The following is a 245,771-nucleotide window of genomic DNA, read 5'->3' as shown; positions in this document are numbered from 1 at the left end:
ATCATAGAAGATAAAGGCCAAGAACTGAGCAGCTGGACTTGCCCATTAAGGCAGTCTGTAGCTTATCTCTGAAAAAAACATGTCAGTTCTGCAGGACATTGACCTCAACACAGCACCTGTCACCTCCTGTGGCAAATTAATATGTGGCCAACATACACAGAAAATTTCAAATCAAATGCTCTCTTGTAGGGAGCAATACTGACAGAAAAATCATAGAACCTGTTTTGTTAAATTTGGTCTAAAACATCAGAAAAAAACCCCACCTTGCAACTTTATGGCTCTTGAGAGGCTTATGGTGAACTGTAGGTAAAAATCAATAAGGAAATATATAAACTCTTTACTCCTATGTTTACATGGGATTTTTTTGACCAGTGGGTTTTTTGGGAAATATTTGGGAAACATCTAATGGCAAGAAAGAAAGAAAGGGTGGCAGTGGTGAAGTATTGGCTGCTGGTGTAAACTTCCTTTGGAGCTTTTTGCTTTAAGTCTAGCTAGTCACACTGAAGGAGGCTCAGGCTGCCCTTAGTTAAGAGTCCTTCCAAATTAAAATGTCCCTCAAAATTGTAACGTCCATGATGTGCCAAACACTTTCCTGAGGCTTCAGATTCTGTTTGGATTCCCAATTGAAGGGCATCAAAGAACATTTTTCAGGAGACATGGCAGAGCAAGTCCTTGGCCAAGTTGCTTTCGTTTCATAATGGATTCAGGGGCTGGCAATCTCAGATATTGTAGAAACATGATGTAAGTCCTTTCACTTCTCTCTGAGTGGGTGGGTCTTCAACTGGAATTAATTTGGCATCAGTAGATTAAGCCTTCCCTGCAGAAGGATGTAGTTTATTGCTGTTTGTATAGCTAGTACAGGGAGCAGGGGAAATTGCTGTACTCCTGCTTTCATCCTTTCCCTTCACACATCTACATGACATAATTGATATATTCTTGGCAGGTCTGAAATTATGCTGCAGTGATGAATATTCCTGTTTCTGGGTCAGAAGCTGTAAAATTTGGAAAATATCTTCCATATTCACAAAGAAATGCATATGCTTCTTGGCACGTTAGCAACCTGCTAGGAAAGCATCCCACACTGGCAGAACAGGGGTTAGCTGAGAGCAGGAAATATGCCAGTAGTCTGGAACAACCCAAAAGGAAAACAAGGAGTTAAATGCCAAATATATCATTCTGTTTAGCAGAGAGAAGGAGGCTGCCAGGGGCATTCAAAGATGCAGGGATGTGGGATTTTGGGAAGAGCAGTCTAATTTGCTATTCAAACCCTGCAGTTTAGAGGCACTGCTGCAATGCTAAGGCAGGCTGGCCACAGAAAGAGAATCCCAACTAAGGCAGGTACATATTCATAACCCAAGCAGAGCCCACACCCTCAGGGTGAGGATGATCAGGATGGATGGGCTAAACCATCAATCAGTAGCCAACCCCTTGCACTGCAGGCACATCTCAAACGCGAGAGAAGAAAATGAAGACGCATAATGATTTAAATTTAGTGACTTGTTTCAAATGTGAATTGAAAACAACTGCTGTAGTTGTTACAGAATTGCCACTATCTCATCTAGAAATCAGAATGACTATGGAGTGAAAGGATATGTGGCTCCAGAAGTAATTACCATATGAACAGGTGATTTCTACTAAAAACACCTGAGAGTCTAGATAAAAATTTATCTTTTTTTGTCCTGAAATGACCCTCTCATTTTCAATTCTAAGTCTATGTACAGTAAAATATGTGAGTTTCATGAGTATCAGACTATATGTCTGATACAGAGCTTTAGGCTTTATCATAGTGAAGGACTGGTCTTGCTAGGATATTCCTCATTGATAGTTGCCAACAAACGTGTAAAATAACGGATGAAAACCTGCTGAGAGTCATTGAAACAATATAATCAAATCCATACAGTTCTAAAACGGCTGAGTTGGCTTTCTTAGAGTATATTTTTGAAAATCTCATATAGATCAGCAAAACAAATGAAATTTGAATTTTTAGATTGGGCCTTTAGTGAAATACTTTAACATACACAAACAGGAAATTGTTCATATTTGCATGACTATTTTTTAACGATTTGTGTTGAAAGAAAGAAGACAAACTACTTGTATATAAGCAATGATATGAGGCATTTCAGGGTAAAAAGATTTTATATAAGAAAATTAAGGAAACTAAGGATTAGGACTGGAATACAAGTTGACAGTCTGAATGCTAAGAGATTGCATGCACATAGTATCTATAAACATTGGTATGTTTTGCAATTAATCAATGACCATTAAATTGTTAATATAGCATAAGACGTGTGAAAGTGAATATAAATGTCCAACCCTAACTCCTTATTTCTGTTATCTTCACCTACATGTGTAATGCTAGGACCATGGCTATGGTTCATTTAATGTTTCACACCACTGTTGAATTATATTTGTTAGATTTCTGATAAAGAGAGTGTTTGGGTAAAAACATTTATGCAAATCCATCAGTGCTGCATGTGCATTAATACCATGTGATTATTTGAGAACCAGTGTCATTGCATTGGTGTGCACACACACACAAACATATATATATGGTGCTGGACATGTATATGTAGGATTCTGCTGGAGTGCATGCAATGACCAGCAGATCCTTGTCCACCAAGACCCAAAGGGCAATAATGACTCTTGGACCTTGGTGGATTCCCACATATGCAGCCTTTGCAGCATAATTTGCTAGCGAAGGGATGAGATGTACCAGGAATATGCTAAAGATGCTGCAGCATATCTCATTTGTTAGCGATACCACTGCTGTCTTCTCAAGGATATCAAAATGCCTGTCAGCACCTGGATGAAAATCAGCTGACTCAGACTCTATCTGGCCAAAATGAAAATTCTGATGGCTGGAACAGGGAAAACATTTAAAACTGCGATAAGATCTTTGCCTGAGATGTCATCTTCAGATATTTATTTAAATACTATAGCACCTCAGAGTTCTATTTTTTGTCATTGTATGAATAATTGAGACAACAGATGGCAAAACTACCCTCTCCTTTTCTCATGCTTAAGTTCTCTTCCTGGTGCAGATCTGGCCATTGCAATCTACATGCCGTTCCTTGGCAGGGTGAATTACTGATAACTTGCTGAACCTCTTTTTAAGTGCATAAAGAATGCACGGATTCCAGCTTTGGCAAAATGAGACAGCCCTCTTCAATAGTAGCTGCCTCACTGCCCCCAATGGTTTGCAGGTTATTTCCTCACAATGTTTGAGTCTTGTTTCTGATCTTCAAAGCAACAGAGACCTGGCTTCCTCAGAGACAGCTTCTTTAATCATAGAAACAGAGGTACTCCACTGAAGAAAGCGGTATCACACAGATCAGGATAATGCAAGGGAAATGGTAAAGAAAATAAGAAGAAAGTCCCTTAAACTGAAAAGTTCATTGATCAAACCTGAATCTACAAAACATCAAGATAATTCAGGTAAGTGTTCCCAAAACTTTGCAGCCATATAATCCAGGCAGCATGTACAACTGTCAAGGTAGATCACACACTGCTGAGATCTGCCCGGTGTTCCCATACAATCTACTCCACTGTACAGGCTCAGGAAACTGGAAGTATCTACTTTAATATGCATTAGTGTATGTGTATAAAATCCTGTATTATAGTAAGGTAATTCAGTATTAGGCTGTGACAGCATGTGCTTCACCAGCAGACAGCCCACGGTGCTGGGAGAGTATATTGATAGCTCCTGTGAAGGGTGGTAGCCAGAACAATTCCTTTAGCCTTGGGGAAAGAATGCTGCTAAAAGAGGCTGGGTATCACATACATTGTCCTGGCAGAACATATGCAGTTTGTGATCCATAAGATTAGCACTTCTGCTCTCCACTCTCTCCACTTTAAAGCACATAAAATAGAGCCTATTTTTTTTTTGATAAGCATTTCCTTCCAGAGCTAAAACACTCCAAGTGTTTCACATGATAAATATATAAGGAGAGCTATCATCAACTTGAAAGTCACAATACCACTTGAAAATGTGTAGCTGTAGCTATTTATGATGGGTGGCAGCAAAAGGGGGGGAGGAAGAAAAAAAACCTCTTTCCTGGCAGCTCGCTTACTTTCTTTTTTTTTTTTTTTCTATAGTCTGGTGAGCGGTGTAAAAACAGTCACTGAACAGGCGGCAAGTGCGAGTTTCCTCCCGTCGGCCGCCGGGGTGCAGGCCCGGGCGGGTGTCCTCGGGGATGCTCAGGGGCGCGGGGCGGGCGCAGCCGCAGGGCCGCGGCCCGCGCGGCCTCCCGGGGTCACCTTGGGCACGGCGGCGGCCTCGCCCCCGCTGCGGCCGCTGCCCCGCGGGCGGGCCGGGCCGCGCCTGCCCTGCGGCGGCGGGGGCGCTCGGGGGCCGCCGCCCGCCAGGCCGGGGTGCGGAGGCTGCCGAGACCCTGCGTGCCAAGGCCGCGGGCGCCCGCCGCCCGCGCCCCCCCGGGCCGCTGCCGGGCGGGGGGCGCCGCCCGGGCTCCCGCAGCCCCTGCCCCGGGCCAGCCCCCGCCCGAGGCGGCGGCAGCGGCCCGGCCATGGTCGGCTGCGCCCCCGCGGGCGGCGCAGCGGGAGGAGGCGCCGCCCCGGCCGTCATTTCCGCCGAGTGCGGGGCGGGGGAGGGGGCAGAGCGCTCGCCTCCTCCTCCGCGGCGGCCGGAGACACAGAGACCCAGAGCGGGGCCAGGGCAGCTCCGCCGCCGCTGCCGCCGCCGCGCCCGCGGGCCGCGCCGCCCCGCCAGCCGAGCCCGGCCCGGCCCCCGCCCGGCATCCCTCCCGCCCCCCGCCCCGGCCCGGCCATGGGGAACGCAGCCACCGCCAAGAAGGGCAACGAGATCGAGAGCGGTGAGTGAGGGGGACGCGCCGCCGCCGCCTCCGCCCGGCTCCGCTCCCGGAGGAGGGCCCGGGGCCGGGCCTGGCGCGCCTGCCCCGCGCCGCCGCCGCCGCAGGCCCCGCGGCCTCGGGCCGAGCCCCCCGCCCCTACAGGCCCGGCCGCGGCCTGCGCGGCGCCGCGGGGAGCTCGCCCGACGCCGGCCCCGCCGCGGGGCTCGGCGGGCTCTCGGGAAACCAGCGGGACAAACCCGCCCGCGGCGCCGGGCCGAGGCCGCCGGCGGGCCGCGCGTGCGGCTGTCCCGCAGCAGGTGTCCGTCCCCGGTGGAGGAGGAGCCGGCGGCGGGGCCGCGGTGTCGGCGGGCAGGTGTCGGCGCCTCCGCCAGCCTCCATCCTCGCCCCGGCCCGCTCGCTTTCCCCACCCCCGAACACACCCTGCCGGCGGGGGAGGCCGCCCGCCCGCCGCGCTCCGTCTGCGGCGGGAGGGTTTTCATCCCGCTGCGGGAAATGTAGGTCAGAAACTCCCGTGCTCGCCCGAATCGTGCAGCCCCCGTGACCCCGCGGCCGTGCCCGCGCCCCGCGGTGCAGCCCCGGCCCCGCGGCGTGTTTACATCGCTCGGGAGTGCGCGGGGAGAGCCCTCGGTACTGCGTTGCTCTCCTGAGCCCTGGGTAAAATGGAAGACAAAAGCATTGATCTGAACTCGTCATGGCAGGGAGCTTTCTGCTGGTGTTTCTGTTCATTTGTTTGCTTTGTTTTTGTTGTTTTGTTGTTTTTTTTTTTCACTCTCTGAGTATTTCAGCATAACTTTCAACAATATAAAGCCGATCCAGTTTTTGGGAAGAAAACCCTAGACTTTTTTTTTTTTTTTTTTTTTTTTTTTCATGTTGACTTACTTCGTTTCTAGTGAAAAACTTTGGGTGTGTTTGTGATGGGTGAGAGTAAAGACAAGACATAGTGAGCAGGCAGTTGTGCAAGCTCAGTGTTGTGACAACAATACCCTTTGTTACTGGAAAATCCTGGGGCATTAAAATGGAAAACAACGTCGAAGTTGAGGGGTTTGTTTTAGTTTGTTGTTTGTTTGTGCTTTTAGTTTGATTATTTTTGTATATTTACTATTGAGGTCTGGGGTAGAACTGGGTAACCCGATTTGCATAGGCCAGGTCCTGCCCACACAGCATTCCTCCGGCTTCCCAGGGATCTGCAGTGGGTGCTTCCAGCTGTGGGAGCACAGGCTCTGCCTGACCTACCCAGTGCTGATTGTTGGCTTCACCTTTCAGTTCTTGTGTCTTAGCTCACTATTATTTTAGACTTCACAATCCATATCTGTTATGGGTATTTGACCATTCTTGTTTAATGGTTTTATTTTTTAGTTGAGTGTATTAATTTTGATTTTAGCCTAATTATAAAGATAAGTATGGAGATGGTGGATTGCTTGAAGTACTTCAAATGACAAAACACTCCATTTTGTACTTTATGGTAACTGTGCTGCTATTAGTTTATGCAATTAAATAACAATACTACACGTAATATTTACTTCCATTTTAATGAATTCTCATATGACAAAATACAGTAATTTTTTAGGTTGTGGAAAGAGTTTCCTTCAGACCTTTCTCTTTCCCTTTGTTAGTTTAAAAATTAATTCTGCTAGAGCCATCAAGCTCAGATGTTTAATTACTCAGTATATTTAGCAGCAAAAAGCTCTGTAATGATACAACTCCTGTAACTAGGAGAAAAAATTGGTAATCATTGACATACTGCTGGGAAAGACCAGGATTCACTCACCATGGAAGACTGATAATATATCAATACTATGCAACTAATTATTTATTAGAAACAATGTTTGGTTTACTGTCAGTAAATGATAATTGTTATATATATATATTCATATGTATTTATTCATATTTATTTGGCAACTAAAGAAACATGAAATGTGATGGAGCTTTTATATTTCTGAATTATTTATTTACGTTGTTGAACCAGTTTTCTAGTTTTGCCTGTTAAGTGTCCTCAGTAGCATGCATTTCAGACTACAGGACAGAGAAAATGAAGCTGAAGGGGTAGCAGAGGAATATCCAGCTTTGAATTCTAAAGGTGATGTTACGCCCCCGATCCATGCATGGAGCTTATGGAACTGTGTGGATCAAGGGCATGCTAAGGTCCCTGGAAGAACAATGAGGGTAACGCAGCTTTCCCTGATAACTGTACTTACTAGTTCGTGAAGTGTAATTTGAGACCTCTTGTACTGTCTATGTTCAGCACAGAAAATGCTGTTCACCCAACTATGGCCCTTATATCCTTCTCATTTATTGTAGCTTTCCATTTATAGTCAAGTATCTTTAGTACTTGTTACTTCACTTGGGCAATGAAGTGAAATACAACCGTGAGTATGTGAACACCAGTAGTAGATGAGGGCAAATGTTTTGTAGTATTTCTGGGCTGAAGTTGCAGGTGAATGAAATCGGAGTGGTGGTGGTTTCTTAAGCTTGGCCGCCACAAGAGTGAATTGGGCTTGTGTAGCAGGGAGGGCAAGATACATTGTGTATACAGAAGATGGAAAGGAAAGCTTCAGTGTAGCTGAAGGGGCCTGTTAGGGGTTTATTTCTATGGCCTGTTCCAGGCTGTCCTAATGTGCATTGGATTTTGACTTGGAGGACCAAAACTAAAAGTTGTTCTTTGGTAATGAGAAGCTTCAGGGTTCTGGCTCAGTTTAAAACTTTATTTGTTTTAAATGCTTTCATGGTTTTTCTCAGGGCACAGCAACCTACAAATTCTGAGGGCCTTTTAGAATAGTAAATGAGTATCTTTCATTTGAAGTCTGGAGAGGCACAATTATCAGTTGCCATAAAAGTTACTCTGATTCCTCATCCTAATATTAATTTCATTATTCTCTTCGTTATTTTGGGGTTTTTTTTTTTCAGCTGCTGAATTTACAGTAGTTGAGAACTTTTGCAACCTAGAAGTTAAAAATATCAACATGTAGTAAATTGTTTTTTAAAAAAGGCCACAGGCAGTCATCCTTCACTTGTTGTGATTAATGTAGAAAAATATTATCTTTATTGTTATACATTATCTTGGAATAATTTTTGAAGGTAGCATGAAACATGACTATAGCACATCTGAGGTTTAAAAAAAGTCACATAACTTTTTAATTCACCAAATAAATCTGTTACTTTCAAAGTAATTATTAATTTTATATGAAACAGGAATGTTTTAACTTTATTAGAACTACTTTCTAAACTAGAATGAATGTCAGCCCTGCAAAACTATATAGTTTGCAGAAAGTTTTGTGTGTTTTACTTCAGATAACCCAATAATACAGTTTTTAAAAGTAATTATGATGTATGTCTCCGAATTATTTGCCCTATTAGATATGCAAAGGAATGTCTAATGGAATGTCATACATGACAGCAGGAGGTTTGGCTATAAATTAATAGTAATCCCACTTGGTGGTTTTTTTGTGGTTTTTGTTGGGTTAATTTGTTTCTTTCATTGTGCATTCCCCTGTTCCCCCACAGATTCAAGAGTACTTAGGTGTGATGTTGTCTTTTAGTGTATAACCACCAAACTGGATGAGAAACCAGCTGATTAGAATACATTCTTTAGGGACTGGAATATTTGAAAACTTTCTCGTCTTCCAGTAGATCCTGATGACGTGGGCTTGGCTTTTGAATTTTATTTGCTGGGATTCAGATGGTCTTTGCTGCTTTTTGTGTGGCAGCAAATTGCTCTTAAAATGTATTTTGAAAGGATACTACGTGATTTTCAAAGCATAATTCTGTATGTGTATCTTCTTACCTGGTAGCCAGATCTCTGGTTCTATTAATCCAGCATGATTTTATTAACTTTAACTTCTGTGGTCTTTAAATAGCCAAGTACAGCATGTGTGATGTGTATTCTGCATGTGAGTTTTATGTTCATTCACTCCCCCTTCTCCTTAAAGTGTTCCCTACTGTATCTTCAGTATGACAGAGTACCCATTACAGTCAATTCTTTGCATTTTAATTCTTCTAATTATTCTTTAAGTAGTGCTCCTTTGAAGTGTGCTTGACAGGAAGATGCAGCCCTCTACTTTTTCCAGCAAATTTTTATCTCCTCTGGGTACATTTCTTGAAAACGGAGGGGTTTTTTCCATATTTTTTGTGTGTATTCACTGCTGGGTCATTCTGTTGTATTTTCTTGCTGAAGACCAAAAGAGACCACAGGTGCAGAAATAAGACTAGATGAGGCAAGGCTCTATCTCTGCTGACCTTGGTAAGATTAAAACTGGTGAAGTAGAGGTGAAAAGCTCTGTATCTATTGTATCCCCAGGTACCTGATTCCCTATCACTTTTCCAGAGACATTTGCTTGAGTGTTTTTGACCAGAGTGTAGTGTTATTAAGCAGAGAGTGTCTTTTTTCTTTTGCTCATTAAGTTTAGCTCTCCAGTTTTGAAATGTGTAGCTATTTGGAGCATTGTCCCTGGATCAGAACATCAACTAAAATATGCATTGTATAAAGAGTAATTAACCATATATATTGGAGTTATGCTGGAATGGTCTGCATGAATAACATCTCTAAACTATGTATGTAAAGCTTCTTTCCCACTATGTTGAGTTTGTACCATCTATTAATGAGGTAGGTTTCAGAAATAAGAAAATAATAAATAGTTATAATTACTTGCTGAAGAAATATCTAGAAATCCCTCTGCTGTAATAGCCAATGTAAGGCTGCCAGTGTGCATCATGTGAAGAGAGGCACCATCTGAAAATTCTGCTTTAATTAAAAACAAAATGCTTATTCACAGCTTGGACTGGCAAAGAGAGAGGTTATCACTCATTAAAGATAACCACACGGTAGCATAACAAAAGGTCAGAAGGGCCTCCAAGTGATAAATAGGTTTGTATTTAGCTGTTGTGGTTAGGCCTTTATTACAGACTCAAACTACTTTAAAGACCAAGTATTTTAAATTACTTGACATTCCCTCCTTGCTGGGTTTGTTTAGTATTTGTTCATCTACCCATCCACATTTGTACAAGTGATGTAATGAAAACTAATATCTTGAATAATGCTGGGATTTCTCATTCTTTCAAGTCACTTTGTTCCTTAGCCTAATTAAGGCTATGCTGTGCTGCAAAAATGAAGCCTGTTACTGGTTCATGCAGCAGAATGTAAGGATGCAGCAGTGCAGGTAACAGTGTGGAGTGGAAGGCTCTGCACCTCTTCATGCCTGACTGGCAGGGAGTCTTCTCTAGATAGTGAAAGTTGTTCTGGAGCTGGCACATCCCTCCTTTGGACAGAGCTCCTTTAGAAAGGCTGTCAGATTTTGTATTTAGCCTGCATCCTTTCATTTAGACTTGTTTGTCCAGATGCTTTTTTTTTTTCTAAACTACAGTGGTTGGTTTAATAAAGAATATTGTTTCTGCTATACAGCAGGTGAGTTCCAGATCAGATCTGAGTAGACTGGTTTGTTTTGTTTTCTTTAATCAGTGCTTCTAGCATTTAAGCTTGCAGAGTTTTCAATGTTAGGAACCTTGAGTCAGTGGGGGTTTTCCTTATAAACTTGTGAAATATAGGGCTAGAACTTGGTAAAAAAAGTCTACCCTGCAGTGCTGCTCTCAAGCTTTGATTCAGGTGCAAAGTGCTATTTCATAAGCATTCCTTACATTTGCAGTTCTGCTTTTCTATCCTGTCACTTGTTTTCCTGCCTCTATACCCTCAAGTGTGCTGGAGTAACTATTTGAGACAACAAGGTGAACTGAATTTCAGATTGATATAGGTTAAAAATAACCCTACAGAAGAGGGAAAGCAGAAAGGACTTTAGTTAACCTGGATTTGGCTTCCTGATCCAGTTCACTGCAGCCACACAAGCAGTTGTACCAGTGCAGGTGGGATGTGGCACAGAGAAAAGAGTGGATAGCAGGCACTAAATAGGAGGAGCTGTCTGACCTACTGCTGGTGCCAAAAGGAGAGCTGTGGTTTCAGGCTGTGCTGCAAGTATTTTCCTACCATAAGCAGTTTCTCTGCTGTGAGGTAGAAATGCTTCCTGGGAAATGGGAAAGAGGACAAAGTAGCACTGGAGCTCTGAGGAGGTAAGTGAAGGGAGGAAAATATTGTCTTGGAGTTGCAAAACTAGAAGATAAAGTAACTTTGTTTCCTTTTTTTTTTTTTTTTTTTTTCTTCCCTGTCAATGACACACATTTTATTTCTTTGTGTTATCCTGATGTTCAGGAGGGCTAGTCATGAGCTAGGACCCTATTTTGTTTGTACAAACACAACATAATTTGTTCTCTGAAACCACAAAAATAAGGTGAATACTGATAGAAAATGAAAGTGAGACTCTTAGTTTGGGTTGCAGGAGAATTGGGATCCAGCAGTTGGGAGGGTGTGCTGTGCAGGGAGCTGGAGGGGGATGCTGCCCTGCCGGTGGTGTTGGGATCAGCAGTGCTAAACAGGAGTCTCTTCAGGGCTTGCTTGAGCCTCTCCTTGGCATCCCCCTCGCTGTTTCTTCCGCACCCCACAGAATCACATCCGCTCAGAGTAAGGTTTCACAAAACAGCTGAGCCCATCTGGTGACTTGCACTGTTGAAAAATCAGGTTTTATTTCTAGACCCTTCACAGGTCATAATTCAAATGTTTTTCCAATCCATTGCTAAGGTCTTTTACATAGGCTGAAAACAAGGCAGGTTTTATCTCTTTGGGTTATCCATAATTATTTTTGCACACCAAATCAATTCACTGAGGTGTCAGATGGCAAAAGACAGATTCAAAGGAAGCACTGAAAGCACCATTGGCAATGAAATGCTCAGGTGGCAAGAAAAAGGAGTCTATACTTTTTAGCATTGAGCTCTTTAAGACCTCACTCTGCTAACTTCTTGAAAAAATTACTATAAACTACTACTTTCTCATCTGCATTTGTTTATATAAGAGATTACTTCAAGACTTCAAGGTTTTGGTGAGAGATGTTAGCACCTAGCAATTGGACATCTAGAACTACATGAAGGTAGAGAAAAATAGAGGAAAACATTGCTTGTTTCTATCTCTACACTTGTCATATGGATCTTTAAGACAATAGTATTTTAGAAGGGGATTGTTTTATTCTGGTTTTTTTTTTTTTTTTTTTTTTTTTTTTTCATTTTGTATTTGTTTGTTTGGTTTGTTGGTTTTTTTTTTTTTTTTCCAATTTGCTATTCAGAGTAAGAAATGTAACAAAGTTTTTATTTCTTCCCTTAAATTACTTTCTGCTTTTCTCTGCCCAGAAGGAAAAGGTGTTTGCTGGCTTCTGATGGAGTGAGTTCTGTTACAAATTCCTTGTTATACATGTAGTAAGGGTTAGGCTAACTTAGCATTATACTATGCAGTAAAGGTGTGGAAACACTTTGGTATTTGTTTTGTGAAGGTTTTTAATGCTACAGCTTTTGTGACTTCATAATAAACAAACAGCTTCTCTACTCTGGGCTGTCATCTTTCTGTAGTTTTGAGCGAAAAAAATGAGGATTTTGGAAATACTTTACAGTAAATCAGGGAGGTATATAAATATGCTCTGCATGTAAGAGCTAAGTGGGTGTCCAGATTCTGTGAAAGCAAAAATCTATTCTATGACACAGCTGATCTTTACCAGAGAAAGCCTGATGGGCACTTTGAGCTAAATCCTCCCCTTAGGGAGGATAGAGAGGTGCTGTTCTACTTGCACTGACCTTTTTCTTTAGAGAGATACAGTATTTCTGTGATAGACTAATACTAAAGTAGCAAGGTATCTTACCTGTGTGCCCATTAAAATGTTGCTAGGTGAGTGAATATCTAAACTGTTTGGTGATTTATAAATGTAGCTGTTAGTTTGTTATTCCTCTGCCTCTGGTTAACTTGTATACTTTTGCTAAAATACTGTAATATTTGAACAGAGGACGTCGGGTACTTTTTGTTTCTTTTACTTTTCTCAGGTTAATCTGCTTCCAGGAAATATGAACTCATTAACATACTGCACTTGCTGCTAGCACTTGTCTGTAAACCCACAGACATCCACAGCTGCCACGTGGCTCAATAAATTAAAACAAAGGAAAGTGCATTTTTGGCAAGAAGATGGAAACCTGAAAGATAGAAAAGACTGTTACTTTGCCTGTGCCTAGAATCAGTTTGCTTTTCCCTTTCACAAAATGACATAATTAAGGGTGTATGTACTCTGCTACTTCAGTAGTTGCATTGTTATAGTAATTAAGGTTAGTTTTGATTACTGTAACATTAGGCAGTTTGAAATTCTTTGTCTTGTAGCAAGCAGCAGTAATAGTTTTATTGTGTATGTAAATTCTGATTGTTAAGCATATGATAATCTAGCCTTACTTTGCACAGGGTGAAATTGTGATTTAACTGCACCAATGTCTATCATTAAGATAAAGTTTTTAATGCAAATTACCTATATTCAAGCATTCTATTAACTGATCCATAGATTAATGTGGAGGATGGAGGTTTCAATCAGGGCTTCTCATTGAAAAACAGGGTAGGTGGATAGAGAGAGAGGAAGAGCATTATACAGGTAAAGTCATGCCAAGCCCATTGAAAGTTCATGGTGTTTTCCTCTAACAGGTATAATGAAAGGAGATGTTTTCACTAACTTGTTGAGGACTGTTTTATATTGGGTGGTTTTGAAAAATTCAGTGCCTCAGTTGTATGTTTGTTCCTTGTGAAAACTTGTGTAGTGAGAAGCACATTCTGCAGCTCCCAGCTCTGGTCCTCTGCTTTGGGAACTATGGATTAAGCATTCTAAAGCAGTAGAGTGCAACAGTGTTCAAGCTGGATTCTCTCCCTTGCTGAAAAATCTACATTGTAGTGGTATGTGTTTACATGAACTGAACTTCAGAGAGAAATTAGGTGCTAAATCTTTTAGCTTAATATAATGGCTTGTATGAATATCAAATTGCAAGACAAGCAAGTTTTGAAATTTGTTTTTGTACAACAACTTCATGGGAGGTGGAATTGCCTGGGAGATAGAGGGTGTGTAGTGCTTTGTAGTGGTTCTCAGGGTGTTTCCTAGTTCTTTTGCAAATCGGCAATTTTTTCTTTAAATTTCTTGAGGGTGAATGATGAAATGCAAAACTGACACTAAAAAACTAGGCTGTTTTTTGCACAGATTGCACTAATACCGAAGAAAGTTCATTTTCTATCTAAATTTGGACTGTTGTTGTGGCATGCTTTTTTCCCCAAAAGATTGCTCTTTTGATACTACCTTCCTCATTAACCAGCTGTTCATTTAATATTCAAATGCAGAACTTATTTCATTTGCGTAATTTAGGATTTTTATATTGAACTCCAAGGTAGGACATTCTTGAACTTAATGTGCTCAGAGTTTGAATTTTTTCCATTTCAGTTAGCAATTGTTTTTAAACAACACTTACTACCATGTGTTGGTCATGAACATCAAACACCTTGCATCTCAGGTGAACACTCCTGAAGAGGTTGGTAAGGATGGAATGATGTTCATGTGAAGAATTACTATGTAATTGCTATGTAAGTGACATCTCTTATCTAGAATAGCTAGAGGGCATGATCTGTAAAACTGTGTGGCATGGGGAGTGAGGAATGTCCTACACTTGCTTTTTTTCTTGCTTTTTTTTAAGGAGCTGCTTTGAGCCATTGCTTCTATTGGCTTTTTCCTTAGGAACAGATACCAGTTTATTCCTAATAAAACATTAGAACTCTCCTTGAGAATGAGAAACTACAGAAAATGAGGATGGAGAAAAAACAGGCAACAACTGGTAAAAGAAGGGATGTGAGTTGAGAAATGTAAAAACAGGTAGCCAAAGGGAGCTCTGAATAGAATATGGTTTGGGTCTATATCCACATACTCCCATCCCTGAAAAGGCAGCTGATGAATGCTGACCACAGATGCTCTGTCTGAGGAGGTCAAAATACCACAAGTGTTGGGACATCCTGAAAAGCTTCTTCTACCTGGTTCCAGCTTGGTCAGAGCAATAGTGTCTCTGATGAAGAGACACTGCATCATGTGGAGCCTTAGAGGGGAAATGTATAATTGTAAAGGTGAGCCAAGAGCGTCTTAGTAAGAAGTTTTGGAGAAGCTGAAGTAGAGGTTGCCATTAATCCCACTTGGGCCATGGCATGCATGTGTTCCACCTTATTCCAGAGGGAGAGAGTTAGCTTTCAGGACCCCAGGCTGAGCATTATGGATGTGCTCATATCTTTAATGCATTTTTCTTGGCTGGGCTCTGGATTTAGCCCAAAGTACAAGCTGATCCACCTGGCATCATGCCTCTTCTGATGGTAGGAGATCCTGTCCCCTGCTGTCTAGGCAGGGCAAATGGTGAGAAAGTGAAGCATGAGGCCATAATGGAATTTTCCAAGAAGAGGTGTGAAGATGAACAGGATGCCATGAAGCCTACTGAAATACTGCATGGGGAAGACTTATATCTCACAGGACAATCTTCTGCTGGGGTTACTCTTGCCTCATTCTTGTAGTTGAGTTCAGCTCCTGCTGCAGAGGCAGAGAGGACACCCCTGATTCCTTCATACCAGATGCCCAAAGGTACATTCTGTGGCTTTGTTGTGTACTTGTCACCTTGAATAGTTTGAGCCAGTTCTTGTGGGGTTTTTGGAAGTTGTTGGTTTTTTCATTTGGGCTGGGTTTGGCTTTGGGGGGGTTTGTTTGTTTGTTTTTTTGGTTTTTTTTTGGTGTTTTTGTTTTTGTGTGTTCCTTTTTTGGGGTTTTTGGTGGGTTTGGGTTTTTTTTGGTTTTTTTTTTTGCTTTCAGGACCAGAAAAGGTATTAGTTGTTCACTTCAGAAGAGTTGAGATTTTTTTGTTAGTGTTGGTTTTTGGGTTTTGTTTTCTGTTTTCTGTTTTTAAGTAGATGCTTGGAACTATGCCATTTATTAAAGAAAAACATTTGCAAAGTAATTGACAGCAGAAATATTGAGCATAATTTGGCCAAACAACTGGTTCTTTTCAACTATAAGACAGTGTTGTATGATGATTTAGTTGAATTTTCAAACCAGTTATAGGCCCCATTACTTGTTACTGTTACTTTGGAATGTTTTCAGGCCCTCTTTCAGAAACAATTTTATGGTGTCTGCTGGGCAAGAGTCTTCAGAGTAGAACCTGATTTTTGCTGGTATGATATTTTTGAAAAAACCCAAAACATGTTTGTACTGTTTCTAGCTTGAGGTTTGAGGCTATAATTATGAACAATTCTTCAACTTGCTGCTTATGGAGTACTTACATGACCAATTTTCTTTGGCAGTAAAGCTGACTTGAAAAATGCCTGCCCTTATCACCCCTGCTGCTCTGCTCATAGCTGCAATTCACTGCTCCTCCTGTGCTGATACAGCTGTTCAAGGACTGTAGACTCTGTGCCTCACCACAATGGTTAAGACCCTTGCTCCCACCTGGTGCTGCTGTTTTAACCCTTTATTTCATGGACCTATCTTTAAACACTGCCCCACCTTGTGTTGGGCTGATGTAAAAAGGAGGGATCCAAAGCAAGGGGGAAATGGTGTTGCAAGTGGCTTTTGCCATTGAGGAGAAAACACACGTTTCACTAAAGAGAAGAAGAAAATGCTACTGTTGCATCATGTCTGTCATCTTTTAGATATGCTAACATGAGATGGTTTTTATTTTGAGGGACTCTTTGGAGCCTTCCCTTGATCCAGAGTTGCTGCTGACTGATTGTAGTGCTATGCATCACCACACCATTTTCAAATACTATCTGCAAGAGTTGTCCCATTTTTTGCTTACAACTGAGACTAAAATAGTGTTTGTATCATTTTAGTTCTGTTAAATGTGATTATCCTCGTGGTTGTCAGCACAATTTATTTTGACAAAGGTATCAAAAAGATCACCAGCCTTCCTCTTCATATTTTAATTGCTCCAGAATGTACTCAAATATTTGTTAGGATAAATAAAACTGGAAGATGACTAAAACATACACACTCCTTTTAGATACAGCATGTGAGTAGGGAGTAGCAGGAAGAAGAAGAGATGTACAGAACTGTGCAAAAGCAAAATGAGAGATGTCAAAGAAGACTCTGATAGCAAAGTTAGGTTAAATGGTGTGGTAAAGCTAGAGGTGTAAGCATTGGAAATTTAGTATGGTCTTTGGCAGGAAAAATGAAGGCATCTCCTGAATTTATCTTTTCTGCAGTTGAACTGAATTCTTGCACTTAGTGGTGAAAATACTGATTTTCTGCAGGATGTATTTTTCATTTAAAGTAAAAATAAAGTTCATAGCCTTACCGTCCCTTCTTTCAAAAATAACTTGTGGTAGTTCTGCCTTTCTTTGTGTGAAAATAATTCCAAACAGAAAATAGTAGTTGGCTGGTTTTCCACAGTTCTATTCACAACACTGTAATTTTCTCCACCAACTAAATTGACTCATTCATTTCCACTAATACATACAAACTTACTTGTTCTACTGCCAGTCTTGTTGTTAAGAGGACTAACCCAAGACACAGTGTCTGAGAATACAGATCAGTAGATGGAAAGCATGAAAGTGCAATCCTTTCACATGCAGTCTCCCTTTGGACTTTGACACAATCTTTTCACCAAGAGAACTGTCAGTCACTAGAATAATCCCCCAAGGGAAGTGGTGGACTCCCTAACAGTAGGACACTTAAGGTTCAGCTGGACAGGGTGCTGGACCATCTTGTCTAGGGCATGCTTTTGTCAAGAAAGGTTGGACCAGATGAGCCTTGAGGTCACTTCCAACGTGAGGTTCTATGATTTTCTGACATATTACAGAGAAGCTGTGTAGCAGAGCAAGTCTGTTGAGTTTGAGATTGTTTGGTACTTGTGCAGCACTAGAGCGGGGGGGGTTTGTAGAAAGTGCCTGCAAGCTGGGAAGGAGACAACAGGTACATTTTTAAGAAATAAAGCTGGAGTGAGAATTTTGATTCTTCTCAAATGGACTGAACAAGGTTGGATAGTCTCAAGAAGGCAAGAGTTATATGAAAAACATTTTTGATTTCTTCTTGAATGCACATTTAATACTGAAAAGGAGACATTTAGTGAAGAAGGAAGATGTGAGAAAATTAAGGAATGGTATTATTGGTTCCTGTTAATTATTTTCTAATGATACAGCATCAGCTAGTGCATTATAGCATAAGAGTGTTTTTCCTCTTCCAAAATACAGAAGTACATTAGTTTTGTGTGTTTTTAAAAAAATAGGAATTGTTGACATGTCTGTTGATGTTACTCCTCTTTGGGACACTTCTTTCCCTGCTGATAAGAGCCCAATGGACCTTTATTGCATTCCAAGGATATGATGAAATGCTAGATCTCCCTATTTGTGATTGCATCAAGAACTATTCAATGAAAGGTAGCATTAAATTTTTTCTGATGTTTCATCACATGGCAGAGGGTATTCTCTCATGAAAGATTAAACTGCAGATGCTGCTGACATCTGTTATTGTTTGGGAGGTCCTCGTTTCTTTGTGTAGTTGGAGGATGGTAATCTGAATCAGAATTACTTTCCTGCTGCAGCAGCATCAACTTTGCAGTATCCTATGAGACCATATGTAACCACAACAATACCAGTATTTCATTTTTATAGATGTACTTACTGGAATGGTTTTGTGGTCCAAACACAGAGTAATTGTCACAACATTGGATCATTTAGAACTGAACTAAGACGACTGCAGTGTGAAGTACCAAAATACTTCACTTAGACATCATTGCTGTTTAAAAAGTACTTCCAGCTAATTGTTCTGTTCAAGTACTTCTTCATTGGTGATAGTATTTAAGAAGGGAAGGCAAAATTAGAACAGTTTTGAAAGATTACCTACAAGCAGATATAAATCTGGTCCTTGAAATTTTTACAATTTAAGGAGGCAAAAATGTAGTCCTAACAGCAACCTAATATTTATAGATGCTTTATACTGAAATCTGCATACTTAATATATAGATGGAATTCATTTAACTGAAGGAAGAAAAGCTCTGAACAAGGACAGGAAGAAATTTTTCCTACCATCACTACTTAATGATTTTTCAGGTTGCAGAAAGTGAGGAGAAGGATAACAGTTTTAATACAACAAATATAATTATGCTTTAGGCAAGATCATTGTTTGTAAACATTTTACTGTATTTTGACAGAGATGATGTTGGTGAGAGATTCATTGGAACTGAAGTTAGGAAAATGGGAATAAATGGTAGTTAATATATTGACAGTTGCATCTTAAAGCATTCATGTGTTAGTAGTTTAAAATAAAATGTATAAATATTCTGTGGACATTGTATGTGACATACTACAGAAAAGCAGGTATCAGGTATCAGTTGATGTTTTTACTGGTAAAGGCACAAAATATTGGAGATGATGGCTAGCTCTTGTTCCATTCCCATCTTAATCACCTATTTTGAGAAGGTGGCCAAAATAAGAGGCCTATTTCAAGAGAAGGTCTTTTAATGTATTGTGGGGAGCTTTTTTAAGCAAAATTTGATTCATTTATATAAAAGGAAATAAAATGTATCTGAAATATTTATCCTCTTAGAATTTTTTTTTATTTTTCCATTTAAATCTCAGAACGTGTGGGTCATACTGCTATTCCAAATAGCATTAATTTTGATCTGAAGATAATGATATGTATGCAAGCTCCTTTTAAATAGGCCATAAATCATTTGCAGTCTATGGGGGTGGTGTGAGAGTAGTATTATGAATTGGATGTCCAGTTAGGGGTAAAAAAATTTGGACATTTATATTCAAAATTGATTTTTTTAAAATTAAACCATTTATAGGTAAGGGATCTGCTTCACTTTTCTTGTTCTACTGGCACATACTAGTATGGTGCAATTAACATTTTTTCTTACATCAATGAATGTTTTAACTTCAACAAGAGCATTTTTAAGAAGACTTTCATTTTAAGGAACTGAAAAGCTTTTTAAAGTGAAATCTTATATTTTGATTCTCTGTTAAACAATGCAAGTATAGCATTTTCATTAATTCAAGCTACATGTTTGCAGTATTACTTTTTGATATATTAACAAAGAGAATCTAGCTTAGGAGCAAATGAATTTATGAGGATCAAGACAGTTTGTCTTAATTCAGTGTTTCTATTTTAGTACATGAAACAACATAAAAGATGTATCTTCTTTGCAGTTGAGTATTTTCTTCAAGTTCTTTCCATTGAGTGATTTTAATGACAAGCACTGTTAGGACTCTCACTAAAAGGAAATACTTTCTTGCCAACGAGTGTTTATACATCATCTGTCTTCTGTTTTGTCTTTTGTCTTCTGAAGTCTGGTATAGAAAGTATTGTGGGCTGGTAAGAGTATCGTTCTTAGTGAACTTTACCCCTCAAATCCTGCACCTGTTCAGGTAATACTTAAAAAAGAGAAAGGTTGTTGAAACAAGGTGCCATGGGGTGTTTTTTAACACCTTGTATTTCAAGTTTTTTTTTATCTCATGTTACAGGATAAGTAATAGGGTTGTTTTAAATAGTAAACAATGATGACTGTTGCAGGTTAAAAACTATGTATTTTAATATTTTTAACTGCTCAATATTAGTTAAATTTTGCTTTGCCTAGAAGTATAGGTTACATTATTTCAGTGTTGTTTTCAGTATCTTACTTCGCTTGGTAAGAGTAGAATTATTCAAACACTTCTTATGCCGTCTGTTCTTATTATCACATTTGTGGTATTATGGGCTGGGTAAATTTCTAGTGAAAATGAAGGCTGGAAATGCAACTTTCCTATTCTTGGCAAATAAACCAAAAAGTCCACCAAAACCAGCCAAATTGATGTTTTCAAAATAAAAAAACTGACAGCTCACCAGTGGAATACTTCAGGAAGGAGAACCTGTGTACCTGTATATCATTGGGAAGATGAATTTGTATTGTTTCTGAGGGAAGTCAAACACACAGCAAGAATGCCCCAGAGAGAGAGTTTGAGCAAATAGTGGAAGACAGCCTGTGAAAAACATAGCAAGGCATTTTTTGACTGAGCCTGGCTTAACAAGCCTTTTTATGGACTTCTCATATTCATTTCTTTAGATAGATAGAATTTTATACATTCTTTATAAATACCCAGGGTTGAATCAAGATAATCTGCAGAGAGCAGCATTTCACTTATTTCTGTTCATGTGATGAGTGGATGATGGAAATAGGTAACCTGCTCAGGTCAAGGAGGGTGTCAGTGTGTATTTGTGTGAGGAGCATGGGTTTGGTTGTTTTTTCTTGACTAGCAGAGCTGTAATGATATGTACTGTCCAAAGGTTCTATGGCTGTATTACCTAGTTCTTTGCCTTCATTTTATGGCTTAATGTTTCTATCAACAGGCCAAGATGTGACTTTTCAGGTGATGCATAATTTTCCTTTGCTGGGCAGTTAAAAATCAGTATATGCTTTCTCTATAGAAACAGCTTCTCAGAGTTTGTGATCACACACCACCTGTGCCACTTTATTTTGCAAAACTGATGCTCTCTTGCTGCTAAGAAAGTTTGTAATTCTTGTGTAAATTTAAAAGCTTTAAAAAATCTAGCAAAACTATTCCAGTTCTGTCAGGCCTCTATTATGCATAATAGAGAGTCATCTTAAAATGATTTTTTATAGTTTTTAGCTCTTATACCAATTGAAGGATTCCTTGCTCAGGCAAATTAAAATCAGTCTCATGATGGAGAGGGCAAGGGTTGTATTAAGGAATTGAATTTATTTCCCTCATTTCTATGTATAGTTCTTAGGAGTCCTATTGAAATTCTTTCAGATGTAATTAACATACACACACAGCCCCTCTCTGTTTTTTCATTACACCTTTTTCCCAAGCTGTCTTTCCATGTGGATCTGTTTCAGACAGATTAGTTTTATGTCTCCATTATGGTTTTGTTCAAATTGGAGATTTTACAATAGTGCATGCACACATTGCTTTAAATTATTTTTTGTTGAAGTTCTATATGAAAGTTATTTGATTTGTTACTATAAGTTAAGCAGTATGGTGGTACAGAATAAAATAAAGTCTCATTTTCTTCCCTGCTTGTTTTCTTCCTGTTCTAATAGTTTTTATTTCTTCTTTGTGAAATAAGCACCCAAATACCATTTCATTATTGTGGGGGTAAAAAAGCAGCAGTACCTACAGCTGAAAATCATCTGCTTTAAGTAACTTGTCACACAGCAAGGATAGTGTCTACTCTTCAAAGATGGTAAAGGCTGCTTCATCCTGCTTCTAGAGTTCTGTAGATTTTTCCAAAAGAGCTCAACCAATACATTTCCTTCACTGCCCCATCCTGAGTGAGTGCCAGGATAGTTCCATACATTCTGCAGGTGGTACCAGTCTGTGGAAAAATGAATACAGGCCTGTATCTGTTGTTACAAACACTGTGTAAACAAGAGCCGTGCAGACGGTGTTAAAAGAATTCTAATTCTGACTTTTTTAATCCCGTTGAATGCCAAAATGTGAAATATAAATAATGTCTTTAAAATACAGTTTTCTGTTTGAATTAAGTTATCTAGATAAGTACTTGTTTATACAGTATGATTTGTAAATGTCTTCCCATGAAAAGACAGTAAATTTTACTAGTCAGTTATTGTCGTTATTCACAAATATTCATAATTAGTATGACAATAGGCTGCTACTTTATCCAGTATCACTTGAATTCCTGATTATTGTTTTTAGAATGTACAATAAAGTGAAGAGGTAATGTGGTAGCTTTTTCAGTGACATAGTTTGTAGCTTGTATATTTTTATGTTCAAGTTAGAGGAATTTATTAAAAATTTTGGGAAGAAATCAGAATGTATAAATATTATATCAAGTTTAAGAAAGACTATTTGGGATCATAAGAAGGGAATAGGTACTGTGATAAGCCTTTGCCCTCTGGAACTCTTAGGGAGTTCTCTTAACTCAGAAATACTTCTAAAAATCTAATTAGAAGCCCACCCATCAGTGTTTTGTATGAATAACAGAAATGTGTCATGCTCTGTTATCACAGTATGAAAATTGTTTGTAGATACTATTCAGCTCTTATCCGAGGTCAAATTGCAGTATTTGTTGACCTTCCTACTTATGCTTGATGCACTGAAAATCTGGGCTGTTAAACTTGGGAGTCATATGATTGTCTAAATCCTTACTTCTCTTTCGCGATGTTCCAGAAAAACAAGGCAATGCAATCAGGCTTAACAGTCCTATTGCTTTTAACCATTTCTGAGTTTCTCTTAGGGAAAGTGTAGCTTTTGGGAAAATAATTTGCTTTTAAAATTAGTTGGCACTGTTAAGCACCTTTCATCTGTAAACTGGCAAATAACTGCAAATATTTATTTTACAGTTAACTCTTTAGAAGTCCTGGGTATACAGCAATACAGTGAAGTGGCATCTTATAATTACCCTAGGCTTGTAGTAACGCTTCTGGTAACTTAAAATAACGTGTATCTTCATTTTTGGTCAGTCATACATTTCAATTGGCAGTCATTTACAGAGAGAAAACTATACCTTATTTTATGGCAATTAGTATATCAATTTACTTCACGTTCTCAAAGTGCTTATTAATTTTAGCTCAAAATAGATCAAATGTACCACATGTGACTGCTGTATCATAATACTACATTTCTATTTTTAAACCTAAATGGACTCTGGGAAAGTACTTTGCAAACTTTTGGCTTCTATTGCAGAGCAGGTTTCCCATGTGTTCCTGGGTGAAGTGCCTCCTAATGGGGTCCTGGAATAACTCTTCATCTTTCTGGCCATGTTTCAAGCTTTTATATTTGTTAATTTAAAAACCCTGAAATAAAGTCAGGTGAATTGTGTAAATTCTTCTTCAAAGTGAGCAAGCTTGGGAGACTTCATCTTCTTCATTTCAGTCCTGAAAATGTTCAGGTACTACAAGGGAAAATGTTTATGCTGGAAGTCATGAGCTCAGAATCATATTAATGGTATTTTGTTTTGAAAATGCTTTCTCTGTGAACTTATATTCAACATCAAAGAAAAAATGTTTGTTTCCTTGTAAGTGACAGGCTTTTCAGGACTTATTAATCTCTTATTAAAAATAAGTCTCGTATTAAAGATATGTCAACTATTGGAAAGCAAACACTTGAACTTTCTTACTCTGCAGGTATGGAGTCGTGGCTCAAAAGTTACGTTTAGGCTAATATTTATTTTGTAATGGCCAATTGGGATCTCTTTATCCCAACTGCACGTGGTCCAAGTTAAATGTTAGGACTTCTCTATCAGTATCTCACCTCACCAAATCATCAAAGTCATGAAAATAGATAGAATCGCCAAGGCAATGAAGAATTTTAGTCATTTCTAGGTTGAAGGCAGCTGTAGAAAGCAACAGATGAGTCTTAGGAGAGCAGGTAAAATGTTACTAAACTGTTGGTTCCATGGCTCTCAGAGCATGAAGTGGTGTTGTACACTGATTGTAGTTGGGCTTTTGAGCAGAAATGTGTGTAATTGCTGCCTGTACTAATTCAGTCTGAGGGTTACGAAGACAAAAATACCAATGACAAGCAGCAAGTTTTTAACAATATATCATAGAGGAATATTAATTATTTTTGCAGTGTGAGCTGCATCATAATTTGGGATCCAAGAGAGTACCCTTAGGTGACAAACACTGACAAATGCAATTCACGATAAACTTTGGATGCTTTGATTGCTTAGCGGGTGAGCCAAGGAGCAGAAGTGCTTTTCTGAAGTCGCTTTTCGTGCTGCAGTCCTGGCTCTGGCTGAAGAGATAGCACCCCAAGGTCTTTTTTAAATTTCATATGAAGACATCAACTTATTAATGATGCTGCAGTCACTAAGTTATACAGCTTAAATGACTTAATCAGTATCTGTAGCAACATCAGGTAAAAATGAAGGATAGCAAAACAAAATCTAGCAAACAATAGTATATGAGGAGTTCATTTTCTTAGCATGCCGAAAGTGTGTCTGTAGTTTGGTACTCAGTTCCTAAGTCAGTTATAGCCAAGTTATAAGCTGCTAAAATACTGAAGAATATTAAAGTGGGTGTTTCATCTTTCCTTTATGCCCAGTTGGCAGTGGGTAACTAAATTAAGCTTTCATTTCAGTTTGAGAACTGAAAAGAGTTGAGATAATAAGATGGTGTTAAATCAGTTTTTGGCCTTTGACTTTCTAAAATGAATGTCTAAAACAGAATTAAGGGTGAAGTTGTATGGAGACATGGAGTATTGTCCTTTAAGTTTAAATGACTGGAAAATTGAGGCAGCAATGGGTTAGGCTGTTTTCTTCATGTACAGTGATAGGCCAGACCTTTTTATCTAGAAAAAATTTGCCTACAATACACTCTTAGAGGCTTGCATTGTAGAACTTTTTTTTTTTTAATAGCATGAGAGAACAGAACTCTTCTAGTTGTTGGATACTGCTGGTGAAGATGCCTTTTCTTGCTCTTTAACTTACCCTGAAGCTCAGGTTTTGCCTTCACTCACCATAGTGGTTTCAGATGCAGAGCCCTCGCTGTCCATCCTTAGCTCCTTGTTTCAGTTTTACCTCTTCCTTGTGCCAGCTCCCTAATGCAGTCTTGCATCAGTTCTCAAATCTTTGCCTGTTAGCCCTTCCTCTGCATTTTTTTTTTTTATTTTTTGCCTTTCCTCCCCCAGTTCTGTTGCGAAATTCTCATTTTTGACCGAGTGTTGGTGACATTTTGGTGTATTCTAATATTATTATGTTCCCCATGCTTGTGTCATAGTTGTTCCTGAAGTGGACACTTACTGGCAGAGAAAATAATATTTTAATTTTAAGCTGTGTTTTAATGGCTCACTAATTGCTTGTAAACAAAGAAGCAAGCCTAATTTCCTTTATCTTTCATATTTCAACCTGATTTAGCAATAATTAAAGTTGCTGGTATAAATATGTCTTGAAAAAACTATTTCACTCAGGATGTTTTCTTAGGAGGCCTTAATTTGGGGTTTATTAGATTTAGGACAAAAAAATCAGACTTTATTAAAAGTGTCTTTTTTATGTGTACTTATAATTCTCTTAATTTTTAATATGCCAGCCAATTTATGCTGTCAAAAGTGTGATGTTAATCCATCATCTTGTCTGATGCAAAAAAAAATTAGCAACAGTGTTTGAACTTGAGGATGCCAATTTAATAATGAAACATCAAAATAAGTCTTATTTTTTCATTTAAACAAAAACCAGTCAATTTTATTTGAAATTGTTTCCATGTGTATGGCTGAGTTTTCTGTTGAATTTCAGGCTACCAATTATTTTTAGACTACGTAAATTAATGAGAACAGATGGAATGTATGATTAGAAATTTTGGCATATTGAGCAGTCAGGCTGAACTGAAAAATACTTGAATGTATAATATGTAGAACAAAATTGTATCAAAGGGCTGTTTGCAAACCAGAGGTGCAAAAGAATTCTGTGAAGAAAGGGAGAGAGCATCTGAGCTCAGCCTCCACAGCACACTGCATAGAACATGAGTAAGGCTGTGTCCAGTTGTGTGTCTGGTAATTGAATCTCTAATGTGTGTTCACTCCTTTAGGGGTGTGAAACAAATCATTTCAACAAAAACTGTCTAAATGAGAGGAAGAAGGAGGGAAAGGTTTTCAAAATACTGTGTTATACATATTTACATATATATATATATATTTTCTTGTAATGATGTTCATATATGATGTTAGGAAATTAAAATATTTACCTAGAGACATTAATTGCATTTTTAAAAGTGTTGAGAAGAATTTGTCTTTGTAGAAAAGGAGAAGAGTTAAAGGTTCATTCTGAGTTTGCCTCCCTTCTGTTTTCATACCTATTCTAGGTGACTGCATGCATTTTGTTATCAGGCTTGTTAGTTGTGGTTTTGTTTGCAGTTCTCTTGAAAGTATGCTTTTCTTATATGTATTCCTTGAGCTGGTTGCTTTAAGTAGAGCAAAATTTGTACCCAGAATATCAGCCTTTCTTTCCTGTTTCTTAGAGTGAGTATATATGTACCCATATTTCCTTAGAGCAAGGAAGGAAGATAAACTTGGTGTTTCAATATGAATGGCAATGAGGCTGCAAATTTTTCAGCAAAGCATAAATGCATTGTTAGCTTGCACAGCTTTACATTAAAATCGTGTATCAGCAGTGTTTTCCAAAATTGCAATAGTACTTTGCCTTATTTGGCTGATAAGCTGATATTTTCTTCTGGAAGTGTCAATTTTGCAGAGACAAAGGAATGCAAATGTCATATGTTACCTAATAATAATATGTAAGCACTCATTTTCACTTCAGATAAGTATTCATTTAGGCATCTTTTTTTTCTTCTTCTTTTTTTTTTTTTTTTTTTTTTTTTTTATTTCTTGTAGTTTAAGTATTGGGCTTTTTTTTTTTTTATTGTATTAGAAAGGTGAGTTGAGGGCTCAGTTACTGCAATTACTTAGTTCATTATTTTGATACTTCACTTAAATGAGATGCCATGTGTTTCCTTCCACCCACCCTCCCTAGAGTGGAGGAAGGTGGATCTTATAGTGGAAATAAGTTTAGAAAAATTGCCCAATGTAGTGCAACTGTTACCTCATTTTGGCAGTTGGCAATTTTCTTGGGCAGATTTTAACTTGAGAGGAATTGGATGAAAACCAGAACCTTCCCACATGCCATGTGACTCCCAGAAATAACAATTCTGTATTGAGCTTGTTAGGAAGAGCTATGAGCATCTGAGACTGGCTCACAGTGAAACATGTTTGTTCTTCCAGGAGGAAGAAATGAAGCCTCTGGCTAGTTACAAACTTTTAAACATTTTTTCTTCTCAAAATGGTTCAAGTAAATTAAGATAAAAACTCAAGAGATATCTTCCAGCTCTGCTAAATTAGAGAGATTTTTTTTTTTTTTTCCCAGAAATAAGAAGGTCCCGTACAATGCTATCATGACATAGACTTCATCCATGCAAAATAGGAATATTCAAAATATTTTCTTTATTTTGGAGTAATCATGATTAGGATGGCCTATCCTATGATGTGACCACTGCCAGATGAAAGATTCCCACTAGAAGGAAGGCCCCAGATGGTGAACCCTGTTTGGCAAATGGTCTGCTCTCCCTGTGTGCAGTCTGCAGTGGAGGTGTGTGCTGAAGCACACCATGGTACAGAAGAGTCACACTATTCTTGTTCAGGGGGGTATGGGGTTGATTGTCACTGCTCTGAGAAGATGCTTTTAGTGGTAATTCACAGCATGAAATACAGTGTTTTTCAAAATGCATATTTAATTACTCTTTGCTCTTATTTCTCTTTAGAGAAAATTAAAGGTAAATACAGTTTACCATTAAAACTAATGGATGTTCTTGTATCTAATTAAAAAGTAGCTTCAAGATGATTTACTGTGGTTTGCCTGTCAGTTTAAAGTTTGTATTACACTTAATTCAAAATTATTTCTTTATTGGACTTAAATAGTGTTACTGTGGAAAAGTTTATTCTTTGTGAAATCTAATGGAGTGAGCTCTATTACAAGTAGCCAGCATAAGGAAAACCTGTCTCTTAGAAAATTCTTGCTTTTTAAACAAAATGCAGTATTGTTAAACTTCTCAGAATAAAAATGTTATGTATTATCAAGCACTCATTTTGCACTAAAAATAAGAAAAAAATGTTATGTTCAGCACAGCTTGTAACTTATCTATAAGCTAGTGAAGGAATCACTAGTTTCTTTTGATCCTTTTTATAAAAAGATCTTTGATCGTGCTGCTTTGAAAGGGAAAATACAATTGAAAGGTTGAGGATGCAATATTAAGGAATTATATCTTGGCTGACATTCATATTGCATGTGGAGCTGGCATGCCACGTGGATTGTTTGACTTTGTTCAGAGAATTACAAATATTAATATATTTTATCCACAAAGAAGAAGAAAAGAAACACTATGTATTTAATCTTATAGTGTTTCTTTCCTGGGAAGTGCTTTCTGCTTTTGTGCTTTTAAACAAACATTAAAACAAAGTAAATGTAGTTGTAGTCAAGTATTTATCTCATTCTTTGTAAATGGAAGAGTGAAAGATATCTTTTCTACCTGTTTAAGCTTTAGTTGTTTTGGCTTTTGTTGTAAAGTAAAAGTTGAGAATGCCACAAGGTAACGTAGACTGAGAAGCAAAGTACTTGTTACTTACTGATAAACACATTTCACAGATAGCCAAAGTCAAATATTTAATTTTAAGATTTTTTTTACTTGGTAAATTATGTCTGTTATATGCAAATGTAAATACTATTTAAGAATATATTCAGACTAATAATAAATAAATTCACCTTATGTGAAATAAACTTGATGTAAATTAAAATTTTTAGATTAAAACCTATCAAAAATAGGGAAAAAAGTACAATCTGTGAACTTTGTTGCTGCCTCACTAGGTAAAATAGCCAGTAATTAGAAGGTTAGTGTGTGAATTATTTCCCCTCTAAAAAATCTGAGATATTTGGTTGTGTTTATACAACACATTACAAATGAATGACTGAGTACTTCTGAAATTTTCTGTTATGTATTTCAGTTTTTGTACCTCATGCTTTGTTTAATCTTAAACCAGCAGATGGCATTTGTTACTCCATTTAAGTGCAGACTAACATATATTTTGTGAACATGGTGTAATTAACTTCAGTATGTAGAGAAATGTTGTTTTCTGAGCTGTGCTTCTGATGCCTTTGCAGTCAGGCAAGTTCCTGTAGTTGAGATTCCGCTTACTTAGCACGAGGCGTGTTGGGCAAGCTGCAGAATGCCCTTGTACACATTCTGTAGCCTCTTGTCCTGTGGCAGCAGCATCCTCTCTACTTTTCAGGGTTTAATGCCCGTGTTCCACTCTTAACTGCTCTGGTGGACAGCGAGTGCTTCACTTGTTCCTCTGTTTTGTGGGTATCTGAAGCTGAGCACACTGGTAGGAGTGGAGGGACAGGACCCTCTAGGGCAGCCTGTGGACTGGTGAGGCACTGGAATACCGGGGCTCTGCAGCACATGGCCAAATGTTTTGTACTTCAGACTGTGCTTTATGAAAGTCATTACTGTATTCTGATTTGCACTCTGTACTCCTTCAGTCTATGAAAAAGCACTATCCTTTCCAATAGAGTTACTTTGGATTTGCTTTCTTTCTTATTTGGATATTTTTCTAATTGAACCTAAATGTCATATAGACGAGAAACGCTTCAGTTTTGGAGGAAAACAAAGGAATGAATTTAAAATACTTAGCTCAAGATGGAGTCATTTGATTTGGGTTATTTTTTCCCCTCAGAAGTGTGCTGGTGATTTAAAATGCAGATTGGCTTCCTGACAATGTTACTAAAATGTGTCTGGTACTCCAGTGTTTAGCATTCTGGTCTTTTACTGTACAGTACAGGTATGATACTGCAGTGTAGCTGCTAATATAGTGAATAATTTTTGCCTACAGGACTTCAGTTTAGGTGAACATTTTTCTGCTGTCCTTTCTCTTGCTTCCTCCCATCATCCTATGTCAAAAATTATCTGTAAATATGACTCCAGACCTCTCAGGGTTAATAATAATTTGTTATGTGCGGTACTCTGATTCAGGATACATAATGCTTAATGTGCCCTAGGAAGGGCTTTTCATACCTAAGTGTGCCTCATATGGGACAGTTCCTTACAAGTTCCTTTAGCTAAGTAGCTAAACCAAGGAAGGATAGACCAAACTTGTAGATTTTAGAAAAAGTAGAGTTCCTCTACCCTTCCTGTAACCAAGTTCCTCTCTGCAGCAGCTTCACGCCTACAGGAGCCTTTATGGTTCCTGTGAGAGCCAGATTTTCAGCATCCTTGTTCTGATGCAGAACGGCCAGAATGGAAGCAGGGAGCTTCTCCTTAAGCCCAGTCAGATACTGAGCAAAATGTCTGTTATCATTATTCTAATTCAAGAATTTCATCTTTCTCATTTTGGATCAATAACCCATTAATGCTCAATATTAATCAACAGTAGTAATTAGTTTGATGTAAATTAAGTGGACCAAGACCTTTATTTGCCATTAGGTTTTTCAGAGAGGCAGAGCAACTGAGTTAATGCTAAATTGCTTCACAATTAAAGATTGGATTTTAATTTTAAAAGTCCATACTCTTATATGTTTTCCCTAGACCTTATTGGTTCAAAAGCAAAAACAGTTTACTCCTGGCAGACTACATAACAAAAACCACTTACATAGTACTTTCTCTTTTGCTGCAAAATAACAGAGTTTGTATGAAACTTCTGATTGGCTGTCACATATCTTAAATTGTGCTAGCAAGTAAATACAGAGGGTTATTTGAGCAGTGTGTGATTTGGAAGGGCATGGACACCAAGCAGATTTCATCAGTACTTTCAGAACTCGTGCTTATGTGGAAGCAGCTGTTTCAAAGATGGTTCCTGCTTAATCTTTGTTTTATTATGGAGCAATTGTGTAATTTTTATTCACATTCTGCCACATTCTTGCAGTCTGAGCTGTCATATTGGCAAGCATTAGTGAGCACAGCACCTTGAAGGAAGCTGTGAGACAAGCAGAGTGATATCTTGAGAGAAATCCAGTTGTCTTTGGCAAATTGGACAGTTTTGTGCCTTTTGTACTGAGAGAGTTCTCTGTCCCCTTCTTGTCAGTGCTAGATTTGGGACTGTAACTACAAGGTATTTGATTTCCAAAAGGCCAGATAATGTGTTGGTAGAAATGAGGAAACTTGATCCGCTGCCATGGTATGTGTCCGCAGAAAATCACAACATCTTAGATGATGAATTTGTCAAATTTTGACAAGAGAACTGATGGGAAAAGTAAGAACTTTCAGCTTACATATGAAAAGTCTGATGCTGAATTTGATATTTTTCTTTCTTTTTTTTCTCCAAGTTCTTACTTATTTTTTTATTCATTTTGTATCATCATGGTTAACAAGTAAACAATGCTTTTTGACCATGTGAGCTTAAATTAATGCTTCCTGATGAGAGCTGAAGGTATTAAATGTGTGCTGCAGTTAAACTGGTGTACAGTAGATGCCAGTAGAGACCTATGGAGCCAAAATAGAAATATGACCAGTGTTTCCATAGCAACAACTTCCTCCTGGCAGTCCTATTTATAGCAGTGCTGCAGTCCCAGCCTCAGTGCAGCTCTCGGAGGGACTCTCTAGGAAGGGTTAACCTTGTTAGAAAAAATGTACGCATAGAGGCACACTAAAACTGTATGGGTTTGCTTGCTTGTGTTTCATTCAACAATGAACTTACTGATTGTGTTTATTTTCTTTATGTTCATTTTGAAAAGTCGTTGTTTCAAAATAGAGAGCCATAAAAGCTGTAAGCTGTGAGCAAATAGTGCTCCTCCTTCCGTGTGTTCAAGAAGAAATGCAGCCCAGTGGAATATAGTGCTGGATGTACAGTGAAAATCAAAAACACATCTGCTTTTCCAAGAGCCTTTTTCTGTCTCTCTTTCTACCCATAATTCCTTCTGAAATATGCATGCCTGGCAAGACTCAAAATGGATTGTGTTCAATTACATAATTTGGGATGAAAATGTAGGGGGGGGATTTAAATTACAGAAGGGTTATCTGTATACTTTGTTTTATGTTCTTTTCTCTCAAGGTTTATATAACAACTAGAAAAATAATACGCATATTGCCTAAGGCTTATAGCACAGACACTCTAGGTTTTTTAGTGTATATATATATATATAGTGTAAAAAATTTGAGAGTCATTAAATGCTTATAAACTTTTTTGCTAATTCAAAATTAGACCCTTAAATTGTTTTCTTTTTATGAAATGTGTTGGCTGCGTCTTTCAACTTACAAATACGTGTGGTTGATAAGAGACCAGCAAAATTTGGCAAGATCCGCAAGCTCTTAAAAATGGAGGATCCCTCACTAACACTTTGTATCAAGTAATTGCTCATTCCTTTTGTAATAAATAATAAATGCTGAAGTTGGATTTTTATTTTTCGTTCTTGAAATAACTGATGCATAAAGAAGAAAATGTGTTTCATCAAGTCATCAATTTTTAAAGCAGATAAATAAACTTTCTTTAACCTCTAAGAAAAAAAAAGTTCTTTATTAGTCATTTATAAGGTTTGTTTAAGTTATTTTTTCCATTGATTGCAAAAAAAATTACACAGAAAATGTTGCAGTATGTCTCTTTAATACAGATACAGGCCTCCTGTGGGAAAAAAGGAAATATTTCAATTTAAAATAATATGTTTAATATTTAAAATATGATAGAAAATATGTTTTTATTTAGAGAAATAGAACGTGAAACCAGAAAAATGATGTTTAAAAATTTTGGATTAAAACCTATATTTTATTTAGCTGTAGGTGATCTGAAATTTATTTTGTATCGTAAACCCATTTTTCTGGGTCCTTTCAAGGAATAGATTTAATTGGCTTTAAAACTCTTGATTGAAAGATTCTCAGGGTTAACCTTTATTAAACACTAGAGAATGGTGTTATTTGTACAGTCTTGCTTTGCCTGAATATAGAAAAACACATTATCCTTTAAAAATATTTAAAACGATTTCCAAGTAAAGTTACAGCACATGGTAACATGCTGTTACTCAACCATCTGGGTCCTTTGAGGAGAGGAGTGTTCTTTCTTTCTTAATCCTTCATTTTTAAGCCTTGACTGGTAGAGTTTCTTCTTAGAAATTGAGAAATATTGTTTTAACAGATTGTTAAAAATAAATTCTCCATGTAGCTACCTGGTAGATTCTTTTTCAGCAGGGAGCTGGAAGGTCTGTGGCTGGGTTATAGTGTGTGTGTTGTAACATGCCACAGGACATCGGCCCCTGGGAAATCTGCCCAAGGTTGTAGGTTGGCCATCAGGAAAAGTATAAATGACTTTGTTGCTTTTATCAGCTTAGAGAACCTCTGTGTTAGCCCTTGTCCTTGCTTATCATCATGATGTTGCTTTTTGTAAAATTGTGAGAGAGATTTTACTGAACTACTATTTATCAAAATACTGGAATTTGCACATGCAATGTTCAAATTCAGAGTTGAATGTCTTACTGCTCTGAGTTTTTGTGTTTTAAAATTTTGCCAAGATTTGATGGTCAGAAGATAGCAAAAATAAAATTTTTGTCTAAAGGAAATTAACATTTCAGTGTTGGCTTTGGCTTTAAGAAATTGGAACTTCTTTATCTCTTACAGAACAAAAATTTCAAATTCTTTCTTGTGTTCTGTTGTTCCTATATAGCATATAATTTACTTGATGTAATAATTAATTGGAAGATGAGTGTGTCAATAGGATGCAAGATTAAGTAAAAGGAAATAGGAAGTTCCACCTTTAAAAATCGTGGACTTAATTTGAAGACATTGAAAACCATGTGAGATGTGGGTTTGCATGGTAGCTTTTTGTATTGTCATTGGACAATGCCAATCAATGCCAAGAATTTCCTAGATTAGGAAAGTGTATTACTGTCTGTTAAAATGTGACCAGCACTTTCTTTTCATGTTTTACGTGTGCAGAATTTCTCTAACTGTCTGCACTGGCTGTAGTTCACAGAATTCTGGCAAATTCAGATTTTCTCTTAGGATTTCTTCTAAGAATTCCTTTTTGGTAACATGTTTTCTCTTGAACCACTTACTTCTGTGATGTCAAAGTATGAGTATTTATGATGCTTATTTTTGGCCCCTGCCTCAAGTGTCCGGGTTAGACATTTGGGTGCACTAAGAGCTCTGAATTTTGGTGGGGTGGAGTTGCTTTGTGGCAGTTTCCACATCTCTCCACGGACTTGGCATAGCTGGCAGACTATAACTTTTGTGATGTGAGTTTTGTAAATTACTGTCTTTCAGATCAGGGAAACAAAATGATTTAGTTGAAGATAAGACCACAGTAATGTGAAGGCTCAGAACCATGGGAGAGCAGAGAGACAGTAAAGCACGCCATCATATCAGGTAGCTTTCTTTACTGGAGAAAACAGCCAAGGTTAGAGAGAATATGAGTCTCTTGGAAAGATTCCTTCAATGCCCCAAGATTTGCAGTGAGTTACAGGGGGAGTCTGTACAATTCCAGAGAGGCTCTTCAGCTCCGTAAAGATTACCATGCAGGGAATGAGCTTGATGTTGTCCTAAATATTTTTTATATTGTTGTGTTGGGAGGTGGATGGCCTTACTCTGTTTTAAAGTGTTTGGTAATACATCCCCTCCACCTATTTGTGACCTCTGGTAAGGCAAACATTCTTATGGTCTTCACTACCTACCTGTTTCTGGCAGCAGAGCCTTGAGCCAGTGGGATGTTGTGGATGTCATAATTGGTCTTGGAACTGAGCAGGTGAAAAGCTGGAAGGCATGAGGTGGCATCAAGGGAAGCTTGCAGCACCAGATCTTGATGGAAGAGCAGTTTGGTCACTACCCAGATAACTGATGCTCACCAAAATTAGCAGATGGCTGTGCAGAATGTAGGCATTTAGTCAGTTGGTTCCAAATTTTAAGCAGGGGCTGGAGAAAGAAGTTACATTTCCAGAGAATCTGGAGCCTGCAAGCACAGGGCACTCCTGGGCTTTGTGTAGAATCTAGAAATGTAACGGATTGTGCTGAGACCAATCACAAGTGTAGCAGTGCCCATGAGGAAGAATGTAGCCAAATTTGTAAAATCTGCCTGCTGGCGTTTTTATTGTTTTATCATTGTCATGGGCAGTTTGTCAGCATGAGGGTTTTTCCCTGTGGCACAGGGCTGTTATGAAATGGTTATATTATGTCCAAGGGTGGGTATCTGCTGACATTTGAAAACTATGCAATGAGAAGTATGGTGGTGAAAAATGAGAGGTATGTCTTTATCACGTGTTGACTGTAAGACAGGAGACAGATTGTGGAAAAGATATTTCAGTCTTTCTTAAGACTCACCTGAAGTTTTAAGAAGCCACATTTTAGATGTGGAGAAATGTATGTGTTTCTGTTTTCACAAAAACTAATATTTAGTATTACCCATTGTAAGCATGAAAAATTACATAATTTGAAAATAATTATAATGTTAAATACAGCTTTCAGTTTATTTTCCTTATATTTTGTGTCATTAAAAGTTACACTTTTTAGACTTACTCCACAGTTGAAAATACGAAGATTTCTTGTGAAAGAATGAAATCTTACCAGCAAAAAGTTAAATTGTTTGGTTCAATTGCAGAGTAAGTAGAACCCAGTTTGAAAAAGTACAGTTGAGTTTAAATGTGCAATAGAATTCAACTTCTTAACTGACTTTATCCATAAGGGAGGAAAATAATGCGGGTTTTTTTTTTTTTCCTCCAGTAATGAAATAAGTTTATTCAGTAGTGTTTGCCAGTAACTTCCTTGCTTAGGGAGTTGTTTAGTTGAAAGCATGAGATTACTAATGATTAGATTCCAGCTGGTTATGTTTGCTGTGATGATATAGTACTCCATCTTAGTAACAGGGGAGGAACTGCAGAATAGTTACTTTTGGTTTTTTCACGTGTGGTTGTGGTAAATTAAAAAAATTCCTATCTACTTTTTGATCTTTATTTCTGAACAGGTTGTTTGTAGTACTGTAACATAAAATGCATACTTAAATATAAAGTCTAATGCATTAAAAAGCTATGAGAATACATAGTAAAGAAATTACTGCTTGTTTTTTTTTAAAAAAACAAAACTTTTCAATTTACATGAAAAGAGACCTTTCAAAAAGCAGTACATCATAGAGCTTTCCTTAACAGGAAGTAGAAGAGAGTCGTGGTTAGCAAACACTGCAGGCAGGAAGCTCGACACATGCGTATCTCCTGGTGGCGCTGGCTTGTCCAGCTCCCAGAGATGCTTTCTGTGTTGCTTTTGTGAGAGTCGCTGGTGTGTGTAGATGGCGGGGCACAAGGAGGTCCCTTGCAGCCAGGGCACGGGGACAGCCACGGCGCTGCAGAGACTGGAAGGGTTCGCTAACCGCCTCTTCCATAGGCACTCCAAGAATGGTGCGCATGAGCAGAAAGCGGCTCTGGAAAATGAGAGCCAACAGTGCTCTGAGTTCACTGTCAAGTGGGACGAAACAAGTAAGTGTGGGGAGGGGTTTGTTTCTCTCATAGGTATTCACTTTCAGTTTGCCTGGTGAATGAAGTGTGAACACTGATGTGTAGTTGGTTACCTAGATGTATTAACGGGAAGAAGAGCATATTGCATCAGATGGGGAGATGGGGGGTCCTTCATGGACTGCTGGCTTGCAGGAGAATTTATCCTGCGTTCCTTTTTCTTTCAAAGCACAGTTGACTTGTTTTGACAAGCCCTCACCCCAGTTCTTACTTCTAAATTACTTATTTAATTTTCAAATTAAATCAGGGAGGTCAGCAGAAATGGAAGACTCCAACTAAAGACTAGAATGTTTAAACTTCAAAATAGGCAGACATTGCTGCGCAGAATAAAATTCTAATTAAAGGGACTTTCATCATTCATAGTTTTAGTTTAAGGGATATGTGCATCAGAGATGTTCTATATAGTGATAAACAATATAAAATTGTTTTTGATTTTAACTATTACGTATTAACTTAGTGTGGGAATGCTGATTAGCTTTTATTTCTTAATTAGTGAAGAGTTTACAGTATTATTTGTGTGGATTAAAAGTTGTCATGGTTGTATTTTGTGTAATAAAAGAGATTTTTAAAAATTCACAATCTAAATAAATTGACATTTGATTTTTTTAATTTTAAAGCTGTGTAGTATTTTGCAAAGCAATTCTTGTCTCTCGTTAAATACCCGTTTTAAAATGTTACAATATGGTAATTTATGATAATTTTGTTCCAAATTTCAGATTCATTGATGGATTTGAGATAGCACAATTATTTCAGTTGAAGATAGGCCATGTTGGAAATGCTTAGCATCACAGTGTTACCATGAAGAAAACCAGTATCTATATTTCTTACTTGAAATTTAAAATATTATATGAGTAGTGAATCTATTCTCAGAGGATAAGCAGTAAACATGGAAACAAAAAGGTGTTAATGCCGTGATCTAAAATAGATAAAATCTAGGTCTCCCAAATGAGACAGAAAAGAATTGACTCGTTTTGTTGGGAAGATAAATGATGAAAGTGCATAAATTCTGAGCTTTCACTTCTCCAGAATATTTTCAGCTTGGTAAAAATAGGCGCATACTTGTGTTTATGTAGAAGCTCTTTTTTATGTAAATAGCTGTTTGAAAAAAATAACACTGAAGCATTTTTTGTTTATATAACATGAAGAAAAAAAAATGTTAATGACCTACTGACACTCACATATTGTGACCTGTTTGTGTACAAGTCTCTGCTTTTTCCCTGTCTTCGTAAGGCAGGCTTCCTAGTGTGACATGTTTGATGAGGAAATGGACTGTCGTGTCTCTTGATAAACATGGTGAAAATGGCTGTTCTGTGAATGCTATTTTAAGTCGTAATTAAGCAGAGCAGTTTTCTGAGCTGAAGTTGCTGAGCTGGTAACTGAATGGTGGCTTTGGTGAATATGTAGCTTTGGTTTTTGGATGAAGTTGTGAGTCTTTATTCTGGAACTCTACTTTCAATCCCTAGATTATTTAAAAACATTAGTAATATAAATTACTGTATGTACCCATGAACTGGGTCCACATTTAAAGGTTCTCATTTTGCTACCACTGTAGCCAGAGTGATAGAGAAGAAAAGGAGTACAGTGGAGGATGTATTTCTGTCTACTCCTGACTCCTAATTAGATCTTCAGAAACATACATCATCTGTGAAAATAGCAAAACATGAAAGAGAAGCAAGGTGTTTGGGTTTTTTTTTTTAATTTATTTTTGGTTTGTTTGTGGGTCATTTTGTTTTGTTGTTGGGGTTTATTATATCCAAAGTGCAATGTCGTAGAATTGCCTAGAGTCACTTAATTTAGCTTGTAGATCAATTTCACAGAAAATTTAATGAATAAGCAGTGTTGTAGAAACATGCTAGTGTTTGTCTTGGAAGGATATTTGAATATTCTTAACTATTCTGCCAGTATCACTGCAACTTAGAAACATTACTGTAAAGTTTTAGGTGAAGCTACTTAGCAGACAGCATGAATTACTCTTGAAGTTCAAGGCAAAAACATTCTAATTTAAAAATTGGAAAGTGGCTTCTCAGAAGTTGTTTGTTTGAGGCTTCAGGTAGAATCCATTTGAAAAGGAAGTTAAGGTATTTATATCTTCTGCTGTAGTGAAATACAATAGCAGGTCTGTTTCTTTTATTTTACAAGTGGTTTCTGATGAAGCTCTGGGTTTGCTGAAGTGGAAGGATTCTGCTGAAACCCTGGGTTTGCTGCTTGTTTGGGTGGACTTTGGGTTGTCAGTCGCTGTTGTCGGTGCTGTGGTTTGAGTAAATTGCTGTGTGGTCTATGGCATTAGGGGATTTTCAGTGCTTGAGTTTGAAGCTTAACATCTTTGCTTTATTATTTGGTGTATAAAGCATATAATTTCTCCAGCTTGACTTGGATACTTGGTTGATGCATCAAATTAATGTGTTTTGTAATATCTTCAGAGTCCAGTAGGACAGAGGTGACTAAGGGCACCACAGGCCTCGAAAGCTGTTTTAAAAAGCTGACTGAGCATACACGTGATGGTACAGCCTGGACTGGTAACCAGGTCAGTTGTGCTGCACTGCCCAAGGGTGAAAGGAACATGATGGGAGCCATCAGAACGATGCATTTCATTCTTTGTTTAGAAGTCTTGACTGTGACCACTTGCAACTATATGGAACCTACATTTTTATTTTTGCTTTGTTTTCTTAGTTGCTTGTTGCTCTTTGAGAAATTGAAATGTAAAAGGAAAGGAAAATGAGGCTGCTTGGTTTTGAATGTAGAGGCAGTAAGATCAGTGTGTCTTACATTCTTGAACCAATAAAAGTGTTTTCCAAATCTGCATAAGAATATCAAAAACTTAGATACCTGAAATGGTCAGGAGAGGCACCATTAGTGCATCTACCATCTTCATAAGTCCCTAAATTGAAAGTGAATGGGTGATGAACAGCCAAAAGAATTTGGTCTCTGATTCAAAATAATATGCTTCCAAATACAGTAGAATGATTTATCTAGGTTTAGCTGAATAGTTACTTGTTTATGTGTGTGTAGAGAGAGAAAAATGCATGTGAAATATGAAATAATGTACAGAGCATACTGTATGAATTGCTTAAAGCTTTAGAATAACTACTAGTTGGGTACAAGTCAACAGATAATTCTGGTCTAAGGTTGCCATGGAAACAACCAGTGCTTGATATAATTGAGAACATCTTAAACCCTCCTGGTGTTTGCATGCTTTTTTCCCCTGCCATTTTGAGTTGCTTTAGACATGAATAGGTAGCATTGGTCAGAGCAGTAGTAGTTAATGAGCAAAACCAAATACCCGTGTCCTGAATATTAATTTTGATATTCTACTGGTATCTTGTGCTTCATAGTTTTTTGCATCACAAGGAGCTCATAAGGAAGAGCTGCTCTCTGGATTCTGTGTGCTCTCTTTCTGGGTAGTGTGTAAGTGTAATTAGAGATTGAAGCTCTGATTTGGTAGAGATTAACATATTTCATCAACTGTTGGATTAATATTTGGAGCAATATGTTTCTGAAAACTATCTCTTCAGCATGAATGGTAAGTCTTTTCTATTCCCTTTTGACACGTTTTTTTGTTCCGTCTTCACGATCAGGGAAAATCTACCAGGTTTCCCTTTCTTGTCTGCAGAGCTGCATCGACTGCTGATTTCTTTGTTTTTGTAATCGACTCTCTGTGGGTTTCTATGTAAAACTGTTAGCCTTATTAAAGATTTGCAATTTTTTGTTAAACAGTTTGCTTTGCATGACTGGTATTTAGTGGTTTAAATTTTATTTTAAAGCTTCCTTTTAGAAATACCGGATTTGGGCAATTTTGTGATTGAATATATACATGTCTGTTCACCTAATTTTCTGTGTTACTCATAATAAATTATTTTCTGTGAATTGATGCAAATGAGAGAAGCCTTCTGAAATTGTGATCATCACCTAAAGATTCTAAACAGGCTTTTGTTGTTTTTCATCTGAACCAGCTTATTCTGCTATGATTTTTAGTCTTCTAAATGCTGGGATGGCAGAATAGTTGAGGTCATTCATGGAAGTAAGGGAGGGGAGTCTCATATGAATTGAGATACTGTGATAAATCTAGTAAACTTATTAGGCAGGTATTTACTTTCCAAAACCACTGTGGCTAATATTCAAAGGTACTTTGAATATAATGGAGTTATGAAGTGCTATATTCTTACTTGTAATAGTATTGAAAGTTGTTTTTTTAGTATGTAGACTCTGTAAATTTATTTTCTTGGAAAAATATATCCTTTGAAAATTGTTTGCAAAAAGCCCAAATATGCTAGTTTCTGAAATGATGCCTTTTTGTTTCAAACAGATCATCTGGAGCTTTAGAAAATGGCTTAAGACAGATTTTTTTGAAAAGAAAGAGCAGTTAATCATGTATGTGGAGTTTGTGTGCATGTGTGTCTATGTGGTTTTGCTTAATACTACAAATTTAAAGGACTGTTTTAACAAAGATTTCACTTGTGTACATGGCATGAGATAAAGACTGGGAGGAGTTATCCCACTTCCTTATCTAATATCAGCTTGTCTATACTTATCTCATACAAATGTGTTGAGGTCATCTTCCCCAGAATGGAAAATGTGGCTGTCATTTCCTTGGTGTACGAAGTACAAATGTCAAAACTGATACAGTTATTAAGGTAGTGTTTCAGTACTTGGTACCTACGTGATGGAGATCTGTGGTGCATCATTCGTGGCTCTTTGAGTAAACCTAAATGCAGGCTGTCCCTGAAAGGGGTGTCCCAGCCCCTGGCGTGTGCTCCCCACATCCCCGCAGGGATGCTGGCAGGTGGGAGCACAGCATGGACCTGGTGGGGACTTGATGTGGCCAGCCAGGCCCAGGCCAGCCTGCACTTGCCCCGCAGGGACACGATGACATCGCGACATCCTGCCACCACCTGCCCCTGCTCAGCCTCTGGGGAAGTGGGGGAAGCGACAGCCTCCCTGCATTTCCTCCGTGTCACGCGGCCGCCTGTCTGCTCCTGGAGAGGTCTCTGCTGGGGTCACAAAGTCTCCACTTCTCACCACTTGTTAGCAGGCTGGGTTTTCCATCACATTTTCCTCTTCTTCTATGACAGTTAGGTCATAGCCTCCACAGGAATTGAGATTTGTTGAAATCAGCTCTGTGAATTCTGAGTTTTGGGTGATTTTTGTTTGGATATTCTCTTATGGTTGAGTCAAAGCCATAAATTTAACACAAGCTAGGGGAGAAAGAGGTTACAGTTGTTTGTAACCTTAACAATTATGTTGGTTTTTTGTTTGGTGGTGTGAGTTTTTTAGGGGTTGGTGTTTCTTTTAGGGTTGGGAATTTTTTCTGTTCCCCTGTGGATTTATTCTGCAATTTGCATCTGTAGAATTTATTCATCTTGACATGCAGGCTCCCAGTTCCATTAAAAAATAGAAATAAATAGCTACAACTTTTAACAGGTGTCGATTCCTAATCAAAAATGCCTATAAATGAGTCTAATTTCAACAAGGGAGGGGTGACTCTCCTGCTCCATCAAGATTAAGTCTTTGCTGTAAACATTTCCCTATTTGAACCACTTATGCTTTTCAATGCATTTTTGTGGCTGGCTTCACTGCAGCAGTGTTACATTACACCCTGTCAGCGGATAAAATCAGATGCTTTCCTTGTGAAAGCTGGCCAAGATGCAAGCGAAACCTTGATGAAAAAAATATGTATTCTCTTCAATTGCAAGTACAAGTGGCTAATTTTTCTTTCCCCTTTATTTTTTGGGGTTTTTTCTCTCCCCAAAAAAGGTCTGAGTATATGATTAGATTTTTTTTTCTTCTAGAAGGACTCAAAGGAAAAGCTGTTTTTCTATTTCATTGGACTTGGACTTTTGTTTTGAACAGCTTGAGCAGATAAAACTGTAAGGTCAAGTAACTAATAGCCCCAGCTCCCAGGAGTGAAACGTATAATCTGCTAAATCTTCTGTTTCTCTAAGAATAGACTTAATATTCTGAAGTGTCATTAATTACATGATTGGGCTACTACTTTCCAATACTGCAAATAGAGGTAATTGCTAGTAGAGACATTTGCACTCAAAAGACAGTTACCAGATGTGGATGGAGACAGATGGAGCAGTACATGGAAAGGGCATGAGCCATGCTCATTGCTGAAATATTGTCCAGTTTTCTGCACACTGGAGCATAGGCATGTGTAAGGAGTGAAGGGAGGCAGTAAAAATACAATGGTTATGTGCACTGAGAACATTTCTAACAGCAAGGGACAGCAACCAGCAGCTGATTATTCCCACTGCTCAAAAGATTGTAAAAAATGGAAGAATGCCATGGAATTTCCGGGTGCCAGAACCGTACATCTTCCTATGTGTGTCTCTTGGGACTAATGCTTCTTTTCAAAAATTCCCCTGTTACCCATTAGCCTGTGACAGCAAACTAGGGCAATTTCTTGAGTTGGGTTCATGTTTTGTTCCAGTTCTTGTACAAAATATTTGAAAAAGGCAACACAAAAGCTGCTGCACTGACATAATTCTTAAAATGCATCCACAAAGTGAACAGTCTCACAGTGCTTGTTTTGGGGCAGAAGCAAAAAATGAGATTAACAGAATCAAGGTTTCTTCCAAAGGAAAGGGTATTTGGTATGTTGTAATCTTGAACTCTGGCTTACTCTAGTCCCCATTACATTACTTACGCGTATTTTTTTTACCAGAAAGATTTGGGGTTTGCCCTTGTTTTTAGTTAACATCTCAAATAGTTTATATATTTGTTGCTGGTTCTCTGGGAGGTTCTGTTAGTCCTGCTGTTGTAGGCCAAAGTTCACAGGAGTTTCCTAGCTTTAATTGTGAAGATTCTTACAGGCAGTTTTGTAACTTGCACAATGTTTTTGGTGTTTTTCGCTGTTCGTTTTTAGTTGCTGACACACACCCCAACCCATTAAGAATTAATGTGGTTTAATTTTTTTAGCTTTTTTTTTTCCAGGTTTTGCCAGTTCTGTGCAAGTTTTATGCATACCTTTATGCCAAATAAGTGCTGAATTTACCCAGTTTCTCTCTAAAATCTCATTCTTTATCAGAATGGATAATAAACATTCTTACCTACTTTCTGCTTGCCTTAATCCTGAGACGAACAAAAACTTGTTATTCGCCCGATGTGTTGAATTGTGAAATGTGTTTATTTACATAAGACTTCCTTATTCAGGAAGCCAGCCTCTGCTATTTAAGGGTATAAATGAACCTCTCCTGCTTGGCTGGTTACTGCAGGCAACCCTTTCCTGTAAATATTGAAAGCATGTTCTGCAGGAGATATGTCAGTGCAGCAATGTGTCAGAAGCTCAGATCTTGTGAGGAGATGCAGAACTATTTTGCTGATTTACCCTGACAGCTGTGAAGATGTCTTGCTGATCCCAAAGTATCTATATGAGAATTTTTGTGGTGTTTTAATAATGCAAGGGCTGGGACAAGGTAGCTTATGGGAAGTGGACTTAGATGTGAGTGCACATCGACCAAGATTGGTGCATCTATTAATTTTATGCCTTGTATAAAATATTTGAAAAAAAAGAAAAAGCAACAAAATAGTTGTTCTTACAAAGTAACTTGTTAAATGCATCCATACAGTGAACAGCCCCTGAAGTTGTTTGGTTTGGAGTATAGGGAAGAAGTTAGTTTAGTAAAACTTCTTAAGGTTACTTCTAAAAGGAAAGGGTATTTGTGCATGAATGTGTGTGGTATTATTCCCTGCTTGCAGGGAATTCATTAGTACACAGATAAGATCAACTACCTGCAGATTTATGCTCACTGTTGCTAATAATCTAGCCATAAAGCCTGGTCTCAGGGATAGCTGCATGGCAGTATGTTATCCTTTGTAGTCACTGAACTCCTACAAAGAGGAAATGTGGGGGTGTGGAGAGGGAAGGGGGTGCTGACCAGTTGGCCAGAATCTTATGGTGCAGAGAGCTTAACTAGAGGGAATCTGCAGCAGATGCTGAAAACATTTTTCTTGGTAAGTGGTTTTGACTGGAAGACGAAAATATGATTAATTTGTGTATTTGAATTAACTACTAGAATTTGCTAAAAATCTTTGCTCAAAAATGTGATACATTTACAAGATACTTTATAGTAGTGCCCTAGAAAATATTGTTCTTGGAATCCATTCTTAAATTGTATTCTTTTTTTTTTTCTCTCTGCACATGGTAACCATGGAAATATATGCACTGCAGAAACAAAAGATATTTGAATTTCCACAATTGTCACACAGTTTTCAGTTTTCTCTTTTGTTTTTTAATACCTGCTGTATTTCACACAGGTCTTTTACACTCCAGGTCCTGTGGTAGTTGTAACATTGTAGATTATTTGCTGGATAAAGTTCAGCCACAACTATAGATGATGGTACTGCACAGATGCAGCTTAATTCCTGATTGCTTACAAAGTACCTCAGTGTATGAGAATTGACTGTATTACATGTTAAGATTCCTCACATAGATTTTTATTTGTGTATGGGTTCATTTTTCAAGTGGCAAGCGTTATATACTGCAATTGAAAGTAATGGTATTAAACAGATAATTCAGTAGCTCTAAATTTTAAGATAATAGAATTATTCAATACAATAATTGAAAACCAATAACTTAAAATTAGAATTATTTCTCAGAAGCCTTTTCAGCCGTCCAGTGTAGTGAGTTTGTGGTCTTGTCACTAGCACAAGCTGGTACCCTTTCAGAAAAGGAGCAGTTCTGCCCCCTGTATTTGCCCATTTCTACCCCATTTCCCCTTCCCTCACCTTGGGAGAAGCATCCATGAGTAGAAGAGAAGAGGGAGCTGCTTCTCTGGTCACTCCCTGCCTTCTGCCCATTATTTTTTAATCAGAGCTGGCTCCCTGACCTGAATTGGCAGTCAGACACAAGAATGCTCTTGCTGTTTCAAGGAAGGTCATTACAGAAATGCAGGAGTGAGTGACTATGGGAGGATGGGACTGGTGTGGGGATTTTTGAGCTCATAGTGAACACTGAACTGTAGCCTAACAAACTAAACTGCTTGGACCTTTAAGCCTCAAATCACATGGATTGTTGCAAGAGTGGAAGCACATTTACGAATGTAAATTCAATTAATACTTCAAGGGCAGGAAGAAGGTATGAGTGAGTCTCTTTTCCTTAAGCCAAAGCCTAGTTTTAACATATTCCAGAACTACTTGGACTGCCAGTTCTAACGGATCCATTTAGAGAATTGAAACAAAATCCCCAACTCTAATCAATCAGCAGAAGGTTGCTAATAGCACTTTAATTTGAAAGGGAAACTTGGTAAGAAAGAGAAGTGGCAGCCTGAAGGACCAGAATACCTAAAAGTGGGATGGAACAGCTCTTGGCCACCAGGAATCTGCAGGAGGCTTTGTCACATCGTAATCATGGATGCTCAGATGAAGATATTCTGCTTGTCAGCATTGAGCAAGTCTTACATATTATTATTAATTTAGGATTTGAATAATAGATCCTAGGTTAGATCATAACTTCTGGTTGGATGATATGGGCTTTTGGCATTTATCTTCTGTTGAGAGAGAAATCACTTATTAAAGTATGTGTTTGAAAATTTTTATGAACATTGGGTCTGGGTTCTCTTCTTTAGGCTAAGAGAGCAGAGTTTTATCTCATATATCTATTCTTTTGTGGAAAATAATTCAACTGGGACGTGTATGCATGTGCTAGTACAAGATTTGATTGTGTTTGTGACTGAAAAACTTTACTGCTTTGCATTATACATTTGACCTTGCTGATTTACATTATACTTTGGGGGGGGGGGAGGAAGGGTTTAAACAGAATTTCGGGTATTCATATCCTAAGTGACTCTGTTATTTGGATTTGGTTCTGTCATCCCAGAGTGGCCCCTGTTGTATTTTTTTTTGGTTGTTTTTTTTTTTTTTTTTTGGCATTTGCAGGGTTTATCACCTTTGAAGTAGTACTTTGGTATTTCAGAAAAGATCAAGGGAGAAGGACTGCACACTGGATTTGGAAATGAAATTAATTATATTATCTGTAACAAAAATAGAAGGAAGTCAGTCTGAATGTGGCGGTTGTGTGCAGTAGAGTATCTACTGCTCAGAATTCAGCAAAGATCAGTGTCATTTCTGATGGCTGAAAGCCTGGCTCCTGTTCTGGTGTCTTAATCTGTCACGTCTCTTGTGCAGGCTGTTGCTGTGTAACCAGCCAAGTAAAGAGGTGAACTGGGTTCTTTACAGAGCTCTTAACTGTTTTAACTTTGCTTTTATAAAATTCACAAAATCCTATTTAGCTCAAAACATTAAAATCATGGGCAGGATTAAAATAAGATGTTGCCTGTGTTCCAAAATTGAGTTGTAATGGATAAAAGCAATTTGTATTTTACAATTGCTGCATGTTTTAAATTAACTCCTGAATGTGCTCTTACAAAGATCAGATTCTAGTGCCTTCTTGTAGTTTTTAGGCATGACAGCCTTAACTGGTCTTAATTTAATGTTTATCCTGTTTGTCTCCTTTTTCTATGCCTCTCTCTTTCCACTTCTTTCCCGTTCTTTCCAGTATTCCACAGAAAGGTTTACAGTGTACAGTTAAATATTTAGCACTTCCATTTTAAGAGCAAGCTTATATTCAGTTAATAATTCTTACGTGATCGTATATCTACTAAGAACTATCTGGTTTTGTATTTTGGCAAATGGGCTCTTTCAGAACTGCTCCATGTCTTTGGCACTTTGTTTCTGCGGAGTGTTAGATTTTGGTTGTTTGGTTTGGTTTTTTTAACTGAAGGAAGGTTCTTACTCATTTCAGCCAGTAAGTTGGTTTGCTCTGCATCACCTGTTTTTATCATAATTAGTGTTTAAAGAGAAATATTAAGTCAAAAGCTTGCTCTCAAAGTCAAAACCTTGATAAATGAGATATTCAGTTGATGCAGTTCATTGATCTAGGCTTGGCAGAAATAAGACAGACTCTTTTCTGGTCAGGTCTTCATGAGAGGGCCCGTGGCTGTGCTCACTGCAGTGTTCAGACAAGATGGACTTGCCCTCAACCAGGCTTATATCACTTGGGCTTTTTCACCCACCATTTCATATTGTGAGAAACAAAATGTTTAGATTGTGTTGGCAGTCTGTTTCAATTATACCATTTTAGTTTGTGCTTTGAAGTGTTTTCCAGCTATTAAATTGTTAAATGGTGCTCACACTGCTTCCTCTTAGCTGTGTTCATTTTGAAACACTGGCCTTATTTTGAGCCTTTTTTTTATTATTCCTGCTAATCTAAAGAGAAATTTTAAAAAATTGAGATGACAGGTTAATGGTGTAAGAATGGGACTTAGAACCGGAATCAGAAGCTTCTCACTTGCATCTGAAATAACAGTACCATAACCACAGGATTCACTGAGGTATCTATATACATCTATATCTATATACATCTTGATAAAGTTTAAGGCTATAAATACACTTTTTATAAAAATGAAATATACATTTACCAGAATCTCTTCATACATATTCATTTTTCCTTTAAATGATTTAATTAAATAGCCCATTTAACTCCAGACTTCAAATTATTATATTACAGTTTTGGAACAAAATTTGAATTGTATTTTGATAAAGGGCATTTTAAATACCAGACAGAGATTGGCATTTAGTGCAGCAGATGGGGGTTTGTAGTGGTGCCCAGTGTTTAGTCTTAATCAGTTTAGTTCTTGCTTTCTTGCCGTGAATCCTAGCCAAATACTTTTTTTTTTTTTTTTCCCTTACCAAAAAAAATTTTAAAAAATCCTGGCTTGCTGGCTCTTGTGGGAGATGTGATTGAGAATAACAAATACTGTGCATGTGGGAGGTGGGAGAAAGGCAGAGTAACTCATGGTAACTCTCAGGACTGCTCCATCTGTGACCCCTTTCCTTCTGCTGTCATTGCAATCTTGCAACTGAGAGGTCCTCACCCTCTTGATTTTTTTTTTTCAGGAACTTTCTTCTGATTCACTTACCCTTGAACTGTGTTTTAGGTCAAAGTACTTGTTACAGTAATAATACTCTTAGTTAACAATTTTTTATAAGCATGTTAACTTTTTATAGGAAAGTTGATCAATAAAGCAATCAAACATATTGTGAACTGTGTGAATATACTAATAGAGAATGATCTCCTCTTGTTTGGGGCTGGCCTCAGGGGTGTTTCAGTGTTGCATGTAGCACAAGATTTTTAATTTGTTTGCGTTTTGTTGGTTTGTTTGCTTGGGTTTTCTTTAATTCTTCCTATGCTGGCATTACCTGGGAACCTTTGGATCTTGGGTTCCTCTTCCCTTAGAACAGTGTTCCAGCAGACTTTCCTGCTTATCCTCATGTTGCCTTGGTTTCAAGTACAGCTCTGCACAAGCCACCTGTGTTATGCAAGGGAGTAGCTGAGATCTTGTGTTGTAGTGGTTGTAGCACTGCTTCTGACCAAGGGAACCGAAGCAGGTGGAAGTTATAAAACTTCAAGTCATTCAGTTGTGGTCCTTGGCCATTATTCCATTTCTTCCCACCTTCTGAATCTCACCAGATTTCCTGCTTTGGGTGTTTGCACTGCATAGAACCTGCCTCTCCTGCCAACACTTGCTCGTGCTGGTCACAAAGGGCTGGCTTTGTGCTGTGTTTGTGCTTGCTTAATCCCTGGCAGCTGGTGGGTGCATCCTCTCCAGTTCCAATTGGTGTCCCTTCCTCCCATGTTCAGTCGTTTCTGCTCTGGTCCTTGTTGTGCTGGTGCTGTCACCTGTGCTTTGTTGTCTTCTTCCAGTATTTCCTTTCTTGGGCAACAGCTTCTCCTGCTTTGGTTTCAGCCTCCTGTGCTCCAGCTTCTACTCTACCAGTAAACCCAGTCTGAGTGGCATCTGTTGCTGGTCTCCTTGCCCCACTCTTATCTTCGCTTAGCCATAAACAAGTGATCCTTGCTCTCCAATGTTTATGGGAACCTGTATATCCACATCCTTGATTCCTTTTTTCTGATAGTCTTACAAAATTAAATCATACTCATATGGTGTCCATACTAGATCCCTCTGTCCATTCCACTTTGCATACAGTAACTTCAGCTGTGCAGCTTAGACTTCTCAAGTTGCTGTTACTGGTTAACAGGATTGAAATCTGATTGAGTTTTTTTTTTTTTTTGAGACTGCTTGCCACTTCTGTGCTATCTACCACATGCCATGCAATTCACACATGCTGTCTTCTGGAACAAAGTGCTAAGTAGTGGGAAGATCACCCGATTACAGGTTTTATTGTGATCCAGCATGCTGTGATGAAGATAGATACACTATTGTTAGCAACAGTTCCGTGGATGTGTATGTCTTGGAATAGATTAATTATTAAAGATGCCAACTTGATCTCCTGAAGTTTTCTAAGCTGTGCTTATTTCTGTGATGCATCATCTTTTTTTCATACTGATTTTAGCTGCCTTTGGTGATTTTTTTTCTTTCTTTGCTCAAACATTCTGTGATTTAGCATGAGTCATTCTGTCTGTGTGGGAAAGGACTGGTTTATTACAGGGTCTGTTCTTGAGTGGGGAGGGGAAAGGGTGGAATGTATTTGTGTTTTCTATGTGTTTGTTGTGGAAATGCATAAAACTTTTTTTTCTTCTTCTCTTTCTTTCCTCTCTTCATCATCTCATCTGTGTGGGTGAATGTTCCTGCAAACCCTTGGGGAACCTATAGAGACGTTTGGTATGCTCATTCCTTCATTAGTGCCCAAAGTCACAGATGCTAGGTATAGATTAGACTAGAAAAGCAAACAAGAGCCACATCATCACAATATAAGGTGGCTAAAAATGTGCACTTGAGGAAAACCTCTAAGTCATCATCTATTACACCTATTTGTTTGCATCAGTAAGACCAATAGCCACTGCCACCCAGTTGGTGTAAATTTTGATTCTGCACTTGAAAGTAAAAATTAAATGTGTTCTCCTGTAGCAAGAGCTGCTGTTTTGTGCTTAAGAGATAATTTTCAAAAGTTCAAATTCCAAGTCATGTTTTGAGAAATTACTGAAGTGCATGCATTTAAATTGCCTAAGTTCTGTTTGAAAGCACCTGCAGAATTGTGTTGAGGTGTAGGAGCCCAGGTGACCTCTGGAAGAGGGAACCAGGCATAGTTTAATCTACTCTCTCATTAGGAGGAAACTGATTTTAATAAAACAGAGCACAAAACATGAAACTGTTTTTAAAAGACAGTGATCTTCAGATAAGTTATTACCATCGGGTAGCTTTATTTTGAAAATGTAAGTTCAATGCTGCTTTCTAAGAAAAGAAGGCCAAAGTAAAGCAGTACAAGGTAGGAGTTTTGTTGCAGGAGAGCTTGTAGCTTAGTGGTATTCTAGAAATGAGAGATTTTTCTCACAAATCCACAATTTGAATATTTCCAGCTGGATCACATTTAGTTCATAAACAACATTCTTTATTCCATAAGTAGAACAGAGACAAAAATGACTGTAAATGTCATTGTATATTTTTATAGATACTGAATAGTCATACTTCAATGTGAAATAAGTGGAAACTAAAAATATTTATTTATATGAACAGAGATGGCATGAGGGATATTTAAGACATATGTACTGTAATAACATGAAAAAACAACACCAATTACTTTGTGTTTTTGCTTGTGCTATGTAGTGTTAATGTTCACTTCTAAGCTACAGCCTCCAAAGTTTGAAGGCACAGCTTTTTGGTAATCTTAATGATTTTCCTGAGTTTTTTCTTGTCATAAAGAGAAAATATTTGTGCCACTTTGACGTAAATTCATGTTTGAAAAACTGTATCAGTATTCCTCACTTGATCATGTTATCTCTCTTCTCCTAGTGGAAGAAAGATCATCAAACATGAATTTGGACATTGCTAGCTTCCATTTTTTGTGTTGAAAATTATTTCATGCCACAGGAAATCCTGTCCCATCTTCAAATTAGGATAATTAAAAGTCATTACATGAATAACCTCTATAACTTACAAACAAAGGAAATATTTTCTACACACAGGATAAATACATTAACATTTTTTGTTGATTAGCCACTAAAATATTTTAACTCTGTTTTAATACCATTTTACCAGTTTATTTGATATAAACTGTGTTTTAATTGCACTTCTTAACCATAAGTTTAGAATACTGAATATGTTCCTCCTCTGTGATATAGCTTGTTTCTCTTAAAATAAAATTGCTGAGTGAATATCATGCTTTAAAACACTTTTCTAGTGTTGAGGTCAGCCAGAACTTTTGACAACTTTTATGAAATTTCCATTTTATTTAGTGCTCCATCAGAGCTAGTGGTAGTGGGAGCCATAAACCTCTTTTCAGTGTTTTGTGATAATCAAGTCCCATAGCACACCAAGAAGGCAGGGGGAAAGGAAAAAAAAAAACAAAATTCACAACCAGCCTTCTCCAGGGCTGCTGTTGTTTTTACTGCTGCTGGTATAAGAAGAGATTTTTTTTTTAAGTTTCCTTTGTCAGCATTAGTATTCACTGAAAACTACAAGAAAGTTCTGATTCATCAAGTGATTTGTTTACAACCTGTTATAAACCTAATTTTTTTGACTGTCAGAATGGAAAATACAGTTGCTAAAACACAGGTTTCTAGATAATGACCTGAATAATCTTGGCATATTGCTGTGTATTTTTAGAAATTGCTTGTGGCAGAACGTCACAGTACAGAAAAACCACTGTTATTAATGTTGTGTTATGTGAAGTGATTCAGAGAACACACAAGCAGTATGATATTTTCTTGATTCTGTGACTCTTTCAGAACCACAGCAATGTCTGAAACACCTCCCATTAATGATTGTGCATAAAGTAATCTGCATTGATCTGGCTGAGCATTGATATTCAAAAAAAGAGAACAGCTGACAGATTATCTGAACAAAATATGTTGGTGCACATTTTGAACAGTCATCCAGAATTTTGCCATTATACATTCCTTCAATTTCAATGGGAAATCAGTATTAAAACTGCATATTCTCTGACTGTGGGCATGCCTAATGTGCAGTGTGGTTGTAGCCCTGTGCTTTGTCTTTGCTTGCAGTAATGCTGTCCATTTGGTCCTTGAGCTTGCAAACAGCCTTAAATAAAGGTGATGAGGGGAAAAAGCAATGAGATTGACATCAAGCAGCTGAAAAAAAATGCAACATTTATTTAAAGAGTTAAGAAGTCAATCTTTGTGGAATGGCTATTTATAAATGTCAGGTGTTTGGTTTTTTCCCAGCTGAATTAAGAATGTCTAACATCACCTTAAAGCCTGCTTGCCTATAGAGTATTTGAGCAATTAGAGCTGGTAAAGTTTAAGTAATTTGTGTAGAATTATGTAGTTACTCCAGAAAGCTTAGATATCACCTGGAGATACAGTAGAAGTTCTAGAGACATCGATGCTTGCTTTCATCCATGGTGAAAATAGCATATTATGAATAGAAGAAAGAAGTTGATAATGAAGTTTATGTATTTTGTTAACAAAGCATCTCCATTGCACCCATGATGAATTATATTAATTGTGCTTTTTTTGTGTGTTTTCAGTGAAAGAGTTCCTAGCCAAAGCCAAAGAAGACTTTTTAAGAAAATGGGAAAGCCCCCCTCAGGTATCACTCATTTAAGCATTCCGTAATTTTCTGTATTGCATTTTTTGGATAATGTTATCAGTCTGTAAAGAGTAGTGCAGGAAACAGAAATAATTTTAATGCCATTTGTAAAGGAGTTTCAGGTTTTTTTAGTGCCTACTTTGTCACTTTTCATTGAAGTTTATCACCAAAGATTCTCAGGTCTTCTTCAGATTTGAGCTGATGAAATGCTCCCACTGTACAACATTTTCTCTTATGAGAATGATGTTCACAATCAACATGACAAGACTCAAAATCTATTGGCACATTTTTAGTTGGCTTTTTTTTTAATAACCAGAAGCATTGGCACTTCTGTAATTTACCATGTTAATAATTTCTCCCATGATAGTAAGTGGAATTAAGTATATTAAAACTACTGTGTAGGGTTTGGGAGCAGGTTAAGGAGCTTGTTAGAGAGAAATCTTGTAAAATTTGGGATTTTGGGGAAAGTTCATTCTTTTTCTGAAGCAATAATTGAGGTGTTATGGCAATGAAAGTCTGAGAAAATGTACTCAGGGATGTGCTCTTCAGACAACTCTCATGTAGAGCTGTCTCTAGAGCTTGGGTTTTTTGCATGTTCTCATATTCTTGATGGTGAAGCATGAAGGGGTTATTTATCTGCATGTTCTATTCATGATCTGTTTGCTGCTAGATGTTCCTTACTAAGCATGTATGGACAGCTATATGGACAAATTACAGAAATGTTGATGTAATTGAATTAAGTCTTCTTCTGTTTTCATGAGTGCAATGTAAAATCTCTTTAAAATTTGACAGGTATCAAATTATAACAGTATAGTTGGCTGTAGTTATCTTTGTTAAATGTAGTATTACTCAACCTTTTTCATAACTGAATTAATACGGTTGAAATTGGTTTTGGTATTAGTTTGTAAATAATGTGATTATATCCTACATGTAGAATACTGCTGGCCTAGATGACTTTGAGCGGCAAAAAACTCTTGGAACAGGATCATTTGGGAGAGTAATGATGGTGAAACATAAATCCACAGAACAGTATTATGCTATGAAGATACTGGACAAACAGAAGGTTGGTATAATTTATAGTAGATTTTGGTTTTTGTTCTTTGCAGAAGAGTTTGATGTAGGTGAAGATCTGGTTGCTGTGGCTGAACTGAGTTGCACATACTGTGCTTTTTCTTATCACACTTGGATACCAGTGATACTTTAAATGCTTTATTTTCTCTTTTAGCCAGTAGGTTCAGTTGCTGGGATTGTGTAGACTTTGTACAGTGGCCAGTAACATTAACAACAAGCAAGAGAGGCTCTAAGTAGCCTTTAAATCCAAGGTATTAATAAAATGTTATTGGGTAAAACCTTTGCTTAGATTTTGTAAGGTAGCCTCTAGGTTCTTTGGCTAAAGCAAAATATGGTGCTATAGTTGAAAAAAACAAACTTTTGCAGGATAGTTCGAAACCACCTAGACCAGAACTTCTCAAAATTGTCATTTGTGCACCATAATTGAAATTAAAATTGTCTGCACAAATGATTTCTTTTCCATTCTTGATCCTATAAGATATTACTTTCTGTATGTTTAGTTATGTAATAATCCTGTGGCATCTGTAGTAACCTTATAGGTAGAACAGGAGTCTCAGAGCAGCTGTCACATAATGGACATTTTCTGTGTTTAAAACTTCAGTGCTATAGTCTGAACCGTATTGCTGCTCCAGCCTGATTATTTAGCAGTTTATTACTCTTAGATTAAATTGCACTGTCATTTGATAAAATTTAAATCTTAAATTTTACAGCACAGAATTCCAGAATGCAAAGAAGTATTTTAACAGAATTTATCAATACAAGTAGTTTTCAGTGGTTTTGACAAGTTTTTCAAAAGTGCATTATTTAAATTAGTATATTCCAAGGTCTTGAATGTAAGGGCTGTTTTTATTTTGTAAGACAGATGTCTGAAATTAGACATTGGGCAGGCTGCCTATAATTTTTCATTTCCATTTTACTTGAAAAACAAGGGAAAGCATCCAGTGTATGTCTTCGTTATCCAATCTCATGCTTGATTCATAGAACATGAAAAAAAATGCAATAGATGTTGATGCAGACAGTAGTTTTCTGTGTAGGGATGTTATTCCTTTGTCTGCCTTGAGTTAGGAAGGCTGTAACATGCCACTGCTTGGCTAGTTAAATTATGTAATTGTTTTTGGAAAGAAAAAATCATGAACAAGAGCTTGGGCACAAACAAGCTGTTGGAGAATCTGCCATTTACCAGACACTGTTTGGTATATGGGACACTGACACTGGCCATGCCCTGAGCCTGGGCTTAAGTATGATCAGAGCTGTGTCTGAAGCCCCAGCTGGGCCTTGGAAATGTTAAACCACATCATTAGCCTGGGGCACTGCTCCATCCCCCTCTGGTGCCTCACTAGGAGGAGATGCAGGAATGGGGCTGAAGGGTCTGGCACTGCAGCTGAACACCTCACAGACAGGAGCCTTGGCTTTCTTGCTTGGGTGGACAAGATCATTCCAGTACTTAAGCTTTGTAGGATTGAAGGAGATACTTCCCACAAATGAGTTGATTTGAGCAAAGCTTTATTTGTACCCTAAAGATCTGGAATTCAAACGAGGTTTAATGTTTTTAAATCATTATTTCCTTTGTATGATGTTTATTTCAAAACAGTAGTGAGTTTTTTATAAGTACTACCTTCTGCATCTAAGTACAGTGTCAGTCAGGGTTGGAATATCTTGACTATCTCTTATTTGTAGCAGTTAGATTTGATTTCAAAACATAAAAACAGACTTGTTTTGATCACTCTTGTACATTTTCTTCTTGTTTCCTATGGAGTGAGAAAAAAACCTCTACCTTTACCTGGAAATCATACCATTCTGAAAATGAGTTATAGATTAATTCTGCAATAGGGATTAAATAAAATGGATAAAATTCATCGTGCAGCGTTGGGGTCTAACACTAGGAAACCAATTATTGATTTATGAGATAGAACAATGATCAGAAACCTGCCACTTGCTGACTGGTAGCATTTTAATGGATTACAATGAGTAGTTTGTTTATAAAAATGGAGATTTTGAATTTATATTCTTAGTTTTGTCACTAATGTGTGAGCTGTATGACATAAGCCTGTTTACTCCTCTTCACAGGTAATAAAATTCATCATTGTATCTTACACAGTTTCCTGCCTTTCTTAGCAAAGGGTCCAAAGATCAAATGTATTTTATTGAAGAAGTGCTGAGGAAGTATGGCCATAATAAACATAAGCAATTAATAGAAAATGCAGAGGGGTTTTCCTTTACTGACTTTTATACTCAGCAAGTAGGAAGAGGCACTATTTGTACAGTCGTCTGCCAACTGTATTACACAAATGTTACTCTTTAAAATTATATTAGACTTTTCAATCCTTTCTTGGTTCTGTTATTGTACTAGGAATCCATAAAGTTTCATTTTCTGCAAAGTTACAAGCTTGCTTTCAACTAATTGTTTAACACTAAAAAGTTTAGTAAGAACTATAAAATATCACACTTAAGCTGAAGATTATTTTTTCTCTCCTAGGTCGTCAAACTGAAGCAGATAGAACACACACTGAATGAAAAGAGGATATTACAAGCGGTGAACTTTCCTTTCCTCGTTAAACTGGAGTATTCTTTTAAGGTATCCATTACTTTCAAAGTAGTTGTTGGGTTATAGGGAAGTGCATGCTTACACTTTAGATATTAAAATACTGTACAATAGTTTAAGTATTTTTGTTTTCAAAGATGCTTCATTTGGCACTGTTGCCAGGGCTTGAGTAGGAGTGGAGTGCACTCGTGTACACTTCATATGCCCCGATTCATCAGGTAATGATTGACAGGATATCTCCAAATAAAAAAATAAAAACTAAATTAAGTTAAACTCCTCAGAGTTTTGTTTCCTCTTGGAGGGCAACTGGATGTACACCAGGGAGCTTTTAAGCATCATTTTATCTTTGAAAGATACCAAAGTGGGTCTTCTGTACCAATATATAGAATGGTAAATTTGTAATTGTTCTGCAGATCTTTTTGCTTGAGATTTATACTTGAGGCAGGTCTTAATGACAGTTTGAACCATGAAGGAATGCTTAGCTTCTAATTTCATGACAGTATGTACTAGTTAGTCTGTAAAGAAACTGAAAAGCTTCCTAGTTTATAGAGTGATATGTGCCTCCTTTTTTTCTTTTTTCTCTTCTCGATATTTTTTTTTTTTGGTTTTTTGTTGCTTTTTTGTTGTTGTTTTTGTTTTTTGTTTTGTTTTTTTTTTTTAATTTTTAATGAGCAGACATGTTCTACCTTAATCTTTAGAGGTTTGAGGTTCAGGGCAGAGGCTGTGGAGACAAGAATACCTCAGGCTGTCAGTTATAAGTACTGCTGAATAGTTCAAGGTCTTGCCTTGAAGTAGGCATCTTACCCTCTCTTCCATCAGATCTCTTACACACCAGTCTGTGTCTGAACCTCACTAATTATCTTTATTCAGATTTGATTTAAAAGAGGTTTCTGGAGATATGTGATGCTTCTTTTGTAGTTTTTCAAGAATTTCTGCCTATGTTGCATTATATTTGTCAATGTCATTGGATGACTACAATTTTTCATTTTCAGTCATTAATAAAAAATGTACTCCACAGGGGAGTTGTAGAGACTATAGCATGCCTAATATGTATATGTTTGTGTTTACCTGTATCCTTAATTTCCTTAGGACAATTCTAATTTATACATGGTAATGGAGTATGTTCCTGGTGGAGAAATGTTTTCACATCTAAGAAGAATCGGAAGGTTCAGGTAAGAGTATTAATGACACAATTCCTTTAAAAAGGCTTAATTGGTTGATTTGGGAAGAGGATTTTATGAAATTTGTTGATTTGGGAAGAGGATTTTATGAAATTTGTTAGCATTGAAGAAAAAATTCGGAAGGCTTAAGTGTGTTTACTTTGCCTCGTGTTCAGTGGACTTAAATCAGGCAGTGAAGAACTCCTAATTATTTTTCATTTAGTTAATTACAGGCATTTGTGATCTGTGTATGATAGAATCTGGGAATTTCTATGCATATTGTCACTGAAATTCATGGTAGTTTCGAAAAGTAAAATTTTATGTCAAAGCTCTGCACTGTGGGATATGTTGATCTTGATTTGTGTGTGTATTTTAGCTGCAAGACTTAAATTTAGGGAATGTATGTATCAATTATGAAAATGTTTACTTTTGCTTTTTCTTGTTACATAGTAAAATAACCAGTTGAAAGATACTAATTTGTCTATCCCTGACAGTTAGGTGGTTGTTTTGGTATCTTAGCATAGCATTGGGGTACTTAATATTCTTTTAATTCTTCACAGTGAACCACATGCACGGTTTTATGCAGCTCAGATAGTGCTAACATTTGAGTACCTCCATTCATTAGACCTCATCTACAGAGATCTAAAGCCTGAAAATCTTTTAATTGATCAGCAAGGATATATCCAGGTATGATGTTCTTCGTATATTTAGGGAGTGAAGTTTTGTCTTGCAGTGTAGATTTAGGTAATTTGAGAAAATGTGTTTAGAATAAACGGTCTGTTAGCATGTTTGTGTGGAGGATTCAAATGCCCTGCTGTCTAGTAAAGGTTAAAATCCTTAGGTTGTACTTCCTCTGACTAAAATTAAGCATGCACATAGAGCTGTTTGCAGTTGAGCCAGTTGTCAGGATTTCCCTTGGGGTCTGTGGTGAGAAGTAGGTGATTACATGGCTCTGTTCATCTGACCTATTTTATATGTCTGCCGTAGAGCAAGATGAAAGGTGCCCTAAAATGTCTGTTTCTCTGCACTATCTGTATAAGTAGTTTAGGATAACCAGCTTAGATATTAGTCCTGCCATGATAGTACTTAATGCCATCAGATGAATCCCACCCTTGGAGAGTCCTAGCCTCCCCAGCACAGCTGGAGTGGGAGCTTAGTTGAGGTCAGCACTGCAGTGCTCAAATGACAGCTTTGGTTTGACAACAGGCTCTCATGGCACCTTCTCATCTTCCTCTTAGCTCTTATGTTTTTAGCTAAATGGCAGATGGGAAGGCAGAGTGCAGCAACAAGCACTCTGCAATGCTGTGCAGTCCTTAAAAGGAAGTTCTTCTTCCCTCATTGTGTCACTTTCTGCCGCAGCAGAATCTAAACAAGAAAATACATAATAAAAATATTTGAGAGAAGCGTAAAGAATTCATATCTTATGTTTTTATAACAGTAAAATAATTTTGCATGAAGCATAAGATAACACTGTAGGGAGAAGTTCCTTTAGCGTAGTTGGGGAGCACCATTATTGTACAGCTGGTTTACTCCATCTACTGTGACTGGTTTACTCAGCACTGGCAGCTCTCTGTGTGCAACAGTATGTTTTTGTAATAGTGGCAGAGGGAGGTTTGTGTTCATATGTTGATGCTGCAGCTCCAACTTAATTTTCTTTTTGCATTTTAAAGCCATTACTGTTTGTCCCGTGTCTGCAGTGTATTCTTCTTACATAGACTGATGTGCATTCCCAAACACAGAAATGATTCTTTGCTGACTGAAGCAGGTCTCTCCAGTCAGCATGTCACCCACTCTATTCAGTTCCATCTGCTGATGCTGTTGTTTCTACCAAAAATGAAGAAAAGCTGCCTTGATAGTTTGGAGTTTGTCTTCTTTAGTTGTGACATTAATGCACAGCAACATCAGCATGAGTTATTCTATAATTAGCAGCAATTCTCATTTGGTACAGTATGTTTCCTCAAGGAATGGGTTGAAATTGAAACCAAGAAGGAGGAAACAAAAGAAACAAGTATAGACTTGGTAGCTTGTATGTATTCCACAATATGGTCCAGGAAAAAACACAGACATTATGATACTGCATAGAGTTCTGAAAACTTACTGTAGAAAACATGACAAGTGAAATGAAGAATTTATAATGTCCAAGTACTTGTCATTTGTGAATACAATTATTGCTACATTTTCCTCCCAGGCCTCAAATAAACAAACTTGACTCTGGTAATGCTTTCAAAAATAGTCAGAATTAGAAGTTACTGGAAGATGTCTTCTATGTTGTCTTATTCCCACACTAATTTTACATATGACCTTTATATACTTATGCAATAAAATTCTAAATTTACAAGACTGGGGGATATATTTTTGTGTATATTGACCCTTTTTGTGATTCATTTATTTGTTAACTAAAGGAAAAGATAAATATCTTGTTTATATTCTTCAAATTTTCAGCACTACAAACAGTCTGATGTTAAAATTATAAGAAAAACTAATAATGTAATTGCAATGCATGTGGAAGATTAGTAAGCAATAGTTTCCACTGATTTTTAAATTATAAATAGAAGCTGGTGTCAGGGTGATAATACATATTTTGTGTTCTTTATTAATTTTATCATGAGACTTATGTATCTGTCTTAGAAGTACCAGAAGGACTGACTAATAAAGGTACATCTAACTATATGATACTATGTGATTTGAGAAATAAATTTTTTCCCTGTAAAAAATGGCTTTCCAAAATATTTATAAAGTACTTAATTTTAAATTTCTTTGTAGCATTGCACTTAAAGTCAATTTATTTCTTCTGATGACAGGTCACGGACTTCGGCTTTGCAAAAAGAGTAAAAGGCAGAACTTGGACGTTATGTGGGACTCCAGAATACCTGGCACCTGAAATAATTCTCAGCAAGGTACTTTGTCTTGTTACTCAGCCATGAGGGATAAACAATTGCTGATACTTCCAAAAATTAAATCTTGACTAGTCAATTCTTTACAAATAACACAAAATGAAATCATTGCATTGTAAATATTTGTTTGGTATGCCAAAACTTACACCAAATAAGAATTTTCACATAACCGTACCAAACTTTCTACACATGCTTGCCACATAACTTGTGAGGGGCAGAGAGATTTAAAGAACCTGTAATTAGGTTATTTAACTAACATCCTTATCAGAACAACAGATCTGAATGATTACATTCTAGAGTGTTAACACACTAGAACAAGAACTCCAGAGGTAACAAGAACTGGGATCAATCAGTGGTCATTATGTAACAAGTTGCAGAGATTCACCTTTAGGACAGTTGACATCAAATCAAACATGAGAATCCACTGGTTTTACACCTAAAGTACATGCAGTCTAAGCTGACTGTCGATCTGTTTGTCTACTACTTGCAATAAGTGTTCCAATATAAAAAAGTATTATTCATCCTACAGCAGTTTAACTGTAGCACTGTATGTTTTGCAAATGGAAAATATGGAACTGCTTATTCTATAAAACAATTGGAGTGCATCATGTTAAATTACACATTTAACATGTGCTTTAATTAAATACCCTTTGCAGATCATCAAAAGTAAACAAAAATACTTCTGTTTGGGGGAAAAATGTTTGTTGTTTGCATGGTTTTTTTCTCCTGTGCAGCTAAAACAGCAGAAGTGATTGTAATGCATCTACTACAATGTCTTCAAAATATGTTTTCCTGAAAGACCAAGTCCAAACCCTGAGCTTTGTAAAAAATCTCAGAGAACCTGTATGAAATGCATGGGTTTGGTGGTTTCTTTGTCTTTCATAAATTGAATAGGACCTACTAATGATTTAAGGTTCAGGCTTTTAAGATCAGATCATAAATGACTCTAAGCTCTTGTATCTGGTTAACTACGTATGAGACTGAAATGTGGATAATCAAGCAAAAGGGTGACAGTGTACAATATTGGAAGCATTGTTATATATGTTGTTATAATAAAATTTCCCTAAGCTTTGAAGAATTATCAGTCTGTAGCAAGATTGTTTTGATTTAAAATAAGTAAGTTCTGCCCATTTCTGTCACTTAGGGAGTCTTGTCACAGGAGTGTAAAGAAATCATTGACACTCATCACAGGAATGTGTGCAAAATGCTTTATTTCCATCACTGGTTCACTGTCATTGCTGTAATAGGTTTTAAGTGTATTGCTGTTGGAATCTGTGAGTGCCAGTTTGGTTGGAGTCACGTTGTAAGTTCTGCATTCAATGAACAATAATGTATTTGCTTTCTTCGTATTCCATAAATAATAGGTCTATACTGAAAATCTTAACCTGTCTTAGAAACTGTACTAACAGTGGCATATTTCATTTTATTCAGGGTTACAACAAGGCAGTGGATTGGTGGGCATTAGGAGTGTTAATCTATGAAATGGCAGCTGGATATCCCCCATTCTTTGCAGATCAGCCCATTCAAATTTATGAGAAGATTGTGTCTGGCAAGGTGAGTTAAGACTCTGGGTGTTTTCACAAATGCAGTTGTTTTTATAGAGCCTGATTTTTGGTGGGGGAGATGCCAAATTCACTGGCCACTAGACAGTAAGCAGTTTGAACAGGACCTAGGAGAAGTTTGTAATGCACATTTCCTAAGTACAGACATTGTTACTTGAAAATCAAAGTTATAAAAATCTGTTCCCTGTCTTCAAATATAGAATGCAAGTTACTAAATTTATAGACATAGTGGTATTATATCCTTTTATGCTTGGAATAAAGTGATCCAATGACTATTAACAACTACTTAGCTGTGTACTTAATTTGTCTAGCTATTTTCTATAAATGTTTTTGCAATTTTTGAGAAGCCCTGAAGAGTTTCCATCATTCCTAGTAGGTATCTTTACTTCCACAGTCTTATAGCTAGATCTGTCTAATGTTCTGTTTGGCTTTCATTGTTATATAAAAATTTTGAAAAGTGTTTCCAATGTTTCTCTTTTATTTTTCATTAATATCTCTTAGTGTGCTGGATAGCACCAAAATATAATCATTCTGTTGTTTTTCCTGCCAGACAGTGTTGATTCTTTGTGCTCACTTGATTTGTTAGTTATTCTCTTCCTTGCCCCTACATAGACACATGCTGTGCTGCATCTCAGGTGCCTCTGTAATTCTAATCAAGGGCAGTATCTCAGTAGGCCTGTGGTGCACTGCACTGAGCTTGATTCTCATTTAATGAAGAAGGTGGTTGGTGGTTGCTCTTTGAAAGGTTTTAATGTTGTGAACCTTCAGCTGTGCCCATGAATATATGGGAATTAATTTACAATGACATATTTTTAAAGAATTCCTTTTCTTCTTTACTAAAAACAAAATGTTGGGCATTTTTGTAGTTTTATCTAAATGGCTTGACATCTGTAAAAGGTCATCTACCTTTTTTCCTGAGTCCATGGATGGACTACAGCAGAAACAGTACTGGATATCAGTTCTGGAAACTATAATCCCATCCTCAGGTAGCAGTTATTTATAACTTGGGATCTTTCAGTTATTCTACTTCATTTGCTTAGATCCCTACTTAAAATTTGAGTTAATATTTCCTTACTTTTCAGTGGTCTAGGTATTATAGTCATTAAACCTGTAAATTTCTCATAATCTACCACAGAATCATATTGGTAGGTAAACTGGAGCAGAGTCCTTAATAATTGGACTTCCTAATTGTTTAAAATTTTTTTATGATCTATATTTGCATCATAACTGATCAGCTCCATATCAAACACTGAGACTGAGGAAGACAGTATAGCTTTCTGCCTGTTCTTTCCCCCTTCCTTCTCTCTGCCATCTCAAATGGTGTTAGTAGATCATTTGTTAGAAAAACCCTTTGTAATTACATCCCACGAATCATCTTCAAATATCCTTTAGCCAGGTTTGAATGAATTGCAAGTCACTAGTGTGCTATCTTCAAATAGTGCTGTTATGTAAGACTTCTGATGTTGGTGCATTTAGTTAGCAGAAACAGATTGCAGTACAGCATAAAATTCCAGATGGACTTTTCATATATGATTGCTGAATGTACAGTTATTTCAGACCATATCTATGTATTTATATGCTGTGTATATGCTATATACTGTGTCTCCTCTGTGTGTGCATATATATAATACAGACTAAAAATTTATACCTAGAAAATAGCTGAGAATGTCTTGAGATGATGTGTTGCTAAAACACCAAGTTAAACTTAGCTTTTAGATTACTGTTATATTAAATTAATATCTTGCCCCCTAGAAACTTCCAGTTCAAGAAATGGTAGATGGGCAATGTAATGCTACTGATAAAGCTTTTTAACAGAAATTCAACAGAAATACAGAAACAGAAATACATGTGTGACAATAATCATCTCTCTCTTCATGCATTCCTGCTTGATTTGGTTTTAGAAGATAGAAAATTGCCCCACTGTTTCCCTTTGTTTGAAATCCCATTCACAGGGGAAAGAATCAAATTTGTATAATGTTTTTTAATGTTTAATGTGGGTGTATAATTTTAGGTGAGGTTCCCATCACACTTCAGTTCAGACCTAAAGGATCTTCTAAGAAATTTACTCCAGGTAGATTTGACCAAACGATATGGAAATCTCAAGAATGGTGTAAATGACATAAAGAATCACAAGTGGTTTGCAACTACAGATTGGATTGCCATTTATCAGAGAAAGGTAAGACCCTTCCTGATCAAAACTATTACAGGTCTTTCAGAGATTGAAGTAAAATTTCTACTTACTGTGTTTATTTTTTATTTCCTAGGTCTGTGACTTTAAATTGAGAAAAGGGTGAAAGTAGTTTCATCTTTTAAGATTCCAAAGGATATGTATTGATTGAATTATGTTTGTTTCTCCTGGGTATTTTATCCTGGACCTCTGTGTACATTCACATTCTCTTTAACACATTTTGTGTGTTAGTCTATTTCTGGATTATCTCAGGATGAGGCATCTCCTGCCTCTCTCACTTTTTATTTAACCCCTGCTATAGTGGCATCTATAAATACTCCTCCACAGCAGAAATTAATTTTTTTTTCCTTTCCAGCCAGCTCTTAGCACTCAGACTGTGCTTCAGTGTGGAGAAGCTCAAGCCAAAGCTAGAGCTTTTCTTTTTTCTCCTAAAGCAACCTGCTCCCTCTGTAAAAAAAAGCTAGTGATAATATTTAAAGAAATTGGTTTGAATTTGAAATGCTAACAGTCTTGACTATAGAGGCATGAACTTGTTGTTGTAACAGTAGTATTTTAAGGGCCAAACCTAAATACTAACAATAGTTTATAAAAAGAAACTGGTTGTTTGGCTACACAAACTGACAGTACAGTTGTTGAATTATTCGCTAATGTATTAATTACTAGAAGACAGGGTACAATTAATGCATCCTATACTCTTTGCATTGAGTATAGATATTTTTAAGAAAATATTCCCCATTGTGGAATTCTAATTATCTGTTCTTCACTTTCTAAATGCCTCTTTGCAAGGCAGATTTATGTGCACCAGGATTCATTTGCCAGTATGCTGTTTGGGAACACCCAGGCCCCATAATATTAACAGTGTTTTAATACTGTGCTAAATATTCTTAGCATTGCTAGTGTACTGCTATAGTGAATTACTTTCACAGAAATAATAAATATTTTTAAATGTTAAGAAGTAGTAGAGTCAGAATAGCTATTACTAGATTTAAAGGGTTGTGAAAACTGATATTGAGTAAGTTTGAAGCTTCTAATTATAAAGAATAAATACTGTAATATACTGAGGCTCTGAAACAGCAGCATGGATTGTAGTATCATTCAAGTAGTCACAGAAATACAGCAATAAACCTTAGGCTTATTCTAGTTTTTCACAGTGGCTGTTACCACAGCATGTATTTTCCTGAATAAACATAGTATTCCTTGACAGCTAATGTCATGTGAATTTTTTTTTTTTTTTTTAATGCTGTAGTCATAAGTAAACTAGTCAATTACTTAATATTTTGGATACAGAATCACATAATATGGTGTGTTGAAGGGATCCATAAGGATCACTCCTGACCCTGAACAGGACACCCCAAGAGTCTCACCATGTGTCTGAGGGCATTGTCCAAACACACCTTGAGCTCTGTCAGGCTGGTCTGTGAGCACTGCCCTGGGGAGCTGTTCAGTGCCCAAACACCCTCTGGGTGAAGACACTTCTGATACCCAACCTGAACCGCCCTGACTCAGCTCCAGGCCATTCCCTGGGCTCCTGTCACTGTCATTGTCACCACCGAGCAGAGATCAGTGCCTGCTGCTCCTCCTCCCCTCACAAGGAAGTTGTAACTGCAGCGAGGGCTCCCCTCAGTCTCCTCCAGGCTGAACAGACCCAGTGCCCTCAGCCCCTCCTCACACAGCTTCCCCTCAAGTCCTTCACCACCTCTGTTGCCCTCCTCTGGACACTCTCTAATAGTTTAATGTCTTTCTTACACTGTGGCACCCAGAAGTGCCCCCAGCACTCGAGGTGAGGCTGCCCCAGTGCAGAGCAGAGCAGGACAGTCCCCTCCCTTGCCTGGCTGGCAGTGCTGTCCCTGATGCCCCCAGGACAGGGTTGCCCCTGCTGGCTGCCCGGGCACTGCTGGCTCAACTTGCCATCAACCAGGACCCCCAAGTTCCTTTTCACAGCTGCTCTCTAGCCTCTTGTCCCCCAGTCTGTCCATACATCCAGGGTAGCCTCATTCCAGGTGCAGAATCTGGCACTTTCTAATGTTGAACTTCATACACTTGCTGATTGCCCAGTCCTTGAATTTGTCAGAATCTCTCTGCAGGGCCTCCCTGCCCTCCAGGGAGTCATCAGCTCCTCCCAGTTTTGTATCGTCTATGAACTTACTTAGTATCCCTTCCACTCCTGTTTCCAATCATTTATGAAAATGTTCAATAGCACAGGGCAGAGGATTGAGCCCTGCAGAACCCCACTAGTGACTAGTCCCCAGTCTTGTATCACCCCATTCACTGTAACCTTTTGTGCCCCACCTGTGTGCCAGTTACACACCCATTGCATGACATACCATCAAGTCTTCCTTTCTTTGTGTCTTTCCATATTTATTAACACACTGCCTGATAAGATGCCTGTACTTAGGGCCAAACAGGTATTTCCACTAAAAACCAGTGTTATCTCCTGCAATCTCTTTTCAGCAATTTCCATATTGAAGCTAATAGGAGAAGGTCTGACGTGTCTCATTTGAAAGTGTACTAAAGTTCAAGCAGTAAATGAGATACTTTAGACACAGAGATAGAATTCACGTAATAATGTGTGGCTTTGTAGGTTAGGTATGTACACAGACTGTGTTCACTCAGGCTAAATTGCTAAAATACATCTTGTTTTAAGAATAAAAGGATATACACGTGACAATTGCATGCACAAATTACTGTTATTTCTTGGCGGTGTATAATGGTATTGCCCACAGTCTGGAGTTTAATTTATGTTAGTCTGTGCTGTACCTCTTTAATTCACTGATGTACACATGCAACACACCCCCACCATCAGGAATCTACCTGGGGGCAGTGTGGTGTGATCTTCTGCCTCAACTGGAGCTGTGCCTGCCCTTTTTGTTGCCTCCTCACCATTCTACCTCTGGCACACTTACTCCTTGAGATGCTTGTGAGAGAGATAATTGTCTGATTACTTTGTGTTTCCAGGTTTAAATTTGCATCACCTGCATAATTTTGTTGTACTTTTTCTTGCCTTACGGTGCAGTCTTTGAATGACTCCTCCAAGTCATTGCTTGTGTCTCATTGTCTGGAAAAGGCTTTCACTTTTCACTTAGGTCCTAGGAGGAACTTTGTAAAAGATGTAAGACAACAAATTCTTTTCCACTTGCATTAGGTTAGGATTTTTTTGGAAATAGAAAATTGTTATGAAGTAGGAGGGAGAGGCATTCCAAACTTTGCTGAAATTTTTGTATAGTGATGGTTATGATCAGTGTACTCCGTGTCCTATGCTAATGAACTGTAAGGAGCAGGATTGCCTCTGTAAAGAGAGGACTAGTCTTTGTTTTGAAGTGGAAGTAATTTTTTAATTATGTCTGTCAGCAAGAGATTAGTCTCTTTCAATTTAGATTCACACATCTAGGCCTTCTTCGGTTGGTTTTGTTTATATGCCACAACTTAAATGTGTAATACATGATTTCTTGGCAGGATCTGAGAAGTAATGGGAGTATTGCTGTACTCAATATTACAATGTTAAATCTGTTGGTATTTGGCCAGTAACATTTCATGTGCCTTTTTGTGTCTCCTACCAATACAGGTAGAAGCTCCATTCATACCAAAGTGCAGAGGTCCTGGAGATACCAGCAACTTTGATGACTATGAAGAAGAAGATATTCGTGCTTCTCTAACAGAAAAATGTGCAAAAGAATTTGCTGATTTTTAGTAGGAGTAAGAGGACAAGATGACATCAGGGCTCACATTGGGATCTTTGCACTCTGTTAACAGATGAGGTGGAGCTGAGACCATCATATGTCAAAACAGTTACCTAGTTACTTCATTCCACAAAGCTGACTGAGGTCTTTATTGCCATCTTCCATGTGTGCAGTTTGCACCAACCCTTCTAACTAGGCACAATTAAGCAAGCACTGTTTGTGCAGTAACACAGAATAATAGACCACTTTCCTACTTAACTTTGGTTTCTGTCGTTCTTTGTTTCTGTGTATTGTTCATTTTCCCCCTTTGAAATGAAGTAGTTTTTTACCCAAGAATGCTCCATTTTATTTTGAATAATGTATTATTTGTGTGAGTGAAATGGAAGGTGTTGCGGCTAGTGTGATTTAGACTGAAGTGAAAGATAAATGTTGCTTCTAGTCTGTGCCAGCCAATAATTCATGTCTGTCTTGTGTCTGATGCTACAATTTATAATAATTTTTTAGTAGCTCAGACTAAACCTAGCCAACATTTTTAGCATTTTTGAAGGTAGTATTTATCGCCATATAAATGTCTGCTAAATTAACTTAAAAACATTTCTTCCTGGAGGCTGACCAAAATTCAGTAGAATCAATTGGATGGCTTAAGTAGGGGACAGTAGCTAGACCCCGTGCCTTGGTTTTATACATCCCTGCAGTTTTCATCACTGCCTCCTTCCTTTGTATTTCCCACCTAGGCAGTAGGCAAGTTGCCATAACCAGACTGTACCATGGAAAGCTTACAGTCTCATGAGAGGGAGTAATTCCATCTGGTCTGGATTTTGGACCATATTAAACCAAGTCAACTTACCAGCATTTCAGTTGGCAGGTGTGAAATGGCTTGTTTAAGATCAAGAACCCTAAACTCTTAAAGGAAGTTTTGGTCAGTACTGTAGAGAATTCATTTTGATTCACTTTTTCTTCTTTTTTGTTCTTAATTTTTTTTAAAGTAGCCAATGTTTCGGCTCCCAAAGTATTCCTCGCTTCAAGCCTTTTTTGATTAAAAAAGGCATCCATTAGAATAAAAACCATCATGCCACAGAAAGCAAATTGCGCTCTGCCATTAGCTATGAAAAACAAATGGTTTAGCAAATGCAAAATAATGTTCTAGATGCATCGCTGGATGAACACGGTTATTTTTTGTTAGCTGTTAAGAATAAGAGGTTATTGCCAAGTTTTTATTCTGGTATACTATATTAGTAAACTGAGGATGGAGTACTGCTACAATCATTTTCTTTTTAATTACAGCACTTCATTCATGAAGAAAAGAGATCAAGTTTAAAAACTGCAACAGCTGAGTTTGTTTTAGTTGCGTTGTGTCTTCATTTCTAACCTACTTTCTTTCAATCAATCAGAATGTATGGTCACACAGATACAAGTATTTGGGTTTAATTATGTTTTGTATACTCTCACCAACTGACTTAAAAGGTATTGCTACCATGTGCTAGCTTTGGGCACTTTTACACATTTATTTCAATGTTAATAATCAGCGGCTCAGCACTTTTTTGGGGGTTGCTTTTAAACTTATTCATAGTAGTTTTATTTGTACACTTGGTTCTGGCTGTCTCAGTGACCTGTCTTAAAACAGCACATCTAAAAGTTTAAACTAGACTCATGTTTTATGATAAATTTACATGCATACAAGGATGAATTGTTTTTTAAGAAAATGAGCTATATTGATACATAGCCATTGGATTTGTTTGAATGCCAGAGCAAATAAACAGCTGGCATTCCTTCCTTTTAATCTGTACGACGCTCCTAAAAGAAAGGCCTTTGTAGACATTTTACAAAAGAGTATGAAACATACCACCCAATGTTCTGTCTGTTTAGGTTGTTGAGCATTTTTGCACAACGTCATTAGGAGGCTGACACTGAATGCAGTCTTTGTCCACCCATATTTACATACATGCAAGAAAAGTATAAGATACTTTGCTGTAGCAAATTTTATGTAACAAAGATATATCGTCACATTAATAAATTTAAAGAAATCCTTTGTATGAAAATGTTAAAATCTTTTGTATTTCATTTAGACCAAGGACATGCTGCTGTATGCTAGCTGTATGCGATAAATTCTACAGTAACTTTGTTGTCGTTTATGAACTTTAAAAGATTTTAATAAATGTTGGAGATCACAATTTGATTCTGTTATGATTTTAATTTTTAATCATTACATTTATAGTTCTAGAAAGGTTCAGAGATTTTTCTGTTCTGTAAAATACTGTAATCATTCATCTTGCGTGTACAATAAGACAAAAGTCTAGGAAGTTGGTTCTGACATGTCTGTCTGATACCCAGATTAAGTTCTACATGGGCATAAGTGGAAAAGTCATCATGATGCCATGATATTATGCTATTTTTTAATTTTATGAAAATCCTGTTAGAAAGTAAAACACTTTTCCAATATGGCATAATAGACTTCAGTATGGAAATGAGATTCTATTTTGGAAAAGGAGGGGAAGTGTGCAATTTCCAAGGCATTAGTGAGTACATTTGACAATGTGAGTATTATACAACCCTCTCATTTAAACACAGTCATGAAATATAACTACAGAATATTATGTTACCTGTATTTAATTTGAAAAATCCTTTTCACAATATGGAAAAATTGTATATCTATGACAGTAGAAGCTTGTTAATTTTACACATTTGAGGAATTAAGTGTTGAACTATATGGTATATTTTAATTGTACTCTAGTTGTATGTAACTTTCATTTCCAACATAAAGGATTGTATCTCATTAAGTAAATTGCTTTTTTTATTATCTTGTCAGTTGCATTAAAACCCTTATTTTTAAATCCTTTAAAGTATTTTACTAATTTTTGCAAATAATTAGATGTTTTTAAGTGCTGCAATAGTGTGCAATAGTAAACATTTATATACAGAAGTGCAAATTAAATTATGTACAACACTTGTGCTGCTTCTTTGTGAATCAGAATGTTGTATGACAACAGTTGTTGCACCTCCCCACACGTGAGCAGGGTTTGAGAGCAAGAGGAAATGGTTGTGAAGCCTACTACATGTATGAGTTGGGGCACATGAAGCTTTACACTAACTAGGGTGTCTGGAGAAGGTGGTGTGGAGAACATTAATGTCACTATGAGAAGTCTTGGACTTCTTAGACAATCAAAAGCAAGCAAGGTGATCATTAGCTTCAGTATTGTTTGTCTTCATATTATTTTCATTCAGACTCAATGCTTTTTTTAAAGATAATTGCCTGTTTTTAAACTGTCTGCAGATCCCGCTGTACAAACTTTGTGCTGTGTCTCGTGCTGTGAAACAACTGATAGAAGTAAAGACTGTTCATGGTCTTGGCATTGTCTGTCTTGGGGCTTTTTCTGCAAGTCGTGTTTGGAGAGGCTCTGGTGCCTGCTCTGTAATACAGCTCCTCCTCTCCCCACTGTCTGAGCCAAGCTGTGGCCTCTGTGCTTCTGCTGCTGTACGCCTGCGACTGTTGTGTTCTTGGTTTCCTGGTACTACTGCTACATTACCTTTTAAAAGTCTCTGTACTTTTTCTAAAGCTGAGCTTAAAAAAACCTGCAAAAAATATTGTCTTCTGCTTTTACTACAGCTCCTAAACAAGCACAGCATGCTGAGCCACAGATTTGAAGGTGTCATTCAAATCTGTTCTGGTTTGCTGCATAAGGGGGACTGAGCCCAGATCAGAATTGAAGAACCATTCCATAAGAAACTGATAAATAAACAATTCCATTCTCTAGCTGAAGTGTATATAGCTGATCTGGTTCTGTTTGATGATATGACAAAAGAAAAAAAAAAAGAGAGAGTTTGACCACCACAGTTTTACAAGTGTGGGTCTTGCATACATTTTAAAAATGTTTTTAATGGAAAGCTTGAAGTAATGACTGATTTAAGTTCTTTAACAGAAGGGTAAAATACAGGCACCTAACATCAAGCTAGGCAGTAAGAGGGTTAGAGCTCCACAAGGATGTTTAAATGCCTTATAGATAGTAAATGTTTGTCATCTTACATAGGAATTATGTGGAGTGTTGGATTTTTTTAGAAGTATAGGATGGGTAAATAGAGGCAAGACAGGATCTCAAGATACCTTCCCTTTCTAACTTCTGAATTTGATGATGAATAAAAGTATTAATTAAATCTGAGATCTAGTCATATTTTTACCTTTTTTTGTTGTTTGGATTTGGGGAGGGCTATCATTTAACAAAAAGGGATGCCTGAAGGAAACTTGCATATATTGAAAATTTATTTTATTCTTATAATTGACTACTACAAAAAGTGCAGTCCCTCAGTAGGATAAAAACAGCTTGAGGTTTCTATGACATCATTTGGATCAGTTTTTAACAGTGTTTCAAAGCCACTAAAAATTCCTTTAGAATCCTTAGTTTCACTATTCTGTTCCCTGCCTTGGAGGGTCAAGTGCAAATGTCTTTGCGAAAACATATCTCTAAGAATTGTGTATGTGTGGCTCTTTGCTTTGTGGCTTAAAAGAAACATACCTGTGTTCATTGACATGAGCTGCTGGTCAGTGCAGCATGAATGGAAGAGCTGGTGACAAACTTGCACATTTCTTACTGCTGCTCAGCTTACAGGTCTAGATTTTGATGAATCACACAGTGGAAATCTAATGTCTAATGGCAAGGCTGCAGCACAAAAACTTAAGGTGAAAGGTTGTTGGAGTTTGAGGAGGGAGGTCAGTGATCTGTTCCATCTGTTTGCAGCCACAATAACAGGTGTTTGCTGGGAGGTTATTAACAGAGACTTCCTCCTTTGCCTTTGCTTCCAAGGAAGATTGGAGAGGACACAGCTGTAGCTATATTGACACAAATGCAGCAACGTGTCCACAGCCTAGCAAGCAGTGTGGTGTGTTCTGAGGGTGTTCAGTAAGTTCCAGGAAAAATTACTGCTGACTAGGGCAGCAAAGAGAAAATTGGAGTGCTGGAAAGGCTTAGTTAACTGAAATTCTTCCCCCACCAAGGTAATTTGATTCAATCAGAAAAAAATTGATCCAAGACCTCACTCTACTAATGGTAGGTAACACCTTGGATAATTCACCTATGTTCTCACAGACATGTTAATGCAGGTTAAGCAGCCAATATGTAATCATTTTATAAATGCTCAGTGTTTATAAAGTATCTGTTTTCAACTGCCCCCTAAAAAAGTCACTGTGTGTCCTCAGTTAATACATTCTCTTTATTTCCCTTTTTCTCTGGCCATATGCACTGGGAAGTGTGCATCTGGCAGGCTTGCTTACCAGTGGGAAAAACTAAGAGAGGAACTGAGCAGGCAGCCTTAGTAAAAACATGCCATTGTAGCAGAAGCAGGACCACAGGGATGTAACACGCCAGTGGTGATCCAGTTTGTTAGTGCAGGCACGTGAATTCATATCCAGAGTGGTTCTACATCCACTGAAGTATCTGCTCTGTGTTTAGGGCCTTGGCTCCAGGAGGACATCCACTCCAGAGAGCCACCTCCAAGGCCACAGCACCCATAGCTCATGGATTCTGGAAAGGAATTTCAGAGCAGGATGGAGTTTGCTGCAAGGGATGTTTCCTGCCAAGAGAAATATTGCAGGGAATGCTGGGAGGAAAATAAGTCCCTAAAGTTTCATAAACTTATTTGGTCTTTTTTAAAGCCCCTCAAGGAAACTTGAAATATCAGCACAAATGCTTTTTCACTTGGGGTTTGTACAACATAAACCTTTGCTTTAGGGCACACCTAGTATTATGTCTGAAGTTACTAAACTGATCTTAATTCTGCTACTCCTTACTGACTAACAGAACTCAACTCTGACTTTTCTTGAACTTTTCCTTAATGTTTCAGGTTACTGCAAAACCCTGTCAACTAAAATCATGAAAGTAGATGATCTTCAAGGTCCGTTCCAACTCAAAGTATTCTATGATTGCACCTTCGGGAGCTCTCCATAACCAACTGCTCAAGTTACATTTATTTGCCAGTAGATGTCACATTTACATGGTGTGGAATGCTGTGTAAGAAATGTCAGCTGCAGAGCACAGTAAGAACAAGACACTTGAACAATATTTAAAAGCAGTAGGGAATGAAAAATTTAGATTGTACCAGTCACATAATATGTCAGGTAATAGTACATGCAATACCAACCATGTGTATTTGTTCTTTGTGTATTAGTAGATTTTGCCTTTAAATCCTTTTAGAGTTAATAGTTGCAGTATTTTTTTAATGGTTTTCATATCAACATGAGCAAAAAAGGAGGTTTTGACACTAATTTGAATGAAAGCATTTTTTTCATAATATGTATTATTGCATGGACTATATGAAAACCTCACTAAAAAAAAATCCCTGATTGATAGTTCCTATTTTCATTTGAAGCTAGAACCAGAGGGGAGTGTCTGTACTAATAGCCCACAATGACATTTCTGTTTTATGTGCAATTAAAAGTTCAGAAATACACCGTTTTAACCAAAAATTGTCATGAGTAAAAATTGAAAAGTGTTCCTAAGCTGATTAGTTAAATAAATGGTATTTATAGTACAGTGGATATAAAATTTTGAGTTGGATGGTAATCAAATTTAGATATATCTCTATTAATTATGTTTACAGGCAAAATAACAACTGTTCATGTTTTTCTGAATTATGTGATCACCAGAGCAGTTGGAGAACAAGTTACAGCAAATGTGCTCTTGAGAGCACCCGTGATCAGAGCATCATCAACCAATTTAGGAGCTGAGTAAGTTTTTAAATAATCAGTTTAACTATTATAAGCTTAATGCAGAGCTGTTGAATGTCATGTCTACTCTTGTTCAGATGCATCTGCCTTTGATTTATATCAAAAGAGAGAGTAGAGGGGAAACAGGGTCATCCAATGTGTGACTGGGACATTTGCCCCCCTGTAACAGTGCTTCCTTTCTTGCAGTCTGCTTTGGCAACCACTGTCCACCAAAACAATGTGTGCATGCTTTGAGCTGCATGTTGATACACAAATCATAGGCATGTCATTTCTTGTGGTCTGCTCACAGTTCAGTGCCGAAGAGCAGACAGAGCACCTGTAAGTTCCCCCAACAGAACCAGTACCTGAGAGCTGCAGAAAATGCCTTTCCCTGGGTCTGCGGTGCTTTCAGAGGGCTGAGGAGCAGCATCCCCCAAGGCTGAGCAAAGAATGAAATGCCAGGCTCTGGTCTTCCACACCTGGCATCACTTCTGGCAGTTACACCAAAATCACAACATGTAGAGAAGATGCCACTATTTACTGAAACATGGTTGCTTTACAAATCCTAAAAATCTGAATATTTCTGACAGTCAGGTACTTCACTCCTGGGAGAAAAGCTTCCTAGCAAGGTGGGGGGAAATCCTAGCACTAATTTTTCAATGTACTGTTTGAAATATAGTTGAGATTTCTGCTTGTGTTTTGTTGACACATTTCTGTCTGCAACTGTTTTTCTGAGTGCGTTGCCATGTTGTGCTTTTTCATTTGCCTCACTTCCTACAACCAAGTGCTACATTTTAGATTTCTCAGAGATGTAGTAGCTATTTCACTGAGATGTCTGAGCCATGTTTATATAAAATGTTTTTATCAGGCTGGATTCTATTTAACAGTGTTGGTATTTCATATGAATACTTTTTATAAGCTTCTTGCTACATTATTACAAGCTGGGCAAATATGTGGCAAATATTACTGGTAGTATGGGCACAATGTTTTATAGAATAGTTTTTTAATATGAAGTATAAGCTTTAAAATAACAAAGGTTTAAGTCTAGACAAAAGCTTTATTAAATATGAGCAACTATCACAATAAGGAGTTGCACAACAAAAGAAGTAGGGCAGGAAATTCTCAGTGAAGTGGATAGAATTCACGTGCAGGAAGATTTATTTAAGCAATTCAGTCTTAGAAAAAAGAGGAAGCAAAAGCAGAAATGTATCACTGACCTTGCATTGTAGTCAGCTGCTGCGCACGCTCATTTTTAGGCTGGTGTGAAGAGGGTGCAACTCTAGTCATCTTATTGGAAATTCATATGATTGTGAAAAAAAGATCGGGTAATACATATTGTATCAAAAGTACCTTAGGATACTACAGCAAAGTTTTCAGGGCCTCCCCACCAGGACAAAAGTGAGATCTTTGCCCCCTGCCTGGTCAGTGAGTCTGAGTCCCTCCTCACTTGCTTAACACCACTGCGATCTTTAGGCTTTTGTCTAGGCTTCATGCAGAATTTCAGAGCAACATGACGAAGCCCAGCCATGCAGAACACCCTGGCAGGTCAGAAGGGGACTTTGAAGAAGACACAGCATGGCTTTTGAAGGACCTTGCTGGCCAAGATGGGAATTGAAGAGAGGCACTTAATTGCTGGACTATATGGGCTGGGAACTGTCTCTCATTCCTCTGTGGAGTGCTGAAGTAGGGAAGGGATAGCAGTATAACAGGTGTCAAGCTATTGATACTGTGGAGAAAGGTAAGTGGCAAAATTCCATTCAAGCAGACTAAAAAGACTATATGGACTGGGGTGGAAAAGACCTTAAGTGAGTAAAGACAGTTTTCTGAGAGCAAAGTGCTGGAAAGGTGCTACTGCACCAGTAACAGGGATTTTCCCTCTTTCTGGGTAGAAAGTAGTTGCCAGGAACTGTGGAAAAGACCCTTAGTTACTTCTCAGTCCAAGGATGTCTCAAATCATTAGTAGCATATAGGTGTGATAAAAGTCTAGTGTGGAGTAAGGGGCCATTCAGAGCAGACTGGAAAGGGAGAAGGTGCTGCTGAGACCCTACTGCAGCCCAGGATGAAACTCCAAATACCCTCTCCTGGAAGGTGAATGTACAGAAAGGAGGAAGGGGAACAAGATCAGAAAATGCAGACCATAAAAGTGCTATGGTCATTCACTAAGCTGAACCTATATAAAAATGTGAATACCAGAGAAACAGAGAAGTCAAATATGACACTGAACAATATTAAACTAAAGATTATTACTACATGAACAAACAGGTATTAACTGTTTATATATTTTTCAAGCTGTAGATTAAAATTTCTTAATCCCCAGCAACGAGGAGCTGGACAGAGCCTTTCTGCCGGGCAGAGTGGGGTGAGATCCCTCATGGGCCCAAGGCAGCGCTGGTGTGAATGGGCTTGGCAGGACATCAAACCCCATGGCCTGTGCGCTCCCTTTTCACCCTTGTAGTGCCAGGAAGGAAATGAAAAGGGATTTTTTGACTGTTGTTAATAATTGACTGGACATAGCTATACAATGATTCACTTTGCTGGGCAACCTGACGTCTTACACTCCTGTCACTTTCACACTCGTGACAAAAGTTACTTAGAAACAGCCTGTGCCCCCATGGGATTTCCGCTCCGCCAGTGCTGTGCATTACAAGAACTGATGATTTTTTTGGCCGCCAGCCACATCTGTATGAAATCTCCCTGGTTTACTCCTTTCCTCACAGTGAGCAGCAGGAACCACAAACGATCGCGGCCAGCCCCGAAATGTGAGGGGCGGCCCCGCCGGACTACAACTCCCAGCAGCCCCCGCGGCGCCGGGCGGCTCGCGGCCTGCATGGCGGCTCCTGCTGAGGGCTCCGGGCTTTCCCAAACGTTCGGTCCTTGTCGGCAAAGAAATGCGTGTTTTACACAGGGCTAGATCCGTTCTACTCTGCATAATGCCACCTTATTGAGAGGGGCTTCCCTCAGTGTGAAACCACACAGGTCCTGGGTTATTTCCTCACTCAGCTTCCCCCATGCTTTAACCATGTTTTTTACCCAGGGCACTGGAGTAAAAGGTTCAAAGGGCTTTATTCAGCTCTGGGGAGCTGAAATTCAGTACCCTCTTCACAGCTAAAAGGGTGCTACGCTCTCCTTTGCCACATGTGCTGTGCATTTTGTCTTCTACTCTTTCATTGCCCGGGACAAAACAAAAGAATAGCTTTGCAGTAGGAAACTGGCATTTTTCAATACCCAGAAAAAAGGGTCCACTGGTGGCTGATACCTGCACTGACCTTTGTGTGTTTCTCCTCATGTGATAGCAGAAGTTCAGACACACAGGACAGACCACTTGACACGGATCCACCAACCCTGGTCTCACTTAGTTCCCTGCATGGCTTGGAAACTTTTAATTTTTGGCCAGAATTGGGATGCAAATAGTCAAACAAAAGGCTAATTCACTTTTCTGTTTTATCTCCCTCCAGACATAATTTCATTATAATTAAATTAACTTATCCCAAAGAATGAAAATACAAGCCATAGATCATGTTCCACACTGAATTTTTCCACAACCCATTTCCTTAAAATTCTTCTCTTTGCTTTTCAAGGTCCTCTAAAAAAAAAAAAATGGATGCACTGTGTGAGCCTTACTTTGAATACTCAAAGCATTAACTGAAGAACATGATGAAAGAGAGAGTGTGAGTAAAATAGCTCGTTTATATTTGTATCCTCAAATGTCAGTTCATTACCAAAGTTAGAAACCAGCTGATGCAGAAAACTCATTATGGCTTCATTTAGAATGTTTATTTCTTTAGAGACAGAGAAGAATTGCCTTGCTTGGCTCACTTGTCCAACACAAATATGCCACGTTTTACAGTACACTTTGGGATGGGAAGTAAGGAGGGTATTGTTTAGGGCATAGTACACTTAACCCTCTATTTATTTTATCTGCATTTATTTAAATCCCAAGTCAGTGAAGACTGTCACTGCTCTCTGTTCTCAATGCTTCTGTCGATATTAGAGTGCCGTTACTTGCAAAGCTCCTTCAAGCTCTGGTTATTTATCTGACAGCACAGAAGTAAGACAAAATGAAGTGGTTTGGGTGGTCGTGTCTACAGTCCTTTGCCCGAAAGTCCACTTTTCTGGTAATTTTAGTGCATGTAACTGTGTCCAGTTAGTTAGGTGACCTGGATCTCCATGCCTGGGACAGCCCCATGTGCCCACTCTGCTGCCCAAGCAGGCTCTGTCTGTCCATGCCAGCTGGGCGCTTGTGCCAGAGCTCTGCAGAAATCACACTGCAGTCACCAGTAGGTTCTGTGCAAATCCCCAGGTAATTTGTAATGTCCCCCTTGCCTTGCAGCAAACAGCACGAGTGTAATTTGAGTGGCTTGACTCGGAAGGAAATTTTTCAAGTAAACTATCCCACAAATTTGAAGTAACTCAGCCTGTTAAGGATAATAAAAGGGTCGCTGAGTAGTGGCTGGGATGCAGCCTGTGAGTGAGGAAAGCAGGGTGCGTTTATAGTCCTTGCTTGATTTCCCTTGCACTGACAGTGCATGTAGGCAATGCTTATATGGCATTAGAAAACATCAGCAATCAAGGAACTACTGAAGAGATTTTTAAAAAATAGTGTAAAAAACAAACAAACAAAAAAGTGATGCCGGAAAACTTGACAACTTTTGTATTAAACTCTCTGGGTGAGATTTTATTGCCAGTGGGACACTTAGTAATTTGTACGCTTTTTGAGTTTATTCTTTCTGTACAGTAAATCCCGTGGGTATGGTCTCCTTGTGAAATGAAGTCTGGAGCTCAGTCTGCGCGATCTGCAGACCCAGTGCCTCCGTCTCCTGTCTCCCCATGCCGGCGGCGGCAGGGTGGGGGTGACTCGGGTGTGCTGTCCTTGGTCACTCCTCTTTCCCATCACCCCGACCCTGCAGTTGCACGAGTTTCACAGAAAGCCAAGTGTCTGCTAGCCGCATACGTGTTGACAAACTCATTCTAGGAATGAATTTTTCCAACTTTATCAACTTTATCAATTTTTTTCCAACAGCTGGCAACTCCTACTTCCTCCCTCGTATAAAATGTCCTCGGCTTGGCACTGCACCCTTCAACAACGAGGGGTTCGTTTCCTTTCCGTTACCTGCTGCACCCGCTTGTTGGGAGGAGTAGAAATGTCCACAAGGAGGCCCCAAGAACCTCAAGTCATGAACCGAGCCCCCAGTGCTGCTCTCCGGCCGTGTTCCGCGGCAGGTCCGCGCCCGGCTCCCCAGCAGGTAAGCGCCGCCGGTGAGCGGCCCGCTCCGGCCCGCCGGGGGCCCCGCGGCGCGGCGCCTTTAACGCGGCGGCCATGACGCGGGCGGTCCGTGTGTGGCGGGCGCGTCACGGGGCCGGGCGGGGCCGCTCCCGGTGTCACTCGGAGCCGCCGCGGAGCGCCCGCTGCCGCCGGGGGGCGGGGGCCGCGGGCTCCGCCGCTCCGCAGCAGCCGGTAGCCATGCGCCGGTTTAGTTGCTCGTAGGTAGGTTTTTCTGCCTTGCTTCCCCCGCCCCCAGTCAGAACTGACAATGAGGTGCAGTGCCAGCGGGCTCGGGTGCCCGTGCGATGCTGCACGCGTGTCACAGCCCCGGCGCGGCCGCGGGAGCGGAGCCCCGGGAGCCCCCGCCCGCCGGGCCCGGGCGCTCCGGGAGGTGCCCGCCCCCAGCCCGGGGCTCCGGCCGCGGCGCGGGCCGTTCCGCAGGTAGGCTGTGCGGGTTCGTCTGCAGTCACCTCAGGTGAACCGAGAAGTGATTTCAGGGAATGCGTGGAGTTGTTTGGTCAGCGGTGCAGGAAGCAGCATATTTTCGATTAGTTTGTTACTGTTTTCTCGGTGCTTTATATGCTTCTACATGTATAATAAAGGGTCGTCGTCTTCTTTTTTATTTTTTTTTCCCACAGCAGTATTAATTGCTATTTTCTATTTTTGGAAAGTTTTAGCTGAAGAGCATGATTTCCCTATTCTGTACTTCCCAGAGCTTTGAGACATTTCACTGGCATCCATTAATGCTACAGCAAGAACATCCTGAGTCCTTGATCTGTTCTCTGGTGCTCTCTGAAATAGAAATGGCTTACTTGAGAACAGAAAGGAAAGGCTTGGGTTATTTCTGCATGTTCCGTGGAGTGATGGAAAAAGCTATGTGGTGCAAGTACTCCAGCATGCTGCAAGGAAGGAAACAAACTGGATTTTCTCCTGTGTCCTTCATGTGCTCCTTTCCTTTTTGGAGTTCAGTGTAGCATACCTATAGAAGAAGCTGCTCTAGTGTAGGAAGAGAGGTCTTATGGATAACATACTGATTTAGGCCTCAGGAGTTTGGGGCTCAATTAGTAATTCTGCTTACCAGCGCTATTTGTGCAGTGGACGTAAGTGATATGCTCATCTGTATCCAAGTCCACATTTGTAATACAAGGCTATGGAAATCCAAACCTTTCTGAAGATTTTCCATCTGTTTGGATCCTCTGTATAACAGCATGACTGAAGGCCTATTAAGCTCTTTTGATACACAGCTATATATTGCAGATCAATCTCCACATATATGAATACATACAGTTTGATCAAAACTTTAACACTTGTGAAAAAGATTACATGTAATATTACCTTCTTTGATTTTCAGGCAAGAATTATTTCTTGTGTTTGAAGCACCGGTTGACATTTTTTTATAGTTCATTAGCTACTTTCAGCGTTGCCAGGCTTCCAAGGAAATCAGTCTTTGACAGCACTGTTGCTTCCAAGTGGAAACATGCATGTGTCCCTGTAGAATGCTTGTTTCTGTTACATTACGCTGCTGTGGTCATACTACCAGGAATTAAATACAGCTTTTTTTTTCCCCTCTCTATCGATCAGTTGCTGAAGTAAAACTTCTATCCTCCCTATGTTAACTGTTGACATGGAAAACAAAGAAAATGGCTCTCTGGATGTCAAAAAGTAAGTGTTCCTTTTACGTAAACAGCCCATGGATTTTGAATGTAGTTTTCCTTTGAACTAATGTGGTTGGCAATAGTGGTCATCTCCATTTTTGTTCATTTCAAACCCTCCCTGTTCTTAATTACTTCTATTGTATTTCAGCTTTGAAGTAGAAGAGTCCAGGGTATTGAGCTGGTTAAAAGTGATATGTGGTAAGACTGTATAGCAATGAAGAGATGTAGAAGCTAGTAACTTAAGTCAGGGGTACGTTTTTTCCTTTCCTCTCAACCAGAGACTAAAGTGTAGCCAATATTGTGCCTCTGCTCACCTGTCTCTTAGTGGCTTTTGCAGAACCACTGCCTAATGAGAGAAGTGTCCTGTGTGGGAGTTACCTCTCTATGCCCATCTCAGTCCACCTGTCTAGGGCTGAGTAGTAGTAGCAGCATATCACTTAGGTGTCAGTTCCCTTCTGAAACAGATACCTTAAGCTGTTTATTGGAGAAGCCTGAAGTTGCTGGGGTTTTATTTCAGACCTAGAGTGGGAATAAGGCAGAGACATGATGTGCACTGCTCTAGAGCTTTCTTTTGTGTGGTGGACTACAGGCTAAGGCATAGGAACTTTCATGTAAGCATTTACTTAAGGTCAGAAATTCTTTAATTAGGACTAGCAATTCTGAATGATGTTATGATCTGAGAAGTTCTGTGTGGAAAAACCTGGCCTTGCTACTTTAGGGTTACATAAGCCATGGTGAGAGAGATGTACACATATGTATATATAATAAAGGAGAAAAAAGGCCATAAGGAAAGGTAGTAGAGTAAGCTGTTAGTCCGTTGTGTGAAGCTGCAACACTTTGTGCAGCTGCACCTCATTATTCTCTTTCAGATCTCTTTTACATAAGCCATCCAAGAAATTGTGACAATATGTAAGCTACCAGACACTAGAGTAAGGTAAATAATAATGGTCACTTCAGGCTACTGATAAAACACCTGAATATGAAAAGCATCAAAAGATCTGATGGCAGCCATTAAAATCAGCATTCTCCCCCTTCACTTGAAACGCTGGCTAGACCACACCAACATAAAGAGCATTTTTCTATTCAGTGACTACAAATAATTATCCTGTGTCCCTTAGAATCACCTTCCCTTTGACAGTCTGGTTTCTGCAACGAGCACTCTGGGGTGGGAGGAGAAAGGAGGCAGTCAAAGCATGGAATGTTTACGTTTGATCATTTCCCAGAGGCTTGGTGATAAAGACTCGACTTCTGATGGCTAAGGTGGATTTTTAGAGTGGATGGACATTGTATTTAAACTGTGGGGCTGTGGCTTCTAGATGAATGTATATGTATGTATGTATGTGGGCATATCTACAAAGGAAATATTTGACACTTTCTTGAGGTGCTTTTAAATAGCTTGGATAAAATCTGTTTGTTCTCAGCTATATCCGTTCAGACCTTGCTGCTTCTGCCACATGATGGCAATAAAGGCACAGGGACAGTGGTGAAAAACAGACAAGCCTAATTCTTACTCATTGTCAGTGCATCTAGTATTTCATTTCAAAGCCTAAAGTGCCAGTCCCGGTACGATTTTGAAGCATCCAGGATGTCAGGCATGAGCCAGTGTATGGCTAAGCCATGGATGTTATATATTCCCTTTTATTGACTGAAGAATAGAGCCCTGTCAGCAGCAGTGTGAGGAGGAGACTAACAAAGTCTACAAGCCAAATGAGCATCTGTGTGGCTAGATGGGTTAAAATCCAGCCAGCCTCCAGTAGTCTGCCGCATGCCTTCCAGTCTTCTGCAGCTTTAGCTGTGGAAATTGGCTCCACTTGAGGTCCAGCATGATGCTATTCCTTGAGGCAGGAATTTGCAATTATTTCCTGTGAGTAATTAATGAGTGAGATAGAACCCCTGAAGTTGTTGTAGTTGAGCCCTGGATGGGGCTGGACCTGGACCAAGTTGTAGTTCCCTAGTGAAAGAAGATGAAAGAAGAGCTACAAGGAAAACTAAAGTACCTGGGCTGAGATAAAAAATTATGGAAAGGAGGGTTTTGAGCCATATATAATTTAAAGTGTTTGGAGAAGTAAGAAAATTAGGTGATATTTTTACAAACTGAACCTTTTATTTGCTATTTAGGAAGGGTTAAATTCAGTTTGTTTTTTTGTTTTTTTTTTTTTAACTGAGTGGTTGGCATTTTGTTTATTTATTTTTTAGTAGAAAATGAGTAATTGAAAGTGACAGTCTGTGTCTTAAGGAAAATGCAAAGATTTAAATATAATTCCTCAAATGCTGCTTTTATAAATAGGTGTGGCAGTTTTCACATTTTACTTCTTAAGCCACAGAATGTGCTCAACACCAAAAAATAGTGGTTGAAAGACATTCTTTGATTTTAAAAAAATACACAGGAAGAACGCAGCTCTGGTAAGGCCAGATAGTCTCATTTTCAGTTTTGCTGAGTGTTGCTTTCTAAGTAATCACAATCAGTGAAGCAATTCATGAAGTAAGTCATTATGTGATGAGCAAAAGTAAGAAACTCCATTTCTCATTGCTCAGAAATCTGTGATAATGAAAGAAACTGCTTTTAGAAGCCCCAGTGTAACACAGGTTGTGGATGATCCCTGTGGCCAGATTTTGTTGCCATATTGCTAGACACATTTCAAGAGTTTTGGGAGATGCAAAAATATTGTTTCCATGAGTCCTTCTTCCCAGTACTCAGACAGTTGTAGAAATAAGAATGTTGTAGAAACAGCAATGGAAGGCACTCAGTGTATAGATTTCATTTGGCTGCTTTGAAAAATGGTTGGCGCTTGTTTTGCCCAGTTATTTTGCTGAAAAACATACAAGTCCAGGCAAGGCAGAGATGGTGACAGTTGGGAAAGAAAAAATTGAAAGAAGAACAAAAATATTGTCAGGAGAATATAATCTGTGGTTTTTTTTTTCCAGCTGGTGCTGTTGAAATCTAAGTCCTGCCCCTAAAACCTTTAGACCAGAAAATGGGCAGGATTCTGACACCTGTCCTGATCTGTACATTTTCAATGTTGCTTCATCAGCATTATGATTAAGCAAGTATAGTGATGGAAAATATTTGTCATGATTTTCAGGACTTCTGGTTGGAGAAATATGTTAAAGAAGCTCTTTGATGTCTTGCCCTTCATCCTCATAAGTTGCTGTAGAAAAGGCAGTCAAGCTCACTATGTGCCTTTTTTTTTTGCCAAAAATTTTCAGATACTCCAAGGTTATCTTTGTGATAGGGTGATTTCAGTTTGAGGAAAAGAAATTCAAGATAAGGATAGTAATATGAATGTTTTGTTGTTTTTGCTGCTGTGGAAATCAGTTGCCTGAGGTTAATCACAGAAGGAATTAATTCTGATTGTGTTTAACAGATGTTTTCTAAGATGCACAGCTATTTAAAAAGTCAATAGATTTGTCCAAAGATGAGTCTAACAATAGTTTCGGAAAATTTTCTGTATTGAGAATTAGTGCAATCATTTGGTGCCTCTTTTTTTTTTGTTTTGACTGGGGAGTTCTCTTTATTTGTAATTTATTTGTTGTTGTTTTGCAAGGTAAAGATGGCTACCGGTAATTTCTACCCATGTTATAAGAACAGTTTCATCTGTGTAAATAATAATCCATATATAATTCTTTAACTGCTTGGTAACTGAAAGCAACCTGCAGGCTTGAAAGGCAGGAATTTGGTACCCCAGTTATTGCAGTTTTCATTCTCCAACAGCAAAGACAGCACACTTGTAGGAAGATCCTAAATGATTAGCTTTGGCTGATGTGAAGATTCATGTGCTTTCTTCTTTTCTGAAAAGAGAGGTGTCTCAGTTTTCCCCACATCAGGTCTTTGGAATGGGAGTGTGTGCTCTGTACTGGAGTGGGGGAAATGTATCAAAGAACAATTTTCCTGGAGAAACAGGGAAGGAGGGGATGTACATGAGGCATGCACGAAGAAGCAGCAGATGTTCTGCACACCTTTAGTGATTACTTGTCTGCAATTGCACTTTGCAGTTCCTTAGAGAATGGGAGACCTCTGGATCCTGCTGACTGGGCTGTTACCGATGTTGTGAATTATTTCAGAACAGCTGGATTTGAAGAACAAGCCAATGCTTTTCAGGAACAGGTAAATCTGTAGCAAACACCTTTTGACTACCACCAGTTTCTCACATTGCACGTTTTTGCTGTGGGCCTGGTTATATTCTGTAAAATGGGAGAGAAAAATCCCACATTAATGGTGGGATTTAAGTCTGTTACTGGGTGACAATGCATGGGACTGTGATCTCTGAGTAATGATGTTATTCTACAAGCTGTGGGTAATGAGTTGGAGATTGTTTAAGATAGGATTCAGAAAGGTGAGAAATCAAAACAAATTTTCTGGCTTGAACTCAGTCTCCCTATACAACCTACTTAGTTTCAGTGTCTTGTTATTTAAAATGTGAATTTGAAATGTGAATTCCCTTCTTTCTTAGTGTATTGTGTAATTACACTCATGAGTATTTATAAAACTTGTGGCTTCTAAGCAACAATGTGAGTTTGAAGGCATAGGGTGAAAAAGTGGCTGCTCTGTTGCATTTAACTTGGCAGTACAAGTGAATATTGAAAGGACAAGTTGACACTAAGTTGGCAGAGGAGCAATGTGTTTGTAAGACTCAGTCTGAGCAACAGGTTGGGTCTTTGTTTCTGGGCCTTGTAAATGCTGTTATTAATGGGAGGCTTCTTCTGGTAGATTAGATCAGCAGAGAGATTAACAGTCAGGTGGCCCATTGTAACTCACCTGCCAGCAGCTCGTAAAGGTGTGTTAGTGGGGCAGAATTAGGAAGTCAGCTTACTTGGCCTACAGCCTACCTGTTCATAGAGAAGTAACTTACATCAGATTGGCAATTCAGCACCTCCCCAGATAAGTCTCTAGGCTTGTGTGTGACTACCAGGAAATTAGTCACCCACATTTGTAATTAGTTATCAAAACAGATGGCTCGACCTTCCAAGGTACTGAACTGGTGCAAATTATTGACAGCTTTGCAGGGAGATTGCACATGAAATAACATGATGGTTGGTCAGGTTAATGTTGCTGACCTTCAGCACCATGTCTGTGAAATCCTGTCTGATTGTAACTGATGCATATAACACAGTATCTAAATTTAGTTCTTTGTTCTTGAGGGTGAAAAGCCTGGTGTTGGGTGATTCTCTGGAAGGTTGCAGAGAGAGGTTCTTTCTGCAGCTGCTACTCATTTTTCAGAATTTTAAAATGAGTGAACAAGCCAAAAAGGAAAAGGTTTGAGTATGTCCATTCCTTACTACCAGCATCCATGTCACAACAGCCCTGAAAATGTGGCTTAAAAAAACTACATAGGCAAAGTAATTGTGGCCTCTGGGAGTCTTTTCCTTATACTGTCAGATACCTCTGACTTCCATCAAATATCTTGACCTCTTTGCCTCACAGCTGGCTTGTCAATAATACTTCAGTAATTACTACTGATTTTGCAGGAGAAAGGTGAGGCTAATTTATGAGTTCTGGCAAATCAGTTTGCAACAGCCTTATGGAAAGCAGCATAGAAGTAGATTATAAAGGTTTTATTGGTATTCTGCAATGAGGATAAGTAATTTCAGTAGGGTAACTGAGGACTCTGGTAGGACAGCCATGTGCAGAAATGTGGCTGTGATTCCACTGCCAACTTCACCTTATGCTAAAACCTTGGAGAGAGAAGCTGACAGCTGCCACCAGGATGGGGCCAGGAGCTGAGGGATGGATAATCACAGCAGAAGTCATTGCCACTTCCTTCCCCCTCCTTTCCATTAGCAGCATGAAGAGCAGCAAGTGCCTGGTTCTACGTGCCAGGTTTGCCAGCCTATTCCCCGTCTGCACCAGGAACAGCCCCATAAAAATCCCGTCCCTAACTTCTTATCAATGGTGCTGTTCAGTATCTTCTACACTATTTGCTACCACTGACTTTAACTGTGTTCTTACAGTATTTTTGGTCAAGATCTCCCAAGTATGGCAGCGCAGACAGGTTCATTTTGAATCCTTAGTCATTCTCTGTCTGAGCACCAGGCATGCAGCTGCAATTCTGGCCATCTCTATTTTCCTCTGTCATTTGCAGTTGCCTGGGCCCCAGAAACCTAGTTTCATTTGATCTACTGCCCTGAATATGTACTGGAAGAGAAATGAGATTGTAAGCAGTAAAGGAAAGTATTCAGTTTCACCTACAACGCTGGGAAATTGTTTTCCAGTGAGCTGCTTCAGTAGAGATAGCACAATGGTTTCTTTACAAAATATCCTTAGCCCAGAATGTAATCATGCCATCTGTTATTACACTGAGCTTTTGCACAGCAGTAACTGAGTCCACACTTTCTTTTGATGAACCTGAACACATCTGGACTCACCTAAAACAAATGGCTCAAAAAATCTTTAAAACCTGAATTTTTCTTACAATACTTTAAGGAAAATTAGAAGACATGTTAAGGGCTGCAGAATGTTTTATTAAAACTGTTGTAAGTGCCAGTAAGAACTGGTGGTTGTATGATAATTATCTGTTATTCCTTCTTGGAGTTCCACTGATGTCAGCAGATCAAAAGAGCTCACTGATGAAAACAGATTCAACTGAAGGATGTTGCCCAATAACAAAAATCCATAACATCAGCAAGCAAATTAGACAAGCCAAGAAGCTGGGGGCACAGAATACCCAAAGAGGGAGGAATAGCAATTGCAAGATTAGAGTGTGAACACCTTCAGAGAAATACAGCCTGCAAATTTGTGGCTGAGCTTTCTGGAGGACCCCTGGAAGCATGGGGGACTGTGGCTCACTCCAAGACTGAAGCTGTTTACAAGGTCTCAAGATGTGCTCATGCACTGACCTTTGTTATGGTCCATGTGGCTTCTTGACCATTATGTTGTGATAGCCAGATATGCCCAGGTAACCTAGTGCTGGTTTTCTGGCCTCACTGCAATGCCTTACCAGAAGGGAAGCTGGGGTTTGACATCAGCTGGTGTCTACTGCTGCTTTCTGGCAGAGCCATGGTATGGAGGAGCACGTGAGTGTGCTGGCTTACTGTGAAACTGCACTTCTCAGTTACTTAGAGCAGAAGGGGTGGTGGGAGGCCTTGAAGTTTAACCAGTCCCCTGGTTATTTGCTGAAGACAATATGATAGTGGTGTTAAGGTCATCCTGGCACAGTGGGGAATTACTGTTAGCTTGAGTTGTGCAGAGAAGTCTCTCTGCAGAAAACATTAAAAAGACTGAGAGCTAGCAATGAAATTGCATCCTGAAAAAAATCCAGAAAATAGAGAAGTATCAGAGAAGAAATTAGAGAAGTCACCAGACCATACAAAATCTTACCTGGTGCAAAAAAAGAGTGTGACAATTCTGCAGAAGCAGTTTAATGTGGAAAACTTAAAGGAAGTGAAAGAGGTAAAGCTTAGAATTCACATAAAGATGTAAAATGCTTGAACTCTGAATATGTAATCACTCTTTCCTACACAGATGTGTTTAAAGAATCAGTTTTCTATTCAAAAGTCTTAGTCTTAGTAGTTACCAGCATTTCTAGAAAATACAGGGAACCCTGTGGAAGAAGAAGGGAAAGGAATAGATGCTTTTTTCCTATTCTTGGAGTTTCTCCTATTCCAGGTACTGGATTTACTCCATTTGGATCCTACCAAGCTGGAGGCTGTTCTTCCTCCATAGCATCGTTGAACAGCAGCAGAAAAGGCAACTTCAGATCGGTCATAGCAATGAGCAAAACACTCACTGGTGTCAAAATTCCCACAGAAAGAATTGTGACGAATGGAAAAGAGAGGATAGAAACTGGTTTTAACCATTAACATTCTCAACAGTAATTGGAAAGAGGCACCTGCTATAATTGGGTAAAAAGTTATTGGAAACTTTTTTTTCTTTTAGAATTACTGTTACTTTGTGCTCCCCTGAGGGATTAGTAGTTGTATACATCTTGGGGATATTTTTTAAAAATGCCACTTTCATCTGATCTTTGACTATGTTGTGGTTTGTCCATGTATTTTGTATTTATAAACTTTATCAAATTTTAAGAGAGGACAGTCTTGACAAATTCCTGCTGAACTCTAATAGAAGTCTTTTTTTCATGTTGCATTGTAATCAAGGATGGGATCTCTGATATTTCCAAGATAATAGAAGGGAGAGAAGGGAGTGGAGAGATATGGATTCTTTCTCTTCCATTTTGACTTTAAAAATTATTTAAAGGGAGTTTTCAAGCATATGTCAAGGTTTTGAGATGGGAAAAAATCTGAAGCCAACAGGATTTGTAGCCTAAACAGGTCAGAAAGTCATGGTCTGAAAGGAAAAAAAAAACACTATATCTGTGATTTACAAGAGGTATTTTAAGCAGGAAATTGTAGGGATTGTTGTGACCTAAGCTGGCAAGTTGCTGCTTTTCTTGTCTTCCCTTGAAAGTAGAGGAAGAGAAGTTCCCTCAGAGTGTCAAGCTCCAGTTAGGCCCTTCCAAAATTTCTGATTGCAAGAATCTTTCTCTTTTTTTCCCCCACAGGATATATGGGAAGGTTGGCCTTTTAAAGAAGGCATCTGAAGTTATTAGCAGATACTCACTAGTTTAAACTTGCATATTGCTGTCAATAGAAATTCTTCTGAAATGCATTTCATAAGCTGCATTCTTAGGAGTATCCTTCCCTTAATGGCTGATAATTAGGCATTCTTCACTTGTACCTATTAATTAGAAAAAGGTTTACAAGAAGGGAATTTTGGAATTAGGCTCCTTTGGATTTTGTGCTTGACTAAATAGTATTTCTGCCTCAGTCAGCACAGGTGAGCACTTGAAAAGCAAACAGCAAGCAGAATTTAGCAGCTGTGAACATGGTGTCAGGAAAATCAAGGCTACTATTTTTCTCACTGATCCTCTATAGTGATATTCCATTTGTTGCATGACTGTTCTCATCTGTTAGATTTGTATATTTGTCTTTATCAACTCTTTAATTCTTCTTATAGGAGATTGATGGCAAATCATTACTGTTGATGACAAGAAATGATGTACTGACTGGACTTTCATTAAAACTGGGGCCTGCGCTGAAAATCTATGAATATCACGTAAAACCTCTACAGACACAACATCTAAAGAACAACTCTTTATAGCTATGTCTAATTGGGGTCATGCTGTGCCTCAAAGGAAAAATAAGTAATTTGGTTTCATGTGATGGAACTTTGTAAAGAGAGAATATATCTATTAAGAGTTTAAACCAAATTAGAATATATATCCTATTGGATAGAGCTGGCAATATACTATATACTGAGTCTGAACAGAGGGAGGTGGTGTGTATTTTTTACATAGTACATAATGATTTTCTCTTTTAGGAAGTGTCAATGAGCATGTTGAGATAGCTACATCACTGTATCCAGAACAAAAGGGAGGTATGTCATTCTCATTTTTGAGCCAGACATGTTCTTGATTTCATTAATTAAGATACCAAAAAGTTAAACTAAAACAACCCCAAAGTTTACATGCATCTTTAGAGAGAGGAACCAATTCAAGTAGGTTTTGGTTTACACTAAAGACTTACTAAAATTATTACTACTTATAATTTCAGGATGGGACTGACACTTGCCAAGTCACCCTTTTTTGCAGAGGGTCCTATTTTGACCTTATTAAGGTTTACTCGTGGTATGCTGCAATGTTTAAAGCTGTACATAGAACTAACATAACTCCTTCTATAGCAGAAGGTGTTGCTGACAGGTGAAACTGGGTTGTGTATTTTTTGCTGTCCTTTAAATTTTCAGCTTTTCACCTGTTTTTAATAGTAGTCCTATGTAAAATATAGTTGGTTTTTAAAGGTTTGTGTTGCTTTGCAAACAAAAAAGCTTCATTTTATTCCTTTTTTAATTTATGATTGTTTTCTAACATTATGCAGAAATTTGTAAAAAGTAAAATTCTGCACATTTTTAATATTGTCTGTCTTTGGTGTTGTAATGATTGATTTTTTTTTTTTTTAATGCTTTACTTAATACTTTGAATACTTGTTTTAAGAACTGAAAGAAGCTGTCTTGTCACCATACATCTCTGTTAAAAGAGAGTCATGTTCAATCTGTTTGTACTGGTTCCCTATTTGATAGGTTGCTTGCTATATCCCAATAAAGCATTGCTTATGTTTGGATTCAGTTTACTTTACAGATCTTCTACTTTCTCTGTTGTGGTATACTGTGGTACACTTTTCTCCATTTTCCTATTAAAAAGGTACCAAAACCTACGTAATATTCTATGTTCTTGTGATTACTTTTAACATCACCTACCATAATATGTAAAGTTTTAATTATTTTTTCTCTTTCTTCTCTGGTGTTACATTCTGCAGAAGGAGAAGCCCTGGCCACAGTTCACCAATAACATCTGTGTTTCCCTTACCCCTGTCTGGAGCTGTCAGTGGTGTGGAGCCACTGTGCTGGCCCTGGTACACAGGGTGGGTCAGTTTACCCCAGAATATTTGGGAGACAGCCCATGGATGGTGCCAAGCCCTGTCTGGGCTCACCATCATCCCTGGCCCTGAGAGCTTTGTCATGACTCCTGAAATGGGGAATGTGAGGTTGCATCAGTGATGCTGAGCAAAGGAACAAAGAAGTAGGAAATGAGAGTGTGGTGGAAGTGGAAATGCTGTGGGAGGAAATAGTGAGGGGGTGCATCTGGGAAGGGAGAAAGGGTGCTGCTTTATGCCAAGTGGGGACAGGATTCAGGGAGAGGAAGGAGAAACTCCTGCAATCTGCTGCCTAGGTAGTGGCCCTGTTTTCACTTTGACTTGGCCAAGTGTGAGGTGGCTGTTCATGCTTGTGGTTACTGATGTTAAAGGGAGAAAGGGGAGAGAATGGACAAAACCATGGTAATAGCTATGCCATAGGTAAAGCTCCTGGTATATGCTGTATTACATCAATATATACAGCAGCATGCTTTCTTGGATTCTTCCTAACCTCTACAAGGTACAGTATATTTATTTAGAATTTGAGACAATAGGACAGAGATGTACTAATCATTTCTTTGTCTGTCCCTTGTACTGAGCTTACACAGTATTTGTCTGTTAGCAGCAGATTTGTAAGTCATGGTCTGAATTCTGTTTATGCTTTTATTTATAGTTTGGTCATGTCCTGAGATACCTGCTGGGAGTAGGGCTCAGCTGGAAGACTAGATTCAAATAGAGACCATCAACCCTGCCTTGGGGAATTTTGAGCTATTTTGGCTGATTTTGGACTGCAATTTAAAAATTATACATGAAACTTCTAAACATTTTAATATAGGTATGCTTATTAAAAGGAACATGAAAGCAGTCTGGACATGCTAACCAGCACTGTATTTGTAGAATTATTTTGGATGAGAATACATAGTGCTGTGTTACTGAAGGATTAATTGAATATTCTTTTTTTTTCTCCATTTGCATGTTTGGTGTGTGATTTACATTTTGTGGTCCTATGGAAGACAGAATTTGAAGTAAAACGTACTTATTCCAAGAGGGAGTAAAAATCTCCACTGTGCAGACATGAGAGTGCATTTGGTGACTACTGAACAGAGTTCTTTCTTTTACTGTGCTTAATGAGCAAATAAATTGCATTCAGAAACATCCAGATTTTATTTCCCCTTTGCTCAGCACTACTGAGTCATACAAGTAAAGGCCTAATAGAAATTTTATTGCAGATGCTAAAGGGAATTTCAAAAATATTGGTCAAAACTGTGGCAATTTTTTTACTGTCTCTGATTTTTATTGTAGTTTCCTACTGTTCTCTGAGCTTTCTAATGCCACTGTTCTCTTTGTGCAGTTGACCGTTCTGATTTTCTCTCTGACATTCTCTTCACTGTTTCTGGGAGAACAAAAAAATCTTTTTAAGAGACTGAAGGGCTTAAAAGAGGAAGTCAAAGCCAGATTATTTTTAGCTGCCATTCCTCTTGCAGAAAACACAGCTGCTGTTGAGATGAGGAAGCAACTGATAGGCATTACTGGATCCTGTGTCAGTACTGCAGCTCTGAGTCGCAGAGCTATGCAGGAATCCAATTTAAATCATGCCCTTATATGTGCCTGCAGCTGGCAGAGTCCCTCTTCCTTAAAAGCCCTGCCTGGATGCCCTGGTGATGGTTAAGCTGCCAGCATCTGACTGCTCAGCTGATACAGGGGGTGAGTGTGATGATGGTCTTGGCTTTCACACTGAGTCACAATTTAGAGTGCACCCTCCTCCTGGAGGCATTTTGAAGGAACAAAGCAGTGCTGAGCACCCTTGCCCTTCTGGTGGTCAGCACAAAAACAGTCATGCTGCAGCCAAGATCTTCCCTGTCCTTCCTCTTTTCTAATATCAGAAATGCAGAATCTATCAGAATCTTTCAAACACTTTTAACATTATTTCGAAGCATTACAATATGTCTGTTCTGGTATGATGGGTGTGAAATATATTGGAATTGTTCATCAGCTCTGGTCACTCTCAAGCTGCAAATACACACCATAGCATGTTCTCTTTGCTTCCAAACAGAGCCACATAAAGCACATGTAAGGCAACTGTCAGCAGAGTATGGAATCTTTGGTAGTACCTGTCCACCAGGATCACTTTCTCAACCCAGAAAAATTCTCACTACTTACTGCTGTTTCCCATCCCTGCATGTTATTGTTCCCAGTTTGTTCTAATGTGCTGCACTTGATCAGTTTGTAGAAGATTCTTTGCCCATATAATTATAAGACAAGATTCCTCAGCTGTTAACAAGGGGAGTAGGCCCCCATACATCACTCCTGGTTAGAAATGGCCCTGGCAAAATATCTCATTAGGCTGTCACTGTCAGGGATTAATTGCTAAATGAACTCTTCCTTCTTTTCCCTCCTTTTTCCACCATGTTCAAATCCTTTCACTCTTCCTCTTTTTAAAAATTAGTATTTTTTTATCTTTTGTCTTCAACAGTCCTCTTTCCACCATTGCACTTAAGTTGCAGTGACAATTATTTTAAAATCAGAAGGTCTTATTTTACATGAGTCTGGGAGAAGCTGCAAATTTATTTCTTATTTTTAATGGCAATATTGTACATAATTTAAAGGCTGAGTCTGAGTAGGACCAGAAAAATATTACCTTACTTTTTCTTTATTCTGGTTTTTTACTTCCAAGTCAGAATAGCAATTCCTTCTCTTACAGGAATGGCAAAAGTCACATGTGAAATGAAATTACTGTAAATGTGCATGTGGTGGGTGTAACCATCAGTGGCTCAGAAGCAGCAGGGTCAGTGGAGCACAGCAGAGGAGGGTCTGCTCTACTCTCCTTCACCTTGGGCAATTTACACAGGCAGTGGATTTGCTTCTTCATCAAACAAGAGGACTTGGTGCTTGAAGATGTTGTCCGAGAGTTCTCACCTGTGTTCCATTCCATCACCTCCGTGTTGCTCAGTTTGGACAGCAGTTTCCCCAGGGGGAGTGCTGAGGACAGTGGCTGTCATTAGCCCACTGGCAGGGGCAGTCTCCATTGGAAAAATGGGCAGACTGATTTAATAAGTAGCATTCATTCCTATTGGGAAAGTTTGTCTTCTTTTAATGATGTAACAAGGTCATTAAATTACTTTTTGCTTAGCCCCTATAATTAGGGAGTTGATTTAGTGATGTTCATGTGGATCTTCAATGTGTGTTCAATTCCCAGACTAACACTGGTTGGTAGTTGCTATAAATTTGGGGCATGCAACTTTAGGCACCTGGAGAGCCCAAGGGGAGCACCTTGAAGACTGTAAGTGGTTCTTGGTCTTGGTCCATGTGAGAGTTTCATTGCTGCTGAAGGTTGCTGGTGAGTACTGGAGACCCCTGTTTTATTTAAATCTGCACTCATGAGCATCCTTGCTGAAGGAGCAGTTACAACTGCTGTATCATCAGCTGATTTGCTGATAAGGCAGCAGCAAATGTCTTGGAATTGGCAGACTTGCATTCATCTCAGGATGTTCTCTTCCCTTTTTTGCATGATTGCTATAATCCAGCTGCCTCTCTGTAGAGTACACTCTTTGGTACTTACTATATTGAGGATGCCTCTGATTTTAGCAGCTAAATTTTATGAGAAAAGGGAGGGAAGGCTCACCATTTGCACTGATCTTTTGGATTCAAGAGTAACATTGCTTTGTCTTGGCCTACTGGATGGTGGAAGGAGGAAGGAAGTCCAAGTAAGGAACTTGTGGCTGAGTTTGTTCACAAGCTGGTGGCCAAACTGTGGAGAGAGAGGTGTGGAAATGGGTGTGTGCCTGGGTGTAGCAGCCCTGTTTCACAAGAACACTCTTCAAATTTCCTCCTCCCTTCTGCATAAATAACACACACGCCAGTTTGCCTGGGCTTTCCTACCTGGAAATATGTATGTCTAGAGGATTTGAAGGTGTTGCAGAAGTATGAGGCCATTAAAACTTGAAATCTTGTCTTTTTTAGTCAGATATAATGTAGAAATTAATTCCTAATGCCACACTGGAGAAGTGGCAGAAGCCCTCCACAGTACTCAGGCACTGTGGTTTCTGTTGTGTTTCCCTCTAAATCAAAGGTTTCTCTACCCCCTCATTACCTAATTTTGAGTCCCTCCAATATTGTTTGGGTTGTTTTTTTGTTTTAGCAACAACTACCTCCAGATCATGATTTTCTGATTTGATTGCCATAGATTAGTCATATATCAGCTGATCTAGTATGTGCCATTTATGCACGTATTTTATACACATATGTGTGTGCATGTATGCACTCAGATACATGTGTCTTTCTCAGTCTGCTATGAATGGTGAAGCTCTCAGAAAATATTTTCTGTTATAGCTGACATGTGACTTGACATTTTTGGTCCAGTAACTAGAAACATTTAATATGTTTCCTTTCTAGATACAGCTGTGCACTTTCTAGGAGGGATATGGTTGGCTGCTGTATGTATAAAAATAGCTAAATTCTAAATTCAGAAGTATTTATTTTGAGATTTTTACCCAGAAGCAGTTTTTTGGTCACTTTAAGTAGCTCAGCTCAACTTAGAGTCAGGCTTATGTACTCTTGATAAAAGCAATGTTAAATTAAGAAAGGAAGAAGACAACTTTAAGGAAGAAAAAAAAAGTAACTGTAATAGTTAATAAAAATTGGCAGGTTTAAATGTATATTGGAAAGCAGGTAGCCGTATATATAGAATGATACAGTCAGGGGAGATAGATGACTTGTGCTGATCCTGCCAGTGACATCTGCTCTCTGTTTCAGGTATTGGCTGATGAGTTTAGCTGGTACATTTTATCTCTGTGACATTGGTTGTGCATGGAGCATGATGAGCAGCTGAGGCAGGCTGTGTTGGACTGTCCTGGCAGTTATCAGAATTGAACAGAAACAGGATGGGAAAGAATCAAAGACTAAAAAGATAATATGTTTGTGCACTGGAAATACCCTATTTCTTGGTAGAAGCCTTCAGCCCCTATGAACTACTGGGATGTAGCCCAGGACCAGGAAGGTTCATGTTATCAGCCAGAAGTTGTATTTTAAACAGCATTTTTACAATCTGCTAGCTGCTGCTCATTTTCATCAAGTGTGATGTCATCAGCAAAGCATCACAGCTGCTTCTGAGCAAAACATGGTAAGCAACTTGAATAACTCCTTAGGACAGGAACTGGAAGAAACATCTGTCTCAATGAAATTAATGCAAGTCCATTGTGGAGGCTGAACCTAATGAAGCCAACGGGAATTTGGTCAGATTTCAGACTCAAGCGAGTCTGGCTAACTTGCATTTTCAAGAATGATTTATGCCACTGTTATCTTAATCTAGTTTCCATATGGGAAATTTGGGCTGCTTCCGATTGCCTAAGTACTTTCTTTAGAAGCAATCTGCCCACATGAATGACTCAGGTTTGCAGTGCTGGATGGAGCTGCACCGAGATGCTCTAAAGTCTGCGTGTCTGTGGAGGTTTATACAAACCACACTGAACACACACTGAGTGTACACACTCACACTCACACTGTGTGCTTGCTGCCACAGGAGAGGCTCAGTAAACAGCTGCTCACTGCTTTGTGTCCTCATTCTGCCATGGAGGTTAGTCCACCACTACCTTGCAAGGCCACAAATGAAACACAAAGAGTAATAAAGCAAACCTTGTGCCTAATGCAATAAATTTCTTATAAGGTAGAAAGGAAGTTGGTTGTTCGGATCTGCCTCGTTTCAGACAGAGATAAATGCTGAAATGTTCAGTAAGATTCTTTTTCATCTCTTGGTAGTGAAGTGCCATTTGTAAGAAAATCGGTCACTTTTTGAGGTGAAATTGGATGAATTAAAGTAGTTATTTTACTTACAATGTTTATGTTTATATATAAGTAGTAAATAGTCAAAAGCTAGTTTTTTCATGTTGCTCTTTATTCGCCTTTAAAAGATACAATAATAAATTAAAAGCACCTAGAAGTGACAGAAGTAGCAAGACATAAGCCCGCAAGTACAATGCAAAACAATCTAAGAAGGTAAGTGAGAATGTCCCCAGGAAAAGCTAGAAGTGCTGCAGATAAGCTTTCAGAATTGGCTGGTGACCAGAGAACATGATAGCTGGGACAGCTTCACTCCATGGTGTCAATGTTCCTGTTGCTCAGGAGATAGCTCAGGCTGGTGGACAGTTCTTCTCTGGCATCTGTGATGCCCCGCTCATCAAGGCGAGTTTCTATCTCGCCAAACACCTCAAAATGTCACAGAGCAGGACATCTCTCCCATTTTTGGTGCCTATGAATTTAATGATTGTACCTAGAGCAATGCTGCATGTCTGCCAAACTCAGGAGGCACAAAGGCAATTTAACTGCAGTTTTTAGAAGTTATTTTGGGCACCTGCCATTTGATTTGTACTCTGTCAAATAGAGTCTGAGAAAATGAGAGCAAGGGTTAGAAGCTGTTGAAAGCTGAACAGGATTCCTGTTGCAAATGTGGTAGCCACAGTTTGTGAGATGAGAATCATTTACTGTATTGTTTTATCTCAATGTTGAAAACTATCACCTGGGGTAACTAAAGTAAAATATGCATTATCTGTCTGTCTAGTTCTCTCTCTACCCCTCCCAAATATAATAGGGCTATGTAGGTTGACACCTGCCTGCTCAGAAATCATGATAAGATTATTAGACTAAAGAAAACTATTTAATTAAACCTACAGAGATAGCCCAAACCTCAAATCACCTCAGTGATTAATGTAAAAGTACTATAGTAACTATAGTCTGATGAGTAGCAGCAGCAGTCATGCAGTCAGAATACATGCAGAGAAAGTAGTCAACAGCTGTAATTATTCACACCACAAAGGAGATATGAGAGAGGTTTGTTTTTTTTTTCTTTCTGTTTCTCATTTCCTGCACAGAGAAATCCTGATTCTGACTGATGTCCTGTTCAGTCACTGGGTCAGAACCTCAGCTCTGTAGATCAGTGTGGCATCAAGGGGTCATGACAGGTTATGCCAATGAAACAGCAGGTCTCATGTCTGTATAGCCGTTTTACTGAAGAAATATTAATAAAGAGAATATAGAGATTTCCTGCTTTTACATGTCAAAAACATGTTACAGACATCAAATTAATTGTTTCATTAAAAGGTCTGGGAATAGCTAGTTTAAAATTAACTTACTGTAATGTTTCCAGTTGGGATTTTCCAAAGAGCTTAGTGCAAACCACACTGGAATTTAGAAACAGACTTTGATTTCAAATTTCCTGTGGATCCTTCATATGTCCCATGTTCAGGAGTTCATAGAGGGAAAAGTAGTTGGCAATGGAAGAGGCCAATAAGGAGTAAACACTGATAGGAAAGCCATGCTATTAAGGAAGGTTGAGTATAGCCAAGAGGTTTAGATTCCCTGGGCAGCTGCCAGTCCAAACTGGCATTTTCTCTCATCTCTCATCATCTGGCCTTGTGCTTCAAAAAACTTCTTCCGGCCAAGTGTGCAAGCACAGGAGCCATAAGGAGCTTCCACTGGAACCAAAACCTGAGGGAGATGAGCACAAACACAAAGGTTATGTTTGAGACAGGGATGTGCCAGCAGAAAATGTGGCTATTCTCCTCCTTAATAAAATCATGCCCAGACCTTATGATCATCAGTGGTATATTATCACAAGTACAAGTGGATCTATAGTGTCAATCTGAAGGAGGGAGGGGATAGGAGAGCACAGTAGCAGAACCACAAGGCTTTGGAGGGAGACTAGAGCATAAACAGACTGTAGACCACCCATGTCAAATGGAATAACCCAATTTTTCTCTTTCATGTGAGGGTAACAACAGACTTTCAGCTGGACCTAGCTGGCAGCCAGAGCAGCTGTAGGGGGAAGAGCAAATACATCTCAACCCCTACCCCTTGCCTTCTGCCTGATCCTAGGCTTGTACCTCATCCACTGTTGCACTGATCCCACAGTGCATTCTACTTGGGTAAAATGCACAGGTTGACATTATAATTGAGAGTCAAATTCAGTGGAGAAAACAGGAATAATTTTTCAGAGACAGTCTTCTACAGATCCTTTTGATGTCCAGAGTATTCCACTTGACCTTTAGTTTTTATCAATAACACAGAAGACAATTATTTATCCTCCTTTAGTAATCAGTGTAAGTCTTTTTTAGAGGTAATGTGAAGCTTTTACTGGGACTGGGAAAAGAAATTTTGCTCACTTTAACTCTGTTTTATGTAGAACTGCTGCTATGCTTTGAGGCTGAGTATTACTAAAGGGAGCAGTCAAGTTGTATTTGAAGCATTTACTTACTTCTTTGTCATTCTCCAAGCCTAGATTTTTCATGTCTACAACATTATAAAAAGTGTTGTTCAAGACGGCTTCTATGACCTGTACCTGAAACCATGAAAATGGATGAGACAATGAATTAGAGCTCCTTTTCAGTCAACAGCCTGGCAGGCTTTTCACTCTGTGTAAAAAAGAAAATGCCACCCCCCAGTAGAGCTGATCAAATGCAATCTAGTGAACATGTGTAGCACACCTTTCACTTCTATTCAAGTGCTGCCAAGAACTGAGTGATGTTCTCCCCCATTGTGTTCTCAGCTGGGGAGCTTCCAGTCTTAGAACTGACAGAGGAAATAACAGTCTCATGTTGGTATTTTCAGTGGTGCAATTAACATTCACTATTGTTGAATTAAAACATCATTAGGAGGAAAGAAGATACCTGTGACACTCTGGAAAGGACAAGCATCTGGATAGAGTTGACAGTTTTCTGGTAAGAGGGTGAATATTCCCCACAGTCAGGTGGTCCGGCAAAGGCTTCAAGGATACATTCACGGATTTTCTTCCTAGGGGTTACACAGGTTCTTACAAAACCTTGTATCAGCTGTCTCTGCTTAGATATATAATGCTCCAATGTGGGATCTTTTGTTTATATTTTGCATGTCTTTTCTGACAAAGATAGAGCCCATGGGATTTTGTGGAAGAACAATTTGTCCTGTCACCCAAATTCTGTTTCCTTCCCCACCCCCCACCAGATATATAGTTCACAAATAAGTATTGTTAAAACTATTTAACAAATTAGTTATTTTATTCTCCTAAAGTGTACTGAACACTGAACTGTTCATTTGAATCCTGTCCAATGATATACTCTTAGAGAGAGAAGTACCCCTAAGACATGCCTCTCACCCCTCATGACAAGAGCTTAGTGCTGCCACTGAGACCTGTGAGTGGCTGGTGCACAGCAGCTGTGGCTCTGGCCCTTAGACCTTCTGTATTGTACAGAGGGGCTTTGTGAGTATAGACTGGGAAATTAATATTACTTGATATAACGTATACCATATGCAGTTAAAGTCAAAATCCTTGCATTCGCCGTATGACCATTTGCAGAAGAGCTCTCCACACAGAATCCTGTCATGCCTTTCAGGAAGTGTGGTGTGTTCATTCTTATAGAAGCCTTCAAATCCAGACTGCGTTGTCTTCATAAGTTTCAGGTCCTTAATTCCAGCAAAGACAACCAGAGGACCTGTGATTGAAAATCATAAGAAAATACGAGCTTCTTTTCTTGCAAAGAAAGAAACCTTTGGGTGCATGCTCCAGAGCCAGAAAGCAGACAATAACTTTCTGCACACTGATATTGGCAGAAAGGTAAGGAACAAGACAGAAACTACTGAAGTCGGGCTCGGTCTAGAAAACAGAGAATCTCTTCAAGTGATCTGCAGTTAAGGAACACTGAGGATAGCCTTTTTTACCTCACATGTTGGGTTGGCTCGTGCTGATGTCAATTTAGGAATGGCTCTAAAGGGAAATGAAATAGGCTACCAGTGCTGTGATGTACAGCAAGAGGTGTAATGCCTTTTCCAAGAACACAGTATATGTAAAAATCCTCTGTATAAAGATAGTAATTTGCTTTAGATACCCATTCTGTTGGGAGTTTTGCATCTCTAAGAATGAGAGCCAGGAGCCCGTGCAAATCCCTGCAGTTCAGCTAACGAGCAGGAACTGGCACTGATACAGATGCCACCCACAGGTTCAAATTGACAGTGGCTTTGCTCTTAGCCACTATTTATAAAATGAGCTGTTGAGGATCACTGCTGCATGAGTGGATCATTGCCTTCTAAAGACCAAGCAGTTGTGACCTGAACTTTTTCTTCTGACACACCTTTTGAACAGCAGCTATTTCAATTTCAAGCAGTCAATCATTTAGATCATACCAAGATGGTAACTGAAAATTTCACTGACCAGAGCTGCCAAAAGGCTGATTCAGAATAAAGAAGCTTCATGGCATGCAGGATCATCCAGGGCCTGTGCAGATAGTCCATGGATGAAGCCCAAGCTGCTTGTTTTGTGCTGCTCTTGGTGCTCACATTAGCTAGTTCAAAATTAATCCTTGAATATATCAAGTGCATAATAATCCTGCCTTGGATTTGGAAGACTCACAAATTTTGTCTTTAAATTATGTCTTTGAAGGAATTTATAGTGGAAATAATTCTACCATGGTAGACATTTCTAAATTACTTGGTTGTTTAGAGGTTTGGGTGTTTTTAAACTGCACTGTGACTGGATATATTGAAAATGCATCTTATCTATTTCTTCTCTTCTTTACATTCATTGTTTTTGAATGAGTCTCAGGAGGTGTATCTATCATTTTGCCTGTGTCCCCCTGTTATTTACTAAAGCTTAAAAAAAATCTAAAGAAGAGACTGACCTTGGACAGATCTTGAATAATTCATCACCTTGGTTTAAGACTGTGACACCCAGGTATTAATGTAGTGCAGATACTATCAGTGAACCTGGAGAGATATTTATCTTATATTCAAATACTTAGCCTTGTTTGAAAGAGCTCCTTGCACCAAAAGATTGACTGAAAGGCTGGTTGGCTGTGCAGCAATCAACCTGCCCCAAAGGATACAGCACCCAGGGGGAGTTTCCAAGGTGAACAGCTCATGCTGTGCTTTCAGCAGGCTTTGTGCTCCTGCTGTCTTCAGTTGACAAATCTTGTTTCTGTTTAGTTACTTATGATGTTTTGAGTTTCCAGAAAATTCTGAACCTTTTATCAGCTGATATAATGGCAAAAAAATAATTCTATTAAACCTTACTAGGGTTTTTGTTTTTTTCATTATAAGAAAATGGTTAAAAGATAGAATTAACTGAGAAATTAATTCCCGTGTCTGGCTGATAGGTGCATAGGAGGATGCTAAATATAGAGAACATTCTCTTAGAAGAAAAATAAAAGTGATTTGAAAATCTTCACTTTGGTTATTGTTCACCTAGGCAGGGAATTTTAAAGAGACAACTAAAGGGCTATATGAAGGGAACTCTAGGAAGGAAAGGTGGTTTCTTCAGTAAGTTATAAAGGATTTCTGTTTGTGTAGAATCTGAAGTTGCAGAATTGCATGTAAAATTTTCATGATGATGAAAAATTTAATACAATCTACATTAAAAGCAGCATCTTTTCAAAAAAGTAGAGACTCTTTTTGTTTGGGTTTTTGTTGTTGTTGTTGTTGTTGTTTTTAAATTCAGATGCCTTTTTTAACATTTTCCAGAAAATACAGTCAATGCTATTGAGGCTGCCAAAAGTACAGCAGTAGTTAGCATTATTAGAAACATGAAAAAAGATGAGGCCAAGAAGCACTGGAGACTTGTACAGGCTTGCTCTGTTGTTTCAGCAGGAACAGAGGGACCGTGCTCAGATGCACCTTTCAAAACTTGTGTCCTGTCTGCAAGTGAAACTGGTCTTGGTGCTGGTACTGGGTAGGATGGGAAATAGTTAAGTTACATTAATGTGGTATAGATAGGTACTGAATTAATGCCTAAACCCTCTAAAACTATTGTGTGAAGTTAAATAGTGACCTCAGCTCAGTTCCCAGTAGTCCGAGAGATGCATTAAACAAAACACCATCACAGTGAGACTGAACTTAGGCTTTTTTGAACTTGGCTATAGCAAGTAGAGATAAATTTTACACTTCCTTTGGACAGAGAGCTGAGCTTGAAAGCCTGTCTTTTAAGTAACTCTTGGTCAAGCCAAATACTGCTTTGTTTATGCATGGTCTGCAAAAATAGTAAGCACACTCTGAAGTATTTTCATGTGAAAAATGGTTCATATACACACCAGAGTGCTCATGATGTTCAAGGTAGTCTGTCTTTCAGCAACTAAATTGCTTTCTTAGAAATAAAATCAGGGCATGTTGACAGTGATTTGAAAATTACTGCAAACCAGGCAATTGGCCTGCAGTAGTGGGGTATCGCGTAAGGACCATAGGATACTGCAGGTTTAGTATAAGGTAGAAAAGTAAGCAGCCTGTTCTCAGAAGGGTCTTAAGTCCTATGGCAAGATGTAACAGTTCTGCTGCATGTGCTGTTGTAACCATTCCATATTTAGGATATGCATACAAGTGTGAGCTGCATTAGTTCTTCAGCCATGTCTCAGAAATGAAGAACATCAAAATTACCATAAAAATATTCTTTGGTTTGGACCTCTGGAGCAGTTTGGCTGTGCCCTAAGCCCCGTAACACCCATAGCTATGTCTAAAGCCATCTTCATCTCTCATTGGCAGACATATTTACAGAGAAGTAGGGGACGTTGCCAGTTCTTTTCTCACCATTCCGGCACTGCTCAGCTTCACAAAAGCGGATCCCATCAGGAACACAAATGAATGAGTGGATGTGGGGAACGCCATCCTGCAGTTTAGAGCAGACATGTAAGTAAAAGTGCCATAAATATTGTGTTAATTTGAAAACAGGAGCTAAGAGTGAGGAATTACTACAGCATAAACAAATGGAACGTATTAGTATTTTAGATACCTCATACAGACGTTGCCATGGTACCTCTTGAACGTAGGTTTTGACGTACGCCACTTGGCAAAATGTTGTCATGAAGTGATTGCAGATATCTATAGCAAATTGTTCTAAACTTGGGATCTAAGGCAGAAAACAGTATTATTAGAAAGAAGCAATTACCTCATGTACAAAAGTAGATTTTTCTGGTTGTTGTAAGTATTTGGGAAGAATCAGTGTGGTTAAAAACACATTTCTCTTATTTCTAGCTTGGCTCACTGTGCCCAGTCATTTGACTAGCTTGCAGCATACACTGCAAAGAGCAGCTACAGTTGTGTCAAAAATCTCCCATTCTGTGGTACAGTGTGCTGCAGTCTTTGGACTGAGAGAAGCTGCTGCAGGAGTCTTATGCTGTGAGGATGTAATGCTGGAATAATAATTTATCATGATTATTCTGATTCATATTGTGATATTCTAATGAAGTTTTACAGGGTAAAGATGGGATTTCATTATGGAGAAATTTAGATTGCCATTAAAATACATGCAATTGATGGCAGAAAGAGCACAGAATTAAGAGCAGTCTCATACTTTGAGACCTTCTGTTTAAAATGGTGTATAGGAATAATGCAGGATTATGGGCTATTAAATTTAAATTAAAAAAAAAATATGGCTTTTATATTTCACAAAAAACTGCTAGCTCTTGAGAAAAAAGGCATTGGTAAACTAAGAAAGAGTCCACAGGACAAGCAGTGGAGGAGGAAAACTCTCTCAAATCACTGAAAATTACTTTGCTACTGATCTGATATGCCAATTGAAAATAAAAAGTTAGTATAGCTAATACTTCCTAATGAAGTTGTAAGAAACAGCAAGGCTAGTTATAAATTTTAAAAAATACCCCATTTTTTTTGGCCAACACAAGGACAATATTCTTTATGGTGTCCGTAGGTATGACAAGAGAATTGTTTCCTTCCAGGTACTCCTGGGCAGAAGTCAGCCGGAGATGCGCACACACTTCCACTTCTTTAACAAAATGCTTCTTTCCCTCTCTGTGAAGGCGAAGGAACTTAATTGTGTTCTTGCCATATTCACAGTTGAGGACTTCAATGTCCTTGATCTGCAAAGAAAACAAGTGGCAGTTGTAAAGAAATGCAGTGGAAGCCTGAGTTAAGCTGTCATGAAGCAATGTCAGTGAAACGTAAAAAGTGCTTATGGCCTTTATTTTTGTAGTTACCTGTGGTAACGAGAATATTTTCATTATAAATTGCAGAGTCCTGATGGGAAGAAAAAATGCTTTAGGAGATTATTATTATTATATTAGTAGCAGCTGTGACAAAATTTTAAAATTTTCTGGGAGACAGTTTATAGAACAGGAGTCACAGTGAACTAGTCTCTCATTTGTCATCTGTGAATTAGTCCTGACCTTCACTGAGTTTCTCCTCCTGGATCATTTGCATTAAGCCCTATTATTTTTATCCTGCTTCTGTCAAACACACCCTATTTACACACCTCTTACAGTGTTGGAGAGGCTGCACTAGCAAGGTGACAAAGTTCTGCAAAGGTTGTGAGGATTTCTATTGTGCTTAAAATATCCAGAGCTCATTGCACTAGACTGTCCATGAGGCTGAAATATCCCGTACTCCATATCAACAACTTTTAAAGCAAATCAGCCCCTTTTCATGTAGGCATAATGAGGAAGAAGAAAGATCATTTTCCACACCAAAATATATAAACTGAAGCTTTTTATGTGTGAGTTGCTAAAAGATTATCAGATGTGAAATTGCTCAATTCAGATATGTTTGTTCCTAAGAGAAATGCTAATGCCCTTTTAGAATAGTGGGGGAAAAGCATTAGCTGATTGTACGTAAATTCCTTTGGTAAATGCAGAGATCAGAGAGGGGTCAATCCCAGGGCTGGCTGGAGCTCCGCAGCGCCGGGGCCGGCACGGGGCGAAGGCTGCGCTCACTGCGAGGGCCGGGCGGAGAAGCAGAGAGCTGCAAAGGATGTTGTTTTACTTGTCTGAACACCAGGGGGTTTTTCAGATTGTTGTGAAAAATGTGTATGTCGGTCACGGAGCACTAAAACGAAAACACAAACGGTTTCGGTATCTGCAGGTTGGAGGTTTTTTAAAGGGGAATACTATGAGTATTCTAAATAATCAAAATATTTTTTTCTGTCAAAAGCATAACTTGGCAGCTGTCACTTTGCCGCCCAAAGAACTCGTGAGCAGTTTCCGGCGGCTGCCGGGAGCGCTGGTCCGTGGTGGGGAGCGCGGTTCGCCGGGCCGGCCGGGCGTGCTCCCCGCTCCGTGGGCAGGAGCTGACAGCTCAGGCAGCCCGACTTCTGCTTTTACAGCCGCTCGGGGCTCGCCCTGCGCCGCCCGCGAACCAAAATGCCCGCGGCATCTGCCTGGTGCCAGCCTGCCGTGCTCCTGCTGCTCTCCTCCGTGCCCCTGTGGGCAGCGAGGATTTCCTGCAGGAATGAAGCCGGGGAGACGGTGGATTGGTGAGTAAACACCGTGCAGGGCAGAAAGGCTGGGTGAGTAAATAAGTAGATTGAGATCGATCCGCGGGAAGTGGGTGGGTCACCGAGCAGCAGTGCGAAGGCAATCGCTGGTTCGGCGCTGTTCGCCCGTGAGTAGTGGCTGAATGCTGCGCTTGAAAAAGCTAGATAAATTATTGGACTCTGATTTCATTTCCCTGAACCAGCCACCGTGCTGCATCGTGACTAAGTGCAAGATAATCAAATAATGACGGTTTTACGCGGCGTTCACGTCTCATGATCAAAGGGAGCCATAACCTGTGTAGGGGAGCCGGGCACGGCCGGGAGCGCCGAGCGGGAGGGAAAGCGCCGCTCGCCCTTCGGCCGGTGCCGGGGCGCTCCCGGATCTTGTTCCCCTTCTCCGGCACGGAGGGCACCGGGCTGAGCCCCGGGCTGGCGGCAGCAGCGTGGCCAAGCCTGTGCCCGTGGCTGCGGCTGAAGTCGCTCCCGGCCGCCGCGGGACCGCCCGTGCCATCCCAGCGCCGGGGATTACACCATTCATTGCGTTCCTGCGCTTTCAGCATGGAAAGACGCGAAGTACAACTGCGTAATATCCAGCCCAGATGTAAAACGTGAAATGAGGGCTCTTTAAAAAGAGTACGTAAGATTCCTGAAGATAAGTATCGACCAATTTCAAAAGAAAACAACGATTAGTTTGGATACAAGTGCTAAAAGTAGGCCCATCCCTTTCCTTGTTCACAGAGCTGACTGCAGGGAAGGCAGGAGCACAAAGCTGGCTTTACTCTCTGTAGGCTTAGCATCAAATATACGAGGGTCTGATCCATCCCTATGACTTGTCACCTTTGCCAAGGCCCTTCTGGATAATGTAAATTTTTCAGGAATCAGACTCTTAGTTGGTGCAGCTACCCAGGAACTTAAAGGTATGAGATATTTCATTTCTAAACTGGAATTATTCCTTGCAGAATGAAGATTTTTTTGTGAAAAACAAACCAACACAAAAAACCAACCAAACATATTAAAAACCCACAGACATATATATATATACAAACTGCCCATTTCTTAAATGAAGACAACTTTTGTATTAAAATTTTTTGAGAAATTCATTGGAGGCTAGGGCTAGGAGTAATTCACCTGTGCCTCTGTGTGAATGCCAGTGACATTGGGCCTATTCCAGGAGGAAACCTGGGGGTCTGCACAGGCAAATCCATGTTCTCTTTCACAAATTTAGCAGGTAAGATAGGGGGGTTTCCTTTTCAATATGCCCTCATCAAAAGAAGAGAAACTTGCCTTTCTGCTGGGGTCATCCTGGTTTGTTGGGAAGAAAGAGTCAGCCTTTGGATTCTGGCTTTGGTTGCTGTGAAGCTGACAGGAGAAGCAGAACTGAAACTGCTGAGAAGAACCTCTTCTTAAACAAGAGATGTCAATGCCCTTTCAAACAGCACTGCATTATTTTCAGTTAGCAAGAGGTTTATGTGAGTTCCTGCTAGGCGGTGGTTTCACCCTGCAGTATTACATAATTACTCAGTATTCACACACCCTTTAATTTGCTGCTGAACCAGAGGGATCACTTGCTTTATCTGACCTGATCCCATCTGTGCTCCCCAGCTGGGCTGGCAGCTCCTCCCTACACGCAGTACCTGGGTGGGCAGAAGTCTCCTGTGTTTTCATTTCCCTCGGGATCTCATCCCACAATCCTCACTGCACCTCCCACAGGGGCTACCAGGGCGAATGGCCACAGGATCAGCTCTCTGGGCAGAGTCTTTGCTTTATTCATCTAGACTCGCTGTATTCTGTGGGAAGCCTTCCGTGCAAATAAAAGCCAAAACTGTGCTTTCTGAGGAAATGTTGAGTCAAGGACTGAGGCAACCATGCACATTATTTATTTGGGCTTTTTTTTTAAGGAGGTGGGGAGGAAGGGAAGAAGTAAAGATGTGATTCTTGCTTGTAAATTGTGTTCAGTCCCAAGCAAACAATGTGGCAATGGTAATCTGCTCTAAGCAGATTTACTTTTTCTTGGTTCTCAGGAAAATAACTTCTACTTTGCTCCCAAATGCCTAAGTTCTTGAGAAATTTCCTGTGCACAAATAGCAGTAAAGACTTTATACAACTTTGATTGGTAATGCACTCATCTGGCTTTCTGGAAAGAGCCAAAACATGTATCCAGTGGGAATTGGCAGCCAATTTCCTGACAGCTCACTGACTAGAATTCATAAGCGTATCTGCTGAGGTGGATTTGTCAGATGCAAGGCTGTAAACACTTCCAGAGCATAAATCTTTCTGTAGGTTTCAAAGTAGTTTGGAAAGGCTTAATCTACTAATCCCTGGATCAGCTCTCATACTGTAGCTACTGCTATTTCTCTCCTTTCCAAATCTTAATTTCAGATCTTTATTTCAAACAAAGGGATTGTTGTGACTCCAGGTGCATGTATAGGCATAGACCACTCTCCCTAGCCTAGTTATATAAATCATTTTCTTCTCTGTGGTCTGTCATCAGAAATTATTTCTCCTGAGATACTTTAGGGAGATCAGTCAGTGGCAATGCAGGTGGATTACCAGTACCACCACAGGTGTGTGGTTTATTTTCTGCCTGTACATGTACATTTCCCCTGAATTAAATGTTCTTCTCTAGCATAATGTTTTCCTGCCACTTCTTATCTGTGTTTGGAGATGTCTTTTGTGACCAACTTGAGCCTGTAAGTCTACTGGGCAAGGTTTACTCCTTCTGAGATACTCGAGGGATTAAGCACAGGATGCATTTCTGTTAAATAGTATAGATTGAAAATAATGCCACTCAGTCCTTACTGTTGACATTAATAGCAAATTACTCAATTACAGGCCTCAGAGAAAGTGGCTGAGTTAATTACATTGTGATTAATCCCATGGATTTGTGCAGTGGGAAAACATGTTTACTTTATCAGGAGCCTTAGTAGGAACTGAGCTGTTTACTGAAAATATTGAGTACTTTACAGTTTTGAAGAGATTTGTATTCCTGGCTAATGGTTTGAAAATTTCCAGTCTGCAACAGTTCATCAGAGTGCAAGCCTGTCATGAAAAGTAGGATTGGAACCACATTTTATTATTTTGTTTTAAACTTACTTTGTGATTGTGATACATATAATATAATATAATATAATATAATATAATATAATATAATATAATATAATATAATATAATATAATATAATATAATATAATATAATATAATATAATATAATATAATATAATATAATATAATATAATATAATATAATTAATATATAAATTTAAATATCTAATTTTAGCTATTTCATATAAAGCCATATTTATATAATATATAGTTTGTTTTGGGGGAATGTTAGACTGGGTTTGGGACCTGAGATTCTTTACCAGAACCAGGAGCAATAGGGATTTCATGAACTCAACCAAAGCTACCTCAAATTCTTCAGGGATACCAAAAGCAGTCTGGCCACAGCAACAGGAGTTTGGTGCTGGATCAGCCTCCCTTCCTTGCTGAAAAGCAGAACTAATTTGTCTGGAGCAGGGACTGCTGCCAAACTGCAGCTGCTTCCTGGGCTGGGTCATTGCTTTGAGGCTGAGATGTCCACACTGCTCCCCCTCCAGCCCAGGCATCCCTGGATTCACCCTCCTCAGGGAAGGAGATACTGATTTATGCATTCTAACAGGGTGGTGGTAAAAAGACAATTGCTCTTCACTGTTGCAGGTTCGCTCTTTACAAGCTGCCCAAACATGCCAAGGGACAGATTCCCATGCTGGGACTGGAATACCTGTACATGGATGCCCTGGCTCCACAGTGGCAGCTTGGGAAATACCTCATCAACATGACACAGGGTGCTCTGGGACAAACACTGCAGCAGCTGTATGAAACCTATGAATCCAAGGCAAGTGACATTTGATTTTTGTTACTGTGGTTATTTGATACACTTTATGTGCAGATGATATGAAAGCACCCAAAATAAGGACTAAAGGCCAGGTCTGACTGATAGATCTGATAAAACACATAGCGGGGAGGAGCACCTTGACAGTTGGGCACATTACTTGCAGTTTGCCTACAATTAGGGATAATCCTCAAACTTGTAATTTCTAGTCAAGGTTTTCATGTAGTTAGAGTGTTGTCCACCAAAAATAGAGTGCTCATACATTCTCCCTTTGGCTTCTTTTCTGCAATTCATGTTGAACAACATCTGAAGTTGTGAATTCAATCCAAGGTCAGTGGTAATTGTTACAGACACTTGTTCTAAGCCATCCTATGTGCATGTGTTTCATACTCTCACTCAAATCAAATTTGGGTTTTCATCGTTCCCTTGAAATCACTGTGACTTCTCCAGCAGTGATGTGCTGCTTGTTGATCTTCTTTTTTGGTTCCACACTGAGACACCTCACTTACATTTGTGTGAAGTGATTGTAAAATATCACAAGATCTCCCTATAATTATGTTTTCCCCATCTATGTGGTATTGTTGGGAGTCTGGGTGTGTCTGTGCATTTCTCCTGTGGCTTTGTGGTAGGGAGCAATCAATTTGTATGTAGAAGAGACTCCCAGAAGTCACTCAAATGTTGGCAGCCTGGAAAACTGTCCTATCCCAGGTGTTGCTGTAGCTGTAATAAATTGTTTACAAACTCATATTACATTGGGAGGGAAGGCATGTCCCAACTCCTTTGAAGTTCTCTATTCAGGGAAATAAGGTGTGGCTGTATGCAAATATTTTGCAAAAAAGCTTTAATTACTTGCCCTCAAAAGAACAGTTGTCATGTCTATTTTTACTCAGCAAATATTTTTACCAGATCTGATTGCTAAATCAGAGAGAGGCCCAGAAAACAGAGTGGAACCTCTTTGCAAGCAAGTGCCCACTAAACCCACGTAAACTGGCTTAGCAAACATATTCAACCCTTGGGAAAGGGCTGCTGCAGTGACTGAGAGCACTTCCACTTCATGTCAGCTGAGCCCCTAAGGCTGAGTCTGCAGGTTTATTTTACTGTAATGTCTGTGGAGACTGTGCAGCTGAACTGGCAGCAGGATTAGGTTCGTGATGTTCACACAGAGGAATCCTGAATTCTTTCTTCCTTTACTGAATGTCATGTTTCAGAAATGTGTGTTTCCTTGCAGAGGAACACTACTGCATATGCAATATACAACGATGAGATCCCTGAATCAGACTCCAAAGGATCAAAATGTGGACACACCAAAGGTACAGGGAGAGTCCAAAAGAATATTTTTGTCTTTCTAAAGTTGTAGATAGCATCTACTTATCTGTCTGTTTGTCTATCTGCATATCTAAAATTCCTGCCTAAAGCACAACTGAAGAGTGATTTGCATGGTGTGTGGTTTTTGTCTGTGGTTACCTGTGCTGCAGCTTCTATTTTGGTTTTGCTACACCCGTGCTGGATGAAGGATCTTGGGGCTTATGGACTCTTTATTTTAAGAACTGAAACTAATACAAATCCTTTTAGCACCATCCTGTGCCTGATGGCAAAGCAGTCCAAGATGTGAAGGGAGAGATACCCTCAACAGAAGCCCCTCCAAACTTTCTGGGACAAGAAACTGCTGCCAAGATCATGGAAGCACTGTAGGATGAAGTTACAGAAAATCGAGACTTTAAATAAGAGTAAACTTCAGTGGAGTTTAAATGTTCCCCTGAGGAGGCAGATGGGTTTCCCCAGCCTGATGTGGAAATGAGCACATTTTGCAGGGTTGTATTTTCAGGCTGCAGCAATGGGCACAGCTCAGGAGCCAAGACCCACCCTGGAGGGGAGAAGCACAGATTGTCTCTGCTGCTTCCCCATGGGGGACAGTGTGGTCTGGGAAAGAACACATACTGTTGATGGAATGTTCCCCTTTTCCAGTGAATATTTGAAGTGAAGAAGGATAAACAATGGAGAGAGGGTCACAACCACTAAATTGACAGAACTCTTGAAGACAAAAACTTGAGCAGAGGAAGGGTGTGTGAGATAATTTTTTTCAAATGAAACATGATGACAGTTTGAGTTATGCAGAAAAGAACTGATGCAATTTTAATACAATATTAGTGTCTCCTATGGTCTGTTAATCTACTCTAAAACAACAAGCTGTAGACACTAACACATTGAAATGTGGTTTCTGCAGCAGCAAAACCAAAATATTAGGGCACAGTTCTATCATCTCAGTGTTTTTTCCTCCTTAATTAATTTCCAATAACTTTTATTTTGGCAGGATTTCTGCTCTTGGATAAATCACAAGGCTTCTGGGTGATTCACAGTGTGCCCCTGTTCCCTCCCAGCCCTGAGGATGGTTATGGATATCCATCTTCTGGGGAGTCCTTTGGACAGACAGCCATCTGTATAACCTTCAAATATGATCAGTTCACAGAAATAGGTACGAAAATCTTCTCCCTAAGAAAGCCCTTGTCCCACCACACCTCTCTGATTGCTTTCCTTGAGGTTCCACCTCAAAAATTCCTTGTCCTTGACTTTTTTTTGTGATGTTGGGAAACCAAGAGGGGCCTGGAAAAAGCATTCTTGGCTTCAGTTGCATTTATCCAATGATTTCCTGTGTGAATCTGGGAAATTCACTCTTCCACTCTGTTTTCATCTCCCTGTGGGGGTCTGTTAGGATAATAATAGTCACAAGTGCATATCAAGAGTAAACACAGTCCATGCAAACAAACTGCTTTGGAAATACAAAATAGGATGATTAATAAATTTTAACAGTAGTAGCTCAGTCAGCAACAGTCATCTACAGCTTTAAAAATGTAAGGCAACCACTGCTTGAACTGGAGTAGTAGTCTTGACTCATCAGAAATATGAAGGATGGAATAAATAGCACCTTGAATTTTCCCAGGTATTTCTTTGCTGCAAAAATTGACAATACTAAATATATAAAAACCCCAAAATCCAACAAAATGTAGCTGCAAGATTCAGAACTATCTGGCAGTGATAACTGGTACTGGAATCCTGAAAAGAGACTATTGAAAGACATAGCAAGAAGTCATATTGGCATGTTCCTCAACTCTTTGCACACTGTTTTTTCACTCTTCTCTCAGTTACAAACCTCAAACCATATTTCTGAAAGACACATGCTGTGCAAATTGCCAGACTGGCCACACCCCAGAGCTATCTAACCCAGGTTCCTGTTTGTGGAAACACATCTATGCTATTCTGTGCTTAGCAGAAAAGGACAAAAAATGAGATGCATATGCTATTGCTTTCCCTGTCTCATCCTCCCAGCTTCTACTAATCTGTGGTTCAGGGATTTCCTGAGCCAGAAAGACTGGAATGTTTCTGATGGACTGGTCTTCCATGAGCTCACCTAATGAGCCCATTTGTTCCCTTGCTGTTTATGCTATCCATGGCAAGGACTTCTACAGTTGAGCTGTGCACTGTTCAGAAAAGGAGATTTCTTCTGCAGGTTCAATCCAGATGCTGAAAGTCAAGTTCTGTTCTCCCTAAAACCAAACTAGACCCTTTGGCAGCTCCTCTGTTTGCATTTGGCTTGGCAGCTGTAACTGACTGGAAACTAGTCCTGTAAATACAGACAGGTGTGGATTTACACATGATGTCTAAGTGCTCTGTGGGTGTAGAGAGGCTTGAAGATGAGCATGGGTGGAAGTGGCAGTGGACCAAGAACACCAGTTAACAGTTCTGCTGGAAATGATGAGGTGTAAGTGGGAAGCCTGAGCATACTCTCACAGACAGTCAGAGTACAAAGCAATACACAAATTCTTGGTTGCTAAAATAAGATACTTTGACACGTAATCTTCACAACCTATCTCCTGGATGGGTTAAGAAGGATTTAGGTTTTCTGTCCAAGACAGAACTTTGCTCTCTGAATTGCTTTTCTTTAACCCAGTTTAATTCTACATGTGTTCATTTCTGTGGGTTTTTCTCAGACCAACAGATGCTGAGTTATAATCCAGGAATCTACAGCTGTTCCATCCCTGACATCTTCCAAGCTGATCTCCCAAATCTCCAGAAGCTCTGTGCAAAGTCCAGGCTGCCCTCGGTCCCCTTGCGCCATCTCTCCAAGCTCCAGTCAGCTCGTGGGGAAACTTTTCTCCACTTTGCAAAGTCACACTTGTTCATAGATGGTAAGAGAACCTTTTGCTCTCTACACATTCTCAATAAAGTTTTAAAATATGAGCGAATAAATTATTTTAAAATTCATACTCTCTCTGAGGGGGGAAAAAAGAAGTTCAGTTTCAGAAATTAATGTAACAGGGCAAAGTGTGCAGTCCCATCCTAATGTTCTCTCAGCCCCACAAAAAAAAAAAGCTGTCTGGTCTATCCTAAGGTATTCAACAGTTAGATTTTCAAGAAAATTATGTTCCATGATTCAACAGTAAGAGCAAAGAAGAAATAGGGGGTTTGAATCATCTGGGGGTTTTTGTTATGAAGAAGGCTTCAAAATTGTTGTCCTTTCCCTTTTTTCATGTTGTTTGTTTGCAACAGGTTTACTAGAAGGAGAAAAGTAGAAATAAACTTAAAGATTATGCTTTTCAGTCTGTTCTTAAATGAAGTAACATGAAACACTGATTGCCCTCACCCTGTGTTATTCCACAGATATCTATGTGGCCTGGATGGCTCAGGAGCTGAAGACTGATTTGCTGGCCGAATCCTGGCAGCGTTCTGGCGAAAAGCTTTACTCAAATTGTTCTCTTGACTACCACGTCTACAACATAAACATAATAGGGCTGCCACTGAACTCCACCTTTCATTCCATTAATGATCATTCCAAATGGGCTGTTTCAAGGAAATATGAAGATCAGTGGGCATGCATTGGGGACTTGAACCGTGCAGCTGAGCAAGCTTGGAGAAGTGGTGGGTTCATCTGTACCCAGAATGAACAGATCTACAAAGCCTTCAGGCATTTGATAACCCACTATGAAAGCTGCACTTCTGCTCCCAGAGAGCTATAACCAACCCTTCCTGCCAACCAGCACAGCCCTTCTTACATGGAACTGTAGGAGGTGTCTCCCTTGATCTGTATTTTCACTCTGAAAACAGCCCTGTGAGTTTGAGATGTCTGGGCTGTCCCCTTGTTAGCTGTGGGAGCAGCTGGTGTCCTGTGGTGGGGTGTGCTGGGCCCTGCTCTGCTCCCCTGGCTCCTCTCACCATCCCACTGGGATGGGATGGGGGGGATTCCACCAAAGCACATCCCTGTGCACACCCTGCACGGGCATCCCTGGGCACCTCGGGAGTGGGGCTGGATGTGGGACAGGAGGGACAACAGAAACTCTGTCATGATCTGGGCTGTCAGGACTGGGCAGGTAGCATGGGACAACTACCCCCAAATACTTCAAAATTGCTCTGGATTTCTGGCACTGTTGAAATAAATCACAGCATTTCTGCTCAGCTTGGGCTGAATCTCTAAAAGAGCTGAGAAAATTAGATTCAAACAGGGAGATGAATAGATCTGAGGACAGGAAGGCCTCATTTTTATGTGATTACTTTTTAGAGAATTAATGAACTTTAAATCATCTTTAAATTATCTGTAACCAATAGCTTGGGAATATTTCTAGTGCTTTTATTAATGTACAGCAATTCTATAAACAAATAAACATTTCCAAAATATGAACAAGCAAAGTAAAGAGTAAAAATGGTCTGTTTACATTCTCCCTCTTCCATCTGTATAGCTTTTTGTGGTTGGTTACAATGTTTTATAGCTGCCAAAGGAACAATGGAGACAATTAAGAATAAATATAAATATAAGAATAAATTTGAAGAAAGATGTTATTTTACCTACATTTTCACATTACAACAAATGTGGCTGTTAATTTTCAATATCTCCAGGCTCAGGCTTAGGACCTGAACTTTGCATGGTCTTGCTATTAAGACAAAGCTGATTTGAAAAATCCCAATACGCTCTTGTGTTCAGATTTCAAAAGTGTATCTGTGTTTAATATGTTCTTAAATACATTTATATATTTATATATTTTTTTTTTTCCTGAATTTCCAGTCTAAAGATCTGGCTGTCCCACTGATACTTCTGTTTTGCTGTGTTCATAGTCCCTACCACTGATCCCCTATAGAAGTAGGTATAAAGAAATGCCCCACAACCACAAGAGATTGCCAAAGATTTCTTTTCCTTTTCACTCTGAACAATCAGCCAAACAACAAAGTGTACAAAGCCTCAAAAGAATTTATTTCAGAAAACATTCATGCATATTTTTTGAAGAGATAGAAATAATGTATATGGCCTGCATAATGAAGGGAATTGTACAGGAATAGCTTTCATAATTAGCCAGTCTGGATTGAAGGTAGCTCGTAGTTTGAGTCTCATGGCTCAGTGAAAACAGTTTTGTTGCTTAGATATCCTGCAAGAAATTTTTTATTTTGTTTTCTCTGCATATGACCCAATAACATTCAATAAATATTTTGTTTGATAATGTTCTTTCTTCGATGCCTGTCAAATTGTTTTCCATATTTACTTCTTGTTTTGCAAGGTGTGGTCAAGCAACACCTTTTGTGGCAGTGAAAATTGCCAGTGACACAGACCACTGTCCCATGGGATGGTAGGGTATTGCTCAGATAAGCCAAGACAAAATTAATTTCTCTTGCCTATCTTTTCATGGCAGACACTAACCTAACCTGCCTGTCTGAGCTCTTGTATTTTGCTTACAGCTTTGTCTAAGCAGAACTTCAGTGTACAGGACTGGCAAGAAATCCTCTGCTGGAGACAGTGCTGGGGAGCTCACTGTGTGTGTCAGAGAGCACCTGGATCTGTGGCACAACCTGTATTTCTTGTAGGATTTTCAAATACTCAGCCACAGCACTTGGGTCACAGGGTTCAACAGCAGAGTCTCTGTCCCAGTGGTTGTCACAACAGTGCTGCCAGCCTCCCTCTCCCCAGGCCAGAAGTTACCAGTGCATCATTTGAAATAAGTGCTGATTGCTGTTCTTAATCATTTGGTCAATTAATAGCTGTCATGAAGTTTTACAAGACTACTTAACATTCCTCTTTCATTATACCCAAGACTGGTTGCCTCCATTTTAGCTGTAACTGAGGAGCATGAAGAGCAGTGGGAGCATGCAGAGAAACAGCTGCACCATACAGCACCACAAGCACCTCAGCAGCCTGGCTCTGCACACACTCATTTCAGTGGTGTAGCAATGAAAAGGCTGCAGATCTGGTTCTCATTTTTTGACTGTAAACAGCTTTAATTCAGTTTTGCTTTTGTTGTGTAACTTCTGTATTTGCATATCCTCGTATTTCTGCTACACGTTATGAAACATGGGCAGACTCTTGGTTTCCCAAAAGGGACTAGTAATCAACAAAATAAACCATATAGGTTTTTAAAGGGTTTGTAATGCTAAGGTTTTCTTTGAAAACGCAACACCATAAGCCACTTACTCAACCTCATGTGTGCTCACAGCATGTCCTGTGTAAAATGTTTACTTTTGCCTTATATATATATATATATATATATATATATATATATATATATATATATATATGTATGTATAGTTTTAAAATCTAAAATATGCTGTTGTATTTCAAGATGCCAAACATTCAAGAAATGTCTGCCTGTCCCAGTGATTCTGTGGATTCTGTGCTGCCTTTGCCACCCACTGTGACCTTTTTGACTGGAGAGACTGGTTCCTGCAAAAGGGGACGTGTGGTGTGGCCCCTCTGCAGTGTCAGGAGGATCTGCTCAGCAAAGTGACCCTGCAGAAAGGCCCAAACACTGGACCCTGACAAGGAGAAGGAAGAAAGCTGCTGTCTTGTGTGGACACCTGGAGTCTCCTCTCAGCATGCAGGTTTGGCTATTCTGACCCTTGGGCTCTGTTCTAGACTAAATGAGAACATTTATTATACATGAAAACTGTTTGCCGAGGGAGTAGGAGAGGCCAAAAGCAAACATTATTAATCCACTAAACATTACTGTAGTGCAGCCAAGATTGTAACAAACACAGCAGCAGGGATGGTTGTTTGGTGTAAATGCCTTGTAATCATTTCCACAAGCTGAGGCTCAGTCCCAGCACGCCTGACACGCTCACAGGGCGCAGGAAATGCAGACACAGCCTCTCCAAATCCAACCCCCCACACCAGGGTGTCTCCTGCCCTCCCCAGAGCAAGGGCAGCACTCTGCCTCCCTGACACTGCTCAAAAAGCCTGGCGGGTTCTTCTGTAAACCCCTGTATCCCTGAGGATGCTTCCCTAGTGCTGCTAGTTGTCTGTCAGTGGGGCAGTGGTTTGCTGTGTTAGAGCAGTGCAATTTTACACAAAGTTAGTGCAAGAGGTCAAAGGATTAGACATTGAAGAAAACCTAAAAATATTAAAAAATAAAAAAATGAAGGCTTAAACATTTAAACTGTGTGAAGTTTAATTCTGGCTGGGCAATTACAGCAGGTAGAGGCCTGGCAGCCTGAGCCCACTTCACAGGGCAGCCTTTGTGGCAGAACTGTTTCTGGTGTCTCCACAGCAACTGAACATACCCTGAGCTCTCGTGATGGGAGTGATGAGCAATCTATTGGAGAATTTCTCAAGGGCTCTGGGGCTCCATGCCAGCTTTGGTCAAAGTCAAAGGAAGCTTTGGGAACAATTTCTTTGAGCTGGGAACATTCTTCAAGGCATGCTAACATAGCCCAGTGCTTTGTCTTGTCACAGGGGTCTGCAGGCATGCTTCTGACTAATGAAATGCTCACTAACATCATTGTGAGAAGTCTTTTTAATTTATCAAAGCATCCTTGGCGTTATTAGCATAGCCACATAATTATCCACAACTTACACCCATATGTTAACGCCCATAAATTACTGTGCAGATTTCTTTTATACCTCTATTTTCGGTTTCTGGGAAGGATACATCACTGGGTACTTAATATAGTAATTGCTTCAGAACATGTAAGCTGCCCATGCCTGCAGTAAAATGTTCAGCAGGCAGAGTGGTGCTGGCAGCGTCATCTGAAAGCTCAGGAAGCCAAAGCCTAACTGTGCTCAGGGTGTGATGCAAGACTGTGATGCACCTCTTTAATTTCACAAGAGATTTCTTAAAAAGACAGAAATTTAAAAATGAGAGTGGGGATGAACAAATTTGTGTTAGGCTAAGTGTGAGAAAAAACCACTTTGTAGTAGGGAAAACATTCTTTATAGTAAAAGGCAGAGAGCCTGATCTGAAATCCCAAGCTAGGACAGCAATATTGGTGTATTCTAGATATCCTGATACCCTGAGTTGCTACCCATATGTGTCACACATCTGACACTGTTTCATTTAGACTGGTGATACCAGATTATAGATCTAATCTTCTGGATTTTCCTATAATCCTCACAATTTTGGCAAGAATGCAGTGAAAGAACTTGTGTTTTAACCAAGAAATCAGTTGCAGCACTTTCAGGTCTTGGATTCAGACAGCATAATAAAATTTTTTAATGCAGACCTGTTGTTTGCTTATCTTTAAATTATTTATCCCAATACTGAGAGTATGCTATTCTATGCATGTATAACATGTTCATTTTGCTAAAACTGTAAACTACAAACCATTAGGACTTGAAAAATATATTTTGCTTTTTATAAAGAGCTGTGTTACTCAAGTTATTTTAGTAAGTCCTTTTGATTTTATTTTCTTTTCATTTCATTTGCTTGACATTTTTACACAAGGTATCTGCTGACTATTCTGGTTCTCTCTAAGAGGGATAAAAGTAAGGAACATTCCTTCCCTGCTTTGATCACTTTGAAGCCTGGGAACTGCAAACTGATTTTCAAATATTCAAAGCTTCCAGGAGCAGAGCATAGTATTTAATGTTGCATGCTGAAGTGCTGGCAATTGCTACAAGTGGTTCACTGTAGCACAGTAGTTATCAGCATTGCCTCACTTACTAATCATAGAAATGTTGCATGCAAATTAGCCAGAGTTGTGCCTCATAATACAGTAATTCAAACATCTCTCTTCACATGTATCAATGGCTGCAAATGTATCACATTATAGCACTGCACGGTTTCTCCATTGCATTCCAAAACCTGCCTCACTAAAAGCTGTGTCACTGTGTTTTCTTTTTGTTGCTTACTTATGACTTTCTAAAGAGTGAGAGAGTTTAGCTCCAGGGCACTTTTGTGTCTGCCATTTTCCAGGGTTCTTTTTTGGGCTAATGTTCTGTCAGCCAAATACCAATATTTTTCTTGCTATAGCTCAGTTTAAAAATGTATTTTTGCACCAGTAGGAACACAGTAAGCACCACTGTCCTCCACATCAGCACAGTTTCAGGAATTATTCTCTTCCCTGCTCTGAAAGCTGTTCCATTTCATATCCTGATTTTGTAAATCCTAGGCACTGTGCAAGGAAAATCTCATCTTTCAATCTCTTGCTTTCTAACTATTTCAATTTTTTTTTTCAGGAAAGTCAAGGTGAGAAGGAAGAAACTGAAAATTTTGCACAGAACATTTTGCAAAGAAAGAAACACTTCACAGCAGATAGGGACAATTTGTGCAGTTGTATTCCCAGACACTCACCAACCTGCCAAAAGATGGGAAGACACAGAGAAATGGGAGCAAAAATAGTTTGCAGGAGAAAGAAGAAGAGAGAACAAGACAACTGAAGGTAAGCAAGAGAGGTGAAACAAGGGAAGAGCAGAAGGAACATTATAATGGTCAACACCAAAGGAGCCAGAGACCTCGAGTGTGGTGACAGAGAAACTTCTGGAGTTAGCTCTGCAAAAATCCAGTTAACAAGATGTTACATTTGCTATGATAGTTACTTAACATTTATCCATTTTACAGATACAATGTCCATAGACTACACCACAGAGATAAAAGCAAAAGGCATAAACTGAAGAGACTTAGCTAAGAGGTAAAAAAACACAGCTCCAACCAACACCCAAGAAAGTCATTACCTCTGTTTCCAAACCTACAAGAGGTGGAGTAAGGTAAAGTCAAATGCATTAAACAGGTAAAAGTAGGAGGGAGAAATGCATGAGCTAGGCTAACCAGTTTGAACCATACATATTTGAACAACATGCTAAACCATTTTTTAAAAAGAAGGAAGCTACTACTAAGGTTTAAAGCCTATGTACAAATACAATAAAAACAAGAGATGCAAAATATTCACAAGAATAACTGCAGATCATTTCATTACAGCTGGTGACACTAAAGTGAGCTGCATTCATTCTTGTAGCATTGAGAGTACTGCAGGCAAAAAGAAGTAAATACAAATACAAAGGAAAGCAAAAAGAACATACATAGGGATTAGCCAACTGATGCTTTTAACACTTTGCTCCTGGGATCATCATAGTTATGGGTATTTTGTTGGCCTTTTATTGTCAGGTTAAAAATCAAGCTTGCTTAGAAACCTCCCCAGTTTTATACTTTTTTCAGTTTTATCTCTGATCCTACTTTGCTCTCCTGCACTAAACAAACCATCATTGGTCTAATACAATAGTTTCTCACAGCACTGAGTCAAAATCAGCAGTCATTCCTGAGTATTACTTACAGTCACTTGGCTCATGGTGGCTGTTTTTTCACCTCCTGGTCTCGGATCCCACAGAGGAATAATGGCAGTATAGAAGCTGAAGCCCTATAAAAAGTGTCATCTTAATATCAGAGGAGGAGCTAGGCATAAGGGGTTGGCTTCACAAATGTAAATATTTCATAATTTATTTAGCAACGTGGCTTTTCTTTTCCCCCCAGGCAAAAACTTTAATAAAGGAATAGGTCTACTGCAACAAAGGAAACAACAGCAAAAAACAGAGACAAGGACACATCCTAACCCCATTAATATCAGAGGGAATTTGCCTTCATCTTCAGTGGGAACAGAACTTCAAAGACACAGGAATCATCCATGAAACCTGAATGGCAAAATCTGCACCTTCTACACTCTCTGACACAAACTGTGTTTGGGGGTGAGGGTAGTCCCAGCACAATGAACACGTCCCCAGCAGGAGCTGCATGACCTTGGGCTGGCCATGACCTTGTCCCTGGCACTGGCAGGGTGGTGTGAGGACAGACCTCATGCCTTGACAGGAGAACCTCTCTGAGTCACATGAGCTGGGCACAGGTGAACCTCCTGTCTCTCTTTCTTCATGGCTGTACAAATCAGGAAGAAGTGATACCCCCACCTTTATAGGTCCATTGTTTTACATCTCAGTAGCTTAAGATATTCTTTCAAAACCTGTCTCTGGCAGAATGAAAACTCTGTCTCCTCAGTCCTGATTTGTGTTGTTAGAAATGAGGAAGGTGAGTGGTGTGGATATAAAGAATTGTTTCCTCTCTAGGAAGATTTAAGATCTCACTTAAAGACTAAGAACATATTTTAGGTGGACACAGCCTAGTAAATGCTGGGAATGTAGGAAAATAGGGATGAGGGAACTCATTCCTGGACATTTCTGCAGGTCTTGTTTTGGTACTTGTACCATACAGCAAATAGAAATTCAAAGAACAGAGGTACTAACAGCAGAATTAGTTTTCCTGTCCTTGCTTTGGATGACTTTGTGTTTCATCCATTCCTGGGAATGCATAATATGGCATGGTATCAAGTCACTGGATGAAAATTTATGTAATGTACAGCCCGGAGAAGATGCTACACTCTTGATAAGCTTTTTTGCTGCTCATAGTCCTATTGTAGCTCTGTGAGAAAAAGTCCCCCTCTGTCCTTCATTATTTACTGGTCACCAAATTAAGTCTGACAACACAGACTCTTTCAAATAGACCAGATTCCAAGGAACAGTAAGAAAACTTTCCATGGGGATGTGTACCCTAATTAAGGCCTCTCCACTGATTTATAATTATATTTCACATGTTTCCTATGGTGTCTGCACCCCCAGACCATTGCAGCCATGGCAAGCACCTTCAGAAAAGCCCCTTTAAAAGGGCTGTGTTTAACATGTTTGTATGTCTGTGTTTTATACACCAATGATCTTCCATCGCTGGGTGTAAAGAGTTCCACAGACAACCTTTAATCAAGCCACAAATATGACTACAAAATACAAGTTCATGCGTGTTCTCCATACATTACATTTCTTCAGGAATTTCTTAAGCCTCTCCTGAAAAACTGTAAGAAAATTTCAAAATTTTACAAGTCAGACCCATATTGTATGTCAAAATGCAGCTGGGGTTTTTTGAAGGAGCGAGGACTGCTCAGGACCCTGCAGGTACAGAGAACTTGGGATTTCAATACTTTTTTGTAATAAAATGTAGTATTTCTTTAATGCTAACTTCCTCTTGTTTTCAGTGCCCTCATTGTTAACAACCAGCACCTATATAATCAGTCTAAGAAAGGAGGAGTGGAGCATGTGGTTTGGCTACGTTGAAAATCATATAATAATGCTATTTGAGTCTGTGGGTTTAGCTTGGTAGTCCAACTGAAATGACTGCCAGCTAGACAGATTGTACAGGAAAGGTGAAACACTGCATTTCAGATAAGAAACTAATCTGTATTTCATGGTCCCCATCTCCTCTGGGAATATGAACCCAGTGCTTTGTGGGACAAGTGACTCTCCTAGACATAATACTGCTGAGCACAACTAGTCTGATTGGCTTAGAGCAGTGTGGTAAAGGCAAAGTGAAACTGAGCAGCTTTGTGGCCTTTACCACTTTTACCATAAACAAGGTGTCTTTCCTAAGCAAGGGAAGTTTCAAGGGCTCACAGCATTTGAAGTGTTTACTTAAATGTAGTACTGCATAAAGTATTACAATAAGATGAACAGAGTAAAAATTAGAAGAGCCAAACTCTAAACAAATTTATGAGTGCTCTGTAGAAATCAATACATATTTGTGCAAAGTATGCAGGAGAAGAGAAATATGTTTCCTCTAAAAGGATGTAGGTGTGGCTATTGCACTGTACCAAGGAGATTAAAAAAAATCCTATTGCTGTGTTGTGTTTGAAGTAATAATTAGAGTCTCACATCAAGTTTGAATGATAACTATTACTTTCTTCACACAGATTTTCTAAACTTGAGAGACCAGTTTTCAAAAGCTCTCTAGCAAAGCTATTATCTTACCAGCATTACTTTGTCAGAAGAAGCTGTAAAAGGTTCGTCAGAAGCACTGAGGGTGAGTCTGGATTTTCCAGTTTCTTCTCAGGAATTGCCCTCAAAAATGAATGTCAGCCTTTCTGACAGTAATCTTTCACAAATACAGCTGAAAATTATGCACTTGGCAAATTCTCAACAACCTTGGAAATTGGACCTATTGGACATTCAAAGGCACAAGGCTTTTAAGTTCTTCACACTTAGACAGCTATAGCCAATAGTCTCAATTAGAATACATGCTTTATTCTTAAAAAAAGATTGGCATTTTAGGCAGTGGCTGTTAAAAGTTCTTGGAAAAGCAAGAAGCACTTAAAGGCCAGAGGATTCAGGAAGCTAGCAGGAGCTTAACTGGCACCAAAACATGGCACAACAATAAAAGTGAAGAAAGTTATCTTCTGCAGCTTGCTTTCTGAAATTAGAAAAATGGAAACAATTTATGAATGCAAACAGGAAGGGAACAGCACTTTTCAAAGAGTTTTGAACTGCAGAGTTGTGGAGTGCCTGCTTCTTCCTAAGGCAGAATAATACCTAGAAACTCAGCCAGTAGGTGAGGGCATTGCACTGACATCTCACCTGAAGCAGCAGAGGTGCCCCTTTTAATTTCTGCCAACAGGCTTGAAGGAGAAAATCTTGAGCCCAAAGGAAAGGAAACCACAGTGTCCCCCAAAGGATGGACAGCTTCCTGATGAGAAGGAGCTAAGGACATGCTGCTCTCCATGCAAAGCTGAAGGGGTGCCCAGAGAAACAACAGCATGTCCACTTGATGTGGTTAATCCTTGTCAGGGTAGCAGGCTGTTCCCAGGACTACTGAGCAAAACAACAGCTGAAAGAACAAGGGAGAACAAAACTTTTTTAAAATATCAGCCTCAGCCTGGATAAGAACTTGGAAAATTATACATTTAGTTGTAAAAAAAAAACCCACCCGGAATCACATGCTAAAAATCCTCAACAAAGACCTGTAAAGAGACTGCTCTGAGCAGTATATTTAATTAAGCTTTAAAAAAGTTATAACAGAATTTGGTCTTGATGAATAACTTGTGTGCAGGATCTAGAGCAGTTTTGTTGGGATCTCCAGCAATGCCATCACTCCATCTCTAAATGACTTTGTGGTTGGCATCATATCAACAGTATCAACCCTGCAGGTTGTGTAACAAGCTAATGATGAAACACTTAAGGATGAAGGTGGAGGTGCTGGTAGGATGACAAAGTCCACCACACATATACAGTAAGAACCAACTGAGATTACGTGAGGCTGCGTCAAACATGAAACATTAAAAATGCCGTTTATTAAAAACACAGACCCAACTAAACTGAGTTTATATAAACTATCTAATTAACAGATTAGAAAGCCTGATATCACCTGTGTGATCTTGTAGTCTGACTTCTGGCATAATGAAGAGCAGATTTTCCTGAACTCATCCCTGTGGGAACTAGATTGTATCATTTTAAGGGGAACACATATATCTTGATATAAATATTAAGAGAAATTTTACCATAATTCTTGGTAACCCTCTCAACGGTTAATTATGGGTAACTATAAATTAAGATTGCAGGTCTTGGATCTTTGTGTGACTGAGCTAAGGCATGGATTTTTAAATTAATATTTACACCATAGAATGGTACATAAAGGGCCCCCATTAACTTTCTCTTTGATAAGCTAAATAGGTGGAACTCTTTGACCCCCACATTAGAAGGAGAGTATCCTTTAATTATGTCTCATCCCTATTCTATTAAATCCTTCTAATTTTTCATCACTCGTTTGAATTTAGGACCCAGATCCCAAACATTCCACCTTTCTTTGCATCAGTATCAGATTCAGATGGAATATTAACCTCTTTATCCTTTCTCAGTATTTACTTGGTTGGGCAGTCAAGAGTTACTTTCCATATTCTGGTCACCATGTCAGAGAAGTAGCAATTGTGATCTGATAGAATTCCTTTTTAGTGACTTTGCTTCCCAGCAGAGGACTTCCTATGATATTTACTGGGCACTTGTTCTTGCTGGAATATATGTTCTGCTTCTTTATTGTATAAGGCAAAAATGCTTTCACAGTGACTGTAGAAGAAGGTTCAAAGGGATGTATCAGAGGTGACCAAACTATTTGTGAAGAAGGAGACTGAGGACAAGACAGATCTCCTGAATTCCATACTGGCACTACAGTACTGCATATTTCCATGTGAGGCTGAATGACAGAGGCCACGGCCAGATGCATTGTCAGCTGATGCATACAATCCTGGGATCAGACTGAATGCTGCCCTTTCTTTCCAGATATATCTAAAAGTCACCTGGTGAAATAAAAAAACAGGGTCTGAACCACTGAGCCTAACTCTCTTCTGCCAAAGGTAAGGCTGTGCCTTCTCTTTCATAAACAATACCATGCAAGCTTAGGAAATAAACTGTTTTACCAAACAGGAGGAAAATATGATCAGTTTGAAAATACAGACAAAGGAATATTTTTTTAGCTAATTCTTCCTTGTCAATTTGTGTGTAACTTTTACTGAAATGTGCTTTAAATTCTGTCCTCTGTCTCCTACCGCAGAGAACAGAAATTGTCTCCAGAATCAATCTGTGTTGGGTAAAGCATCAAACTTGTTGAACTATGCAGACCAAGCAGAAGAGATCCTGTGATAAAAGGTCCAATGTAAGACCAGATTTCATGATGAGTTTCATTTCCTTGTTTAGTCAAACCCTGTGCACCAGGATTGGCTCTGACAAGCTTCCACTGTAAATGATACAAAAGAAGCTGAAATCTAGGCCACAGCTAGAAAAAATTCTTAGGAAGCTCTCTGGATTTCCTGGAGGGCAAGGTGTGGCTTTGTGTGTGGGAGGTAAATGCCAGTGTTTTTCTGTTACCAGTAATTATGTGCAGCTTGAGTTTCAGTAATAAGCATGATGGAATATGCATGATGGAATAAAAGAGTTTATCTGACACTGGGATTACATGTTACAAGGTAAATGTACATTGCTTACATTGCTTGTTCTTCATTATTTTGTGATTAGCACTTTCAAATATCCAAAAGCGTGCTCATATTTTATCAACACATAAGAAAAAAATACAGTTACTGAGAGTTTGTAACATACAAAAGAAAGAAATCTTGTAAATCTTCATATTAGCTCACCAGTTTGTCTAACATTTTGGAACTACTTCTTGCATTAACATTTGTTTTTATTAGCTTCAGTAATTTTGCTTTTGATGTTTTTTATTGTTTATGATCACTGCCAAATACAGAATATGCTTTCCAGAAAGTTATCCTGAGGTCAACACCCAACATTGAAATACGAGTCTTAAAAGATTTGATAAACCAATAAAGAAAGAAAATCTTATCAGGTGAAAGGGGTTTGGCAGCTTAAATTAAAGAGACACTGCAATTCTAATGACTATTTATCAAAATATAGGAATACATACCAACAGGAAAAAAACCCCAACTTTAATGTAGCTAAAATGTAGCCTGTTAAATTATTGTAAAACATTCATTGCAGTGTCTAACCCCATATAATATGAATATTATGGAAGATATTCTAAAGTTCTTACAAAACATTTGAAAGACTTTTTTTTTTTTACTTCATTTTGAGGTTTCATAGCATCATAGGTTTTCAGGCTAGAAGAAAGCACCACAAGTCTGACCTTTTCATGGTATGGTTGATAATTAGATTGATGAATGTGTCCTTTGGAAAAAAATCTACCACTTTTGTTTAAATATTTCATGTGAAAAAGAATACTTCACAGGCCTATCTATCAATTTTTTTCCCAAGACTTAGTTAATCCAAGGGATTTTCTGTTTGTTTTTGCTTTGTTTTTTAATCAAAAAATATCTCTTGACTAAGTTTTCAAACACTGCATCTTTTAAAAGATTTATCTGCTAAACTGAAGATTTCTACAATTATTCTTTTTGTTTATGTAATTCCAGGTGAGTTAGTTCTTCCCTGATTCATTGAAGGGCTAAAGAGATGAAGCTTTTTAAGTCACTACTTTAAAAAAGGTTTTTAGATCCTAAAGCAACCATGTAGTTCTGCTTAACCAGTTTCTCAGTTTTTGTCTCGATATCAGGGCATGACCTACTGTTCCACCAACAAAACCCCTATTGCTACAGTGCTCCCCACATTTATTCACAAGGGTGGCATTTCTGTGTGCCCCTAACTCATTTCTGTATCATTTCTTTTCATGATGCAGCCCTCCCTTAGGTAACTACATTGCATTTTTCTTTCCTAGCAGTATTAGCCTGCACTTAACTATACTAAAATGCACATTGTTCAAGTTAGCTCACCTTACTAAAGATTCTGGACTAATTTCTTATCATGTATCACTTTACAACTTCTGTTTCTTATGCAAGCATAATCTTACAAATTTGTAAAATAACTAGTATCTGTCACTAGCTATTTATAAATACCTCTCTCTTACTAATAATGCCAAGTAAAATATGATCCTGACTATTTTTCTCAACTTAAAATATAACGTATATACTAAGAGCCAAGTGTAATATAGCCAGACACAGAAATGTATTAAAATAGAAGAATATTTAAGCAATATTTTGCTTATTCTCAATAAAATGTGTTTTGATACCATGGAGTTAAGAGCAATCTTCAAGGGGAAGGGAACAATAGATTCACTTGACACCTTTACTTTGTAACAAAATAATTCCCTTATTTCTGTAGAAGCACCTACAAATTATGTTGTGATAATTTTGAACAAGAAGAAAATTCTTCTCTATTTGTGGGCAAACTGCATGTGGAAAAATAAGCAAAATTATTTGCTATACCAAGTTCTATTTATTTAAGCAAAATTATTCCACTACTGCACAAATATGCCTTGATATAAAATAACAGGAATTTAATTTTTAAAAATGAAAACACAAGGTAGCATATTCTGAAAAATATCTGCCTAGAAATGAGTCATACTCTAATCTTGAATAAACTCCTTCTTCCATACATGAAGGAGTGTTTTATTAAGGCAGCCCAAGCTATGTGTAATTGCACCAGCAGAAAGATACAAGCATTTTCTACAGAAAGAACCACACCTCCCAAGAAACACAAGTTTTTCTGCATACCCACAAGGTTGATGAAATGCTGCCATTGACTGTCTTCCCTTTTACAGCACAATTCTTTAGAAAAGGGCAGGGATCTCCAGAAGCAGCACAATGAATTCAGCAAAATACCAGATTGGAAATGGTAGATGCTTCTTCAGTACTTTGCCGTGGGTAGCTATTGGATAAACTTCTCAAAAAGTATAAATGTGTCAAAATCCAATTTTATTGTCCATAGAATTTCTATTTGGGGAAGTATTCCAGTTTTCTACACTAGACACTTGAAACCCTAGCAACCTCCATTATATTTTTTCCCCAGCTAATATACAATTAATGCATTATCTAGTAGCTACAATCTACTAACCAGAAGTGCTGACACACTTGTAGTAAATCAATTACCCAGTATTAGCCAGACTGATCTGTCCAGATTAAGATAATGTCCAGCTATGCCATCTTGATAAGTCCTGTGGGAAGAAATTATTATAGTATTGGTTATAATCACATGTTTACTTCTGTGTTGATATCCATACATAAAGTATTTTTTTTAAACTCAAATGGGTTGAAAACTGGACACTCGTATGAGCAGACCATGGAATTTCCATAATTTTTGAATAATGCATTTTCAAGGTTTTTTGCAAGAATTCCTTATAAAATGCCTTCTTTTTAAAATCCTTTTCTTTGCTTAATTCTTCCTTAGATTATGTAAATCTTGCTCAGTCAGGCTTCCAAAAGCTCTACTTCTTTTTCTGTCTCACATACCCATAAACACACACATGTTCTGAGACGTTTGACATAGACCATTTGGACACATCACTACTCTTTGCACAGTGTTTCAGCAAGAAGGTTGCACTATGAGCTGCTGCAGCTTCTAGGAGAGCAGGAGGGGAGAGCAGGAGAGCTACAGGTCTGTCAGCCTCACCTCTGTCCCCAGGATGAGTCTGGAGCAAATGCTGCTGGAAGACATTTCCTAGCACTTGAGGGACACGAAAGTGACTGAGAACAGATGGTGCAATGCGTTTTACCAAGGGCAAACCTTTGATGGGAACACTGGCTCAACAGAGGAGGAAGAGCAGTGCTTGCTTTTTACCTTGACTTTAGGGAGGCCTTCAGCATGGACTCCCACAGCATCCCTACAGTCAGATGGGTGAAATACAGAGTGGGAAAATGTACCAGGTGGATGGGTGATGAGCTGGGCTGTGCAGTGAAACGGGTGTTGATCAGCAGTGCTAACTCCATAGGAGCAGGAGGCTGGTTACTAATGGTTCTCCTCAGGGACCCACACAGGGGCCAAAACTCTTAATGTCCTTTTTAATGGCATTCCCAGCATGTTCAGATGTGATACCTTTTGTGGGCAGGGGTGTCAATACTTGGGAAGATATAGCTGCTATTCAGAAGGGTCTTCAGGGTTTTTTTTTTCTTTTACCATTGTTTGCTTTCTTAAACCTAGGACTTTTTACACAAAAGCATGAAGATTGTAAAGAAACTTTAAAAAGCAAGAGCACTACAGAATGAAGAGCACTACACAATGAAAACTGGAATCTGTTATCTAGAATGATCCTGAGCATGCAGACATTATTTGTGAATCTAATTGAATATAGTTTTGGTTTGAACGCATAGTGATAGATATTTGTAAAACGACCTGTAGGTGTCTTACACTGGGCATTCTAAATGAATTTGATAAATTTTGTTTTGACAGACTAGTTTAATTTTCCCATCTGTATAATGGACATCATGTCTTCTTTCCAATAAGCCTCTTAATGTCTGTACACAGCTCAGGTACTGTAAAGAAGAACAACGCAGAAAAGCATATTAAAATAATATTTTTTGTTGTTGTTGTGTTATGGGATGATGGCAGGGCATTGAGAGTATATAGTAAGATCTAGTGTTCATCCTGAAATATTAAATAATACCCAACTTTATTGGGTGCATGATACCCATTTTATCCATTAGAGAGATTGCCTTGGGTGACTTAAAACACTGAAATTAAAAGACTGTAGACAAGATCCACTAAGGAATGCAAGCCTGTAAGCCTCAAACAGATGATCCTGAAAAACTACCCACACAGTTCCTGCATAGGCACCTGGTAATTTAATGTTGCTCCCCTATGAAATGCACATCTGGAGAAACAGCTCTGGGTATGCCTGAGTCTAGGAACAATGTGGAAAGAGCTAAGCAGTTTAGCATTCATTTGGTGCTTACGCTTAGCTGGGTAAACAAGAGACAATTCTACAGTGGAGGCTCCAGATGGCTTGGGACAATAATGCATACCAAGCACCACTGGCTTAGGCTCTATACAAAGCACAATTATAGGCTTTCTCTCACAAAATGATGGTATGGATGTCCATCTTTCATAGGATAGTATACTGTGGTGGGCCCATGCCCAAATCTTTCTTCAGCTGAAGAGAGGTGGGTTCAAAGCAGATTCTCCTGCCACAGGAGCATCTCCCACCACTCCGACTATTCCACCCTGGTGAAAGCACACTGTCCATTCTTCACTGTGCAAAAAGAGAATCAGGCCAGGAGTGTAGAATGAACCAGACTCTTCAGCTCAGAGATGAGAGTATACACAGAGAAACTGAAGCTGGTTACAATCCATTCCCTATAACTTGTTTTTTGCTGTGTAACTGTTAAAGTGAACTACAGGGAGAATACTCAGAGCTGGTCAGTATCGTATCAGTCAAATCTTGTTTCCTTTCAGAAGGAGAGTGCCCCAGCCTAGCCATTTGATTCAGCATTTTCTGGATCTTACTCTACACACAGCAATAGCTTCAGCTGGAAGAATGATGACAAGTTCTCACCTCAGAAAAACCTGCAGGCTTGTGGTTTCACTGTTCCATCAACAGATAAGATGATAATCTCCAGAGGCTGGAAAGTCCTGTCTTCATCCTTCTTTAACTTTTCAACTACCAGTTAAGCAAAGCCACTATCACTACCTTTGCTACACATTCCATGGTGTTAGGCAGCCCCTGGGAGCACCTACCAGAGAGAAGCTGTGAGCATGAGGGGCCTGCTAAGGGTTCAGATATCAAAGCTGTACAACTGCTCTGCAGTCTCAAGGCTGAGATGCTTGCAGGCATAACAAAACCAGACCTTTAGGGTATCACTTCATTATCTACACAGCACTGTGAAAGGAAAGAGAACCAGCTGTGACTGCAAGAATAAGAGGAGTGTGCTCCCTTAGTTCAGGATTCTGTGCTGCCAGGTACCAGCTCCTGCTCCTGCTCCTGTTCCCCCTCTTCACCACCACCAGAGTGTTCAGAGGGCCTAAGGATCCTTGAGGGAACCTTAAGACACCTCACGTCTTACTGTTTTGTTGTGATCTCATATTGCTTGTATTTCCTCTCCTCACCAGTTTTGGATCCATGACAGTACTGATTCCAGCTGTGTAACATGGGGAATTTTGTCCTAGAGAAAAATCAGTCACCCCTCCCTTGTGCTCTACTCTGCTAACACACCAAGAATCCTTAGAACAGGGACATTGCAAACTGTGCTCAGAACCTTGTGATCTTCAAATTACTATTACCAATTAGTGGCTATCTCTTTTAACAACCACCAGAAGGAATTCAGGCTCACTGATTCAGAGGGGAATTGCTTTGCCATGTTAATAAGGTAATGTAACTACAGACAAAATTAATCCATTAATTTTTAAAAACATTAATATTAAAAACATATAAAGCAACTTTTTGTTTTGTTCTTCAAGTGAAAAAGGGAGGGGGGGGGAGGGAGGGAGGGAGGAAGGAAGGAAGGAAGGAAGGAAGGAAGGAAGGAAGGAAGGAAGGAAGGAAGGAAGGCAGGCATGTATGGCATAGCTCTTTTCCAACATAGACAATGGCTTGTTTGGTTTGGAGCACTGCATTTTCTGGGGCATTTTGTTCAGTGTAAGGAATGTTGAAGACAAGTAGTATGTACTCTCAACCTTCAGGTAATGAAATCTAAAAAACAAAACAAACCGGGAAAATAGAAAAATGCTGGTTATTACATAAAAGCAAACAAATCAAACCCAAACCAACCAACCAAAAAAACAACAACAAAGAAAAACAAGAAAACCCCACACCCCTAAACCAGTTTTCTGATAAATTATTGAATGCAGAGGCACCTTGCCCTCTTTTCTCAGCTCTTTCTATATTTTCTTGCTTAATTTCCTTTCCCAGATGAATTTTTGTCCTTTCAACTTAATCACAAAATATATTTTCAACTGTTTGAGTTTTTTATACAACTCAAAATGATGCTTCACTTCTGAGCTGGGTTAATTTACAGAAAGGTTTCCTACAAAATTTCTGTGTGCTGACATGGAATGAATGTCTTCATTCATCTCTATTCATTAGAGAACTTACTTGTTGAGGGGTTTTATGTGTGGGGGAAGGCGGGTGCTGTTTGGGTTTTGGGTTTTTTTTCACTTGTTTTGTTTCTAACCAAGCAGCTTCTTCCAAAAGATGGTTTCTTGACAATGCTACTTAAGTTGTAAAATAAGAGTATCCTGGTAAAAATGTTATTTGCACAGAACAGAGTTCATAGCTAAAAAAATAAAAAGACCTTGGAACTTCTATGAAAAAAACTAAAGTAATACTCTGAATGCTTTTATTAGTTGGGCCTCCTATGGAAATTCTAATTATACCTTATCAGTGATCTCTACCTCCTCAGTGTGTTTCTGATGTCTTTTTGGTGTCCCTCCCCTGCCCTAGGAAGTTCTTATATTATTGTGTATCATTATTTTGTTCCTGTGAGTCCTTGGAAGAAAGGTATTCTAATAATATTAGGAGTTTGTCATCCCTTTTGCTAGGAGGGAGAAAGATAATGTGTTTTTTCCTCATGTAAGCACTCAGTGATCCCAACAAAAAGCATTGCAAGCTGGAACTACAAACAACACAGAAGTCCCTGTATGCTCTGCTAATAGCAGAGATGAAAATCTCTGCTAATGACTTTGAGAAATAACCTTGCAATCTATGACATCTGCATCAGCTAGAGAGATAAAGTTATAGCAAGTGCTTGGTTAACTTATTCTCAATAAAATCCACAAAATCTTAATTACCATGGAAACTGCTTATCCTTAAGGCGGTAAGGATAGCTGAAATATTTTCTCTTGACAAAATGGGAGTGAGGCCAGAAATATATGGGACTGTGCATAATTAGGCCTTTGATCTTTCATTTACATCTGTGTTAAGGAGAAGTAATCTCAATGAAGCAAGTTGAGTTTCAGAACAAATTCTTTTTTATAGGACAGAACAGGGTTTAAGATATTCTCTAGTTCTGGTTATTTCTAGGTATTTTTTCAATTGTCTTCCCATGTTTATGTTAAGAGATTTCTTTTTCCCTTTTCTAGTGAGAGAAACATAGTAAGGGCAAATAATATTTGTATATAACATTAGCAAACATCAAGCCTTGAAAAAATACTTGAGACAAATGGAACTAATCAGTCCCATTGAGGCTCAGAATTTTGCAGTCTCCAGTTTAGATCAGGTGTCCCCAAATCCCTGAGTACTCAAGTTCTATAAAACACTGTGTAGTCTTTGCTGTGCAGAAACATTTGCATACCTCTAAGCATGAAAATCAGCTCAGGAATAGAAAAGTTCATTTCTAACTTTATGTAAATTGAATGTCTAATTTGCTGTAGGAGTTATTTTTTCATTTTAACATCAAGTTTTAACAGATTTTAATGGAATAAAAATAACTTTTGGGAACATTACCATCAAAACCCTTGTGGTTCCTAATAAGCAGATGCTCCCTAAAACTTAAGTCACTGTGAGCAAAAGTCTGAATGTGAAAGAAAGTGTGCACATGGGCAGGCACTGCTGGGCCATGGTGCTACTACCTGCATTGATGTAAGGCCATCAATGTGTCATGTTTGATCGAAACTGCCCACTTTGACAGCTAGCTTGGTTAATAAATTACACTGCAGAGCTACACTGATGAGATACACTATGAGATACACTGATTTTATCTCCAGGTTCGCTGTCTGCTGAGCAATGAGCCCAGACAACGTCCTGGGTCGAGAGGTGATTGTGCTCTGTGCTCAACATTGAGTACTGTGTGCAGTGTTCAGCACCACAGTGTAAGAAAGACATTAAACTATTAGAGAGTGTCCAGAGGAGGGCAACAGAGGTGGTGAAGGACTTGAGGGGAAGCTGTGTGAGGAGGGGCTGAGGGCACTGGGTCTGTTCAGCCTGGAGGAGACTGAGGGGAGCCCTCACTGCAGTTACAACTTCCTTGTGAGGGGAGGAGGAGCAGCAGCACCGATCTGTGCTTGGTGGTGACAGTGACAGGAGCCCAGGGAATGGCCTGGAGCTGAGTCAGGGCAGGTTCAGGTTGGGTATCAGAAGTGTCTTCACCCAGAGGGTGTTTGGGCACTGAACAGCTCCCCAGGGCAGTGCTCACAGACCAGCCTGACAGAACTCAGGAATTGTTTGAACAACGCTCTCTGGCACACGGTGAGACACTTGGGGTGCTGCCCAGGGCCAGCAGCCGGACTGGACGGTGATCATGCGTCCCTTCCCACTCGGAACGCACCGAGACTCCGTGAGGGAACACTCTGCGACTCCGCGAGCAGCACCCCGGGATCCGCCCCCAGCCCCGCCCCGAGCCCCGCCCGCCGCACGAGCCCCGTCCCGCGCCTGCGCGGCGCCGCGCGGGGTCAGAGGCCAAGGGTGAGGGGCCGGCCCCGCCCCGGCTGCGGCGCCATGGCGGGTGAGGGCAGCGGGCCCGTGCCGGGCGATGGCGCCGGCCCGCCCGCCCCGGAGCGGGTGCTCTTCCCGCCCACCTTCAGCGTGTCCGAGATCAAGAACAAGCAGCGGCGGCACTTCATGTTCCTTCGCTGGAAGCAGCAGCAGAGGAAGGTGGGGCGGGCTGTTGCCGGGGGGCGGAGGAGGCCCGGGACTGGCGGGTCTGGCTAACGGAGCGCTGTCCCTCTGCCCGCAGGAGAAATTGGCCCTCAAGAAGAAGCGGAGGAAGGAGCGAGAGGCCCTCGGAGACAAAGTAAGGGTTCCGGCAGCAGCAGCCGGTGTGGCGGCGAGGGGAATGGGGCCCGGCTCGCCAGGCTGAGGGTCCTGCAGCTCCGCCCGGAGCTGGGGCTCCTCCGCTTCGTCAGCCAAAGGGTTTCTCCGCAGACGTCAGAGAGGCGGAGCAGTGAATTCAGTGAGGGTGGTAAAACACTGCAGAAGGCTGCCCAGAGAGGTGGTGGATGCCTCACCTGGAAACGTTCAAGGCCTGGTTTGGAGGGGCTCAAAGCATCCTGGTCTGGTCGAAGATGTCCCTGCTCACTGCACAGGAGCTCGAATAGATGGCCCTAAAAGGTCCCTTCCAGCCAAATCATTGTATTTTTCTATGCTCTCTGCTCACTGACTGTGGTAGCCTTCAGAGACACTGTTGTCTCTTCAGAAGCCTTGTTGCTCTTGTGTTAAATGATGCTGTAAACAGGCAGGATGAGTTTTAAACTAATGACATAAAACCACTCCTGAAAAGTTGTCCCTGATGTGATTGCTGTGGCATTTGTGTTGGTGTTATTAGGAATTATACTCTTATAATAATTTCTGTATAGATTAAAACAATCAGAGCTGACCAAACCATGCCCAGACCAATTATCTGCTGGATTCCAGGCCTAGTTGTGAACAATGGTTTTGCTTCCTTCCCTGGACTGGGTGTCAGATGTGGGTTCCTGTATTACAATAGTCTCACAAGAGAGGCTAAGTTAGCAGGGTAAATATTAAAGGCTGTTAGTCATTAAATTCTAGATATCAAGGTTAAAAAGTGTTGCAGTTGAAAGCAGAAGAAATGGAAGTGGAAAGAAAGTTCCCCTGTATTTTTGTTTTGTTTTGAAAAGTGACACTGTTCTAGTGGTGCTTCTCTCCATCTAATGCTCTCTGGTGTCCCAATACCTGTGCATATTTTAATTAAGGTTATGTAACTTCTTTTTGAAAGTGGCATCAAATAAATGATACTTCCAATTCTGTGTAGAAATACAAACAATATTGTGGTAGTATGGATGTGGTATTTGCAATACATTTAATAATGACATCAGTGTGTTAATAAACTTTATGTATTGTAGGCACCTCCAAAAGCCGTACCAAAGACTATTGAAAATCAGCGAGTGTATGATGAAACCACTGTAGATCCCAATGATGAAGAGGTAACTGCTTTGATTTCTGCATGTGCTATTAAGTTAGCCATTTTTTTTCTAAGAAGGAACATAAACTGATTGATGAAACTGAACATTCACCACTTTCCTGTTAATCTGCTGATGAATTACTTTTTACACATGATGGGTTTACTAAGAGGTGATGTCATTCTTTCATTAGCTGTATTAAATAATTGCTTTTTGCAATACAGATATTGGTAGTAAAAGTTGCCCATGTTCATCATGCTAGATTCCTAAAACCGTGAAAACCACACACCTTTGGGTGATTAATTACAGAACAGATCTAGTGAATTAAAATTTAGATCAGATTGAACAGTTGTTCCTGAGTTATTTTGTACATGGTGGATTTAACAAAACTCCTGTTCTTCCAGGTTGCGTTTGACGAAGCAACTGATGAATTTGCACCATACTTTAATAGACAGACAGTTCCCAAAATTCTTATTACAACATCAGACCGACCTCGTGGGGTATGTATGTTTTACGTGGAAACCAAATGGTTATAAGATACCAATCATGCTATGATTCTTACATTAAAACTGAAAATAATAGCATTCACATGGATTTTTTTCTGTCACTCTATGTAGTGCCCTACAATAACCTTGTTTGTGTAATCTGTTGGTTTCTGTAGCACTGTTTGTTTCCTCTATAAAAAACCCAACATTGTGCAGATGTTCTTGTATTGAAATGATCAGCATTGCCTGATTGAAAAGATTACTGACATTTGTGAAAACCATAGAAAAAATTGCTTTAAAAATAAGAAAAAATATACCTCAAAGAGTTTATCTGAAAACTCAGACATGAGTTCATGAAGAAATAGTTATATTGTATTTTGAGATGCTGTGAATTTTTTCTAAAGCAGTGTCCTTTATGTGAGAATGTGGAGATTACGCTTTTTGCATTTTCCTGCTTCACTGTAATGGAGGAAGGGGAAAAAGAAGTTCTTAAAAATAATCCCCAGTGTGCTGCAGTCTTTACTGCAAGTAAATGTTTTTGCACTAACTGAATGAAGTAATTTAATGAAGTAGTTTAATAGCTTATCTTCAGATCTTTATAGAGATACTGAAAGTACTATATGCTTAGGGAGTGTAAGAACTGAATTCCGTGCTGAATTCCACACACACGTTGCAATTAAACTCCCCTGTTTTTTAGAGAACAGTGAGATTCTGTGAGCAGCTGGCCACTGTTATACCCAACTCACATGTCTACTATCGAAGAGGACTGGCTTTGAAAAGAATCATCCCACAGTGTATTGCAAGGGACTTCACGGATTTAATTGTCATTAATGAAGATCGCAAAATACCAAGTATCCTTTTGTGTATTTATCAGGGAAAGAAAACAATTCTGTCGTGTGCATCAGAGATTTACTTAATTATGTTTTCTTTCTCTTCACAGTGCAAATTACAGAGCTAAAAAACACTGTGCCAACTTGAGTGTCTGATGGCTAATGGAACTTGGAATTATTAAAGAAAGTGTGTAGATATGTTGGCACTTTTTTTCTTTGTGATGCATGGATAAGCACTGTTATTATTTCGGAAAATTTAACAGTTTGAGTAATAAGTTTTTCTGACCAGGAAGATCCATTTTGTTTTTCTGGCTAGATAAAACATTATGAATTCGTTAAATGAGAAAGCAATAGAGGATAACCCTTGTTAGCAATTGAAACAAAATGTAATGGGCATCCTTCAGAAAGCTGGTTACCTAGTTTGGGACTGTACGTTTGAACATACAACAAAACCTTGGGCATAGATTATGGATCTAACTCTCTAATGTGATACTACATTTTGCACAGAATATTCCTGTGTAAATTACATGCTCAATTTTACCAGCCATTTTTTTTTTAACTTGGTACACAGATGGTCTTGTTTTAAGTCATCTGCCTGATGGTCCAACTGCTCACTTTAGAATGAGTAGTGTGCGTTTGCGTAAAGAAATAAAGGTGAGACTCAAAAAAAATTTGAAAAATTAGTTATCTGTTGATTAATGGTTAATATATCCAGTCTGTTTCAACTGTCAAAACTGAACTTTGATATGATTTAGCTTGATTTTATAATGTGGTTTTTTTGGTAAGCTAACAGGAGGCTAAGGACTAGCGTTTTCTACTTCATAAGCAGCATATTTCCATTTTCAAGCTTATTTGCTGTATTTCTTTAACTGCCAAGTATTTGATAATCTGACAAGTATTTTTAAAATCATGTCATTAAATAGCAGATGATAACCTACACCAGTAGAAAGTACCCCATATCTAGCATACACACAATAGGGTATATAAAATCAGCAGTGTAAAAGGTTTCATTAGATGTAGTTTGTCTTGAATAAAACCTAGTTCTTGTTCCTATAGCCCTTTCACCTCTTCTGTAGAATTGCTAACTTAGCCCTAAGTAATTTGCAGTAAAATAGGTTTTCTTCTTTGAAGTAAGTAATCTCTAATTAGTTTTTATTAAAGAAGCCCATATACTCTCAGTCCCATATATCCCTGGTTGGTATGAGTACAGAGGGAATACTCCTGTGATAGGTAGATTGCATTATCTGCTGTAACAGGTTCTGCCAAGAATAAAAAAATGGTGCAGGAGAAAACATAAAATGATTTGTGCGTTTTTCACTGAATTTATATTGTTGAACCAAAGATCCTTATTTTACCAGCTGCTCCTTCACTTGTTTATGAACATAGGTTTGTTTGAAAAAATGATCAGGGCATGTTTCTGGCCCTGTCCTCCTATTTTAAACACTTTGTTGATAATATATTGAAATCCTTTTGCATTCAATCTGTTCTTTGCATTCTTATTGCTTTCATTTCAGCGAAAAGGGAAGGAGCCCACAGAACACGTCCCTGAAGTGATCCTGAATAATTTCACAACGCGGCTCGGCCATTCCATCGGCCGCATGTTTGCTGCTCTCTTCCCACACAATCCTCAGTTCATTGGAAGACAAGTAGCTACATTTCACAACCAGAGAGACTACATCTTTTTCAGATTCCACAGGTGATGTTTTACACAAAACTCATTGACAAGTTAGAGAGAATACTCTTGTAACTTAATTTCTAATTTTAATTCCTTTCTTTCCCAAGATATATCTTCAAGAGTGAAAAGAAAGTGGGAATTCAAGAACTTGGGCCACGTTTCACATTAAAGCTAAGGTCACTTCAAAAAGGAACCTTTGATTCCAAATTTGGAGAGTATGAGTGGATTCATAAGGTATGTCTTAGTAATGATAACAGTCCTGCTTTGGGAGGCTAAATTTGACATTAAATATAACCAAAAATCTTACCCTAGAAAAGTGGTATAAATGCAGTTCTCAGTGTGGAAGTGTTTAACTGAAGTATTTAGAGGTATATTGTGAGAAACATGCAAAGTAGAAACATTCTGCTGTATTCCAAATCAAAAATAAAAATAGCAAGGATGATGAATATCAATATACCATAACTACTTATTTGCAACTCTACTGTACCGTAACTACATTTCACTGTCTGTCCTGCTATAAAAGGGAGTGGTCACCCTTGTTTATGTTTCATCCTGTTGCATGAGCTTGCTGGTAAACAACTTTTCTTTTAAATTTCAGCGTCGAGAAATGGACACAAGTAGAAGAAAATTCCACTTATAAGTGAAATCTGCCAATTGCTGGTGACCAGGAATACAGCAGCTGCTTTGAAGTACAGATGATGTTGGATTCTTAACCAGTGATAATGATACTGAACAATATCTGTCTGCAGAAAGACAAACAGCAAACATTAAAACTTTCTACAGCAGCAGATCAAGTAGGATGTGCCTTTCTTCCTGTTTGTAGCCAACGTGACAAGGACAGTAACTTTTTCAAGTTTAGCAGGGAAAACTATAGCCATGTTTGAGCAACTTGTCATTTAGCTATCACTAAGGATTTGCCAGAGGTGCTGCTATGCTGTAGAAACAGATTATGCTTCACAACATCAAAGACAGCAAATACATTGGTTAAAGAAATTTTTAAAATAAAGTATTTCTAGTTTTACAGTTCTGTTTTATTTTTTTTCTGTTAACCCAGACATCTTCAGTTAATCAGGTAAGAGATAAATATTTTAAACTTATTTCTAACTTACAGTATGCTGTTCCCTGACAATATAGGGATAGTTTTCCAAAAAGTTTCTCCTATCCAGAGAACATGGAAAAGGCAGTATGCAATCCATGAAATCCATGTTATTTTATTTAATTAGCATTTTGCATAAAATAAGCATGTTGCTGAAGTTAACAAAAACAATATGCATAACTCCTACAGGTATCTTTTCTGTAAATGTTGCATTGACAAGAGGTTTATATACCCAAAGCAGTTAGAAAGGAAACAAAGACAGATGGGAAAGAATTCGCAAAACCCCCTTACAGAACTACATAGCGCTACCATCTAAAAATGCTGCTCAGTGACTATGTGAGGTCTCTGAGCAGGGATTTCCCCATTAATGTTTTAAAAATGCTTCTTCAGCCTCACAGCAACACTCAAATTAGTATTATCTGCACAGAAACTACCGTTTTTACCTAAGTTGGCACATTCAGTGGCATCTAAAAGGTCAAGTTTTCTTTGAGCTAGTTTCTTTTCAGATACAGCCGTGCTTTTTCATATTTACCTAATGAATAAGAAGGCACATAGAACTCATTAAGAGTAATTTACTGTCTTAATGTGACGTCTATGATATGGCACAGCTGTATAGCTGAATTATAAACAGTCCAAAATTTTTTCCTGTTCTATTTCTGTTATACTTCTAAGTATGGTACTGCTGGAGCCTCATTGTTCTGAAGGACTGTTAACCCCAGGCAGATTTGCAGCAGCAGAGAATATTTACAACTCCTCTCTCTGCTCTCCAGCTGCCACAGTGTGATGCACTGACTGGGAGGTGCCACCATGCCCAGAGGTTAATCAAATTCTTACAGTAATTTCAAGACCAGACTACGTCAAGATATTTTTATTTTTTGCTTGGCGTATAAAACTGATTCCCATATGAAACAGAAATACGTAACTAGCATACAGTTCATCTGGAGAGGTAGATGGTAAGAAGTTTGACGACAGTAGCACTTTTAGAGTTAGATTTGGCACGTTACAGCTAAGCTTTTGTACAGACTTCAAACCAGGCCACTCCTTGAGGCACTCTGCCCATACACACATCAGCAGGTAGGAAAAGATGCTAAAAGATCTGAAAAACAAAACCAAAATCTAGTTAAAAAGGTATTATTGCTAAATGAAGCAACTCTTAAGAACACATATGTTTCAGAGTATGCCATGGACAGCTATTTGGGAAAAAATACCTCTTTTTCTAAACAAAATACTAGTTTAAAAACGAACTTTTAATGAAGCCATCCCCAAAGTTACAATAAGATAATCAAAGTTCTTACAAAAGAACTGAAGCTTAGTGTCTCCTGGAAACCAAACTGCTAAGTGGAACAATAGAAGCTGTTCCCAGCTCTTTGTGCTCATCAAAGCAGATTTCTATTTTGCCTTTGAAAAGCAGGGAATTGGCTGTGTAACTAAAAAATTACTGTTCCCCTTCAGTGAGGTGGTGCTGAGTGTGCAAACAAACACTACTGGCTCATCAAGAAAACACAAGAAATCACCTATTTTCAGGAAGTGCCTGCAACAGATGCTGCACAATGAACGAGTTTCACATATAGGTAGTGTAACTAAAACAGAAACGAGTTCAATTCCAAAGGCTATAACAGAAAGAAAATACTAAGCCTTTTGTGCCCTGTGTATGCAGGTGTGGTGTGAGACAAGAACTCTAAAACACATTTTATTTATACTGTTGTAATTCACTTCTCAAAACAATGTGGGAAGTGTTTTTGCTTGTTAAATAGTTAAGGATCAACTTTTATACTGTTACTACTCTGGTCTTTAAACATGGTTATTCTGCTAGTAAACACACCTGGAGCTTTTCTACTTGAGGGAAAAGTCTGCTTGAGGGGAAAACAATTTTTACAATTCAATCTTACTCTGGTCACCTTTCTGTAAACTGCCTGACAGCACAATTTAAATCTAGCAAACTACAGTTCTTTGGATGATATAGGTCAGCTACACAACTAGAATTTTTCAAGGTTAAGGCTCACTGAGATTTCTAAGGATTGTGAACTACGGTTAACTATGTATCAGGTGCCTTGAAATAACCTCTGTGCTCGTCTCCAAAAGATCCAAGTCAAGGGGCAACAGGAAATGGGAACATGATAAAATCATCACGCATTTACTGTAGTCAAAATAACCAAGTTATTGTGACTCTCTGAGTTTTGGTGAAACTATTATGGATCTAAAACTCACCTTTCTAAAGAGGTTAGCCTAAAATCTAGTCACCAAAATGCCAGATGAGTGAGTAGTCTTCCTGGTGATAGCAGTAGTGCTAATGAACCTATGAAAATTTTGGAATGAAAATCCAAATGAGTATTCTACTGTTTCTAGTTATTTAAACTGCTACCCCAGTAGTAGGTTACTTGAGTGGAATATGAGCTTTTAAAAGTACATACTTTTTAAAAAGTATATACTTTTTTCTTTTGGCAGAGAGGGCATCTCCCCCCCACAGTACTCAGTGGTCTTGGGGACCACCACCACTAATTTGTTTTTGGAACTGTTCTTTAAAAGTTTAAGAACTGAACTCTAGTTTATCTGCCACAGTCAGGATTCACCACATACGCTGTCAGGATATTAATTCTTTGTGAGAAAAGGGAAATAATACCCTTACAGAGAGGAAGATACAGCACAATTGCAGCTGGGTTAGTCCAAATAGCAGCTCAAGAGTAGCTGGCCCTACTACTTTGCTACAGCAACAGAAACTGATGGGAGCTCTGCAACAGCAAAGCTTCCTATGCTACTCATACCTATGGCCAGCATGTGTCCAGTACAGAGCTGTGACCAGAAGAGAGAAGAAGGGACCAAAAATGGGGATCTAGACCAACACCAGCTGGACAAGTCAGATGTTTCTGAGTGCCATTCATACAGCCTGTCTCATGTAAATAACAAAAGAGTTATGAATTGTAATTCAAGAACTTACCACTGAAAGATACTGAAGTAGTTCACATAATTACAAAAATGAACAAACTTTCTGGGGTCTGAATGGATTTGTACTTGATGATACTCCCGTCAGTAGGGGATCATGTTGTGCATTCTGCAGGCAGAACTGCTTCAAGTCAGCTGCAGCCTGAGAAACCTAGTTATAATAAAAGCTGGCATTAGAATTCACTGAATAGTCTTTCCCAAGGATGTGGTTTTTACGTTGAAAAGTATAAAGAATACTACTAAATGATTCTGCAATATAGATTATGTAGATTTTATGCAATAATTTCATTGTAGTTTTTTTGTTTCTTAAAGACAAGAAGAACAATATAAGAATGAGAACTGATTTGGCTGTTTTAATTTCCATGTTAAACTTCTAAGTATGAAGGGTGACACACAAGCAAGATCTTGGAGATGGCTTTATTAAATACATGAAGATCCTTGTTCTAGTATAAACAATTCAAAAAATACTGTTTATGGTTTAACATGTTCTGCTCGATTGAACTCGCATTTCAGGCTCTCTTGGAAAGCCATCCTTATGATGAGATAATGGGGTTCTGAGCACCCTTATAAGGGTTTTTTGGCATGCTGTGCCTTCCTAAGAACGGAACAGTGAAAAATTCTTAGTCTTGCTTTGCTTTGCTGTAACTGTGAACTCATAAACCAGAACCATCAGTTTCAAAGAGTTGCATCTTGCACTGACACTTCGTGCCTGCACTTTGCCCGGTTTCTCCGCCGTGCCAGGCGCGGTCTCACCCCGGCCCGGCACAAGCTCAATGCACTTCGTGTGCCCGGCAGCGACATCTCCATCTTGCCGTGCTGGGGCCAGCGCAGCCTGTTGTGCGCCCCGGCTCGGGCGGCCTCTCCCCGAGCCCGACCAAGGGCGCTCCTCGCTCCGAGGGCACCAAGGGGCAGCGCGGGCCGCGCCCATCGCCCGGGGAGCGCTGCGGGGCCCCGGGGCCCGAGGGGCGGCGGGGAGCGAGCGGCCGAGCCTCGGGCAGGGGCGGCGGCGGAGGGGACGCGGCTGCGCTGCCGTTCCGCTCGCCTCGGCCGGGGAACCCCGACGGAGCCCCGGGAGAAGCCGGGGCGCCGCCGCCCACCGGGTCCGCGGGGCGGGGCGGGTCGGAGCCGGCGGCCCCGGCCCGGCCCCAGCGCGGCGGGCGCGGCCCCGGCCCCGGGGCGGTGAAATGGCGGCGCGTCCGTCCCGTCCCGTCCCGTCCCGTCCCGTCCCGTCGCGGCTCCGCGCTCACCTTCACGCGGGTCACACTCGCCTCCAGGCGCAGCTGCTGCACCACCTTCTTCATGGCCGCCACGTTGGAGGAGCCCGACATGGCGGGGTTGGTTGGCGGCGGGCTCGGCTCGGCACTCGCGGCACTCCCAGCACAACTTCCCGGCGCGGCCGTAACTCCCCGGCCCGCGGCGCCTGCGCAGCCCGGGCCGGGCGGGGCCCTCCGTGTGAGGGACGGGACGCGCCTGTGGGCACGGAAATGGCCCTGCCCGGCTGCAGGAGGAGGCTGCTGTCACACCGAGGTGGCGAACCTTGGTGATAATATCCCGTTTGGAGATTATTTTGAGATGCAGTGAATGGAGTTCCTGACTTAGTTCTTGCTAGCAGTTTGAGTGATGGCTGTAGCCTGGGGATGAGTTTACGAGTCCCAGTTCATTGCAGAGCATCCTCCCTGTGCAGGAGCAATGGCAGGACAGCTGTGTGACCTGCTGTGCCTGCCTGTGGCGGAGGAGACGGGCTGCTACACTCGGGTCTTTTGTGGGAGCTTGCAAGTAAAGACACGGGCCCTGTTAAGTCGGTATTTCCACTGACATGAGGAAACCTTAATTCCCCAGTGCCAGGGTTAGATTTGGAAGGTCTGATCACTCGTGCTCAAGAACAGGTGACTTAGAAGTAGCTGGGGTAGAGGCAGGAGGAGTAGAGAGATCTCCTGTTGAGATTAGGAAAACAGCAAAAGTTCAGCAGGCTGAAAATCCAGAGGAGGTTTGTAACATCAGAGGGGCTGGAAGAGCTCCAAAGTGAGAGCACAAGGAAACTACAAAAAAAAGAGAAAGATGGAAACAAGCTTTTTAGCAGGGCCTGGTGCCATAGGACTGGGGGAATGGTTTTAAACTAAAAGAGCATTGATTAGAGATGAAAGGAGGAAGTTTTTGACACTAAAGGTGGTAAAAGCCTGGAAGAAGTTAACCAGAGAGGTGGGAGATGCCCCACCGCTGGAAACATTCGAGGTCGGATTGGACTTGGGGATCTGGACAACCTGGCCAAGTGGGAGCGTCCCTGCTCACTCAGGGGCTTGGACTCACTGACCTTCAAAGGTCCCATCCAACCCAAAGCATTCCATGATTCTATAACAGTGTTAGGACAGAACCATGGTTATAATTTATGGAAGTATTTTTCTGACATGGTTGCTCAGCACAGTCATGTTTCTGCATTTGGCTGGCACAACATGTTCGCTGCAGTTCACAGTAATTATCACTTTATCAGATCCAAGTCCTGCAAGAATCTTGTTTTGTGGGGATTTAAGTCTGTGTCTTTAGGAAAACAGTGGAAGTGTGTAGAAAATTATATACTACCAGACTATTTTTATGAAAGGGGAGAAAACATTAAGAGGAAATGCTCTAGGGCAGGTCTCTTAGAGCCACAGGGCTATGATTTAGCAATTCCCATTTTTGTGTTTCCAAGGTAGCTAATATTATTAATAACAGTTTTTTTCTCAATGACACATTTTAAGTTGTGGTGCTATTTGAATCAAGCTTTCATGGCTTTGCATTTTTTATGAGATGAACAAAGGTAGGATTTCAGCTGAGGGATTCTTGTAGTCATGACACACTCCAGAGTATCAGCTGTTTTTTTGGTAAGATGTTTCCAATGCTGTCACAGTGATACACAGCAGTAGCACAGGCTGTTATCTCACTTCCATTGTGGAGCTTGTTCTGATGTGACTTATTTGGATGCTGTCAGCTAGCACTCAGTCACAAATTACTCCCTGTCACTGTTCTCACTATCTGGTCATCACTGTGAGACAGGGCCTCACTGTTCTAATCCCTGTGCTAATATCAGAGGAACCATTCCTGCCTACACATATTGGAAAACAAAGCAAATAGGAAGAGGATGAATATACATTTACATCTGTTCTTTGTTTTAGCTGGTGGAGCTTCATGTTTTTCATGTCCCAGCAAAAGTGTAGAACTTCAAGCTGAATACAATTCCAGTAGCTCTTACAAGCAAGTTCATCTCAGCTGGATTTATAAGATCAGTGTGGTTTTAGGTTTCATGTATGTGGTAGGGCCTTCACACTGTCCTTCAGTCTTTTAGTCCAGCTGTTGCTCCAGAGAGCAAAATTACATCTGCCAGCAGAAACTTGTTGTCTAATTAAATTCCTGGAGTGTAAGTGGTGGCCATTATATTAATTTGTACTCTATCAGGCTTAGTTCCCTTGCAGCCCATAGTGTAGACCATTCAAAAAGCACTTCTAGAGCAGTGCTAGTATTTCTGCAGAACAATTTCTGTTGCAAAATCATATCTTATATTTTTTTTCTGTCTCCTTGAGCCTGATTATCAAAAGCTGGAATTCTTTGGGGCAATGGGCCAGCTTCAAGACAGTGGCTAAATGAAGACAGGATAGCCTGTCAGTTCCTGGGAACAGGGATGTGATGATCTGAGCTCTCTCAGTCCAGAGAAAGTGTTGAAGCCTTGCTTCTCAAGGGAGAGCATTACAGCCCATGAACCAGCTGCATTTCCTCTTTCTTCTTGAGCAGTGAAAGACTATGCACAACACCATGTTGTGTGTGCTCTCAGGTAGCTGTTTAAAGGATTTAGTGAAAGAATACCCTGGTTCCCAGTCTTAGGCTCAAATCTAGCTCAGGGAGTTGCATTTTTAATCTGTCATAACTTTGAACGTTTTTTTGGTTTTTTGGTTTTTTTTACAGTTTGTACACAAAATCTGTGTATATCTAGTGTGGTAAGAAGTTGTAGAAAAATCAATTAATGTAAAGATGTGTATTGAAACTGAGCTTTTACATGCCCCTTGTCTACACCTGTGCAAAACCTGTCAATTCAGCTAAAACTGCAGGGAGTGGAGGTTTAAATTAATTTAAATTGAGTCTTGTATTATCCACTTAAGGCAACATATAATGTAGCTGAAAAGACTGACAGCAGTCAGGTATGAGCATGTTGGGCAGAATGTAGTCATTCTCACAATTGCTTTTGTTGAAAGGCTGCTCAAAAGCAGAGAAAATAAGTGCACACACCTATTTTGTTTGTTATTGTAGTCTGGAGCAGAGGTGCAGAATGCATGTCTGAAGTGGTAACCATGTCATGGACATCTGCCACTGCCCTATATTTTCTAGTGTAAATTTATTTCTCTGAGGCACCAAATTAAATTAGGATCCTCACTGATTTCAGTGGGTTTATATCTGCCTGGGTGTTGCATGCTAATGACTCTTAGATAATTGCTAATTAATTATTCTGTGGGTACTCTGCAATGCTGCAGTACATTAGCATTAACAATAAGTAGTACCTGGCCAGTGAATCAATAACTTATAATAACTTATGAAAAATAACTTATTTTATTATAACCAAGGAGAGGGAATGGCAGCCTTGCTGGTACTGCTGTGGTTTGGATATTGTTGATAGCTCTGTTTTCAGTCAGCTTGACAATCCCAGTGTTGTCTGAGTCAGCTTTACAAAGGATTCCTAGGTCAAAGTACAGGCCACTTCCATTAGCTGTGAAATTAGAGGATGGTATTAAGGGTGTAATTGTCTATGGCCCTGAGTTCTTGTTCCCATGAACTTGATTTCTTAGCCTCTGTGGGCTATTTTATTTTATTTTATTTTATTTTATTTTATTTTATTTTATTTTATTTTATTTTATTTTATTTTATTTTATTTTATTTTATTTTATTTATTTCTCATTCCTCACCACAGAAGCCAAACTTCTATTATTTCTGGATGAGATGGCTGCAATAAGCTCTAGTTTGCATTACTTTTAAAGGAACACCCTGAAGCAAGTGACTTGTATGTGACTGTTTTCTGCCAGCCAGTGGCAGCAAGGGACAGACTAATATTATATTTTCCTAGCAACTGCACTGGCAAATAATTTTTAGATCAATTTTTGCCCCATATCTTAGGATCTGGATACCTAGATACTTTCCTCCCATTATACATTGTAGATGTGTCCACTCTGCAGACTTTGCTCTCCTCTGCTGCATGCCTGTGCTCCAGGGCAGTTTCATGATCTTGAGGAGAGTCCTCTAAGTCCAAGGTATTTGAAATAATACAAGGGAAGCCTTGTAGCCCACTGAAGTATTTGTGTTCATGAGATGAAAAGAAAATGGCAGTGATTTACTACATATTTGAAGTGTGAACTGAAGCCTATAGGGCTGCTTGCAAATGCAAACCTTGACAGGTTAATGTTGAAGACCTGTTCAAATGGAAGACCTGGCAGGTTCTTGTCTGAACTGTTTGCTGAGAATGGCATGAGCTATCCCCCAAGCTGTGTCTGTGCATGGCTTGAGAAGTGAGAATTGCCTGGGCCAAAATCATCCTACCACTTAATCAGCGTGGGTGATTAACAGTCTCAGGCCTGCATTTGTTCCCTGGTTTCTTATATGGCAGCATAGAACAAATGAAATTGTTTATGCTGTGCTGCAGAGCTTTGGTGTGCCTCTGGCACATTTGGATTTATTGTGCAGAGATGCTTTTTATTCTGTAGTGACTTTTCTACTGAGCTCATTACCAAAATATTTGCATACTTTCAAGTAGGACATTAAATGATGCAATTTATATTTGTGTCAGCATTCTCATCCTCAAATCATGGTGGAAATGTTCACACTGCAGTGTTTGGTTTTTATTTAAAATAAATTTGCATGCAGGCATTCACACACCCAACTGTGAATTTGTGTTGGAGAAGACAAAAGCAAAGGAATGTGCCTGCAGCTTAAACTGGACAGTGATGAAGGCTCCTCTGGCCCTGGGTGCTTGAAGGGAATGTTCAACAGTCCTGGTCCAGCCCCATGAAGCTGTGTCACTTATGTGGAAGTGCAGGACTGTAGCTTCCAGTGTTGTTATTCACCTGCAGATGAGCAACAGCATTCTGAAGAAGTAAATTTCAGATTTTGTCTGCTTCCATTTTCTCCCTTTGTATGAGGCCAGTACAATGTGAGTCTTGCTAGTTAATGTTAGGACAGCCCTTACAGTGCAGTGTTCTGACTGCCACCCATCTGTAACTGGGTTCAGTTCTAGGACAGATTTTCCAGTTTTGGTCATTCTGTCTGTGCAAGCCAGCACGTATAGATAGCATTATCTTCCCCCTCCTACTAACTAGCCATCATTATTTGATCTTAGAGATGTATTAATGACTGACAACATTCTAGGGTGTCTCCTCACATCACATTAAGAGTGCTGCGGGAGAGGCTTGGAGAGTACCTGGGTGGAGTGACAATTGCAGATAAATTCAGATTTTTTAAATGCATTGGGAAAAAACTAGCAGTGGTATGTAACTTTTTTTCTTCAGTATTCTTCTGTTTTATAATGTAAAGAAGAGATTTCATTCCTGCAGGTGAGATATCACACAAAGTAGAGAGAACTTTAGGAGCACTGCTGTCATTTCTTTTAAACATGCTGCAGCATAAGCTCTTGTCAGAGCACATCTACTTCCCCAAGTGCAAAGATGGACAGTTGTGTTAGAAATACCCTTTAAAGCAACAGGTGTAATTGTTGTTGTCCAGTGAAAAGATGATAGTTTTGATAAATCCATGGATTAAATATGATAAATCTGGTTGCATTAAAGAAACCCCAAACCCATAATGCCATTATTACCTGTACATGGTTCATGGGAATAATTCAGTTGACAAATTTGCAATGGAAGCTCAGTCAGAGTTCCTCTGATGGCTCTTGCTGTGACCTGCCCAAAAGCATTTAAGACATCATTCTCTGAATGAAAACTTCTCTGGATGTTCCATATTTAGTGCAATAATACAGCCTGAGATTAAGTAATAAAACCCCTACATGTGTGAATCGTAACTGTTCCTCACATCAATTCCACATATATATCTTACAAAGTATAGCTAAAGATTAAATAAACTTCAAAATTAGTCCAGCTGAAAGTTTGTTCATGTAATACACAAAGATTTAAGTCATTTATGTAAGTATGGAATACTTTTTTCCATGTCTAATTTCACCTCTTTCTCATGGATTTGGAAATTAACTACAAGCAGGAAATGTGGTGCCATTCTTTATTTCATTTCTAGTTGAACTATCACTAAAATCAGTCCCTCAGAAAACTAGAATAAATACTAAGTAATATGCAAAAACTAGGTGGAAAAACATGAAAGGAAACTTAAAAGACTGTGATACAATCTAAATTGGAAAGTATACACATTTTTTCAATTAATTGAGGTCTTTTTAACTGGATGATAATAACCAGGAGGGTTAATTTTCTTCCCCACATAGTTCAGAGATAAATGGAGAAATTTTCCAGCATGTCAGCAAATTAATAAAATATTTTATGTTAATAGAGAATTAAAGATACTGGTAACATGCATGAAGATTTATAGAGACAAAAGATATAGTTTTACTTTGAGGTATTTACTGTTGCTTGATGTTTAACTTTATAACAAAGTGTAAAGCAATAAACCAACTACTTTATTTGTTGTTTAGGGTCATGGTAACCTCATTGAATTACATCTTCATGATCAAATATTTGTTGAGTGTTCTCTCCCCTTAGTTTTCTGTTTCACAACTCCAACAATGTAAGCAGAACTAAGATCTGTGCCCTACTTGCAAGCATGGGTCTTTAAAAATGAAAAGATAAACTAAAATCATGTTCACTTGCTCTTCCTTTTTTGCATACAACCGGTGTGTTTAATTCAATATAATTGTTTGAATGTAAGCTCAGATTTCTTCTCCTTACATTGGAGCACATCTTTCAAATATGTATCGACAGTTTTAGACTTTGTTTTTAGGACAACTGTTGAAATGTGAAAGTGTATGTCACAAAAAGCGTATGAAGGAAAATTGTAAATACAAGAAGACATAGAATAATATTAGATTTTTTCCCATATGGATTAAATATTTTACAATACTGTATTAGGTGAATAGAGAAAATTATGTGACACTCACTATTTCTGTCCAGATTCAGCTTGAAGCAACTTTTGATAAAGAAAGTTGAAAATTTTCTTTTCCTGTGAGTGTTGGATCAGGTCCTTTGCACCATAAGAGAAAGTGCAAAGGATAAAAATCCTTTCAATATGTGCATGTAATCTTGTGAGTCTGATTAAGTTTTTGAAAAATAGGCGAAGTTTCAGAACTATGTCAAAAAATACAATTGTAGTCGAGATACCTTTTCCCCATAAGGCTGCTACAGATTGTAGTTCTGGTTATAAAAGAATGCAGTATGTGAAAATGACAATAGAATGCATATGTCACATGCAACCCTATTGATAAAAGAAGTATTGTATTTGTTATGCTTCCATACTTCTGAGGTGAAAGCAGAGCAGGAAACAGAGCTAGAACTGAAGTTATTTGCTCCTCCTTATGTAAGTACTGAATGGCTTGTCAGGTACCATCTTCAGAAACTTTACATGGCACATTTCCTTTGTCCTGTCTGATGGATATACTGTATCATTTCAGGCACTTTATCCTGAATTATATTTATTACCTGGAGTGGAATATTTTGAAGATGTTTATCCATTGCCATCATCAACTTAACAAAAGCATCACCTAATTGAAGAAGCTAATGGGTTTGGTCATGGATCAGGGTTATCCAGCCTTTCCCAAAAGAAACCTGAAAAAAGCAAACCATTTTTAGAAAGTATATGGAGCAGGCATCAGGTAGAACATCTGGAAGTGCCCAGTCCTGTGGAATGGGGTGAGAAAGAACCTGTTCCAGTTTCACACACAAGCAGTAAGAAAGACAATAACAACAGGATTTCAGAAAAACACTTTGGAGAAAAAGGTAAGCTTAACCAGTGCAGTGAAGGAGGATGATGAATGAGAAGAAAATAAGTATTATTGTTAACATTTACAATAAAATAATATCCTGTTTCGTATTATTTATTATTATGCAGATCAGAGTGGATCTGATGGATCTCTCTTCACACCAAGCCGTTCAAATCCTGCAGATCAAGAGTCTGGAAAGTGTGACCTGGTATTACAGACCTCCAAGCAGAATCGTCTCAGCCAAGATCAGAAAGACTGCAGTGCTCCTAAGTGCAATGGCAAAGCCAAAGGAGCTGCTCTTACTCATGTAAACCACAGTGATGAACAAGGACAGGGTAAGCAAAGACCCCAAAATCACACTAAACATCAAAAGGGTACAAATGTTTGTTACTGTCATTTTGCTAAAGAGTTGCAAGTTTTGCAAGAGTTCTAGAAGTCAGCAAAGTAAAGCTAAGTTTAAAGATAATAAAATAATTTCTTAAAATTATTTTAATTACAGATTATAATCTGTAATTAAAGCTTCAATTTGAATAGCATTATCAGAACAGTATTCATTATTTAAAAATAATAATGATATCTTTCAAAGAGATTGTAGTTTCACCTTGTGAGTCCTTCATTATCACTGTGTGCTGATATAGAGAAACACTTAAGTATAGCTGATACATCTGTCCAATCATCAGAATTAGTCAGATATAAATTCTAATAACAAAAATACCTTTTTATTTCTTTATTTCTTTCTTCTGTTATTCATGGAACATTTCCAAATCCTAGAGATAACACCACTTGCTGTGTTGATTCACAGAATTTCCAGTACAGGTTGGAAAGTCATTGACAGTCAAACCAGCCTGATTTTTGCAAGTGTAATCTATGTATTTTTGTCATCACTATCCTGTCACAGACTAGCCAACATGGAAAATAAAGATCATCAAAAAGATACCAAATTAAGAAGAGTAAGAACACAGGATGCTGAAATTCTAAAAATAATGGAAGAACAAACTACAGATTATGTCCACAAAATACAAAGGTTAGCAAATAATGAATCTTCTAAAATAATGGATAATAATAATTCACTGATACAAACTTACTTTATAGACTTCAAATAAATGAAAGAAAAGGAGGGAAATAAACCATTTTGGTCAATGAACTTTCACATGTTTTTTTGATTTTATCTTAGCTTGCAGCAAAACAGAACTAAGAAGATTACAGTTGGTCGTGGTGAAAAACTGGATAATCAGGTATGTTTTTCAAGGTAACATTCCTAGTAATCTTGAGTAATAAATATAGTCCTCCACCTAGAAACAGTCTAATTTTGTAAGACTAATGATTCATTATAAATATGAAAGATTTAAGAATAATTAAGAAAAATTCATGCACTGTTACTTAGCAGATTTTCTAATGAATATCAACTATATTTCTAAACAGTTAAAATCTGCAATTACAAATTTTAGTTTAGAAATTGGCAGTTTTGATTTCATAATCAATGGACAAGGTTTTAAGGCCCTTAGTTCCTGGTCTTGCATGGGAATGTCAGTAACTCCTGGGGTTATGGACATGGGCAAAAACAATTAGCAACACTCTGTAGTTTTGTCTGTATGTTCTCTGTGACGTAAGTGTTTAGTGTTCTCATTTTGTTTGCAGAGATCCAGCTCTTTGTAATTCAGTACAAATGTGTACTGGTAACAGAATAAAAAGCCCACCTGTAGAAGTTACATTCAGCCCTTTCATTCACTCAGGCCACTTTCAGGGCATATGTCTAATGTAACTATTCAGGATTATGATTATGTACTTATAGTTGTCTTTTGAATCTATAGGCCGATGAAAACAAGCAAACTCTTCTTACTTCTCCAAAAGAGTATATTTCACCTCCTAGTCCACCTTTTTTGGCACTTACTGTAAATCCAGCTCAATTCCTGTAATTCGGGCAGCAAGTGAGTACGTGATTCCAAGAAATTGCAGGGAAGTGAACATTTAGTCAAGACTGAAGATTCAATGAAGACATAAATACCTGCACTGTACATACATTAATTCACAGTATTGTTACAAATTTTAATTTATTATTAGAAAATTTCAGGTATTTATGATTGCATGGGCTATCCTAGAGCTTGGCAGGTTCCCAGTACTAGAAAACCCAATTTGTCAAGTTGTGGATGGAAGGAGAAAAGGAGGGAGATCAGATGAAATACTGCAGGCTCTAGTGAGAATGTAACAAAGAAAATTACAAGTAGTGTTGCTGAGAAGGAGGACAGTGAGAAGTTAAGTTTTTGACATATTGTTGCAGACTAGTGGAAGTCTGAGATATTGTCCTGCCAGCTGGAGTTTAAGGCAAGATTTCTCTAGATTTATTTTGCAATGTATTTTAAGCAAGAAATAGTCTTTTGGAGGCTTTTTTTGGCTTAATTGGAAAGAATTTGCAATGTATGGAGTGAATACGTTTCTTGATTATGTAGTTTTAGTGATATATTGTCTAAACATATAGAAAGAAGTTTGTGTGTGTGTGTGTGTGTGTGTGAATGCCTGGATGCATGATGGATTTCTCCCTTTTTCTAAAGCACCAGCTATTCTGAAAAGTTAGATTAAAATGAAATCTGATTAAAATGAAATAGTTTCTACTGCTTGTTCTGACAGAGCTTTTGCATAATTTGTGATGAGTGCCTTACAAATGTCTTGACTGATCCTTTGTACTTAGAGTATTCAAATGCTTGCTAAATATAATTGTAATATCTTTAGAAAACGATGGTAGAATAATTGCAACAAATGAAGAAAGACAGAAGGCACATGGAAAAAACTAGAGAAGAACTGATCAAAAAAGCTAAAGGGCTACTGGAACAAAATAAGCTGAGGTGATACCATGGTACACTTTTAATTTATTTTGGAATTTGGAGTGATTGAGAAATTACAGTGAAACCAATGTGAAAATATTTGTCTCCTTGTCAGTGAGCTTAATTGCAGAGACAGCAGTTGTTAACCAATAGCTCCAAAAAGACTAATTTTGCATAATAGCATACTAGAAAAATTCAAGGTTGCAGTGTTTCCTTCCAGATTTTTTGTCTTATAAACTTAAGGTTATTCTGGCTTTCATAAACTATTCAAGTTCTGTCTCACTTATGTGCAGTGTTCAGAGAACTACTGCAGATTGCTTCTCTCTGAGACCCAGGGCAGCTGGCATATTCTAACCCTGCCCTTAGCTGGTGCTTAGAGAGGCCTGTACTGTGTTGATAGGGCTTCAGGTAAATTGCATAATAATCTTTATTCCTCCTATCCAATGGTATTCAGCCTATGACATGGAAGTTACAGGCCTTTCGTGACAAGCTTGACATATCTTGGTTTTTAATAAGGTCAAATCTCATTGAAATTTCACACAAATTGTCTTAGTACAATTCTTTTCGAGTTTATACTTAAAACTATCTTCCTTAAGTCACATCCCAATTATACAGAGATGAGATTTAATAGTTTTGATGTTTTGAGAGTTTTCTCTTTGTGCTTAAATTAAGCTAAGTCATTATGAGTGTCAAATATTACTTGTAGCTTGTTGAAAGGAGACAAGCCAATTCTTTCAGTTATTCTCTAAGAACATGGCTGCACGACCCCCTGCATTTAAAAAACCCCAAACTTGGGTGCTTGAAGCAGTAACTCTCTAGTAGCATAGAGCTGCAATAAAGCTGGAGATAAGCCCTAAATGGCACCTGCATTGCCTTCAGTTAGGTAAAATAAAGGTTATCTCACAAGGATTCAAACAGCTTCTGCAAGTTCTGTAAGAAGCATCTGTACCTCTGATATATATTTTTTTTTTTAACTGTAGAGTTTCATAAGTAAAGGCACATAGCAAGCATGTATCTTTACAAGGTATTAAGGAAAGAGCATTTGCTGCAGTACCAGCCATCCAAGTCTGTATTTAATATCCTCCTGAGACTGCCATGCTGACAGGCACTCTCAGTTATGTGGCAGAGTCCTCCAACAGCTGAGGTCTTTTGGGTGAGTTTCAGTTCTCCTGCTTCCATACAATATGCCTTGAAAGAAGGGATTCATTTAAGACTGCAGGTATGCAGTGGCCATAAGATTGCCACAACACATACAGGGCATTTATGTGCCAGCTCTTGATAGCACATTAACAACATAGGAGGAATCATAATCATGTGTAAAGGTAACTGTTTCCCATAATTTGGGATATCAGTATAAAATGAAGCTGTTCAAAATGTCTGGCCATGAAAAGCATAATTTTTGCCTAAATCTACAGTGCTAGAAAATTACATTATTGTAGAGCTGTGGACTTCAGATTCCTTCTTCACAGGCCAGGAGCAGCAGAACCTGCAGAACAGCCAGGCTGAATAAAACCTTGAATTCGGACCCTGTGTTTTATCTCAGAGCCTTTTGTTGCAGGTGTTTTTGTGACAATTCAGTTGCATTTAGAGCAAATGTAATTTTAATGAAGATTTTTTCACTGAATGTTTATTTTAAAGAAACCTCTTGCCACATGTCATTGGCCAGCTGAAGCTTGTGAGGTGAACTAGTCATGACTGTCTTCAGCAGACCATATGATAAGGGGAACAAGACCAAACACTATTGCTGTTTTCCTGTGCAGAAGAATGGAAGAAGAAGTACTTTGAAACTAAGAAAGCTACAGTTTCTCTGGAGGACACCTTAAACATACTGGGACAAGATTTAGAGCTTTACCACCAGAAGTTGCTCTTGCAATTGGAAGCCAGAGATAGCCAAAAACGACCAAACAATACAACAACCTCCAAGGTATTTGCTTGTGTTATTTATTATCTCTTTATATAGTCTGATGATTTTTTGTATAAAATATAAATTAAAGAAAAATATTTATTGCCAACCAATGACTTGTAAACTAGCTTTAGCTCAATGATCTGAGGGACAGAATTGCTTCAGACCATTTGTCTAAAAAGACTGCAGAAGTGCTTGAGTCTGAGCATTTGATTCTTTCTGCTTTCTGTTGGTACCTTTTTGTAACAAACTCCCCTTCTGTTCAGTATGGTTAATGGATGATTCAGTTCTGCTTTATTTCTATCATCCAAAATTTCATACAAAGAGGCAATGAATGTTTGGAGCACGCACACATTTGTAGCTTTTGAAGTGGTTGCACTTCAACTATTGTGCAACTGTGAGTTTCAGGACATTCAGAGAGATTAAAAAGAGAAAAGATAAAAAAAGAAAAGATAAAGAAGGAAACACCCTTTCCAGCAGCTGTGTCTGCTACTTTTCTAAATGCATTAATGGAAGCAAGGCTGCTGACAAAACTGAAGCTAGCCTAGGAAAAATAAATGTCCCGTTCTTGCATCTGAAAGGTGCATGTGTGTACAATCTGAGAGAGTATATTATATACAAATGTGTATTATTTGAGCTGTCTTGAAATATCTACACAATAAAAATATGAATAATGTTGACATTGCACTACTGGCTATGTTCAGACACGTTATTGCTCCTTTTGAGGGGCATATCAGGGGTGGGAGTTTTTTTGGTCTCTTTGGCTGGGCACAGAGAGGCTTTCATGAAGGACATGCACAAGGCAATGTTCCTACAGCAGTTCTGAAGTGCCAGCACACAGAGAAGGGAGCCAGGATTTACTGAGCTGTTAGGCTGAGCACAGGGTTGCTCCCCACCCCTCGTGAGCGACGTGTGGCCAGGCAGGCATCAGTCAGGTGGGAAAGCAGGGGAGCTGGAAAGAGGTTGTTAGATGATTGTTTGTGAGTGGTGAAGTAACACCCAGTGAGGGAACTGATGCACTAATGCTGCACTTCAAGTTTTGTTGTTGTTTCACACAGAATTACACAATCATCCGGATTGCTACAGCGCAGCATGAACTCGCTCAACTGAGGAGGAAGCTAGATGATACAAAAATGAGACTCCTAATAGAAATTAAGGTACTCTGCCTTTTAATTAGAACTGTCAAAAAGTGGCAATACATTAAAAAAAATTGAACTTCTCAATTATTAGATTATGTAAATATTTGCTAAACAGCTCTTATTTAATGCTGTTAAGTTTTAAGATGTTAGGTTTTGTTACTTTAGCATTTGAGTTAAATTACTCCAGAACACCAGGTTCTCAGATGATTTGGAATGTATGGCATTCAAACAACTTAGATACTCAAAGTACTACACAAACTAAGATTCTCAGTCTTGTTCATAAAATTCTAATTTCATTTAAAAGGTAATTGAAAAAATACACCTGGTGTGGTGGGGCACTAAGCAGTAATAAATAGACCATGGCTAAAGAAAAAATGGTATAAAGGGAAAAAAACCCCACCACCACCAACAAAAAAAAGTCCGTCTAAGCAGATGGCTGACCTCTTCATCTGCTTTATTCCAAATCAGTGTTGCTATGACTCTTTTTGGAAGGAGAGGTAGACCTTCACACTGGAGAACTTTCCAGCTCTGAAAGCTTGAAATAGGAGTGTTGTACATCACAGAGATTGCCCATACTCCTGTTTGCTGGGTATTGCAGGGTGGTTGCAATCATTATGACTCCTCCATAGTCTAGCAAGGAGTGGAAAGAACAATTAATTTTGCATTTGTCTCAAAAACATCAAGGCAAAGTACAGAACAAAGTAGTGCTAGATCACATAAAGTTTCAAAGATGAGAGATGTACCTTCTATTCAGCCATCATGTATAAAATTCAGTCTTAGTTATATAAACCTATATGCATGTCAGCTCCAAAAAAACTTCCTTAAATTGCCATTTCTTAAATGATGGGTTCTTTTGCAGATGAGAAAGCAGGCAGCATTGGATTTACAAGCACTGAGAGCAGAACTGGCACACAAGAAGATTCATTCAGCTTTAATGCTCCAGTCCAGAAAATCAGGAATTTAAGAAGATGACATGACCAACATCTGTGAAATCTACAGCAGCTCTCTAGAGTATGTAGAAGAGAATTTCAAAGCATTTGTTTGTATGTTCTTGAAGTTATTTTGTAAAAAGGCGTTAACTATATAAATGTTGTGGAATTTGTATACAAGACTACAGAGGGAATGCAGCTCACTTCTTTTTAAATCTCACTTACTGTAAGATTAGCCAGCTACTTAAACATACAGTTTAAGCTAGTAATGTCTAAAACTAAGCTGTTATTTTTAAAGTGCAAATTAGTTAATTGTGTAATATCCCAGTGGTATGCTGATGTTCTTTGATTAACTAAATAACTACTAAGAAATAAACTTAAAATCTGTAACCTCCTGTTCTTACATTCAGGCTCATACATTGCATTTTTTTATAAATTATTAAAATATAGTTTCTGTAGAACTACAGCAACAGTAATCCTTTATTTGACTATATGTTTTTGTTGTTACAAATATGCCTATTTATAAATTACCAGTGTATCATTAGTGTACATTATGAAGCATAAAAAAAACCTCAGATAATCTCACTTTATTCCATATCTAGCTGGTTTTCTTCTCTCTCTTATTAGGAAGAGCACACAGACATTAACTGTCTTCTGTAGTTTGAACACTTGCCTGAAAGCTTTCTCTTGGACCAGTAAAATTATGATCTTGGTCCAATGTGCACTCTTGCATATTCTGCCTTTCCATAATTCCAAGGTCATATGCATGTCCTGAGACTAAAAATTCTCTGAAAGAGGAATCAGAAACCTCTTCATAGGAATTTTTTTCTAGCTCTGCTGTTTGCCTCTTTGCAAACCAGATGTTATTATATTAAGCAGAAAGATAACATGCTAAGAAATAATCTCAACTAAAATGCTATCAAGGCTGTATGAAACAATCATGTTAAATGAGTTATAAGAAAATTATGCAGTGCTCAATAGAACTAACTTAGAAATGTCTTGAGTTAAACCACCCATTATCCCATTATTAATTTATTTTCTTAAAGGTAGGACTTAACAAAGATTTTAGTGTTAAAGGATTAAATAAATTACTAAAACTACACCCAGTTTTGCTCAGTTCAGTGTTGAAGCTCACATTCTTTATTTAAGAATTGTGTCTGGGAAATCAGAACCTAAATTTAAAATATAGTATTATCAATTCATGATTCTTGACTGCTACAGGAAAGAGAGTTTTATTATGAAGTCATTTGGACCTCAAATTTTGCAGGTCAGATATTCATACCAGAAGACTCTCAATTCAGCAAATATCCATCTCACAGTATTTAAACATTTAAGTAGTAATTCACTTACTGAAGTACATATATGTGTGTGTACATATATATAGGTAACATAGATATATATGTGTATATTTATATATGTATAATATATAAAATGTAGCAGTTTCTCTTAAGGCTTATAGAGTCGTTCTAGTGAAAAGCCTTCTGTTTCGTCAAGTGAATTTTTTAGTTTCTGCAAGAGCAGTGGGCTTCACCTTCTGCTTTCCATCACCTGTATTATCAAGCAGACAATTCAGATGAAGTCTTCCAGTCTTTTCCTCAGTAGCCATTATGGTAATGCTGCCATACTATGGTAACTCTTAAGCAAGCAACCAATCAAAAAAACCCAACCAATCAAACAAAAAACCCCAATCACCCAACCAAACCGAACCAAACAATCCTCCAAGCCCACAACTCACTACATCTACCTAACTAAATTTTTTTTTTTAATTAATGGAGTTACTTAAGCAGGGCCCAGTTGCATTTTAATCAGGTTGGGAAACAGTTCTGAGAAGCAGACAAGCAGTGTGGGCTATAAGCTGTAGAACAAGTAAAGCACAGACAGGGAACACAGTTTACAAGCCTTACCAAGAACAAAATTCTATTTAACAAAAAAGTCCTGTAAACACCAGCCAATCTTTACATCACTGTATTTTAAAAAGTTATACAACTTCTTTAGGCAAATGATTTTATGACAATATGAACTAGAAAGAAAACATAATCTCCTATTTTCTCAGAAGCAACACCCCATAAAAACAAAAAACATGGTACTGAATGAATCTTAGCGTGTGTGGTAAAATAGATATGCAGTTCATTAAATAAGCTTCTGAATTCTAGTTTTCAGGAAGTAAAGTAGTTTGAAATGAAAGGAAACATCATCCAAGCCCTCTTCATATTAATGCTTCTTCTTCAAGCTAAGGTCAGAGATTTTTGGCTTTTAAAACTAAGGAATTTATGTGATACATAAGCACAGTGAAACTGGAGATTATTGAATATTCTTTTCTAACAACAAGTTTGACATAAATCTTAACAGCAACTACTTCATGTTATGGAATTTCTTCAGTCCATAAAAATCTTTTAATCTAGAAGAGCAACCAAGCTGCATATAATCAACAATCTGTCTCTCCAATATTCTATTTAATCTGATTCTATGTGACTTAACTAAAATATTGTTTGGGTTGGGAAGTCAGAAGGCTGAAACTGCACAGGAATAAATATTTGCTGTACCTGGCAGCTTTAGCAAAGCGTCATTATGAGACTGCCCTGTAAATCCATCCATTGGTCTTCTTACCAGATACACACTGGGCTCAAGCATTAACTAACTCACAGTAACTGTGAAAAAATAAAAAGATGAACTGTCTTTAAAAAAACCTACTGCTGCAAGGAATATTGTTCCAAAACAACAGTGGAATGTTCTGAAGAATGAAAATACAGTTCTGCATATATTCTGCATAACAAGAATTAATTTGCCTAGTTTTTAAAGTTTTTGTAATCACAATATATTTCTATAAAGTCAAAATCCATGATAGTGTAAGCCAAAATAAAAAATTACCAATTCTCATCATTCTAAATCAAGGGTTCACATAGTTCTTATGGTGTCAGAGCTTGCCACATTGCTTGAGTTTGTTGCTCTGCTGCAGCTTCCCTGGAATAGTCAAGACTGTTTCCATTCCACATGCCAATGCCCCTTAAGCCTCGACTCTTCACATATGCTGCTTTTAGAGAGATGCTGTGAGGGTCATCAAACCATACCTGGTGGAATTGACCAGCAGAATCCTAGAAAAACATTTAAACACTAGTGTCAGTGATTACATTTTCTCTTGAACACAATTAAAAACCCAGATATACAAACTATGTAGGTTTATATAATATTTTCCTGATTTACCAATTCTTTGTCACACGGAAGCCAAATACTTGGATATTTTTTAATTGCATAAGTTATAAAACAGTAACACAATTTAACTGAAGTTAGATGAAAAGACTTAGCTAGTTTGTATTTTAATATTTTTTTAAATATGACTAAAATTTCAGATACAGTATCTAAGCTAACAAGTGAATTTAGTTAGAGATTGTGGGATTTTTTTAAGGAATAAACAGTTTTAGAGGAGGTTACAAAATTTTTTCAAGGTTATGCTGCTTTTACCTGGTCATTGCTTACAACATTTTTTAATCACCTACATGTGAAACTTAAATATTGTCTAAAGAAACAAGACAAAATGGATACACTCTGGTGTTCTTGTAAGCACAGTAATTTATGGACTCTTTCACTGTGTCTATGTGGAAAACTAATGCAGAATAGAATTATTAATGCAGAAGAGAATGCCATGCTCATGCAAGATACTGAGCTAGACAAAATTAAGAGCATCTTTGAATTCTTTTTTAGTTTAAAACATTTATCAACTCATGAAAGTAACTATAACAGTGAAGGACACAGCTATAGGATATCTTTGTGCCAAAATGTCCTTTTTGACATGATGCAGTATCTGGGAAGTAATAAAGATCTTTATTACTCCTGTAGTCTTCAGGCACTGCACCCCTCTCTGACTAGGAATTCAAGATACAGATTTCCAGCAATCCTTTAGCAAAAGAAAAAAAAAAAAAAAAAAAAGTAGAAAACATAAAAAAAACCAAACATAAAAGGAAGAATCTAATCCAAATAACTTTATAGTCAAAGATTTATGGTTCATGAACGCTTACTCCACACCACAGTGTCTTGGAAAAAGACTCTTACCTTGTACTCATAAAATGGAGCCTTCTGTACTTCATCCCACAGCACCCCTGAAAGAGAACTGTTCACCTGCTTCATGATGGTTGAGTAGGGGACCTGGCTCCCTGCAGCATCACTGCAAGGAGCCCCACGGAAAGGCACTTTGGGAAGGGAACAAACATGATCCTGAAAAAGAAATAGGGAGGCATGAGTTTCATGTAAGATATACTGAACTCCAGACTAGAAGTATAGCCAAGAACAATTCACAAAAGGCATTAGAGTCACAAAAATTCCAAATCTTCAAGCAACTCTGGCAGACACTATTTGTAGAGAAAAGTAAATTAAAACAGCTAAATTTTCTTTAATCTGCAGTAATACAGGACTGGATGGATATCGTTCAGCATAAACAGTTGTCTTATCTTTTCCACCTCTAATTGACCCTTACATTTTTCATAGGTATAATATTTGAGACCTCATAAACTGCTATGCTGTAACAGTCATAGGTTTGTTATGGCTTGTTGCACCTGTCTTTACAGTGGTTTGGAGAAGGCACATACAAGTGTTGTAGGGCCTTTGGACATCATCTATCCTCATACAGATAACATTTATAGCTCCTTATTCAAACACAGTGCTTGGATATCATGGGGTTCAGGCTGCCTAAGGAGCTAAAATGCCTTGTCTGATAACACACTGGTCATCAGTTATCAGCCAAGCAAACAATTCTGTTTAGTGTCCTAGCTTGATGCTCTTATCCATCAGACAACAGTATTTCCTAGTCCAAAAACAAGATCACCAAAATCTAGCTGTATCTTTCCAAGGAAAAAAAAACCAAAAAACAGTTTGATTGCAAACAAATAATCTTCACCTTACCGTGGATAGGTTTTGGCAGATGTAGTCATAGCCATACCAGGGGACACCCATGACAAGCTTCTTAGGATCAATGCCCAGAGCAATGTACTCTTCATATCCTAGTTTTGAAGGAAATAAGAATTAACATGCATTATTTACTTTTCTTATGCTTTTTATTCTTACAACTAATTTAGAGCCAGAGCCACTGCAGAACTTGCATAATCCCCAGACAGAGGCCAAGGTGCAGGCTGTCCTTTGCCTTCACCTGTACTCTCCAGTGAGTGAGAGGCTTGCACTACTGAGATCCCAGTAACTGCTCTAGCTGCTCACACTTTAAACCATCTGCCCTGAGCAGAGGTTCACAAAGATGAGAGGAATGTTTCAGGTTCTTTGCAATTCCAGGCAGACAACTTGCTCTGGCTGCCATTTGTCATTCTAAACGCATTCTTTGCACTCATAATCTTACAAGTAACAACACACAAGTGCTAAAGGTCTGCCTGTAGGGTCAGAAGGATAACAGATACTATTTTCATATATCTGAGAATACTCAAAGCCTCACTGCAACAGTAACAAAATAAACCTAAGAAAAAACAATCTTTTCTATCCATGTGAACAAATAGAATGTTCTGACTCCTGGGGAGGTGTTTTGCTCTCACCAACTAAAGTCTGCAGGTAAGGAGCATTGGCTTTTGCAATACAGTCTGTCCAGATCTGGCTCTGTTCATCATATGACATCACAAATAAGAAGTCACAGGCATCTGCAATCCCAGTGTAGTTGTAGCACCTCTTATCTATGCATGATGGAGACCAAGCCACATCAAATGTTACCTGAAAGAAAAATGCATAACTTAGTATCAAGTATGGCCCTTAGGTCCTCGTTACCCCTTTAAAACAAAACAAAACAAAAAACCCAACCAAACAAAAAGCTATTAAAGACAGTATTTTCCCAAATGGTACAGTTTAACACATCTTGATAATAATGAACTATAGAAGAAGTTGCTCATCTGATAAAACAAACAGAAGATAATAAAGTGAGTACCTCATTAGTGAATATATAGCACCAAAGAAATTAAAATATAATATGAAAATCACCAAAAATAAGAAGCATGATGCAAATCCTGAAAACTTTCATGATGAGTTTAGCAAAACACTGTCAAGCTTCTGCCCCAGAAGGCTGTATATGCTCTACTTTTAACAGTTCATTAAGGTACACTAAAACTGCCAGCTCACACATAGCACTAACATTGTATCTACAAATCTCAGTGAAGCCCATCTCTCATTTAAATTCACATAGGTCAAAAAGAGTGACTCTTACAAGATCATATAACAGCTAACATTCATAATTAAACATTCACTAGAATATTATACTTAGATCTGCATAGACTTTTTCATAGTAATATGCTAAACAGCACTGCCAAAAGTGCTCACATTTCATAAGGTTAAAATTTAGTGTTTGTGTAAAGTACATCATTATTACCTGTGACCCAGCTATTTCTCTGTGAAAAGCATCTGTAGTTTCTTTAACAAGCTCTGTCAGTGCATAATACTCAGGGGAGGTTTCATTAACTTCTTGCTCTATATCTATATTTATTCCATCCATATACTGTTTTTTTGCAAGGTCCACCTGTTGGGATATCCATGCTGCTCTTTTAGCAGGATCAACAATTTCCTTAAGAGGTACATCACCTGGACAAGAGGCCTTCAAGAGTTAAATTGCATTTGCACCACAATAATAATAAGAAGGAAAGATTTGTCTTTAGTTAACCAACAAATTTAACCACAACATTAAAAATGCCCATACCAATATTGGTAAAATACAAAGGAGTTCACTTTTTCCCCCAAGCAGAATTTTAAGAAGCCACCCCAGGAGACATTACCAAGCTTCTTTGAGACAGTGGTATTAAAATTAGTTCCTTTGGTTTTTCTATAATTTTAATCTTCTTAATTCTGCTTAATATTCTTTTAGCCACTGTAAATTACCTTTCTTGAAATCAAAGTAGTTTTAGCATTTCCACTGGTCATGTTTAGAGAAAAATATTTCTGTGTTTAACCTTTGTTGCTTTCCACACTGTAGTCTTGGATTCTGCTTTTTCTCAATTACAACATGTAAGCTAATGGACTTTGTCTTTCTAATCAGCATTTGTACCTGCACAGAGTTCCTGAGTACTCATGTTTTAAAACTCGAGCTCTTCCTTATACAGACAAATTCATTTAAGTGAAAAATACTAAAAATTACTTAAAAGCTCTTCCTTTACTTTATCTTTTGGTACTCCACATAAGATTCAGAATACAGACCCAGCTAACTATCTTCTACAGGCTTTTTCTTTCCTCCCTCTTTCTCCATAGCAATGATGTTCCCTGATACAGAACTTGTATTAAGATGTCACTGGTATGGTTTTGTTATTACTGTGGTACAATCAAGTGTTGGTTTCAATATCCTGCATACTAGCACATGCAAAATCTCAAGGTATTATAGTCCTGGGTTCATTAAAGCCTTATTAATTAATTAATTCCCTTAATGATTTTCATACTTTGCACAGGACTGAATATAAAATGTCAAGGTAATATAGCCCTGAGTACCTTATCTTCTTATTCAGGTATCAGGAACAATCACGTTTTCCCAATGTAACCAACCTTTCAGTACTATCCTCGAGCCTTTGGAGTGGGCATAGCACATGAGCTCAGGATCGTACTTTCCAAAAGCTGCCACAGTGGTAATTTTTGACCAGTCGTAGGATTTCCAAGTTTCCTTCCCCACATCAAACACAAAGACCTGGAAAAGGGGTAAAAAGCACCCTAATTAGCCCCGAGCACTTATTCTCTACGCGGCTCTCACATCGGCGGCGCCGGGGAAGCGGCTGGCAGGGATGGCAGCCGGGCAAGCCGAGTGCGGGTCAGCACGGACAGCACACCGGGCCCGGCACTGCCCGCACTCCAACCACCCCGGGGGCACTGCCCGCTCTCCAGCCAGCCCGGGGGCACTGCCCGCACTCCAACCACCCCAGGGGCACTGCCCGCACTCCAGCCAGCCACCCCGGGGGCACTGTGCCCGCACTCCAACCACCCCAGGGGCACTGCCCGCACTCCAATCACCCCAGGGGCACTGCCCGCACTCCAACCACCCCAGGGGCACTGCCCGCACTCCAGCCAGCCCGGGGGCACTGCCCGCACTCCAATCACCCCAGGGGCACTGCCCGCACTCCAGCCACCCCAGGGGCACTGCCCGCTCTCCAACCACCCCAGGGGCACTGCCCGCACTCCAACCACCCCGGGGGCACTGCCCGCTCTCCAGCCAGCCAGCCCGGGGACACTGCCCGCACTCCAACCAGCCCGGGGGCACTGCCCGCTCTCCAGCCAGCCCGGGGGCACTGCCTGCACTCCAACCACCCCAGGGGCACTGCCCGCACTCCAACCACCCCAGGGGCACTGCCCGCACTCCAATCACCCCAGGGGCACTGCCCGCACTCCAACCACCCCAGGGGCACTGCCCGCACTCCAGCCAGCCCGGGGGCACTGCCCGCACTCCAATCACCCCAGGGGCACTGCCCGCACTCCAGCCACCCCAGGGGCACTGCCCGCTCTCCAACCACCCCAGGGGCACTGCCCGCACTCCAACCACCCCGGGGGCACTGCCCGCTCTCCAGCCAGCCAGCCCGGGGACACTGCCCGCACTCCAACCAGCCCGGGGGCACTGCCCGCTCTCCAGCCAGCCCGGGGGCACTGCCTGCACTCCAACCACCCCAGGGGCACTGCCCGCACTCCAGCCAGCCCGGGGGCACTGCCCGGCTCGGGCCGAGCGCAGGCGGCTGCCGGGAGCTGAACCTGCTGCGAACGGCGCTGCCGCCGGGCCCGGTCCCGCCTGCGCCCGGGCCCGGGGCCGGGGCCGCGCACCTCAGAGCCGGCGGGGCCCGTGACGGGCTGGCACAGCCGCGGGTCCCGGCAGGGGCAGGCGCCGGCAGGGCCCAGCAGCTGCAGGAGGCCGACGGGCAGCAGCCACCCGGCCCACGGCCTCCCCATGGCCGCCAGAGCCGCCCGGCCGCGCAGCCTCGGCCCCGGGGCGGGCCCGGCCGGAGCCGCCCTCAGAGCGCCGCGTGTGAGGGACAAATGAGCTCGGCCGAGCGCGTTCACAGAGCAGCTGTTTATTGAAACTCATCCGGGAACGCGTGCCCGGGGTGTTTCCAAGATCTCCAGGAGAAGCAGAGCGGTCTGCGCGGGGGGACGGGGCTCACTCCCGCTGCCAGAGCCAGCCGGAGCTGGCCCGGAGCGGGTCCGTGCGGGTTCAGGCCGGGCACTGCTGCTGGCAGGAACACGCGGTGTGAGCGGAGACAGTGCTCACGGCATCCTCCGATTTCTGGTCCAGCCTGGGCTGCCCGTCCAGGCTGAGAGCGGAGTCTAAAGGAGAGAGAGAGCGGGGCTGGTTATCCATCGGGGTACTGCTGTGTTATTGCGGGGCACTCACAGAACCCCAGGCACACAAACTGAGTGCTCCAGACTCACCGGCTGGAACGCAGTGGAAGCCCACGGACACGGGAACAGTCTGGGTTGCTGAGCAGCCTTTTACACAGCGAAGGACTGGCTCCACAGAGAAGCATTTTGCTGCTGTCTTCTCAAATGAAAGTGGCTTCTCACTTCTGACAAGTTTGCGCTGCAGCTTACAAGCTATAAAACATAAACTCTCTTAAAGCATGCACGGAATTTAGATAAATAACTTTCTGGACTTAATTTGTAGAATTAGCAAACACTAAGACCAATGGATGAACAGTGTGACACGAGCTAGATAAACTAGTCTGGTTGAAGTCAATCAATTTTTTGTCAAAGGTTCAGGCTGTGAGAAAATGAGGCACGTGGAGCACAGATGCAAGGACAGAGCTTGTCAGATGGGATCTAGGCAGGACACTGATGTCCAAATCCAAAAACATACATGTGAAAACCTGGTCAGCTGACACTCAAACTAAGACAGCACTTCATTTTGGAGCAGAGGTCTATATATTCCCTTCTGCACCGTGAGCAGCATCACACCTGCCTTGCCATCTCTGAATATCTTAGTCCTTAAGTCTATGATCCAGGATTTCCTCGACCCCAAAGAAGCTTGATCTAAGAATACATTACAGAAAGGCCAACACACAGCCAAAGGGGTTGTGTTCCACACAAAATCTGTAGTGCATCCTAATGTAACCAGCACATTCATGTTCACTTAGATGGCAAGAACAATCAATCATTCCCGGGCTGAAGTTATCAAATTGTGTTAACATTCAGCCCGAGGAAATTAAAACAAGTTTTTCCCACCTCAACTGCCCCCTAGTTTGATAGTCAGGGATAGATATGATTTTTTTAAAAAATCTAAATTAAAAACCTGGAGATAACAGAATGATAATAAAGAATGAAACCATTAAATATGACGTAAAATTACTTTTGTCAATAGTCAAACTGCCTCCTTTTCATACTAAGTTATCAACTTAGGGAGTTTTAAGTTGAACACACAAACTCCAGGTAATGACACAATGCATAAATTGATAAAAAACCCCAACAAAACTAGAACTTGCAGTGAGCTACCAAACTCAGGAAGATTTCATTTTCATTCTTCTTTAATCTGTGGCCACTAATCACAAAAATAGCAAAAAACAAGATGACTCTGCTACAATTAATATAAACCACCTATTCATGTGATTAATTAATTACTTGAAGGCAATGTTGGAATCTTAGTACCTCCAGCACAGGGGTCTTCTGAGATGATCCAAGAGTGACCAAAACTCACAGCATCTTTAGCTAAATATCCACTGGGCGTTTGATATTCTCTTTCCGTCTCAGCATCATATTTTCCACAAATGCCACACGTTTTTCCAGCCATCCAGAAAGCAACTTGAACCTTTGTGGAAATACAGAAAAGCTGCATGTAAATGCTTTTCTTCTAAACTAAACCCACTGAGAGTAACTTAAACATTACCTCAAGTCTATGCCCATCATAATATAGTTTATCTATGCCATAATCTGGGGCTTTTAGTGTCAGTCCTTTCTTTTCACTGTTGATCAGCATGCTTGCAGCTGCAACAAAAAAGCAAAATGAGATCTTTTCTAAAATGAAGTTACTGTTTTATGGTCTACTCTGAACTATTTGTTAAGTTCATGGGGACATAATTCACACTCTAAAGAAACTCAAAAGAGATGGTGGGAGGTAAAAAGACTACTGCTCCCTGCCCTGGGTGTAATAGGCGTCATCTAAATGCTTGTTCTGTGGGTCTCTGGAATCAGCAAAATGTACCACAGCCCTGAATTTTTTGCTCTGCAAAGATGCACAGGATCAGCATCTCTTTCTTTGCTCATCTTTCTTGCCACCCACTAGATGAGCATGCATGGAGGTATGATAAAATCTCCTGCTTCTCTAATCAGGATGATCTTTATCTTGTGAGATGTTTGCAGGATCATGTTCTCTCCTTCTACAAAAGATCAGGAAAGATGAAACAAAAGCTAAAGATGAGTCTCTTACCAGAGTTAGATGTGTATGGAAGATCTCTTGGGGCTTGGACACCATTAATCTTCAACTGGATGAGTCCATTGGAAACATACATGTCAATCTCACTTTAAATAAAGGAAATGAATGTAAACAAATGCTTCTCCTTTGCACTACTCAGTTTATAATTTCCTGTTCTGGCAGAGCCACCACTGCAGGATGCTCATATCATTCTGGCATGAATCACCTTCTGCCCTTGAGGAGGAAGACTGAAGGGGCCCAGGACAGTGTGACCGGCTGACAGCAGAGTGCTCCCAGTACACCTTGGCCTGGCTGCCTGGTCTCTGAGTGCCTGCTCCTGGCCATGGCTCAGGCAGGAAGACACCAGGCTACAGGAGCCTTGCTGCAGAGCAACCTAATTGCTATTACCTTCACATAAATTAAAGGTGCTTTACATTTCAAAGGAAGATTGGGTTCCCTAGGGCAGTTCTCTTACAGCTTGAACAGTCTGTGTATTGTATTTTCGTCAGAGCAGTGCTTGCTCTAATGAAGAAACATGAAGCTCAAGCACATCAAAAGCACATCCATACAATTGTAGGAAACAATCAGGAATGATTCAGTGATGAGAAATGTCTTTATCACAAAAGATACAGTCTATAAAGCAAGCATCCTTGTGTTCCTCCACAAAACAGGCACAGGGAATTCCCTCTGTCTCTCTAACATTATGGCACAGTTAGGCACAGATTTGTCAGAAATAAATAATTACTTGTAATGAAACCTTACAGATCAAAGTCTATTTATGTGCTTTGAAGAACACTCACGACAATGATTTTAGTATGCATAATCCCATACAATTTAGGGGTGATTGCTCCAGGCTGAAACAAAGTGTATCTTAAATTAATTTCAAATAAATTAGAATATTATGTACCAAGAGATATCCTAAGAGGCTGCCTCTAATCTGGGATAAGCAATGCCCTTTTTAGCTATGTCCACTTCTCAACAACCCTGCTGTAATGAGTGTGGGTTCTAATTTGTTCTAATTATTAGCTTAGCATAGAAGGCCAGACTGATGATTACAATAGCTCTTGCTGGATTTATAGTTTATGTGTCTGCCTAATCACTAAGTACTGAAATGAGATGGTTAAATTCTAACAAATTAATGAAGAATTTGGGGCATTAAAGACTTGAGGTTACTGTGAATATACCTCAGATATATTTCAGATGAACTTTTAAAAGACAAAGTCCCAAACCCCAGTGACACTCCTAGATATCTTTCCATTGACATCAGTACTTTTTGCATGAGTCTGATGCTAGTGCCAGTCTGCCCTACAAATCTGATTTTCATTTATAGCATCTTCAGCTTGGCATCTATTTTTTGTTAAGTTTTCAATTACTTACTGGCTGGCAAGTCTGACATTTATTGCTGTAAGGTCAGCAGTCTCTTCAAGTCTTTTCACCATCACCAAGAATTTAAGCTCTGGACTACAGTCCTGCATCAGGACATGGTAGCAATTTGCAGGCATTGAATAGTTAAATTCAACACCATTGAAGGTTGTGATCTTATTTTTGAAAACTGTACAATGACCTGAAAGAAAAAAAAAAACAAAACAGTAAAAAGTAAGCATTTTATGATTTATATGAAACAGCTATTTTATTTTAGTTTTGCAATTAAAAGAAAAAAAATCTTCTGGTTCTGCATGTTCCAATGTAGAAGTTAATTCATTCTCTCAGATGAAATTTTAAATTTGTAGTAATTCAAAAGTAAAACTTTGCCAGTCCCCAGGCAGCAGGACAGCACCCCCATGATTCAGTCATTGTGTGAGATGAATTCTACTCACAGCTGGTGCTGGTGCATCTTGGTTTGTGGCATTTTGGCTTTTCTAACCTTGTTGTTGTCAAAAGAATTTCACAAAGGTTGATAACAATTCAGATGTCATTAACACTAGAGAAGTTTCACTGAAATGCTGATACCTTTATTTAGTCATAACCAGGACTAGAAATAGTTAGAAACTGGGAATGAAAAAATACCACACTACACTTTTCTCTTTTTCACTGTAATGGAGTTTTGTTGGAAATCCTACCAGCTCTGATTAGAAATTATTTTGCAACAATTGTGATTAATACAGATTAGTTTTGGTGTTTACCAAAGAAATACCACAGAACCATAGAATGGTTCAGGTTAGAAAGAACCTTAAAGATCATCTAATTCCAATCCCCCTGCTGTGGACAGGGACCTTATAAATATGCATGGTATGATATTATCCCACTGATTCCAAGCAAAATGTGACTTCTTATTGCAGGATTACTTAAAGCTTTTAATTTTAAAACTTACCCTAAGTAAGTATAATGTGATTAGCTCTTAATACAGCATTAATCAAACAATAATCCCTTCAAACTCAAAGTGGAGGATTTGAAATTAATGAGTATACTTTTGGAGCTGTTTCAGCTTCAACATAACAGTGCTAATTAAGCAGAGCACCCCAAATCAGAGGTCACTTAGAAGTTCCTCTCACAAATTTTGTATTGTATTTTCTTCACAAACAATTTTTGCAGTGAAGCTGAAATGGATGCCTTTGGGAATGGATGAATTTGGAAGCACTATTTGGCATGAAACTGAATGTTTCATCTTCCTTGTATGGCTCCATTTCTTTACATCCTGTGGTCTCACAGATATTCATAGAGATGCTTTGTTTCTATCTGATGTCCAACTGATTTTTAAGCAAATAAATAAGTTAAAACATTTTCCTCAAAAGTGTAAATCATGTTTACAAAATTTACAATGTCAGTCAATGTCTGTGCAGATAGTTACTTGCTGACCTTTAAGACTTTCAAGGACTGAAAGTGTTGCTTGGGAAAAGATCTTCCAGTCAGAGGATGGAAATGTGATCATTGTACCCGGATGTGAAGGGACTGGCAGGGGGAGACTGACGGCCGTGTCATAGATTGTGAGCTGAAATTCAGGAAACAAACATGAATGGAAATGCAAAATACAGTGTAGAGATAAGGTAGCATTTTCCTCTAATGTTCCAAGAGAACTGTGCTGACTGAAATCTAAATTAACATCTGGATTTTGATCAGAGTGAAAAAGAAATCAAGTCCTCTGTCTACAGCATGAAACAGTTCCACAGTGTGACACATCTACAACCTATGGAATAGCAGTGCTATAGATGAATTTGGATAGTCACCAATTTGCAGCTTTTTGGGTAGCTGTATATCACGTTTGTTCTCAGGCTGAACAGTGTGCTTACCTGAGGTGCACATCCTCTTTCTGCCTATACATCAAGTGCTGCTGTTTGGCTGTCTCAACAGCCTGGTTTTACTGTCTTTTCCAGAACACAGCAAAACCTGAAGATTTTAGGAGGAGTGACCTTTCTAATAAGTTGTTTATTAACGTGCTATTAGTCATAACCTGTTTCTTACTTCATGTGCTTGCATGCTGCATGAGAAAGACAAATATGTTGTAAGATATTTTCAAAGTAAAACCAAATGCATGAATAGAATATCTTGTGAAGGCAGCTTCCTTATAGGTTTTTTTTGTTTGGTTGTTTTTGCAGGTTTTTTTAATACCAGCAGATTAAAGAGTGATTAATCATCCATTTCCTAGTTATTGACTGCTTCAGGATAAGAGATGGTGAAAATTGTTACCTCTGGCATCTTAAAGACAACATCACAGGTTCTTGGGGATGTCAAAGCCATAACCAAGGTTGCCTGGTGAGAGGGACCAGGCTGTTGCCTTTGGGAGAACCCAAGCACATAGGCAGCTCCTGGAAGAAATGAGTAAACCCTGAAAAAAAAGGAAGTAAATTATTAAAATTAACTGTCTTTGAAAAAAAAAAAAAAAAAAAGGTTATTATTTGTTCACACTAAAATACCCCCATAAAGCAATATGCATCCTGTGTTAGCATCAGGGCATGTTTTGCATCAGGGTTTGGTGATACATGATGTTGTATATGAAAGGAGGGGTAGGCAAATACATTTTTTAATTGGTGTAAAAGGTCTCAGGAGGCTGGATGGGAGAGTGATATGAGAAGAAAAGGGTGGCAAATTTGTTTTAAACACATTCAAACTTCAAAATAGATGTCAATTACATAAGTCCCCAACTAACATGCTAAAAGTGTTAAATTAATATTTCACATTAATGTGTCCTGCAGTGGTAACTTTAGGCAAGGATCCTTTGACCATTAAGACTGTCAATAAGCTGATGGAGGGATCTCTATGAATGAGTTTCCAAAGAAGCTTGGGGCTCAAATAGAGAAATACAGAAAATATTCCTTTGTAAAAAGGCATAGTCTCAGAGCAGAAAAAAAAGGTAAGTTCTGTGGCTTTGTTCCAGGATAGTCAATTGGATGGTTTTATCTCCTCTAATAAGAGCAGATATCAGCTTTGGGTAATTCAATCTAATGTAAAGAGTTACCCTCTTCAGCAGACTTCTAATCAAATCACCTGTATGCCTTTAAAGTGTAAACTTGTGTTGTATGTGTATTTAGTTAACTGAGTTGCTGTACATGTCTGTATTTTAGTAGCACTATGCCAAAAAAATAGACTCCAATGTGGTCTATATGTTATTGCAGGCAAACATGAAGGGATACAGTGAATGAATGCGACAGATATTTCATGAAAAAGGAGACACGTGAACTGAATCCAGAATGCAGAGTTTTCTTACATTAAATATCATATAACATTTGTTATTTAAGCCTTATAGGAAGTGTTTCTATCACCTGCTTTAGAAGCCAGAGGCAAGTGCCTGTATTAGGAAATTAGGTGAGAGACTGACTTCTTCAGAAAACCAAGATGAGGCTTCTGGTCTGAACCTCCATGAATCAGAAAGGATGACAAGACCAATCTCCTAATTCAGGCACTTTAAATTACAAGTCTGTAATAGATTAGGTGAATCCCATCATCCTGAGTGGTTTTCTTGCAAGTATGCTTTGAGGGAATATAAAATATGTGTAATCTGATTTTATAACATCCTACTGATTAAGGGGAAATTTTTGAGCTTGGAAATTGCGGAACTGAACCTGCAATTATTTGGAGCATTGCCATATATTTATCAAAAACTAGAATGAAATCTCACCATCTTGCAGTTGTTCGGATTATTGAAGGCACTTTTAGCCATTCCAGCTTCATCTGCATAGCTGGATAAACAGCAAATTGCCCTGTTGCAATCTGAGTAGCAATCTGGTAGTCCTGGCAATCTTTACCCCACTTAAGAGAGCCCTAGTAGAAGGAAATAAATAATTTTTTGCATAAAACATAGTGAGATCATTATGTTTCATTTATATTTGAGCTGATTGATGTTTTAAACTTACTGATACTTTTCGGTAATTTATTACTGAAGCATCAGCACAGAGTTTCCATCTGCTGGGTCCTGTGATGCTTGAACCAAACATCTGCATTCTCCACCTCTTGGGTTGTGTATCAGTGTACAGGACAAGCTGCAATCCTGTTTGCTGCTTGTTTCTGTGGATGGCACGAAGAACTGCAGCCAGTACTGGTGGCTTGCTGTCTCCCAAGAATTTAGGCTTCAGTGAGTAGAGAGGAAATACAGACCAAAGACACAAGCAAGGTATTAGAACTATGATAGTAAAACCACTGGCATGACCTATGTGAGTAAAACTATGTTGGGATTTTTTTTTTGTAAAGTAATTTCAGTGCAACAAAAAGAAGAATGGATGAAGAACCAATACTACCAACTCAGCACTGCTCTCTTACCAAACTGCAGTTGAACTGATAGTCTTTTTTATAAACTAACTCGACCATCTGTTTAAAACCATAATTTATATTATAGGGGGGTCTGTTCAGGGCAGTCCAAAGTGTGGTACTTGCTTGAGGAGAAGCACATGGCCCTGTTCAAGGTTGGATCCCTGTGCCCAGCAGCACCTGCCTGACTGAGTGTCCTTCCTGAGCTGTGGGCAGAGTCCCCACCTGGCCAGGGGACAGCTGCAGGTGGAATTTACTGTGGGGCAGCCAGGTCTGAGTGACAAAGACACACAAAAGGATTGGGCAAGACAGAGCTGGCAAGGGCTTAGTGGGAAATGGGGAAAGAGCAAGGCTGTGGCTGAGAAAGAGTTCAGGGAAGTAGTAACATGGTGAAAAGATGGACAAGGGAGGTGAATTTAAGCTGCATGGAAATGATGGGGGAGAAGGTCGAGCTGGTTGCCTTCTTTCCACAAGCTACTTGCACTAGCAGCTGGGAGCTGCTGCTGCAGAAGGGATGCCTCAGCAAATTATTTTGCAGGCATGTAGGTAATTTCCTGAAATGTGAGAAAGTTGAAATCTGCTCCAGATTCCCTCACTTCTAATAGAGGGACCAGGTGCCATTAACTATGTACCCTGCAGACACCTGGACTGCTCTCAGAGTAGGAGCCTTGCTGCAAACTCAAGGTTTTTTTCAAATTGAGAACCTGTTGCAGTTCTGCTAACATGAGCAGAAGGATTCTGCAGTGTGGACCAATGAACAAAAGAGTGGGAGAGTCAACTCTTAATGCTTTACAGAAAGATACAAAATGAAAATATCCCTGAACCAGTTTCTGATCCAGCAGATTTTTATAATGATTTATTTACTGAGCAAGACAAATTTCAATATATTCAGCAGTACATTACAGTTTCATTTAAAAGTGTAGCCTGTATTAAATGGATATTAAATTACATTCAGTGACTATCCAGTGTGCTCACCTTCATAAAATAAGAAACAGTTCAATTTCTTTCTATATACCTAATATGCTAAATCACTGTACTTTTCCTACTCTGTTATAAATATACAACAACTGAAAATTAAAAGTAAATGTTTGGATTTCTTGCAGATTAAGACATTCACCTGAGACATTGCTCTAGAGACATCTTCATCACTAGATGAGGAAGAGGAAGAGCTGATGCTGATGTTCAGGATTTCCCCTCCTGTGTCCTGCAAAAACAGAGATTCACCTTGAAACAGGTGCCTGGAAATTGTTGCAGAATTAATTTATTGTATTTTTACTCTCAGAGAGTCAGGATCTAATTGCAGCAAAGACAGCAAGAGTAGTTGTACACCCTGCTCCCAGTACATGCAGTAAATGTACCTGTTCATCCAATGGCTTAAACAAAAGCTGGTAAACAGGTGGGTTTGCCTGTGAAAATAGATAGTATGTAAGAAGACCCAAGAGAAAATAAGGAACTAACTTTTCCTAAATGCATTAATAATTTCAGTTCTGAGTATGAAAAAAAAAGGCAAAACAAAATTAAATTTTTAAAAACATTTTACAGTGAAAATTCTGAAATGCCAAAATTCTGATCTGAAATGTTCCAGAGAGCTGGGGTTCCTCTTTCTTTGGTCCATGCTCTATGAGCACAATTTTCTGATGTTCAAAAGCAATCACTATAAGAAATATAAAAAGGTCCATCCAGAGTGAATTACCTGTTGGTTGGAATATTCACTGTCCCCACTGCAGTGCCTGTCCCCAGAGTGCTCTGCCTGGCTGCTGCTGCATGCTTTGCTGCTGGCAGAGCTCCCACTGCTGCTCCTGCTGCCACGCTCCTTCCCAGATTGCCTTATTTCATCCTTCCTGTGACGATCTCCAGGCTCTGTGCCATCAGCAGAGGAAGAGGATGAGCTGGAGAGGAGGGATGAGCTGGGCTCTGCCCAGAGGCCGGTATCTGCAGGCTGGTACTCTCGGTTAATCCGTTTTGTGCGGCGCCGTGTTTTGTTTGCAGCCTTCAAAAACAGTTGAAAACATTAGGAATTTTCACTTGTTCTGTAACGTTTCCCTGGCTGTCAGATGAGATGCTCACCACAAGCTTCCAAGGAAATAGAACTTCCTGTCCCCACACACTGCAGAAGCTGTTTCAGAACTCACTCAGGCCATTTCTCCCAGCCCAGTTCCCTGCTTTCCCATGCCAGTTTTCTGCAGTGGAAACCCTTGGCTTCATTATAGGAAATATTTCTCTCTCTGATGTTTAAAGTCTCTTACCATGAACACATTGTCAATGCCTAGAATCTTCTTTAGTTTAGCTCGAATTTTCTCATATGGAGATGTCTCTTCCTCTTCCTTTGACCCTGAGCTTGACACCTCAATTATTTTTGAAGCTGCTTTGGGTCCTGCTTGAACCTCCAGCTGTATTTTGTCAATATCAGCATCTGTAGGAACTAAAGGCAAAAGTGTTCCAAGGTTGTGCTGCTTGAGTTTTATTTACTGTGATTGACAGAAAAACTTGTTATTGTGAATGTACCTGGCTTTAAAATTATTTTGGCTTCAAATTCTCCAAATAATTTGTGCAGGTAGGTATTTCTTAAGAAAGCAGAATTTTGTGATTTAAGGCTGAGACAAGTAGAACATCCCAAACTTTCAAATTTTTTACAGAACCTGCGTGCATAAAATCTTCTTCCTGCACTGTTGTGATGTACCTCTTCTGGGTCTTGCTGGTATCCTTTGGATATCACATTAGGTATGCTGCTTTGCTGCATGAAACAAAAATATGGCAGATAAAGTCATTTTCCATAAAAAAAAATAAAATTGTCCCAGCTCTTAATATAATTCCTCCAGTTAATGTAGAGAACTATGACAGTCATGCTTAAAGAAGGGATCAATGCTTAGAATTAGAGATCCAGGCACTGAAAGCAGTGGGGTTTCCTGCAAAATGCTCTGTGGAAGAGGACAGCTCTCCTGCCCACCCTTTCTCAGGCAGTGCTTCACAAACACACATCCCAATGAGAACCTGCAGGGCTCTTTGGGGGGGCAGAACCTCTGCATCCATTTCAGGCTTCTCTCCCTCCTGCTGCCGGCCAGCGTGGCCTTCCCACGCCAACCTCAGAAGCTGCAGAGCACACAGAAGGATGTGCTTCTGCAATTCACTCAGGATTATCTCAGGATTTGGGAAGAAAAATATATATTGTGCCCAAGAACCATATTTTTCACATTATTCTGATTCAGAAAAAAATGGGATATTGTAAAAAGTGTGTGAATTTCAGACACCCTCCAATGACTGTAAAGAAATCAGAAGACATGCTGCCAAAGCAGCCCTGCCTGCATGCAATGAAGAAAGTCAGTGGACTGTGAAGGATCATGTGATGAACCCATTGGGTTTTAGGCTGAGTTTGGTAAATATCCTGTTGAATTTCACCATTCCTGTGTTTGTGATCTGGTCAGCCAGCTCCCATGTCAGGGGTGCCCAGCCCTTTTGAAAAGCTCTCTATTCTCTGCCTGCCTGCAGTACAGGTGGCAAGAGGCTTCCTTACCTTCCAGCTACCAGGTTTTGAAGATCCTTCTGTTGACTGCAATAGTTGGTCAGAGATATTTGGTATTTCTGCTTTGGGGACAATCTGGGATTTCTTTTCAAAATCTACTTCTTCCATGTTCCTTGAAACAGCATAAACTTCACTCCTGTGGAGGTGATAAATGGCACACAAGTAACACCTTCTGATTTCACTCTACCCATCTTTGCTGGTGTAAAAAACACAGTACTAAGCTTTATGTGGCTGCCAAGGTATGGCAGATCTTAACAAGTAGTATACTTGTGGTTTTATAACAGGGAACTCACAATCAGTATCACAGAGCAAGCAACATGAAAAGAGCTCTTCTGTACCTCACAGCTGCAAGTTCAACCTCTTGCTGGCAGGGAAGGGTTTCAATCTTCAAATTTTTCTCTTTCATATTTATCCTGGCATCAAATTTCATTGTAGTGTTGGCACTGAACTCTGCATGGAATTCAAAACCACTCTGAAAGTACTGAGTATTAATCCCCATCATTGCAATCATATGAAAATATGCTCTGAAAGAGTGGAAATAAAACCAGGCATAATTATATATTAATATGCAAAAATTTAACTTTGAAATGCAAAATTACATTTTCACGCTGTTCTTTTTATTGTAAGACCCACTATTGATGGATGAAGAGATTTATCACAACAGGATAAGAAAAAAGCTGAAATGCCACTGGAAAAGGTGATTTGTCTGAAAAACAAAGCTAACATGGACCTTCTGACTGCATTCTCACTGGTACATTACAAGCTAACTCCAGAATTTTGTAGCTTCAGATTCTATTTTTATTATCATCATCATCATCATCATCATCATCATCATCATCATCATCATCATCATCATCATCGTTGTTACCATTATCATTATTAATTCTATTGCTTTTGCAGATCTAGAAACATTTTCCTTTCCCTCCTGAAATCCTTCTGGCTTATGCCAGGTGATGCTGCAATTCTATGCTGAAATTGTGAAAAACTTGATACCTAAGATAACATATTTTCACGTCTTAGTATCATTAGTCATTGAACAGGTACAAATGTAAGCATTTTTAGCAATGACAGAACAGCACAGTATCCTGTGGGATGCCATGCACATTGCTAGATTTGCAGGGTTGTAAAGCATCAGGGGATTATGTTGCTTTCTCACAGCTTTTCTGCTCTAGACTAGCACATTTGTCCAAAATTTGGGACAAGTAAGATCCCTGTATAGCTACATGCCACCACATATCTATGTCAAATATAACTATAGCTGTAAATGCTTGTATGTGTATGTGAAATTATATGTAATTTTTACTTTGGCCTGATGTCAGCATGAATATCCATCTTGGTTTCCCAGAGCTGTGATGGTCTAAAATTGTCAGCTACCGCTGGTGATAGCTTTACATCCACTGAAAAAGACAGACAGAAGTTATATGAACAGAGGAACCATAAATTCTGGGGATAAATACTTTCAATAAGCATAGTAGTTAATGCAAGGGCAGTGCTTTTATATTTTGAAATATTTTACATAGTTATTTAAAGGTTGCTAATCCAAACCAGAGTTATACAAATATGTCTCAGGCAAAATATCCTAATTACTTCTCAGACCCTCTGGAGGCAGCTGGTCACTAATGCTTTGACATTGCTGGGGTATTTTTGAAGACGGCAGAAGGATTTGGTTTCAGCAGAGGGACTGGACCCAGAGCTACCGAGGGGCAGCTGGTGAGTGTGGCATCCCCAGCTCACCGTTGGCCGCAGCCTGTGCCACGGCGGCCGCGCCCAGCCCCAGCTCCAGCGGCAGCCCGGCCGTGGTGGGCACGATGTGCCGCGCCTCCGCCACCACCGCCGGCACGGCCCATCGGCCCGACAGGCCTCTCTGCACCTCTTCCACCACCTTCTTCACCACTGGCTGCCAGTCTGATGATCCAGTTAGACTCTGGAAACAGAGAAATAGATTGGGGAAGTAGGTAAGAGGAGACACGGAAGGGAAATTATTCAGTATTGCAGAGGAAAAGTCAACAGCCTTGTCAGTACCGTCATCATCTGTTGAATGGCATCTTTGTCAATGTCAACAAAGGCAATCTCTTGACCCAAAACTTTGATGTAAGCAGATATCAGGGGGTCTTCAGCTGGCAGTTCTTTCCAACCCAGAAGCTGTGGTGTTAAGGAGAGAAGGCGAGAAAGGGAAGAAGCAGAAAATGTTACTTAAAATGGAGCAATGTATTAGCAAATACATCTCAAGGATAACAGCCCGTGTGAGGGAGGAGAACTGTGGTTCCTTAGCCAAAAACCCAATAGATATATTACAGGTCTGAAACAATGTGGCCTTTCTTATATTGCATAGCTGATTTCAGAGAGAGTTTCCCATGTAAGGATGAGGTAAGGGCTTGGTAATTTCTGCTGCCCTAAGTAGTAGGTGACACCCAAGGACTCATGAAGGAAAACCTTGTTCAATTATCATTTTAAAAGAGAAGAGCAACCACTTAGTGTGTTCTAACATACACTTTAAAACATTTTGGCTCGCAGCAACATCCTCATCTTTTGTACTATACATTAAGAGCTGACACATGTTGAGTGAAAAAGTGGCATCTGTTGAGAGAGTAAGTACAATGTAAGTACAGCTTCCCATGACTGAACAGGATGATGGGCTCCTTTCTTCCAGAAACATCAAAGGGATGGCTCAGTGGGTGGGTGATGCAACCCTGGTGCTGTTGCAGGCAGGTCAGAAGGGTGCCCAGACATACCGATTTACCCAGCTCCTTCAGGGTCTTGTACGTGTCATACTCAGCAAAGGGAATGTTCTGCTTCCTCATCAGCTTGCTCAGGCTTTGTGACCGGAAAGCCACCTGCAGGAAAGAGGCAGCATCACAGCCCAGGGACAGGAGAGCTCAGGAAAGCTCTTGTGCCTGCATTAACTCACTGAGGCCACACGAAATACTTGTTCCATGAAGCCATTGCATTATAGGGACATGTCTACCTGGCTGATGACTGCAGGCTATGGATGCAGATGCTGAGGACGTGCTGAGCCAGCCAGCCTTAAATTAGTCAGCAGGGATAATTTTAGGGTAGTGCAGAACTCAGCCCAGGCTGCAAAGCTTGCCCAAGAAGCTGTGTAAATTCCTGCATGCTGTTATATGGAGCTTTGTGCTGCCCTGGCTGTACTGCTGGCTGAAATTTAATTTCCCTGTACTTATGCAAAACACCCTGGATCCCACACAACTTTAGGTGGGCAGATGGATGTTCTGCTGCCTAAGCTTTCCTCTGCTCCTAGACTCACATGCCTATACTGGATGTATTCATTGATGAATGTATGTGTCAAGAAGCCCAAATAAAAGAAGAAGCCTAAGTACAATCATAATCATTATCTAAATTTTCCCTTCCACATCCGCCCTCAGAGCCAGAAACGGAGTCAAACACTACATCACAGTCCAAAAGCTGGCTGCCTTAATGCAATACTCACCTCAATAATATCCGTTGCAGTGTTTGCATAATATCCTCTTACTTTTGTGATTATATCAGATGGAAACATGGTGCTGGGACTGTTCATTAGATAGACTCTCCAAATGGCACCAGCCTGATACTGAGCTGTCACAGAAATAAAAAGCAGCAGAAATTAGGGTGTCCAAGGAGTCTGGTGCACATTAGCCACCTCAGGTACATGCTGTAGTAGATCACAAGGGTTCTGTCAGGATTCAGTCTCACAGGTCCTAAAGTTAGCAACCTCAAGAGGAGTACTTTATGCTAGGGCAGAGTCAACACGACCCCAGGGACTGAAGAAGGAGGCCTAAATCCATGTGCAAGCATCACCTTCCCCAGCAGACACCAGAGATTTGTGGAAGAGTCTCAGGGAAGTTTGCATGTTAGGAGGTTCTTCTGCTTCTTCTATTTCAAGAGTGCACTAAACTCACAGTTCACGATTGGATTTTGGATGAAAATCACAGGACACAGCAGCAGCATTTGGCTACCTAAGCTGAGGAAGAGCACAGGGCAGGCAGTACTCACAGGAGTAGTCACTGATCTGAATGACCTTGCTGTAGCGATAGCTCAGCCTGTCAAGTCTGGGGCCCAGAAGTTTAATGGCAATGTTGCAAGCAGCAGATCTGAGTAATAGAATTAAAACCATATGAAGAGAGTCAACTGCGACCAAATTCTTAGAAAAATGCAAGAAAAAAAAATCTCAATTTTCTACTAAAAATGTACTTCTTCCTCTACTTACAGTTTATAGAGCTGTGGGATCTTGCCTGCTGCCAAAGCCTTCATGTGTGAATATGCAAAACTGGCTACTTGCAGGCTGGGCTCTGTCAGCAGCGAGCTGGCCAGGGCTGCTACTGTTGGAAGAGCAGGCTTGGTTTCAAAGAGAACAACACAAGCCACCATTCGGACATTTGGAGCAAGTGTGCTGTCCAGAAAGACCTGCAGAGTGATCTCCCTCACCTACAGGAGGAAAATAGAACCTCTGAGCAGCCCATAACTTCCCAGTGAGCAGTGTTCCCAGAATAGTGCTCTGCAGTGGATGAGAACAGAACCCTAAACAAGAGATGTGGGCATGGGACCTGCACCATGGAAAAAGGAAGATATTGCTGGGTGCACAGTGAACAGGGCTGGGAGAAACAGCCACTAGGCTGTGTTACAGTGACTAAAGCAAACTCTTTGCCAGGATATCAGCAAGGATGGGATGATGTCAGGAGTTTGCAGCATGGGCAAGAGGAAGACCTGAAAAGCCTGTCCAGAGTTGCTAAGATTACCTGATGGTTTTGTTATTCCTGAATCACTAAGCAAACCCAATCCATACCCTTTAAGACATTTGTTTAAATAATAATTTCAGTTACTTTTGCAGGGTCTTTTCTTGCAATTTTCCTTAAGGCCAACACAGCATCAACATGAATTCTGTTTGGTAATGAAGCTGCAGCTGAGGAAAATGTTGGCAAAAACTTCAGGATGCGTTTGATACTGGCTGGCTCTCCTGCATTGCCCATGGCTTTCAGGGCCAAGGACATGTCTTTGGCATCACCTTTGCTGGTGGCTTCAGTAGCAAGATCGTGGAGTGGCTGAAAATGGAGCAGACACTGTTAATCTTACCAGGTAATGCTCTTGTAATAATGCATAAAAATGTGCATTGCCATAGCAAGCAAAACAATTACTGCTGCAAGTCCCTGCACTGTACTGTTCAGATTTTCCTCCCAGGAAAAGTGTCACCATCATTATCAGGATGCTAAACATGGACCATACAAATAAACTTGGTTTTCTCCTCTCACTCTGTTGTAATTGATTTTGAATTGTGCCTGAGCCCAGGTGCAGGAGACAATCCCAGGTGGGTGCCTGCACCAAAGGATCTGTTGCAAATTCAAAGGCAGTACTGAGCTGATGCCAATTCAGTCATTCCCAGGGCCACCTCTGCCAGCACTGCCAAATTGCACTTGCATATTTTTCACTTCCTACGATAATTTCAAGTTTACTTGAACACTTTTGCTGTTCTGAGAAGCAGAATTCCCATTCTGATGACTTGGCTTTATTTCACTTTTTTGGGAAGATTTAAACACATGTCAAACACCAGCAAGGCCAAGTGCTGTGATCCTGCTGAGCAAGGAGCTGGAGCTGCACAGTCCTGGGACAATGTCCTGAATATTTCTGACAGTGAAATGCAATTGTGTAGCAGGGCTTCCTTGGAAGGCCTAACCTATGATATACCTAGAGCTTTGCTTATATTCACACTTTACTGCCTTTTTAATACATCTTTTAAATATACTCTACCTAATGTAAAAGTAGAATCATAGAGTCATAATTATTTTGCTTTAATCCAAGTTTTGTCATAACTCAGTTTCAGGCTGGTTAAAGGATCCATTATCCCCATGGGCTTCTAGTACTACATTTAAAATTCTGAACTGTTACAACCTGATCTTTCAAAGGCATCAGCTCAGTGTTCCATTCTGTCTTTCCATTGCTGAGTAAAGCATGCAAATAGTGAGGTACCTAATTGCCAGCATTGTGAGAGCTAAATTAAAGGCACTTTTAAAATTTTTTTCATCTTTTATGAACAAGAAATGAGAGTCACATACCTGAAGAAGTTCATTTGGACAGAGTAAGGCCTGAGCACAGTATTTATTCACCATGCTACCATATCCTAGGTAAACAATTATCCTATGCATCAGTACTTTCTGGATTTGGGGACAGGTCAGAAAAGTCTGTAGAAGGAAGAAGCATCATTTTTTATTGTTTCTAGAAATTAGAACTGTATTTACCAATAAATGCATTTGAGAAATAGATAAAATTGATTTCTGATTGCTGTTTCTAAATAATTTCAGGAATTAAACAAAAGGCTAGACATTCAGCTACAAGACAATTAAGTAGATTTGCCCCAGTTACGCTGTATACTCTTTAGAAACTGATTATATATTTTTTTCTAGAGTTTGTCTTTTTTCTTCTTAACTTCTGATTTGGCAAAAAGAATCAACAGCAGTTTTCTTACAGTTTGTGGGGTTTAGTATAAACCATAATTATAAACTTTTGGCAACAAGTATTCGGGAACATTTTCTGAAGCATTTCCCGTCTTTGTTAATACCTCTCATTGTACAAATTAGGATGGAAATATGTTTTATCTTTCACTTCTAATCCTATGAATTCACCTTTAAAAGGGAGTGAGGGGCAAAGAGAAGGAAGAATAATCTGTACTCACTGAGGCAATTTCCAGGGTTTTTTTGTTTGGTGTAACAAAATGGAAGGCGAGAGGGAGAGTCGCTGCTGCCTCCCAGATGTTCAGCTTCTCGTCATGGATTTTTTGCTTCAGGAACCTGAACGTGTCAGTAGCTCCAGCAGCACAGATGGTACTGAGGAACCAGGGCCTGCCAGGAAAGGAGAACTCATTATCCTCATTGCCCTCTGATCAGAAACCCTGGCTGAAGGCCACAGTTACCTGTAGGGGGGTTCATTGACAAACTGCAGCCACAAAGACTCAATTTGGTCGAGGGTTGCTACACGAAAAAGCTGGACCATTTGTAAGAACTTGGCTGAAGCTTCTTTGGTGGCTCCTTTCTCGTTATTCTGAACTAATTGTCGCAGCGTCTCTGTTAACTGTGGGAGAAACAGACTGTTGGAAGGAGCCATGTCTAAAGGAATTGTGACGACCTGTTAGCCTTAAAAATAGTGAAAGTGTGTGAAAGTAAGCCTCTAGTACCTGTAAATCTGGATTTCTAATCCTTGTTAGGGGAATTGGCATCTGGAGTAGCTCTCCTGAGAAATGGTAACGAAGACTCCCCTGTTTTTGCAGTGGAGATGTTGGTGCACTGATAGGAGGCCTTTTAATGCCGACCAAAGACAGCTCTTGTCTTCAAGGGAAAGAGGAAATGCATCAGTAGGCAGAAAGCACACTCTATGCATGGAGGACTCGTGCAGCATTGGAACAGATGAGGGGACCCAGCAGGACTGCTAGTGGAGCGGGCACTTCTCTGTTCATCCTTTGCTCAGGGTTATCTAGAAAAGCCATATGACTGCAAAGTCCTTTGTGAGAGTTTGCTAAAGTCTCTGAGATGTTTTTGGTGGCCTAAACAGCAGGTCACAGGCCACTCAAAACATCCTGGGCTGGCATGCCAAGGGCTGTATGGTGTTTTGGCCCTTGGCAGCCACAGGCCAGGTGCTTCTTGTTATCTCACAAATCAACAGTGAATATATAAACAGTTTTAGGCACCTCCTCCTGGCTGTGACAATGTAAGGACATGCACAGTGCCTACCTTGCCTCCATGACTGCTGCCCCGTTGGGCTCATTGAAAGGAGAGATCTGGTACACCTGGTCTGACACAGCAGAGGTCAGCGATGCCCCGCTCTCGTCATACTTCATCTTGTAAGTGAATGTCACTGTGCCCTTGATGTTCCTGGCTTTCTAGAAGTGCAAAGAGACCTGCTCAGAAACAGGAGTGGCTGAGAAGCCAAGCCCCAGAGCGCCAGTGCTCACACCCAGCAGGGCGTACCAGGGGACAGGTGGGGCAGGGCCGGAGGTGTGCCATTCCCAGGTTCTTCACTGCTTTGTCCTGGCAGTCCGTCAGGTCTCTGCTTTTGGAAACGGTGGCACGGTTATTCTTGGCGTCGTCCTGGATAACATATCTGGTCTGGCAGATGCCTTCAATCCCAGCCTGCAAGTATTGGTAAACACAGTGAATGTCCTGCTTGAAACATAATAAAAAGGTCAAAGAAAATGGTCTGGGAAATATAACTTACTCTTTAATGGTAAAATGGGAATAAAAGTAGAATCAGAATGGAAAAAAAACAAACCTCCTGTAGCTCATACACATTTTGTGACTTTTTGATGGTTATCTGCAGCATGTTCAGAATCCCTCTCACTAAGTTAGTGCACAGAATGGGACAGTCCTCAGGGGCAAAAATACTTCCAACCCTTCCTTCAGTGTATTCAAACTTAAAGGGCTGGCTGAGACATGCAGCAATGGTTTCTGAGAGCTTCGAAGATGGAATGAAGGAGTCAATGGGCCAGAAGCCATTTTGTTCCTCCAGCTTTGGTGATCGAATCTGTGAACATAAACAGGAAAACAATCATACTGTTCACCATCAGTTTGAAATACTGCTATAATACAGAAACTGGACCCTTTTTATCCATGGCAAGACAAAAGTTACTTGTCCAACATTGCAGGAATCAAAGTCCCACTCCGACTCCTGTGCTCAGCCTAGGAAGCATCCTTGAAAATGCAAACTTCTGTGAAGGATTTGTGTCAGAAAAATAAGATTATGTGAGCAGAATTCAGAAGTTCAGCAAGTCTGATGAAGCTTATAGGGCAAGTGAAACGCCAGCTACCAACAATCAGTACAGACAGGATACTGACTCCCTTCCCACAGATGACAAGTGAGATCTCCCCTCAGCCTGCAGGGCAGCCAAGCCATTGCTGCCCAAGCTGCCTGCCTGAACACACAGGGACTGTTCTGGCTGCTGCTCCAGGTCCAGCACGTCCCCAGGCACCAAAGCCATGGCACAGCTGGTGGGGGAGCAGAGCTGGACGCAGCAGCTCCCACCTTTGGAAGTGCTGACACCCTCTGAGCTGCTCTGGCTGTGAAGCCTGTGCACCAGTCCTTGGCTGCTGCCTAGTGGGAAGTGTGTGCTGCATGCACAGACCTGTAGTCCCCTTCTTACACACACCTCCCACTCTCGTGCATAAAAGTACATGTTCCTGCGTAGAGGGAAAAGGTGTGGGCTCAGTGCTCTCTTTTATTTTAGCATTTTGGATTAATGCTGCAAGGGTGGCTTGCCTCTTGTCACATTTTCTCAGATTAAATCCTTCTCAAGACTCTTGTCTGCAGCTGCTAACGTTGTAGCAGCTCCAGCGAGGTTACACAGAGCCTGCAACTGCAGCAGTGTGTAAAGTTTGACAATAGATAGTCACTCTTTCACTAATATATGTGCAGGATTACAGACTGAGAAAACTCCTAGGGTGAGTGCTAAGGGCAACTCTTACAGCTTTTTCCCCACGTGCTGTCTTCTCAATCCCAGGTCTGTGGTCTTTCCTGCCATGCCAGTATTTTAAGCTGTTTGGTTTAATCTTTTTGATGAGTAACAATGCTTCCAGATCAAATATCATTAGGATAAACAGAGACATTACCATTAGTATTCCTCACATTTGAATTAATGCCTATGTGAAGAATATCAAAAGGGAGATAATGGAGACAATTGGGTCTTTCCCATGTGATGTCTGAATTCCAGTGCTGAGCTTTTTTAAACTATGGGCCAGGTTAAAAAACATTGATATTCATTCTAGAATGCTCGTGATCATACTCAAGCTTAGTGTTACCTTAATAAAACTCTGTTAAGGACATTTCTTTAAAGCAGCTGCCAGCCATACTTTGGTGTGGAGGTGATCCCAAGGTAGCTTTAGTCAAGGGGGCTCAGATACAGATGGCAGCAGAGCTGGAGCAGCTCCAGCTCCCTCCTGCCGAGCAGCAGGCTGTGAGTAAGCCTGTGGGTCCCTGCCAGTAACCCAAAGCACTCTGGATGCAGCTGCAGACCCTGCAGCAGAGCCCTTGGCCCTCCCCATCCTTGGTGTGCTCAGAGCTCAGTGCCCACGTCCAGGGAATCATCACTGGGGGTCACCCCAGCAGTGGGTAGGGCCCACAGCTTTTGTGTGAGCTCTAGTGCAGGGTGTGGTGGGTGGGTGGGTTCCTATGGCCGTGGTGGTTACCTGCAGAAGGTGGTCGCTGGGAGACACACGGCTGATCTCCACCTTGCTGGCCAGCCTCAGCCCGGCCGTGGCCAGGCTCCTGTCAGCCAGCCCATGCACAATGATGCTCTCATAGCTGTACAGGTAGGTCTTGCCCATGTGAAAAACAGGCTCTGTGAGGAAAAAATTTAACAGAAACACCTCCTTGGCTGTGACTGTTGTGATGTTATTTGAACCAGCCCAGCAAAGAAAGGTGAAGCTGCCACTGCCCAAAACCAGGTGCGAGCAGTGGGCAAGGCAAGGCTGTAAGGGAAGGCAGCAAGGGGGCTGCTGGCTGGCAGGGCAGCCACTTACCAAGGTCCTGCTTCTGGCCCTCTGTGGGGAAGGAAAAAGAAGTGTTCATGAAAAAAAACCTTTCTGTAGATCCTTTCATGTATTATTCATTAAGTCAGCGTGCTAATGGTTGGCAAAGCAGCAGCAATGGGGCTCACCCCACACCCCCAGGACACCAAGCCCATGCCAGCCCTGCTCACTAGCTGCTGCTGGTTTGGCTTTTCTCCTGCTACTGAGCTTAGCAAAGAAATCTAACAGTATACAGCTGAAGCTATAAAAGGGCTCCAGCACATGAAGCTGTAAATACCCCTGAAAAGCCCCAAGGAGATGCCATTTGCTCAGGCTCACTGTGGCTGTCACAGCTCGGCAGCGATGGTAAAGCCTCAACTTACCCACGAGGGCGAGCACCAGGGCCAGGATGAGTCCCTTCATGCTAAAAGTGACTGAAGTCCACAGGGGAAAATCTGTGGCTTTTATAGAAGAATTATTAACAGGCACAGTGAATTTTGTTGAGTTATCAACTTCTTATCAACCACCCAACAAACCCTTTGAGGGAGAGGGGGTCGGGGCCAGGGCAATGGATATTTTTGCTGAAACAAAACTATCACACATTCTGTTGTTTTCACTTCACCAGCTGAATACCTTGAAAGTACCTTTACAGACAACTACTTAAAAGTATTAAAACATAGTTAAAGCCAAAATTTATTATTGTTATGTGAGCAAAACCCCTAATTATCCTTACTCCCTGAAAGCACCCAGTGCTATTGCAGTCCATGCTGACTTTGTCCAGGTTATCCTGACCTGACCATAAGAGACACAGCTTATCTAAGTGATAGTGCCCCAGCAGGATTGTGCAAAAGCCTGGGCAGCCCTGCTGTGACAGCATGCCCACCCCTGCCCTGCTGTGAGCAGGACAGGCTGTGAGCACAGCCCTGCTCTCTGGGACAGGGACTTCACCCAGCAGCACAAACCTCCTGCACATCACGAGGGCCATGGCTAAACCCTGCTGACCCCTGCTTCCCCCTGCTGCCTTCTCTTCCAGCCCCTGTCACTGGTGTGTTTAGCCACAGAGGGGCGCCTGGCAAGGGGGAAGGGGTGAGGCTGGCAGGTGTTACAGATCAAACTCTTGGTTTAACAAAGGTGGACAACGTGCAGGTCACCCAAACAACAAGGGGCTGCATCTTCACCCATGATGGGGCCTCTTTCTCTCATCAGCAGGCATTTTCCCTGTCCCTTTGCAGGCAGCCCCAGAGATCTCTCAGGCTGCTCTTGGCTCCAGGCTTTGTTTCTGAGTTCCACCTTTGTTCCACCTTTGTTTCCTCCAGTCAGGTCATGGAGCTGCTCCATTAGGAATTGGCATAAGGAGGGCTAAGGCAGCCCCAGCACTGGGGGGCTCACACTGGCACTGTGTGGCCCCTGTTTGCTACCAACCTTCTCCTCTGTGGGTGGGAACCAGAGCTGCTGCTGCCCAGCTCACTGTGGAAAGGACTGGATTTGTTTTCTCATCAACAGACCAGTGGCTCCTATCCAAGACAGCTTAGATTTTGTAATGCTGTTTAGCTGGTGGGTTTTCATAATTAGCAGTTGGGATATAATTTATAATGTCTGACAAACAGTGGGGTTTATTCCTAGATCAAGGATTGCATCTGTAGGGCAAAAAAAAAAACAACAAAAAAAAAATTGAAGCATGACAAAGTCTTTGCCACATTTTTACTGGTTCTGTATTCAGGTCCTGATTTTTTTAACCCCTTCCCTTGTAAAACTGGTAGCACATGAGAGAAAGCCAAGCTACTCATTAGAGAGTTCTGCCAGGTCTTTGGAGATTTGGTAAATGTTCTTAAAGGATTTGAGTATAGAACTACCGGCCATGGGTACTTGAGCCTCAGAAGCTACTATGGCATAACTATATGCATCTGTACAGGTTTGGGTTTTTAAAAAAAAAAATCCATCTTGCACGCTGCAAGGACTTGAGGTCAGTGGCAGTACAAGCAGAGAGCTGCTGTGATGGCAATATTAAATGCACAAATGCCTGTATTCTCAAAATTTTAACACTATATCACTGACACATCACAATATAACTCCTCAAAATAAGGGTCCTCACTGCGAGCTGCACCCAGCTGCAAGGGCAGGGTCTCCCCCAAACCACCAGCACTGCAGCCTGGGGCTGCAGAATCTTGTCCCCATCCCTCCCTTTGGCAGCAGATGATGCATTCCTGGTCATCCCAGCCATGCTGCTGCCACAGGGACACCTGTTCTGCTTCAAGGGCCACCTAAACCTGCTGGCAAGGGCCTTGTCTCTAGCAATTTCTTCATAAAACTGGAACCTCTTCTTTTCTAGGGCACTCCTATATACCCCATATACTCACAGCCCTTTTACACTAGTATTACCCTTTACTAGTATTACTCTGAAGGACACCACCTGAATTGAAAAGAGAGAGTAATAAACCCCTCAATCTAAGAAAATTGTGAGGGTGACAGCCAGTTTTGCTGAGCCCAGGACCTGCCCTGGGCAGCACTGCCCTCGGGCTGTGCTCTGCCCCCTCCACAGTGGGGGAGAGGAGCAGAGGCTGACCGAGGGCTCTCCAGTGGGGTGGACACCCAGAGCCCACTGACCCTGCAGTCCCACAGCACTGCTCTGGCTGCCTTGGTGCTTGGTCATGCTCACCCAGGGTCTCCTGCCAGGGTGGTGCTGCTGGGGCTGCTAGAAAACAATGCCCCAAAACTGTCCTCCAGCCTTGGCACGTTGGGAAGAGAAGAGCCCCATGGACTGTCCCAGCTGGAGCTGGAAGTTTGTGCCAGCATTGCCCACAGGGGCCACAAAACACTCTGGATTCTGCTGGACCCAGCCCAAGGTTACCTGAAAAGTCTGTGCTTTCCATCACTGCTCTGTGTGGGTTCCAGGCAAGCAGCAAACCCACCAGCTCATGGCTTTACTGCTGCTGCCAGCTCCCCATCATTCTGCAGTGCAGGTTACCATGGCAGCATTTAAACTGCATAGAATGGTATATTTAGACTTTTCAAACATATTTCTTTTGGTACTAAGGACTTTACTTTTCTCAATTATAAAACTGAAATCCAAACAAGAAAACTCAGGTATGTGCATCCATTGAAGGTGCAAAAGCTGCTGGGGAGAGCAAAACAACACAGTTTTTACAGAATGTTCTCAAGGGTTTTCAAAACCCATTCACCCAGTGTGCATAGTCAGCCTGCAAACACAGCCTTAAGGCAAGCAGAAAACTCCTTCCAGATCTGCTGGAATCCTTTGGGCTCCAGTGCTCAGGGCAGATGAGCTCATCCCTGACCTGTGGTGGGGGCAGGGGGCAGAGCCCTCCTGTTGGTGGCTGCAGTGATGACTCTTGCTGGGCACAGAGGTTGGGGCACCTCACCCAAAGTGCAGAGGTGTGGCTCAGCTTCAGAGCCTTTGGCAGGTGCTGTGCTTGAATAACCCTGCTCAAAGACACCAATTCACAACAGCTTCTGCACGTGGTGCACCAGAAACTGAATGTGCTCTTGGCTCCCTCAGAGCAGCCTTGCCCAGGGACATGAGGTTCAGCTTATTCCCTGAGCTGCTGCTCCCTGCAGCAGCACTGGCCCCTCACAGAGCTCTGGCCAAGCACCACAGCTGCCTGGCTGCTGCAGAGGGTGCAGCATCACTCAAGGTCATCAGCTCCTGCTGCAGGTGCACAGGATCCCAGCACCAGGGAAGGAAGCCCTGGGGGAACAAGCAGCAGTAGGAGCGCCACAGCAGCCCAGCCCAATTCCCAGTGTAACCCTGGTGCACAGAAGATGGCCACAAACTCAAGAAACCTACAAAATGGGGGATAAGGAGAACCTATGCAGACCTCCTCTTACCACCACCAGTGAAATAGGAAGCCTCCACAATTTTTTCCATGCATGGATTTATTATGAAATCAGATATTTATGGGCAATCATAACACTTTCTACAATAATAAAGTTTAATACTTTAAATTACTTGAGAAGATTCCATACATCCTCAAGTACTTAATTTAGTATCTGTATTATTCCTTAAGACAAGGCCTTTTACACCACATAATAAAAACATGAAAGTATTTCTGTTTTCTTCTACACTGCAGATGTACAGCTTCATGCACTGCAGGCTGCATCCTCACAAGAACATGCTATGTGTGCATCAACAGTGTCCTGCAAATCCTCTGACTTCTGGTCAAACTTTGTCTGCTTCTCTGTCAGGCTGGTAGCTGAATCTGATGGGGAACAAGAAATGAAAATTAAACACTTCACAAGTAGTTCTGCAAGGTACAGCATTTGCCATGCACTAGTCATTAATTACAGCAGGCTTGGCTGTCCCTCACTGATTTACATATTTATATTTGTCTAAGTCACACAGAGATGTTCCAGGAAACCCACTTTATTAGTAAACCAGTTCTATCTTGAAAGCTACTACTTTCATGCAGAATTTTATTAATGATACATTTAGGTAAGGGTATTATGATCTTTAAGAAAAAAAAACTTGGAAAGCAGATACAATTCTATGCTCCATATAATTTAAATCTACTTTATCTAATGTCTTATAATCTACAATACACATATAGAAAATAAATCCTCCTATATCACTGGGCCTGTGTGCAAGAATCCTGTCCACACCTGTCCTTTGAGTACCTAAATCAGATCAGTGAATCAGGATCACGTCCAAAGGCAGTGATATATAAAAAATGCAAGGCAAGGATCCCTGTTTTGGGGTGCTGCACTTGTCATTTATGGCTCAGTCCACAGCACAGCAGTGTGGCTGCAGTACACAGCTTTTCAGCTGAATCACAGTGTTGGCTGTGCTGTTACCTTACTAGCCCTAAGCACCATGAAGGAGAATTCAGTTTAGATTTTAAATTCCAGTACAATGAAATCAAGGAAATGTACAATGGAAAATCATCTCCCTCCTTGAAGGAATAAATATTATTAGTAAACTATTAATAAAGCAGGGGAAGTGCTTCAGCCAGCAGGGCAGTAAGTCCAAGCCTACCTATGGCTATGTTATATCATTCATATTTTTCAAGTGGAATGGCCGAGTCAAGCCACGACCAATTTTCACTTTTGCTGAGCTCCTGCCGGGCAGGATTTGTGCAGACTCACCAGCAGGGAGGCAGTGGAAGCCCACGGTGACAGGGGCAGTCCTGGTGGCAGAGCAGCCCTTGGTGCAGCGCAGCACGGGCTCCGTGGAGTAGCACCTGGACTCGACCCCGGCCAGCTGCACCGCCCGCTCCAGCTTCACCAGGGAGTGCCGCAGCTTGCAGGCTGCAACAGAGGGGACAGCCCTGTGCCACCTCCAAACCTCACACCCCCCAAGGGACCCGTCTGCCCGCACTGCCAGCTTGCAAACAGCTCCCCTCTGTAAACTGTGCTTTGATCGTAAAGGGAGGATCTTTACTGACTGACAAACCTTTCAAATCTGCTTGTTTCCAGGAGCCCTGGAAAGTTAATTTCAAATGCAACTGGTCTATTTCTAGATCAGGATATAGAAATATAATACTTTCCAATAAACATTTTTCAAGCTAAACTCTCTTACTGAATAGCTGTCAAACCACATTTTAAAATATTCAGCGGTGAAGCTAAAGGGGAGATTTCTGACCAAATAAAATGAATCACTAAAGAATTGCATTATTATCAGTGTCATTGAGACACAGAACTGGTGCAGAGAGAGAGCAACAGTCATTGCTGCCAATGAGTATGATCAATCTCATTTTGGATTCCCAGGACAAACAGTTACAAGTGAGAAGCTAAACTGACCACAGTTTATTCCTAGCTATAAGTTTTATGTTTTCAAATTTCAGCAGGTTCCATTATATGTTAAATAGAAACAGAATGTGGGGACCACCAGCCACAGGAATATTACTGTGGATGTGCATGTGGACTCCATGTCCATCTACAGCAAGTTTGTTGCTCAGAATTTGTGACAGAGCATGGAAGAAGAACAGCTGATGCTGAGCCAGACATGCACAAGCCACCACCTTCCCACAGGGCAGGTCTCCACAGCTGCAGCGTGCCTGCTCTCCTCAGGCACTGTGGGGTGATGTTGCATCATAACCTCGGCTGAGAGCACCAGCACACCATAAGATCCAATCTACTGAAAGGCTTCAAATGCAGCTTTTTTATTTCAACCCTGTAATTAAGTCACTGGAACTGCTCATGTACTCGAATGCTTTGTTTGACAGGTTGCACTGGTTCAAAAACCAGGTGGTCAGCCATGGTAAATAACTACCAATCCCCACCTGACTTTTTGAAGGGCCAGTTGCTGAAAATTGATGTCCAGAAAATAGTGTTGTGCTTAAATAAAAGCATTCTGTATGAATTTTATCCTCTTTCTGATCGTCTTCTGAAATACTTCAAAAGTGAAACAAATATTTTGAATTTTAGTTTTGATATTTTGTTTTTTTGAACTTCAGCTAAGTTGTATATTTTGGCTAGTTTAACCTGTGATTTCTTATTTCTTTCTCAACTTGCGATTGATTTTAAAATTTATTATATAACTTAATAATTAACCTTCTAATATTTTTTTTATTTCCAAAATACATATAGATTTTAATTTATTATTTTTTTTCTGAACAGATTCTACATTTTCTGAACAACTGCAGTGTATTATATTAAATAGATTAGAGCTTGCATACCTCCTCTACAAGGCTTTTCTTCCAAAATCCAAGAATGCCCAAAGCTCACTGCATCTTTAGCTATATATCCATTGGGCATCCGATATTCCTGTTCACATTCTGCATCATATTTTCCACACAGTCCACACATTTTCCCTGCCATCCACAAAGCAACTTGAATCTTGAAGGAAAAAGAAGCAAGAAGGATATCAAGTTAAAAAAAAAAAAAAAAGTGATACCTATGGAGCACAGTTTTGCTGTGCAGGTCTCTTACAGTGTGAGTGAATGCACAAACATTTAAAATCTGTTTGATAAGAATTCAAAAGGCTCTGACAGTCAGATGCCAAACTCCTGTTGGGCTGCAGAATCTGTAATTGCTACAGTCTTTATCACCTACTGTGCCAGTCTGGGATGTTAAGTTGTTCAAGCTCTAGACTATTAATATGCTGGAGTTTTTTTTCTGCTGGTTGTTTTGCTAGTACAAGAGACAGACATGGAACAGTTTACTGACTCCTTACTATCCAACTTGGTATTAATTTTAGTGCAGACTTCAAACCACTCATTTATCTAAAAAGAATGGCTGCAATTTTGCCGTTTTGCAGAATTATACAGCTGTAAGAACAGTGGTCAGGAGCTGAAAACTCATTTTTCTTGCAAAGGCACTGCTGACTCAGCATGTGTACACTCACAGACCCACTTCACAACACCCATCTGTGCTGCAAGAACAGAGTACTTCTGTTGATCAAAGATTCTCATTTCTCACTCAGAAATAAAGAGCAGGACTGTGCAATCCTGCAGCATCATCTTCCATCTGAGGTTTCTGTGCCCTGCAATCACTTGCCTTTGCCACTGTACACCCTTGCCCTCCTGCACACAGATTTAAGGGAATCCTGTGGAAATTTCTTAGCACTCAATCTTATTAAGAAGAAGAATGATACCTTGAATGTATATCCATCAAAGTACAGTTTATCAATGCCATAGGCTGGGGCAAGAAGTGCAAGCCCTTGATTTTCACTATGGATCCACAGAGAAGCACCTAGGGAAAAAAAAAAAAAAAAAGCAAAAAAAAACAGCAAAAAAAGCAAAAAAAAACAGCAAAAAAAAACAAAAAACAAAAAAAAAACCCAAAAGCAGACCAAACGTGGCTTTTTCAAGAGAGAAAAAAAATCAACTGTCATGTTTCTAAAATGTTCTTTTTTTCAAAATTCCTCAGTTACCCTATTGAAGAAACAAAAATATAGAAGAAAGCAATGTAGAAATGTGCATACATAGAAGATGGGTGTTCACAAAAGGTTGGAAGACAACATTAATGACCACAGACTTATTACTTTTTCCTTGGGTTATTAACATGATCACATTTATGTCTAGAAATTACTGAGAAATCTACAGTATCTCTGTAGTTGTGCAGATTAACAAGGCTGAGTACATTGTATTGGAATATGGGAATATGAGGAACACCATGACTGTGACTGGAGCCTTTTCTAGTACAATTATCACTTCCCAAATACATAACAAATATGTTATGAGGGCAGAGCTCAGCACTGGTACATGCTAACCCAGTTTCAGCAAGATTTAGCCCAATTCATATATTGCAGCTCTTCAGACAGAAACCCCACACTGTATATAGCCCCTGACTACACAGCACAGGATGGAGCAAGGTCTTCCTGTACCTTTCACAGAAACAAACTATTCCTATTTTGGGAGAATCAAGCAGGTTGTTTCACCAGTTCTCCATATATATCCCTTGCAGAGTGGAAGACAAATTTATACTAAAAATCAAATTGGGAAAAACATCAATATACAAGTCACGTGTAGTGGATTTTAGAAAAGCTCCACTTCAAAAAGTTTTAATTAAGCAAAATTTAATAGCATAGCCAAAACACTTCTCAAATTTGGAACTACAGTAGGACCTGGAACGATGCACAGAAAGGAGGGCTCTTTATGTTAATTATGTCTTGCTTATTTAGGCTACTTCAAGAGCTTCACACTCTAATCAATCTTTCTATATGTCCCTCTGCAAGTGAGTAAAATACACATTCTTAAATATTACCTTAAAACCAACGAAACACTTATTGAGTACAAATTGACCCTTCTCTTTCCTTCTTTCTCCTAAAGCAATGTGAAGCTCAAACAGCACGTGCTGCATCACTCACCAGCTGATGTCAGGGACACGTTTGTGGGGCTCTCGGCGCCGTCCACCAGCAGCTTCACCCGCCCGCTGGCGAGGCGCATGTCGACTTCACTGCCAAGGACAGGAGTGTCACCCTGGCTGGGCCACATCCACACACCCACACTGACACAGGCACTTTCCTGCTCACTAAATATCCCTGCTCACAGCACAAGTTCATTTCAAATGCTTAAATTACATCAGGGGTATTCTTGTCACCCAAGATGCAGAATAAGAGCATAAGCACCACAGTCAATATGCATGGAAAACAAAAAAGGGAGTGCTGAAACCCCATGGGCTGCTAACCATTGCAGGGAAGCTCAGATTGGAGCTCCTCCCAGGCTAAATGAGGACAGTGAGGTCCCTCATGCTCCCAGCATCTGGCAGAAGTCACTTACTGATTGCCAAGCTTGATGTTGATTGCTTTCAGGTTCACAGTTTCTTCTACATTCTTCATCATCACCAGGAACTTAAGGTCAGAGCTGCAATCCTGAGCCAAGATGTGGTAGCAGTTTGCTGGCATCGTGTAGTTAAACCGAACGTCATTAAAGGTGGTGATCTTGTTGTAGGAAACTGAGCATTGAGCTGGTTAAAAAAAAGTGCCAGTGAGTTTTTTCTTTTCCATGAGAGAAAGCCATTAAATGGTGTGGTTTATTTTTAGTGCCATATTATTTTAGCTTTGTATTTTTTCACTATGTGATATTTTCATACGGTTTACAGGGACTTTTTGCTAGTAAGCACTCATAAATTCTTAATAAGGCATATAAAATGTGTTCTTCTGTCTAACAAAAAATACTTGCCAGAAATTTTAAATGTTGTCAGATAATTCAGATAATTGATATCTTGATCCCTGAAATGCTGATAATTTCTGTACTACATGCAGAATATTTTCTCTCAGTTGAACCATCCTTACATAATTACAGAACATTTCCTAATTAACTAGAGATAAACAATGCCAGCAAAATTTAGAAGGTGTCCAAATAAATGGTGAGACTGAAGTTGTCATGCTTCTGAGGCCAATTAGACACTGACCCTTCAAATTCTGAAGTACTGCAGAAGGGGCTTCAGCAAAGACATTCCAGATGGGAGGCTGCAGCTCTGAAGCTGGTATCCTTGGACCTACAGGAAGTGACAGGGGAAGCCTCATGGCTTTTTCATAGAGGGTAACCTGAAAAGGAATTCAAAAGCACATTCAAAATGCACCCATGCCAGCAAACAGCTAGGATTTTTTTTCTATTTCTTAAACTTTCATTGCAAAGACTTTACATGAACATAACTCATCTGACTTATTGTCCATGAGATTTTTGCTTTTGCTCAGTTTTTCTCATGGTGTGAGAGAACTCATTCAGGTATTATTTGGGAGAGAATTAATTACTCCCTTTCAGAGGTGATGAGGTGAACACTTATGGAGATAACAGACGTGGAAACTCATGTCATTATGAGTGCCTATGTCTCTATATAAAAAAATCTCTATATAGACATCCTTCTATGAAATATTACAATGGTGGAAATATATGAAACTAATTTTCATCATTTGCACCCAAACTGATGCTAACTTTTCTTTCTCAGAATTAACCCACTGTAATCAGTCACACTTTCCTATTAGGAAAAAATAGAAGAGTGATAAAATATGTCATAATTACATCAGGAAGCTTGATAACAACATCACATGTTCTTGGAGAAGTTAGAGCCACGGTCACCCTGGCTTGTCGAGAAGGATTCTTGTCCGTTTTTTCAGAGAACCCCAGCATAAATGCAGCCCCAGGGACAAACTTGTAAAACCTTCAAAATTTCAAATCAGAAGATTTGGTGAGATGGAGAAACAAAAGACTGCACACATCCCAACTAGATGGTCTCACACCTCTGTGTAAGCAGCATTAATAGTCTTCAGGGTCCCTGGTTGTGTTCTCACACCCACTCTCTGCTCTACTGTTCAAGTGCTCAGTGAAAGGAAGGATCTGTTCCTCAGTTTTCAGTAATTGTGGCAAATTTAAAGAATTACTGTACATTAAAACAATATGTAATCCACTCATCTTTAATGTCCTAAGGCAGTACTTGGACAGATCAGAGAATAAAATATCAGCCAGTATTTAAGTCACTAGAACCTCATGTGCAAATGCTGATTTTTCCCAGTTGGCCAGTACTGTTAACAAGTGTCACTGAAGACTCAATTCTCACCATTCTGCTATGGATCTGACACTGGAAGGAACCTTAGGCCACTCCAGTTTCACCTGAACAGCAGGGTGGGCAGCAAACTTCCCAGTTACCAGCTCAGATGAAACCTTGTAGTCCTGGCAATTCCGCCCCCATTTCAGGTAAGCCTGTAATGGAGGACAACGATCCATTTTGTGATGCCTGGAGCACAATTTTCCTGAGATGCACAGAGAGCTGTGCAAGCTTGTTTGAGCCTTACCGCTGCTTTGTGAGCATTGAGGACTGAAGCATCAGCACAGAGCTTCCACTTGCTTGAATCTGTGAGGTTTGACACAAACACCTGCACCCGGGGCTTGATGGAGTCAATATCAGCATACACCACGAGCTGGAGGCCTCCTGTTTTCTTATCATCACGGAGGCCATGCAGAAGAACAGCTAATACTGGTGCTTTAACATCCCCCAAAAACTTCGGCTGAGAAGAAGAAGGAGAAAATATGCAAAGCATATAATTATAGAAGAGTTACCATGGAACATTTTAGATGCAAGATCTAGATGGATAAATGAAAAATAAACCTCTGAACCACAAATATATACCAGCATGTGTATCACACCTATATACATGCCTATAAAAGCTCATGCTTATGTCTTTAATGTGCATGTGCCTCTGCATGCCAGATGGATTTTATCACTGTGTTTTTATCAGCCCAAATTTGTGCCATTTCCTGAGCTACAGCTGACACCATGGAAATATTCATATAATTAAAATACAGCAGCAACTATATGATTTGGGTTTCATTGTTAGTGTCTAGGCTGTGAATAAGAGAAAGTGGCTCAGTTTGAACAGCATCAGCTGTCAGTTGTATACATCACTCATTCCCACAGCAATAACACCCCCCAGCTCATCTCCTCTTTTTTATCTGTCTGGGTCCTGTGTTGGCTTTCTCCTCACACTTTGGCTGTGAGTTCTGTGGGGCAGTCAGGTTTTGTGTTTGCACAGCAGCCCAGCACAAAATATAATCCAGGACATTTTCTTCAACATCAAGAGCACGTTCCCTTGGAGAAGGGCATTACAATGTTCATATCTTCATTATCTTCACCCCATCCTTCTCAAGCCTGCACACATCTGCCTGGGTGGTGCTGAGGAGCTCAGGTTCTCCATGTCCTTTTTCTGGGGCTGCTCCAAGCCTCAGCTGCCACCACCACTGTCCTCACACTGGCCCTGCAGCACCTCAATCTCCCTCCAGGCTGCAGAGGTCACAAAATGAGTCTTTGCAGGCATCTGTTGGGGGGGATTCCCATGAGGGAAGGGCTGTGATGCAACAAGGATCCTCACGGCAGAGGAAGATGCATGTGGGAACTGTGGTGCATGTCTTGACTGATACCTGGGACTTGAGAGGTTGCTTCTCCCTTCCCATTATTATAATTACTATTATATACAATTACTGCCAGTGCACAGCCACTCTGACATCATTCCAAGCTGTCAAAACCCCCTAAAAATGATGCAACTAACCCGTGAAGCTCGAGATGAGGCACGACTGGATCTGGCAGAGGAATGTGAGCTGCTAATTTGGTCATCTGCGAGTTTTGTTTTTGGGAACTGCAAAAAAAACCAAACCAAAATCAAACCACAACAGGCTTAAGAGGGTAACATTAAAGCATGCTTGAAGAAATTGCACGAGGCAGTGCTAAACAATGCTCTCTGTCATAGCACTTGGAATTGCTGTGTTCCAACCCTGAGCAGCTCAATGATTTGCAATACACTTTGTCCTCCTCAGTACATAGGATCTAACTCTAAAAAAATCTTGTTTCCCCAAACATATCTGATTCTTCATGATCCATAAGGACCATATCTAGACGAGAATTCCCTGTATGGAAAAACAATGGACCAGAGCAAGTTAAATTTAATCAGCTTCTCACTTCAATATGAAAGACCAGAAATTCTGCACAGGCCTGATGAACTGGAAGATAAACTGAATGGGCCAACTGAATTGAAAGGAGAAAAGACAAGGACAATGCTCTGACTGGCTCATGCCCTAGTAAGAATCTGCTCAAGCAAAATTTTACAAAATAAGGTATTGTTCCACATTTGTCCACATCACTATCCTCGTTGTGTACCTGCGGTGATTCCAACCCAAGAAACCAGGTGATCAAAGCCAATCAGATGAACCCAGCTTCTGATGGTCCCTCCAAAGTGTGCAGCTCCAGCCTTTTTCATTGCTTTGGAAGAGGTTTTGCATCTCCTTTGCAGAGCCACATGTGGCTTCATATGCACAAAAGGGAACACAGCTCTCTGTCTTTACCCATCTCAGAAGAACCACCAAGGTTCTAATTCTATCAGTACTGTAATTTTCCTCAACAAAGATAACAAGTTGCCTTTAAAGTCTCCATCTGACTCTTGACAGATTCCATACTTCTTTTACTGAGGAAAGAAAAACTCACCTCTTGTGCATGCAGTGATTTAAAGCGGTACTGATAAATCTCATGAGCTTCCTTTGAAAATGACAAAAACAAGAAGATTAGAAGTCTCAGAGGAAAATAAATGCTGCAGCTATATGAAAATCTAAGAACTGAGAATTAAATAAGAAATTTACTAATTATCATTCATACATAGTTCTGTATGCTTAGTCACAAGCACTTAATGCAAGATGAAATCATTTATATAAAGCAATAATGTTTCTACCACAAAATTAAGACAAAAATATGCAATGTTTGTGGATAGTTAATTGTCCAAGAAAACCAAATTTCCTGATAGTGACAAAATTTTCAACAAACTTGTAGAAACTTTTGAGATGAAGTAGACATCTGTGCCAATGATTGCAGGTGTGTTGTAGAATAAATTTTTCAGTTTTATGTTGCTAAAATTTAATGGTCAACTCCTAATGCCCTGATTTGTCATGCAAAGCCAGCCACCATCAGGAGCATGATTCACAAACATCAATAGCATCAGTTGATTTACTGACAAAATTACCCATATTTTGGAATATGCACTGCTGCTGCTGCTGCTGCCACCTTCCAGATGTCCTGAATGATGTTTGTGGCTATGGTGGCTCAGTGACTCACTGCTGCTGCTGCTGCCATTCACGTATCTCGAGTGATGCCCATGGCTATGACTATGATGACTTGATGACTTCCTGCTGCTGCTGCTACTGCTCCTACTACTACTGCTCCTGCTGCTACTGCTGCTACTACTACTACTGCTGCTACTGCTATTTTTGTCACTGCTGCTGCTGCTGCTCTTGCTACTTCTGCTGCTGCTGCTACTTCTGTCACTGCTGCTACTGCTGCTGCTACTGCTCTTGCTACTTCTGCTGCTACTGCTACTACTCTTGCTACTTCTGTCACTACTGCTGCTGCTCTTGCCACTTTTGTCACTACTGCTACTACTCTTGCTACTTTTGTCACTACTGCTGCTGCTCTTGCCACTTTTGTCACTACTGCTACTACTCTTGCTACTTTTGTCACTACTGCTGCTGCTCTTGCTGCTACTCTTGCTACTGCTGCTACTGCTCTTGCTACTTCTGCCACTGCTGCTGCTACTGCTCTTGCTGCTGCTACTCTTGTTACTTCTGCCACTGCTGCTACTCTTGCTGCTCTTGCTACTTTTGCCACTGCTGCTGCTGCTCTTGCTGCTTGCATCTTTGTTTTTCGCTTGCTCTTCTTGGTCATTCTCATCCTTATCACCAGCCTCTTTACGACGTGCAGAGACAGCAGATGATGAGGAAGAGGAGACAGCTGAGGAGGCAGAAGATGAGCTGGAGGGATGTTTTGTATCAGGGTCTGCCCCAAGCTCTGTAAGCACAGTGTTTTCTTTCTTTGAAGGTTTCTTCTTCTGGTGTCGTGTTTTATTTGCAACCTGCAAACACAGTCCAAGAGGTGCAAAAGAGAGAATACATCTGGTCCTTTTTTTACAGAATAAAACTTCTGTGGGTGTCAGACAAAGCTGGGTTCTCACACCAGCTTTTCAAGGAAAAACCACCTCCCTGCCTCATTCACTGCAGAAGCTGCAGAATTCCCTCAGATCCACACTGTCCAGCTGAAATCCAGCTCAGCACAACCACCTTGCTGGATGCCAGCCATAGGAGCAACACCTCAGCATGGGGCACTGGCACCTTTCAAAACAGCCCCATCCTTTCTTTGTCGTGCCACTTTCCACACTGAACTTCAAATTCTTGCCCTCATTTAGGGGAAAATGTTCCCAGCTGCCATACTCAAAGTCACTTGCCTTGAACACACTTTCAATGCCTAGAATCCTCTTCAGTTTAGCTTGAATGTCCTCCTGCAGAGATGATTCACCCTCTTCCTCAGACTCCGACTTTACTTCATGAATTATTTTGGAAGCTGCTCTGGATCCTGCCTGAATCTCCAGTTGAATTTTGTCAATACCAGCCTCTGTTTCAACTACACACCAATTGCACACATTAGAAAGTTATACTGCTTCAAATAGCACTGACAAGCCTAAGATGCTCAGTATTTTACCTGGGGTCAAGACTATTTTAGCCTCGTGCTCTCCGACGAGTCTGTGCAAATACGTATTTTTGAGAAAACTGGCATCTCGTGACCTTCTGGAAAAGCAGAGCTGACACCCAAGATGATGCACCTTGACACAAATGTCTTGTTTTTTTGATTTTCTTCCCACGACGTGGCGAAGATCCTCCTGGGAGCTATAGCCACGTTTCTTTGATGTGCTGTCAGCTTCTTGCTGCGTTAGAGATGAGCATGTGAATACCACTGGGAGCGTCACAGGCAAGGGTAAAACCACAGACATCCAATACAGAGAGGGTCAATATTACTGTATGAGCAAAAAAATCATAGGTTACCTTTGTGAAATCTTCACTGGAAGCCCTGTCTGATGGTTTGAAAGGTTCTTCCACTATATTTGATGAAGCATCTCCTGGGAGAATTGAGGTTCTCTTTTCAACACCTAGTTCTCCTAAATTTCTTGATACAGCAAAAGCTTTATGGCTGTTGAGATAAGTGCAAAAAATGGTGATTTATTCCAACCCCTTGTCTTTGGACTAAATACGTCCTTCTCAGTATCATGTGAAAGCCAAAAGTAAGATATTTGAACAGAGAGATTATTAATTAATTTAGAAATAAAAATATTATTGAAAACAAAAAAAGAGTTCATGACAAATATAATTTTCTTATATTACAGGAGATTTTCAAAAATCTGGATAAATTTAAACAAAATTTTCATAACATTAAAAATATTCCTTCAAACATAAAAAAATCAAAATCCTTAAAAGACAATAAAATAATAAATAAAACCCAAACAAAATAATAAACAATTTAATATAAAAATTACACTGCTACATAATTTAGGTATCTTCTGATTTTTAGCTCCTGTATTTTTCTTCCTCATGTTTCATCCCAAGTGTTCTGCTACACACTGAAGAGTCCCTGCCTATCTAGACACCTCTGTGGGAGGCCAGTCAATAGTGAACTTTGTCAGGCTTCAGCAACACAAAATATTCTAAAGTAATGCTACCATACCTTCCAACCACTATCTCAGTTTTCTCACGGCATGGTTTTGTTTCAATCTTAATATTTTTCAGCTTCATGTCTATCTTGGCATCAAACTTTATTGGCACTCTTGTCAGGACCTTGCCTTGAATTTCCACAGCTTGCTGGAAGTATTCTGTGTTGACACCCATTGTTGCAAATTTCTGTATGTATAAGCTGAAACAGAGTGCAGCAATCAGATGTGAGAAAGGTGCTCTTTTTACCCATGGAGTTCTGCCTTCCCCTAAAAACCTCTTTCTTCTGTAAAGCCTTAAAAACCTGCCATACCTGGGGGTTATGTCAGAGTGGATCTGCACAGTGGATTCAAGCAACTGGGAAGGTTTAAAATCTCCAGTTAAAGGGGGAACTATCTTTCCATCAACTGCAAATGCAAGAACAATATTTAAACATTGTAAAAATTAAAAACAAGACAGACTTTGGGGTACATGAGACCAGACAATCTCCACTCATTTTGTAGCCCATCCATCCAATCCACACCTCCCCAACTTGGCTAAAAGGTTGTTAAAAAAAAAAAAAAAACAAACCAGAAAACACACAGAAGGGACAGAGCTGCAAATATGTCTGAAGCAAACTAACAAACCAATACCCAGCAAAGAGTGGGTAGGTGGGAGAGCAGAAGCACATGTACATCACCCTTCGTTCCTTATATGGTGCCAGCAGATACTAGAGCCAGCTTTGCTTGATTTAAGTCTGCTGCACAGCTCACATTCAGTGACCACTGAATAAACTTCTTCATAAGGATTAGCACTTGCATATTTGTTCTTTCAAAAGAGAGCTTCAGTCTCTTCACAGGCCCTCTTCTCTTCCTGCCTTCTTAATATTACTAACAGTTCTCTTTTGATAGTTTTCTGTCTGAAATCCTGCTTAGCTTGTGTGTGCACCTCTCAGGAGCCACCCCCTTCTGCTCATGTCTGTATCAGCTCCCCAGGCAGCTCTTGGGGTTTCTTTGGCCTTGAATGTTGTGGCCTCTCTCTCTCTCTGGTTTCCCAGGTTCTCATCTCAGCTTTTCTGTCTTCAATCCATCTTCACTGCCCCATCCCCAACACACAGCTGGTTCTTTTTCTAACTTGCTGGCCCCATCCCCAGCCCTGCCGCCGGAGCCGCGCTCACCGCTGGCCGCAGCCCTGGCCATGGCAGTGCTGTAGGAGCTGTACTCCAGGGGCAGCCCGGCGCAGGTGGGCAGGACGTGGCGCAGCTCTCCCAGCCACAGGGGCTGTGTCCAGCGCCCGGCGCCGCGCAGGAGGGCGGGCAGCCTCTTGAGCAGCGCTCCGCCGGCCGCGGGCTCCAGCAGCGCCTGCAACAGAGCACACCGGGCTGGGTGCGGGAAGGGCAGCGCCGCCCCTGCTGCGCGGGAGCCCAGGGCGCCCTGCTACCTTCACAGCCTGCTGCAGCGCTTCCTTGTTGATGCTGATGTAGGCCAGCTCTTGCCCAAAGAGCTTGAGGTAGGCTGAGACCAAGGGGGTTTCTGTTGGCAGCTCCTTCCATCCCAGCAGCTGGGGGACACAAAGAAACAAGCAAAGTTTCTTAATGGAGCACTTCATAAATGATGATTTATCCTAAACCACCCATAACTAAATCCATCCTGGCCAAGCTGCCCTTTTCCTTTGTAAAATTTCCAATTGTAAGTAGCATGATGGCACTAGCTCACACTTTCTTTCACCATTTAAATGCCCACAATTGCTTGGTATCCCCATACAATAACATTTACTCACAGGGTCTGGGTGGTTAATACCACTAAACCCAGTTCAAAAGCACAGCAAAAAAAAAGAGTTTCTTGAAGACAAAGGTATATTCTTGTAAACTAGGTGAGGTAGATGAAGGAAGGGAGTAGGAAGCCTGCCAGGCATGTGACACACCATGCTACAATGCCTGCCACTCCCTTCCCTCCTGTGCTCCTCCTGCAGCCATCTCTGAGGTGGGGAGGAGGCAGAGCCAGAGCAAAAACTGGTAGAAACTCAGGCAGATGTTCCCAGCAGACCCCAATGCACATCCCTCCTTCACAGAAATACTTGAGCTGACTCAAGACTAGTTTACTTCTTCACACAGGGCTTAGCTAGAGTGAGAAGCATCACTAAATGCCCCTTCACGTAACCCACACATTGTGTTACTGAAAATACCTACAGCTTTTCCAATCTCCTTTATCTTTTTGTAGGTGGAGTACTCAGCAAATGGGATATTCTGTTTAGTGATGACATCTGTGAGGCCTTCCACACGGACACCAGCCTACCAAAACAGCATGAGAAGGAGCAGTCTGAGACAGGCTCACTGAGAGGAAACTTTGTGAGCAGTTTTAATTTTAATTTGATTTATTATTGACTTAGGTAAATATTTACCTCCACCAAATCAGCCACCGACCCTGCAGAATATGCCATCAGCTTGGAAATTATTGCTGATGGGAACATGGTTCCTGGGCTGTTCATAATAAAGACATCTCCAGCAGCACCAATTTTATAATTATCTATGGCAGAAGCAAACAAGAGACATCCTTTTTCTAACCATTCTGCTTATCATTCAAGATCATATTTCTGCAGCTTTTTCCATTGTCGGCTGTAAGATACATCACTAAATAAAATCTAACTGTTTAGGGAAAAATTATTAAATGGCTACTCTAAACATGTGAGTCTCACATTTAATTTCTCACTGAAACAAAGAATGCCATATTTCTCCAAAGGACTTAATATTTTAAGAATGGATTTCTGCAGTGAAAGTTTCCTGCTCCCTGAATCCCTTACTCACCAAAGTAACCACCAATACGTATGACCTTGCTGTAGCGATAGCTCAGCCTGTCCAGTTTGGGGGCCAGCAGTTTAAGGGCAATATTGCAAGCTGAAGATCTAAACAAAATGAGAAAGGTAATAGCATCCAGAAATAAGCTGCATCCTGTCAGTATATAAACTGACTTCAGGTGTTAGCACATGCAGGAGATCATTATTTGCAGAAAAGCACCCGCTTTGTTCCTGTCTCTACTCACATGTTGTACGTGTAGGGCAACCTGCTCTTGGACAAAGCCTTCATCTGGGAATACACAAAACTGGCCACTTGCAAATTGCTCTCCTTCATGGCCACATTGGCAATGGTTGTTATCAAGGGAAGGGCAGGCCTTGTCTCAAAGATAACAGCACAAGCCATCATCCGCACTTCGGGGGACAGCGACTCGTCAGCGAGGATCTGGATGAGATATCCCTGCACCTGCACAGACAAAACAGGGTCTGGAATTGCCAGTAACTGAAACCATTGTGCAAACTGGATCCACACCTAACCCACAGGAAATATGGGAGAGGGGATCATTACCCCTGTAGAAAGGTTTCCTGATCTTTTTACCGCAGGGTTCCACATAACTTTGTTAATATAACTGAAGGGTGGAACAGCCCCATGGAGCCCCTGAACCTGAAATAAATGTCCATCTATCGATGTATTGAGTCAACCCATGACAATCAAAAAGACATCAGCATTGCTTTGTGCATTACTGACATTCAAACATCAGTGAACATCAGAAGAAAAAATGTAGATAAAGAGACAGATTCATTGTTTGAAATAACTCCACTGACTCGATGAGCATGCTTCACTACTTTCGACCAGTTTTGAAAGAGTTCAGCAGTTCACCACAGACAGTCTGAGTGAATAGTTTCTCTGTAGCTCCTATTCCTAAACCATCTGAAAAGTGGGAGTCTTGCCTACACTTTGTGGGACATCAACCTCAGTGTGGGGTCGCTGGTGGCTCATCCAGCCTCAAGGGAAGGGTCTAAAAGAGGCAGAGCAATGCCGACATTTGGCCTAGGAGTTGAACAGAAAGTGTCTTTCCTCCTGATGACAAAGGCAATTTAAATTGCATGACTGACTTCTAGGTGGCTAACTGTCCACTATGTATAACTAGCACAGGACTTAGCTGGTTACAACAGATGATAAAGCAACACTGCTGACATCCTTCCAGAAGATTCCTACTGGCTAATTATCATTACAGATTAGCAGAAAACATTAGCTGAATGTAAAACTGTATAGTATTGTTCTTTAAAATAATATTTTTTTAAAATAAAATGATGAATCCACACATGATGTCATTAAAATAATTACACTTATGGTACATATTCTAATTCACTAATTAAAGAAAATCTACCATATCCTACGTACTGTTTTGCTGTCCTTCCAAGCAATTTTTCTCAAGGCCATTATGGCATCAATCTGAATGTGGATGGGGATATCAGAAGCACTGGATGAAAACATGGGAAGGAACTTGAGGATACGCTTGATGCTGGCTGGTTCTCCCATGTTGCCAATGCACTTCAGGGCTAATTTCATTTTGTCCTCCCGGCCCCTGCTGATTGCCTCGTCTGCCAGGTCATGGATGGGCTGTAAACAAAGCACACTTCAATCTCCTCACTCTGACTGAAAGCCTACCAAAATAAAGCAACTGGCTTTAGTAAAATCACTGTATGGAGGTTTCTCTCAGGATTTTATCCTTGCAATGCGAAAACGGTGTTTTCGATGATGAAGCAAATGAGAAAATTATAACAATATGATCATAAATTATAAATAATAAATATTATCATAAATAATATAATAAAATGATAAATTGATAAAATTATTTGATGCCTTTGTTCCAAAGAAAACCTACAAAATGTGTATTTATATTTCCAGTCACCCTTTTTATACTCTATCTTAAAAGAATTAAGCTAATACAATGGATATTACTAAGCTATTTAAAAAAAAATAAAAACCAAACAGTTGGCAAAAAGTCACCCACCTGGACAGCTTCCTTAGGACAAGCTGGGGTCTGAGAACAGTATCTATTCACCACTGAACTGTATGCCAAGCTGGCAAGTTGTTGAAGCATGGGGTTTTTCTGGATACGAGAACTTGTCACTAAATCCTGTGAAGAAGAAAAAAATTAATTTGTCATTTAATAGTGTGCTTCACAAAGCTTTCAGAGCAGAAAAATCATCAGATCGTGTTTGAAAGGATCAATTTCAGAATGATTACTGTTCTCATCCAAAGAAAGTAGGTTGTAGACATTATATTTGGAAGCTTTACTTAGGAGCTTAATTCCCCACTAGTTTATACACTTACAAGCTCACATAGCTACATTTTGATTCTCATCAACTGAACATAACACTGAAAACATTAAGATTATGGATAAACATCAATGTATAAATGGAATATCTCTAGAAAAGTGTGTAATTCGATTATATTAATGATGCATTTCCACACAATTTCCATTTTTCCTGTTTAAGAATATTGGCTAGAGATGGCAAAAATCCTGTTCAGAATAAATGGTTCATTATCGTGCCAATGTATTTGATGTTTGCACTAATACTTTTCCTGCAGCATTTTCCACTTCGTGGACTAGTTTGCAATTGAAAGAGCTGCTCAGTGACATAACACCCCAATCACCATTTGTTTCAGAAGTAAGTGATTAAAGGGACAAAGTTTTGTCTGTAGAAGACATGCCATGTGATCCCAGCAAGCTAAAATGGGAATTATACCCAAAAGCTATTATAAGAAAATGGCTTTATATCAATATAGAGAAGTGAAGACATAGAACTCTCTGCTGATAAATGCTGTGTCAAAACAAAATCATGGCTCAACCTTTCCACAAAACGAGTGTACACAAGAGGAGAATCCAGCCTCCAATGTACTTAACCACAGCTTGTTGTTTATCATTCCTTTCGTTGTGAGACAGGGAAGATTGACATGGCTTTACTCACTGCTGCTATTGGAACAGTGTGTTCATCAGCTTTAGTTAAATGGAGAGCAAAGGGAACACTTAGAAGGGCCTGAAGGTAGCTGAGGTCATCACTGCGGATTCTGCTCTTGAGGAATTTGAGAGCTTCTGTGGTGCCTGTCGCAGAAACTGCACTCAGCAGCCATCTCCTGCAAACAGAATTTTTAAAAACTCTTCATTTTAGCTCTGGTTTTCTCTCACAACCAGCAGAGTTTCTTACAGGCTGAAACAATGAAATACCTGTAGCGGGGTTTGTCTGAACATTGTTTCCAGAGGGACTCAAAGGTGTCAGTGCTGGTGGTGCGGCAGAGCTGGACCAGCTCCAGGAAACGGTATGGGAGATCATCATGGAAATCTTGCTGGTTATTCAGGACTATGTGCTGCAGGGTTTCAATTATCTGTTACAAAACACAAGATAGAGGGCATGAATTATTACATTATTTGGAATTTACAATAATTTCTTTTTTTTTTTTTTTTTTTAATTAGGAAAGAAGCTTGGAAAACAATACTCTACCCGTGTCTCAGGGTTTTTGGTCTTGATGAGCTGCACTGCCATCTGTGGCAGTTCTGCTGGGAACTGGTACCTCAGGCCTCCGTAGCTCTGCATGGAGATGTCTGGGGAGCTCCCCCGCTCACTCCTCACCTCAAGCAAGGTGAGCTGCTGTCTGTCAGGAGACAAGTGTCACAGGAGAAAGCCATTACCTCTCTTCACCCATGCACCTTGGTTTCTTGGTTCAAGTGATACTGTGATACCCTTTAAAAATTTTTCTTAGCAAAAGAAAACCTTTCACTAATGAATAAAGCCTTCTGTCTATAAAAATGGCATTGGGGTTGCCTACAATGAAATTGTTTCTGAGGAGAAGCAAAATTGGTCTCTGCTGAATGAGAGCTACTGACCTGGTGTAATGAATGATCTTATTTCTATATGTACCATCTTCTTCCTGACACTACAAATTAGTCCTTTTCAGAACAAACAGAGCAGTAAAGTTGAATTCTTATGAACAAAACAGCTTTTCTCCTTTTCTCCCATGTAATTGCAATGGCAGTTTGACCATACTACACATAAAAAATGGTTTGCTGAACTTTTTGGACTGTGGAAACTCCAAGTGTGATTACACCTCTCCATTCAACTGCTATGGAGCTCAATTCTCATTCACTTCAGTTGGGGCTGAAGGGGACAGGTAGAACCTATCATTATTCTCACTTTGTGAAGCGAGCCCGTGTCCCACCTACTTTGCTTCCGTGACGGCGACGCCGGTGGGTTCACTGAAGGGGGAGATCTGATACACCTGCTGAGACACCACCTCTGTGATCAGGGTACCACTGTCTGACTGCTTCAGCTTGTAGGAGAAAGCTGCAGTCCCTTTGATGATCCTTTCTTTCTGTAGGAGGACAGGGAGACCCAAAGAGTGAATGGGAACGCAGGGGCCATGTTTGTAATTTGGAAGAACTTTTCACATCTCACGTACCATCACGTCAGCAGGGCAGGGGTAGATGTAAGCTGTTCCAAGACTCTTCACCACTTTTTCCTGGCAATTATTTTGGTCTACAGTTTTGGTAACAGAGACTCGGCCGTTCTTCTTGTCCTCCTGGATGACATACCTTGTATGGCAAACACCTCCAATCCCAGCCTGGCAGACAAATGCAGAAAATGAGACTTCCCAATTATATCAGGATTTCACTTTGTGAGAAGCCTTACTTAACGAAGATTCTCAATGAATCTATTACTATTACATAGAATCATTCCTGCTGACCTAAATAATAGGCACGTGAGCAATACTCAGTCAGGGGATGGAGTTTAAAATCAGAAAGAAATCAATTAATTAATATCAACAATTAGCAAATAAAATTGATCAAGTAGCTGTATTATGGAAGCCATATAACAAATTAATGGATAATAATTATTTTTCTCCAAAGAACTGCACATTAATACTTAAAGACAGATATATAAGAAAGAATTCAGCCCAGGTAATTTGTCGAACACACATGCACACATTTACTTCTAAATGAATGAAAATCACCTTTTTCTCACTACAAACATACAAAAGTAGATGCAAATTGACAGAAACTCAAAGGAAGACCAACTAAAGAGAATAAACGCATCCTTTCAGTAAAATAGTTTTAGGATGGAAAGAAACACACCTCTTGCAATTCATACACATTCTGTGACTTTTTAATGGTGATCTGTATCATGTTCAGTATTCCTCTCACTATGTTAACACAAGTTTCAGGGCAGTTTTCTGGGCCATAAATGTTTCCAACCCGTCCACTGCTGTATTCAAACTTGAAGGGCCGGGTGAGGCATGAGGAAAGCAGCTGGGTGATTTTGGAAGATCGAGTGAACGGGTCCCTGGGCCAGATGCCATTGTACTCCTCCAGCTGTGGGGAGCGGATCTGGGGGAAAATCAAGATACGTACATGAATAAAAGCACTTTGGTACTAAATATGCAGACTGGAAGAAATTAATATAACCACCAGTAAGGTAATCTTTTCTTCCAAATAGAGGCTTCAAAAATCATAGAGCAGTTTATTCTTTTGTCTTGTGCTTCCACTACTGTAAAACCAGTGCAAATCCTGTCTGCTCAACAGTATTATTTTATCTTACAGAAGCAGTTAACATATCAAATTAAATTCTCCCTTTTTGTCAGCCTTAAAATAAATATTCTGCTTTAGATTAAGCATTTTAAAAGCTTGTATCATTCTAAATGTAAAAATAATGCAGTTTTGGAATGTTTCATTTTAACTTATTCCTATACAACTTTTTTTGGACTAAACTAATTACTGTACTTGCTTCATTTTTGTTAGTTATTTAAATCAACAAAATATTTTCACTGTGAACAGTATATTTGTAAACACTGAAATACAATGTAAATAAGAAGCAATTTCAATACCTTTGGCAAAGTTACTACTAGCTTAGGTGCTTCAGAGCACAGACTGGTGCACATCATACAAGAATTTCAGGACAAAGTCTATGGTTGATATGCAATCCCTAGTCCCCAATTTTGAAAGATCTACAGTTCAATACAACTGGTGAGAGCTATCACTGAATTCAGCATTCCAAAATGAACTTCTGATTTGTAAATTAATTAAAGGACAAAAGTACATTTCTGAAGCATATTTATTTTAAATTGAGCCAGGTCCTATCACTGCTGACGTCAGCAAAGGCATGATTTTATATTTTTACTGCATTATTCAAACACTAAACATTATTACATACTCCTTTTTGATGATTTTCAATTTTTAATCTTCCCTTTATCATGTATCACTTTCTATCTTTAGCTTTTATCACTTGTTAAGTCTATGTTTATTAGCTGCCTTCATGGCAATGATTTTACACTCCCAAGTCCTGGCTTCCCACAGGACTTAGAAATGTGTGCTAAGACTAGAACCAAATTTTAGAGCAGGCTTAAACATCTTCAGTTAATTTGCCATTTTCTGGCAAAGCCCCAGCAATTTTATTTCCAATAGGAAGCCTTGAGGAGCACCTGCTACAAACAACTTCCACAACAAACACGGGGAAGTGGCTGCAGCAGCAGCTTGCTGTTCATTCTCTGACACCTACAGTGACAAGTCTTCAGTTGTGTTTCCTGCAGCTTTCCTACACCCCAGACCAGCCAGGTGCAATGAGAGCTGTGATTTTGGCTTGCTGCTGCACATTTAGGAGATGCAGTACCTTGAGGAGGTAGGTGTTCTCCGACAGCCCACTGATCTCCAGGTTGCTGCTCAGGCGCACTCCAGCTTTGGCCAAATTCTTTTCTTGAAGCCCATTCAACACCCAGCCTTCATAACTGTACAGGTAGCTCTTTCTGCTACTGAACTCAGGGTCTGTGGGAAATTATAGCCATTTTCACAATACTTGCAAGCATATTCTAATGAATAGAAATAACAGCAAACCCACTGAAAAAAGGTTATAGAAGGAAATTTACTTACCAATGTCAAACTTCTGACTACCTACAAAAAGAGATGAAAAACCAGGTAAGTAATGTTCAATCTAGAACAAATTGCTGCCACTGAACTTAAGGAAAATTCGGAAAAGAAAGGTGAAAGAGGGCTATGTAGCCTTACCTACGAGGGTGAGCACTAGTGCAAGTACGATTCCCCTCATAGTGAAGGTGAATGGGGCTCTGCCAGACATGGTGAGACTTTTATGGAAGAAAGCTCAGGAACACGTGGCTGTGTTCTGCTGAATTCTCAAGTTTTTTATCAGTTTATGTAAACACTTCCCTTTTTGCAATCGTGCTTTCTCTTCAGATGGAATAATAGAAATCCAGTCATACCTTGGCATCTCACTGATTATCTCATAAGCCCTTTGCTGAATTGTTTAAAAGTTTCCACTTATCCTAATAAATTTTACTAGATCATTTACAATAATTTTGTAATAAACACATTACTTAATTTCCTAGGTTGTGTCACAGCTGGCTGCTGCTATTTGGTCCTGCCACAGATTAGGTTGATTTTGCCCAGGTTATGCTGACCTGGCACCTGACCCAAACTGTTATCTAGCTGATAGGGGCCCAATTAACAGAGTTGGTACCACACACTGACAGTGTTCCTCCTCTTCCCTTGGCTCTGCTTACAGCTGCCCCTGCAGACAGCAGACAAGGACAGAGATCCCCTTGCTATTATATTCATATGTGCACCAAAGCACATTTAACATTCTAATGAAAACCTACATATGTTGCATATACATATATTTATTCAAATAAATCAGTGGATCAGTGTGTCCTTTCAGCTCTGGTCACAATGACCAGGAATATTTTTTAAATGAACAAAGATTTCATAAGCCATCAGTAAATATTTTATCTTTCAAGGTAAATGACAGCCAAATCTGAGCAATTAAAAGCCACAGAGACTCCTCCCAGCAAAGGAGGGGGAATGGGAGTGCAGGTCAGCTAGGACTTTTACATTTCCTAAGGAGTCGGTCACAAAATGCAGACAAATTACCTGACCAGATGGAGGCTTGCAGCCAGCTTCACCATTGATTTACAAGAACACATTCTCACAAGGGTTCTCTTCTGGAAACCCCAGGGCCACACAGGCAGGTAGAGGTGTACAAAACACACTTGGCCATAGGTCTTGACTTTTCCAAACAGATTCCATGTGGAGTATAAATCCACCTTAGGGTGTGCAAGCTATTTTGGGAACTGCCACCCAGCTCAATGCAGAAGATATTTGAGGGATTAAAGGTGGACACTTGCAAGAAATGTCTTCTTTTTCGTGACTATCTATCTATAGTGTTCAAGGGAACAAGCATGTTTTGTGCCTCAGGGGACAAGCTCTTTTATACAGTTGCAATTAATTTTTTATTCATAAACATTTCTTTAAAACAGATTTACCTGTTATGCATTCCAAATAGTTGAACATCTTGTACAACTCAAAACTTGAATAAAGAAGTATGAACACTGTCAGTGTGATAACTACAACAAAATATATACCATGGGAGTTCAGGTTTTCATTAGAGTGCAGCTTTGTAGGGCATAGTGAACATCAGGTATCAGATGTATTGTCTGAAAGCAATAAATAAATCATCAGATAATCTCAACCCTTCTTCTGAGGTCAGTTTTTTGATGCAATATGTCAACATTTCGTATCTTCTCATCAACTTCTCTTGCAAATCAGAAAAAAATCTAAAACCAAAATGTCTTATAAGGCTTCGCAGACAAAAACTTAGAGGTAACTGCAAATTAAAAAAAAACAAAAAAACAAAAAAACAACAACAAAAAAAAAACCACTGCACAATAACTAAGCTAATTCAACATGCACAGTATTGTCATTATCTTGCATATTCTTCCACTTTTCTTGCAAGAATAACTTGTTTGTATTGGTATTACCTAGATGTATCAGTTACCTTGACCTGATTGAAATGTACCTAGACACAGAATAAGCCCTAGAAAATAAGCTAGAATATAGTCTGCTTTTTCTTTTGTCCTGCTGCAACTGAAGTAGAGCCTACAGAATCTGGTGGAAGCAGTTCTTTAAAGTAGAAAAACAGCTGTTTTGTAGGGAATGGCTCTCTAAAGAAAAAACTCAATTTATTAAGTTCTATTGCTATATAGTCTGTATTGCAGGAGCTACACACTGTACAAGCCTCAGCCATAGGGGATGAAAGGGGAAAACTACTCCAATATAATCCTGGAAAGTAAATACTCATACCTAATTAGACTGATATTTATGGTAAAAGCACACTCAGAGACTGAAAAAGCAGCAATGAATATGCTATTTAAAGATTTTTGTGAAACACCACAGTTTAAGAGAACCACTCATCTTTTCAATACCATGCAGGAGTAGCTAAAAATAGCTGAACTGTAGTCACTTGCTGGGAGTCTACCTTTTTTCTTGAGAAGAGCACTCACTGTATTATTTCAAATATACACCTATGTGAAGTGACACATCCTAATCACATTCCTGCAGGAAGTTTCCCCCCTTTGCTCTTCAAGTATCTGAATAAGATCCTGCAGTTGTTTCCAACAGCTCAAATTACCACAATGTCACCCTCTGCAAAATTAACACCAATATTAGCAGTAGATTCAGATTTAAAATCTTCCCAGACACTGTATGTAGAGAAATCAAAAAACTCTAGGTGCTAATGTTTTACTTCTTTACAGGGACAGGACTGAATCTGTACTCCAGACTTCCAGACTAAGTCTGGAGCCAGCTCAGGACTCAACTGCATACACCCTTCTAGCACAGTTAGTTCTTCCATGGAGACCATATTTCATTCAAACACATATTTCCAGTTCTGTAAGATGGGTTACAGAACTCGAAAGCAAAAAACTAGTACAAAAATCTTTATTAATTGCTAATCACTCAATAGATAGAAACAAGTGTTGAAATAGGTAAGTTATTTTGTTTTTTGAGACATTATTATTCTAAAAGTTCCTTTCTTAAAGAAAACCAGGCTGAAGAAGGAGGGCCTAAGTAAACACAATTAACAGTCCCAGTAGGGCACCCACAAGCACACAATGGAACAGCAGCAGCCCCTGGTGGCATCTGGATCCTGCCTCAGCCATGGAGCTCTGCAGTCACTACTGGCTTGAAAATAATCCTGCTTGCAGAGTTCTGTTCTCCCACTTAAAATATTAAATTTTCACTTTACTTACCTCAGTTTTTTGAATGTTATTTATTCTTCCACTAGTAAAATTCAGGCAAGAGCTGCCCAACAGTTGGGAAAGTGAAACCAACATGAACTGTACACTGCTGAACAACATGACTCTGAACACTCATTTATTGGGGAAGAACAGGAGAAACAGAAATAAGATATTGTCTTTCCAGCCTGACTACCCATACAGCAAAAAGCCCACCAAGACATTAGTATTGGCATTATCATTATATCCACTTCTGCTCCCTTACAGGTGCTATATGAAAACCACACAAGTATCCTTTGCAGTTTATATTGCCTATTTCATCTCAAGATGGAAGTCAATGGACCGAGCTCACCAGCAGAAACTGCAGCTTTTTACCTTTGTTTCTTTGAGAACTGCTGTTTCTTCTCCTCCCTGTATTATCCTACTGCTAATTTTCCAGATAATCAAATCACTTCACTCTATCGAATTCTGAAGAAAATGGGCAGAGTAGCAATGCATTTTCAGTGAGGGATTCTAAACTTCAGTTAATTTCTCATCTCTGAGCCCAAGAAAGGCAGTTTAAGCTCAGACATCTTCCAAAAGGCCAATTACACAATAGCCAGAGCTATACAAGTGATCACAGATGCACAAAAAACCCAACAAGAGAAGATGGATTTATACTGGGCAAGAAAAATTACATGCACTGAGTAAGGTGAAGGAGACCTTGAAACATCTTATCACTAACTTGGCTATTTTTATTACATTTTAAACAAAAGAGACTTCCCCAAGGCTACAAAAAAATAAAATTCTGAAGTCAATTCAAACAAAAAAAACTAACAAAATACAAAATCAGCACCAGATCTGTAGACATAGTATACAGCCCTATAACCATGGTAGCTTAAAAGTTTACTGCACATAAATCATAGAACCAGGGTTTTTTAGAATAGAATTACACGTTTATTGTTCACATTCGAAATACTTTGGTTCCTCACTGAACCACTGAAAGTCCTAATGGATCTGTAAACTGAGTATCACTATAAAACAATTTAAAATGCCATGTAAAATAACATTTATGTATGCATGTGTTTCATTTCATGGTTTCTCAGTATTACCACTTGTTCTATTTACAAATATATAAAGATTTTGCACTTTAAATCATTGAGATATCAAAGAGGTATTTTCAAATCACACAATAAATATAGAACCTGTTTTGTTAAAAATCTACAGTATACTGTACATTCAAGTCGAGGCAAAAGAGGATTTAATATCAGTTACACTTGAGACATAAATGAATAATTCCAATAATTAAACAATTTCTAAAAGTGCTATCTCTGCCTGTGATGAAAGGTGACATTGGGATCCAGTATTTCATTACAGTCAAAGTTTCAGACCATTGCTTTATTCACAGAATTAGAGCTTCTGTTACTAGAAAAATATCAAAGCTTTTATATATTTTTAAATTTTCTCTCAAGAGTTGCAAGAAAGAGGCAAAAAATGGTCTAAAAAATAAAAGCCATGTGCACACACATAGAAACACACCACAATTCAGACCACCACATAATCCTCCAGAAGAATGATCAAACTCACAGCATCCTGTTTCATTTAGAATGACAAGTTTATGAACAAGTCTCTAACAAAAATCCCAGCAGGCAACCCTAGAAGTCTAAGGCAGCTGTTCCATGTGCAAGTTTCTAAATAGAGGGCCAACTCCAGAGTCTTCCCATGACTTTGTGCATTCTTCAGTTTCTTCTTTGTCATCACTTTCCACCCACAGATTTGGCATGTTATCTGCAGCAGGTTTTTCTGATGCAACACTGAAAGAGGAAAAAAAAAGTTACAATGCAAATAAATAATGCTTTGAATAGAAATAGTAAAGTTTTTATGATATAATGTTTAATATCTATATAGAAACCATAACCTTTAGATTATACCAAAAGAGGTACAGAGTTCAGCACTCTAAAAACCATCTACAATGTTGTTTCACAAACCTGTTTTGTGCAATGTACTGAGATATCTGAAAAGGTTCTGGTGAAACAGCAGGACTCAACACAGAGGGAAGTCTCCTTTGCCGAACTGAACGAACGTCTGGGTCAGAACCTAAGAGAGAGACATCAGTTGAACTGCAGTCCACTGGAAATAAGCAAGTTCTTCAAGTGTTTGTGTCCTCTGCTTAAAAAACAAACAAATAAACAAAAAACCCCACAAAGACCTTAAAGCAGAGCTATAATAATAACTCTTATTGATACAGACATAAATCAAATTTTTAAGTATATGTAATGCTACAGAATGAAGTTGTTAAAATATGCACAGATAGTAATTAACACCAACATAGAAACCTACAAACTTGTCAGAATATAGAAAACAAAATCAAAATTAAAAGTCAGATGTCTTACTGTGTACATGAACCTAACCACCACTCAAGTCAATGGAAAGACATGGCAATTTAGCAGGGCCAGATAAATCCCTTCTCACATTTCAATTTCAAAGCTTTCATATGAAGTGGAAAACCAGAATAATTAATGTTCTATGGTATTTATGAAAGCACCTGAAAGTTACCTGCTGTGCTATGAGGTATTTGATATTCACTAGATTGTTTCACAAATATAAATTCACTACATAAGTCATTATCAGGAATGGAGTTACAATTCCCTTTTTAAAAGTAAATTTGGAACCATCAGTTGCCCTGACAGGTGGAGGCATGCAGATACATGGTAAAATTTTACTTGAGACCTTTTGGGTTTTTAATTGTTTTTTTCATAGCTGCAACTTCTAGTTGAAAGGAAGAAAAAGAAACTGTGCAAGAACATAATTTGAATCAAATACTTGCTTCTTAAGAAGGCACTTGTAGTCGTATTTTCAGGCTTGCAATCAGCAGTCATACTTAAGAACTGGTGCTTCAGCCATGCTCCTCTATCTTCTTCAAATGCCTTTCTCTAAGAAAAGGAATGACAGTTTACACTTATGACCACAGGAAAAAGCCTAGCCCACGTTAAAATGATGTTATTGTATTTCAGAAAGCCAAAGTTGTAACATGTCCATGTCACTAAAAAGAGCCAGCAGCTTAACACAGCAAATACTGTTTGTGAGCAAGCTTTTGAGCCCAACGAGGATTGGCTGAGGAGGCACTTAGGCTTCTAAGACCCGCAGAGACCCGAGTAATCCTTTCAGTCTGCTGCTCCAGTGACACCATCTCCTGTGCTCCCCATCCCTCTCAGAGCAGCACCAGCTCTTGCAGCAGCCCCCATCCAAGGCAGCTGCCAGGAACAATTACTGCTTAAACCTTCTAAACAGGGAAAAATACATCGAAAATAGCACTGATTGCTTCTGCCTAAAACAGGGACAAAAAAAAAGACAGTTGTTTTACTTTCTAGCCCTTTTGAGCACAGAAAAAGAAAATACTGCCTAACAGACAACCTCCAAGAGATCCAAATGCTCTGGAATCAAGCAACAAGCTATTCATCTCCAAAAACCATCAGTGAAACAAGATGCTCCTATTCTTTGTCAGTAGAAAAACAGAGGAAGCTGAACTCCAACGCAAACATTCACAAACATCTACAAAGCTTACAGCATTGCTTCTCATTTCACATTTCAGCATTCTGACAAGCTGAAGCATGAGCAGTTATGCTGCAATGTAGTCCTAAATATTTTCAGACAAACAATTATTGTTTATTATCACTCATGACTTTTAAAGCTGAATCCAATGTACGACATGAACCAACTCACTAAAATGCAGATAAAATTAAATTAGTCATAGTTAGTATTTGTTACCATGTAAACTACTGCTATCCTAGTACCTTAAGAAAACCCAGAGTATTTTATATTCTGGGTCAGATAGGTTGGCCAGTTAGCTCTGTATTCTGTGGCCACAAAAGATGCTATTTGTGAACATGGCCACTGCCATTTCTGTGGTGCATTCCCTCACAGCTTCCCATTCCCAAAAGCCATTTGATTTCATAGGTACTGAAAGGCACCAAGGCACCCCCTTGTGCCCCATTTTTATCATCTGTGAGTGTGCTGCCCATAAGCTCAGGCGACTGCTTTTTGAACTTGATTGCACACACTGTTTTTACAATCTCCTTTGAAAAAAAATCCAGAAGTCAACTACCTTCCTATTTAAAAAAAAAAAAAAAAAAAAAAAAAAAAAGGTACCTTTTTGGGTATGTTTTTGACTTAATTTCAAAATTAAGAGTTCCCTCTAGTCCAAGTCTTGAGGGATTTGGTGAACAACAGTAGCGCTTTCATCTGCTTAAAATGAATCCACAGCTTTATAAATTTTAATCACATCCCACTCCAGCTTTCTGCTCTGCACATCAAAGCAAGCTGGCCTGCAAGCAATGAAGTCCACTTCTTTTTTCCTTCAATGGCTTTTTTCCTGTCATATCTGTACCATCCTAGCTTCATGGTCACATCATCATGAGCTTTCCCTGCCAAACAAGCCCCTTCACATTTTTGACCCTACCTATGGGCTAGGCCAAAGGACACATGCTAGAGCTCATTCACAGACATCTACCCTGACTGCCAGATCTGGCCAGCTTAACTACAAAACCAAAACAGATAATGACCCTACAAAGGGAAACACCAATTACTTGGTGTTTTTGCAAAAGTCACTGGTTTTCACCAAAGTTTAGAAATCAAATACTTTTGAGATTCAACCCTGATGCCAAATTTGACTGAAATTTGCATAGGCCTTACTTTTGTAGGAAACCGAACTTCAGCAATACCCAAGCAATTTAGTTAATAAATTTGGAAGCACTTAAGACATTTCAAAAGCTGAAATAAAAATGGTTTGGTTCCAGTTGCAGAAACTATTTTCCAACACACACAAAAACCTTGGCTTTTTGAATTGCCAAGAGAATAAACTTCCAGAACAAAGAAAGATATGATTTATACAGTATGGCAATGATCTCTCTCTATAGACACTTCTGGATGGCTGCACTTTAGCACATATAAAATAAAGACTTGTAATTCATCTTCCATGAGAACTCCCTTTGCTAATACCTCAAGTCCTAATCTAATAGCAGCTTCTGTAAAACTTTTTCGTTCCTTCTCAAAATTCTTTTTTTGTTCTCGAAACAGTCGCCATTCTTCCTGAAGACGCTCTCTTTCTTCCAACAAATAGCAGTCTTGTAGTAACAGAGTGGTGTCATCATCACATGTAAGCTGTTGCTGTAGATATAAAGCAATAGAAGACAAATGTTTATTTGGGAGTGACTTAAGAGGTACAGTATTTCCGCAGGCTCAGTTTTATCAAAAAAATGATTTAAGTTTAATATGGAAACAATGCAGTAGATATCAAGTTGGTGGATAGTGGGGACAGATTTCAGATAGCAATCAAAACGTTCAGGCAGCCTCACCTTTGTTTAGCCCCCAGAATTATTCCTACCAGGAGTATAAAATCCTTAAATTATTAACTAAGCCACTAGCATAGTTATATTCAGACAACCCACTAAGTTGTTATATTTTAAAAGCATGCTTAAGGAATATGGAGAAAGGCTCAGAGGCAAGAAGAGTGGAACAATAAATAAAATACACTTGGATTCAATTGAGAGAAATAAGAAAAAATAAGGCCTGCTACCTGTAAGAGCTGTTGCTGAGTTTTGATCATTTCTTTACATTGTTGAATCTCTAACTCTAGTTTTCCAGTTTCTAGCTCATGGTCTTCCCTTGAAATGACATCTTTTTCATTCCAAGCTCCTGAATGTCCACGTGACACTAAGAGGAGGGAAGAAAGCAGATTTAAAACAAGTTTTAAAAACCCCAAAACCTCGTATCAGAGACTCTTTGGAAGAGCAAAAGATTTTAGACTACTTGTTTCAAGCTGAAAGACAGATAGACAGTGTCCTCAAAAACACTGCTACCAGAGACAAGAGATCCAAAATTGATGCTGCACGAGTAATTATCCATCAAATCCAGTTCAGGGAAAAAAAAAAAAAAAAAAGCAACAAAACATGGCTGTTTCACATTTCCCAAGGCAAACCCACCATCTACACTGCAGTGTTACACAAAATCCTTGCCTATTTCAGCAGTCATTTAAAAGAAAACTCAAGACAACTAAAGATTTTTTTTCACTGACATGCTGTTAGCCCATTCTTCTGAGCCCATTTTTCAAGGGCTTATGTGTTCATAAAAATATGACAGTAACTATATTTATCAGAGATATAAAAAGCCTTTCCTTTCAAGTCCTGTGAAGGAGAAATGGAGCTAACAAACATTGGATGTGTGTTTTCATTCCAGTAAGGGAATGAATTACAGAAATGGTTGCATTTTGTACAATTACATACTCGTTTAGTTAACTTAATGCATAGCTAAATCACAATGATTGTAAGAAGCCAAAGTTTTGATCCCCTAAAGCCTGTACTTCAACACTAATAGAATCCTAAAGGGCTATACTATGGTCATCCCTATAAACTAAAAAACCCTAGAAGATTATTCCAAAAAAAGAAGAAAATAATTTTTACATTTTTTCTGGTGCTTATTTTTCAGTTACTTACACCAAATAAAGTATTACAAGCATTCTTGAAATCCTTTCTAGGGTGTAAACATACTCTCAAAGGCCATCTGCTCTTTTATTTGCAATTGCATGCATGACCTTCTCAATCTTACTCTTGACAGCAAACATCCCTGTGGTAGTGGCTGCATTTACTTGCATGGGAAAATAATACTAGGAAAGAATTTTATATATTTTTAGCTGTCTTAATGCTGTTTAACAGCTGGAAATGAGGAGAGTCCAGCACCAAACCACAGTCAGTTTGTTTTAGAATGCCACAAGAAGTCTCAGAGGATGTGGCAAGGCAAGGCTCTTGAGAGGGAATTGCATATTTTGCATCCAATTATTTCAAAGAGCCATATCTGCATTAATTTTTCTAAAATGCATTTTATATGTACACATGCAGTTAAACACCAACCTTGGTTATCCAGCTTTTCAACGTGGTTCTTCAACATTCGCCACTGTTTTCTAATGCTGTTGGTAAGCTGTTCTCGCACAGTTTCACAAGATAATTCCCACATATTCTCTTTATTTAATTCCCCAATATCTTCCTCCTGGTCTGACAGCACCTGTAGGAGCAGAAATAAGAAGCTGCAAACCATTTCAACCCGCCAAATACGTGTAAGCACTTATATAAATATGTGCATAGATTCGATTTACTGAAGAGAAGGAAAACCCTTACATAAAGAGTTTTCCATCCAGGGAAATTTGACTCTCAGGGAGTTCAGTTCCCTGACAGCATAATGCTGAGGAGGCATGTGGCCAGGCAGTCTCCAGATCCCCAACACAGAGGCTGTGGGTCAGCTAGCAAGACTCAGTCACTCTCACATCTTCAACCTAGACAGGTTCAGACTGCTGAGTTCTGACATCAGAGTTAAGCAGTAGCTGCCCAGTATGAGGCCAAGTCATCCAGTCAAGAAAAGTACTCATACCTTACAAAGAAGGTGACAGAGAATCTAATACTTTTCTACACAGCCATGGCAATAAACTGTTCAATAAAAACATCCCATGTGAAGAAATACTTAAAATCTGGAGACAAACAAGCAAAAACCCCCAGGCATGCAAAATCCACTATTCTGCATTGCAATATAGAATTACATACCAGTAGCTATTGCATTTAAATTCATTCAAAGAGTATTTTCAAGTTTTTCATTGACTTACTGGAAAAAACACACTGTGCATTGTTCACAGAGAGCAGAATATTTAAACATGGATGGATTTCATGCAAAGAACATGATGTTCAATCCACTGCAACTCTCAGAAGAGGTTTGCTTTTTTTTTTTGAGTAACTATCAAATTACTCTAGCACAATGCCAAACTACTATGGAGATTTAATATTAATTGAAGAATACTTACCAGTCCATCTTCAGATCTTTCTTTAGGTTTTTGTTTCTGTGGTGGAAGAAGTGAAATAATATCTTTCTTCATTTGCTGAAGAACTTTTTTTAGCTCAGCATTTTCCAGTAAAAGCTGCTTTTGGCGTTGTTCATAATCACTTAACAGAACTTTGTACATTTCTTCTTCGTTTCTGGAAGAAATAATCTTACAGTAACAACATAACAGCCCTAACACATGCTTCAATTAATGTTCTAAGACAACTACCTGGCTTCTGTCTTATCAGTCCTCCATGCACCTCTCTTCCCATCAGCTCTACCAACATAATTTAGAACTTCCATAGCTACAAATGAAAAGGATATTTCAAAGTGTGAAACAATATGCAAATAGATAAATATTTAAATGACATTGCATTGATATGTATTTATTATAAAAAGACCACATTACCCAAATTTCCCCCTCAATTTGCATGACTCTGCTTAAAGCAAAAATACCATAGTCAAAGAAAAAAAGTTTTAGAGTTTGGAAATTCAGAAGGATGCATTCTCATCCTGTCATATCTTTTTTTATGCATTTCTTAATGACACTTTAATCTTCAACCTTTATATCAATTTATCAACTCTATGCTCATTCTGGCAATAATGTCACTTTTATCTCCTGCTTAGGGTAAGGAACTTATTAATCTTTCATAAGGTATTCCTCAAAAACAAACTTCTCTGTCTACATTTGAATAAAAATAAAATAAAATTAAAAAATCCACATCACCAACAAAAACCAAAACCCAATATATGACTACAGATTAGTGGTCCAAGCTTGTTAGCTAAGAACACAGTAACTAGTTTTAAAACCCTGCTATTTTCACCTCACTTGTACTTGAACTAGCACTAGCCACGTGAAATCAGGAATGTTTAAGTTTTGCTGATGTGAGAGTGAGGTTTCTAGAGCTTACTGAACTGATATCTAAAGACTGTCTGCACCAAAATAGGTGTTCCTCCTACTGTGTCCTAACCTGGTTTGGCTTAACCACAAGGACTTTCAGAAAACTAAGTCAGCAGAAAACCATCTTGGCCACAACATGAATAGTTTTCTTCTGGTTTAGAGAGCTAAATGAGCTTACTAAAACATGCACTACAGCTGGCAAACAGCTGAGTTTGGGGGTGACAGGTGGACAAGAGCAGCACTTCCACTGGAGATATATTACATAAATAGTTCAGGGCCAGCTATATGAACCAAAAGGTATTCTTTTCTAATACCTAACAATAATACCATTTCCAGCTGTTTTTCACAGAAAACTACATGGTAAATAGCACTGATGAAGGTCCTGAACACAATTTTTGAGCAGTACAACATACAAGTACTGATGATAAAGGAGATCTGGTTTCTCCTTACTTCACACAGTATAGAATGGTACATCTGCCTTGTGTTGCTTCCTCTCATAGTACAAGACAGTACATCCTGGTACTTCCTCTCAAACTTCTCAGTACTTGTGCTAACCATAAGCAAGTACAGTATCTCCAGAGTAAAAATTTCATACAGTGCCTTTCTGATGGCAACTGATTGGAACAATACAGTGTTTATGGCATTATCCAAAATCTTTTGATAGCAACACTAGGAAGAAAATAGAGGGGAGATGGCTCCAGCATACGTGTTGATTCCTATGGAATCTGAGGAATAAATTTTCCTTAGTAAGGAAAAAAAAACCCAAAAAACAATCCCACCTCATTTGGTAAAGATCAGCATTTGGTTTATGCTTGGTATGTGATCTTATGGAACACAATGTAGAAAAGATGCAATATTTCATGTTAATTGACTGTGTAAGACTTTTCTTTAACGTTCTAGCACTCAAATAAAATCTCCAAGAGGGTTGCATTGCCTTTAAAGATAAAAATGCTTAAAAATTGGCTCTGAATAACATACAGAATATCCTAACTTTGCTGTGGTAAAATTCAAAGAGCTACTTACCTAACTTTTTGTCTTTTTTATTCATGACTAACTGATGTAAGCGTTCCCTTAATTTGTTATATTCTCTCTCTTTCCTCTTCATATCATGATTGTATTGTGTAGCTCTACTTGAAATTATGTTCTGTAGCTTCTGAACCTAAAAGCAATGCCACAAAAGGCTGTTTCTTCAACTAAAGTACAAACAAATTTCTTCTGAAAACCAAAACACATGAGGCAAAACAAAACTTCTATTAAACTGTACTTCTGGTGAAAGGAAGCAACAGAAGCAATCAGAAGAGCCCTCCCACCCCATGGACTCTGATCTCAGACTTATCTCAGGAGAGCTACCTTGTTTTCAGCAAAAACCCACATCATAAGCAGCAGATTATAATACTATAATTCCTCTAAAGTACAACTGAATGTTCTGATAAATCATATAACTTTTAATGCCTTTATTGGACAGAGTAGAGAAAGATATATCTTTACTTTCAGTAATTCATATTCAAGAACTAGGTTTACTCCAATTCTAAAGCATGCTTGTTAGGCTTACACTAAAAAAATAAACTTTCCTTCCTTGGGGCAGCAGGACATTGAAAGACAGACTATTCCATTAGGTCTAAAAGAACACTAAAACATCATAAAGCAAATTCTTGACATGTACTATCAATTCCTAGGGTTCTATTATCTGGGGTTTTTAAAATTTTCTGATTTAACCTTACAAACATTCAGCACATTCAGTATCGTAGGCTGGAGCTTCAGGAAGTTCACTATGTCCAGTTAGTGCTGTGATTCCCAACTGTATGAATATGTTTATGAACACAGAACATTCACAGAAACTTAGAGGAGCCACATTTACAAAAACACAGGAGCTATGTGAAGTACAATGTTAGGGAAGGAGCATACAGGAAACAAATCCCAAACTAAGAAGTGTCATGGATGTCAAAGTGTTTTCTGATCTTGATTGTTTCAAGATATTTAACTTTTATGAGACTGTGGTTTTGAGCTGGGTTTCCCCCCACCTCCCTTCTTATTGGTCTTTTGCTCCCTTCTATAACATAATAAGAAAACCCCAAAAGCCTGTATACACAAATGTTTGCATAAGTGACTGAATCCTGTTGCCCCTCCTACTTTTTGATATATCTGAACATCCTAAGATAAAGCTGTACAGAAAATCTCTGAAAACTGCACATCTGCATTCCAGCAATACTCTCTACTATTGCTATAACTTGAACATAGCCCTTATAGGGATATTATTATATTATTCATATGCAACATGCCAGTCACCTTGAAAGACAACATTTACCAACAAAAAACCACATTTAAAATGAGCAATTACAAGACTCCGTGCAAAAAATAATAAAAAAAAAATCTTCAATATCTATATAATGATTTGTGTTAATGTATAAAATAACTCACTTCATCCTTTTCATTTTTAAGTAACTGGTGCAAATTTCTGTTCTTGCTTTGCAGTTGTCTGTCTCTTTCCTGAAGCCCAACTATTTCCCTTTTAGATAATTCCAACTGTTCCTAGAAAAAGTGTTGATAGTTCAGTATCAGTAAGAATTAAAAACATAAGATTTTAAAAAAACCCAACCAACCAAAACAAACAAGCCATCTTAACCAAACTTCCAAACAACCTCACTTGAGATATAGCTTGGTATTTAACAGATATTTTTTACACTTAGGACTTTTTCATTAAGTCAGGATTCTCTAAGCATATCTGTACTGTGAGAGTAAGGTGGATACTAAGCAACCTGTATGAATTTGTAACTACAGTTTTACTGGAGCATTTCTGTTGAATCAAGGGTACAATTAACACAGATATACAGACTGTGAGCATAACAATGCAAATGGAACATTTCACATATACAGAGAAGGCTAGACAGATGATCTCATTATAACAGACAATGCAAAACTAGCCTTTTAGAAAGTTTTGTCCACGAATAAGACTAAGACCTGAAATTGGCAGCTTAAATGAGAGCCAAATACTATATACAAGCTTTTCCTTCATATGCCTAGTGAGGTACAAATGTGTAGATATATTTTAGCAACAAGAACTTCTAAACAAGTCACAGTGAAGTACAGGTAACACAATAATGGAAGTCCAGAGGATAGCTGTATGGTATCTGAAAGAATCTACATGAGAAACTTCACAAGCTGACAGCCAAATTAAATGCCCTGGGATTCATGTAGTACATAGATTTCCCTCTCTCCCCTTAAAGCTATTCATCTAGAGAAAGCAACTGGAGTATTCTAGAACCTAACATTTTCTAGTGTTTGCATAAAAATCAGTGCAGCTGCAGATTACTTTTAATGTCATCAAAATCCTTCTCCATGACTAATTTCAGCAAAAGGGCTACTATGATTTTGAAAATCTACAGCAGTATTTCTCAAGGAGATAGTGCCAACCAGTCCAAGTGAAAGGCAAACCTAAAAAAGCAATGAATCATACACTGAAATATTTTCTCTTTTTTAGTATTTTATTTTCTTGACAGAATTAAGAGAAAGCCAAGTCTTTTCTAATATGACTGCACATACAAGTGCACCCAGGAACTTCCAATATATCAGCTACTCCACAGGGACTGGCCTTGAGCATATGTTTATCCTGTGATAAAATGAAGCTTAGTAACTTCTGGTTTGTCAACAGTTTCTGAGCAATTCTTGCAAAGAGATTTTGAAGCTGGATGTTCAAGGAATCCAACAACAAAAAAAAAAAACCACCACATGGAAAAAGCTAATTTTAGGATATGGAAAAAGACTAATAAAACCCTGCACTCTAAGAGTGATCTGTGCTTTTACTTGTTACATTGGGAATTTATCTTTCAGAGCTGAGCACACCCTTTTAATCAATACTAAATGATAGGAAGTGTTTAATATATTCACCCAAAGTGTACATTAACTTTCCCAATTCAAACAGTCTTCCCCCTTCCTTGATTAAGGAGGCTAAAATTCTAAGCAATTAGAAGTTCTCTTATTAACTCATATTTCATTCACTTTAAGGCATTTTCATTTGGAAAAAAAGACCTCTAAAAACCTCTAAATGCACATGAAAATACAATTGCAAATTAGTACTGGGTAGAAAAAAAAAAAATCAAACAACCAAAAAAGGACTTGCTGTTAAGAATGCAGGGAACTGCATAATTCTAGTGGAATGATCTTGTTTTCTACCTTTAATTTAGCATAGCAGTTCTGTAAGTGATCCATATCACTTCCCAGCTTCAGATGCTGTATTTCTACTTCTTCCTGAGCTCGAAGGTTCTTGTGCTGCAGTACAAGCAACTCATTCATACAATTTATGATACATACTAAATTTAATTCTTTTCCTTTGGGCTCCGCATAAATAGAAGGAAAGCCCATTGTTGTTAATTCCTGGTAAAAGACAAGAGGGGAGGGGAGGGAAATGAGATCAATAACTGGATCAATCTCCCACCATACTCCAAAAGAAAGAAACAGCATCAAGTGAAATTCTGAATGAAAGAGGAAAACACGAATCTTACTTCCCATCAATTTCAGCTTCTGGGCACTGAGGAAGAAGCCTTCTTAATCCAGTCAATTTTTTTTACCATAATTTATTGTGTGCAGGTGACAATGTCCAATAAACATCTGGCTTACCCTATCAATATAGGATATACTCTGTTCAAGATTCTCTTCTGTGCAGAAGGCACCGAAAAAGCTGTACATGTTTTTGGGTGAAGGCAGTGACAAACGTAGCACTTGTGAGTTCATGCTTGCAGGAGATCTCTTTCTTTCTGAGGTATATGGAAATATATTTTTGCTATCTAAAAGTTAAAGATTTAGAAGAAATCAGCTATTATTTTAACACATCACGTAAAATCAAAACCTTATGTACTAAAGTTATTATTTAAAGAAATTTAGATTCCAGACTGCAGAATTTGATCTAGAATGACATTAAACAATTCACAATATATACATAAAAAAGAAACTTCCACTGAAGATTTAGACTCAATAACAATTTAAAGAGTTGTACCTTTCAAATTTTACTCATCCACCAAGAAAAAGCTGACCACATTTCCTTTTTACTGACTTACTATAACACAAGTGCAAGAGATGTGCATTCAGTAAAATTCTTATAGAATGTACAGTATTATGATACTTACTAAGTGTATGCTACAATTTACTCTTCCACTAGGCAGAAATAGGCATGAAAATATTTACTCCTTTAACAAATTTACTCCTTTAACAATTTATGAAGCAAAAGAATATAGAACAAGTAAAGAAATCTTTGAAAACACAAGATACATTGATAGGCATGATTCTAAAAAATAAAATGTGACTGCAAGTTCTTAATCTTTCCATACATGCGCAAGTACAGTATTTTACATTAGCATTTCTGCAAGGGCTCAAGACAAAGCACTGTTTGTACTACATATTATTTACCATGCTGTTTAACTACTCAAATATGTCATACACAAAACTCCAGTCTCTCTCTTTAGCTGCTAAAATCGCTGGTAAAATCAGCAAATCAACTAAATTCAAAATATTCCCAGTTTACCTGATGACAGCAATGGCACTGTTACAGTCTTCCAATCTCCCATAGCAACAGAGACAGGCTGGGTACCTGAGTAACTGGTTCAGCAGCAAAGTATTTAGTACAATTGCTGGCAACGTGTGTTACGTAGGCATCTCCTAAAATAGCAAGAGCATTTCAGATTAACAAAAGCAGCTAATAGAGCTAGAAGGTTAAAGAAAACACAGGAGAGTGACTACTGAACTTGAACCACGTGAAATTTTTCTATTTCTTTACGCTAAATTTGGAACACAGTAAGCACAGCAAATAGTATACTGTAAAAATGATGTATCTATCTATATTTAGCCTTAACTAAAACTTTAACTAAAGTGCCATGCACACGTGAAAATAAACACTCGTACTGTTGATGCACATCAGAGAAAACAGAGCAAGCCAAATATTTTGTCCTGCCATATATAACCAGGAAGCAATTTTATTACTGTAAACTTACACGAAGTTTTAACATATGTCTGTCTAAATGGGATTGTTACTTAAAGAGATGTATTACAAAGGCTTTACAGAGAATATATTGGCAGAGGGAAAAGGAGCTTTTAATAATTATTTAACCACTTAAATTAGCTTACACATTTAGTAATACTGCCTTTCCCTAGCAAGTTGATTGCTTCCTTGCAGAAACTCCAAAATTCTTGAAGGAAACAAACAGGAGAAGCCTTACCCTTGTTGGCACAGCCACTCAGTACAGCACAGTCCCTCTGGAAACCAAAGGGAAGGCACCCTCTCCAAGGAAAGAACAAAGTGCTGGTCCCCTCACCCCACCTCCAGCACAAAGTAAGAAGGCCCATAATAGCATTAGTTATCTCTCACTGCTGGAAACTTTAAATCCAGCCTGGATGCTAAAGCTTTGGACAACCCATCAGCTGTTAGGGGAACAATGATACTTCAGGGAAACAAACTTTCCACCTGACAGAAAAGAAGGCCCCTTTGTTTCAACCAACGCTTTGGAACAAAGTCTAAATCCTGTTATAAATGGATTCAGTATATTTTAGGGCACAGGGATGTTCTTTCCTAACCTCTTGCTAATGTTCCAATAAACACACTTTGGCTAAGCAACTTCTAAATGTTTTACACCAAAACCTTGCATTTTTATCACTGTGGAAAAGAATTTCATTTGGGCGGGGAAAGAAAGGAAGGGATCGGGGGAGTGTTTTATTATCCCTATGGTCTCTTGAGAACACAGACAGTAAAAATCCTTATCAAATGATAAAGCACAAAATACAATGTCCAAGAAACACCAAGTTTTTAAGAGATCATACTGGTACACAGTCATGTTACAGAATACACAGCACTAAAAAATACCTCTTAATTCTTATCCAGCTAGATTAACATTTCTCCAAGTTCATAAATGTACATGTGGAAAAAAAGGTTAACAGTTATTCCTCACATGTGCTGCAATTTAGTAGCTCCTGAGAACTTTCAGACCAGAAAGTACACATAAGGCAGCAAGAAAACACAGTCAATGTAACAATTTAGTTGTTCTTGTTAAAGAAATGGCTTGTTCTGCTTTCTCTCTACACTTGATTTACGTGTATTTTTCTTTTTTCCACCCCTGTAAAAGCAAGATGTTCACAAATTAACTAGACAACAGTGCTTTTAAAATTTAATTCAAAGTCAGTAAGTATTAAGAGGACACACTTCTTACATGCTGCTTTCATTTCTGCTGCATCCATCAGATAAATTAATGCACAAACATAAGAGAAAAAAGGTAGAAAATTAAGGTACAAGTATGTTTTCATTACTGACACAAATCACATATTATTCTAATAACATTTTTCAAAATATTAATAAGAACCTCAATTCCATCAAGCAAAGTCCACAAAAATACTTACCTCATTTTAGATATGTTACTACTTCCAAACAAACTGGCTTTTATTCTTTAAGAGAGTGCACCCACACTCACTGAACACACAGTATTATCAACCCTAGGTCGCTGTGCACTGACAATATTATTCTGACACAGCATCTGTCACCCTAAACAATGCCTGACTGGAAGCAGGACTAATCCAGGTGTTAAGAATGCAATGATTCTCTAAACTTGCACCCTGCAAGTCACACACAGATTCATTCAGAGCAGATGCTTTAGCAAGACTACCCTGCACACAGGGTGAATTCCCTACCAGGTTCAATGACTTGCCCAAAAACCTGTAACCACTCACTGCTTTCTAGAGCTAATTACCCCAATTAGCAGTCTCACTTCTTCCCCCAAGCAGGAAATTCCTGGAGGCCAAGACATGGATGGATTGTGCAAAAATGAGCCTGAGGGACCCAACTTCAAAGTGTGAATACAAGGGCAGAGCCATCTCACTGGAAAACAAAACCTTGTATCAAACAAAAAGACCCAAACACACACACCACTAAAATCACAGAAAGTTTGATTAATACCAAGGAAATAGTAATCAAACCAAGGCATTCAAGTGCTGGATGGAACAAATGAAGTACAAAAACCTCAATGAACTTCAAAAAAAGTGCATTGCCATGGTAATAACATACCAGAAAGCCACCTTGGGAATTTTTGGACAAAAAAACTACAGAAATGTTTTCAGAAACTTCTAGATAATTCACTAATAAATACATCTTTCTTTTCAAGACTAAAAGAAACATGACTAAAGTTCAAAATTAGTGTATTTCATAAGCCCAAAGAGCTGAAAGAAGCTGTTCGTAAAATTACTGGCTTGTGTTTTGGGGGGGCAGGAGAGCAACTGACAATAAATGGGCAAGATTTAAGACAGATCTGATTAAATAAGCCTGAGCTCAGGCCATAGAAAAACTTGAAAATCATAAGCAACAAGAAGTAGAATTATAAACTTAACATATTACACCACAATTAAAATTTCTAAATATCATGTTTAAACTTGAAAAGGAGCAGTTGTAACTGGATTTGTAAAGCACACTCAAACAATCAGCAGAGAATTGTCACAGTGCTGTGATCATATTGCACCATCTGGTCATCTCAACCCCAGACAGGGTGTGACAAGTGGGAAATGCAGTATCTGCTAACCCAGAAAACTTCTACCCCCACCAAGGTAGGGAGGATATGGAAAGGCACCTTCTGGAGACATGCAGTGTCTCAGAAGAAAGTTTGAAGAATCAGCATCAACCAGAAATTGTCTAGCATTTCTTCTCTGTATATTTCAAATACTACACCTTGTGACATGCATGTGTTTCAACTTGTAAAATTGCGGGGGTACTTAGCATTTACTTTTAGACCAATGTGATTCTTTTACACTAAAATAATACCCAAAGGGAGCTATGGAGCTGTTCAAAGCTTTTACATTTGTCTAGTAATCCACAGATGTCACACAGACGGCTTTTATCCGGATAGACAAAAAGACACAAAAGTCCAGGTAAATTTAGGGTACACTCCAGACATAACATTGAAGGTTTACAAATACATTCCTGATAATGTTGTGACACATACTTGCTTTAATTCATGTAATCACCATGGAAGTCCCTTCATTTCCTCCCTAGAGTTTTGGTATTTATTGTCTCTCTACAGAATTCCTAATAACAGTTTACCATTTGCATAACGATATATATTATATATAAACTAATAAATATATCCAGTGATAATAGTACAGTAAAAAGAATACCTTCCTCTAAAAACCTATTACAGTTTTAGTGACCTTTATTTAGTATTGTAATTTTTATGATGGCTCTTGCAACCAAATCTGAGCCCAGATTTTTCCTCCCCACACTTGCAAAATTGTGGCAATTTAATCATTGATCTATTATCTTCAAAATGAGGGTGAAGAAATCCTTCAACTTATACACATTCCATGGAAACTTTCAGTAATAGCAGATTTTCAGCTGAATTTCCCAGCATGTGCAAAAGTAACATGAAAAATCAATTCAAACCACCCAGCCTGTGGGTATGAAGTCTCCAGACATTCTGAATGCATCATACTCAAAAATTCTAACTACATTTCTCCCTTTCATTTTATTAAAAAAAATAAACAGGAAAACAAAATTAACATGGGTTTTAAGAAAATAAATGTTCAATCTTCTCAACAAATACAATTACACAAGAATATCCTCTTACATCTGATAAAACTCAGTGTTCAATGACTATTCTGTCATGGTCTTTCCCTCAAATACTCAAGTTACATGGAATATAATCTGATGTACTACCTCAAGATTCAACTCTACATGCTATGTACACAGATGACTGACATTCTGTAAATTGAATCACTGAAAGAACTGAAAAACAGGGAAACATTTTTATCTGGCTCCCAAATTCCTATCCCATTTTGAAACTAACACCACGGATTTACACTAGCATTTTCCTATTACCAAACAATAACTCTATTGTCAATCTTACTGCATTTCTCCCTTTGCATTCAGAAACCACTTACTACATGTAGCTGAAGCAGAACATTCTGTTAGCAAATCTCCCTATGGCACAGACAAGAGGAGAACCTCAGAAACCACCTCCTGCATGTCCTGCTCTTCTTCCTGAGGTCAACTTTAGCCAAACTTTACAGCTGTCTGTCTCTGCAAGCAGAGCTTTTCTTTTTAAAAGAAAAGCAAACCTCTATCTTACTAGCTCCTAAAGTTGGTGAGATATTTACTGGGCAGAGCCAGAACTAGTGTTCCAGATACCAGAAATTAGGAAACTTACATGTTTCAGTAGCATATAACCTGAAAGTTAAATCAGGTATGGAATGAAAGAAGATAACTACATCATTTCTCTAGAGATTACCAGGGAATTCAATGAATAATTCTCCTGTAAATTCTAGGTTTCTAATCAAAACACAGTCACAGAAAAGACTTGACAACTCCAAACAAATGGACTGGTGAAATGTCAGCATATCTTCTGTGGAAGGAAGGAACACTAACAAGTCTGCCACAGTGCTCTGGAAGAAGGAATCATCCAACAAACCCCAGCCAAGACAGCATAATTGGATTTTCAAAAAGCTTTTCACAATGTTCCCTCCAAAAGCTCTTAAACTAAGATGTTAAGAAATTTATTAATGACTGATTATAAATGGAAAAGGGCAAAGTGTAGGAACAAGTTTCAGAAGAGTGAGTAAAGTGTATGAAAGTGGCAAAGAGACAAAAATTAGAGTCCCAAGGGGGTCTGTGCAGGCATTGTTGGTCAGTAAATTTAAAAAAGGCGATGAACACATGATATGCTCATGTACTATACAGAGTTATTCACAAAAATAAACACAGGTTGAATGACAAACTGCAGAAGGTTGTCCTCATACAGAACTAATTGATAATAAAAACCAACAGCTGAAATTCCTTGCTCATAAACACAAACTAACACAATGCAAAAGACAACTCTGCTATGCACTTAAACCAACAGACTCTAGTCAGGCATTATCATGCAGGAAGAGATCCCGACTCCCTGTGATTAGTCCTCTGGAAATAACAGCTCCCAGGCAGTTTACAGAAACCTGGAGCAGAGGACAGAAGAGATCACCATAATGTCTCCTGATGAACACTAAGCTTCTACACCTTAAATATCTCACAGAGGTATAACCTTCCCTGTAAAAAAGGCAGAATATACCTAAATATGGTGTAAGAAGGACCAAGCAATGCTTTCATACAAGAAACTATTAGGCTGTGACTTTTCAACTAGAAGAGGAAACAGCTGGAGAAACAGGACCAACACACAGAAAACAAATTCTTTGCTTCTTTTAACACAGCAGTTATAAAGAATGCAATGAAACATTCAGTGCAAAAGCTGGGAAATAAGGACATTTTTTCCACATAAAACATGATTAAACTGTGGACTTGCATTACCATGAGGTGCTGTGAATACTCAATATTGCCTCTAATTTTTCAAAAAACATCCATCAGCATCTATTACATTTTACAAGACAGATACAGCCTCTGCTCAGAAATCCCTCAGCTCCACACTGCAGCATCTTGGGAGGATACACAGATAAAAGCACTGCTGTACAACCAACTATGCTTAACATATTTTCCTTAGCCAGGTTCAGAACCAAGGTATTGAGCCCCATGAACCTGGTGTTACCCTCTCTTGTGATCTTTCCTGTCCAAATTAAAACTGACATCACTATCACAGCTTCCTGCCCCTATCCTTCCACCCCGCCCCCCCCCCAAAAAAAAAAACCTAGAAGCAACATCGTCCCCCATAAACACTTATAATCTGAAATCCCCATTCATTGTATCAAATCATTTCTCTAGGTCTCCTTTCTAAGTTCACTATTAAAATTTACCTAATACGTTCACACTTGACTTCAAATACCTCTTATTTTAAGTCATTGCCCTGAAATTCCTATCATACCTTGGCAGCCTATGGAGCTCCGCTTAACTATTTCACTGAGCACTGCAAGCAGCAGAGCATTCTACACAATCTGGGGATGCAGGAACATTACAAACTCGTCTCGCATTACGACTTGATCTTCAAATTTAAAGCAGATTTGCTGCAAATAAATAGAATTTTAAACACCGTTTTAAAAAATGCCCAAGTCACTCACGGACCCTGTACTCTTACATGACGTGAGCAGCCAGCTCAGCCCGAGCAGTCACCAATGCCCTGACTCAGTAGAAAGCTTTACGGCTCTCACCTCCGAGCATCAGCCGCTCGTAGCTTCTCGGAGACCGCAAACGCTGGGCCGTGCGCGCCGGGGGAGCGCCGGCAAAGCCCAGCCCAGCCCCGGCTCTCGCTCGAAGCCGCCGCTCAGCCGGAGCCTGAGAGAGGGGAGCACATGTCAGCACCCACCACCCGCACGGGCCCTGCCCCGGCGGGGGAGCGCCGCGACCCCCGGGCTCGGCAGGAGAGCCGAGCCAGCCGAGCCCAGCCCAGCCCAGCGGCGCCGGTACCTCCGCCCCCCGCCGCCGCCTCACCCGCGCCCCGCCGGCGGCCGCCGTTACCCGCCGCGCCCAACGCCCCGCCCGCCACGGGGCGGAGGAGCCGCGCACCCCCCACCTGCTGCGGCCGCAGGGAGGAGGAGGAGGAGAAGGAGGAGGAGGAACGCGGCTCCCGAGCGAGCCCCGCGGGCGGTGCGGCCCGGCCGGGCCCGCGGGGTTAGAGCCGCGCCGGGCCCGCCCCGCCCCGCGCGCCGCCATTGGCCGGGCGGTTGCCGGGAGACGCCGCCGGCACCTGCCCGGGCCCGGCCGCGCCTCCGCCACCTGCCCGCGGCCGGGTAAACCGGGCCCTGGGCCAGCGCTCTCTGCCTGGGTGAAAACTCACTCTGTCTCTTTTAACAGCTCTCTTCGGGAGCGGGGAGGTGCGGTGAGGTTTGCCCCGAGCCATCTCCAGGCTCAGCAGCTCCAGCTCTCCCAGCCTGAGGTGCTCCAGCTCTCTGAGCATCTTCATGCTCTGCTTTGGGCCCGCTCTCACGGAGCAGAGAGGGAGCACCCCGTCCTTGACCTGCTGGCCACGGTTCTTTGCATACAGCCCAGGACAGGGTTGGTTCATGTCCAGCTTTTCATCCACAAGGACCTCCAAGTCCTTCTCCTGCTCTCAATGGGTTCTTCTCCCAGTCCCATGTCACAAAAATGCCTCCCTATGGAAGACCTGGCAGCCTTCTCTGTGGCTAGGAGTGATGGTGAAGGAGCACCAAGATACCCCATCTGGCACACGCTTTATTGCCCAGAGAATATCAACTAAACTTTCCAATGTCACACCGTTAAATATTTGATGTGTTGCCTTTCAAAATTTGAAGTTTTCATCCTGATGTATTTCCAGATTAATAACAATTTTCAGTATTATCTATCTTAACCTGTTGTGGTATTTTTTTAATTAGGATGAGGTCACCAGAACAGGTACAATATTCTCTTTACATTTAGCTTTGAGGAGAGTACTTTGATGGAGGATTCAGTGCAAGTAATCACAAGTATTAAACAAAGCAATCTCAAGGAAAGCATTCTTCAGAAAATCTGGGACCATAAAAGGGAATTTTTGAGGCATGGGGTGCTCACAAACAACCACCAAAGACGCTCAAAAGACCTCATATTCAAATAAGTTAATGGAAATAATTGGCATATACATATGTATTCAGGAAATCTAATGAATATGTAGCAGAAACGTGATAAATATGCATTAGTTCCACGGATATAACCTGGCCTGTTAGGTTGCTCATCATGAATGCTTTGAGGAGAAATCCCCATGCATAGAGCACTGCTAATAAACTAATGTCAGCTTTCTAACCTAGTAAATTTATTGGGAGACATTTGTTTCCTGGTTTTTGGTGACAGGGAGAGATTGATGATTATTCTTGCTATTTTTTCAAAAGCTAGGGTGTTATAGATGAGATCAAGAAACTAAAGAAATTATTGACAGAAAAGAGGCTTAGAATGCGGTAGGCACTAATGTGCCTATTGTGACTGGAAAGACACGACCACACAGAAACAGCAGCAAATAGGATATAAAATATTTTGTAATGGATTGTAGTTATATACCCTTTCTTAAATTCACTTGTCCACCCAAGTTGGCAAATTTTGCATATTTTCTGAGTATTTTCAGTATAAGAAAGTGGTAACACAAGACACAAGTAGTACATTAGCATTTTCACTGTTAGGGTCACCAAGCAGACAGAACAATGCTCTGTGTGCAACAAGGGCTGGAACTGCAAAAGAAAATGAGCCTTGTAGGTTTTCCTGCTACAAACATAGCCATGATAAACCTCCCTACATCTCTCACACACTGCTTGCCCTGCTTCCGGATTCTCTTTCATTCAGCATTTCTGGTTTTCAAAGGTCAGCTTAAGAATGGAAAAATGCTGAGTTAGGCCAAAATCAGCCTTTCAACAGTCAACAAAATTTAACTTCCAGGGGCAAAATATACTCCTGCCATATATATTGGAAATAAAGCTACTTCCCTTATTTATGAGCCGACCATAACTACCTCTCCAGGCAGGTGAAAAAGAATATGGGGCAAATAAACTGACTATTTCTTCTCTTGTCAGAAAGACTTTCTGTCAGCTTGCAGAAATACTAATTATTGTTTTGGCTTTTGGCATCTTTGCAAAAGCACAAAACAAATTTCAGTAACTAAATTTTTCTAATGTTAATTGGGTTGTAGGAAATCGTTCCTCTCAGTGCAGAATAAAATTTTCATTTTATCTCTCATGTTAATGCAGAGACTTTGGACCTTTATACTGCAGCTTTGCCACAGGTGCACTCCGAGGAGGAAGCAGACTTACACAGAGTATGTTAGTGGAAATGGCAAGTGGGACAACAGACCTTGTTCACAGGAAGGATTAAGCTCCTGGAGCTTTAAAACATAATACAGGCATGGGTGGTGCCGAATTCCCTTTGTCCATTTGATCTTAGCAGCTGTTCCTGAAGTTGATGCTATTCAAAGGATTAAAGGGTGGCCAGGAAAGGAAAAGTCTTTGTGGGATGCATTCAGGCAAAAGTACCAGAAAATTTTACCTTATGAAAAACTGTAGTCCAACAGAGTCCTTCACTGATAAGGCACCAATTTGATATAACATAGTCTTTGTAAACTGTGGTGAGAAGTAAAATACAGCTTTCTAAAGTGATTCATAACAGGGTCACATAGGAGGATTTTGGTATAGAGAAAGGGTGGTATCTGTGGAAGTTTGGGATGCAGTAAAGAATAACATCAACTGTTTCCTGTACTCTCTTGAGTAATATCATAAATCCCGCAGTGGATGTCAGGTCTTTGACAATAATCGATTTTTTTAAGTAACTCCTTAAACTGTTTTTTCCTTCTTTACTTGGGCTTGCTTGAGTATAATCAATTATCTGGAGTCTCCTTTTATTTTGTTTTATAATTCAATTTAAAAATAACCAAACAACTTGTGTTATTTCATGGCTGTTCTGCTCTGTCATATGCAGAGCCTAACAATTAATTGTAGTTCAATTTCTTTTATAAACAGTCTTTCTAGAATAAATTATTAGAGAAATCTTGAAGATATATTAATAATTTCTTTGTAATTATTTGCTAAAAATTTGGATTAAGTATTACAATGGGAAAAATATTA

The 245,771-nt window shown here is 39.7% G+C and overlaps 11 protein-coding genes and 1 long non-coding RNA gene across 25 annotated transcripts; 5 read left to right on the top strand and 7 right to left on the bottom strand.

Moving 5' to 3' along the window:
• The first annotated feature begins 4,357 nt into the window (after positions 1-4,357).
• Positions 4,358-70,428, top strand: PRKACB (protein kinase cAMP-activated catalytic subunit beta). 8 transcript variants are annotated; one of them, XM_056497432.1, is made up of 12 exons: positions 34,289-34,317; positions 34,425-34,526; positions 36,528-36,619; positions 53,102-53,163; positions 54,098-54,226; positions 56,711-56,809; positions 57,866-57,948; positions 58,497-58,623; positions 60,738-60,833; positions 62,262-62,384; positions 64,404-64,568; positions 68,143-70,428. In XM_056497432.1, the coding sequence occupies exons 2-12, from the start codon at positions 34,486-34,488 to the stop codon at positions 68,266-68,268; spliced, it is 1,143 nt and encodes a 380-aa protein (XP_056353407.1). In that variant the 5' UTR covers positions 34,289-34,317; positions 34,425-34,485; the 3' UTR covers positions 68,269-70,428. The 8 variants fall into 8 exon arrangements, with proteins under 8 accessions (XP_056353412.1, XP_056353407.1, XP_056353410.1 ...); XM_056497431.1 differs by lacking the exons at positions 34,289-34,317; positions 34,425-34,526 and adding exons at positions 34,879-35,029; positions 35,664-35,752; XM_056497435.1 differs by lacking the exon at positions 34,425-34,526 and having other exon boundaries at positions 34,298-34,396.
• A 9,220-nt stretch (positions 70,429-79,648) lies between these two features.
• Positions 79,649-80,228, bottom strand: LOC130256093 (uncharacterized). The gene is made up of 2 exons (XR_008841057.1): positions 80,062-80,228; positions 79,649-79,919 (listed from the first exon to the last, which is right to left on the bottom strand). It is a non-coding gene; the product is annotated as an uncharacterized LOC130256093 (long non-coding RNA).
• A 91-nt stretch (positions 80,229-80,319) lies between these two features.
• Positions 80,320-105,644, top strand: SAMD13 (sterile alpha motif domain containing 13). 2 transcript variants are annotated; one of them, XR_008841056.1, is made up of 6 exons: positions 80,320-80,436; positions 81,796-81,876; positions 85,863-85,974; positions 90,820-91,239; positions 104,760-104,903; positions 105,471-105,644. XR_008841056.1 is itself a non-coding variant. In XM_056497394.1 (4 exons), exons 2-4 carry the CDS (start codon positions 81,824-81,826, stop codon positions 90,961-90,963), a joined length of 309 nt encoding a protein of 102 aa, XP_056353369.1. In that variant the 5' UTR covers positions 80,320-80,436; positions 81,796-81,823; the 3' UTR covers positions 90,964-92,072. The 2 variants fall into 2 exon arrangements, 1 of the variants encoding a protein (XP_056353369.1); XM_056497394.1 differs by lacking the exons at positions 104,760-104,903; positions 105,471-105,644 and having other exon boundaries at positions 90,820-92,072.
• Positions 85,891-117,838, top strand: DNASE2B (deoxyribonuclease 2 beta). 5 transcript variants are annotated; one of them, XM_056497389.1, is made up of 7 exons: positions 104,818-104,903; positions 107,160-107,481; positions 111,177-111,354; positions 112,580-112,661; positions 113,663-113,824; positions 115,338-115,535; positions 116,008-117,838. In XM_056497389.1, exons 2-7 carry the CDS (start codon positions 107,369-107,371, stop codon positions 116,361-116,363), a joined length of 1,089 nt encoding a protein of 362 aa, XP_056353364.1. In that variant the 5' UTR covers positions 104,818-104,903; positions 107,160-107,368; the 3' UTR covers positions 116,364-117,838. The 5 variants fall into 5 exon arrangements, with proteins under 5 accessions (XP_056353365.1, XP_056353366.1, XP_056353364.1 ...); XM_056497390.1 differs by lacking the exons at positions 104,818-104,903; positions 107,160-107,481 and adding an exon at positions 85,891-85,974; XM_056497391.1 differs by lacking the exon at positions 107,160-107,481 and having other exon boundaries at positions 104,815-104,903.
• Positions 97,805-106,910, bottom strand: LOC130256092 (uricase-like). Its single transcript, XM_056497395.1, has 7 exons — positions 105,875-106,910; positions 105,007-105,123; positions 104,805-104,883; positions 101,542-101,728; positions 100,928-101,051; positions 100,516-100,599; positions 97,805-99,749 (listed from the first exon to the last, which is right to left on the bottom strand). The coding sequence occupies exons 1-7, from the start codon at positions 106,232-106,234 to the stop codon at positions 99,612-99,614; spliced, it is 1,089 nt and encodes a 362-aa protein (XP_056353370.1). The 5' UTR covers positions 106,235-106,910; the 3' UTR covers positions 97,805-99,611.
• Positions 117,839-137,061: 19,223 nt separating the features above from the next.
• On the top strand, positions 137,062-142,533 carry RPF1 (ribosome production factor 1 homolog). Its single transcript, XM_056496982.1, has 9 exons — positions 137,062-137,255; positions 137,338-137,394; positions 138,464-138,544; positions 138,925-139,020; positions 139,703-139,856; positions 140,407-140,489; positions 141,350-141,531; positions 141,618-141,744; positions 142,109-142,533. The coding sequence occupies exons 1-9, from the start codon at positions 137,100-137,102 to the stop codon at positions 142,148-142,150; spliced, it is 978 nt and encodes a 325-aa protein (XP_056352957.1). The 5' UTR covers positions 137,062-137,099; the 3' UTR covers positions 142,151-142,533.
• A 172-nt stretch (positions 142,534-142,705) lies between these two features.
• GNG5 (G protein subunit gamma 5) lies at positions 142,706-146,995 on the bottom strand. Its single transcript, XM_056496983.1, has 3 exons — positions 146,794-146,995; positions 145,542-145,697; positions 142,706-143,702 (listed from the first exon to the last, which is right to left on the bottom strand). Exons 1-2 carry the CDS (start codon positions 146,872-146,874, stop codon positions 145,572-145,574), a joined length of 207 nt encoding a protein of 68 aa, XP_056352958.1. The 5' UTR covers positions 146,875-146,995; the 3' UTR covers positions 142,706-143,702; positions 145,542-145,571.
• Positions 146,996-147,235: 240 nt separating this feature from the next.
• On the top strand, positions 147,236-161,668 carry SPATA1 (spermatogenesis associated 1). Its single transcript, XM_056497841.1, is given in 13 exon segments — positions 147,236-147,322; positions 148,696-148,808; positions 151,925-152,042; positions 154,034-154,087; positions 154,182-154,506; positions 154,619-154,910; positions 155,389-155,514; positions 155,665-155,725; positions 156,302-156,418; positions 157,218-157,341; positions 159,070-159,233; positions 160,271-160,369; positions 161,211-161,668. Coding segments are annotated over 13 exon segments (1,785 nt in total). The 3' UTR covers positions 161,316-161,668.
• A 1,502-nt stretch (positions 161,669-163,170) lies between these two features.
• CTBS (chitobiase) lies at positions 163,171-170,946 on the bottom strand. Its single transcript, XM_056496981.1, has 7 exons — positions 170,044-170,946; positions 168,787-168,925; positions 167,630-167,838; positions 166,809-166,980; positions 166,174-166,271; positions 165,328-165,489; positions 163,171-164,372 (listed from the first exon to the last, which is right to left on the bottom strand). Exons 1-7 carry the CDS (start codon positions 170,167-170,169, stop codon positions 164,187-164,189), a joined length of 1,092 nt encoding a protein of 363 aa, XP_056352956.1. The 5' UTR covers positions 170,170-170,946; the 3' UTR covers positions 163,171-164,186.
• Positions 170,432-192,727, bottom strand: LOC130255915 (vitellogenin-2-like). Its single transcript, XM_056496980.1, has 35 exons — positions 192,685-192,727; positions 192,314-192,334; positions 191,981-192,132; positions 190,071-190,322; positions 189,770-189,931; positions 189,533-189,681; positions 188,980-189,130; positions 188,719-188,876; positions 188,482-188,647; positions 187,865-187,990; positions 186,638-186,856; positions 186,025-186,242; positions 185,811-185,908; positions 185,269-185,393; positions 184,553-184,654; positions 183,843-183,962; positions 183,555-183,744; positions 183,124-183,217; positions 182,159-182,344; positions 181,812-181,956; positions 180,806-181,034; positions 180,547-180,722; positions 179,994-180,290; positions 179,659-179,706; positions 179,418-179,504; positions 177,910-178,122; positions 177,675-177,817; positions 176,246-176,384; positions 175,418-175,550; positions 173,999-174,185; positions 172,637-172,728; positions 172,097-172,194; positions 171,859-172,018; positions 170,650-170,811; positions 170,432-170,544 (listed from the first exon to the last, which is right to left on the bottom strand). The coding sequence occupies exons 1-35, from the start codon at positions 192,722-192,724 to the stop codon at positions 170,432-170,434; spliced, it is 5,151 nt and encodes a 1,716-aa protein (XP_056352955.1). The 5' UTR covers positions 192,725-192,727.
• Positions 192,728-196,222: 3,495 nt separating this feature from the next.
• On the bottom strand, positions 196,223-218,607 carry LOC130256180 (vitellogenin-2-like). Its single transcript, XM_056497594.1, has 35 exons — positions 218,538-218,607; positions 218,403-218,423; positions 218,146-218,297; positions 216,615-216,866; positions 215,942-216,103; positions 215,706-215,854; positions 214,987-215,137; positions 214,713-214,870; positions 214,456-214,621; positions 213,495-213,620; positions 212,882-213,100; positions 211,725-211,942; positions 211,490-211,587; positions 211,087-211,211; positions 210,875-210,976; positions 210,127-210,246; positions 209,864-210,047; positions 209,021-209,114; positions 208,724-208,909; positions 208,048-208,192; positions 207,707-207,929; positions 207,453-207,628; positions 206,199-207,083; positions 205,670-205,720; positions 204,741-204,827; positions 203,490-203,702; positions 203,255-203,397; positions 202,720-202,858; positions 202,109-202,244; positions 201,475-201,661; positions 201,063-201,151; positions 199,848-199,945; positions 198,931-199,090; positions 197,399-197,560; positions 196,223-196,515 (listed from the first exon to the last, which is right to left on the bottom strand). Exons 1-35 carry the CDS (start codon positions 218,605-218,607, stop codon positions 196,397-196,399), a joined length of 5,766 nt encoding a protein of 1,921 aa, XP_056353569.1. The 3' UTR covers positions 196,223-196,396.
• A 2,937-nt stretch (positions 218,608-221,544) lies between these two features.
• Positions 221,545-242,858, bottom strand: SSX2IP (SSX family member 2 interacting protein). 2 transcript variants are annotated; one of them, XM_056497953.1, is made up of 15 exons: positions 242,747-242,858; positions 242,385-242,508; positions 235,813-235,946; positions 234,912-235,078; positions 234,468-234,668; positions 232,716-232,826; positions 231,321-231,456; positions 229,626-229,701; positions 229,380-229,551; positions 228,442-228,592; positions 227,112-227,248; positions 226,535-226,702; positions 224,364-224,469; positions 223,525-223,633; positions 221,545-223,350 (listed from the first exon to the last, which is right to left on the bottom strand). In XM_056497953.1, the coding sequence occupies exons 3-15, from the start codon at positions 235,853-235,855 to the stop codon at positions 223,200-223,202; spliced, it is 1,728 nt and encodes a 575-aa protein (XP_056353928.1). In that variant the 5' UTR covers positions 235,856-235,946; positions 242,385-242,508; positions 242,747-242,858; the 3' UTR covers positions 221,545-223,199. The 2 variants fall into 2 exon arrangements, with proteins under 2 accessions (XP_056353928.1, XP_056353929.1); XM_056497954.1 differs by lacking the exons at positions 221,545-223,350; positions 242,747-242,858 and having other exon boundaries at positions 223,521-223,633; positions 224,360-224,469; positions 242,385-242,640.
• Between the last annotated feature and the right edge of the window lie 2,913 nt (positions 242,859-245,771).

Source organism: Oenanthe melanoleuca, chromosome 8 (assembly GCF_029582105.1).
Source record: "Oenanthe melanoleuca isolate GR-GAL-2019-014 chromosome 8, OMel1.0, whole genome shotgun sequence".
NCBI lineage: Eukaryota > Metazoa > Chordata > Aves > Passeriformes > Muscicapidae > Oenanthe > Oenanthe melanoleuca.
The sequence above is the reverse complement of the archived record's forward strand: the minus strand, read 5'-3'. Positions and strand labels throughout refer to the sequence as shown.

Excerpts from the sequence above, each read along its gene's own strand:
- PRKACB (XM_056497431.1), top strand. Across the intron at positions 58,624-60,737 it reads ATCAGCAAGGATATATCCAG|GTCACGGACTTCGGCTTTGC; the intron begins GTATGATGTTCT and ends TTCTGATGACAG. Across the intron at positions 60,834-62,261 it reads CTGAAATAATTCTCAGCAAG|GGTTACAACAAGGCAGTGGA; the intron begins GTACTTTGTCTT and ends CATTTTATTCAG.
- SAMD13 (XM_056497394.1), top strand. The coding sequence starts at position 81,824 with ATGTTAACTGTTGACATGGAAAACAAAGAAAATGGCTCTCTGGATGTC. Across the intron at positions 81,877-85,862 it reads GGCTCTCTGGATGTCAAAAA|TTCCTTAGAGAATGGGAGAC; the intron begins GTAAGTGTTCCT and ends TGCACTTTGCAG. Across the intron at positions 85,975-90,819 it reads CCAATGCTTTTCAGGAACAG|GAGATTGATGGCAAATCATT; the intron begins GTAAATCTGTAG and ends TTCTTCTTATAG.
- LOC130256092 (XM_056497395.1), bottom strand. The coding sequence starts at position 106,234 with ATGAAAATATTCTCGTTACCACAGGTAACTACAAAAATAAAGGCCATA. Across the intron at positions 101,729-104,804 it reads AGCTGAGCAGTGCCGGAATG|GTCCTCTGGTTGTCTTTGCT; the intron begins GTGAGAAAAGAA and ends TTTCAATCACAG. Across the intron at positions 100,600-100,927 it reads TCCTTTCCAGAGTGTCACAG|GTACAGGTCATAGAAGCCGT; the intron begins GTATCTTCTTTC and ends TCATGGTTTCAG.
- DNASE2B (XM_056497389.1), top strand. The coding sequence starts at position 107,369 with ATGCCCGCGGCATCTGCCTGGTGCCAGCCTGCCGTGCTCCTGCTGCTC. Across the intron at positions 112,662-113,662 it reads AAAATGTGGACACACCAAAG|GATTTCTGCTCTTGGATAAA; the intron begins GTACAGGGAGAG and ends TTATTTTGGCAG. Across the intron at positions 113,825-115,337 it reads TGATCAGTTCACAGAAATAG|ACCAACAGATGCTGAGTTAT; the intron begins GTACGAAAATCT and ends GGTTTTTCTCAG.
- RPF1 (XM_056496982.1), top strand. The coding sequence starts at position 137,100 with ATGGCGGGTGAGGGCAGCGGGCCCGTGCCGGGCGATGGCGCCGGCCCG. Across the intron at positions 137,395-138,463 it reads GAGAGGCCCTCGGAGACAAA|GCACCTCCAAAAGCCGTACC; the intron begins GTAAGGGTTCCG and ends TATGTATTGTAG. Across the intron at positions 139,021-139,702 it reads CATCAGACCGACCTCGTGGG|AGAACAGTGAGATTCTGTGA; the intron begins GTATGTATGTTT and ends CCTGTTTTTTAG.
- GNG5 (XM_056496983.1), bottom strand. The coding sequence starts at position 146,874 with ATGTCGGGCTCCTCCAACGTGGCGGCCATGAAGAAGGTGGTGCAGCAG. Across the intron at positions 145,698-146,793 it reads CGAGTGTGACCCGCGTGAAG|GTTTCTCAGGCTGCAGCTGA; the intron begins GTGAGCGCGGAG and ends TATTATAACTAG.
- CTBS (XM_056496981.1), bottom strand. The coding sequence starts at position 170,169 with ATGGGGAGGCCGTGGGCCGGGTGGCTGCTGCCCGTCGGCCTCCTGCAG. Across the intron at positions 168,926-170,043 it reads CGGGCCCCGCCGGCTCTGAG|GTCTTTGTGTTTGATGTGGG; the intron begins GTGCGCGGCCCC and ends CCCCTTTTCCAG. Across the intron at positions 166,981-167,629 it reads GAGAAATAGCTGGGTCACAG|GTAACATTTGATGTGGCTTG; the intron begins GTAATAATGATG and ends TTTTTCTTTCAG.
- LOC130255915 (XM_056496980.1), bottom strand. The coding sequence starts at position 192,724 with ATGAAGGGACTCATCCTGGCCCTGGTGCTCGCCCTCGTGG. Across the intron at positions 188,648-188,718 it reads GTCAATGAACCCCCCTACAG|GCCCTGGTTCCTCAGTACCA; the intron begins GTAACTGTGGCC and ends CTTTCCTGGCAG. Across the intron at positions 187,991-188,481 it reads AAACCCTGGAAATTGCCTCA|ACTTTTCTGACCTGTCCCCA; the intron begins GTGAGTACAGAT and ends TTCCTTCTACAG.
- LOC130256180 (XM_056497594.1), bottom strand. The coding sequence starts at position 218,607 with ATGTCTGGCAGAGCCCCATTCACCTTCACTATGAGGGGAATCGTACTT. Across the intron at positions 209,115-209,863 it reads GGCCAGGGCTGCGGCCAGCG|TTGATGGAAAGATAGTTCCC; the intron begins GTGAGCGCGGCT and ends TTGCATTTGCAG. Across the intron at positions 205,721-206,198 it reads GTGCATATTCCAAAATATGG|GAAGCTCATGAGATTTATCA; the intron begins GTAATTTTGTCA and ends TCATTTTCAAAG.
- SSX2IP (XM_056497953.1), bottom strand. The coding sequence starts at position 235,855 with ATGGGAGATTGGAAGACTGTAACAGTGCCATTGCTGTCATCAG. Across the intron at positions 229,702-231,320 it reads TAAAAAAGACAAAAAGTTAG|CTATGGAAGTTCTAAATTAT; the intron begins GTAAGTAGCTCT and ends TTTCATTTGTAG. Across the intron at positions 228,593-229,379 it reads AAAGATCTGAAGATGGACTG|GTGCTGTCAGACCAGGAGGA; the intron begins GTAAGTATTCTT and ends CTGCTCCTACAG.